General features: G+C 41.9%; 5 protein-coding genes and 1 long non-coding RNA gene across 16 annotated transcripts in view; 4 read left to right on the top strand and 2 right to left on the bottom strand.

Moving 5' to 3' along the window:
* Nucleotides 1-36,781: 36,781 nt before the first annotated feature.
* podxl (podocalyxin-like) lies at nt 36,782-57,175 on the top strand. Its single transcript, XM_084701098.1, has 7 exons — nt 36,782-37,272; nt 42,337-42,947; nt 43,076-43,099; nt 55,058-55,190; nt 55,307-55,362; nt 55,475-55,594; nt 55,698-57,175. The coding sequence occupies exons 1-7, from the start codon at nt 37,230-37,232 to the stop codon at nt 55,890-55,892; spliced, it is 1,182 nt and encodes a 393-aa protein (XP_084557224.1). The 5' UTR covers nt 36,782-37,229; the 3' UTR covers nt 55,893-57,175.
* A 206-nt stretch (nt 57,176-57,381) lies between these two features.
* Nucleotides 57,382-90,647, bottom strand: mkln1 (muskelin 1, intracellular mediator containing kelch motifs). Of its 3 annotated transcripts, none has more exons than XM_084701095.1 (18): nt 90,533-90,647; nt 89,778-89,847; nt 88,642-88,784; nt 88,127-88,215; nt 87,734-87,843; nt 85,880-86,072; nt 76,925-77,044; nt 76,652-76,717; nt 75,027-75,139; nt 74,691-74,903; nt 73,222-73,443; nt 72,483-72,612; nt 70,445-70,592; nt 62,840-62,954; nt 61,699-61,838; nt 60,454-60,556; nt 60,186-60,240; nt 57,382-59,897 (listed from the first exon to the last, which is right to left on the bottom strand). In XM_084701095.1, the coding sequence occupies exons 1-18, from the start codon at nt 90,610-90,612 to the stop codon at nt 59,776-59,778; spliced, it is 2,232 nt and encodes a 743-aa protein (XP_084557221.1). In that variant the 5' UTR covers nt 90,613-90,647; the 3' UTR covers nt 57,382-59,775. The 3 variants fall into 3 exon arrangements, with proteins under 3 accessions (XP_084557221.1, XP_084557222.1, XP_084557223.1); XM_084701096.1 differs by having other exon boundaries at nt 76,967-77,044; XM_084701097.1 differs by lacking the exons at nt 57,382-59,897; nt 60,186-60,240; nt 60,454-60,556; nt 61,699-61,838 and adding an exon at nt 61,952-62,608.
* Nucleotides 90,648-92,468: 1,821 nt separating this feature from the next.
* Nucleotides 92,469-168,040, top strand: LOC146276901 (testis-specific gene 13 protein-like). Of its 7 annotated transcripts, none has more exons than XM_084701262.1 (7): nt 92,469-92,777; nt 146,130-146,187; nt 165,810-165,969; nt 167,021-167,239; nt 167,391-167,491; nt 167,640-167,725; nt 167,813-168,040. In XM_084701262.1, the coding sequence occupies exons 2-7, from the start codon at nt 146,144-146,146 to the stop codon at nt 167,971-167,973; spliced, it is 771 nt and encodes a 256-aa protein (XP_084557388.1). In that variant the 5' UTR covers nt 92,469-92,777; nt 146,130-146,143; the 3' UTR covers nt 167,974-168,040. The 7 variants fall into 7 exon arrangements, with proteins under 7 accessions (XP_084557388.1, XP_084557387.1, XP_084557391.1 ...); XM_084701261.1 differs by lacking the exon at nt 92,469-92,777 and adding an exon at nt 129,088-129,242; XM_084701260.1 differs by lacking the exons at nt 92,469-92,777; nt 146,130-146,187 and adding exons at nt 157,012-157,111; nt 157,254-157,345 and having other exon boundaries at nt 165,872-165,969.
* A 12,205-nt stretch (nt 168,041-180,245) lies between these two features.
* LOC146276900 (uncharacterized) lies at nt 180,246-184,405 on the top strand. 2 transcript variants are annotated; one of them, XM_084701720.1, is made up of 9 exons: nt 180,246-181,418; nt 181,708-181,790; nt 181,893-182,027; nt 182,228-182,386; nt 182,549-183,041; nt 183,224-183,288; nt 183,402-183,469; nt 184,133-184,176; nt 184,274-184,405. In XM_084701720.1, the coding sequence occupies exons 4-9, from the start codon at nt 182,269-182,271 to the stop codon at nt 184,338-184,340; spliced, it is 855 nt and encodes a 284-aa protein (XP_084557846.1). In that variant the 5' UTR covers nt 180,246-181,418; nt 181,708-181,790; nt 181,893-182,027; nt 182,228-182,268; the 3' UTR covers nt 184,341-184,405. The 2 variants fall into 2 exon arrangements, 1 of the variants encoding a protein (XP_084557846.1); XR_014762478.1 differs by lacking the exon at nt 182,549-183,041 and having other exon boundaries at nt 180,309-181,418.
* Nucleotides 184,406-220,746: 36,341 nt separating this feature from the next.
* net1 (neuroepithelial cell transforming 1) lies at nt 220,747-235,014 on the top strand. Of its 2 annotated transcripts, none has more exons than XM_084701834.1 (9): nt 220,747-223,111; nt 230,480-230,587; nt 230,776-230,946; nt 231,484-231,546; nt 231,680-231,853; nt 231,965-232,222; nt 232,364-232,534; nt 232,768-232,954; nt 233,123-235,014. In XM_084701834.1, the coding sequence occupies exons 1-9, from the start codon at nt 223,028-223,030 to the stop codon at nt 233,572-233,574; spliced, it is 1,668 nt and encodes a 555-aa protein (XP_084557960.1). In that variant the 5' UTR covers nt 220,747-223,027; the 3' UTR covers nt 233,575-235,014. The 2 variants fall into 2 exon arrangements, with proteins under 2 accessions (XP_084557960.1, XP_084557959.1); XM_084701833.1 differs by lacking the exon at nt 220,747-223,111 and adding an exon at nt 226,804-227,083.
* Nucleotides 235,015-252,722: 17,708 nt separating this feature from the next.
* The window catches only part of LOC146276898 (uncharacterized), a 2,426-nt gene continuing 130 nt past the window's right edge, over nt 252,723-255,018 (bottom strand). Inside the window, exons 1-5 of the long non-coding RNA XR_014762503.1 lie at nt 254,963-255,018; nt 254,584-254,676; nt 253,894-253,952; nt 253,505-253,607; nt 252,723-253,140 (exon numbers count right to left, since the gene is read on the bottom strand). The exon at nt 254,963-255,018 is cut by the window's right edge and continues 130 nt beyond it. This is a non-coding gene — a long non-coding RNA (uncharacterized LOC146276898). The remainder of the gene's footprint in view (nt 253,141-253,504; nt 253,608-253,893; nt 253,953-254,583; nt 254,677-254,962) is intronic.

Genomic DNA, 255,018 nt, shown 5'->3' with positions numbered 1-255,018 from the left:
GTAATCCTACGAACAAACGCTTCGTAACTGGAAAGTTTTTACTTTTAATTGACGATATTGAACACAGATGTAAAGTAATGTAACGAGCTGAGTTATTGTGTTCCTGTTATTGTCAATCGGTTAGACGAATGTTTACATGGTTTTATGTTATGCACTAATGTTATCAGCAAGGTTGATGTGGATCTGCTGTTGAGACCTATTGGGAGGGATTGTCCCGCGAGAGGGGGGAACAACCGGGAGTTGGTGAGAGCGAGAGAGTTGGGGTTTTGTGAAACAACTAGAAGCATACACGGCGTGGTCACGGCCAAGAGTGATAAGAATTAATCTGTTTTGCCTAAATAAATGCAAGGAAGTCGCAAACCATTCCTCGCCTCCTTAATCTAACACTGCAGCATTGAGGCGAACATTACAGTAACTTGTCTTTACTCTCAATATCTTCTCCGTTTTTAATTTGAAGTAGTAGATATAGCCTACTTATGTAGGAAATCTTCCATTGCATCTTCTCTCTCTCTAGCTTAACGCCTTCGGTTATTATTCAAGCCTACGGTGTTAATACATACCACTTTGACACATTTGCAAGAAATGATCCGCTGGTTAGATGTAGCATGATCTTGTTATTTACTATAAAAAACTCACCAGGGACAACAACATCAGCAACCCTGCACTATGAATTATTATTTTGACATAATTTTAAAGTGTATGAACAGGACTGGGTGTGCAGGAACGCATGATTAGTTTCTCCTCCGTTTTGAGATTCTAGGTTAGAAATGTTGCCAGTCTGTTGCCAATGATCAGCGGTTGCTACGTTTTTCCAGTAAGTTCAAATCATTCCAGTGTTGTCCTTTTACCTTCAAATTCGTTCAACCCAGACTTCAGCAACTGGTTTTCTGCTCAATTTTCAAATTTTCCTGCAGCTCATCTTTCAGAATTTTTCCCCTTTTTGCTTTGCATTTTTCTTCTTCTTTTCTTCTGTTTTCTGCCTTCATCTTGCACCAGGTCCTTTCAAAAATACCTTTCACAGCGGTACCTTCTAACTGCCAGTACTTTTGCATTTTTCTTATCTTTTCTGTACTTTTCTGCCTTCATCTTGTTGCAGGTCCTTTCTAACATACATTTCAGGCCTTTTGAAACTCCAGCAAATATTTTTTTGCTAAATGTTCACATTTTTATGCATTGTTTCTCTTCTTTCTGATTTTTTTCACTTTGTTTAGCGTTTTTCTTCTCTTTTCTGTCGTTTTATGCCTTCGTCCAGCTCCAGCCCCTATTTAAAAATACCTTTCGGTCGCTTTGAAGTAGGGATGGGCGTGGTTAATCGAATATCCGGATATCCTAAAGTTAGTTAGTATTCGAATACTTTTTTCGAATACTTATGAGCATAGTTTGATTTTAAAAAATGTTTTATTGAAAAACCGTCGCGTTGTGAATTCTAATAGTTGTGACGTTAGAAAATGATGAAAACCATCAAAAAAGGTAGGCTACGCCTGTGTTCTGCTGCGAGTCTCCTTTCATTTCATTTGGCGCTACAAGAAGCATAGTGTCCTGGCTAAGCAGTACCTCGCAGCAACCTCAGGTCCTGCAGTCTTTCCTACGCCGGCCTGCTCGTAAATCGACTCCGTACTCGCCTCTCCTCTGAGCATGTTTACATGCTAATTCTCCTGAATAAAAATGCGTATGGCTAATGCAGTTGTGGCTTATTTATTTTCTTACCAGTAGCCATGTAGAGCTAGCGTAATCGGCTGTTTATGTTTGCATTGTGTGGTGGCGCACCGTATCCTATAGGATTCAGGTTCCAAGTTAATATCCAAGTTAATATGCAATATTTCTCCGTGTCTTTCGTTTTTATGGTGGATAGCCTACCCAATGTGTTTAATTTAGTCCAATGTAGCCTACTTTTTATTTCACATAATAATAGGCTAATCGCTTTTCCGCCAAATTAAGAGCCTAAGTCTGAAGACGCAGCGTTTTTTCAAGTTAATTGTCTTTTCGTCATGTTAATAAATTGATCTTTCATTTGTTTTCTTTATTCAACCCTTATTTAATCTAATAGTTTAACAGTCCCAATTATTGCCAGAATGTGTGGTGGTTCATGTGTTTACTGTATGCTTTGCGTCACGTCAGGCTAATTACATAACAGAACCACATTAACAAAATAGATTATCCGGATATTCGAAAATAATTTCGGATACTATTCGAATAGTGAAATCAGTTCAAATCTCCATCCCTACTTTGAAGCTTCAGCTTATAACTTTCTGAAAATGTTCACAATTTTATGCTTTTTTAGCGTGGTCAGCGATCCCCATTCAGGTTTTCAGCATTCTCACTGCTGTTTCGCAGGAACAGCCTTTTCTAGTTATTATTGTTTTTCTGTTTCTCTTTATTATTATTATTATTATTATTGTGAGAATGCTGTTAAGCATTCTCACTATTGCTTTTCAACTTCTCAATTCTTCCGCCGTTTTTTGGCCTTTAACTAGTCCTGCATACTTTCACCGATTCCTAAAAAATTTTCATCAAAACGTTCAGCCCCTTCATGAGATGATGGCTATGACTTCTGGTATTTCTCACTTTTATACTTTTTAAAGAATTAAGGTTTTTGTGCAAATAAAATTTTTTGCTCCTTCTTGATTTTTATGATTGAGCAGCCAACAGAGTGGCACACTCTGCTGGCTGCTCTTTTTCTGGTATTCAACTAAATTGTCAAACAAATTCCTCTGACGTTCATATAGTTTAACTTACAGAAACAAGTTATACCTTAAAATGTAGGAAAACTTGTCCTCTTTCAGCCAATGTAACTACTAAAGAGCTCACATTTACAGATTTTCAGCTTTGATCCTTGAAGCGAGACCAGCCTTTCAAATTCTCTCACTAACTTCAATGGAGAGGTGGGTAAAATTCGTCAGATAATTTCGAAAGTAGACGTATTTTTAAACTGCCGGTAGAGTCGTATTTCTGACCGCACAGACATATAAAGGACATGTCTGGTTTCGGGAGAGTCTTGGGACTCGGAAAATATCCTCATTTTTTGGATTGGACGTATAGTTTTGCGTCTAGGTTAACTTGTTTGAGGTGTGGAATCCAGCTAAATTCGTGTTTCTCTGCCCAGCTCGTTAGCGAGCACAGCTGCTCCATTGCCGTGGCAACCAAACAAACACACACCAGGAAACCAAAAGGAACACGTTTTCAAGACTGCAGGTAGAGTCTATTTCTGACTGTACAGACATATAAAGAATATCTCTGGTTTCGGCAGAGTCTTGGGTCTCGGAAAATATCCTAATTTTTTTGGGATTGGGCGTACAGTTTTGCGTCTAGGTTAACTTGTTTGAGGTGTGGATTCTAGCTAAATGTGTCGTTCTCTCTGCTCAGCTCGTTAGCGAGTACAGCTGCTCCATTGCAGTGGCAACCAAACAGACACGCACCATGAAAGCAGAATTGGGTAACGTTTTGGAAACTGCAAAAAGAGTTGTATTTCTTACCGCACAGACACATAAAGGATATCAATGGTTTCGGCAGAGTCTTGGGTCTCGGAAAATATTCGTTTTTTAGGGGATTGGACGTGTAGTTTTGCGTGTAGTTTAACTTGTTTGAGGTATGGATGCTAGGCAAATTTCTGTTATTCTCGACGAACCAATAAAGTTCATCATTCATCAAACCCGATTATTAGCAATTGTCGGTTCATGCCAATAATACAATTACTCCGTTTACATGTGTAATTAGTTATGCGATTACTCAATAAACACTTCTACATGATTCTTTTTTATTAATCGTTGTATGCTTCACGGACGAAACTTGCACCATCATCCTTCTGCAACAAAGTGTCGCCATGTCTTCTTGTATCGGCCCTACTGCTGTATGTTTGAATCCTACTAAGAAAGCCGAGTAAATGCACTCAATGTTAGGCTACATCTGCTACTTACTATCTCAACTATATTTTCAGCTGTTAAAACGATAATATTCTTGTTGTGACTAGCTAGCCTACTTCTTCTCTGTTTAACAGTTGAGCTTTCAGCTTCTCCCTCATTGTAGGCTATTTTAGCTCTTAGCTTTGTTAGATCATGCAGTTCAGCTTCCACACTGCCTCTTTTGTGTGACTCAAACATTTTTGAAATTCATTTCAGCTTTCAGCTTGCTGGTATTTTCTCATTTCAGTATTTTCAGCAATAAAAAAAATATATATATAATAAAACAAACGTTCAGCTCCTTCAGGAGATGTGTGCTGTGTTTTGGTATTTCTCCCTTTTATACTTAAAAAAATGTTAAGGTTATTGTGCAAATTATTCTCCCTTTAAAAGTAATGGTAAATCCTTTCAAATCATTAAAAAAGCTTCCTCTTTCAAACTTAACTTCTTCAGCATACTTTCAGTCCTCCTCTTTCAAACTTAACTACTTCAGCATACTTTCAGATAGAGACACCATTCAACCTTTAAAATGTTCAGGAGACATTCAGCTTATAACTTTCTACTAAATTTTCACTATTTTCAGCTTTTTTAGCATGGTCAGCTATCCCCATTCAGGTTTTCAGCATTCTCACTGCTGTTTCGCAGGAACAGCCTTTTCTAGTTTATTGTTTATTTTCGCGCCCCTAAGGCTCAGTCAATATTTGGACTACATAGACAATGGTGGTGTCAAAAGTTTCGTCTTGGTAGCGATTGCGTTGCTTCTATTCGAATTTACGTTCCGTTGCACAGTTTAGGAGGTTACAACGTTTTTGTGGCGACAAAGTGCCTTTAGTCGACGAAGGGTAATCTGTGCTAGCTACGTCACCACACGTTAGCAACGACGCATGGATACACGCATGGATACAACGTGACGAGAGACTTTGGCCGAATCCCAATACTCCCCCTTACCCCTTCCCCTTAGCCCTTCCCCTTAACTTACCCCTTCCCCTTGGCCCTCGAAAGTACGGGGTAAGGGCTACATAGCCCTAGGAAATGGGACACCACTTGGTTACAGGTACGTCATCTAGCACGTATCGATATCTCCAAAGCAAGTAGTGTTATGCACTGATTTAAACGAAATTCGCTGCTAATGGAGTTTACTTTAAACTGTAGACATGCTAGTCAAAGAAATGCGGGACTGTTGTGCAATTCAGCACTGTAATATTAGCGTACCAAACTAGCGATTTTTAGAAACGTTTCAATTAGGAAAATGGTTGCAAATATATATCTTCATGACTGCATATAACACAAAACAAGACTGTCATAATTTTTTTATCAATTAATTAAGCCGAAAATATTATATTTAGCGGACTCTCTGGATGATCTGGCCGCCATTGTTGCCGGTCGCGCAGTTTTCACATAGCCCTCGGTTTCAAGTAAGCTCCCGACCTCACTTGGTTTTAAGGGGTGTATACCCCTTAGTCTTAGCCCTTCCCCTAGCTCAAAAAGAGTATTGGGACACCACTAGCTCTCACGGGAACGCGCAAAACGAAGGGGAAGGGGTAAGGGGTAAGGGTAAGGGGTAAGGGGGAGTATTGGGATTCGGCCTTTCTAGCTTGCAAGTTGCCCGTGAGACTGCCTCTAGCAACGACGCATGGATACAACGTGATACTTTCTAGCTCGCAAATTGGAGCTTGGATTACGAGTGAAAAATACCACCCCCCAAAAATTACAACCATTTGGCTTTGTAGACAAAGCGATTTCAAGTGGAACTGCAATCTCGCATTTTTCATTTAGGTCGTGACAGTCTTTGAAATTTGAGCGAGTGCAGGTCGTCCGTGAGACCGCTTCTAGCAACGACTCATGGATACAACGTGATACTTTCTAGCTCGCAAATTGGAGATTGGATTACGAGTGAAAAATACCACCCACAAAAAATCAAAACCATTTGGCTTTGTAGAGAAAGCGATTTTGAGTGGAACTGCAATCTCGGATTTTTGATTTAGGTTGTAATAGTCTTTGAAATTTGAGCGAGTGTAGGTCGCCCGTGAGACCGCCTAGTCTTTTAGGCGGCAGCCATGCTAGAACTCGCGTCCTAGTAGTAGCTAATTTTATAGTTCAATTTACACGAAAAAACTGAAAGGGGGAAATGTTAAGACGATATGACTATTGTGAAAACAGCCAGGTGGTGAGATTTTAATATAGGTTTCTGTAAAAACGTTGATTTGTTTGATACGTGAGAGCCTGTCAGCCTCCATTGACGATTGCGGAATGTTGTCAACAGTGTTGATACTCAGTCAACTGTCGATCTGCATCTGGTGAGTATTTTCTTAATTTCGTACCAGGGTCAATTCTACATCTAAATGGACAGCAGTGTTTTAAAGATATGGCGATTGCGAAGACAGCCAGCGGGTCAGCATAGTTTGTTATTTGTGTAAAACTTGGAATTTGAGTGAGACAGCGTCTTGTTTTGACGTTAGCTACAGAGGCAGTGTAGTAGGCTACAGTACTGTCTTCAATGCCACAGCTATAGCTAAACTTTATTATGTCTTATTACACGGCTGTTCTTAATGCTGCAGAATGCTCTATTCACTTGAATGGGGCTTCCCAACGTTTTGCGGTGAACAATTTTCTTATATTTGACCGTTGCTATGCATATTTGACCGCTGTCAAGGGAAGTGACCTTTTTGCCTCGGATTCACGTCTTTCGTAGCACTCCGCTATGGAAGCAAATCGTGACCAAAATTCAAATGAAAATGCATTTCCAGAAATGCTTTTTCATTTTAAGAATGTGGCTGCATTATTTGACTCATACATAAAATGAGTAATCAATCATTCTATTTGCATTTTAATTTTCTTCTTTAAGACTGCTCATTCTTTCACTTAATTAAAATGAAAACGAAAAAGACATTTGAATTTAATTTTCAAAATATGCCCCAGCAAATAGATACCAAAATGCGATTTGAAATGTAAAATTCGAAAATTTCCAGAAATGCGTTTTCATTTTAAGAACGTGGCTGCAAAATCGTGACCACAATTCAAATTCAAATGCATTTCCAGAAATGCTTTTTCATTTTCGAGAACATGGCTGCAAAATCGTGACCACAATTCAAATTCAAATGCATTTCCAGTAGGGATGGGAATATTCACCGATTCGCATCGGTGCATCGGCATAAAAGTTCACGATGCGATGGCCCGGATCAAAAAAGTGTGCACCGGATACAATGTGGGATGAAATCGCGATTCTAACATCTTTGCATCGGTATAATCCGATGTATTTATATAGAATGATGTGTATGCGAACACCTTTAGTATTTAGAAATTTGACTAATGATTTGTGACCAATAATTTTATAATTAGTTAGTTTCTTAAGCACGCTCTTATCTCCACTGCTGTCAGTGGCCGATTATCGTGAAGTCTCTCGGCAAAGTTTCGCGCGAGTTGGAGGCGTGTTCGGGCGAGTAATATCATGACGGAGGAAGAGTTAGACGTTACTACAAATTGCAATAAATCCAAGGTTTGGCAACACTTCGGATTTTACAAGAAAGCTGGGCAATTTGACAAGACCCATGCAATTGGCAAGATATGTTGTGCTGCTATAAAGTACACAGGCAGCACGGTTAATTTAGGTTGTCACCTGAAGAGGCTACATGGTATTTGTGTGGAGACGTCTGCCTCCCCCTCGGATTCAGCTGGCTACTGTCAGTGGCTAGCTCCATCGGTACCCTAAGCAAGAATAGGAAGCTATTTTCCGACAAAACAAATCCCTGTTGTGTACGACAAAGTAAGACGAGAGATAGCTGAGTCATTGAGAAAATGTTTAGGGAAAAAGTAGGACGTATGAGTTCAATTTAGTGTGTTGTATTATGACAGTGTTTACAGCAGCTTGTGACTGCCTTTAATAGTTTACCCTTTTACATTCAGAGAACACATACAACAGGAAAGAAGGACTGGTTTAAGGCAAGGTCTAGGCCTGATGTTATTTTATCTATTGTCAGAGACTTTTAATATGTGAAATAAAACTTTCACTTGTTTAGTTAATTGATGATTTGCAGTCTGACAAAGAAATAAATCATAGCATAAATGTAAATCAATATGTACCATATTAAATTGCATGGCATCATATTCCCTTTGCATCGCATCTCATTGAATCGCATTGTGTCGAATCGCACTGCATCGCAATAGGGGTGAATCGTATCGTATCTCATTAGTAGTTGCTTTTATGTATCTTTAATGTATCGGATCGTTGGCAGTGCATCGAGATGTGTATCGCATCGTCCTAAGTGATGGAGATGCACATCCCTAATTTCCAGAAATGCATTTTCGTTTTCGTGTTCTGCCCGCAAAGAACTGCCCATAATTTGAAAACGAAAATGCATTCTGAGCGGCGCAGCAGAGTGACGTCAGTAGCCTCTCTTCTTCAGCTCCCTGCTGACCGAGCTACCCATCTTGTTCGGTAGGGGGCGGTGTGCACATACGCATTGCATTACATGACAACATTTGCCGGGAAATTGACTGAATTGCCAAGTCTTTAGAGGACGCATCACAGATTATGGCGCTCCCTCTAATTGTGCAGATACTTGTAAGGTATTTTCTTGTGTGCTTTTATTGTGACAGGGGTGTGTGGTTCTGACGTTGGAAGAAAGTGAGTGGAGTGAAATGCTATGTGTGGGGGAGATACAGTAAAGATGTACAAAGTGTATGGAACTAAAGCTGACAAAGGTATCTGAATTTGAATATGAAAGTTAAGAAATATTTGTGTGTCGAATTTCATAAAACTGAAATATTTTGCTGTTTAAAATATAATATCTGAATTATTTGTATGCCGAATTTAATTAAACGGAATTATTTGATCCAAAAATTCAGATTCTTGAAATTCAGATTCTTGAAATTCAGATTCTTGAAATTCAGATTCTTGAAATTCAGATTGCTGAAATTCAGATTCAGATTGCGGAAATTCAGATTTTGTCTGAAATAGGCCAAAGGTGAAACAGCTTGCTTTCACAGGGAAAAGCAGACGATTTCAGAACGACCGAACTTTACCTCAGAACAAAAGCTCAGTTGCTCATTGGAGGAACAGTATTGAGCAAGTGCTTATGAAACTTGTAAACACTTGTGTCTTCTCCTTTGCCAAAATCGGCTGTTACTGTTACCAAGTGAGTCGAGACAGACTCGGAGGGCGGCGGAGACCGATGGAAGACGTGGAACAACTGGCAAAGCTATAGCCTATATATTTATGTTTCGTTGTTTTCTTTTCTGTGTTGGAGTTCTTTTAAGAGCTTGATGCCATCAACATCCAGCCTGATATAAAATCATGAACTTCAATTGTGTCTCTTAATTATAATACCCACACAGAAAATCCAGGTTGAATCAAGTACTGTATTGCCAATAGCCAATTTTGGATGGTCAAGCATATTTTTCATTGTCTCCTTATTTCTATCAAAGTCAATGTTCAGCCTATAGGCTATGTTCATTTGCTAAGTGACATTTCATATCGGTTATGGTTAGTGAAATATTTGCTTTCTGAGAGATCGGACATAGCCTATTTAACAGCATATAAGGACCTATCTATCAGAATATATCTGTAGTGCGGCCGGGTGTGATTTGATTCATCGTCCACACATCATCTGGAAGTCAGTTTCGATCAAATACCAACTATCTCCATACTACATCTTGCCGACGTATCTTATACACATCGGGCCGACGTCGGCAAGAAGTATGTGTGCTATCCCAGATGATCTGGGTCTTCCTCAAGCAACTATCAACTCAGTTTGTTCTACTCGGTCACGGGCATCAGACTCAGATATATTATTAGTTTCTACCAGCTCAGCTAATTCTATCAGCGTATGCACAATTTGAGGGAGCGCCATGATCTGTGATGCGTCCTCTAAAGAACAGGTGTTGTATCACCCGATGCATGACTCTCTGGATTGGCACCCCCTCGCGGGAGCGCGCGCGATTCAAAGAGTGAAAGATTTCGTCTTGATATTGCATCCAAAAGAAGGGGAGACAGAAGTCTCACATTATACCGTCTTTGTTGTTGAATTGAAAAGAAGGATGTCTGTTATCTGTGTAAATATCAGATGCTATTTTCAACACAAAATCCTTAAAATTCGTCATTCAAACGGTATACGCGAACCAACATTCTTGCTCCACGACATCGCATTCTGAGGAAATATACCCCCCCAGTATGATCATGATTATTGCTACACAAAATGTATTTTGTGTAGCAGGTTCAAAGTATTTCACATGGCATGGCTCTTCATACTAATGTATAGGTTCAAAGGCATGCGATTTTAATGCAGTTAGCCTGTGCGTAGGGTGGGTTACTCAGACAGGTCGAAAACAACAGCCTTCTGATGCAGAATCAGCTGTCCTGAAAAGGGACCAAAGGTTCACATGCCTAGCCTACAAAAGACAAGTACTAAAAACAATGTATCAACCATGTATCAACATCAAAAGAACCATCAAATCCTTTTTTAAGATAGGAAATATTATTCTTATTGTTTAAATAAATGAAATAAATGAAAAAATAAAACATAATAATCCCTCACCTACCATGGACTATTCTGTTTTCAGACCTGTCCACCCTATACATACACATGTATTGGTATTCAATTTATGCTATTAAATGTACATAATGCTGGCGTAGAAGGATAGAAACGTATGCAAGGGGAGAGCATTTCATGGCAGGTTTCCCATTAGATGTAAGTGCAATGAACCCCCTGTTAACCCTGACCAGGACAGTGTGACATGCCTGAAACTTACTGTGGTTACTCATACTAGTGCCCTTAGTGTACAGTAAGAATCATTTGATGCTGGGATATACAGAACAGACAATACAGGGGGGGGTGCATCTCACGACAGGCTTGTTTCATTCCTTGTTGTCACGAAATGCACCCCCCGCTAACCCTGACTAGGAAAGTGTCACATGCCTGAAACTTACTGTGCTTACTGATACTAGTGCCCTCAGTCTACAGTAAGAATCAATTGATGCTGGGATATACAGAACAGACAATAGAGGGGGGGTGCATCTCACGATAGGCTTGTTTAATTCCTTCTTGTCACAAAATGCACCCCCCGCTAACCCTGACTAGGAAAGTGTCATATGCCTGAAACTTACTGTGCTTACTCATACTAGTGCCCTCAGTGTACAGTAAGAATCAATTGATGCTGGGATATACAGAACAGACAATAGAGGGGGGATGCATCTCACGACAGGCTTAATGCACCCCCTGCTAACCCTGACTAGGAAAGTGTTACATGCCTGAAACTTGCTGTGGTTACTCATACTAGCCCCATATTGTGCAATGCACACACTCTGTGAATAACAGACACTATAAAATTAAAGATATTGAATACAATTAAATAATATAAACCTTTTATTATTTGCAATGCAGTTGCAGTCCCATATTACCTGCTGGTAGGTATTTTGATTTTGGGAAACAGTACAAATGAGCTGACAGGACAACCACTGTCCTGTTGTAGTTGTATGCATAACCAATACAATCTAGTGTATGATAAATACGTGACTCCTTTTGTGTTATTTTCTTTGTTACTAATGTTTATTGAGGTACATCTTCACAAAGTATTTCTTTATGTCAAGGCAGTTCTGTATATCCCAGCATCAAATGATTCTTACTGTACACTGAGGGCACTAGTATGAGTAAGCACAGTAAGTTTCAAGCATGTCACACTGTCCTAGTCAGGGTTAACAGGGGGTGCATTGCAGTTACATCCCATGGAAAACCTGCCATGCCACCCTACGCACAGGCTAACTGCATTAAAATCGCATGCCTTTGAACCTATACATTAGTATGAAGAGCCATGCCATGTGAAATACTTTGAACCTGCTAATAATCATGATCATACTGGGGGGGTATATTTCCTCAGAATGCGGAGCAAGAATGTTGGTTCGCGTATACCGTTTGAATGACGAATTTTAAGGATTTTGTGTTAAAAATAGCATCTAATATTTACACAGATAACAGACATCCTTCTCTTGAATTTAACACCACTGACTTTATAATGTGAGACTTCTGTCTCCCCTTCTTTTGGATGCGATATCAAGACGAAATCCTTCACTCTTTGAATCGCGCGCGCTCCCGCGAGGGGGTGCCAATCCAGAGAGTCATGCATCGGGTGATACAACACCGGCAATTCAGTCAATTTCTAGGCAAATTTGGTCATGTAATGCAATGCGTATGTGCACACCGCCCCCTACCGAACAAGATGGGTAGCTCGGTCAGCAGGTAGCTGAAGAAGAGAGGCTACTGACGTCACTCTGCTGCGCCGCTCAGAATGCATTTTCGTTTTCGAATTATGGGCAGTTCTTTGCGGGCAGGACACGAAAACGAAAATGCATTTCTGGAAATGCATTTGAATTTGAATTGTGGTCACGATTTTGCAGCCATGTTCTTGAAAATGAAAAAGCATTTCTGGAAATGCATTTGAATTGTGGTCACGATTTTGCAGCCACGTTCTTAAAATGAAAACGCATTTCTGGAAATGCATTTTCATTTGAATTTTGGTCACGATTTGCTTCCATACTCCGCAAGTAGTCCGGTAACTTTTCAACCCCAGCGTACTCTTAATTAATTAAATTAATTTTCGAATTTTACATTTCAAATCGAATTTTGGTATCTATTTGCTGGGGCATATTTTGAAAATTAAATTTCAAATGTCTATTTCGTTTTCATTTTAATTAAGTGAAAGAATGAGCAGTCTTAAAGAAGAAAATTAAAATGCAAATAGAATGATTGATTACTCATTTTATTTATGAGTCAAATAATGCAGCCACATTCTTAAAATGAAAAAGTATTTCTGGAAATGCATTTTCATTTGAATTTTGGTCACGATTTGCTTCCATACTCCGCAAGTAGTCCGGTAACTTTTCAACCCCAGCGTACTCTGTTGCTTAGCGAGGTCAGCTGATTTGAAGCCTAAAGAATGTCTATGAAGTTTAACGTCTTTGGCGAACTATTTCTCTGCTGATCAACAATACGAATGGTAACAAATACATTGTAAAAAGACACACTGTGTTAAGTTGATTTTGTTGGCAAGTAGCCGTGTAATAAGCGGGATAATGTATAGAACGCCGGTCATTATCGGGGAAATAAGCCCCTTCATGGCGAAACAACTGGCGAAAACTCCGCTTGGCGTCGTGCCTAACAACTCCCCTTACCTGTTCTAAAATCAGCGCAAACCAAGGCCTCTTGGGGCTTATTGCTTTTATAAATCCTAGACTGTTGCCCATGTTGGTTAGTGGTAGCTGATTTAAACTGCTGTATTCTATTTTAGTTAATCCTATTTTTATTGCTTTCCTACAGGTACACTTGCACTTAGAGATTCATGTTGTGTAATTGTAACTTGCTTAACTACATGCTCTTATGGTTTCTTCCCTTTAGCACTTATTTTTTGGTTGTTCACAATGTGTACTTCTTGTTTTTGGCTACCCGCAATGCTTTGGGGCTATCTTGTTGTTATTATCAGTGACCTATGCACTTTGTAAAGCTCTCTCTTGGAAGTCGCTTTGGATAAAAGCGTCTGCTAAATGAATACATGTAAATGTTATCCCCTACAAAAGAAACATTCTAATTTCCTGAGCTTTCAAACAATCAGTGGAGTGTGGATAGCAACGGCAGCTAGCTTGCCTCTAGCAAACTGCTTTTGAATTAGCCATGTCATTGCTTGCTTTAAAATAACATTATTATATTTACGTTGATACATTAAGATGCTTTTATGAATAAATATGTCCTACCACTTGAGAAACACTGTCCTACACATAATTAGACAAATGCAATATTAGACGTCCCATAGCCTACAACCTCATAGCCAGGTGCAACAGGTGTCTCAAGAGGATTAAGGAGTTGAAGAAGCAGATGCTGTGTCTTCCTCTTGTTGGACAACCAACAAGTTGTTTATATCTGAATACAATTTACTAAGTTACCTACTGAGCAATACCATCTGAGTGATACATGTAATTTTTACAAAATCAATATCAAGGGAACACAATGGTCAGAACTGCAGTCATACACTTAAATGCTTTTTAAAATATGTAAACACCAGTTTGAAAACACCATTTGTGAGTTACACTCACAATTTCCCCAGAAATTGTACCCTCTCTAGTATATTCTTATTATTTATTGTTTCTTTTCGCCCCCCTAAGGATGCCTCAATATTTTGACTATATAGACAACGTCGATGTCAAAAGGTTCGTCTTGGTCTCGATTGCTGGTTCTATTCGGATTTATATTCCGTTGCACGGTTTAGGTTTTAATTAAGTTTTTGTGGCAAAAGTGAAGCTAACGGTGGCTACTGACGTCACTAACGTCACGAAATCATCGCGTGACTACCTTTAGCAGAACATTATTTTAGCAGCTCGTTAACTTCTGGGAGATAGGTAGGCTAACTGCTTAACTGCAAGGGTGCTGCAGAAACACCACAAGCAAAGAGGCCAGGGTGATAACTATTTACTCATTTTACTTTGTGATATGAAACACAATTGTGAAGTGGAATGTACAATATAAGCTGATATAAGGACAGGTTACATCTACTTTCGGAAACAGTAGTCTACTATTTCACTGAAGCATTAGCATCATGACATTAGCCTCTGTTGCCCGGGCAACACATACTATAGCAGTCTATGATGCATCTGTTTTCAATCGTTAAAGTAAACATTCCTCACAAATACATTTTCGTTGTAGGATTTATAATTATGACATTAGATTACAAGTAAACGATTTGTTGGTGACATTTTCTGTGGTTTCAAACCAGTGTAGCTCACTGCAACGCTGTACTGTAGCATACTCTAACAAAAAAAAACATCTCCACAACTGTTTACAGTAGCCTACGTAGGAAGTCATAGGCGGCACTACCCTTACTTAAATCAAAAGTCGTTCAATAAGGTGAAATTATCTGACTAGTGACTACTAACCTGAACTCCATTGCCACAGCCTAAACTTCAATCGGTTCATGAAAATTATTCATTTCAGCCTAGACCGTACAACGGAAGAAATGTTAAATCGAATTCAACCAACCAATCGCTACCAAGACAGTCCAGTAGTAGTTGTAGCCTACAATTTACCGGGGCAGATTCTCCACACAGCAGGGCTATATCGCATTTTGCCTTGTTACTGAGAATGATCGCTACCACTGACATTTTCCCCTGGATAAATGTTAGGCCTACGTTTTGGGGGGCATATTTTCAATTAGCAGATGGTACTATTTGAATCGCGATTACATCTGAGATAGCTACTGCCGGTAACGTCGTTGTTAAAATAAGCTTCAAAGGGGGTTCTTTCGCTATTAATGAATGAATGCAATATGAGTATGCTAAATGCCTGAAAATATCACTAGAAGGGAAAACTTACAATGACGTTTAAGTCATAGAGATTAGGTCAATTTTTACACCTGTCTGCCAAATGTATTTGTTTTGATGAGGTTCAACTATGAGGTTGCTGATCACCATTCCCTCTTGCAGGGGAAATTAGAAGACAACTATTTAATTGTACTCTTCACTCTTAGTATTTTGAGTTGTAAATAAGCAGATAAAATATGCTTTTAAATCTATGTAATCTTTATAAATAATAAGTAGGCTATGCATTTTAACGCAAGCAAGCACACTCTACAATTTCCCCAGAAATTGTACCCTCTCTAGTTAATATTATTATTATCGTCCAGGCAGGCTCGCTCTACGTACTACAAGCGGTGGTCCAACGGAAGAAAGGAGCGGTACTGCGCGGAGCCGACGGCGGTCCTAGACCGGAGTGGACATATGCCAAAGCAGCTGTAGGCTACGAGACATTTCCTTGTTTTAAAGGACAGAGAGTGTTTTTAGTATTTGGACATTTTATCCTTTATTATATCAATAAAAACCATTTTCTCCATCCGTCTCTCGGCTGTGTCACAGTGTCACTAGTGTGACAGTCACACGGATCCTTCAGCCCCCCCCCCCCCCCCACGTCACCAGAACCAGTGTAGTTTATGTCATAGTCAAACACAATATGCTGCAAGGAGGGAGAGAGAGACAGATAGGTGGGGGAGAGAGATGGCAACAGTCATGAGATACATAGAAAGACTAGTCGATGAAGAGAGAACCACTTTGTTTCAGTTGGAGCAATAGACTTCCTCCCAAGCCTGCGATCATAATTAGTTGTTGGCGGAAAGGGATGTGAAATGTCAACTGTATTCATAAAGAGAATAGCATTGTGAAATAAACTCTGGATAGTATGACGTGTTATTGAATGTGATGTTGACGATGGCGTCCATTCTTGTGATACAGCTAAACACAAAGCCTATGATAATCTTACTACGAACACAGAAGTCTTTTAGACTTCATGTCGTGGAACTTGTCAACAGTCCAAGAGGAAACTTTCCTTTCTCCGACCGCGAAGAGGAAGCTCTCCTTTCTCCGACCGAGAAGAGGAATCTCCTTTCTCCGACCGAGACGAGGAAGCTCCAAGCCCCCACCCCTCTACTCTCGGCTTGAGGCAACAGCCCCGGTGGATGTAGTTGGTATTGCATTTCCGATTTTCTACCCGACTCGTTTTTATTCTATTAACTCCAGTCAACATATCGAAAACTATCTCCCCCAATAATTTTTGTTAGATTCTCGAACCTGGCTCATACTACTAGCTTTTTCATAGAATAATTTTTCCTGATTTTTGCAAAGATTGAAACCAATCCGAAATGGGTAAACTAGCAGCCCATTTACTTGCTTACGTCAAGAAAAGTTGCCTGGAAACGTGCTCGCGGATACGAACAATGAACGAGCACAAAAGGGAGCATCAGCAAATCGCTGATTTACCTGAGCTGAATGAGAACAAAGAGAAAGGATTTGATAATCTACAGCTGCCTTTATTGTAGTTTTACAAATGGTTGCACATACATGACGGTTGTTTGTTGAGTTAATGTAAGTTATTTTAAAGCAGATTTAACCATTTTGTAATGAACGCTATTATGCACATGGCATGACAAACGTAATTATAGCCTAATCTAATTAGTTATAATATCGTGGCATGGTACAGCTTCATTATATATTGTTGACATGTTATTCTGAGGCAAAGACAAAGATGAATAAATCATGTCTGATAACGTCAATATTGTTATGGTCGTTATATTGTTAGAACTTTAAGTCAGTTAACACCACAACGATGGCATTAACAATAAGCTAGTAATTGTAAACAACACTCATCATCATTATAATAGTAAAGGTATAGGCTTTATTTGCTTTGCAAAGCTAGAACAACAACGGAGCCAGATATTCAGGTTTAAAGTTTATTTATCCGACACAATTCATAAGCAGTTAAACTATAAACACAAAGCAAAAAGAACAACGTATAGGCCCTGCATGTATAATACTACAGTACTAATAGTATTGATTTTCGTAAAGCTCACATGTAGGCTATCTGCTTCTTGATCGGACTTCTACCACATTCTGACAGTTTTCTGCAATGCCTTAGCTCCAGCTCACAAGCTTGCGACTGGTTGTCGCAAAGTATGACGTATACAGCTAGTTGCAAGCATGCATGAGTTTCGGAGCTAGGAACAAGCTTCTGCGCAAGACCGGACGAGTCGGTCTGGAAAGATGGCGCGGTCCATTAGGAGCTCTCGCTTGCCTCACTGCGCCACTGAGCACTTTTCATAGTAATGAATGGGGACGCCATCTTGGAAGACAGAAGTAGCTGTCTCTAGTTATATTAACTCTATGGGAAGCTCTCCTTTCTCCGACCGAGACGAGGAAGCTCTCCTTTCTCCGACCGAGACGAGGAAGCTCTCCTTTCTCCGACCGCGAAGAGGAAGTGGCCTTCAGCTCTTCTGAATTTGGTATTCACAATACTATGGGGTAGGCCTATTGTGAAGAGGAAGATACGATATGCCAGACCCAACAATGCAGAAGAACTGAACGCCACTATCAGAGAAACCTGGGCTCTTATAACACCCGAGCAGTGCCACAGACTGATCAACTCCATGCCACGCGCATTGCTGCAGTAATTCAGGCAAAAGGAGCCCCAACTAAGTATGGAGTGCTGTACATGCTCATACTTTTCATGTTCATACTTTTCAGTTGGCCAAGATTTCTAGAAATGTTTTCTTTGTATTGGAAGAAGTAATATTATAATTTTCTGTTTTTGTTATAATCATCAACATTTCAAAACCTTTTTATGATATTCTAATTATATGACCAGCACCTGTCTATGTATTGAAGTGGCCGATCAGGGAAACAAATGAAACCGCTGAGAAATGGATTAAAGGTGACTGGCATTTGGCCACTTCTCTCTAACAGATAAGATGTGGCCGGTCTGACAGTAACTCCCGGGCCACTTTTTTTCCCGCAGTCCGCCCCTGACCCCAAGATAAATTATTTGGTTTAGTACTTAAATAATTAAGATAATTATCAATCAAAGGCCCCTTCTTGAATACCTACTGTAGTTTCCTAGGTTCCTATTTGAAGCTTCAGCTTGACGCTCGACTTTCCACATGTCACTTGAAAATATTCCACGAGTCCACTTCTTTTAGCCTATTTAACTGTTTATTTGAAACTATTGAAGCAACATTACAAACAACCAAGGTTATCCATAAAGTAAATTATATATCCAATTATATAGTGCGAGAGTGAGGTCTAAAAACGATTTCCCTCCAATCTTCCATCAGTTATCCTATCCGTTTCCCACTGTGAGTGAAATTGTGTGGGTAAGTCCGTTATGTATGTGTCTGTTTGAGTGAGGCGATGTGTTACGTGTTGTGTTGTGTCTGCAAGCGACTGAGAGGCGGTTGGAACCTAAACTGTACTGTCCTGTAGCTAGTGGTACGTGCCAGTGCCTCCGCTGGCACAGGACAGTAGCTAGTGGTACAGGACAGTGCCTCCGCTGGCACAGGACAGTAGATAGTGGTACGTGCCAGTGCCTCCGCTGGCACAGGACAGTAGCTAGTGGTACAGGACAGTGCCTCTGCTGGCACAGGACAGTAGCTAGTGGGACAGCGCCTCCACTGGTACAGGACATTAACTTTACTGTTCTGTTGATAGTGGTACCAGAGAATGTCTTATATAGAGAGAACTGCCACTCTCTGGAAACTTCCGGGTTCTGAACTGGTTGAAGTTCCATGTGAGGGCGCTAACGAGCAAGTGCAGAATGAATGGAGGTCTATGGAGCGGTACCCCTCAAAATCCACTTTTCTCAGGATATAATTTTTTGTCTAGAAATTTGAATTCTGAATTCGAAAGGAGAGGCAAAAAAAAAAAACACCTCTGGCTGTTAGATTGTTTTAAAGTCGCTTTCTGTTCTAAAAAGTTTTTGAAAATGTCATTGACGTCATACACATCGTACGACCAGAGCTACTGCTTGACGGCAAGCTCTGGTCACTTACTTTTTTCTCTCAGGGCATCGACAACACAGCTGACAGGTTAGGCTCTCCCTGTCAATACACATGCTAGAAAGAGTTTTGGCTTGCAAATGTTGTTGCTAATGCTCCGACATTCTGATTCCTCTTCGGATGCCATCAAGCGGGAGCTCTGGTCATATCAGTCCTTCACTAACCAGTCCGCATTCATTAGCAGAATGCTAGCGTGTTATGGGCAACAACGACTCACCATGTAAGAAATCAAAAGGACATAAGTACTCGTTCATTCAACTTTCGACCTATAACCAATGTTGAACATGCACAAACTACAATCAAATCGGAGATTTTTCAACGACGATCAGGCGAAAGAGACACATTTAGCCGTTTAGCTCCATAGACTCCCATTCAACATGCACTCGCTCGCGATCACCCCCAGTGGAACTCTGGTGGAACTGCAGCCAAATTCTGTACAAAGGGGCTTAATAGGGAGTGGCAAGGCTCTCCTTAAACAGGCTCTGGTGGTACGCAAGTTTCTCATGGCAGTTGCATTGGGTGTATTGCAGCTTTTGTTTACTGTCATGGAGACTAACTGCCCCGCGGCCATTTTAGAATAGGAGAACAGGCTATTCACTTTTATTTTTTAAATATGTGTGGCGGCCTGCGGAAACCCGTGGCCGCTCATTGTAGCCATAAAAGATCGAAAATCGTTTTCTGTCAAAATTGAGATTTATGTTTTGTATTGTTAACACCCTAAACTTCATTGTAATGTACAAAAAGTATATGATTACTTGGACATGTCAGCTTGCAAGGTTTTCAAGCAATGTCTGCCTGCTCTTTTGAGTGCTGCAGCAGCCCATAACAACTGATAAATGAAATAACTTGCTGAGAAGTTATTAACCCTATACTTAAACTGACATTCACAACGTCATTACGAACAAAATGATTTTCTCCCATATCACTTTTTGACACAGGTCGACTTTAAAATGTGACTTCAGTTGTGATAAAGATATCTTAAGTGATTTAATGAATGAGTGAGTGATTTAAACAGATTTGTATCCAGGAGAGTTTGTAGTTTCCAATATGTATAAAACCCAGAAAGTACATTTGCAATTATAGGGTGTCATTTATTGACATGGTTCTTCATATGAAAATAATGACCTATTATTAACAACTATATTTACTCAAAAGTATCGAAATGCAAATGTAGTAATGTACATGCATTGACTTCAGTTATTACTATTAATTATATACGGTACTAGGAGGCGCTGATAACAACACAAGGATGTGCATTAGAGACGTAGGAGAGTCTACAACGGTGGCTCATGTGCACGCTTAAATTCAGTTTCTCTGAATAAAATAATTTGTTACTAATTCATTTCGTGTGTACAAATATGCTTTACAATCACACCATTACACTATGTGCAATATAATGTCTAAATTGACTACTTTGTATGGTAAGCTTGTAGTGAGACATCAAACCTATGGTATGGAGTCTGTTAGCACAAACAGTTTAACTTATTTTTTTAAATAAATGTTTATAGCCTATTCTAAAATGGCCGCGGGGCAGTTAATCGACATGACAGTAAACAAAAGCCAAGACACCCAATTCAACTGCCACGAGACACTTGCGTACCACCAGAGAATGTCTAATATAGAGTAGGGATGGGCGTGGTTAATCGAATATCCGGATATCCTAAAGTAAGTTAGTATTCGAATACTTTTTTCGAATACTTATGAACGTAGTTTAATTAAAAAAAACATTTTATTGAAAAACCGTCGTGTTGTGAATTCTAATAGTTGTGACGTTAGAAAATGATGAAAACCATCAACAAATGTAGGCTACGCCTGTGTTCTGCTGCGAGTCTCCTTTCATTTTATTTGGTGCTACAAGAAGCATAGTGTCCTGGCTAAGCAGTACCTCGCAGCAACCTCAGGTCCTGCAGTCTTTTCTACGCCGGCCTGCTCGTAAATCGACTCCGTACTCGCCTCTCCCCTGAGCATGTTTACATGCTAATTCTCCTGAATAAAAATGCGTATGGCCAATGCAGTTGTGGCTTATTTATTTTCTTACCAGTAGCCATGTAGAGCTAGCGTAATCGGCTGTTTATGTTTACATTGTATGGTGGCGCACCGTATCCTATAGGATTCCGGTTCCAAGTTAATATCCAAGTTAATATGCAATAGTTCTCCATGTGTGTCTTTCGTTTTTATCGAGAATAGCCTACCCAATGTGTTTAATTTAGTCCAATGTAGCCTACTTTTTATTTCACATAATAATAGGCTAATCGCTTCTCCGCCAAATTAAGAGCCTACGTCTGAAGACGCAGCGTTTTTTCAAGTTCATTGTCTTTTCGTCATGTTAATAAATTGATCTTTCATTTGTTTTCTTTATTCAACCCTTATTTAATCTAATAGCTTAACAGTCCCAATTATTGCCAGTATGTGTGGTGGTTCATGTGTTTACTGTATGCTTTGCGTCACGTCAGGCTAATTACATAACGGAACCACATTAACAAAATAGATTATCCGGATATTCGAAAATAATTTCGGATACTATTCGAATAGTGAAATCAGTTAAAATCTCCATCCCTAATATACAGTGGCGGTTCTAGCACAATATGCGCCCAGGGCAAGTTTATCCCCCCCCCCCCCCCTCCGCCAGGAAGGAAGAAATCGTGTGCCGCCCCCTAAAACCGCCCCTGCTAATATAGAGAGAACTGCCACTCTCGGGAAACTTCCGGGTTCTGAACTGGTTGAAGTTCCATGTGAGGGCGCTAACGAGCGAGTGCAGAATGAATGGTGGTCTATGGAACTATACCTCTCAAAATCCACTTTTCTCAGGATATAATTTTTTGTCTAGTAATTTGAATTCTGAATTCGAAAGGGAAGGCAAATAAAAATACACACTGCTGGCTGTTATATTTTTTTAAAGTCGCCTTTCTGTTCTAAAAAGCTTTTGAAAATGTCATTGACGTCATACACATCGTACGACCAGAGCTACTGCTTTACGGCAAGCTCTGGTCACTTACTTTTTTCTCTCAGGGCATCGACAACACAGCTGACAGGTTAGGCTCTCCCTGTCAATACACATGCTAGAAAGAGTTTTGCTGATGTTGTTGCTAATGTTGCTAATGCTCTGACATTCTGATTCCGCTTTGGATGCCATCAAGCAAGAGCTCTGGTCGTATCAGTCCTTCACTAACCAATCAGCATTCATTAGCAGAATGCTAGCGTGTTAAAGGCAACAACGACTCACCCTGTAAGAAATCAAAAGGACATAAGTACTCGTTCATTCAACTTTCGACCTATAATCCATGTTGAACATGCAAAAACTACAATCAAATCGAAGATTTCTCAACGACAATCAGGCAAAAGAGACACATTTAGCCGTTTAGCTCCATAGACTCCCATTCAACATGCACTCGCTCGCGATCACCCCCAGTGGAACTCTGGTGGAACTGCAACCAAATTCGGTACAATGGGGCTTAATAGGGAGTCGCAAGGCTCTCCTTAAACAGGCTCTAGTACCACTATCAACAGAACAGTGACTGTCATGTACCAGTGGAGGCGCTGTCACGTACCACTAACTACTGTCCTGTGCCAGCGGAAGCACTGTCCTGTACCACTAGCTACTGTCCTGTCCCAGCGGAGGCACTGTCACGTACCACTAGCTACAGCACAGTACAGTTTCGGTTCTAACCGCTACTGAAGCGACTGTGCTTATTTGTATGTGTGTCATTAGGTGCCATCGCCATGGACTGCGGCTGCATGAAATGACCGGCGAGAGTAGCCGCTTGCAGTTGGGGAGGAGTTGAAAACGGCTCTGTGAAGTTGGACATTGCAGCCGATCAAGCGCTGTTTGCTTACTTTACTTTATATATAATTAAACTTTGTCTTTCCGTCAGTCAGTCCCGCCGCTAGCCATTTTGGTGCCCTACGCATAATTCCTTTATGATGCCCCCCTCCACCACCACCACCACAGCTGCCCTGTCAATGCATTCTTTGTTTGATATGATGCTAGTTACGAAGTTAATGCGAGCGCGCAATGATTTTGCGCGAAATTTTGGGGCCTTTATTTGAGTGCATAATAGTTTTTGGAGCATAAACAAAATATGTAAAATAAACAGCCGTTTTTCAATTGGTAAAACCTTGTCTAGTGAAGGTGATGTATTTTTGTCTCTTAATTTTTCATCCCCACCCTTACATTTCTTAGCATGGTTTTCCAAATTAATTATAAACATTTAAAACTGAAAGCATGCAGCCAAGGAGCTCTCCACCTTTATTACTCATTTCAAAACTATTTGATCAATCGAATATAAAAGCATCATAGAATGTACAGTAAAGTAACATCTAGCTGGCGTCAGTTATTTCAAATGCATAGATAACATATTTGAGTGTGCTAAAATTTGCAATAACGTCAGCTGGTTCTAGGTGTATGCATAGGCTAACTATAAGTTAGCAGCACATTTCCCGTATTTAACAATAATTAAACATGGACTTACCTGAAAGTGATGCACGGGCATCATCTCGCAGTTTATTTCTTTTTCTGCCCCTGACTACTGTTGTCTTTTTGAGGCCATTTTCGAAAAGTTTACCTAGCCTACTGTCACAATTCGTCAGGCCACTGAGGTAGGAAAGGGCACCCACGGCGAGCTTGGAAAGTTGAGTGTGTCTTTGTTTTTTTGTGGGGGGGGGGGGGGGCGGCATCGTCGTAACATTTTTTGAGCGATTAAATATATCTCTTGTTTTGCCTGTTTTGTGATTTACATGCCTAAAAGGTGCGTAATATTTATATAGGCCTACTGAAATAATATTGGCATTATAATTATAATAACTATGATGATTTTTCAGTTGGCAATTTTTTGGTGCCCCCTCAGAACTTGGTGCCCTACGCACAGCGCGTAGTGCGCGTTATGGGAGCGGCGGCACTGCCGTCAGTGAAGAGGCGGACTAAAACCCTTCCTTCAACAATTTTTTTTTTCCATTAAACTGTTTGGTCAGGATTTTAGCATTGGCGAAACTGAAGGTGTCAGAATAATTACAAAACTAGTCAAAGTTGTCGTGTGTGAGTCTGGCCAATCATGAAATAGCTGTGTCGTCATTAGAACCTGTGCAGTTGCTCTTGAAAAAATGCGCTTGGCTACACAGCTGGCAGTTCTCGAATCGATCTCACGGTACTTGGCTACATCACAGTGACCTAGCGTCGGCGCCGTCTCAAGTCGGACAAAAAGTCTAACCAGAATTCACTGTTTCAAGTCAGCCACCTGCAGCCGGCTGCGGCGCTGTATGAAGTCAGTCCATTTCGAACGCACATAATGTCGTGTGTGTTGTGTCTACCTCACCATGGTCAAAAGCCTTGTTGGTGCCCCTCAGGGCTGCCAGGCTGAGGGCAGCAATAATATCAGCTTGTTTGGTCACGCCCAGGGCTCTCTCCACTGCCTCTGTCCCCAGCAATGTCATCAACTGAGTTCCGTTAATCAGCACAACGCCCTGCATAACTAATAAGCATCTGCGGCAATTAACATAAGCAATATTTCTCACTGCTCCTGCCTTAAGCAACCAATGAGCATAGGCACAGTCTGTGGCTTTTTTCCAATCTGTTTATATTGGAGAGCTCCTCAAATGCAGATGTTGCCCAACTTGAAGCATCTTACTTAAGCAAGCTCAGTAATGTAAACACTGGCAAACACACAGCTTGTCAACAGCACAGTAGCTCCTTTGGATTTAGCACGAGAGGTGCTAATCCATGACCTACCAGAACCTAATGAAACAGGTAAACACTGCATTTCAGTCAGTCCTTCATCCAAGAGAAAAACACATTTCACATTAGTTTTCTGTGTGGCGAGTTGCACGGGGCGTTTTGTAGAAACCTCCTGCCTTAGCGGGGGCCCAGCCACTTTGAGGAGACCACATCCTCCCTCCCCCATCAATCCCAGAGTGAAGTGGGCCAGGGGGGCCAAATCTCCATTCGCCCCCACCGTCCCCTTCTCTGGTACCCAGGACAGACAGGACGCTAGGGACATACACACACGTAGATTTATCCAATTTCAGCACCTGTGACTACTATGTTTTTTTGCTATGTCTGCTTGTCTGGGTTCACCATTGAATGACTTGATCATGGAGTGGGCTGTGTCCATGGAAACACCACTGTGCCCTGTTTCTAGGACAATGGGCCTCATTCACCAAATGTTCTTACGAACAAATTTGTTCTCAAACCCCACTTAAGCGGTTTTCACAAAGATTCTGGCATTCACCAATGTTTTATTATTTGGGATTTGTTCTTAGGTAAGAACAGCATTTACGCACACCCATGAGCACTCTTACGCACAATTGAGAGCTGACATGTTTGCGCAAAATAAGTACCGTAATTTTTGGACTATAAGGCGCACCGTAATATAAGCCGCAGCAGCGAAATTGAATGATGTTTACATATATAAGCCTCACTGGACTATAAACCGCAAGTGTTTTAATGTATAATTACCATATGTAATTAGTGGTCGGGAAAGAGATGGCTGCTTGAGGAAGCTCCCATGTATTAGCCGTTAGCTGTAAAAATCCATAGATTAGCCGCACCGTTATATAAACTGCAGGGTAAAAAAATGCAACCAAAGGCGTGGCTTGGAATCCGAAAATTACGGTAGTTATACCTTTTTCGTCTGTTCTATTTTAAAATTGAATATTTCTCTCCTTTATAATTTTCCAACTAAAAATGTTCATAATTTTAATTTTATGTTTTAATAAATACACACTACACTTACACTTCTGCTCATTTGTAAAGCACTTGGAATTTCCAATGTGTATGAATTGTGCTAGGCCTATAAATACAGTATTTTACAATCGCTATGACAATGTTTTCAATACATTTAACACATTTCCTAAACTCTTGACACAGTAAGCACAACATCCGTCTGTGTTGGCTATACAATTCACACATTTATTGTTGATTTGACACAAAATTCATAGAATAAACACGAATCTTAAATGCTTGAACTTCTTTTACACACAAGCTCAACCAAGACCAAAACAATAGATTTTTACTGCCCAATTTACCAATGTATGTCGGAACAGATAACATCATGTTCAAATCTAACTTACTGGCTAAAGTCAAAGTGAACAGCTGTTCATATTGTAAATTGAAACAAAGAATATACCCTGAATATATATATTGCATTTTTCTTGCAGTAATTTCTTGTTGCAACTGAAGCCTTTACTGCAGCAATTATGTTTCTTTCTTCTTTTTTTCAATACAGTAACCGTACATTCTATAAAGCTACTCTGAGAAAGCTACTCTCGGGTCATTCATTTTTTGTTCTGAATTTATGCAATAAAAGATACAAAATGCATGCATTTTACAAACCCAACAAAACAAAAATGTAAAGAGGCTTCAAAAGAAACTGGATTGCAAAGCACAATCTATGATCCATATACTGTGAGACAAATATACTGTATAATAGAATGCAGTTTCTGAAATTTCATCTGATGGTGTAGTTTTTTACAGTCGCTCGGACACATTTCTCAATACTTAGGTCACTTTTTCAAAACTATTCACACAGTTCTCCTAACCAACTTTCAGCTCGGCACAGCAATTAATTTCACATTCAAAATGCACTAAAACTACCAAATCACTTCATACATGTCTCAAATCAACTAATTCTTCCATAACACTAGCAAAGGTTGACAGCCAACAAACATACTTTGTCACCCACAAAACAATTACCTAAAAATCACTAACAACAGGTAGCATTATACAATGTTTTCTTATGTAAAACAAGGACACCTCTCTACTGTTTAGAATTCACTGCAATATATGTTACTGGAATGAATCAGACATGATGCAGTATGCTTCAATATGTTGTATATCTTTCTTTTTTTTCTCACTAGTAATTCCAGAATACAAGAATTTGTATACACACCATTCACTGATACAGATACAATAAGAATGCTACTGTAATCTTCTGCATTTGGCCACATCATCCACATCACATCTTATGTCATCTAAGGCAATACACCTAGGAAAGAATCTTCTGTAATGCCTGATCCATCCCTGGTGGTCATACAGTAAACCTTCCACCTCCATGAGGAAAATAATTATTCTATGGGGTTGAGGAATGGAGAGTAAGGTGGTAAGAAAAGTGACACCATTCTGGGATGGGCTATAAACCACACAGTGATTGCACAGGAGTGGTGAAATGCCACATTGTCCCATACAAATGTTGGCTGATTTATTCTCTCTGCATACCTTTCCTTACCTAGCACAACCCTTCCGTAGAGATCATTTTATAGCATATACTTCTGTTGTGCTAACTGTGTGAAGAGTTTTGAAAACGTGACTAAAGTATTGAGAAATGTGTCCTAGCGACTGTAAAAAACTGTAGTGTTTGTTATGACGTGCTATGATTGATTAAATGTCCTGTTGAAAGCAAACGTGTTAGTGTTTTGGTAGACATGGTGTTTTGTTAGTGTATTTTTGTGTTATGAAAATGAGTGTTTGAGTTTAGTTTACAATGTGTGATTTTCAGCATGAAATTAACAGTTTCCCAATTGTGTGTGGTTGGTGTGTTGGTGCATTAAGATTAAGAGTAACAAGTAACAAGGGAACGTGTTAGATGTATTGAAAAGATTGTTATAGCAATTGTAAAAAACTGTAAACTAGCCTTGCTTTGCCTTCAATTCAAATTATTCAAACTATTATGTTAATAGGGAACTTTGCCATCAAATAATAAGTGACTTATCACTGTATTTATAGGCCCAGGATTCATTCAATTAAATAAGTAATGCGTTAAGTTACTCGTTACCTAACAAAAGTCTGACTACTGTAACGCGTTACATTGTACACCCAACACTGTTTGCAACAGTCAACGGATTTCTAGGCTGTTTTTTTGCTTAAGAATTCAGATTAAAGTTAAACCATTTATTTTTTCACTTCATCAATTTTGCGCACTTCTCCAGATAAACCGTTCACTGCATGAGTAATTGCATTCCATGCATCGGTTTTATTTACTGCTTTGTATCCACAGCTGACTCTATTAAATATGATATCGTTTGTTGAAGGAGCAGAAGAATGCACCCTACCTGGATCTGGTGAAGGCCTCCTCCCAAGCAGACCAAATCAGCTGTCATCTAACCGTTCCCATCCAGAACCATGTACTCAGGCAGGCAGGAAAAAAGACAGTCAGAAAGACAGTCGGGCAGAAATAGTCAGGCAGAAATACAGACAGGCAGAATACAGACAGGCAGAAATACAGACAGACAGACAGCAGTGAAAATTATGTTACAAAAGGTAAGGAGGACGTGAATATAATGTGTTTTGCTTTCTCATCTAATAACATTTGAGCCAAGTTCAAGCTCATCATTTTCACATTTCAGAAAAGATCCGTATTTTAAGCACTTGCAAAAAGAAAAAAATCCACAATGTCATTCAATAGTAAATCCTATTGTGCAATACATGAGTTCTGCTGCTTTTCTTACAGTTGAAGGATACACAGTCATGTTGCAAAGAGGAGTCTTGTCTTCCCCGTCAATGACTAGAGAAAAACAAGATTTTGCTGATCAACTCTCATTGATGGGTTTGACAAAGGACTGGAACCCCTCTCCTGGTTCCATCCTTACCCAGCTCGACAAAGTCCTTATCCTTGAGGACGTTGTTGATGTAGTCATCCGGGTGCAGCCGTTCCCTTCCTTGACAGGTACGCAGAGTGAAGCAAGCCTCCTCGTCTCCCTCCAGCCCCTTGGCCTGACGTAGCGTCGCAGGGCCTCAAACCCCAACCACTGGACAGAGCGGAAGGGGTCACGGCAAGGCACCCTCAACCACTCTCCCCTCACCAACTGACACATGGAACTTAACACAGATAAACGGAAGAGGAGACAGATAGTGAAAGTCAGACAGAGAGAGGGCACACAGAGGTGGAAAGAGGGACTGTGAGATCCTGACACTTACAGGACTTGAAAGCTGAGGGGGCAATCACAATGTTTTACATCAGTAACTCATCTAACCGGTGTCACCATGTTCATGACTTTGTGTGTCATATTAACTGGGCCCAGACAATATCATTGGCTGAAAGAACAGAGCATGGTCAGGGGCGGTGAGAGGCCGGGGATGGAGCCACAAACCGAGATACCGGTGTTTGTGTGTGCGTGTGTGTGTGCCGGTTGGGGGTGGTAAGTCTTTTTACCCCCGAGTAGAAGCACAGGCTCAGAATATAAAATAACAAAAACAAAACAAGGAGTTTCCCATGAAAAACGTTTACCAACAACTTTCTGATACCATACTGAGGCCTCTCCAACACACCAGTTGACATTCAGACAGTGTGTAGTACAATGTGTGTCTGAGTTGCGGTCTACACTTAACAGACGTGGTCCTATGTGCCTGAGTTCACCCTGTGCATGTGTAAACTCCTCATTTCTTCCTCGTGATTTGTGGGCTGGTGAGCTTTCAAAGATGATTGACCGCGTGGCTGCACCAGCAATAGGACCAGTGCTGGTGAAGTGGTGAGGGGTGAAGGAATGTGTGTCTTTTCGTATGTATGTATGAGAGAGAGATGTAGAGAGAGAATAGAACTTGAGAATGAATGTCAGGTGTACGGCTCATCCTCGTGAAAGACAAGGAGAAAAAGAAAGAGGGAGTTTAGGAAATATAGGACAGGAAGAAGTGCAGAGCTGGTCCGTCCTTGCGCGTGAGCTTGTGTACACAGGGCCCATGCAAACACCTGTCAGCTGGGGAGGACGAGCAACAGAGAGAGGAGAGAAGGGCAAGGGAGGATTAACACTGGTACCATTCCACAGCCAAAACACCCAGGTGAAACAGCATGTAAAAAAGCCACAATAATAAAACCTCCCCTCTATAGAAGCAGGGCTATGAACTTAATATCCGTTGATTGACCTGACTCTGACACAAATCTCCACGACCATTCTGTTACCACGCCCTGCCCAGCATCTATGGTCGGAGGGTCATCGTGGTAGGGGGGGCCAACCGGAAGTGGCTTCTGTCAGGCACACGCCCACACTCTATTTCCTCCTATAGAAAGGCAGGGATCGCCCCTTGCCTTTTCCTCTGGCAGCTCCTGTTGGCTGCTTCCTGTGCTGGTTCCACTCTGTGAATAAACAGGCTGTCTGTGCGATCAAGAATCCTCATGCACGCATCTCCCCTGTTTCGCCTGTTCCCTTTCCCTCTCTCCTCCAACCTCATCATACACTCCTGCCTGTTCCTTCTGTCCTCCCATTCTTTACAAGACATGCTATAAATAACAACTCCCCCTGGTCTATGTGCACCATCCCGGCTGGGCAGATTTCCTCAGGATACTTCCTGAGTCTGTGTGGGGGAAAAGGCCCAGCTGCCTGCAGAGCCAGTGATAGAGCCAGTTCAGCCAGTGTGAATCCGGCCATCCTGTTTACCATCAGCACAGTCCCACGGTAGCAGGCGGAGATACAGCCGGGGTCTGTTTCAGCATCACCAGGAGAGATCGGTCTATCAGTTTGACCCCCAGGCTACCGTCCAAGTCATCGGGGAGATAGCTTTCTCTCAGGCTTTGTGTACATCGAGTCTGGAGAATGTTCCATGAAGTTCCTGCCCTCCCCCGACCATGTAATCAGGGGTGAAAGTAAGCCGGTACCAGCCAGTACGCCGTACTGGTAAGAAATGTCTTCCCGGTACGCCGTACCGGTAAGAAATTACGACACACGCACAAGCCTGTTGCGACAAGGCAAGCAAAATTTTTGTCTCTTGTCTCTGCCGATTGGGCACTCATGTGCTGTAGCCTACCTGACTGCCTGACCCTCATCAAAAACAAATACAGGTGGGTTAAACAGTGAAACTAGAGTGATAAGAAGTCTTACTGAATGCTTGATAATTAGACTATAATACAGTAAATAAACAAATAAATGAATAATAAATAATTAGGCTAAGTGAAATTTTCGGCGCACGCTGTGCGCGCATTAAACCTGTATCACAGTACCACCAAGAAATAAAAACTACTTTCACCCCTGCATGTCATCCACAACCCCTCTTTCCTGAATCCAGATACAGAACTCAAATACCACACACCTCCCCCACCCCCTGGTTCACCATATTGACCCCCCTCTATCCTTCCACTCACCTCTAACCCCTGGCCCTCTTCCTGCCCCCCCCTTCAAGGGAGCGCTAGGTGCGAGTTACAGAGTTGAGGGGTTAGGGGAACAAGGGAGTTGCCCAGTCAGATTGCCATGAAAAGTATTTGGTTGCCGAAAACTCCCCCACTAACACACGCACTCACACACACACACACATATTAGAGTGTCTCCGGCTGGTACCAGGATTCTGATAACGAGGTGTGGTGTATTCTGGGTCTTCTCACTGAGCATGGAGCTTGGATTCCTCCTCCACACAGCTACACAATACTCTCTCTGTGTTTCTTTCTTCGTGCTCCCACACACACACACACACAGGGCACACACACACAGGCAAACTTATATCCGCAAAACTGCTTTTATTTATTTTCATCATAAGACACTCACCCCGTGAGGTGTGTAAACCATGTTGACTAAAGATGCCCATTCAAGTACCTGACTTTTTCACACGTGAAATAAAAACAAAATGTATAAATGTTTTTAGTGAACAGGTTGAGGGTTTCATGAAATTTTAAGAAAAAATCTCATTTTTGTGTGTCAGGAAAGCTTCCCCTTCCTTTCCCAACTAGCCCAGTTTTTTCCCTTGGCCTGCCCAGGAAGGGATCAGCTGAGGTGGGATGGTGTTAGGGAGTACGTAACTCTCCGGTGCTCTCTCCATAGTAACCCTCGGCTCTGACCATCTGGTCAACGCTGGGGGAAGCTGCTCTATTTAGAGATGTGAAACAGTGCCCGACAGAGAGGGGTAAAGGCCCATCCTCCCCACACATCCTCCCTCTATAAGCTCTTTGATAACTGCTGCTCTGTTGATGGGCTGGCCTGTAAAGTGTTGCCCACGCACCGGAGAGTACGCAATGGGTGTGTCACACACTTGAAGCTGAGGTTGGTTGAGTGTGGAAAGAAAGGAGGAATGCCAGAGGTTGGGTGGGGGCATGGGAGATGAAATTGTGGGCAAGGGTATTAAGGATACAGTCCTTATGGTTGAGGTACAATAATGAGAAGGGGGTGAGAGATAAGAGTGAGGGAACCATGTGGGGGGTGAGGGTGAATGATAGGAGTGAGGAAACCATGGGGGGGTGAGGATGAGGAGTGAGGGAACTGTGGTACTGGGGGGTGCGAGAGGGGTGTGAGAGAGGGGGTGATAGACGGGGTAGGGGGTGTGCAAAGGAGAATGTGTTCTTGCATTCCATGCATGCCCTTCTCCATTGAGGGAGACTCATGAGGCAAGGGGGAGGAGGAGGGTGGCGTCGAATTTGAGGGTGAGGTAAGACAAGAACCTCAGAATGCTGGCTGCCTTGCAGACACTAGAGCCACTGCACCAACAGGAAAGAAACGGCGGAGTGGAGGGACTGGGACTGGGGCCAGCACATCTCTCCCTCTCTCACACACACACACACACACCTCGCAGACGTTTATTTAGAGTGTATTTGTCCAAGCATCCACCCAGCAGCGAGCCAGATATACCCCTGATAACCAAAGCCTAGCACTGAGGCAGACACTCTCATTTACTTAGAGATGAGATGAAGACTAGGATGTGGCACAGATGAGCCTCAGGAAGACTGGAATCAAATTATCTTTCATATAAATTGAACCATTGGGAACATAATTAAATAGGTTAACACACAACAAATACTTGAATATGTTCCTGCTATGAATAAGATGACAACGTTCCACACACACACTGACATCGCTTTAACGGAGGCTGAAGTCCGTGAGGAGTGCAATGATCAACTTACTCTGTCTCTAATACCAACACAGAATACCTCTGGCCAGCTGCTGGAATTAGGGACACTTGATGCCAGTCACACAGACCCCCTAACTGACATACACACACAACCCCCACACCCACACACATGTAAAGTAAACAGACGCACATAAACACACTTACAATATGACTCAAGGAATCACACATCTTATCATGTTGTCTTTGTTGTGTGGCCTTGGAGTGAGAGGATGTGATGCATAAGGGCTCCACATCCAAACAGCCTTATTCGGAATCGTGACAGTCCCAGTGGAGAGAAACGCCCAGGAAGTCTCCACACCCCTGATCCTATCGCACTTATTTTGTTCTCCTAATTTCCCATAACCAGTAGCCCTGGTAAATTACTTACATCACATTCTATGGATCTCTTTCCGCGTGTGTCAAAATCGCTCAGGTGCAGAATATCAGAAATATTATTAAAAATAGCACTTTGAGTTAGAGGTCATCCATAATTTAATTTTATTAAATTGTTGTTGTTTTCAGGACTTTTGTGAGTTGACGCAAGTTATGCCATATTTGGATAAAGTTGAATGGAAAAATATCAAAAGAACTTTGAAAGCAATTCCAGGGAGTCTAAATTCCTGTTGTCATAGCTATCAGCGGAGTCAACTCTGTTCTCCCCTGATGGAGTCAAACTGTGGCTGATTTAGTCCCAATCCCCAAAACAAACATATCACTAGTTACTATATATGCATAATATGCCACTTCCAAAGCAAATTAGACTTCCATTGTGAACCAGTAGTAAAAGGAAGAGCTATGAATAATCATGATTATACAAACTGCATGTGCAAATTATATTCTAAAGTTCTAAAAGTTTATCTGTATGGGGTTCTTTAAATTTAAAGGAAGTCTGTATCCTTAGAAGGATCAGGAGGCAGGTGGCTGAGCGGTAAGGGAATCAGGCTAGTAATCTGAAGGTCGCCAGATTCCTGGCTGTGCCAAAAAATGACATGTCCTTGGGCAAGGCACTTCACCCTACTTGTCTCGTACTTACTGTAAGTCGATCTGGATAAGAGCGTCTGCTAAATGTAAATGAAAGATTCTTAATTTGCACAAATGTTTGCCTTGGTCCCTTTTGGCATTACCCAAAGAGAAGGAGCAGTGCTTATGAGTGGTTTCCTTTGATATGCTATGTCGCTAACTCAGAATCAGAATTTGGTTTATTCGCCATGTACAGTATGTTATAGTCCATGGGCCGAGGCCAGAAATTCCACTTGTCAGTACCATCTAAGGAAACCAATCCTAGTTATGATTTTTGAATTGGTGTATATATATTGATCATATTTTGATGTGATAACCATTACAGACTAGCAGCTTATTGGTAGTTATCATCTCTGGAATGGAGGGTGGGTACCTTCCGCATAATGAAAGCGAAAAGGCAAACTCGGAAACATTCACTAATGATGCAATTGCTGTTTCCAAATGGGGCTAGAATGAACTACAAACCACAAACACATGTCTGAAATGCTTTATTTATACCATCAAAATAATCCTTTCTGTCAATCCTGAAGGCAGAATTTGTTTTATGGAAGAAAGGGGCAAACAATAGGGCCTATAAAAATGTTGTTGATTATAGTGATTTTCAGTACATTTTCATTTATAATATTGTCATACAAGTTCACTGGGTAGTGCTACTGAACCAAAGAAGCCTACAACATGCACATGTTGTATGAGGAAAACATTTATGAATATATTACAAGCTTTTACCACAGTCAAAGGAATTGCCCTTCCCCTACCCTAGTTCCAACAAGCGTCCAAAATGTGAAATTTACGGATAACCCAAATTTCACCACACTACTGTGACATGTTCATGTACTATGTTTTACTCATGCATATTTGTAGTATACTGTTATCAGTATCAAAGTCCTCAAGGTTTACAACCTCTCCCTCGACATCAGCGTTCTTATTGTTGCAGGTTCGCAACTTGAACTTGCACATGTCAGTGCACTTCCGGCTATTGGCAAAGGCACATGCAGTCCAGGAGTTTGCACGACCATTCACACTTGCAGAAAAGCAGTTGCAACACTGCATCCGATGCTGGAGAACCCTGCATCCACTCGATGGCCACCTTCCCTTCATCATCAGTGGTCCATCCACAACCCTTGGGACTTGGAACATAGGGTTGGCATTGCAGACAGCGCCTCCAAATAGCAGCCTGGTAGTTTGCACGGAGGATGTGCATGAAGAGGCAGTCTTCACATGGTGGAAGCTGACTGGACTCTATTTATCCCCGTCTGGCACAGAAGAGTTAATGTTGGAGTTCATTGACTTTCGTGGTGTTAGTAGACGGCACGTAAATGTGGCAGGTGACCTATTGCAGCTTCTGAAAGAACTTGGTGGATACTTCCCATGAATGACTGAGCTGACTGAAGGCCTCTTGTACGTCTTACCCAACTTCATTTGCTTCAAGGCGTCCATCTTTCCCCGGGCTGCAAAGGCATTGACCGTACCACAACCGGAGAACACGTGCAGTCCAACCAGGGCATCACAGACACTGCCTCCCATCGATCTAGTAAGCTTGTCAATGTCTAGGAAACGTGTGCAGGTTTGCGTACCACACTTCTGATACACGGGGCATGGGGTGTCCTTATTGAAGGCAAGACACAGCACGAGGACATCTCTATCTTTGGCAGTGATCACCACAGCCTTGTACCCAGCCTCATGCAGAAGCATTCGGGCTTCCTCCTGCGTGGACTCCAGCTCTGCCACTTTGAGCTATATTGTCATTTTCATATATTCAGCCGCAATTTGCTTTTCGGGGGTAGGGGAAGGAAAAGTCTACAACTTTGTTGTAACCAGCTGGATGGTCCTCCTTTGTGCTTCCCTGCAAACCAGGTACAGATCCATTAGGACTGTGGCATTCATATGGGACACACAACATTCCGTAAATAATGATAATAAATCAATTCCCCCGAGGCAAGTAGGGTGAAGTGCCTAGGACACCGTCAGTGGCACGGCCGCAAATCGAACCGGTAACCTTCTGATTAATCAATAATCCATTGTGTGATTTCCCCCCAAAACGTCTATCTCAGAATGGTAAAATGGTAAAAATGCAAAATACATACACTAAGCTGCTGTTCTGGAACAGTTATCACATATTGAAATAATCATGTGGTCCCTACCAATAACTTAGTAGCCCTAAAGTTTGGTTTCCTGAGATGGTACCGATATATGCCTGGGCCCATGGACTATTATACAAACATGGAATTGGCTGTGGCAGGGAGGTGTAAACAATAAACATATATGGATCTTAAATTAAGTAAAGGTACAAAAGTTTAACTGTTTCTAAGAACTAAACAATCTAAGAATAAAACAAATTTAAATATAATATATATATAAATATATATTTATACAAAAAATAAATCTGAGTCTGAGTCTGCCCCAGAAGCATTTTACTAATAATTGATTAGTATTCGTAGGCTTTCAGACTTTCCAAATCTATTTCAATATCGAAGGTTTCCAGACTTACTGAAATTAAACTTTTTTAGCAAGCACAAATCAAATCCACTTTTTAAACGAATATAATGATAATTTAATAATTTAATGAAAGTATATAGGTACAATAGACATTAAAACAATGTTTTGTACTATTGGAGGGGCGGATAGGTGGCCTATTGATAGGGCGTGCCAGGTCCCACCCAATCCCGACCGGTGCCGGGCATGCATGGATCTCCACTTCATGGTCTTTTATGATAAGCAGGCCAGTCTTTAGGAATGGGCAGTGCATACACAGCTAACACTTGTTGAGCAGACTGAGATCTGAACTGAGCACGGAGCTAACGCTTCCAGAGCACAATACGTCTTCAAGCCCCTCTGGAGAGAGAGTCAGTCACTACGGTGCACAATTGGCGCAGCCAAGGAGACGTGAGAAAAACTTTCAGCCAAATCTCCGATTCGGAGAGAGGGAGAAAAGGGCAGACGCACAAAAGCATTCTTGGCTTTCAAGAAAAACAATAACTACGGCAAAATCATTTTCATCAAAACGGCCTACAAAATCAAGAAGATAGGCGTAACAGAACAGCGTCAGCATCGAGAACCAACAACAGTTATTCAGCATTTAGAATTTTAAATCTTTTAAGACGTGGATTGAAATCAACAGTGAACAGTGACTTATAATTAACGTCAATAGGCTATAAGCAGAAATAATCAAGATGAAAACGGAGATGCGAATCGTGTGGGCACTTGTTTCATGTGGTAAGTTTTATTGTTTTCTATTCTATTCTGCATGAAAACTGTTAGCTTGTTTTCTAATTCTGAGGTCCTGGATGAGGACAAATGGTCAGGTCTTCATGACATGCAGAGAAGCACGTGTAGTGAAAACTATCTAGGACAGGTGCACTCTATGATCAAGTTTCAATATAACAAGATAATGTCATTATAATGAAGGTGACTCAAGTTCAGAGACGTATTTGAGAATCGAGAGGATGGATTAATGTAAAGAGATTAGCCTAATGCATTTTTCTACACCATTACCCGCCACACGATCTAGTGTGTATAGGCCCTATATGAAAACCAATTGTGTGGACATAAAGTGCCCCGTGAGTTTTAGTAGCTTACATGGGAGAGTTGCAAGTGTCACAAGAACTACGTTGGTAGGTACGACAGAAAGAGAGAGTCAGGTCCACGGAGCTCAAACATCTTCCCTCACTTCACCAGTGGGTCCTCAGTCCCTCCCCCCCACCTCTTCGCCCGCTCTATACTCGAGAGCAGGAGGAGAGAGAACGGCCTCGCATAATGGAGTGTTCCCGTGACCCGCATAAGAAGGGCCTCCCGAATCGAGTAAAGTGTTATTCTTTAATTATGTGCAGGTCGCACCTGCTCTTCGCCTCACGGAGAGCTTCTGTTTTTTAGAGGTTGTGCAAAAACAACGAAAAGCTACTTGTCATCCCTTTTTCCAAACCAAATGGTTAAGTTTTTATTAACAACATAATTGAAACCCCCCACAGCGGTCAAGGTCAGAAATAACGAATTGGCTAATATAATATGTCCATCTTAATTATTGCCTTACATGTCATTAGGCTTAATATACATTTTTGGACAAAAGCTTGTTCTTTACAATTCTTTGATCAAAGTGGTGGTATCAGGGTTATCAAATATTACTTCCAGGGGCGTAGCCCAGTTCTTAACCATTGACTCACCACCCATCTAGTCATGAGAGTTCAGTTTAAGTTAGACAGGGCCTTCAGTCCTGGATGCTGCTTGGCAAAAGGGGGCTTCCTCAGGCTAGTCTAGGAGAGCACGGAGAACAATAGATAGGAAAACCCCCTTTATCAACATCCCTGTTCCCAGGGAGGGTGTGGTGGCGGATTCCCAGCCTCGAGTTCACCTCTCCTGCCTGGCCTTCTGTAGCACTTCAAGATTGATTAAACAGCAGAGATGGTAATAGGCAGACAGTGTTTGAAGTGTCAGGTGATGTTTGGGGGTTTCCCTTGGTGGGCTGTGGGGGTGGGTAACACCAATGGCACAGTTCTGTCTTATCCAGAACCCCACAGTACCTCCTTAGCTCAGTAACTGTCTCTTTAGGGAGTGTAAACGGTTGGACAGTACAACCTTTGGTTCCATCACTGTCTGATGTCCATAAGCAAGCCCACCCAAACACCATCCTCCTACTCTACTCTACCCAACCCCACCCTCCTACAACCCACCTCTCTTACTCCACCTAACCCACCTTTCCTACTCCACCTAACCACTCTCTCCTACTCCACCTAACCCACCTCTCCTACTCTACCCAGCCCCTCTCTCACTCCATTCCCAGGTGTTCATGAATCAAGCCTGTACAGTAGCTGGTACTGCCATGGACCCTTGCTCAACTTCCGGTCTCCTCCCCTCTCTCGTCCTGCTCTGACTCATACAAGCTCACACACATGCATAGGTATACACACACACTCACCCACACAAACATACTCCCTTCCCTTGACTATCTCAAAACCTTTCATATCTGGCTCATCACCTTTAGCATCCTCCCCTAATTCTCCCTCAAAAAAAGAGTTTGTTTCTTCTCGAGGTAAACAAAGGGTTGTGCTTATGCATTGGATGCAGCTTGTATCTATTTGCAGGTGGCAGCTTGGATCTGTTTGCATGTAAGTACTTACAGTACTGTGCAAAAGCCATAGGCACCCAAGATTTTTACACAAATATTATCTTAAATCTAAACAAATGTGTTTTTGCGGCAGTATAAAAATGCAATTTTGAGAAAATGTACTTAATATACTAGAGAGGATACAATTTCAGGGGAAATTGTAGGGTGTGCTTGCTTGCGTCGGTTGCAGATGAGTCCATTGAATAAACAAGCTGAACCCCCTTTGAAACAAGCCATTCTAACAACGTTGTCACCGGCAGTATTTTTCAGATGGATTTGCAATTGAAACAGTACCATCTGCTGACTGATAATATGCCCCCAAACACGTAAATAAGCTTGAGGTTTATTTAGGGGGAAATGGCTAATTCAAAAGTTTGCTGGAAGCGATTGGGCTGTGACTATGGGGCGTGTTTCAACAGAACCCGTAAAACAAAAGCCTCTTCGCTCAATTGGATAGACCTACAACAGTCAGAGCAACGTAATATGTGGTTTGTTGAAAACAAATTCAACCCAAGGGCTCTTTCGTGACGTTGTTGATTACGTTACTGTTAATCATCTGTCCATCATCGTATAAAGCCCGCCCTGGCAATTTCATTGGTCCGCCTAGATCCTGGTTTTATGTAGTTGTTCCCAATACGAGACCCTCCAGACCCAACTTCCCGACCAAATGTTTTTGTGGGCAGGGTTAAGTTTGGCTGAATTTCAGCCTAAACCGTGCAACGGAACGTAAATACAAATACGAGCAACTCAATTGCTACCAATACTAAACTTTTGACACCAACGTTGTCTATGTAGTCCTAATATTGACGGATCCTTAAGGGGGCAAAAATAAATAATTATAAAAATATATATGCGAGACAACAATGGTTGTGCGCACCCCACTGCTCAAACCTACACAAACACACATGCCACCCTGGTATCTAAGGACTGGGAATGCCTGCGTTTGTGCGTGTGCATGCCACATTGCGAGTGAGAGCCCACGTCGGTGTAAATGTGGTGGTTGGATCACGGCAGTTGAGACCCCCCTCCACTCCCCCCTCCCATCCATCTCTGCTCCCTTTCCCTTGTTTCTCCTTTATTTCGCACGGCTTTTCTCACATTCACAGACCCCCCTCCTCCCTTATCCTCCATGGAGAATAAGTGCCGTGTAAAGCTGCCCCCCCTCCCTCTTCCCCAATCCACCCCAACTCCCTGCTCCACCCTGTCGATCTAGCTGAATTACCCTCCTCAATAAGACACCATCTCAGGGCTTTAGTGGGGGGGCCAGTGGAGAGAGTACACCCTCCTGGCAGAGCCGAACCCGGGGCCTTGCAGTGCTGTGCAGTCTTTGTCTGGGCCCCGCCACCTAACAGGGACTCATTGTCTGGAGAAGTCTGGAGCGACAGCTACACTTATTTATTTACTCTCCTCCCTTTGGGCCCTTACGGTAGGCGTTCACAATCAGACACGCATCGATCTTGGTGGCTAGAGATGGTCATCTGGAATGGCAGTGTATATAAACACACACACACTCACACTCACCAGCACTGGGCAAACAGAAAGCATGTGGCTGCATTTAGACTCACTGTACAGCCTATTTAATCTTTCCATATTCCTCTCCTCTCTCTCCCTCCCCTGTTTTCTAACTGTGTGGGGGCCTAAGGCCTCGTGGGTGATTACAACATGGCAGGTAGGAAGGCAGGACAATTCAAAAAGTCTCAACCCTCCGGTGGCTGATAGCCTGTGACTGTGTACGGATAGAAGCTCTCTTTCTAAACAGGATTGGGTTGCAGCCCACTGAGTCTAAACAAGGCGTCAGGACAGGGAGCTCCCTCGGACCTCCACTAGTGTGTCTCCACAAAGACGAGACACACACAGTCACACACACTATTGACCAGCCATCTACCGCCTCTGAAGACAATAGCATATAAGCTAAATGCTTCACAGCACCAAAACACCAAAAGACAACAGACAGATTTGGAATCAGATTTGGAATCTGTCCACATTTCAGGCTTTGTCTTTCAGCCTGCCAATGTATCCCTTAAACACACACACACACATAGATGTATGTACACACTGTGAAGTGAGAAAAAAGTGAGTCAGAGTACCCAGTGACCTCAGGGGACAGGAAGGACGTGGGGTCAGTTCTCGTACTCTCTGAAATGTCTGTCAGGGATATAGCCAGAATGGATCTTAACCCAGTCAGTTAGCAAAGTCTGCTATGTTGAGTAACATTAGATTTTTTTTCACCATTAAACATTTCCTAATCATGGGTTGGAACTTCTTCCCACTACTAGTGTGCTTCCCTATGACATAAGAAACTGTCCCCCTTGTGGTTACCAGCGTTTGAAACCTCCTGATGTGTCTGACGCTTAGCTTGCTGCTAGTCCCATGTGTTGTTTCTTCGTGCCTACGAGCTGTGTACCTTCTTGTTCGTGTCAGTGTTTCCTGCATTTGTGGTTGTCTTGTCGGCCCAGCGCTTTGGTTATCATGGGTCATTTTAAAATGTGCCTTATGAATATTTGTTGTGGTTGTTGTAGTCTTTATAGAGGACATGAAAGTGAGACTGTAGGGGAGGAGGAGGGATGGAGGCCCTTCCCTGGAAGAAGAACTGCAATTCACTGCATGCACAGTGCATGCTTCCATCCCATTAACAGTTTGTAGCACATGTACTGCCTCTTTCACATGATTGAAGACAATTTAGCCCAAGGATCACGTATACTGTTCAATTTGTATGACATTACTGATTTGGATTGTAATACTATAACTAGGAAATAATAACCTATATATCTAGTTTGTAACTTGTTAACTAGCTAATGTCTACTTTAACATTTGTTGTTAAACAATATAGCTTTTGGCATAATTTAGCATTCTTGCCTGCATACAAAATTTAAAATGTTGTATGCTGAATGTCCAAAAAATCATTAATAATTCTGGTTAATTGAATTTAATGAAGAAAATTCTTGTTGGCACATATGGAAGGCAGTGTTCTAAGTTCCCTGGATCCCCTTCTAGCATAGAAGTGTTCCGACTGCCTGGGCCAGCCCAGTGGTGTGGGTGGGGTACTTCCTTGGTTATTGTGTAGTGCATCCTGTCCTGCTTACTTGAAATAGAGAATACCAGGAATGTACCCTTGTAGAAAACTGTATGTTGGGCCTATTGACAAATTATTCAACTATTTTTTTTTTCTTTTTCTCCAGGGCTCTTGATTCATTGCACTTCTGGTGAAAATCAAACTACTGCTAGCCCATCCACTTCTGGTAACACTAATACCACTCGTCAGCTTTCCACTGAGCCTACTGTTGACCCTACAGCTGGAAAGGTTTTTAAATCTACTTCCACGGTTTATTCTACCATTGGCCCTACTGGTAACTCTACTGGTATCGCTACTATGCCTGTTACTTTTGGCACTACAGGCACCCCTATCCCTGTCCCTAATAATACTACTATCCTTTTAAAAACTACCCCTGCTGGTGCCCTTACCACTGGCTATACTGATAGCCCTACCACTGACCCTGGTAAATCTACCACTGGCTCTCCTGGTAAACATACCACTGGTCTTAATGCTATCAATGGCTCTACTGTTCAGCCTACTATTGGCCCAACTAATCATCCTGTTCATAGCACTACAAGTGACTCTACTTCGGGTCCTAATGGTGGTGCTGCAGGCATGAGCAAGGAACAATCCACAACTGAGCCTGGCAATTCAGGAGCTACAACTTGGAACAAGACCACTCCTTCAAACGCTGTTTCGACTCCAGCTGTACTGGTCACCACAACAAACACAATAACCGTCAAACCTGCATTTAACGTGAGAATTAAAAAGTCTAAACAAGATTCCTTGTAATTCTCAAGATTACTTTCAAAAACAACATCACAATGGCAATGTTTGTATTCATTTTCCATCTCATAAACATGTATCTATTTATTTTTCTACAGTTTTTTATGTCCAAAGGAACAGAGGTAAGTTTAACAACGTCGACATTTCATTAAAACCACCATTAAAATCAAATGTAAAATTTAGAATTGCTGACAAGACATACTAGAAACACTTCATAAATATAACTGCAAGCAGTAATGGCGGATTCCTCCAAACACTGCGAACCATTGAAAAATGTTTATTCTTGACAAATTGTAACTGTATAGAAAAATTTATGCTGCAGAATTACCAATGGCATACCAAATCTGAAATGCAATACCATCAAGATCCACAAGGGCCTTTATTTCAAGCCAGTAAGTGTAAGAAGGGGGCTTGGTGAGCTTATCCATTCCAGAAAGCCTTGTATCTTTATGCATTAAGGCGTGGCCTGTAGCGCCACCTATGGGTAATGGTGGGCCATTTGTGGTGTGGTAGTTACTCTTGGCCTATACTATTAATGTTTCAGGATTTTAAAAACTTTTTACCATTGCATATAAAATCGGAAATGCAATACCAACAGGATCCACATGGGCTTTGGGTAAAGTGTGGTAGTTACTCTTGGCCTGTACTGTCAATGTGTCAGGATTTGGAGACCTTTTTACTATTGCATACAAAGTAGGAAATGCAATGACACCAAGGTCCTCAAGGGCCTATGCTGATATTCAAGGAATGAGTGGGGGCTTGGTCAGCCCACACAGTCCTGATATGTTGCGTGTGTGTCTTGCCAAGCCCGCGCGTGTCAAGGGAAGAATGAGTGTGTGAGAATTTGGAGCATGCGCGGGGAGGAGCAGGGGACACATTTCATTGTAAATTTCCCTAGAAATTAGCCAAGCATGCATGTTTCAAAGATTCACCAAAAATCGACCTTTCATCTTAGAGTCAACTTTTTCTCAGATTTGTGTACTAAACATTCTCAAGAGTCTTCATATGAACTTGTTTGACTGGCTTACGTGTAAAGCATTGCGAACCATTGAAAAATGTATATTCTTGACAAATTGTAACTGTATAGAAAAATCAATGCTGCAGAATTTCCAATGGGATACCAAATCTGAAATGCAATAACATCAACATCCACAAGGGCCTTTATTTCAAGCCAAGAAGTGAAGCGCTTTAATCTTCACAAGAAGTGAAGTGCTTTGTGCTTTAGGGCGTGGCCTGTAGCGACACCTATTGGTAATGGTGGGCCATTTGTGGTGTGGTAGTTACTCTTGGCCTATACTATCAATGTTTCAGGATGTTTTTAACTTTTTACCATTGCATACAAAATCGGAAATGCAATACCAACAAGATCCACATGGGCTTTTGTTAAAGTGTTGTTGTTACTCTTGGCCTTTACTATCAATGTTTCAGGATTTGGATAACTTTTTACCATGGCAAACAAAATCTGAAATGCAATACCATCAAGATCCACATGGCCTTTGCAAAAGACCAAGGAACACTCTCCTGAAATGTTGCGTGTGCGTCTTGCCAAGCCCGCGCGTGTGTCAAGGGAAGACCTATGGGTAATAGTGGGCCATTTGTGGTGTGGTAGTTACTCTTGGTCTATACTATCAATGTTTCAGGATTTTTATAACTTTTTACCATTGTATACAAAATCGGAAAAGCAATACCAACAAGATCCACATGGGCTTTTTGTTAAAGTGTTTCTTTGCCTATACTATCTATGTTTCAGGATTTTGAGACCTTTTTACCATTGCATACAAAATCGGAAATGCAATACCATCAAGAGCCACATGGGCCTTTTTTTCAAGCCAATAAGTGAAGGGAGGGGGCTTGGTGAGCCTATCCATTCCAGAAAGCCTTGTATATTTGTGCTTTTTGGCGTGGCCTGTAGCGCCACCTATGGGTAATGGTGGGCCATTTGTGGTGTGGTAGTTACTCTTGGTCTATACTATCAATGTTTCAGGATTTTTATAACTTTTTACCATTGCATACAAAATCGGAAATGCAATACCAACAAGATCCACATGGGCTTTTGTTAAAGTGTTTCTCGGCCTACACTATCAATGTTTCAGGATTTGAGACCTTTTTACCATTGCATACAAAATCGGAAATGCAATACCATCAAGAGCCACATGGGCCTTTGCTAAAGACCAAGGAATGAGTGGGGGCTTGGTCAGCCCACACTCTCCTGAAATGTTGCGTGTGCGTCTTGGCCGCGCGTGTGTCAAGGGAAGGCTGAGTGTGTGTGAGATTTTGGAGCACGCGCGGGGAGGAGCAAGGGAGACATTCATTGGAAATTTGCCTAGAAATTAGCCAAGCAAGCATGTTTCAAATATTCACCAAAAATCGACCTTTCATCTTACAGTCAACTTTTTCACAGATTTGTGTTATGAACATTCTCAAGAGTTTTCATATGAACTTGTGATTGAATCAGAGTATCAGTTTTTGAATGGCTGATGTGTAAAGCATAATTTTAGCGTTAGCGATAAGTTCAATTTGCTTTATATCAATCATTTTTTGAGATATGAATTTGCCTTTGCACATGGTAACATGTTGTAGTGTCTTCCTCCGATCTACCAAGTTTAGTGTTGATATCTCAAAGATTTGCTGAGACATGACTTCACATCCTGTTTTGCGGCTTTTCTGATGAATTTGATTGGCTGTACCGGACAGACGGTTATGAGGATCAAAATTCCTTTGATAAATTTTGTGAGGCTTGGTCTGAAGATCATCTCTGGTGATTTTGAAGAAGATATGACAAAAATTGTAGGAGGAGTAGGCTTTCAAAGGTTTTTGATAAAACCGGAAATGGCGGGAAATCTATATAACCGGAAATTAACGCCATGGTGTGCGTTGAACTCGGCTTGATCCAGGGAATCCAATGGTACCTCATTTTTGAAAATGAGTCATACGGTTCAAAAGTTGCGTGTGTAAACACAAGTCCAACTTTGACCCATTGGTGGCGCTAGAGTGGTCTAATGGGAGACATGAAACTTGGTGTAGGTATAGAAGAAACTGTCCTTAATGAGTGTGCCAAATTTCACAAAAAGTTGTCGATGGGGTCTAGGGGCTGCCATTGACTCCCATGGTACAAGAATTACAAATAATAAAACCACCAATAACAATAGGTTTCCTCCTTACGGAGGAATCCTAAATATAACTGCAAGCAGTAATGGCGGATTCCTCCAAACATTGCGACCATTGAACATTTTTTATTCTTGACAAATTGTAACTGTATAGAAAAATCAATGCTGCAGACTTACCAAGGGGATACCAAATCTGACCAATTCCAAATATAGCTGCAAGCAGCAATGAGGTGTCCAAGCAGTCAAATAACCCAGAAAACATTTTAGACATCCTCAGAAGAGGGTAACGAGTACACGCAGCAAGTTTGGTGTGAATCCATCAAAGATTTGCTGAGATACAACCCAACTTCCTGTTGGCTGGCTTAACGGCACATTTTGATTGCCTTTACCGGAAAAACGGTTTCGAAAATCAGAAAACCATGTAGTAGCCTTCCTCCTACCGGAGGAACCCTAAAAATTGGATATCCAGAATACAGGTTAGGCCGGTATCCCTTTTTCCTGATTCCTGAAGCACCACCTATATTATATATATAAAATATATGTGTATATATTATTTATATTGTCTAAATATGTATTTATACCAGGGATGCACAATATATCAGCGGCCATATCGGTATTGGACGATACATTTAAAGACAATAAAGTTTATTTTTAGTGTTATTGTTACTGGTCTGATAAGAAAATTTGGCAGAAAAATTAAAGCCAATATATTATGGATTATTTCCACCCCGTTTAATTTTCTCTGTCAGGCAATATATTTTTTTTTATATAAAAGAAAGTCGGCCATAGAAATGTGGGCTATAATTAATTGTAAAATTTAAGAAATCTGATAATTTAGGTAAAAGAAGTATCTAGATGTTATGCAGTTAAAGTTTTAATAAAAGCAGTTGGCCACTGTATTTGTTTGCCTTTTGTTTTTGTAAAAAAAAATACATATATTTATCTTGTATTTGCATGTAACGGCTTCCAAATATAAGGAGTTATTGGTATCATCCAAAATTTCCAAGTCGGTGCATCCCTAATTTATACCCATATTTTTATGATTTACTCTCAACCTCCATTTACACCGGACGCATCTTCGGCGAGTTACGGCTGCAGCGTAACTGTTGAAGGTGATTGCGGTTGATCACGGCCACTCTAGTCAATGGTGCAGTTAACACCAGACGCACCGCGGCCTTACAGAATTTCAGAAGAGAAGCTGCGAGGCAGTTGTAGTGGCGCGTTCGTGAGATACTAAAGGCCGATTTATACTTCTGCGTCTCCGTTAACGGACAGACGCACGCACGGAGTCGGACGGAGTCGGACGGACTGGTTGAATTTATACTACTCCGACGGCTCTGCGTGCTGAAAGCAATTCACAGCCAGAACAGTAGATGACGCTGCACTGCGATGCTAGCTAGGTTATCGAAAAGTCGGAGCAAATTTACTAATGAACCATTTCATCAATAAAATAAGCACATTTTCAGCAACTACACTGTCCTTTTCTCGTCACATTTTAATTCAGATGCTGATTTACATGTACTGTTTAGCTGAAATTAGAGTTGTAAAAACGTACAACAATGGCGGTCAAAGGATTCTGTTCTCTTGTTGGTCACGGCAACCCCGCCCCCCACCGCTGACGCAATACGGACCAATCATAGCCAAGGGGTATCCGTAAAAAGATGCATGGACAGACGGATAGTCAGGAAAATCAGGAGGCGCACGCAGAGCTCTGCGAGGGCTCTGCGAAGACATGCAGAGGGCGTTTCTTGAAGGAAAGGGCGTTCCCCGTGTGCGTGTGCGTAAAAACGCAGAAGTATAAATCGTGAAGAATAATTTGTGAAGGCTATTTGTGGTGTTATACAACTAGTGTTGCTCAACTTCTAGGATGAATCTCTCGTCGTCCATGATGTAAAATGAAGTTAAATACGATCGGGAGTTGCACACAGTGTTTTAATGCACACAGTGTTTTAAGGCACACAGGCCTCATGTACATACATTTGCAAACGTAGCGTTATCAGCGCCATGGCCAACCATGGTCAGCTTACGTCGTATTTACCAAACCTGCAGTTCATCGGATAATCAGTGCCTTCTCCACCCACTATACTGTAAATTGTGAGCATTTAAATGCGCAATTGAATGGGCCTCCTTCTCCATTTCTATCATGGATCAGCCATCAACAGTAGTGTTGCTTTCGTCAACGAAAATTATGACTAAATGTCGTCAACGAACCTTTATCAAGTGACAAAAACAAGACGAAATGCAACGTAAATGCTGGTAATGTGACGAGGACTATATTAAATGTATAATGCAATATTGTTGAAGAATAAAATTTAAGTTAAATTAAAATCAGACAATGCAGTTTACAAAATAGTACGGCTGTGAAAAATAACTCGTTAACGCGTTATGATTAAATTACAGGATTAATTCGTTATTTTTGTTTAACGCATTTAACGTAATATAACCACAATTCCACCCAATCTGCAACTTCTGGATGAGAATTTCGTGTTCCAAAAAAACTAAGATGGAACATCCAATAAAATATAATAGTGATATGCACACTCTGGAAAGACGTTATCGCTCTACATAAGAGCGTCTGCTAAATGACTGAATGTTATCGTTTCACCGAAGCAATACCAGCCTAAAGTAACATATATCACCTCAACGCGAAGCATGCGTTGGTCGGCGAGGGGAGTTCAAGTAGAATGCGCCAAACCACCCTCACTGAACAGCGTAGGGCCCTCACCAAGTCTGACTGTGACAAGATGACTAGCACAGTTGCCAAATATATTGCAAAAAGCTGTAGACCGATTGATATTGTTGAGGACGAGGGGTTCACCAAAGTTTTGCGAGTGGCAACAGCTGACTTGAGCATCAAGGTAGGCCTACCGCAAAATCAAAGACGCACACTAATGACAAAAATTCGGAAAATCGGTAATAGCTTATGTAATTAATCATGATTAATCCACAGAAACTTGTGATTCATAAAATAAAAACATTTCACAGCCCTACAAAATAGAAACGAGACAAAATACGTCTTGTTTAGTCGCGTTATTATTATCAGATAACTTGTGAGGCTGTGCTTAATGTGTCTCATTTTAACGTTGGCTTTAAACCAGGGGCGTTGTTAGGCCCTTTTTACTGGGGCATGTGCCCCAGTTGTGGGTTAAGCAAGGGGAGTTTTAATAGCTGAGTACATTGTGCGCAGCAAGCATGGAAGAAAAACAAGGGATTTGAATAGGTGCCTGTGCCCCAGTAGAGCTTTATGTCTAACAACGCCCCCTTTAAACGTTGGCCACTGGAGCTGATACCGACTGAGACGAATGTGTGTGACTACCGTGTGTGTGTTTGTTTGTAAGTATGTAAAGTGGGTTACCATGTGTGACTAGTATGTGTAGGCATACTGTGTGTGTGTGCGTATGTATTTGTTTGTATGAGAGAGTGTAAATTGGGTTCTTAGTTCCTACCTGACTGACTGCATGTGTACTAAGCATCCCTCGTCTCGTCTCGTCTCGTCATCTTCCGCTTGTCCGGGGATCGGGTCGCGGGGGCAACGACCTAAGCAGGGAGGCCCAGGCTTCCCTCTCCCCGGCCACTTCCACCACCTCTTCCTGGGGGACCCCGAGGCGTTCCCAGTCCAGCCGAGTGACATAGTCCCTCCAGCGTGTCCTGGGTCTTCCCCGGGGCCTCTTCCCAGTGGGACGTGCCCGGAACACCTCACCAGGGAGGCGTCCAGGAGGCATCCTAATCAGATGCCCGAGCCACCTCAGCTGGCTCCTCTCGACGCGGAGGAGCAGCGGTTCTACTCTGAGCCCCTCCCGGATGACCGAGCTTCTCACCCTATCTCTAAGGGAGAGCCCGGACACCCTGCGGAGGAAGCTCATTTCGGCCGCTTGTATTCGCGATCTCGTTCTTTCGGTCACTACCCATAGTTCGTGACCATAGGTGAGGGTAGGAACATAGATCGACTGGTAAATAGAGAGCTTCGCCTTTCGACTCAGCTCCTTCTTCACCACGACGGACCGATGCAGAGCCCGCATCACTGCGGACGCCGCACCGATCCGCCTGTCGACCTCGCGCTCCATTCTTCCCTCACTCGTGAACAAGACCCCGAGATACTTGAACTCCTCCACTTGGTTCAGGATCTCCTCCCCGACCCGGAGATGGCACTCCACCCTTTTCCGGTCGATAACCATGGCCTCAGATTTGGAGGTGCTGATTCGCATCCCAGCCGCTTCACATTCGGTTGCGAACCGCTCCAGTGAGAGCTGAAGGTCACGGCCCGATGAAGCCAACAGGACCACATCATCTGCAAAAAGCAGCGACCCGATCCTGAGGTCACCAAACCGGACCCCCTCAACACCCTGGCTGCGCCTAGAAATCCTGTCCATATAGGTAATGAACAGAATCGGTGACATAGGGCAGCCCTGGCGGAGTCCAACCCTCACCGGAAACAAGTTCGACTTACTACCGGCAATGCGGACCAAACTCTGGCACCGGTCGTACAGGGACCGGACAGCCCCGATCAGGGAATCCGGTACTCCGTACTCTCGGAGCACCCCCCACATGAGCCCCCGAGGGACACGGTCGAACGCCTTTTCCAAATCCACAAAACATGTGTAGACTGGTTGGGCGAACTCCCACGTACCCTCCAGGACTCCGCGGAGGGTATAGAGCTGGTCCACTGTTCCACGGCCAGGACGAAAACCACATTGCTCCTCCTGAATCCGAGGTTCGACAATCCGGCGGACCCTCCTCTCCAGGACCCCTGAATAGACCTTCCCAGGGAGGCTGAGGAGTGTGATCCCCCTAAAGTTGGAGCACACCCTCCGGTCCCCCTTTTTAAGAGGGGAACCACCACCCCGGTCTGCCAGTCCAGAGGCACTGTCCCCGATGTCCACGCGATGTTGCAGAGTCGTGTCAACCAAGACAGCCCTACAACATCCAGAGCCTTAAGGAACTCCGGGCGGACCTCGTCCACCCCAGGGGCCCTGCCACCGCGGAGCTTTTCAACCACCTCGGCGACCTCGGCCCCAGAGATAGAAGGGCCCCCCCCGATGTCCCCAGACTCTGCCTCCACGTCGGAAAGCGTGTTGGTGGAATTAAGGAGGTCTTCAAAGTATTCCTTCCACCGATCCAGGACGTCCCCCGTCGAAGTCAGCAGCGCACCGTCCCCACCGTATACAGTGTTGACAGAGCACTGCTTCCCCCTCCTGAGTCGCCGGATGGTGGTCCAGAACCTTTTTGAAGCCGTTCGGAAGTCATTCTCCATGGCCTCGCCGAACTCCTCCCATGCCCGGGTTTTTGCCTCCGCGACCGCCAGAGCCGCGTTACGCTTGGCCTGCCGGTACACATCAGCTGCCTCAGGAGTCCTACCAGCCAATAAAGCCCGATAGGCCTCCTTCTTCAGCTTGACGGCATCCCTCACCTCCGGAGTCCACCACCGGGTCCGAGGGTTACCGCCGCGACATGCACCGACCGCCTTGCGGCCGCAGCTCCGGTCAGCCGCTTCAACAATGGAGGCCCGGAACATGGCCCATTCGGACTCAATGTCCCCGGCCCCCCCCGAGACATGATCGAAGCTCTCCCGGAGGTGGGAGTTGAAGCTCCTTCTGACAGAGGGTTCCGCCAGCCGTTCCCAGCAGACCCTCACATTACGTTTGGGCCTGCCAGGCCTGACCGGCGTCCTCCCCCACCATCGGAGCCAACTCACCACCAGGTGGTGATCAGTTGACAGCTCTGCCCCTCTCCTCACCCGAGTGTCCAAGACATGCGGCCTCAAGTCCGACGACACGACTACGAAGTCGATCATCGAACTGAGACCTCGGGTGTCCTGGTGCCAGGTGCACATATGGACACCCTTATGCTTGAACATGGTGTTCGTTATGGACAAGCCGTGTTTAGCACAGAAGTCCAACAACAGAACACCACCCGGTTCAGATCGGGGGGGCCGTTCCTCCCAATCACGCCCCTCCAGGTCTCACTGTCATTGCCCACATGAGCATTGAAGTCCCCCAGGAGGACGAGGGAATCCCCGGGAGGAGCGCTTTCCAGCACCCCCTCCAGAGACTCCAAAAAGGGTGGGTACTCTGAGCTGCCGTTTGGTGCATAAGCACAAACGACAGTGAGGACCCGTCCCCCCACCCGAAGGCGGAGGGAGGCTACCCTCTCATCCACCGGGGTGAAACCCAATGTACAGGCACCGAACCGAGGGGAAACAAGTATTCCCACCCCAGCTCGACGCCTCTCACCAAGGGCAACTCCAGAGTGGAAGAGAGTCCAGCCCCTCTCAAGGAGACTGGTTCCGGAGCCCGTGCTGTGCGTCGAGGCGAGGCCGACTATATCTAGCCGGAAACTCTCTACCTCGCGCACCAGCTCAGGCTCCTTTCCCGCCAGCGAGGTGATGTTCCACGTCCCTAAAGCTAGCTTCTGCAGCCGAGGATCGGACCGCCAAGGCCCCCGCCTTCGGCCGCCGCCCGTCTCACACTGCACCCGACCCCCATGACCCCTCCTGCGGATGGTGAGCCCACTGGAAGAGGGTCCCACGTTGTCTCTTCGGGCTGTGCCCGACCGGGCCCCATGGGAAAAGGCCCGGCCACCAGGCGCTCGCCATCGAGCCCCACCCCCGGGCCTGGCTCCAGGGGGGGGCCCCGGTGACCCGCTTCCGGGCAGGGGCAACTGGGAACCATTGTTGTGTTTCTTCATGGTTGGTTTTTTGAAAAAAAAAAAAAAAAAACAACTAAGCATCCCTTGTTGGCCAAATGCTGTAGCTAGTTTTGTCATTCACATAGCAATCACACTGATCTGAATTTGGACCAACAACATGACTTTGAATACCTTATTCTAGACCAATACATAAAACAAATGGTTTTGGCATTATGCCTACCGAGACTACTGCTTAGACTACTTCTGTTTTGATTAAAAAGAGACTAAAATACAATTTTCATTGACTTAAACTAGACTAAATGTCATTAGTTTTTGTTGACTAAAACCAGACTAAAATGTCATCAGTTTTCGTCGACTAAAACTAGACGAAAATAGTAATGGATAAGTCTGACTAAAATAAGACTAAAATGCTCAGACTTTCAGTCGACTGAAACTTGACTAGACTAAAAAGAGTATGAACGTGACTAAAACTAATAAAAACTAAAATGACAGCTTGACACAAAGGCTAGACTCAAACTAAAATTCAAACAGGCCGCCAAAAACAACACTACAAAACAGCGATGACTGTTTAAAATGATCCTAATTCCAATATTTGTAATGTAGCAAGGACTTTAACGACTGCTGGAATGGAATGTGAACTGAGTCGGAAATTCGATTGTCATCTTTGATTTCTTCCAGTAACTGTAATATTGCATGGCTGCTTAATCTGTAACGCTAATGAATTTGTGTCCAGTCAACTGAAAAAGTGTGATCCTTGTGGCAAAAATTCTTTCAGCAAGTATCCTTGGTTTATGTCTTCGTCTTGCTTGGATTACTGCTGCCATTTCACCAGGAGGCGAAACTGGTGTACACCTGCTTAAAAAGAGGCGGAGAATTTTCATTGCAAACTAGAGGCGCGCTTTCCGCGGTATGTTTTTGTACATACCGCGGAATACATAATTAGGAACACTTTACGCATCCCCACCCATCTCTTTATGGGAAACTCCCACTTTCCCCTTGACCCTTCCGTGAATGCATATGCATGACACGGAAAAGCGCAATTTACCATTTTCAGTACCCGCCACAGGCAATCTGCGCTTTTACCTCAGTGCGGCATGTTTGTACATACCTCGCCATGCTTTTACGCGTACGTTGTGAAAGAAATACGTCTGAAGTGGGCGCAAAAGTTAGTACATCGAGGCCCACAGTGTTTTTATTTTGAAGTGACCGGGGGCATGTTCCATAAAGCAATTTTAAGCAAGGCACGTTACTTTCCCGTTTATTTGGTAAACTTGCTTTATGGAACAGGCCCCCAATTTTTAGACTTTTATTTTGTATTTTGCTTGGACGCGACCTCCGTTAAAAATAGAAAAGTACGTATCTCTCGCGAAGCTGCGCAGAGTCCCGCGTCTGGGACGCTTCTGAAACGCGCCACGTCGGGTGTGAATTGCACCATAAAAGGCCAGGTCCGAAAGCCGCGTCGCAATGCGCTGCAGATGTGTCTGGTGTGAATAGGGGGTAATATTTGTCAATTTTCCACTTTTATCACGTACCTACTTATAGTACCCATGGAGAGAAATTGTGCATCATGGGAGGGCAGGGGCTGTTTTAGGCCCGGGCTTACCGGGGCGGCATTTTTTAATGTCACGTGGGGGGCGCACAAGCATTTAAAAAAAGACATCTCTGTGCGTTTTTCTCTTATTTATCATTTCAGTTTTGGGGTAATTGGCATATTGGCACCCTCTTTAGGCAGCTGCAGACCCCCCTGCTTGCTGAGACGGTGCCGTGCAGCATTTTTCTTTGTTTGCCGCCGTCAGGTAGTAGCGGTGCTCGTTCCGTGGTGCTCTATCATCGTGATAGACAATGAATCCCACCCCATGCAGGACACTGTCTCTGCACTGAGAAGCTCCTTCAGCGACCAGCTCCTTCACCCTAAGTGCATAAAGGAGCGGTACCGCAGGTCCTTCCTTCCTGCTGCTGTGAGACTATACAACCAGCCCTGCTCTAAATAGAACACACACTTTGCTGCTGCAATGCCTGAATTTCCCCATTATGGGACAAAGAAAGGTATATCTTATACTATTATGGAATACAAATATATATTTTAGTCATGGGTTGGAAAAACTGTCTTATTAGAATCACTTGCACTGATCTCCATCTTTCACCCAACCCGCTCTAATTCCCCCTGACTCTCTTTGTGCAGTCACCTTTAATCTTCTCTTCCACTCCACCAGTGTAAAGAGATATGGTGTTGTGGTGAAAAAGACATCAGCGCAGCATCGGTTGTCACTTTGTTGTCACTTTGTTGTGGCTTTGATGTGGACAGACACAGAGTTTTTCTTTTGACAGGATCATGAGAAACCACACCTGAGCAAGCTGTGTGAGTGGCTGATGGAGAACATGCTGGAAGCCACCTGCAACCTGACCGTCCGGGAGCATGGAGGCAAAACAGAGTTTGACAGCATAATGTTAATTGGCAAAGGTACACAAGCCGTGCAAGTTAAACACAAAAAAATCCAAAAAAGCAGTGACATATAACTTTTAGAAACTTCTACAGTAGTAGATGGACTATGATCCAGTTCCCAATTTGTATTACAGGGAATCCTACATTAGCTCGTCGCTACCATGAGAAATCGGTTGGGACAAACATTGAGGTAACAAGCAAAGTCATTTCCATCTTATCCTCCTGAATTAACCCAGGGAATGATGAGAGTGTATTTGGTGGGATTGTGTAGGTATTAAAAGTGGGAGCTCTGTTTCCTTCAGATATCCGAGGACAAAACGACCCTCATCGCCATTCTAGCATTCTGTGGAGCCCTGCTGGCCATAATAGTGGGCTTAGCTATTTATGCCTCCCGCCAACGCAAACCCTACTGTGAGAACCAGGTAGGGTGGCATTCATGCTGTTATATAATTCACTGTGGATTATTCTTCATTTGGAGTGGCAGGTCTACAAGTTCAGACCTAACGTGCCTCGTCATCTTCCCAGCAACACCTGACAGAGGAGCTGCAGACGGTGGAGAACGGTTACCATGACAACCCCACGCTAGAAGTGATGGAGGTCCAGCCGGAGATGCAGGAGAAGAAGATGGCCCTGAACGGAGAGTTCAACGACAGCTGGATTGTTCCCATCGACAACCTTCTGAAAGATGACATTCCTGATGAGGAGGACACACACCTGTGAGGTGGGAATGGAGGGGGGTTCCAAACCCTTACCCAGTCCCCTTCCTCTCCTCTGACTGACCACCAAATACTTCGTCACACTCTGCTCCATGGAGAAGATATTTGGCTCAAGATAAACTTTTCATAGAACAGAAGGTTGAGTGATAAGTGATAGAGACAGGTCAGTTCTATGAATGTATTTCTTCTTCATACTGTATGGCACCTGGGTGTTTCGGCAACATCACAAATCAGATCAAACGAAACAGAAAAAACACCACTGTTTGTTACCATGGAAATTAAACTACCACTTCGTACAGAACCAATAACTGCTGTGTCCAGTTTTACCCAAAATGTATCTGAAGAACCGTGACAACCATTTCCAGAGTGCCTGTTATTTGAGGGACTTGACCAAGTCACACCAAGACTTTTTATCTACTGTATACCTGAATGAATACCAAGCACCTCAAATGTTCTTTCAGGGGGTTTTAAGGTTTTTAACTCTACACTCATCAATAATCATTTATTGATTTGTACACTTGAGCATACATAAAGTATTTTTGACGTTTGGGAAAAAAAGACATTTGGATAAATCACAGAACTAAACTTAAGTAATTGTACTAGGATTGAGCTGTAAAATTTCTACAGCTCCGTAGTGACTTAGATAGATGACCTCAGGATAATTATCCTTGCAAATGCGACCACTACATTTTAGCTGTGGTGAGCCAGTACAGGCCTCCTCACAGAAGGCCATGCTGGTACAACTGTATCCTGAAGTATGCTAGCAAACCAGCAGGTTCATAGAGACCAAGCTTATGAAAGCTAAAAGCTTCCAGAGAAATGAAGGGAAAAACACTGTAAATGTTATTTTGTTTGTTTTTTTGTGTTACAAGTTCACAAGAGGAGGCTTAGCATTATACTGTAGGCCACCCACGGTATAGGCCTGTGCACATTATAAAATATTATATTGTTTGTTTTTCAGTCAACTGTATCATCTAAAATGTTCTGAAATGTATCTAATCACAATCACATGCTATTCACATTTCGTAAATTATATTTGATCACCTTAATGAAGTGAACCAAACAAATCAACAAATTTGCCACTTCTGTTGTAGTCTCACCTCTTATAGGGTATTTTTGTCCTTTTCACCAAAGTTCTCTGTGGTATTGAACGTATTTATGGTTTGTTTTGCTGACAAAGCCAAACAGGGGTCTGACACACTGGAAACTGAGCTTGGTAACTCAGTCACTATGGCATCCTAACCAGGATAGCCATATCTTCTCATACCAATAAAGATTGGCAAAATATTTTTTTTTATCTGCACTGTACAAATCTTGTCTAGAATCCTAGGCAGTCCAGCAAATGCCCAAAGCAATCACAGTACTCATTACTATATATGGTATAAAAATATTTAGTTATTCTTCAATAAGTAAATAACTACTAGTAAATAAATAAAATATTACTGTCACTACACGAAAGGACCCGAGAAATTAAAGAACAGATTAAGAAAACCTGAACAAAATACAATCTTTATTCATTATATACATTACATACAATGCAATTCTACAATAGGCTTTCTACACATTCACGTAAATCCAGAGTAGTGTTCACCAGCACAAGAGTATCCGCATACTCCTGATTTTCAGCCAGGGGTAGAAGAGGAAGAGGAGGTGCATGAGAAATGGAGGGAGATGAAAAAATAACATTACATATACACAATTTTGACTATTTACCCTGAAGAGAGAGAGCTACAGAAAATGTATTTGGCATTGTTTTACAAACAAGGTGCTTTAATTTTGTTCTTTGTTTAAACACGTTTCTTAAATTTAATAAAACCCTGGCACAAATCAACCCTAGTACAACTACAATGGAAAAAAGCCCTGAATCCAGTGGAAAATCATGCATGAATAATTTCCTTTTGAAGTGATAACGGTTTATTTCCCTGGGTGGTATCGCTCCACTTTCAGTATATCTATATCAACTCTTTAAAAAGCTGTCTGCCTACCTCTATGAAAGCAGCAGAAGTACGCACAGACAGTGCAAAATGCACACAATGCAAAATGCATTCTTCGAACATGTGCACACAAAGTCGGACTTATTCATTCCACTCAAGCCTATATAAGGAACTAATTCAGAGTATGGCAACAAGGGATCAAATTACGTCTTTACCAAATCGGACATTTGTTCAGACATCGGAGAGCAGGTTCTCCGTCGCTCTCTCGCCAACATTGTTTGATTACACGCTTTCACTTCAAATAAAGGTTAAAAGAGCCTGGGCACAAAATGTGTTTACATCACCTGTAAGCCCTCTATCGCTAGGCAAGATAGTAAGAGAACACAACAGACCAGCTCAGCAGTACACGGAGTAAAAAATTAAATAACACCAGCCGGTCTTTGGCAAAAACCCAACAACATGGAATATGAATGTAAACCTCAGGAAATGGAAGACACCTGAAGGGGGGAAAGTTTTGAACTCTGACAACAACAGTAACAAGCTGTCTAATGTTGTCGATATGAACCTCCCATCTCTTTTTCTTACATTGTCTCTGTATCGCGCACACAATGAACCTCAGAGACTACAACACCCCGCGGTCGTACCCTGACCAAGGAACGGAAACGATTAGGTCCTGAAAATAGACCAATCACACTGTCCTCCTACATAAAAACCTAGGGTATTTGACGCCAAAGACCAGATGAATGCAGACTGCAAATGTTGAAGCAGGCAGCTAAGCTATCCAACTCCATCACTATGACTTCACCCAAGCGACTTCTTCAGAGACGGCATCGTGGGTGTAAACACCTCTGCTTGAGGATCAACAAGGGGTCTGGACAGACGGCGTCTAGACGGGGGGAATATATTGTCATTGCTGTTCACATGATTGCGGCATGAATGTAAACTATGCAAGTTGCCAATGCCACACCTTGCCGTGTCTCGCTTTATTGCAGAGTAAAGTCACTCAGATCCTATGTGTGGGTGTTCCTAAATGTGTGTATGTACAAGAATGCCCCTTTATTACAGGACAACTATTAGTTTCCAATAATCCTACAGACACTTTGAAATCGGACCAAAACATTTCTAAAATTGTTAGTGTTTTCCCTATGCAGGTACTTTACACTCAAGGCATGATCACCGTCTATTTAAAAAAATCTATAATGCACCCCCCTCCCACCCCTCCAAACACATACATTTAAATTTAAACTGAATCATTGGGAAAGACCAAGCTCAATTCAGGCGTAATTTAAAACATCATTCCTCTACTGTTTCTAGAATATCATTTCAGAAAATTGAGCACGGACATTGTTACCATAAATCTGGGCATCAAATAGGTGAAGCAAGAGAACAGCTTCTTGTCCGTGTGTGTGAGATGTCAGCTGTATGCAAATAAAATTCAAGACTAAAGGATACTCCCATGTCTAACAAACTGCTGATGAGAACTCACAGTTCATGTAAACCCAAAATCCAAGAAAATAAAAATTAACACAAGAAGCTATGTTTGGCAGAGCTTAATTTACCATTTTTCGGAATTAATCCATTCCTCGCCGCAGACGTAAAACTATTCCGCAAGGAAAGGATACCGGACCTAGAGGGACACACTACTTGATTCTTTCATCCACAGTAATGTTAGGTGTTGATGTTCAGTGTTCTACCCCCCTCCCCAGCTCTTCAGTGAGTGAACATCAACCCTTTAGGTTTGGTTAGTACCGCTGATGAACAAACCGCTGTTCAACAGAGAAAGAGGTGTGGTCACATTGAGCAAAGCCCAATCACCTCCTCCACTGGGAGAGCTTGATGAAAATGTACATATATAATTATAATTTTTTTAATGATAATTAAACATTTTGTATCTCTGCACCAACAAAGTGAGAGTCACTTGTGGAGGTGGGGTGAGGACGGAGGGGGTTGGGGCTACAGGGTGATGAGGTCAACCAGGTTGCCCTTGGGAGGGGTCATGCTGTCTGGGAAGAAGTTGACGAGCGTGTCGAAGAGCTGGGTGCGCTGGGCATAAGTCTGGTCAACGTCTGAGAAACCTATTCATGGGGAGTTAGGAAGCGAGGGAGGGCAGGAGCAGAGGAGGAAGGAAAGGAGGGGGAAGTAAGGGAAGGAAGGGGGGAGGAGTGGGCAGGCAGGAGGGGGAGAGGGGGCAAGAGGGGGGAGTGAGGATAAAAGGGGGTAAGAGAGAGATGGAGGGGGGGAAGGAAGCAGGGAGGAAAATTAGTTACTGAAAAACAAGATGACTGGAGGAATCATGTGCAGTGATGATGCAGTGGGACCACAAACACGACTGCTAAAATAAATACATCACATTACACACTTACCCAGCGGAATGAAGTCTGAGCTGGACTTGAACAGTGCAGAGGGCAAGAGCTGGAACTGAACGGTACAATAGGCCATCTTTAAGTCATGTTAGCGAAAACTAAACGTTTTGTAGACGACTCGTCACTCTCTCAATCTCTGCCCCACCTCGTCTGCTATGCCTCCTTTCCTCCCCCTAGATCACTCTCTCAAACCCCCCACACTTCGCTCAACATTCCTTTCGTCATTTTCAACTGTCTCTCTCTCTGCTCCCATCCTAGCCAAGCGTACCTCTTTGGTCTCATCAGGGTCAGTGTGGTCCACGGTCAGAGAGAGGTCGTTCTGCAGGTACTTCAGAGCGTTCAAGGGCTCCGACTGGGCTTTCTCCTCGAACCTGACCACAGGAAACAGACAAGGTGTCTTACACGACAAGTCTAGCGCTTGCCAAAGCCCCAGCACATCAATACAAGAATGCACACACAGAACACTCCAAAACAAGAAGTCAGCCAATGGACAGAAAATATGTTGAAAATGGCATGATGCTACCACTAGACGGTGTAAGAGTCAAAGGGGAAAAAAAGTATCACGCAGCAAAAGCCTTGGAGAGTGAACTATGGAAACTAGGGATGCACCGAATCCAGGATTCGGTTTCAGATTCGGCTGAATATTGGGTTTTTTGACAGGGTTTGGTTTCGGCCGAACCTTCAATTTTTTTTCCACCGAACCAAACCCTACACTTGCACTACGTACGCTACGCTGGTCGACGAATGACGCCGCTGTTGATTACGGGAAGGTGTTTATGTAGGTGGACCATTCAATGCAGTAGGCTGAGAAAAAGTGAAAATTTATCTTGTGAGCAGAAAGTGTTGTTTGGCAGTACTTTCAGTCAAAACAAGGCGATTCAAATCGAGCTATGAACACCACAGTGTTTAATTTGCAATGCCGATTTGTCTTGTGTTGACAAGGACCCTAAACAATACACAACATTTAAACGCTGTTAGAACATTTGCGTATGAAACATCCCCAAAAAATTCAAGAAATCTAAAAGGCTAATATTTTGGATATTGATTAGATCTTGAGATAGGCATATGGTAATTGTCAAAATAGTTATTCCCACTTGTCTTCCTGGCATAATGTTGCCTATTCGTGTTTTTTTTATTTTTTTTTATTTTAACAGTTAAAATAAAATCAAATGAAAAATACACTGCTGTGGATGTTGTTTACTTCATTAATGTGTTTACTGTGTTAATGGACTGAGGATAGGAGTACGATTCGGTATTCGGTAGAATCTTATCTAATCCAAATACCGAATCTCTGGATCCAAATCTCTGGATTGGGTATTTGGCCGAACCCCAAAAATCGGGATTCGGTGCATCCCTAATGGAAACGGCACATTGAGATTGAATTCAGTCTGATGAAATCATCCCTGGGGGAATGAAGGGGGTATCAGGACATTAATGCATACAAAAGACTATGATGTCACAATGACTAGAAAGTTGTCAATTATTTGCCTAGGTCTTCAGTGTGTGGTGTTACCTGTACTTCCTAATCAGGTATCGACAATGGCGGAGCAGGTACTCCTTGGAAGGACGACACAGCTTGAGGGACCAGAAGTCGTCGAGGCGCATCTTTGGAGAGCAGGACTTGCCTGGGTTCCCGCCAAACAGGTAGTGCACCTGGACAAAAGGGGGCACAATATTGGTTGGTGAGTATCTACATGAAATTCATTGAATGTCTCTGTGGCTCGATTATCTCGCCAGCAAGGCATTGTATGAATTGCGTCAGGTGCATGGCTCAGGCCCCAGGGACGTGCAGTATCGACTGTTCATGACAAATAAATATAAATATCTAAATTAGTATATCAATATACAAATGGGTTTGCCCTATAGTGTTTGGCCCATGACCACTGCAACTAGCATTCGTTGAAAACAAGACTCAAACTAGCTACTGCACACAACGGATTTCTCAGGAAACAAACTGGTCCAGACTCCACTTTGTCAGTGAACATTTTATTTCTCACATTGCAATGGGCAGAGATAATGACAGGTGTCCTGTAATTTGAGGAGGCCATTGAGAGCTAAAAGTGTGGATTATCTATATATCCATCACCACATAGCGTTACTGTTTTGTGAACATGATACTCCTGTAGCGAGATCCATGACGGGCACTGCATCTATAATTCCAGGAATTTGTGTTTGTGTGTCACCGAATCAACATCTTAATCACCGGCTGCATATTCCTGGCATGGGCAGAGTATGACCGTGCCGTAAAAGACAGGACAGCCCTTGTGGCCCTCGAGCATCGGTGAACATCCTGAAGCCGGTTTGTGGTAGTCTGTCCTTGGATCACTGCCAGCAGGTACTCCCCATTAGGGATTTTTTTTGTCATCATAGCTGCCATGGAGCCTGAGTTGACATATGTCCACCACAAGAGGGCACTGCACCTGCTGAGTATGAAACGTACACCCTGATATTGACCAGCTAAGCTAGGGGCCTCATGTATAGTAAAGTGTGTGTTGTGTTGGGTGTGGATATTTCGGCATCTTAAGTGTGCATAGTGTAGGTATTTTTGGGGCGTTATGGTGTGTGTGTGTGCACGCGCGTGTGGATATCTAGGCATCTTAAGTGTTCATGGTGTAGGTCTTTTTTTAGAGCATTCTTGTTTGTGTGTGTATAACCTTGTGCATCTCATCGTAGACCAGCTGGTGTGCAAAGCGTGGACAAGGCTCCTCCTCCTGTAGTGCCTTGATGGGGTTCTCCTTCACAGCCTGGTCGTTCTTATACACACACGACCTGGAGAGGACACACACACACAACGTTACAAATAAGACCTAGTGGGTACATACTCACTAGGGGTCACAAACAAACACTGTGATAGTCAGACACCACCCCCCCCCCCCCCCACTTTCAGCTAAGTCCATGTTTAATCATTGTTAAATACGGGAAATGTGCTGCTTATTTAATGGTTAGTCTATGCATACACCTCAAACTAGCTGACATTATTGCTAATGTTAGCACACTCAAATATGTTAGGTGCAAGCTAAATTTAGATTTGACTTTTAAACATTATCTATGCATTTGACAAGTAACTGACGCCAGCTAGCTATTACTTCACATTCTATTCTTTAAATGCGTGTGTAAACACAAGTTCAACTTTGACCCATTGGTGGCGCTAGAGTGGTCTAATGGGAGACATGAAACTTGGTGTAGGTATAGAAGGAACTGTCCTTAATGAGTGTGCCAAATTTATCAAAGTTATCGAAGGTTTCTAGGGGCTGCCATTGACTTCCATGGTACAAGAATAATAAAACTAACAATAACAATAGGTTTCCTCCTGATGGAGGAATCCTAATAATCCTAATAGCAGCTTCGCTGCTTGGCCCCTAACTAGATAATAACTAGATAATGGTCCCCAAAAGGTGGAACCTAGATTCGCCCCTGCAACTCAAAATACTAACAGTGCGTTCACACTGCAGAAACGCGATGCGAGCAACATGTTTTCCATTAATTTTCTATGGAGGCCGGCGAATCGCTTGCGTGCAAATTCAAATGAGGAGCAATTTTTGCTAGCGATGGCCAATCACAGTGTTTCTCGTAACGTAGCAACTGTCGCCAAAAAAATAGTCTAAGTTTTTAACCGATATCAAAAAGAAAAACAGCACGGAAACGGCAGCAAAGTTTGATGCAAAGTGTTTATTCGAATCTAACACAAAGGATTGATTCCAACAAACGTGAGTAGACCCCGGAGTCTGACTGAAACTTTTCTCCAGACATTTGCTTATATATTTTTCCTCCATTATTTTATGCTATTTTATCATTGGTACATTATATGTGGTCACAGATTCATGTATGCATTTTCATTCTCGGTTGGTCCATTGTCACAGAATTTGCATAGTCTGGACTTTCCGTAACTTTCTCCCATCCAGTTCCCACGTGGGGCTTTGCAGCCCAGCTGCACGGTCATACAGAGTTTAAGGACATAAATCTGTCCCCTGATGTTTGGCGCTTGTAGTTCTCAATATCTGGGCCTTGTAGTCTTTCATGGGAGAGGCCTACACACACAATTCTCTCTGTTGCTCTCAAACTCTATCTATCTGGTCTTCCACATTTGGCCTCTATGTCTTCTATGTTTTAGTGGTAATACTAATCAGTCAACGGATTTTGCATCTGGTTTTCAATAATATAGCATATTAAAGTAAAAAGGTGATTAAGAGGTTCATTCTCAATCTTACAATCTATAATCATTTCAACTTCATAATTACAGCAGTGTGATGTTTTTTCCACTACCACTAACATTTCTAGCTTTCAGTTTTAAAGATGGAGAAGCTAATCGCCTGTGTGGCTGCATATCCAGTCCTGTACGATACGTCCCTGTATTTGTACAAAGACATCAATAAAAAGAATTAGGCCTGGCGCAGGTTTGCCGACGTTGTCGGTGGTCCTGGCGTTTTTTTTGTACTCTCAAATTCAGTCTCTCATCACATTACGTAACTTTGTTCTAGCTAGTTACAGTACAGTAGTAGCCCGGCTGTAACTCCCTGGTCGTATCGACAGATTAGCAGAGACTTTAAGTAATATAATACGTTTTTACACATGTCAACGTGTATGTTTATTAAACAGTTTTGTATTTTGTATACAAGTTGTATTTTGATCGATGTTGCGAGTACGTAAACCCAAGTCTGCACACTTGGCCATTACAACTACAACAGTGACTTTAGAGAACTACATTCTACATGAATCTACATGAAAGGCGAGCGATGGCCAGCGATTTGCATCGCTGCAGTGTGAACGCAGAGTGAAGAGTGGAATGAAATAGCTGTGTTCTCATTTCCCGTGCAAGAGGGAAAGGTGATCAGTAACTTCATAGTTGAATTAAAACGAAAACATTTGGCAGACCGGTGTAAAAATTGAGCTAATCTGTATGATTTAAATGTCATTGTAAGTTTTTCCCTTCTCGTGATATTTTCAGGCATTTAGCCTACTCATATTACATTCATTCATTTATAAAGAACCCCCTTTGAAGCTTATTTTAACAACGACATTACCAGCAGTAGCTATCTCAGATGGAATCGCGATTCAAATAGTAGGCCTACCATCTGCTAACTGAAAATGTCCCCAAAAACGCAAATAAGCTTGACCTTTATTTAGGGGAAAATCTATGGAGCTAGAAAGCTGACAAAAGTATCTGAATTTGAATATGAAACATCAGAAATATGTGCGTGTCGAATTTCATAAAACTTAAATATTTTGCTATTGAATATATAATATCTGAATTATTTGTATGCGGAATTTAATAAAACTGAATTATTTTGATCCAAAAATACAAATTTCTAAAATTCAGATTGCAGGATTTCAGATTCTTGAAATTCAGATTGCAGGAATTCAGATTCTTGAAATTCAGATTGCTGAAATTCAGATTCTTGAAATTCAGATTCTTGAAATTCAGATTGCGGAAATTCAGATTTTGTCTGAACTAGGCCAAAGGTGAAACAGCTTGCCTTCACAGGGAAAAGTAGACGATTTCAGAACGACCGAATATAGACATTCTCTGACCGAATTTTACCCAAGAACAAAAGCTAAGAGTTGCTTGTTGGAGGAAGAGTATGGAGCAAGTGCTTATGAAACTTGTAAAAACTTGTGTCTTCTCCTCTGCCAAAATCGGCGGTTACTGTTACCAAGTGAGTCGAGATAGAGTCAGAGGGCGGCGGAGACCGATGGAAGACGCGGAACAACTGGCAAAGCTATAGCCTATATATTTATGTTCCGTTGTTCTCTTTTCTGTGTTGGAGTTCTTTTAAGAGCTTGATGGCATCAACATCCAGCCTGATATAAAATCATGAACTTCAATTGTGTCTCAATTATAATACCCACACAGAAAATCCAGGTTGAATCAAGTCACGCTAGCTAGCTACTGTATTACTAATAGCCAATTTTGGATGGTCAAGCATATTTTTCATTGTCTCCTTATGCCTATCAAAGTCGATGTTCAGCCTATAGGCTATATTCATTTCCTAAGTGACATTTCAGATCGGTTATGGATAGTGAAATATTTGCTGTCTGAGAGATCGGACATAGTATTTAACAGCATAGATATAAGGAGTTATCTATGGTTAACAGGATATATCTGTAGTGCGGCCGGGTGTGATTGGATTCATTGTCCACATGTCGTCTGGAAGTCAGTTTCGATCAAATGCCAACGATCTCCATACTAGATCTTGCCAACGTATCTTCTACACATCGGGACGTATGTGTGCTATCCCAGATACTTGTGTGTGATCTGGGTATTCCTCCAACTAGCAACTCAGTTTGTTCTGAGGTAAAGTTCAGTCGTTCTGAAATCGTCTACTTTTTCCTGTGAAAGCAAGCTGTTTCACCTTTGGCCTAGTTCAGACAAAATCTGAATCTGAATTTCCGCAATCTGAATTTCCGCAATTTGAATTTCAGCAATCTGAATTTCAAGAATCTGAATTTCAAGAATCTGAATTTCAAGAATTTGAATTACTGCAATCTGAATTTTAGAAATGTGTATTTTTGGATCACAATAATTCAGTTTTATTAAATTCGGCATACAAATAATTCAGATATTATATATTCAACAGCAAAATATTTAAGTTTTATGAAATTCGACACACAAATATTTCAGATCTTTCATATTCAAATTCAGATTCTTTTGTCAGCTTTCTAGCTCCATAAAAATCACTCATTCATAAAAATGTCAGTGGTAGCGATCATTGTCAGTAACAAGGCAAAATGCGATATAGCCCTGCTGTGTGGAAAAGCTGCCCCGGTAAATTGTAGGCTACTACTAGACTGTCTTGGTAGCGATTGCGTTGGTTGAATTCGATTCAACGTCACTTCCGTTGTACGCCAGGGTTTGACATAAGCGATGGCCCGATGGCCTGGGGCCAGTAAAAAGTAACGTCGGGACAGTTAAATAGCAACTCACTGGCCCGATTGGGCCACTGCAAATTATTGACTGGAAAAAAAAAATTGCATCGTAAAAGTTAACATCCTCCATATGTTTTGCTGTCTGCTAAATGCATAAATAACTTGCAGCTCGTGACACATTTGGCAAATCAAGAGTTGAGTGAGTGACGAGTGGTTGTCAAATTGTAATTCTCTAATCTCGATACATTTTTTAAGAACTGGCGCGAGACAAAAGTGATGATAAAAGCAAAGTAGAGCCAGAGCCTGTTTAAGGAGAGACTTGCCACTCCCTATTAAGCCCCATTGTACCGAATTTGGTTGCAGTTCCACCAAAGTTCCACTGGGGGTGATCACGAGCAAGTGCATGTTGAATGGGAGTCTATGGAGCTAAACGGCTAAATTTGTCTCTTTTGCCTGATTGTCGTTGAGAAATCTCCGATTTGATTGTAGTTTTTGCATGTTCAACATGGATTATAGGTTGAAAGTTGAATGAACGAGTACTTATGTCATTTTGATTTCTTACAGGGTGAGTCGTTGTTGCCTATAACACACTAGCATTCTGCTAATGAATGCTGATTGGTTAGTGAAGGACTGAGAGCTCTTGCTTGATGGCATCCGAAGCAGAATCAGAATGTCAGAGCATTAGCAACATTAGCAACAACATTAGCAAGCCAAAACTCTTTCTAGCATGTGTATTGACAGGAAGAGCCTAACCTGTCATCTGTGTTGTCATGCCCTGAGAGAAAAAAGTAAGTGACCAGAGCTTGCCATAAAGCAGTAGCTCTGGTCGTACGATGTGTATGACGTCAATTACATTTTCAAAAGCTATTTAGAACAGAAAGGCGACTTTTAAAAAATCGAACAGCCAGCAGTGTGTATTTATTTTGCCTCCCCTTTCGAATTCAGAATTCAAATTACTAGACAAAACATTATATCCTGAGAAAAGTGGATTTTGAGGGGTATAGCTCCATAGACCTCCATTCATTCTGTACTCGCTCGTTAGCGCCCTCACATGGAACTTCAACCAGTTCAGAACCCGGAAGTTTCCCGAGAGTGGCAGTTCTCTCTATATTAGACATTCTCTGGTAGAGCTATGAGTTCAAACGGAAGCAACTTTTTTTATGGAGCTAAGATGCACTGTGTCGTCTGTCGTATGTTCCCGTCTAAAGCAGACAAAAGTGGATCTTTTTTACACAGGCACCGACAATTTTCGAAAACAATCCCTGACCAGCCATGCTAGCAGGTAGCACCTGGTTTGCGTGACAGTTAAGCGGATGGTTGACAATCTATCTTCCAGGCCGTTGACCATGCTGGTTAGGAATTTTAATGCAGATGCCCATCATGTTATTGCACGATTTATAACAACGGCATATCACGTAATTAAGACTGACAGACGTTCGCCTTGTTCCCCTGGGCTATTGAACTGCAGCAGAAGAATGGTGTCGACTTGGGTACTTAGTATCATACTGATGAAATGCAATGGAAGTTTTTATAAATTAGCATTGAGGGACCAGGGGTTTCAGTTTCAGCCAGACAGTCTGCAGAGATGGCTGTCAGCAGGGAAGAGAGAAGTCATTTTTGAGGTTAGAAGTCAATTGTTTTACTGACTATTACCTGATTATTTTTTATCACTAGAAATTTGATTTCATTTATGTTCTTTTTATATCCAGGATGTGTTTAATAAATGGTTAAACATGTTAACAGAATAACATAACTTATAAGTCTTTGGTTTTGTTGTAACAATAATAAATTACAACTTTTGGAGGGGGGGCCAGTAAAAATGGCCTTGGGGCCAGTAAGTTTCAAACCCACTGGCCCGTGGGGCCAGTCGCAATTTTTTTTAAATATTGAACCCTGTACGCCCTTACAAAAAAGAAGTATACTTCAAGTTTATTTTGTAAATATACTTAGTATAAAAAGTATACTATTATCGTGTTACTTAAAGTATACTGAGCAGTGCACTGATTTATATACTTTTTTTGTACTAAGTAAACTGAATTGGCCCACTTTGTAGGTCATTTAGTGCACTTTAAAGTACACTTGTAGTGTATTTCAAGGTTTACTTTTGAATACTGCAAAGTAGCCTGCGTAGTGCACTTTCAGTTCATCAAGTATACTTCCTCAAGTACTTCAAAGTATACTTTGGAATACTCTAAAGTAGCCTGTGTCGTGCACTTTCAGTTCATCAAGTATACTTCCTTAAGTACTTCAAAGTATACTTTGGAATACTTAAAAGTAACCTGTGTAGTGCACTTTCAGTTCATGAAGTATACTTCCTAAAGAACCTCAAAGTATACTTTGCCATACTTTCAAGTGCACTTTCATTTAATGTAAGTACGTCAACAAATAAAAACTTCTAAATGTAATTCTACTATTATTTACTAATGTATTAAAGGAGACATGACATGAAAACTTCGTTTTATGAGGTTATTTAACATTAATATGAGTTCCCCCTAGCCTGCCTTTGGTCCCCCAGTGGCTAGAATTTTCGATAAGTGTAAACCAAGCCCTGCGTGTTCTTCTCCGCCTTTGACAAAATGAAGGCTCAATGCTCTGTTTGAAAATCTCCCCCTAGTGACGTAGATAGGGGGAAGGTTACCTCCCCTCTTCCTGCTTTGCCCGCCCAGATCATCTGGCCCGCCCATGAGAAATTGAGCTGCCACCGTGCAAGGGCAAGTGCGATATTGGTTTTTCCTGGAGAGACATCATGGCGAGCAAACAAACAATGCATAAAAGTTGCTTAGTGCTTGGATGTACAAATGCAAGCACAAATCTTTTTTTTTTTTTTTTTTTTTTTTCTTCATCCGAGCCTCTGCACAACCACTACCTCAATTTTATTTTCGCTGGAAATGCGCCGACACAACTTCCCAAAGTTTTGCATGTCTGCGCCAAACATTTCAGCGACAACTGTTTCCACAACTTGGGACAATACAAAGCTGGCTTTGCTGGCCGTCTGCAATTGAAGACTGGATCAGTACCAACTCTCTTGGTCCAGCTACAAACCTCGGACAAGTAAGTCAACTAACGCTACATAATTGTGTTGCTTTACTGTATATGTTTACCTAGCTTGTTACCCTTCGAATGTGGCTGTAACATCAGCTCTGCAGCTAACAGCCCAGTTAACAATTAATCAGCGATTTAAAGTCTGGAAAATACGTGTGTGAATACACACTGTAATGCGAGTGTTGTACCCTTCATTGATGATACAACATGTTGGTGTGGAGCTTCAACACACACACTTATAGAGATAAGTTCTCTTTTGGAATGACAGGTGAGAGATGAGCTCAGTTAGGAGGTCAGGTAAATCAGGTGAGTCTATGAACTTGTCTGTGTATCTGCTTGCCAGTGTTCTGTACCAGTTGTTGCGGGCGATGTCGTAGATCCAGAAAGAGTTCCGGACGTTTTCCTCTCGTTTGTCTTTGTCCTTGCTGAGGCCGGAGAGCACGTGGATCTCGTTTAGTTCCGGGTCGATGGTGGCCCGCTGGGTGAAGCCTGTCATCGGCACTGAGGGACAACCAGCATCAGGCACAGAGTGAGAGGAGAGAGACAAAGCCTGCATCTCAAATCCTGTATTATATCTAGTTACTTTTAGCATGTCCACAGCTGTCCTGGACAAACTACTGCGTAATAAAATACCGCCTTGAACTTGACCCTCTTGCTCATAAATCTGTCACCGTTTGTAGTGCAGAGATTTGAAAATTGGGGATTTAAAATTTACCTTGGAAAAGAACATACTGTTAGAGGGCAACCAGGCCAGCTGCAGTTGTCACTTTATAAAATATGTAGTTCAACTGATGTGACGCACTGGATGTAGTGCAGAGGATTTTTGGTCAGAATTAGCACATTGGCACATACTGCAGAATGCTACAGTATATTGTACGGTAGGATGGGTATTGGGACGCACCAACAGTAAGAGCTAGACTGGCCTCCATATGAAGGGAGGGGCAGCACTGAAGCATTGAGCCCAGAGTTGACATGAGTACATAGTGATCCACAAACATGACTGGGGGCTGGGACTAGCCCATCCCCTAAGAATGTCTAAAAAGGCCCAGAACATCAGTCAAGATGAAAAGCAGAGGCAGTAACTGTTATTAGCGATCAAAGGCTGTTGACATAGCAAGTCAGCAGCGACCATCTGGAGGCAAGCAGAACAGAATGCAAATCACAACAATTGGAATCCAGACCGCATGACAACAGTACTGTTTGTCTGCAGTAGGCTTATCATGCAAATGTCAACATGTACGTGTTTTTAAATAAATATGTTGTGTGTGTGCTCACAGTAAATCATGAATATGCAAACAACAGCTCATCAATGTTACCTTCTAACTGAACCTAAAGCTTCACATTGGACAAAATAATTACAGGCACTATGTTTTTGAATGTCAACTGTTTCAGGGGAATTTGGGGGCTGGGTTCATATTTTGAAGGTCATGACAGCTAACACTAGACACAGACAGAGCTCATTAGAGTAGCGATGTGAACATTAAGAAATTAACCTCGGAGATCTGGGCTGCAGACAGCACAGTTAGTGTGGGGGCCAGAGAGTAGTCAAATAAACATTTGAAAGTGATTACGAGAGCACTGTTTGGGCTTGATGCTTCCTCCCTGCCAAAATACATTCTGTTCTCTCTCGTTGGCTTGCATTGTTCTGAAGCTCCCAGATCTCCACCATCCCCCTCCCTTACCCTCCTCTCCATATCTCCACCCCCCTTCTCTTCCTTACTCCACCTTTTTCTCCCTCTCTCTGTTACCTGGATTACACAGACTGTTCTATTTTTAATCAGCTGTCATGTCGCTAAAGCCAGTCCAGAGTTCTGGAGACAAAATCAGCATCAGGAAGTCTTTCATCTGTCTTTTGCACTTTTAACAAAGTGTACCACAACGTCTATATAGATCTCTGTCACTCTCTCTCACTCACACACATAAAAGAGTACAAGCACATGCGCAAAAGCCAGCGTCCAGCCCACTTGTTCATTTTGTTTGAGAGAGGCTTGGGAGAGGAAATTCACACATTTCCCATACAGCTGTAGTGTGGCTGTGCATGCACCAATCAGCCAATGGCCTCTCTGAGGGGTAACATTATCACATCAATAGCCTAAATGACTGATAACAAAACCAATTTGTGACCGCGTGTAGTCACTTAACACCAGGAAATGCATTTTTGGTGTTCTCTTTACTCAATTCTGCTCTCCTCCCCCACCACCCTTTTACTTTCTTTTTTTTTTTACCCTTTTCATTTTCCACCCAAGTGCTACACTGCAAACACGTGCTAAAAGCATGACGGTGTAAGAAAACTTCCCTGGGTAAAACACAAAAAAAGTCACAGCCGGCAATAAAGTATCCTTCTGTGTTTCAATGCAGTTCTATGTTACAGGTATGAATAGGTGTTCTCACCCATGCCCGAGTCCTTTTTGGTTCCATCCGATATTATCTCCACATGGTCTCCATCCACATCGTAGCTGAAGAAGTCGTTCAGATACGTCTTAGACCTTTGACCCCCAAACACATACAGGCAACGGTTTCTCTGAGGAGAGAAGGGAAAAATAGGAATAACATTTTGACAATGACATTTTGTTTGAATGGTTTACATGTTTTGAACTGATCCATGGCACTGTGTTCATATTTTCCTTGGCTGTGGGCAAAGTTTGAGAATTGCTCACAGCAAACTTGCGCTGGCTTTCTCCGGCAGCACATTTTAGTCATTTTTTTTGCAGACGCTCTTATCCAGAGCGACTTACAGTAAGTACAGGGACATTCCCCCCACATAACAGCAGGAGATGAATGTCAGTGGGTTTCTATTTCCATTGGAACCAACTCCCATGTCAACTTTGAAGCGCAAAGTCATTAAATTAGCTAAATCAGCTGCAGGAATCAACTTGAGCAGTGGTGCTGCCAAGGAGGGGGGGGGGGGTTTAGAATTGTATTCTTTTGTAGCATTTATAGTTGTTATGCCCTCAATAGAACTGTTGACAGTCGCTTTTGATTGCCTGAAACACCAATCTTATGAACGACCATAATCATCTATGGTTCTCCTCCCAGGTTCTAACAAAAATGTTTTACAAATCAATTTAGCAAACTCTGAGGTCCACTTCATGAGCTAGCTATCTCCCCTTGTGGGACAGGGCTGACTCACGGTGTGGAAGAGCATGCAGTGGCCAATGCGGGATTGGACGTCCTCGGGGCCGGCGTTGCATGAGTCCTCCCTGAGCAGGCTCCAGGAGGCCACTTGGCAGTGGAAGGCGTACAGTCCGCTGAACTGGGGCTCCGACGTGCGGCTGTCCTCCACGGTGCCATTGCATGTCAGGATGCGACCACCGAACGTGTAGATCATGTGCTTCTCTGAGTCCATGCACATCTGGGTGGGGGTGGGTGGAGGCCAGGTGAAAGGGGAAGAAGGACAGTATTCAAACAGTATGAGGGAATCAGGAATGAGTTGGAAAAAATAGGAACGAAAATGTTAATTTACGTGTCTGGACTTCAGTGTTGTGTCACAAGACAGTGGAAAGTAGGGCTAACTACAAATAATTGAAATTGGATTGTGAAAAACGAATTTCGATTCATTGGGTCTGTTGTTGCATTGCAGATAGTCCCTCCAGGTTTGTAGGCATGTGAGCTGGTGTCTGCAAAATGATTCCAACCATTGCAGCATCATAGTGGAACTTTTGGGTAGATATTTGAAGGAAGCACCAGGGTTCAGTTTATGCCCAATAACTGCACATTCCACTATGTTTTCTGTCAAACCTTATCCAACTATGCCAGGGGTAGGCAACCCTGGTCCGAGAGAGCCGCTGTCCTGCATGTTTTAGATGTTTCCCTGCTCCAGCACACCTGATTCAAATGAATGGGTCGTTATCAAGCTCTGTGGAAGCCGGGTAATGATCATTCATTTGAATCAGGTGTGCTGGTGCAGGGAAACATCTAAAACATGCAGGACAGCGGCTCTCTAGGACCAGGGTTGCCTACCCCTGGACAATGCTAATGCTCTTGGAACTGACAAAGATTGCAGTTCTTTGCCTACATTTTGCATGTTAGAAAACGATTAGCTTTCAAATTTGTGACTACCTCCAAAGACTGCAGTCTGTGACTTGTTAAAGCAATTTAATATATTGTGCAAACACTCATTTGAGTTTGAAATGTTTTTTATTTCTTATGATTTAAAACAAAAACAATTTTTTTGCGCACTTAATAAATAAAAAAACAAGCAAATGTGATTTGTGTCGTCATATATGACGTACGTCATGTAAAGCATACATTTAAGTCTGTTATTTGTGTTAATATTGTCAATTTGGAATAATTGTATACATTTTGTAAAAAAAAAAAAAAGGGGTAGTTGCAGGCCTAGTGGGAAGGCCCTGAACAAATGTTTTCACTTGAACTTAAAAAGGTGGATCGCAGGAAGGTATGTCATGAACCTTCCATGTCTTCAAACAAGCACACTGACCTACCTGTGAGGCTACAGACTAGATCACGTTCCAGATTATCCCGAGTATGTTTGGTGTTCATGTGGGTGTGTGTGGGGAGGGATGGGGGGGGGGGGCTTGTAGTTATGGGAAAGGTAGTGTGTGTCTGTGTGTATGTGTGAGTGAGTGTGGGGGGGGTTACCTGGTGGTCAAAAACAAGCTTGGGCCCTCCGTCGGCTGACGTGTCCTCGCTGAGGAGTGTCCAGGTGTTGGCGTCGATGTCGTAGCGGTAAAAGTCGCTCTTCAAGGACTTGCTGTTCCGCACGCTCGAGTCCAGGTAGCGGCCCAACGTGTAGATCTGCCTGCGCTGGGAGTCGATGCACATCTTGTGGCAGGAGCGAGCGCTCGGGCCGCTCTAGGACCCAGACAAAAAGACGAGGCCAGCGTATCATGAGCAAATTCAGACCAGCCGTGACTGAATTATCTGTCATTACTATGCACTGGGAAAGTCCTGGTTTTCAATCATTTGGTACCTCACCTCTTTCTCTGTGTCTCTGGAGATGCATGCCCACTGGTTCTCCTGGACGCTGTAAGCCCAGAAGTCAGCAAGGTCCTGTGTGCCATCCCAGCCCCCGAACAGGTACACCGTCTCTGCAGGGACAATGGGGGCAAACAACTGTGGTTCTTATATTTGTTAAACCGGTTGACTGCGCAATGTTCTGTTTCTATTCCCCATTCCTAGACGACAATGGTGCTTAAGTGTTTGGGATGGGTGGTGGGGTTCACTCTAGGATGTCAGGTTACCCTGGGTCATTAGAATGCACTGGACACAGACCTCAATGTGTACGGCCTGAGAGATGTTGGGGCTTCTTACAGCTCTCTCTCACACAACATGCACACACTTGATCTCTCACACACAAACACAGAAAATGAAAGCCTTTGTCTTCAGGACTGAATGAGAGGGGGAAACCCCACCAAAACATTAATAAATGCCCATAAAAACAGCCCAATAGAGCATGCCATTTTTTAGTTCCCCTGTCGTTAATTTATTACTTTTAAATCAAGGAAATTATTTTTGAGAATTGCCCTTATTTGGTTGGAGTTGCTAAAATATTCTGTGTCATTAAGTATGTTTACAGGCACACTAATATTCCACTATTATTCTAAACATTCCAATATTCAAACTGTTAAACAGTCATGTAAGCAGCATATTACATTATTCTGATATTATTTGATTATTCTGTAGCATTTTCCAAATAACACGTGGGATATGCCGATATTATTCAGGGTTTTAGGAGCATTATTTGGACATGTACACACTCACAGTGCATTAGTGGAGATCAAATGTGTCTCTCAATTGGGGTTTTCACCACAGTTTACAACACATCAAATAAAACTATCAAACAGCAGGGCTCAACATTAACATTTTTTGCCACTGGCCCCAAGACAATTTTTCAGCCCCCCCTTCAAAAACTGTAATTTATCATTGTTACAACAAAACCAAAGACTTATAAGTTGTTATTCTGTTAACATGTTTAATGTTAAAAAAGAAAAAAAAATGAAATCACATTTCTAATGATAAAAAAAATTAAAATAATAGTCAGCAAAACAATTAACTTTTAACCTCAAACATGACGTGCTCTCTCCCCTGCTGACAGCCATCTCTGCACAACTCTGTTTGGCTGAAACTGTAAATCCTCTGGTCTTTCAATGCTAATTTATAAAAGCTTCCATAGCATTTCATCAGTATGATACTGAGTACCCAAGTCGACACCATTCTTCTGCTGCAGTTCAATAGCCCGGGGGAATGAGGCGAACTGCTGGTCCATCTTAATTACGTGATATGCCGTTGTCATAAGTCGTGCAATAACACGATGGGCATCTGCATTTCAATCAACGCTTTGCAGTGGCCCGATCGGGACAGTGAGTTGCTAGTTTAACTGTCCCGACGTTACTTTTTACTGGCCCCGGGCCATCGTTATTGTCGAGCCCTGACCAGTTATTCCGAGTATCAACGGCTGCATGTAAACGGTAATATTAGTGGAATAATTATTTTCATTAGCCATGTAAACAGATGAGTAGGAATAATGTCTCTTTCGGAATAAGGGCAATATCCGGAATATTCTGTGCATGTGAATGTAGTCATTCTGAAAGCCTCCTCACCTGTCTGAACATCGATGACCATCTGATGCCCCCCCCTCATCCCTGGCCTGTTATCATCCCCGTCACCTAGAGACACAAAGACAGGAACACAATGGTAGAAAGAGAGGAAAAAAAGCGGTAGGATGTCGGGGATTTTTTTGTTGAGGGAATAACACGGGGAGGACAGAAGGCAAAAACATCAACTTTCCTATGGAGTGGGGGCACAGGTGTACTGCAGAAAGCATCATTAAGAAAGAAAGTAGAATTCCTTGCTTTGAAATAAATTTGTCTCACTGTTCATGTCGTCTTGGCTGGTTTCTTGGTTGGTGCTTATACCTTTGTTACATTTGGGGATGATCTGGCTCCACCTAGGCTTGTACTCCTGCTGGCTGATGTACTGGTTAAACAAACCGTCTACACAAGGACAGTAAAAGACATGGTCAAACACTCCAAACACACACACTCACATTTAATCAAATACTCCAATATCTAGGGCAACAAATCCCTTATTTTCAGGTATTTGGTGTTCTGAACTAGCCTGGCTGCCAGCCCAACTTCTCCCCACCCACAAAAAAATTTGGTTGGGAAGTTGGGTAACAACTACAGAAAACCAGAATCTGGGCGTACCAATGAAATTGCCAAGCCGGGCTTTATATGATGATGGACAGATGATCAACAGTAACGTAATCACCCACGTCACAAAAGAGCGCTTAAGTTGAATTCATTTGAACAAACAACATATTACGTTGCTCTGATTGGTTGTAGGTCTATCCAATTGAGCAAAGAGGCATTTGTTTTCCAGGCTCGTTTGAAACACGCCCTGTAGTCAAAGCCCAACGGAGAGTTCTCAGACTCATATTCTGACTAGAATTATGAGTATGACAACGTCAGGCTAGTTCTGAACGTCAGTTTATCCCTCACATTACCTAATCGGTTCAATACGCCTATGGTGTGACAGCACTGAGCCTCAAGGGAATTGAGGTGTATGTGTCACCTCTGTTCAATAGCACTATCATTTACCATGAACAGAACCTATAGAATCAATCAGGTCACATGAACAGTCTTAGCTCACAACAATGTACTGCGGCGTGACAAAGATACAGACCAGAGCCAAAAAAGGCAGGCCACCGGACTGACGTCAGTGCCCATTTTGGTGCCCTACGCTTAATTCCTTTATGATTCCCCCCCCCCCCCCCAAACCACCACAGCTGCCCTGTTAATGCGTGCACATTCTGTGTTTGATATGATGCTAGTTACGGAGTTAATGCGAGTGTCCAATGTGCGCGAGCGAAATTTTGGGGCATTTATTTGAGTGCATAATAGTTTTTGTAGCATAAACAAAATATGTAAAATAAACAGCCGTTTTTCAATTGTTAAAAACTAGTGCTGTCAGTTTAACGCGTTATTAACGGCGTTAACGCAAACCCAAATTAACGGCGTCAATTATTTTATCGCGCGATTAACGCTCTTTTTGGCCTAGCAAACTTTGTAGTTTTTTTCACATGCTGTTGCAACAACTACCGACGTTAGAAAAACTACAACACCACACCGGATCTAGCTAGACCGGAAACAAAACAACAGGCACGCCAAACACTCGTTTGGCTTGCGAGCTGGCTAAAGAGTAGTAGCAGAGCCCGTTTACGGATATTAGACATTCTCTGGTAGTAGGCTAACGTTACGTTTTGAGTGGATGACGAGAGCGAGATGCCGAAATGGATGCCAATAAGATTCTATATGGAAAGTTTGCTTTTAAAAAGTTGCCAAATGGTTCTATTGACAAGACCAGTGATCTGTGTGTTTTGTCGTTGTAAACTGAGCAGCACGTCCAGTCTGAAATACCACTTGATGGCCAAGCACACAGCTGATGCGAATTCTCTGCCCCCTTGTCAAAGCCAGGCGATTGCAATGTTGTTTTCAATAAAAAAAATATTTGCACAAAGCAATCCGAACCACTTTTCTATGTTGATAAGAGCATTAACATTTGAAAAAAGATAGGGACAAAAAGAAATCAGGGACATTTAGAATAGATAAAAATGTGCGATTAATTGTGATTAATCGCGAGTTAACTATGACATTAATGCGATTAATCGCGATTAAATATTTTAATCGTTTGACAGCACTATTAAAAACTTGTCTAGTGAAGACGATGTATTTTTGTCTCTTAAATTTTCAGCCCCACCCTTACGTTTCTTAGCATGGTTTTCCAAATTAATTAAAAAACATTTAAAACTGAAAGCATGCAGCCAAGGAGCTCTCCACCTTTATTACTAATTTAAAAACTATTTGATCAATCGAATATAAAAGCATCATAGAATGTACAGTAAAGTAACATACAGCTGGCGTCAGTTATTTCAAATGTATAGATCATGTTTAACAGTAAAATCTAAATTTTGTTTGCACCTAACATATTTGAGTTTGCTAAAATTAGCAATAACGTCAGCTAGTTCGAGGTGTATGCATAGGCTAACTATAAGTTAGCAGCACATTTCCCGTATTTAACAATAATAAAACACGGACTTACCTGAAAGTGATGCACGGGCATCATCTCGCAGTTTATTTCATTTTCTGCCCCTGACTCCTGTTGTCTTTTTGAGGCCATTTTCGAAAAGTTTACCTAGCCTACTGTCAAAGTTTGTCAGGCCACTGAGATAGGAAAGGGCACCCACGGCGAGCTTGGAAAGTTGAGTGTGTATACACTATACTAAAAAAATTTTTTTTGTGGGGTGGGGGGTGGGCACCATCGTAACGTTTTTTGAGCAATTAAATATATCTCTTGTTTTGCCTGTTTTGTGATATACATGCCTAAAAGGTGCGTAATATTTATATAGGCCTACTGAAATAATATGGGTATTATAATTATGATGATTTTTCAGTTGGCAATTTTTTGGTGCCCCCTCAGTACTTGGTGCCCTACGCACAGCGCGTAGTGCGTGTTATGGGAGCGGCGGCACTGTTCCCGGTAGTGAGGTGGACATAGTTTTACATTTGTTATGCGCCGTTTTCTAGGTTCACTTTTAATGAGAAGTTGGAGTTAATCAGCAAAGGAAGACCTACACCAGAACTTAATTTTTTGCAGAAAACCAAAGCTTTTGAGAACCTATATGTTATAGTGTTATGCAGAATGACCGGTCAATCTGTAGGCTTACAATATGTACCAACCCAACGTCATTATGCACAATTACCTTATGCACAATTAACGTGAATAGTGCCTCAAGGGCTGGCTCAAATAGTGCTATTTTGTGACCAACACAATTTCATGTAGGACTTAATGCTGTGTGCGCTGTATTGTGTTTTTTCCCGACGAGTAATGAAGGTCAGACTTACAGTGAGATACGCAAGTTTGATATCAGCTTTAGCAGGGACATCAATAGTAAATGCGAGCGCATACATTTTTTTCGCATTTTTTCGCAGTATTTGAGCACAAATACTTTTGAGCTTCATGTAATATTGTTTTTCTGGTTTAGTCAAAATAAGATGATCGGTAGGCCTATCATTTAGAAACTTTATTTAGTTTTGTAATGTTTTCTTAGCCTACCTCAATTCTGACTTGTGTGCCAGATCCGACACCTGAACTTCTGTGTGCTTGCTGCAGTGGCTATTTGGTAAGCTCAGAAGAGCGTGCTGACATGGAATTCTGTGGGCATCGGTTTGAGTTTTCGGTTTAACTGCTTTAATTGGGATACTGCTTTGGCATAACACATTTTCACATGTAGGCTCAACCGCTGATAATGTCGCTTTCACAATCCTGTACAGACGTCTCCTGAAGTGACGGTGCAATGTGCCCCAGTAAAAAGGATCAAACGATGCCCCTGGTCCATGCATTAGCCAAGGACAAAACAAGCCTACTTCATAGTGTTGATTAGGTTGAATTAAAAAAGGAGAATGACAAAATGATCTCTGCTCCCACAAACAAGCTCTAGTTATAGTAGTATATTTGTGCTTTCCAGTCAGTGTCTATTCTGATGGCCATACCAAGACTGTTCCTGCTTGAAAAGCATCCAACCCTCCAGTCTCCATTTTTGTTGCCATTGTTCTGAGAAGCCTTTCAAAAAGAAAACTAGTGACTGTCACTGTTGAGTTGTACATCTTCGAGGCAAACCAATCAACTACATCCTCATACATCTGAACAACATTTGTAGTGTTAGTACTGCTCATCTGCAAACCATGAAACTGTCCAGTCTTCTTGCCGTTTCTATGAGCCAGAAGACAAGGATGGTCACAACTTGACTTATTTTGTTAAGCCATCTTATTACGTACTACATACATACTTTCTTGTATCCACATACTAATTACATCATTATGTGGGCCTACTATACATGTTATATGTGACGGGTATGTAACAGCTATAGCCATGCGCCGTCACAACAAAGCTGGTTTGCTACTCACTGGGCTCGAACGCACAACCTCCAACTTGCCAAGCGTGACACTACCAACTACACCAAAGAAAAGCTAGCTCTTTGTTGACGCGGGTGGCCTGTTACATACCTGAGGAGCAAGTTTCACGGTTCTAACTCCGTTACATATAGCACAATACATTTCACCCTGTCTACATGTAAATGGTACTGTAAACATTTCCCACACTGTCAGTAAGATGCTTGCAGAGTTTTTCCTGGGTCAAAATGGGTCTTCGGTGCTCCCCCCCAAAAAAATGTATATACATATTCTTTTTTTTTCTTTTTTTTTCTAATCGATTGAATTTATTCCCAGGTGTTTTAAACCCCCCCCTCAACTGCGGTGTGAAGCGCGTGTCCGTGCAATTCTCCAACATGCACTCTAACAATCACTGCTGATAGACGGCCTAATATTTTGTACAGCTCTAATTCTGATACCGTGGCGGCAGACATTTTGCCTTAGAGGAAACACTGCACTATTATCATTCCAGGTTAAGAACACCAATGGAGGCTGTTGAAATCGTAAATCAAACTTCTGCCAGGATTTTGAGTGGAAATTTCATTTGCATTTGTACAGGTGTATTCGTGCACGTCGGGCTGGCCCTCGCAGCGGAACGACAGTTGAGTGGCCACTCTGTCCATTCTCGCACCTCACAGTTGCTTATTGATCAGACAAGAAGACACGCTTATTAACTCGATTACTAATGATCAAAACAGAACAAGGGTTTGGCTGTAGCTTACTTGAAACATACTATTGAGAACATATTCGCTGACATGCATTGCACGCGTGATGATGAACACAGGTTTTTTTTTTTTTTTCATTGGCGCTCGGGAAAACAGCTTTGGCGCGCGCCAAAAGATTCTCTATGCAGGAAAAACCCTGTGCTTGATGCACTGATCAAAGTTATTTTAAGACTTATGTTAGACAAACATAAGTCTTATTGTCAGTGTGGGAAATCATAGTGGTTTTTACATATACACAGAGGAAACACAATTACATTTACGGATGAGCAGTTATGAGCCCATGGATGCCACTTTGGTTTTTGAGGATGTGGATGGTCAGTTTGCCTCAACTTCTAAGGAGAATGGTCAACAGTGAATGTGACTTACATGTTTTTTAAAGGCTTCTCATAGAACCAAGGTATAAAAACAGCAGACTGGAGTTTGATGCTTTTTAAGAAGGACAAGTCTTGGTAACAGCAATCAATACTAGATTCTGATTGGAAAGCACAAGTAAGCTACTACCCACTTCTAGCTTGTTTGTGAGAGCCTTTTGTCATTGGCTTCTTTAATTTAAATGTTGTACTCGATCTAATACAACGAGTTAGTCATCAAGTTCTGATGTAGTAAACCATTATCAAAGCATTGCACTCCTGCCAGAGCTCTTCAGTAATTTTGGATCTCATTACATGAGATTTACATTTTCCCATAGAGAGATGTTTAGTTGCCTTGCAAATCAAACAAATGAAATAATCATTCAGCTTTGTCAGCTTCTCTTATACTCCTTTTATATCAACCTTTCTCAATCGTATAGTTTTCGGTTCTACTACTAGCTTGCATGTTTTTAGATGTTTATCTGCTACAATGAATGGGTTGTCTAAAAAATGAGTTGGAAGCAAGATACCACTATTAAGTTTGCCCTTTGCGCCCCTCCCCACACCTGTCACAAGGCCAGGTTGCTGCTGTAACTTGCTAGCCAACCTTTACTGAGGGGACTGTTTGAACGCGTTGGAATTTAAAAATGTTTATCTTTATGTATATTTGAGACCACACATTCGTAGATGTATGTTTCCACTATATGTTAACGTATTTTGAGGTCGATCCGATTAAATGAACGAAAACAAGGCACATCTGTCCATATTGTGTTAGTGAAGCAGGGAGAGGAATGCTCGTGGCAAGCTAACTAGCTGGATAGAGCGATGGGGAGTTTGTTTGCACTCAAAATGTAGCTCTAAAACATGGGCACTCCTAGGACATAAGCTCGATCATAAAAAATCCCCCAGCTGGGAAATGTTCGCTGTTTTTACAGTCCTGTAGAGGAGACCTTCAAGAACACAATGACATCAAATTGAGGCTGTGGCATTGAAGTTCAGGTTAGTAGGCAATGGCTCAAAGTACTCTCAGCCAATTACAGACCTCTTAAAATGGGAAAACTTCTGTGCCACATACGGGATGGTATTCACACAGGGATTGGCTCTAATTTGAGTGACAGGTTGATTCACCAATTGAAAAACTAATCTGGGAATTTAGATTTTTGTAAGGGGAGTGCCAAGATTTTTATGTCGCCGTTTGGCTTCCTAAACAGCAGTAGAATTCCAAGTTTTTCTAAACCGCATACAGCATTATAGTGAGCTACACTGATTTAAAACTACAGGTATATAAGGACAATTCTACCCATGAAATGTTTACTGGTAATATAATGTCATAATAAATCATAAAAGGTTCATCGATTTGTGAGGCATGTTTATTATTTTAACAATTGAAAACTGATGTATCACAGGCCGCTATGTATATGTCGTTCAACAGAGGCTAATTACGCTAACGACTCAGTCATCAAACAAAAATGTATTACTGTTTTCGAAAGTAAATGTACTAATAATATCAGCGTACAAGGTATTGTACATTAAATCTCACAATTGTGTTTTTTATCGCAATTTTAAATGAGCAATATGTTCAATTTTGCATTTGTTGACCCTCCGTTGTGATTACATTGAGAGCAGAACATTTGTCCTCCCTACTAGTAAGACTGTTGCACAGCAAGTATCATATCATGCCGTGGTGTACTAGCAGCATCAAACATTTAAGCAATTCAAGACTTGCATGTACAGTAAGTAATGTAACATTAAATAAATGTATTTAAACTCAAGCTTGTGTGGTGCGTCGCTGTCTTCAATGTCACAGCCTAAATTCTATGTCAAAAGAAACATTTTTCATTTCTGGCACTTTCAAACAATCCCCTCAGTGAAGTTTGGCTAGCAAAAGCAGCTAGCTTGCTCGTAGCACAATTTAAGAAGGGATCAGGGCTCTAGAGTGCGACCAATTTGGTTGCATATGCGACCAAAATTTGTACGGATGCGATTAACAGTGCGTGTCCACTGTAGCTACGCGGTGCAAGCGACAACATGTAGCTTAACATCTATCTTAACATCTAGCTTCCTAGGTTTCAAGGTGGAGGAGAAACTAATCGTTTGTGTGGCTGCTTACCCAGTCCAGTCCGTTGACATGTGTAAAAAACGTTTTACTATATTCCTCAGTCTCTGCTACAGGAATCTGTCGATACGATAGTGAGTTCCAGCCGGGCTAGCTAGCTAGCTAGCTACTACAGAACGAAGTTACGTAATGTCACTAGACTGAATTAGAAAGTACAAGCACCAACAACTTCGGCAACCTTGCGCCATGCATCGTTTTTTTATTGTTAACACCTCTGTACAAATACAGCTATGTATCTTACAGGACTGGGTAAGCAGCCACACAAACGATTAGTTTCTCCTTCACCTTGAAACCTAGAAAGCTAGAAATGTTTACCATGGTTGCTACGTTTCGAGAAACAAGAAAACACTCCGATTGGCCATCGCTAGCGAAAATCGCTCCTCATTTGCATAAAGTTGAGAAAATCTCAACTGTTGCGTTGCGTCGCTACCTACAATGCACCACGCAAGCAATTCGCCTGGCTCCATAGAAAATGAAAACATGTTGTTGCTTGCATCGCGTCGCTGTATATTTAAATAATATTAGCCTTGCCTTCAGAAGCTTTTGTTAAACACACCCATTATTCTTTTTTTGATTGTGTCATCAAGCCAGACTGCTTTTGTGGGACAATAAAGGTCCTCAGTGACTGTTTCACCCCCACTTACATCTGATGGAAACGTCTTGTAGCCTTTGGTTCTATGAAAATGCCCCTTTCAAAGGCAAATGTTCAATAAAGTATATTTTAGACACTTCTCAAGCTTTTATTTATTACATTATGAACACGTCTTGTTAGATCACGTTATATCCATTAATAGACATTTGGTTTTCTAGGTTGAGCATGTAGAACACAGGTCGCATTTCGACACTGATGTAAAATTGAAGGCAGTGTGAATTTTGTGGCAGATCATTTACATAATATATATGAATGTATATGGAGCGTGATAAAAAGGTGACCTTAAAATTCTGGCAACAAGGAAAAATTTGGGTGCACCTAAATTTTGTGCTGGTGTACCTAAATAAAAAAGTTAGGCGCACCATTGCAACCAAGGGAAAAAATTAGTCTGGAGCCCTGAGGGATGATGTTATTGTGTGATCAATATTTGTCATCATAATAGGACATTTAGTATATTCATTCAAGCTAACAAACTGAAGCTAAAATATTCCTTCAGATATAACACGTGTAAAAACACAAAGTAAGAGTTTCCTATTTTTTTTTTTTTTTTTATTAATCAGACACACATAGCTCAGGAGTCATTTTAATTCTCAACACTTTTCAGCAGTGGCAAAAACTGAGCAGAGCTGGTTTTGTTCTTTTCTAAACCTGCTGCAGAGGGAGCAGACCCCTACAGTTTCCCCAGAAATGGTACCCTCTCTAGTTTACCTATTTACTCTTAAAATAATATATAAAAAATTGCTACCACTATTTTCTAGTAACCCAACGCTAAAATCGTCCTTACAAAACGAGGATCGTGGTTATTTAGTGTCTCACGAGCACGGCGCAAACATAGGCTGCTGCAACAAAATTCTAAGATAAGCGCTGGAGGTTAGGTCGAGGAGCCGTCGATGGTGTTGTGCGTGCATTGTGGTAATTTAAATCCCTACAACACTGTATGGAATGTACCTCTGATACCAAGGCTTCGGGTGTTTGTGTGTGTTTGTGGGGGGTCACCTGTCACAGCTTTGTCAATGAGCTCCTCGCAGGCATCAAAGTCCCCCTGGAGGACTAGGCGGTCGTGCAGGTGCGTGAGCATGGGGTGCTCCAGAGCAATGCGGGTCTTCTTCTGTAGCGACTCAAAGGCCTCTGTGTAATTGTGCTGCCGGAAGTGCTTCAGGCACAGGCGGATAGCCTCCTGTTCTCTGTACTACTGGAACATGGGTGGGAGGGGCTTTTATTGACAAAAACATTAAATATATGCAAATAATCTCTCCTTTTATAGCAATTAATCTCCTCTTGTACAATTAGAATGTAGGCCTGTCCCCGACTAAGATTTTCTTTGGTCGACCAAGACTCGACTAAGCACTTCTGAAAATCAACTTATCGAAATTTTTTTTTTTTTTTTTTTTTTTATAAATGTCACAATGTTTTTCATCAAACCATTTAGGTGATGTTTTACCTCACTGTTTTAAGAGATAATATGAAAGAAATACATACGTAAGAAGGGAGATTGACAACTAGACAAACATAAATGTACAAACATTTTCTCGATCTGACTCAATGTACCTGCTGGACATTCCAGATTCAGCCGCTATAAAATAAGCTATTACTAATAATAAGCGTCCTGTCACCAGTCCTGTTGTTACCAAATGCCGATACAATACAAAATGCCTGATTGTAATAGATAATAAATAATAACCAATGTACTACAAATCAAAAATATTGTTTGTTTAACATGCAAATCAGTCTGCTATTCACTGCCTGAAAAAGTGCAGCATGCAAACTTACGTAGAAGCCGAGTGAGGAACGGTGCAACAGAGAAGATTGGCCGGAGAAGATAATGTCATTCGATTTGGATGTGATTCTTATAATAGGCATATTCATTTTTTCAACCCAGCGCATGTAAGCATGAGCAAAGTAGGCCAACTTATGGTTTTCAGGGGTAGGCTACATCATATTCAATGTTGAACTATGAAAAATAAACCGTTGTTGGCAGAGTTTGCATTCAATGTTTTTTGAGTCACCCGGTACTTTGTAAATGTAAATGTAAATGTACTGTAAATGAAATGCTGTCATACCACAGATTTATATGCCATTTTGCCTAATAACACCAACAAAATAGGCTATGGCAGAGTTTGTACTTTGGCAATGGTGACACAAGCGGGAATCAGATCTCACACTGCCATACGGCAACTTGACTAAAAAAATCTTAAGTCGACCAAGAGCATATCGACCAGAAAATCGACTAGTCGACTGAGTGGGGACAGCCCTATTAGAATGATCGAGTGATTTCACATGACTAGAATTTGTTCACACTTTCCTATGTGCTGATGATATGACTTAATGTTAGCTGGTCATTTTACCATGGCTAGGGCCCTGAAACTGTGAGATATAGAGTTTCCCAAAAAAAGGCAAAACATTTTTTTAAATACTTCTGATCACTCTGCACAATCAAGAAACAATATGAAGCAACACCACAACAGCTGAAGCAGTAAACTTTGCAAACACAAAATGTACAGAACTAAGTGAAACCTAAAAGATGTTATGAATAATGTTGGTGAGGATAATAACGGTTAGTATATGTTTATAAGGTTAGTATAGATTATTATGTGTATTATAGGTTTAGCATACTATATTGTTTATTATTGTGTATATTTAGGAGGTTTATTATATTTGTGCTTATCATAAGTGTAATCTATGTTCAGAGTACTTATATGTTATGTCAGGTTGCTATGCGGTGTCTTGTCTTAAGAATTTCAGTGCCCAGTCTGACAGTGTTGTTCTGTGTATCTGACAATAAAAGGCTTGAACTTGAACTAATGCTAACCCTACGGCGTGTGTGTTGCTGTGGGTGGGATGCAGGCCTACCTTGCTGTACCAGTTAAGGCAGGGCTGCACCATCTCCGGGTCCTCGATGCCGTGCAGCTCTATGTACCAGATACTGAAGTTGAAGCTGGGGCCCCAGGACATCAGAGGCACTGAGAGGTGGCAGAGAGAGGTAAAGAGAGAAACAATGGGAGAACAAGACAGAGAGAACAAGACAGACAGAACAAGACAAAGAGAGAGCAAACCAGACACATAAGATAGAAAGAAAACAAGAGATTTAGATATGGAAAAAGAAGAAAGAGATATAAATAAGAGATGGAAAAAGAGATGAGAGAGAAAAAGAAAAAATTCTAGCTGAACAGTGATGCTGACCTTCAGCCCTCCACTTATGTCAAGCAGGACTCCCACTTGACCGAGGGGCTCATTCGTCCTCACCTATTTTGACAAATCTGCAGGGAAACATCTGCTCATCAATCTTGTGCTTCAAGGTGAACGTCTCCTTGTTGTAGTCATTCTTAAGGCCGCTGCGGAGGACAGGAAGAAGGATGATGTCAAAAGATGACATCAGTTCATTTCCCACAAGGTTTCCATTACAACGTTCAATTGCGAGAACCAAAACATTACATTACGCTGAGTGAAGGGAAATGGTAAGGAAATTGCAACAATAAAAATTTATTATTATAATAATAAAACATGTTCTAGGTCAGTGATTCCCGAAGTAGGGGTCGGGACCCCCCGGGGGTCGCAAGACAGCGAGGGGGGGTCGCGAGATGATTTCCAGAAATTTAGGAACATTTTAAAACAATTAGAAATAGCCTATTTTAGCCATGTGGGGGTTGCGAGTCACTGGCACCATTATTTTAGGGATTGTGGGCTGAAATGTTTGGGAACCCCTGTTCTAGGTAATCAGTAACATAGCACCTTGTGATATGTTGGCTCTATACCCTCACCTGGATAGGAGCTCTGTCATGTTCTCTTCACTCATGCCACCAAACACCTTGAACTTCTTCAGGTTGCAGACGTGAGTCTTCTCATACTTTCCAAATGTGATGCTCTGGACTATCGCTGGCCTCTCCATTTTTAGAATCAAGTACTAAAGGAAATAATAGAATTAGAGAGATAATTAGTGTTAGAGAGGGGGGGGGGAGAAAGAGAGAGACAGTTCTACATTTCCAGAATCAATCCATTGGCAGATCCATTATGCCTGAGTCAAAGCAGTCTTATAACTGCAATACGCTGACTTATGGATCCTTTAATAGAGTTTCATAGCTGTAAGTATTTCATACTTAGAAACAAGCCATATTTTAAATACATTGTCTTTTTTGGGCCCAGCTGCCAAATACCCATGACATGACAAAGCATGATCCGTCATGATCCGACAAAGCATGATCCATCATGCTTTGTCAGGTGGCAAGTGTCAGGTAATAAGATTGCATAAGACATGAGTTATAAGACTTCCAACTGACAAAGCATGACAGACATCTGTAACAGTTAGACATATTGTTTTATATTCCCACAGAATCTGTTTCAGAAGATTAATGTCCTGTCCTAAATTGGTTCTTTTAGAAACTGATACTGTAGCTTCTTAGCGGTGTGTGGATCCCTCTGTGGTGCACTAAAACAGGGTTGAAGAGCCAACACAGATAAATTACTTATTGAGCTTGGTTCATAAGCAAGTTACTAGGTGAAATGTGAGTAATTGTTTTACATTAGTCAGTACCTATAAATTAGCCTGACGTTGTCATACTCATAATTCTAGTCAGAATACGAGTCTGATAACTACGTTGGGCGTAGTGAGTATGGGGCGTTTCAACCAAAATCGTAAAACAAATGCCTCTTGGCTAAATTGGGCTGGCAGCCAGGCTACCTATAAATGGCATGTGTGGCATAAATGGGCCTAGTTTACTAAATGAATATGTTTTTTTTAGAGGACTATTTATTTATGATACTCTGACTTTATATACAAAAAGTAAAGCACGAACGTTTCTGTATTATCCGAGTTTAGCTGTGATGCTGACAGACGATGGATTGTGCCATGGGATTTGATTTAGCGACAAGTTTCTATGAGGTGGGCGTGGCACATTACTTGTGGCGGGTAGTTGCTTTCCGACGACCATCTGGAAGACTGGTCATTGGGTTTGTCTACCAAGATGTTTCTGCAGAGAGGGAGAAAGGGAATACGTGGCGAATAAGCATTAAACATTTCAGCAAACGTAACCCCCACGTAACACACTAGCCGACGTTGCCACATTGAATACCCTAGTTTGTAGCAAACGTAACTTTGCTGAGTGAGCTGGACCCACCACTGATGCACAAGGCAAGCGAACATTGTCTAGCCACACTAGCTAACTTTACGTTTTTTGGTCTGGTCAAATGCATCACACAATATACATAACCTACATAGCAGTGAATGCCACTGACTGCTAAAGCAACAACAGCATTTGTCAACTCGTATGCAAGCAACTAGTTCGCTAACTTTACTGACTAGTTAGTAACTTAAGAAGGCCAGCTTTACCAAGTTAGCTAGCTAGCTAACATTAACCAAATAATAATTGAATTGTAAGTCATTGTAATGTACTAAAGTATTTGCAAGCCAATTTAGCAAACAATGTTTACAAGCTAGCGACCGACCTAACAATTGGGTGTTATCAACAAATAGCTCTGTAACGTGTTAGTAGTGTGAAATGCTAGTGCTAGCTATCTAACGAACGATGATGGGTCAGTTGGCTCACTGTCAGGTAGGCCAAAGAAAGATTATTCCGGTGTATTATGGCCACAAAAGACAAGGCCACCACGGAAACGAATACATTGAACGTGTTTGTTTTTATGTGCACTACTCACTCTGGCAAATACGTAGAAGAGTAAGAACTCCATTTAAAAACGCTGAAGGAGAGGACTCTGTTCTCAGGAACGACAGCCATTTTGTTGCACAAAATAACAAGCGAACAGTCAGACGACCAAGGCCTGAGACTGACAGTGACAAGTTTTAAAGAGACCGTACTCTAAAAAGCTTTACACACTGAAACGACAATTATTCTTACACATTTTGTATATACATATAATGTGACATATAAAATACATGTATCGTTACATAAGTGTCTTCGCCAGAGTGATTTGGCATAAAACAATTGTTTTGGGCCATTGACATTGTATAGAGCTAATGAGTTGTATGGGAGGTAGCCTACAGGATAAATGACAAATAGGCTACTGAAACTCAAGCAACAAAAATACTATTTCCCTAGTGGTAACTTACACAGCATCCATTCAGCTCCCATTACAAGTATGTTGTCATTGGCCATTTTATTAGTATTTTTTGCCTGGGCTGGGGCATGTTGGATAATGATTTCCTCATAATGAACTCATCCCCCTGCATGGTCCACAATATGGTGTCACATTGTTTCTAATAGGCGTCATGACTCATGTTGGTGACTAAGTGTCTTCGAAAGTAGTCAGGACACTTCCAGTAATGTCTTCCAAGTTCCAGTTATCAACAGAATTTCTCCTCTCTCCCTTTCTCACTCTCTCACTTCGTCCCCTGCATGTTTGTGTATCCTAACATTAAATGTTTAATACATTCAGTGTAATGTGTATTTTAAATTATATTTGTTGAGATTATAGTTTTTTCCTGGTTTGTTACTCCACTGGCCATCCCCAAGCAGACATGGAATAGACTAGAAGAGAAGAGGACTTGAGCCCAGCCAAGGTTGAGGAGAGGTGTCTTTTGTTGTCAAAGTTGTAATCCTCTGTAATGCACACTACGGGGGGTCTGTGAGCAACAGAACACCCGGACCTCTGGTATGTTCACACGGTCCTAGTTGGCTGTGTGGGGCGGTCCAATCAATGACACCATACAACTGAGGGAAAGGGAGGGGTGGCGAGGGCTGGGGGGTAGGATACAATACTAAAATCCTTACACTGTCTATGTTATTAACTGTAAGAACTTTGGTCTTGAACGCAAGCTTTATTCCTCTCAATTTCTTTCTAAAGATGTATGTCAAATGCAATTTTCAAGTGGATTGTCTGGAAGCTTATGATGTCAGAGGTGAACTGGTTTATGATTTCATTCGTTTGGCAGTGGCAGAGTCTATTTGTGGTAAAGACTGCTCAGGTTGAATGGGTAAGCAATTTTGTGTGAGTTGTCATGCAAGAATTGTGAACTTACCACAAGGGTGCAGGTGTCACTTATTAAATTAAAATGTAACATGACTTCCATTACATATGTTGTTGTAGCCTACATTGTGTGCTATATTTAGGCTATTGTTTAATGGTATATTTGCTGCCAGTTAGCTAGGCCTATGTTAACTTTAGTTCTTTGATCACTTGTATCACTTAGATTTTATAGACGACTAGTTAGGCTAAGTGGCTGCTATTTTGTCAACAGTTAATTGTAGTCGTATGTCCTTTACCCTGTCTACTGCTCTGGCACAGCTCATCCGTGCGTCATCATAAATGATATCATAGGCCTATTCATGACCTCATTGAACATGGGGAAATGGCTAAAGCCTTCTTTAATACTGTCCTGACCAGTGACCAGTCTCGTCAATTTTTTTTCGGATGGATTAGGTATAAATACTCTGTAGAGTGATACATAGGCTACCAAACATACGGAAGAAAAAGTCGGAACCGCTTTCTGTCAAGTCATTTTCTACCCATTCATGATTCTTGACGCTTCACCGATCCCGGCGTTGCATCGGATTTCTCCGTGTCCTGGTGAGTGCGCAATGGTTCGGATCACGTGGGAGGTCCCTTTAAGTTTCCATTAACAGAGGCCTCAGTGTGTCACATGATGGACATGATATAATGAAATAGCAGGGACGGAGAGACGGAGTGTTTCCTGGGCTGATGAAAAAGAGAGACAATCTACGCAATAATCTGCAAACACGTAGTGGTCTTACTCCTGCAACACAGAGGACCAGAGCTGTGGGCAGGGGCGGCCCCGGCGCTCTTGGATGCGTGCTCAGCGGACGGGACATGTCATTTCGTGATTGCACCTGCCATAAAATAAAGCACCGAAGGAAGAATATTCACCCGAAAGTTCATGTTTATTTCACCTTCGCTCTGGAGTAGAATTTGGTCGTTTTACAACGTGAGTAAAGTTTTTTTTTTACCCTTTTCTAATCTATTCGATTGTTGATAGCCTACATGTGAATTATGTTTCGTATGCTTAGATGTCAGATGTCTTTTGATTGGATATTTCTGGATTGTATTGATGATGTTTTGTAGCCTGATCGAGGCTATATGAAAAATGCGCTTCACTCTCAAGATTTTTGTGCCATGGGTTTATCTTCGGCAATGTCCGCATTCCAGTTTGTGTGGCGCAGGTTAGGCTATAATGTAAAGTAGAACTAAACAACTACAAATGTGGCCTTTTTATCCACCCAGATCTGATTTAGATGTTCTGTTTTAGCCGATGAGCCACCATCATACAGCTGGACTGCACTTCAAAACATCACGCCCCATTTGTTTTCATGCAGAGCGCCTGGTTGAATGCCTGAACGAGAACATTACCTAGAATTTGACATGACAAGTAGCCTAATAGTTCTTTGATGGGGCTTAATTAGCAATTGGCACTGTCAGAACATGCTACTTTTGCAGACTGTCGGGTGAGCGTATACGCATAGTTGCGCAGATCTTCCATTAGGCGTTATGATATCTATTTAACAGTCACAATTAGTTGGAAAATACTTAAATTGGGGAGTGGCCAGGTTATTGGGGGGGAAACATGCGAATGCCTTTGGATTAAATGTTGGGTTTTGTCGATAAAAAATAACAAAAACAACTTTCTATTTGCATTATTATCGCCACCATCAAAGCTAATCTGAGTTATAACGGTTGATAAAGATGGAGGTGGGGCTTTAACTTTATCAGTGCTTTTCTACATTATCTTCAAAGGATGGGATGTTTAACAAATGTGGCAAAACATGCAACGTCACTGCCTTGTCTTTAAGTGTGGTGCCAGCGACGAAAACAACCTCGCACCTGACCGTCTGTGTGGGACGAGCAATACGCTCGTGAGCGCGCATCAGCGCTTGAGCGAAAAAAAAGTGTTGCGTATAGGGCGAGCTACGCACTTGTTTCTCTTTTCTCTCAAAATACAAAACGACGAAAGTATGCATCCAAATGACACACTATTGTTGCATACAAACGTTAACATTGAATAATGAAATTATCTAGAAATAGGCTAGCCTACACCATCCATCCTCAAGCGTAACACTGATAGCCTATACACAATTTCTCCACTTAAAATGAAGCAATTTGATTAGGGGCTTAGCAGCAAAGCTTGTTTTTGTTAGTTTTATTATTGCATTTATTAAGCGTAGTGTTATCATTATTAGGCTATTATTATTATTATTCTGCCATGGGAGTCTTTGGCAACCCATAGGCTAGAAAACACTCCTTGTCACCAGGTTGTATGTCTACCACGTTAGCACTAGCGCCACCAATGGGTCAAAGTTGGAGGTCCGTTGCACACGTAACCTTTAAACCGTAGGCCTATGACCAATTTTCAAAAATGAGGTATCATTAGGTGCGTTCCACTTCACGCAGCGCCCACATTCGGCAGCAGCTGGCTGACTTGAAGTTGACTTGTGTTGCCGAGTGCATTTTCTGGAAAGCAACTGCACGGGTTCTAATGACACCAGCTATTTAATGATTGGCCAGACTCACACACGACAACGTTGAAGCGCGTTTTGTATTTATTCTGACACGTTCAGTTTCGCCAATGCTCAAATCCGGAGCAAACAATAGCCTACGATTAAATTAAATATTTGCCTTTATTGACAGACTTCTATAGCCCACTATTGTTAAAGAAAGTGTTTTAGTCTGGCTCTTCACCAACGGAATTACTACATTTAGTTGAGTTTTGGTTGTATTATCAATCTGCAGATTGGAGAGAGAGTTTAACATAGAACAATATATAAAATGACAAATTTCAGTGCACTGGTTTGTGCAATTCTAATGCGAAAACTACGGTGGCCCACGGGTGCACAACACAACATTAGCGAAGCAAACAAAAGTTGAAAACACAACAACATAAACACACAACACAACATTAACAAAAACGAAACATTTATAAAGACGCTGCATTTCAAAAAACAAACTACTTACAACAGCACAACATTAAGTGACAACGCAACAGCATTGGTTCACACCACCAACATCAGCCGAGAACACAATGCATTAGCCGATAACACAGCAGCATTAGCAGAGAACACAGCAGAGTTCCATAAAGCGAGTTTACCGAATAAGCCAGACTTTTGTCAGTTAGTCGGACTCATTTGTAGTTCATTCGGTTCCATAAAGCTAGCTCAACGTAATTCGAACTCAGTTACTATGGCAACTTAGGCTGCGAAACTAGTCTGGTCAGGGTCAGACCAACTGTCAGGCTTTGCCTGAATTGGTGCTTAAGCAGAGGTCCTGTAACACTGACCCTTACGGGAAAACGATGATTTACCACTTATATTCTCATTTTCTTCTTCTCATCAGTTCAATATGTTCAACATTGATAGAAAATAAACGTAAATAGCATATAGCTACATTTAGCCTAATGCATTAAACAATGATGAACAATGCTTTGATAGGCTACACACTATAGCCGTTAAATGTATGGATGTTAGTTTGTGATTTCAAATGTTTAGGCAACAGCCATAGGCCTATATCTCAAGCTTTCCCTTCCGCTGTTGGCCTCCTCAACAAGGCCAAAGCTCACACTGACTGAATGTCCTAAAAAACTTTTTGCACTACACTCAACTCCTGTAATATTTGTATTTTATATTGTATTTTATATTGTAAATTGGCAACTTATATTCTACTTTATTGTATATTCTATTTTATTTTAATTGTATTCCACTTAGTACTGTTAGTTTATGTATCCTTAGTACAGTTAGACCACATATTTAAATTTAAGATTCCTATATGTTTACTGTATGCACCTTCCTACCAAAGCAAATTCCTTGTCTGTGCAAACTTTCATGGTGAATAAATCCCATTCTGATTCTGATTCAGATTCTGATCTAAATTATCCAAGTATAATTATCATAGCAATATAATTGTTAACAGTAGCCTGCAATTGCAAAACGAACGATACACCCACCGTTTCCCCGACACAAAAAACATGTACTTGATATTTACATTTTACATTTAGTCATATTGATTAATAGTAGGCTATTTATTTTAAACAATGTCAAAAAATTCGATTAAGATGAGTTTAGAGGGTGTTTTTTAATCAACAAAGTAAAGGTCTAAAAGGTCCTCCTATGTAGGCCATCGTTCATGACGTCAATCATGGCGTGTCATTTTTTTAAATTATTGAAGCGGTGGATGAGGGAGCTGTCATTGTACACGATTTAAAGGGAACGTTCTTTCTGGAAGAAGTCACGTGGCCATGTGCATTGCATTTGCCATGGTGGATTGTATGATCCATGTTTTACCTCTCGGGCTGTTTAAGAATTGGGTGCACGCAATTAAATCTGACTTGAATTAGTAGGATTGCGTGAGCTGAAATTGGCCTTTATGGAACCGCTTTAGCCCCGCTTGACTAATTAAACTTATTCAAGTCTGGTTTAGGACTTTAGGTCTAGCTTTTTTGAGCAGCCTTTATGGAACAGGCCCCAGCATTAGCTTAAAACACAACAACATTTGCAGAAACTCTGCATTTCAAGTTGCTCACAAAAAGTTCTCCAGACCACTAGGGGCAGTGCAAAGGGGAATTAGTTGGGTTCCCACCAAAATAAAAACAAACTTGTTGACAGCCGGTCAATTTGAAATAATTCCACTTAAATACAACAATGTAAGTTGGTTTTATTATATTTTAATTATAATCTTATGTTTTACAAAATACACACCCTTTCTTAGTTTCAGCGAAGTTGTACTGCGTTATGTTTGATAGCAAACCTCCAAGACAGGTATAGTAGAGTACAGATGCCTTCACACTTCCATTGTGAGCAACTTGAAATGCAGCGTTTCTGTAAATGTTGTTGTGTTTTGGGCTAATGCTACGGTGTTCTCAGCTAATGCTGCGGTGTTCTCGACTAATGCTGCGGTGTTCTCGCCTAATGCTGTTGTGTTAATGTCGTTGTGTTTTGTGTTAATGTTGTTGTGTTTTCAACTTTTGTTTGCTTCGCTAATGTTGTTGTGTTGTGCCACCGTAGAAAACAATTACATATGCGACCATGCAGTTTGTCAGTGATAAAGCAAACAGCGCTTGATTGCCCATTACTAACATCATTGCAACAAACCAAGAAAAGCAGGAATGTCTGACTTTATTGCCCCGACTGCAAGCGGCAACTCTCGCCGGTCGTTTCATGCAGCCGCAGTCGATGTCTAACACTTGACGGTGCATGTCCACTCCGCGACGCGATGCAAGCCTTTCCATTCATTTTCATTGGAGCCAGGCAAATCACTTGCGTGGTGCATTGTGGGTAGCGACGCAATGCGATCCAAGCAATTACAATTGAGATTTTCTCAACTTTATGCAAATGAGGAGCGATTTTCGCTAGCGATGGCCGATCGGATTGTTTTCTTGTTTATCGTAACGTAGCAACGATGGTAAACATTTCTAGCTTTCAGTTTCAAGATGGAGGACAAACTGATTTGCCCTGTTTGTTATGTCTCTGTATTTGTACAGATATGTTAACAAAAAAAATTGGCATAGCGCAGGGTCGCCAAAAAGTATGATGCAATTTTCCCCCAAATAATGTATTTTGATTTGTTTTGCCTTGCTTGTTTAGATCCTCTTTCAGCCTTTTTTGAGCTTGGCCCCTTAATTGCTGCTTTATAAGGGTTCCTCCGTCAGGAGGACCCTATTGTAATTGTTGGTATTATTATTATTATTAGGGTTCCTACGTCAGGAGGACCCTATTGTAATTTTTGGTATTCTTCTTATTAGGTTCCTCCGGTAGGAGGGAACCTATTGTTATTATTGGTATTCTTATTATTATTTTTCTTCTCCTTGCGCCCCAATATCTCAAAAAGTCCCTGGTCATAAATGTTCTAATTTGGCACATTGATACTACATCCAAGTGGGTACCCCCACACCAAATATGGGCCACATTGGACCATAGTGGGCGCCACAGGCCACGCCTAAAAGTCCCATTTTCAAAGTGATGGCATTTCCACCCCATTGCTCCAATTCTTCTGAAACTTGGTGTGCATGCCTCATTTTTCATGACCCATAAGGTCCGCCATGATGGATTTTCCTTTACTGTGATAATTTGGGAAAACCTTCAAAATTCCTCAATTCCAAAGGTGAAATTGACTTGAAATTTGGTACAGATATGTATCATTGACGTATTTAAAAACGTTACTTAAGGCAATTGAATCAAGTACAAAATGGCTGAAATGGGTGTATTTATGTAAATGTCCACATTTCCTCAATATGTTTGTGTCACTAAATCAAATGTATTTTTGAAGGATGGTTCAAACCTAATAAGCTTTAAGGTGACATGCCTCTGAAGTACCATGCAAAGTTTCACCTTGATATGTCAAAATATGACTGAATTACAGCTGTTTGAACTTGGACCAAATCTGCCAATGCTCGCCATTGGAGAAACAGCTTTTTTTAATTATCCAGTTATTGAACTTTGTGTATTCCATGCCTGGGAATGGCTCAATTGGCTGAGATGTTGTGGCGGTAAGCAAAGGGTTGTAGGTTCACAACCAGTCAGAGGCATAGTTTTTTATTTTCTATTCTGACAAAACAGTTTCTAGTCTTCAGATAAATCCTCCGGTTGTAAAACATAGCAATGCGTGTTTAGTTGAGCCCATCTAAACACTCTAATCATCTATTTAGCGTGACTATGTAAACCACTGCAAAACAAGTCAGGTTCACCACAGTACCTAGTTACTTGTAGTCTACGCATGGTAGAGATAACGCTAATGGTTATCTCTAATGAAGTAAATTGAGTGTTCAGGTGGATCCCTTGTCTGTTGCACAAATTTATTTCAGTAACCCAAGCCAGGACACATCCCCACTGATGCTAGGCATGATTTTAAATTCCCTTCCATCACAAGTTATGGCACTCCAAACAAACTTTAAAAAAAACTATAAGTTATTCTTTACAGCAGCGACCCAGTCATCCCGTTGTCCTATTTTCATAGGAAATGTACAAGCAGTTTCAACTTTGGCTGAATCTAACAACGCTTACCACAGGAGAAACAGCTTACTTTTTAATACAGTAACTGAACATGACAATATTCAACACTGAGAATAGCTCAATGGGCTGGGATGGTGACCTGTAAAGTATAAGGTAGTAGGTTGGAATCCAGTCATTATCTTTTGGCCTGTCATCATTTTGATTATCTGTTTAGTTCAATAGGATGACATCATTCTGAAATACCATGCACAATTTCATGCAATTTCACCTGAAATGTCAACTGTTTCTTAACCTTTATCCCAAAGCTGACCAAAGCTAATACTCTCCCCTTTCTATTCATATAATCTCAACAGTTGGTGTGTAGCAGAGAGGATAGAGAGACTGACTGGTAACCTTATGCTCATGAGTTCAAATCCCCATTCAGCTGGTTGTTGGCCAAACGTTAAGTAGTTTTGCTCTTTTGTTGTCCAACTCTCGATCTTCTAAAGTGTACATGTTTATAATATTTTGCGGAGGAACCCGCATCGCTGCTTGCAGCTATATTTATTATTATTCTTGTAGTTTATCTCATGAACACATTGGTAAAAAGTTTTGAAATTTGGCATATTGATACAACATGCCACAACTACAGCCCAAACACAGACTGGCCCACATCAGACAATAGGGGGCGCCACAGGCCACGCCCAAATGTCCACTTTTCAGAGTGATTGCATTTCCACCCCGTTGCTCCAATTCTTCTGAAACTTGGTGGGCATGCCTAATTTTTGATGAGGAACAAAAAAGCCTCAAGGACCCATAAGGTCCGCCATGATGGATTTTCCTGTACAGTGATCATTTGGGAAAACATTCAAAATTCCTCTTCTCTTGAACCAATGGTCTAATTGACTTGAAATTTGGTACATATATGTATCATTGACGTATTTAAAAATGTTACTTAAGGCAACTGAATCAAGTACAAAATGGCTGAAAGGGGTGTATTTATGTAAATGTCCACATTAACTCAATATGTTTGTGTCACTAAATCAAATGTCATTTTGAATGACGTTTTTCAAACCTAATAGGCTTTAAGGTGACATCACTCTGACGTACTGTACACAATTTCACCTTGGTATGTCAAAATATGACTGAATTACAGCTGTTTGAACTTGGACCAAATCTGACAATGCTCACCATTGGACAAACAGCTTTTTTTGTACAGTAACTGAACATGCCAATAGTTAACACTGAGAATAGCTCAACAATCTGGAACGGTGACCTGCAGAGTATAAGGGCGTAGGTAGGATGACATCGTTCTGAAGTACCATGCGCGATTTCACCTTGATATGTCAAAAGATCATTGAATTACAGCTGTTTAAACTTTGGCCGAATTGACCAATCCACGCTACAGGAGAAACAGCTTTCTTTTTTTATACAGAAACTGACCAGACTTTCTCAGCTTTGCAGGTAGCTCAATAGGTTGAATCGTTGTGCTGCAAAGCACAAGGTAACAGGTTCAAATCCAGGCACAGTCTTTTGGCCTGTCATTTTGATTACTTGTTTAGTTAAACAGGCAGACATCATTCTGAAATACCATGTGCAATTACATGCAATTTCACTTTGAAATGTCAACCGTTTCTTAACCTTTGTTCCAAAGCTGACAAAAAACTAATACTCATATTACGCTGTCGGAGCACAGATAGATAATCAGCGTCAGCCAGCATGCAGTGCGGCATGTCCAAAAACGCAAAGACTTGTGGAAAATAGTTTGGTTACAAAAGCCGTGGAGGGATTTCAGCTGTTGTGTTCGTTCAGTTAGATGTTTGTAATGTTATTGTTGGTTAGTTAATATAATCTTGTTGGTCACCCTGATTGTGTATGTTGTGTAGTTTAATCGGACCAGAGTCGGCTGCTATACTGTCACAGGCTATTCTTGCAAGGAGCCAAATATGAGGTCTGCCTTAGCCCGGTTGTCCACATGACTTGTTAGTTGTGCATTGACTGAGAGTCTGGAAAGAGATCAACTCAAGAAGAGTTTCAATATCCTATGAAAAGTTTATACTCAGCCCTTACTAATTAGAGAGGCTAGAGAGACTGACTTTTTACCTTATGCTCATGAGTTCAAATCCCCGTTCAGCCTATTGCTGTTGGCCAAACATGAAGTTGGTTTGCTCTCTTGCTGTCCAAGTCTCGAACTTCTACGGTGTACAATGTTTACAATATTTTGCCATTTTGCGGAGGTACCCGCATCGCTGCTTGCAGCTATACTTTAGATTTGTTTTCACTTTAAATATCAGTCATCATGAGCAGACATCATGCTTTTGGAAGGGAATATCTCGTTCTTGTGTGTGTGTCTTGTTCGAACTGAGTAAAAACATCAAACAAGATGCATCGTGCAAATATCAAATGTGAGACCCGATCATAAAATCCATATGATGCTAATATAAGGTAGGAATGTTTACACGCCGATCTAAAAATGTTTTCACATTCTGCAATCTTGCAGTCGAGACCTAAAACACACAAAATTACTTATGTGTTACTGGAACCTCTCTACATTCATTGCATGAAATATCTTCTATAAAGTAAAAAAAATAGGGCATCTTCATTATCAACATCACGGTCAATACTTGATTAAAGCTAATTTAGTAAATACCATCCTTTACATTTAGATTCAACAGCCAAAGCTCTGTCAAGTTGCCAAGGGAGTGTAAAGGGAATGGATAGCATTCTCAAGGTCATTATATAAATCTTTATATTGGAATATGGATGGGCTTCTGAGTGGTCTACCCTGGGACATTCACCATGTTACTCCTAAATATGGTACTGGCTTGTGCTATGGTTAAATCGAAAGAAGGTTCACCTTTTTATATACTTTATGTTTGACATTTTGATTATTCAGGCAAAATCGAAATTTACCAACTTCATCTTTCTGAAGAAGGATTTCATTCCAAAGTCAGATTTAATAGTCAAACTGAAATTAGGTACTATAATTGGCCTTGAGGAGGCAACATATTTCTGTTCGTTTTTATAATAATAATAATAATACATTTTATTTATATAGCGCTTTTCAAGATACTCAAAGTCACTTTACATGGTTAAAATAAACATAAAACAAGTACATCATATAAAATCACAGCATTTTTACACATTTAAAGCAGATCTAAAAAGGTGCGTTTTAACTAATGATGATAAAGTTGACAGGTTGGTGCAGTCTCTGATGGGTTTGGGGAGTGAGTTCCAAAGGGAGGGAGCGGTGATGGAAAAAGCTCTGTCACCCCAGGTTCGGTGCTTGGTCCTGAGTGGGGTGGACAGGAGGTTGGCATCAGAGGAACGGAGGGAGCGGGAAGGAGTGTGGTGGTGAAGCAGGTCGGTGAGGTAGTGGGGGGCCTGGTTGTGGAGGGCTTTGTGAGTGAGAAGAAGGACTTTAAAGTGAATGCGTTGTAGGATGGGGAGCCAGTGGAGCTTCTGGAGGACGGGGGTGATGTGGTCACGGGAGCGGGTGAGAGTGAGCAGACGTGCGGCGGAGTTCTGGATGTACTGGAGTTTATTGAGGATTTTGGATGGTGAGCCGTAAAGGATGCTATTGCAGTAATCGAGTCTGGAAGGGATGAACGAGTGGATCAGAATCTCGGCAGTGGAGGAGGAGAGTGATGGACGGAAGCGTACAATGTTTTTGAGATAAAAGAATGCAGTCCTGGTGATGTTATTGACGTGACGTCAATATGTGAGGGGAGGGGGACAGAGGGGAGTTGTCAATGTTGATGGTGAGGTTGTGGGCGGTTTTGGTGAGGGATTTCGGACCGATGATGATGAAGTCTGTTTTGTCACAGTTGAGTTTGAGAACGTTTATTTGCATCCAGGATTTAATTTCATTGAGACAGTTGGTGAGGGTGGAGATTGTCGCAGGGGTAAAGTTTAAAAGTTTTTATAGGCATTGTACCGTACATGACTACCTGTCATTGTGGTGACACCTGAGCATTGTGGTGACATCACAGAACTTATGCAGAAGTTGGGTTTGTTCATGACCACATGTTGGGTCATGTGTGGAGCTGTTTTACATATTATGCAGTAAAAAAGATGCAATAACATTTAGAGAAACTGCAGATTGTCAACTTCCTGCTTCTGTGATATTATAGTGTTGTGTTTCCAGAGAATACTTAAAGTTTCTCTAACAAGTATGCTGTATCCTGAGGTGATTGATCAAATCCATGAACATAAATAACTCCAGGGGATTGGGGGTTTGGTATGCAAATATTTACATAAACAAACAGCTAAATGTGAAAAGTGAGTTTTCATAGGATTGGCTATCCTGGGTTATTGAAAATGTACAGATGTAATTCTTGTTGTTGATACTTTAGTTGCTGGGTATAATCAAAAAGAAAAAACAGAAGATTTATAGATCAGTAAGAGCTCCATCTCTGCATGTGAGTGCATTACTTAGCACTAAACAGCTATGCCTGGAACTACGCTCCCAAAGAAGCAGGGAGATTGGTGACATATTTCAAATGTCTCTAGTGTCACTTGAGTAGAGAGGTGTTTGTGGATGAAGTTTCTACAAGTCTATGTCACTTAAAGCAAACGTACACACGTAAGACTTTAAGACTGATTTGACTTTTTGGAAGTCAAATCAATTGGGGAGGTGTGCAAAAACACAACGTAGATTAATCTGTGTGAATGAGTTGCCGCTCAGTGCGATAAAAAATTAAATAAAAATCATCCTCTGTCATCCTCATTACTACTACCATTCACACTCTCCTTCTCTCCCTCTCTTGTTCAAGAGTGGTATAAACTTCCTGGGATAATCCCTTGAACAATCACAACATGATAGAACAATATAAATTCAACTGTTGTTGTTTTTACTGTGTCACTGCACACTTTCTGTACAGTGTTCTGTTTTTGGTGCATGTGTTTATGTGTGAGAGAGCTGGCGGTAAACCCAGCTGTAGTTGTTTTTCCGTTGGGTGTATGTGGTCTTGATTAATGCTCCCATGTGACTTTGTGTGCGTGTGTGTATGTGTGTTCATTTGTATGGTTGTGCGAGCGAACCAGTGAGTGTGGTGTGTGTGTTTATGTGCGTGGCAAGCATGGCTATGCTTGTGTTTACATCTCATTGGACCTGAAGGGGAAGTGACGCAGGAAACAGCCAAAAAGCGAGATCTACAGACATTACACTGCTGTCAGAGAGAGACAGAGAGGCAGTGAGAGAGAAAGAGAGAGAAAGATTTGCACAGGAGCAAATGGAGAGAGAAAGAGTAAGGTAGAAATCGCTGCATTAATAAATGTTCCCCAGTTCCCAATACCTTTTTAGTTTGCTACTTCACTTTTTCTAGTCTTAGTCTTATTTTCATCCGTTTACTTTATAGTTTGCTACCACACAGTTGTAAGCCAACTCGTGAATACTAAACCTTTTTCCTTACTGTCATGGTTTTGTAAATGAATAATACAATAAATTGTATTGCGTTTGACATCTTTTTTTTTGAGAGAGAGTTTGGATGTTTTTGCCCAGAGGTGATCCACTAAACATCCGGTGGAGTGAGTAGTCAGGTGGGAAGAGGTTTTGAGTTGGCAATGTGGTTGGCACGGGGGCTGCATGGAGAGATTGTGTCAAATAAAACCTTCAGAGGTACTGACTGTTGAGAGGGAAAGATAAAGAGAGCGATAAAAAGAGAGAGCATATGGAGGAATAAATAAAATTATCAGTTCTTGTCATAGCTAACTCTTAACATGTGCAAAGCAGTTTTCTTTCTATCTTATCTTTCAATTTTGGGGGATTTCTTTGAACCTGTTTCTAAACCGCTATAGCGTTATTCAGAAGAGTACATTGGAAATGCTTGCCGACAAGTTTCTCTCCATATGTCTGGTCATGGAAATTAAGCTTACTAGAATTCAAATAAGAAACTAAGAGAGAGAAAGTGAGAGACGGAGTTGGAGATGAATACTGGGGAGGTGAGAGAATGAAAGAGTGAGGGATGACTTGTCAGTTAGGTAGGAAGGCTGTGTGTGTGTGTGTGGGGGGGGAGGGTGGCACTCTGGAACTCTGTCCTGTGGCTATTCAGTGTGACCTGGCCAAGCCTGGGGCCAGGCCCAGCCTTATCTTGGAAACAATAGCAGTCAGTAACAAGCAAAGAAATAAAGAGGACGTGGAGAAGGCTACTGTTAACTAAGTAGGCAAGAAGCTAAGGCACTTTGCAGTGGCACTGGACTAGTTATCTACTGTCTAGTGCTGCCAAACACAAACACGCGCCATACATATTTACATTAAAATCAACAACAGACATGGCTCATTAAACACAAGTTAAACAACAGTTATGTAATGATTATCGAACACCAGTTTTTATTAAAAAAAAGAAATGTGATAAACTTGTTAACAATTAGATTTGATAGAAAACCTTTATGTTTTCTGTTGTGTTGATTGTGACAAAATAGTGTGAAATTAGGTCACTTTCTTTGTTTGACTTTCTTTTTATATTTCTCATTGGAACACTTAGCTCTTGATGAACAGCCAAATATACTAGTGTTTTGTGATCGAAGTCATGAATAGTTACTGGAATGAGAGAGAGAGTGAGGGAAAGTATGTCACCAGGGTAGGGAGTTTGTGCGAACATCCGTTTCTGTGTGCTGCCTGGGAAAATGTGTCTTTGTTTGGCCAAAATGGTGGCCTCTCTCCATAGTGATGGCTCCCAGTAACTGGAATTAACCAAGTCCTATACTTGTGGAGGCTGGTTCCCAGTCCCAGGGTTGGACGGCAACACTAAACTACTACAGTTTGGATGGACTTCCATGTAATACACACGCACACATACAGTCTCCCAGCCACTGGTCGATCATGCGTCTGGTTTCTTAGTTGACGTGAGCAGCGACCCAGCTCTTTGCTCCTTTGCTTCCCCTGCGTCTGTGACTGGCCTAGATTGGATAAAATGGACCAGGAAGACCTGCCATTTATAGCATTTTCTCTCCCTCTCCCCTCCAGAGTGCTGGAGCAAGGCTTCAGCATCCCAAATTAAATTTACATACAACACAGACACCTTATTTCGTACAGGACACTAGATATTGTGTGTGAATACAGACCTTGTTTTTCTGTGTGCGTGTTGTCCAAATTTGCATTTCTTCTGGAGGAACTGTTCCGATGAAGAACTGTACCACTGCATACGGTGTCTAGGCTGGGATTCATTGATTTAGAGTCTGACTGCCTCCTCTGCCTTCCAGAGTTTTCTTTATTGTCCACACACTGTGTCTGAACCTTTGACTCCACGGCAACTGGGATAGGACACATAGGCAGCTGGTACACACACACACACACACACACACACAAGCACACACTGCTCTTAGCATACAGTAGTTACAGGCAGAACAACAGAGCCACATATACACTCCGAAGTCAGACACAAACAGAAAAAAAGCAACGTCATGGAACACAGATACACACAGACAAATGCACGTTGGCTACAGTATGTTTTTTTTCATCTTTTTTATCTGGGGGGGTATAAAGAGTGCGCATTGGTGGAGGTGTTGTGTAAATGTGTTCCTGATGTTGTCATGCCTCACTGCTTCCTGTCCGCTACAGGACAGAACTGAAAGCCTGGGTCCAGATGGACCCTCCAGCACTTTGTGTTCCACACTTTATCATTTTCATCCTCCTAATGTCGCCCCTCCCTCTCCTTCCCGTGTCCCTCCCCTTTTCTCGTTCCCTGGGGATAAAATGTGACAGCTGAACGGCCAAACTTGGGGTTACGCAATCGAGTATAGTCGTCATCGTGGCTGAGAGACATGCTGGTTGTTGCCTCTACTCCGGGGGAAACTGACCTAAACACAGGAAAGATCTAGTGCTTCTGATCAGTGTAAAACACAGGCGGATATTTGCTGAAATATTCATTGGGATTGAAAGAGATTGTAGCCGTAAACACGGCACTTCATGTCATGTCAGGCGTCATTGAGGATTTAATGCTCGCCAATCAATGTAGCAGCAGTTCATTTTACATCCACTAGATGGTCCTGCCACCCTAGCACTGATAACTACAACATATATTGTTCCATTTTGTTTCAGTGTGGTATACACTGTCAGCGGTTCTGTCTGTGTGTCGTAGCTCTGTCTTACTTGACACGTGTCCTTGCCATTGCGCTTACAAAGTATAAAAGGAGAGAGGTGAGTGGTAGGGGTGTGTGTGTGGGAGTCTGAAGGGCCTTCCTCCTTGCTCTCTCTCTTTCTCACACACAGACACACACACTGCCCTCAGATCCCCTTTAATGACATTAGTCAAGCTTCGCCAAGGGGGCAAGACTGCCGTTCATTTCAATTAGAGGCATGTCAAAACCTGATCTCACGCAGCGTTGAAGTACGCTTGTTCTAATTGAGCTCATTTAATATTTATGAGGCAGGATTGCAAGGAATGCATAAATACCCTTCCCTCTCTGGAGAGAAGACATTTAGTGCGCTCACGTCTTGTTTTTTGGATTTGTGTTTGGTTGTGTTTAGTGAGTGCAGGAAGATGATGCAGTGTTTTGGCCTGTCTTGAAGTGAGAATGAGTTTCAGTCTAGCTGTTTTTCTGTGCTCATCTGTAAGCCTTCAGTGGAGAAGCGTACAGTAACACTGTACAGTAGGGCAGTATCACTTTCTTTATTCTCTTTAGTCCCTTTATTTTTACAGCCCATGCCACTCACTCTCAGTCAATCACACAAGCTCACGCCAACACCGTCTCCTGACCTACAACCCTCTCTCTCTGTTCTCTCTGTTTCCGCAGAACACGCATATTTGCATAAACATTTCAGTTCCTCTTCCCTATGAACTCTAATCAGCTGACGACAGTTTCCTTACAGCACTCGTCAGCTGTTTCCTCAGGATGGATTTTTTTTTTTTTCCTTACTGTGAAATGCAGAGGAATATAAGGACCAATGAAAGCTTATTGCTGACCAGTGTCTGAGAAAAACCTTGGTGTTCACTTCCTAGTTTGACACGGTGAGGTACAATGTTGTTTTTGTGGTTTGGTTTTTTATTGCATCAATTTTGGCTCTGGCAGGGGATAGGGTTGGAGGGAGGAGAGGTGTGGACTGAAGGGACAAGAAGCCATGCTGTCAGTGGGATTTGCTTGACCTTAGTCACGATGACTGCATCTGTTTGTTTTGAGAGGGAGAAAGAGAAAAAGACTTAAAGTCCATATGGCAGGTTAACCACCACTGTTGATTAATGGGTACATAAAGCACTCAAGATATGTATATTATTCAAGAAATCTCACAATGGTGTCTCAAAATGGTGTTTAAGACCAGTTTTTGACGTTTTTTGTATTAGCGTTAGCATATTAGCGCTAATCGGCGATGACGTCACGTTGGGGAGTCGTGGAGGAGAGTAGCCTCAGTCTAGTACTAGAACTATGGCAATCTACTGGGATGAAGAAGAGGTGGCAAGAACGACTAATGTATATGATGGCCCGCAGCCGTATAATTTTGAACCAAGTCGACCTTTTGGCCGTCAAAGCCAATTAAATGGATTGTTCATTGTACCGAGGAGAATGAGTGGAGAGTTGATAAAGTGTCCTGGTGAGTTGCTATCATTTAGCAACGCAGCAACGACACCTGGAGCTGGTCTATGAACAGCAGTGCACATATACTATTTATTTTGACTGTCAGTGAATAGCACCGAGTGGAAGACAACGTTTTCTTTATATCTAGTGATCATTCAGGGCCTGACATTAACTTTTTGAGGCACTACACTAAGTAGCCTACATAAGTTCCACTTTTTCATGCACAGGTCACATCCGGGTAAAGATTGTGCCTTTGACCAACAAAGATGAGCTGTAATAATATACAAATGATAATTGAGGTGTTATAAAAATCGTATTTGTTACATTAAACATTTACACAATTTCTGCAGAATAAAACACTTACTGTTACGTACTGTATTGCATCTTCGTCTCAATATCTCTAGCTACAGACCGTGCAGCTAATTTGATGCCTAACACTTGAACGGGGGTTTAATACTTGAAAGAGGATTTATTTACTGCGTCTTCTCAGTTACATTATATGTGCTTTGAAATACTGTGACTTGCTAAAATAGGCAAATGGCTAGAACATTGCATTTTATAATAATTTCAGTCAATCAAACAGCTGCAAGACCCAGTGAAATGTTAACATCAATGTCTATAGCATCGCTAAAGAGGAGAGAGGGTAGCCTGACGTTGTCATACTCATAATTCTAGTCAGAATATGAGTCTGAGAACTCTCCGTTGGGCTTTGACTACGGGGCGTGTTTCAAGCCTGGAAAACAAATGCCTCTTCGCTCAATTGGATAGACCTACAACCAATCAGAGCAACGTAATATGTTCTCTGTTCAAAACAAATTCAACTTAAGCGCTCTTTTGTGACATGGGTGATTACGTTACTGTTGATCATCTGTCCATCATTGTACAAAGCCCGCCCTGGCAATTTCATTGGTACGCCCAGATTCTGGTTTACTGTAGTTGTTCCTCAATACGAGACCCCCCAGACCCAACTTCCCGACAAATTTTTTTGTGGGCGGGGAGAAGTTGGGCTGGCAGCCAGGCTAGAGAGAGGGTATAATTTCTGGGGAAATTGTAGTGTCTGCTTGCGTCGGTTGCAAATGGGTCAGTTTATTATGAAACAAGCCGAACCCCCTTTGATACATACAAGCTATTCTAACAACGTTGTCACCGGCAGTATTTTTCAGATGGAATCGCGATTCAAACAGTGTACCAACTACTAACTCAAAATATGCCCGCAAACACATAAATAAGCTGGACATTTATTTAGGGGGAAATGGCAAATTCAAAAGAAGTTTGCTGGAAGCAATCATTATCAGTAAATAAGCCAAAAGCGACCATTTCTGTCGGTCTCAGTCGAGCAAGCTAGCCTAGCTGCTGTTGCTAGCCAAACTTCACTGAATGTGCTGGAAATGAAAACAAAACTTTTCTTTTGACAGAAAAGCCTGTGGCATTGAAGACAGTGACACACCACACTAGCTTGAGTTTAAATACATTATTTAATGTGACATTACTTACTGTACATGTAAGTCTTGAATTTCTTAAATCTATGATGCTGCCACTACAAGGCAAGATACGATACTACCATTGTAGAACAAGCAAGTCGTATCTACTGCATCGTCTCAGTTACACTATCAGGGCTTGTAAACACTGTGACCTAAACAAACAGCTGCAAGAACCAGTGAAATGTTATATACTGCCACTGCTAGCAAACTAACGTTAGCTAGCATCGCTAACGACATTGGCTAACTCAACTTCGGTAGGCTATCCTCAGTATTTGCAAGTTGGCCAGTGCAAGTAACATAGCTTTTTTTTTTTTTTTTTTACTTGTCCAGTGGGGCAAGTACATTTCTCTTCGACAAAATCCACTTAGCGTTAGTTACCTCTAGTAGTACTAGTAGTACAGTAGAAGACATCATGCTAGCTATGGGCTAGCTATGGCTAACCTGCCAGTCCCACCTGTAAAATCCCCCCAAGATCATTGCTAATTAAATATTTTCCCCGACGTTGTAAACACATTTCCGAGATGTCCCACGTTTTGATGGTACTAGCAGAGCCCATATTAGACATTCTCTGGTACTAGCCTAGTAGTGTTTATTTCCAATGTATTTCAATGGTCTCAAAGCAGACTTTTGTCTGTTGTCTCCCCAACGTGACGTCCTGCAATGCATTGTGGGGGAAAGAAGAATCATTGCAAAAAGTTGCTACTTTTTTGTATTATATTACCTTTTGTGACACCCAACAACATAAAATACAATGGATAACAGTTTAAATGTTTATTACCAACAACCAAATAGCGCAAATTCGTTGGAAAAATCAACCTGCCATATGGCCTTTATGAGATGTAGGCTAAGACATAGATTGAGGGAAAGAGTGCAGGGGAGTACAATAATAATTACAGAGACAGAAACAAAGAGAACAGTGTGATTTTTTTGTTAATAGCCAACCTTGGACATTCTCACCACCCTCAATCGATTCAATGCATGTTATTGGTCAAAAATCTAAAATATGGTGTTATAAAGGGACATCAATTTGCATTTTGTCAACATAATTTACTGTTCCCTCACCCTGATTGGTTCTTATTCTGTCAGCCTCTGGTCACGGTGTCTGACTGGCTGCTATCCACAGGTCTTTGTGAGTCAGTCTGTCCTGAAAGGGAGGGCCAACATTGCACTTCTCATGCTGTGTCTCCATAGCAACCACATGGAGGTCAGTTGCTGGTAAAGCTTGCATGAGTCACTTTGTAATAAACTCCCTTTATTGTCTTTTTTCCTCAAAGTGACAGCAAACATGCCCAAACTAATACAGCAGAGACAAAGACTGAGAGGGGAGGGAAAGAGAGAGATGGAGGTGAAAATCCACACAAGAAGATAGCGAGAGAGAGAAGCACAAAGGAACTCTTTGCCAGGCTTGACAATGGAAAGTGGAAAAAGCTTCCAAAGAAAGAGATTAGACAATACCGACTTTCTCCCACTTACTAAATTTACTTGAACCATACCTTGGCCAGGCCCAGCTTTGTGAGCTGTTGCTGTCTCCTTTAGCCATTGCACACTGTCATTAACTTGTATTACATCTAGGGCTGAAACTAACAATTATTTTAATAATCGATTAATCTGTCGATTCTTTTTTCGATTAATCGATTAATCGGATAAAAAAACAAAACTGCATTAATTTTCAACCCTTTATTCAAAAACAGAACTCACATTGCAAACTCAAAGTGCAAAAAATATTCAGAATGTGCACAAACAGGCACACAATTTAGAAAAGGTTATTAATATTAGCGTGGATTTAATGCTATTTTCAGAGATGAGCAATTAATTTGAGTTTTGTTTAAAACTTTATTGAAAATTGAAAGGTTGTGGAAGTAGGCCAGACTTTATTAGAATAATCTGGTGTATATTTAAGATTTTTGGACACCATTTTGAAAAAAATTAAGATTGGCGAGGATTAAGTTATTTTCAAAGATTTGTAATTTTATATCATTTTGTTTGAAACTTCATTGAAAAAGTAAAGGCTGTGGAAGTATACCAGACATTGTGAAGATACTCTGATGTCTGTTTGAGGTTTTATACTAATAAAAATATTATAAAAGTCAACATTTTTCAAAATGGTATGGGTATTTTTCACCCAGTCCCTAACGCGACGTTGCAAAGTAGCGTCTTCCGAATGTGAGACGAATGTTGAATATGAAACTCACCTCACCTTGGTCAATTAACATACTTTTTCGATGTATTTAGTGTGAAATGCTCCCATACCTTGGAAGACTTAAGTCGTACTGATTTTTCTGCCTCCGCCACGTCTCTCCGATGGTCCTTCCTCTACCTCCGCTCTGCTCCGCGCTCAATTAAACTTTATTTTTTATATACTCAAACATCTCCGTGAATTATTGAGTGGCGTAGTAGTTGCACGACACAACGCATCATTAATGAAATTCGTTGCCAATGCTTTTAATAATTGATTTTAATCAATTTAATCGATTCGTTGTTGCAGCCCTAAATACATCTCACTGACCGTACCTCCTAAACTTTCTACTAGTGGTGAACCGATGTATCGGCTGGACATTGGTAGTGACCGATAATCGCTTTGTTTAATGTCATCGGCGCATCGGTAATAAACTTTACTTTCACCGATGGCACTGGCCGATGTTCACATGCGTGCATAACAGGTACTACTTGTATGTTTACATACAGGGTGTGTTCGAAAACTCTTAAAATGCTGTCTTACTACTGTTCGAAATCTGTTATTCTGTCTCTTCCGTGTTTATAATACACCTTCAAATCTTTAAAAAAAATCTTTAAACATTTTTCAAGGTGATTTGCAGACTTCATGCTGCCTATTAACCATACATCTATGCGCCATCTCCCTCCGGCTACTGCAAATTGTAAGTAAGGGATAATGCTCGACGAGGTGTCCAATATCACCTGATAATGAACGATGCGGAGGCATGAACCGTCCAACGCGCAGCGTAGTCCATTATCAGGTGATATTGGACACCTCAAAGGGCATTGTCCCGATTATACCATGGTCACTTGCCAAATCTTTTTTTTTTACAAACATTAATTTATGTTTTCAGGCGTTTTGCAAAAGAAATCTAACGTTTTTTAACGCTAACCAACTCTGATATTTTATAATCCGCTCAGCTCATAGCACCAACACCGGCTTTCCCTTTGCTGAGCTATTAGCCCAAAAGCTAACATTATGCTAGCAAGATTCAGAGGCAATAACATTGTGTATGGTTGACAAACAGTAAACATCATTTGACAGTATGTTTGACAATAAGATTTGCTAGCTAACCAGCCATGTCACTGTCCCAAAATCAATATCAAGATTTTCATAAACAATATCGGCCATATAATAGTACTAGGCTACAGTACGGCCTGTGGAGCAAATTGAATAGCAAATGGATGAGAAGGCCGCATCAAAGTTGACATTTTCTCCAAACAGTGATTATAATTTGACATTATGTTTAACAACAAGACTAGCCAGCTATCGAGAGCCATGTCATTGTCCCCAAATAAAATCTTGATTTTTAAGAAGAAAATAATCGGCCATGTGTAGAGTTGCTGCTACTGTCGTGTTGGCCACAGCCTGTCTGCAGTACATTGACTAGCGAAGTGAATAGCAAATGGGATATGAGATGAGCGGTTACGTGACACTGACACACTACATTCAGGAAAAATAAAATGTTTCAAATAGGTTAAAATAAATATTGAAGTCACTCATTGTTGTAAATACAAGTTAGCTTGTTAAAGTCTTTCAAAATTGTAAATGGAGGCTTTGACTCCGTCCCTGTTGTTATGGTTACTTATTTCAGATACTTTTGTACAGGCTCCTGTGTAGCCAGCGGAACAATTTAGAACGGTGAAAAGACTTTTGAAAAGGTTTTGCTGCAATTATGTAGTAGGTGTCCGTTATCACCCGATATCGGACAACCCTGTAGCCAATCAGAATCGAGTATTCACCCAGACCATGGTATAAACAAAGATGGCGGACCAAAACTCCACGGAGGGCTGTGTTTTGTGTTTTCTCGATTAGATTTTTCAAAAGTTACAGAGTGAGACCTGGAGGGGCGTGATTGGGAGGAACGGCCCCCCCGATCTGAACCCGAGTGGTGTTCTGTTGTTGGACTTCTGTGCTAAACACGGCTTGTCCATAACGAACACCATGTTCAAGCATAAGGGTGTCCATATGTGCACCTGGCACCAGGACATCCGAGGTCTCAGTTCGATGATCGACTTCGTAGTCGTGTCGTCGGACTTGAGGCCGCATGTCTTGGACACTCGGGTGAGGAGAGGGGCGGAGCTGTCAACTGATCACCACCTGGTGGTGAGTTGGCTCCGATGGTGGGGGAGGACGCCGGTCAGGCCTGGCAGGCCCAAACGTAATGTGAGGGTCTGCTGGGAACGGCTGGCGGAACCCTCTGTCAGAAGGAGCTTCAACTCCCACCTCCGGGAGAGCTTCGATCATGTCTCGGGGGGGGCCGGGGACATTGAGTCCGAATGGGCCATGTTCCGGGCCTCCATTGTTGAAGCGGCTGACTGGAGCTGCGGCCGCAAGGCGGTCGGTGCATGTCGCGGCGGTAACCCTCGGACCCGGTGGTGGACTCCGGAGGTGAGGGATGCCGTCAAGCTGAAGAAGGAGGCCTATCGGGCTTTATTGGCTGGTAGGACTCCTGAGGCAGCTGATGTGTACCGGCAGGCCAAGCGGAACGCGGCTCTGGCGGTCGCGGAGGCAAAAACCCGGGCATGGGAGGAGTTTGGCGAGGCCATGGAGAATGACTTCCGAACGGCTTCAAAAAGGTTCTGGACCACCATCCGGCGACTTAGGAGGGGGAAGCAGTGCTCTGTCAACACTGTATACGGTGGGGACGGTGCGCTGCTGACTTCGACGGGGGACGTCCTGGATCGGTGGAAGGAATACTTTGAAGACCTCCTTAATTCCACCAACACGCTTTCCGACGTGGAGGCAGAGTCTGGGGACATCGGGGGGGGCCCTCCTATCTCTGGGGCCGAGGTCGCCGAGGTGGTTGAAAAGCTCCGCGGTGGCAGGGCCCCTGGGGTGGACGAGGTCCGCCCGGAGTTCCTTAAGGCTCTGGATGTTGTAGGGCTGTCTTGGTTGACACGACTCTGCAACATCGCGTGGACATCGGGGACAGTGCCTCTGGACTGGCAGACCGGGGTGGTGGTTCCCCTCTTTAAAAAGGGGGACCGGAGGGTGTGCTCCAACTTTAGGGGGATCACACTCCTCAGCCTCCCTGGGAAAGTCTATTCGGGGGTCCTGGAGAGGAGGGTCCGCCGGATTGTCGAACCTCGGATTCAGGAGGAGCAATGTGGTTTTCGTCCTGGCCGTGGAACAGTGGACCAGCTCTATACCCTCCGCGGAGTCCTGGAGGGTACATGGGAGTTCGCCCAACCAGTCTACACATGTTTTGTGGATTTGGAAAAGGCGTTCGACCGTGTCCCTCGGGGGCTCATGTGGGGGGTGCTCCGAGAGTACGGGGTACCGGATTCCCTGATCGGGGCTGTCCGGTCCCTGTACGACCGGTGCCAGAGTTTGGTCCGCATTGCCGGTAGTAAGTCGAACTTGTTTCCGGTGAGGGTTGGACTCCGCCAGGGCTGCCCTATGTCACCGATTCTGTTCATTACCTATATGGACAGGATTTCTAGGCGCAGCCAGGGTGTTGAGGGGGTCCGGTTTGGTGACCTCAGGATCGGGTCGCTGCTTTTTGCAGATGATGTGGTCCTGTTGGCTTCATCGGGCCGTGACCTTCAGCTCTCACTGGAGCGGTTCGCAACCGAATGTGAAGCGGCTGGGATGCGAATCAGCACCTCCAAATCTGAGGCCATGGTTATCGACCGGAAAAGGGTGGAGTGCCATCTCCGGGTCGGGGAGGAGATCCTGAACCAAGTGGAGGAGTTCAAGTATCTCGGGGTCTTGTTCACGAGTGAGGGAAGAATGGAGCGCGAGGTCGACAGGCGGATCGGTGCGGCGTCCGCATTGATGCGGGCTCTGCATCGGTCCGTCGTGGTGAAGAAGGAGCTGAGTCGAAAGGCGAAGCTCTCTATTTACCAGTCGATCTACGTTCCTACCCTCACCTATGGTCACGAACTATGGGTAGTGACCGAAAGAACGAGATCGCGAATACAAGCGGCCGAAATGAGCTTTCTCCGCAGGGTGTCCGGGCTCTCCCTTAGAGATAGGGTGAGAAGCTCGGTCATCCGGGAGGGGCTCAGAGTAGAACCGCTGCTCCTCCGCGTCGAGAGGAGCCAGCTGAGGTGGCTCGGGCATCTGATTAGGATGCCTCCTGGACGCCTCCCTGGTGAGGTGTTCCGGGCACGTCCCACTGGGAAGAGGCCCCGGGGAAGACCCAGGACACGCTGGAGGGACTATGTCACTCGGCTGGCCTGGGAACGCCTCGGGGTCCCCCAGGAAGAGGTGGTGGAAGTGGCCGGGGAGAGGGAAGCCTGGGCCTCCCTGCTTAGGTCGTTGCCCCCGCGACCCGATCCCCGGACAAGCGGAAGATGACGAGACGAGACGAGACAGAGTAACAGACACTGTACTTTCCGATAACACCGTTATTGTAACCAGCAATAATGGTTGATGTGATTTGCGAGGCATCAGTTAGCCAACTTTCTAACAGTAGCACGTTAGTCTACGTTACATTAGCCTAACTTTCTTTCAGCGTTGTCATACCAACGTTACAGGCTTTTAAGGTTATCTTAAAAGACCATTCGAAATCAACGGTTTACGCGTAAAAATATCTCGCAGCATGGACTTTGGTATCTTCCATGGCTCAAACATTTTTTCAAAAGTCTCTGATATAGTATTTGTGGCATGGGAGCCTGTGAACTCCAGGGTGTGTAACACTGCTTTCACCAGGTTAAACTTTGTGTCTATCCACTGCAGTTTTCACAGAAAAATATTAGTATTTGATTTGTTTTAATCTTGAATTTATATAGCATTCCGGGTTTATGCTAGTGTTTTGTAAGGCTGCATTGCAAGCATCTGTTTAAAGCTGAGATGATGTCTTGAGTAGGCCGGAGGCCTGTTCCATAAAGCGAGTTTACCGAATAAGCCAGACTTAGGTCAGTTAGTCGGACTCATTTCTAGTTCATTTGGTTCCATAAAACTAGCTCAATGTAGTTCGAACTCGGTAACTATGGCAACTTAGGCTGCGAAACTAGTCTGGTTAGGGTCAGGCTAACTGTCAGGCTTAGTGTGACTTGGTGCTTAACCAGACCTTCCTGTAACACTGACCCAACGGGAAAACGATGATTTACCACGTATATTCTAATTTTATTATTCTCATCAGTTCAATATGTTCAACATTGATAGAAAATCAACTTAAATAACTATAGCTACAACATTTAGCCTAATGCATTAAACGATGATGAACAATGACTTGATACACGCCACGTTAAACGTATGGCTATATAGCCTAGTTTGTGATTTCAAGGCATCAGGCATAGGCCTATCTCCAGGGGCGGATTAAGGTGGTCAGGGGCCCCTAGGCTGCTCTTTGTGTGAGCCCCCCCCTCTTAAATATTATGCTTTAATAGAAATGGTCCACATGCAAATAAGGTGAACTGACATACACACACATTGAGACAGCCAACTCGACATTGTTTTCTTTACATTCCTACAGTGCTATAATCAGCCCTAACGCGTGAGTTCCAAACATTTCCGACGCTTCCACCAGAGTGAGTTAATTTTGCAAAACAGTAGCTAGCTAGTTTTAGCAAAGAACGCATATATTCAATATACGTATATAAGAGATGTAAGTGGAAAGAATACCAGATACAACCTTTGCCTCCACAGATTCAAAACAATTACTATGAACGGAGTGTAACTATGAACAGCAAAGCAACAGAATACCCTGCATTCACAGTTCAACTGCAAGCTGGAAATCGCTTTTAGCTTTATTAACCAAAAGGTACAGCATCTGAATCAGTGCAGAACACCGTTTTACTGAGGCAAAATCACAACATTAGTGGTGGAAGAAGTATTCAGATCCTTTAAAGTACTAATACCACACACTAGAACCAATAGCACTAGCGTTAACTCTCCCAAATTCGCTGAAATATTACTGATGGCCGATGCTAGCTGGCAGTCCTCCTGCTGTGGATCTTGTCTTCGACTGGATGAAAATTCAGCAGCCTTGAAGTATCCATTCAATTTCGGGATATGTTTTAGGATATCTTGGTCACATTGTTATTTTAACTTTTGTATTTTGCGTTTTCATCTACCCAATCACTTGCTTATTAAAAAAGAAAACGTTTCTTATGGGCCAATTAGGGTCTTTATTTTGTTCCCGCTGAAGCACATTTAAAATATTAAAAAACAATCCGGCCAATCCGGGGCCCCCTGCACACGTGGGGCCCCTAGGCTGCAGCCTAGGCAAGCCTGTGCATTAATCCGCGCCTGCCTATCTCAATCTAAATTATCCAAGTATAATTATCATGGCTATATAGGCCTAGTTGTTAACAGTAGTCTACAATTGCAAAACTAACTTAAATCCATAAACTACATACCCTCCATTTTCCAGACACAACAACCATGTTACAAAGTTAGGCTACTGGGTAATGTATTGATTAATAGTAGGCTATTTATTTAAAACAATATCAAAAAAGTCAATTTAGCTACATGTGTTTTGAGGGTGTCTTTTAGAAGGTCTAAAAAAGGACCTTGACCTACGTAGCCTATTGTTTACGTCAATCATGGCGTGTCGTTTCATTTTGATGAAGCGGTGGATGAGGGAGCTGTCATAGTACAAACAGAGAATGTCTAATATGCTTAAACAGGCTCTGGTACAAAACGTTCTTTCTGGAAGAAGTCACTTTTCCGTGTGCATTGCTTTTTCCGTGGTGGATTGTATGATCCATGTTTGACCTCTCGGGCTGCTTAAGAATAGGGTGCACGCGTAATTAGCTTGACTACTTAAATCTGACTTGAATTAGTAGGAGTGCGTGAGCTGAAATGGGCCTTTATGGAACTGCTTTAGTCCCGCTTGACTTGTTAAGCTAATTCAAGTCTGGTTTGGGTCTAAGTCCAACTTTTTTGAGCGGCCTTTATGAAACAGGCCCCTGGTGATATTATATTAAATAAAGTTTATTTAAAGATAGTTTTCATATATCTGATTGAATTTGTGCTCATTAAATGATAAATAAGTGATAAAAGGCTGAAAAAATTTAATATAGGCCAGTGCTTTTTAAATAATGATTTCATTATTTTCCTGACACAAAAGGGTGAAAGAATAGCCACAAAAACAAAATAAACAAATATCGTAATCGGATATCGGCTAGATTGTTGTTTTAAACATCGGTATCGGCCAAGAATTTCCATATCGGTGCATCCCTACTTTCTACACACCTTGACAAAAGGAATGTCACTTAACATTCTGTGTTGGAGCTCATGTTAGCTTTTATATAAAAAAGAAATGATCAGAGAAGAGAGATATATAGAGAGGGAAAGCCAATAAGTGAAACAAGAAATGTAGGTTAATGTTGGTTATTTTTCATCTGCTGTACATGCAGCCCACTGTATTTATAGGGGAGACTCCTTGTGACAACTCTGAATCACCTAAACATAAGTCTGATATACTTAAGCAATAAGGTACAAGAGGCAGTACTTTAACCCTGGAACACGTACTTCAATAAACAATAAATAAATGAAATTAACACCACAATACAAAACAGTAAACCTCTCTGAGACAAAAAGTTATCAGAAAGTTATCACTTTCTCCGACTTTCTCTCATCACTTTTTTGTAGTCTTTCTTCTCTTTGTCAGCCAATCTCTGTTTCAGACTAACTGAGCTGAGAAACAGTGGCCTGTTCTGTTTTCTGCAACTTTCTGTGGAGAGTGCAGGGGATTTTCTGCTCTGAATCAGTAGATCTAAAAATCACTTTCTGTAATGAATGATTAACAAAGAGGCTGTGTTATTGTCTGTGCTATGAGGAAAGAACCGCTCTGACTGCCATGCATGCACAAGTCAGATAAGAAGTCAGCTTTTCAATTTAAGTCTCATTTATCAAATGTAGAAAGATACAGCTATACCTCGGAAAAATGTAGAAAGAAAGTTAATAGCACCAACAAGACTGAAGGATATTTTCCTTATAGTCTACCAAACGTGGTTAACACAATGGTCCAATTTTAACCTGTGTTACAAGTGTTTAGATCAGAGCCTCTTTCCTATGCAAATCTCACAATAAAAAACATTTGCTGTAAAATGGTAGGTTTTGGCTCTGGTCTGTACCTTTGTCACGCCCCAAAAGTTGCTACGCGTTGCTCTGTGTACCTCCATAGAATTACAATGAACATTTTAGCATATCGAAAATGGACTACGGTGGTAAATGCAGTGTTCCAAACTGTACAGGGAATGCTGACACTTTTCAGAGTCTTCCTACGGAACCAAACCCTCGACAGGCTGTGATGTTTGTGTATGAGAAGATTCCTGGGCGGCGTTTCCCGAAAGCATTGTAAGCCTAAATTGATCGTAGAGTCCATCGTACGATGGATCTTAGATGTATGGGCCGTTTCCCGAAACCATCGTAGCTAAAGAGGCACTTGAAAATCGTCATATATTAGCAAGAGCTCCAAACCATTCGTAGATCGTTAAGTGCCTCTTAAACAATGAGACTCACTGGAGACACACGTAGACCGACCATGAAAACTATGGAACGCCGAGTTAGTCAAAATTAAATAAACAGGTAAATAAATAGATAAATACATACATAAATAAATATGGCTATGAAATAAATTCTGAAATAAAATAAAAATTGCGATAAATATATAAATATAGCATTATATAATTATATAGCTGAATCCATTTACCGACATCAATAAATAAATACATTTATTTATTTCAAAATGCGATTTTTGTAAAGACAACATTTATTTATTTCATGTGACTTTAATTTCCTAATGCTACATTTCTTTATTTTTTTAGACTTTTATATGGAACGCCGAGTTAGTCAAAATTAAATCAATAAATAAATAGGTAAATTAATAAATAAATACATACATAAAAAAATACGGCTATGAAATAAACTCTGAAATAAAAAAAAGATGGTAATAAATATATAAATATAACATTTTGTAATTATATAGCTGAATCCATTTACCGACATCAATAAATAAATACATTTATTTATTTAAAAATGACGTTTTTGTAAAGACAACATGTATTTAATTCATGGGACTTTTATTTCCTAATGCCACATTTATTTATTTTTTGAGACTTTTACGCACCACATTTTTTCCCACATGTATTTCCACACCACATTTATTTCCACTCCACATTTATTTCAGTGCTGTATTTATTTCACATCTCACATGCAAACGAGAGGGGCGTGGTTATCGTCAGACCAACGCAGCAGATAGCTATGCTACCTGTATGGGGGTGACAGTGGCATCGCACTGCCAAAAAGCATACAATGTAGACAAGCTTTGCCCATAATGTCTGTGTCGTCTCTGCCTTTGTATGGGAGTGATGGCGGTGACTTAGTAGCCTACGTGTGGGGACTTCATCTTTGATAGCTATGAGGTTGCGCTGAAGTTACCTTTATAAACATGGCTTTTGCTCGTGTGACGTGGAACTCGTCTGCAAAGCTAACAATCACTGCCAACACTATGTCTTCCTAGGTGGTATGTTGGCTATCACCGGCCTCAAAGTCGGCAACTGTAGGCCAAGTGGCTGGCTATCCGGCTAGCGAGCTGACAAAATAATAAAAGGACGACATCAGTGTGGCCATTTCAGCTAGAGCTAGCTACTGTAGAGCTAGTAGTGTTGTGCTGTATTGGCACATATGAACAGCCAAACCCGTTTGGTCACTGAATGGTCATTAAAACGAGTCCAGTGGTAGTGGTTTGATTTAATATTGAATAATTCCATAAACCTGTACCTAATATCTGGGTTTTGGTTATTGTGTACCGTGTTGAATGGGTCTTGGTCTTGACACGTCTTGGTTAGTTGCAACTTTAAATTGCCAATAATAACAAAGCGTTAAGAAACTTGACTTCAATTTGAAGCAGTAGCCTACTGTAAATCCAAAGGTATGGGTAATGTCTGGAATGGTCTGGCTTCACTTCAGGTCTCGTCTCACTAAATGGTAATGCATGGCATAATGGTGAGGCTAGATCGTTATAATCAGGTGCCTTATCGACCTAGTTATCCACATAATAGCAGAGCGATGTAGCGGTGGTGGCAGTGATTGTCTTCTTTGTTGCTAGCTGTGTTAGCTAACATTACCTGGAACTTATCACCCCCCACTACCTGTACATCTTGCACACGAACAGTGCTCGATAAGTCTCAAACTATTTAAGACTTCAATATCTATGTTCTGTAGAGCACTTATCCGCCCAAGTACCTCTACAAAATCTACTATCTGTGCCAAAATAATATATCCTGACAAGCCATGCCGTTCGGCAATGCGATTCCACTGTCACCCCCATACAGGTAGCATAGCTATCTGCTACGTTGGTCTGACGATAACCACGCCCCTCTCGTTTGCATGTGAGATTTGAAATAAATACAGCACAGAAATAAATGTAGTGTGGAAATAAATGTGGCGTGGAAATACATTTGGAAATAAATGTGGCGTGTAAAAGTCCCATGAAATAAATAAATATTGTCTTTACAAAAACGTCATTTTGAAATAAATAAATGTATTTATTTATTGATGTCGGTAAATGGATTCAGCTTTGTAATTATATAATGCTATATTTATATATTTATTGCCATCTTTTTTTAATTTCAGAATTTATTCCATAGCCATATTTATTTATGTATGTATTTATCTATTTATTTACCTATTTATTTATTGATTTAATTTTGACTAACTCGGCGTTCCATACTTTTAAACCATTTATTTCCACATATATTTCCACACCACATTTATTTCCGCACCACATTTATTTCTGTGCTGTATTTATTTCCGATCTCACATGCAAACGAGAGGGGCGTGGTTATCTTCAGACCAACGCAGCTGCACACAAGATCGAAGGCAGATAGGGACACCTAGATTCGGTAGATGATGGAAGACATTAGTCGTGTCAGAGGTTGCATGCTGGCCTTGTAGATCAAATTCATCAACATGGCTTTTTAGGATGTATTATTTTGGCACACATTGTAGATTTTGTAGAGGTATTTGGGCAGATAAGTGCTAAGTCTTAAATGGTTTGAGACTTATTGAGCACAGTGTTTTTGTGCAAGACGACAAGTGTAGAAAGCCACAACAAGAATCTTCCTTTAGGGTTTAGCGTATTTTGATCGTAACCTATTGTCTGGGTTCACAGTGACGATTTAAGTAGGCTAATTTGTAAGAAGTTTCATAAGGGGCTGTGGTATCGTGGGCAATTTGGCTATTGGATCAAGACAACCCCAAACAAGCCTATGCAATTAGCCTACACATTCGGGTATTTTCTGATGTGCCCACAATAACCAGCTGTTTTCGATGAACCCACGCCATACAAAATGTTGCTTAAATGCCAATACAATTAGCTCCTTTCATCTATGAGCTTGAATAGCTTCAACGGACCAACAATCATGTGCTCAAGTGCGATCGAATCCCATGCCAGCTTGCAATTGTTTTATTTTCTTAGCCTACAGCAGCAAATATGAGATGCGACTTAAAATTCGTCAATTTTAGCACAGCTCGCATGCTTACGGAAACCAGGTAGTCTGAGAACCAGGGCGATAACACCGGAGGTGTCCAGCGCCTGTGCTAAGGGGATAGCTGTAGAGCTACCTGTTTGGGGGGTGACAGTGGCATTGCACTGCCGAAAAGCATACAATGTAGACAAGCTTTGCCCACAATGTCTGTGTCGTCTGTGCCTTTTCATCATTGGTTCCCAATGGGAGTGATGGCGGTAACCTCGTAGCCTACTTCTTTGATAGCTGCAACGTAGCGCTAAAGTTACCTTTGTAAACATTACTTCAGCTCGTGTGACGTGTAACTCGTCTGCAAAGCTAACAATCACTGCCACCAAGTCTTCCTAGGTGGTATGTTGGCAATCACCGGTCTTGAAGTCGGCAACTGTAGGCCAAGTGGATGGCTAGCAGACTGGCGAAATAATAAAAGGACGACTGTAGAGCAAGTTTTGTAAATTAAATTGCCAATAATAACAAAGCGTTAAGAAACTTTACTCCAATTTGAAGCAGTAGCCTACTGTAAATCCAAAGGTATGGGTAATGTCTTGAATGGTCTGGCTTCAGAATCAGAAGGGATTTTATTCGCCATGAATGTTTGCACAAACAAGGAATTTACTTTGGCAGGGAGGTGCATACATTGAGCATAGAGGAATATTGAAACTTAAATATGTGGACTAACTATACAAAAGGAGCAAAGTCTAGCTAATACTAAGGGGAATAAAAAAGTAAAATATAAGTACTCATAATTTACAATCTAACCTAAAAAAACAGATAGTGCAAGAGAACGATACAATAGTGCAAATTACAATGTGCAGGGTGTCATTGTGCAGCTTGTGATTTAAAGTCAGTGTGAGTCCTTGGCCTTATTAAAGTGGCCAACAGCGGATGGAAAGAAACTGTTCTTGTGGCGTGAGGTTTTGGTCTTGATGGACCGCCGCCTTCTGCCGGAGGGGAGTAGGTGAAAACCAGGGCTTCACTTCAGGTCTAGTCTTACTAAATGGTAATAATGGTAAGGCTAGATAGTTATAACTAGGTGCCTTATCGACCTAGCTATCCACATAATAGCAGAGCGATGTAGTGGTGGCAGTGATTGTCTTCTTTGTTAGGCGTAGCGACGGTTGCTAGCTGTGTTAGATAATATTACCTGGCACTAATCACCCCCCACTACCTGTACATCTTGCACACGAACAGTGCTCGATAAGTCTCAAGCTATTTAAGACTTCAATATCTATGTTCTGTAGAGCACTTATCCGCCCAAGTACCTCTACAAAATCTACAATGTGAGCCAAAATAATATATCCTGACAAGCCATGCTGATCAATTTGATTTATAAGGCCAGAAGCAATCTCTGACACAACTAATGTCTTCCATCATCCACCAAATCTAGGTGTCCCTATGCAGATCTGAAGATAACCACGCCCCTCTCGTTTGCATGTGAGATCGGAAATAAATACAGCACAGAAATAAATGTGGTGTGGAAATATATGTGGAAATGAATGTGGTGTGTAAAAGATAAATAAATGTGGCATTAGTAAATAAAAGTCCCATTAAATAAATACATGTTGTCATTACAAAAACGTCATTTTGAAATAAATAAATATTTATTTAATAAATAAATACATTAAATAAATGTATACATTAAATAAGTGTCGGTAAATGGATTCAGCTATATGATTCTATAATGCTATATTTATATATTTATTGACATATTTTTTTAATTTCAGAATGTATTTAATAGCCATATTTATTTATGTATGTTTATTTACCTGTTTATTTATTTACTTAATTAATTTTGACTAACTCGGCGTTCCATAAAAAACTACATTAGACTAATGCTGAAATTTACTTCAGATGGAAAATACGATTATTTCGGTCATATTTTTACACCAGTTACGCTGGAACTGGGATATTTCTTATTGAACCATACAAGTTTAAGTGCCAAAAAAATATCAGAATCCAGTTTATTCTCAAGTAAATTTAGGTTACACAAAATAATTTGATTTGGCGCATGCAATGAAGGTATTTATAAAACAAATGTCAGTCTTATTACTAGTCTATATACTATTATTACTACTATAAAATTGAAATATGGCTGTTGTAATGTGCAATAGTAACTAGAAATGCATTAACGTCACGCTTTAAAGAGTACTGTAACACAACAACAATTGAACATTGAAGTTTATTAGAATTATAGGGCTGGTAGCACGCCAAGCCCGGTGGAAGAAGGCTGGTGGCAGAGCCGAGCCTGATGTTAGGAGATTGTGGCGCCCAGGAAATGGTAAGACTCCACAGGATTGTATGGGAAGTCACACAGGGTGAAGGGGCTGGGAGGGAGTGAAAACTCGCACAAAAATCATAAAAGCCATTGAAGATAGCCGTCCAAGCCATTGAAGATAGCCGTAGAAGTAGGTACAATGCGTGATGTCTGATTTAGCCTAGTTTATTGGCAATGGGGCTAACGTTATTTCATGTTCCTGACTGTGTTTCATGTAAATAAATAACTTGTGTTGTCATGTAAATCTACAACTCAAGATGCATGTTTGTCCAGATCTATTTTTCAGCAAGATAACTAGAGCTAACTGAAGCTGAGTTGAATCACGATAGTTTGTTTGCTATGCTGTAGTGCTAGCTAATGTTACCCACCTAAGGCGATCCTGTTTGCTTCCACAACAGAAGTGGAAACAACTAACATAATCATTTCAAATGATATCTAGTCAATCTGTTGAACACAATGTTGTGTAGACACAATAGATGTATTTATTCGGTTTTATTTCAAGTCTCCACCTTCGTTGTTTCAGTGAGTGCTGTTGGCCGTGTTGCGCCTTTGCTCCTCAACTTCACTCGTTGTAAACCAACCAATCAGCGCGCAGCTCATCTATATATTCATGAGAATACCATAAAAGTCGAAAACCTAGCGTTTTTTCCCAGCAAAATTTCACTGGATGCATCAGGGGGCATAGAACAGCACCCGGTCGTTTTTATCCCAACCAATGTTACATACCCTATTCGGAGACCTTAAGGAACAGTGTGAAATACCCCCCCAAAAACAGTCAATCACCCCCTTAAGCAATCATAACATATTAGGCAACCTGTTGTATTGTCTGTAACTGGATGATGTTGAAATGAAAAAATATTAAAGTTTTGTGGATAGAGCGAAGATAGTGGAAGGCTCCTAGGATTACATGTGGTCTGCTGTGTGTGTGTGTTTGTGTGTGTGTGTGTGTGTGTAAGAGAGGGAGCTTGAAGTGGATCTTTCCAAAGAAGGGTTTGGTTTTAGGAAAGGTGGCTGTTTCCAAGGTAATGTGTTGTATGCTTTCCTGGAAAGCAGTTGAGGGGTCTGACATCACCAAAATGTGAAGAGCCTGGCACCCTTCAACGTTTCCTTAAAGGGCTGGTCTCAAACTTCAGCTGCCCTCTCTCACTCCCAACTCAGAGAATCACCGCCCAGAAGTTTGTAGAAAGAGAGAGAAAAAATCTACTCTGGGTATTGATATTAGTCATTCACTGACTCACTTCCCAGTCAACTATACACTACACCAGTGGTTTCAGAGTGGCAGTTTGCTCACTTCTGTGGGAAAAGTACCTGCTTTCACTTTCAGAATGAAATTAATGCATCGACCATTGCTGACAATGAAGTGTGACTGAGAAACAGCCTTATTGTGAAATGTGTCATGGGCTGTTGGGATTTGAATCACCATGCAAAACTGATGACCTCTTCATCAATCCAGTCAGATTGAATTTGTTAACCGTAATCGCTAGATTTATCCATATTTTTTTTTTTTTACTGTATATGAATAGTCAACAATGGCTTCCTAAACGGGAAATGATGGGTCAGATGCGTAGCTCATTGATTACTATTATCTTCAGTTGCTGATACTGTCCCTCCCAGAGGCCGCCATCAGACCACATCATTTGATGGCTCACTTCCTCTGAACACTCCCACAGCACCTTAGTAAGGTCACAGGATCACCTATGACAACCCCATTGACCTCTTTGCTTGCAGTTCCGGGTTCATCTGTTGTTCTAGGTTGAGAAACGTTATAATCATATCATATGATAATAGAACTACTAGAACGTCTATGTTAAGTTATGGTATGTGCATTTGGCATATGAAGGAAACGGTGTAGGCTATTTGACATGGTGATTAGACTGACGATTTAAGTGTTGAGGAGAGAAGTGAAGAGATTAGTCAGTGAAAGGGGAAAGTGAATTAACAAGAGGGAAAAAAGGGAAGTACTAATGTATCAGTTAATGTAAGTACTTCAAGAAGGTAACGTAATAAATGTGTATTTACTATGATTTACTAATATATTTAAATGTTTAGGGGCCTCTCACATGCCGCCGATCTTGCGTCACTTGAAAAGAACGGGCGCCCTCGCTAAGTGACACTGCAAATGATCAGCTGAAAGAAGCTAATTACTGTGCATGAACCCATGTTGTTATAATCCAGCTCTTTTGATCAAACGTAAAAGTAATTTAACTCATGGTTACAATGGTAAACCAGCACAACAATAACAATTACCACGCAACAAAACACATTAAAAAAACAAAATTCAGAAAGTATGATGTATTTCGAACAAACTGCAAATTTACCAGCAAATGTTAACACTATTTACCACCTTGCATCATGGGAATTGACCAGCCAATGAGCCGGCTATCTTAATTTTTTCACGTAATACTTTCGTTCTTCAGTCAGTTTGACAGTAGAACCTTCAAATTCATAATGCAACCCTTCTGTCTGCTTCTTTCTCAAGTAGCTTTTTCGTTTTTTCCATTAATACTCCAATTGATAAAGTATGAAAGAGTAAAGTAAAGTATGTAAGAGTATAGGGCTTCAAAATGTTTTAGCAGTAATTAAGGTTACAGCTTCAGTAACAAAAATGTGCAATGCATAATGGATTTTCCTAGACTCTAATCATTAATAGTTTAATGATTAAAATATACAAGATGGATAAAGAATACAGGATGGAGAATTTTTACTTGTAACATACTTTAAAAGTATTTTGACTGTTTTTGCTGTATGATAAAATAAAACGTATATCCTACTCCAGAAGAAATTTATAAAATTTTCTGTTTCTAAGCATACTTCTTAAAAGTATATCAAAAGTGAACTAAAAGTGTACTATGCATATTTTAGTATACTTATAGTATACGTTAATACACTTCTTTTTTGTAAGGGTGTGTATATTTGTTTTCTGGGGTGTAGCTGTCAACCCCCTCTCAGCGGTAATGAGAGGTTATGGCAGGGCAAATGACACCCAACCACTCACTCCTTCGCATCTCTTACACAGTGACTACTTAGCCAACCTAAGAGCTTCTGTCTTGACCGCATATGGAAGTTTCTGATTGATTGTTTACCACCTTAGACCCAGTTTTTTTTTATTGAGCCTTACCATAACCATAATGCTAAACCTGTCTATCGGCCAGGTTACGGAGTGTGAGTGGAGACCCAGAAGTTTCTGGAAAGAGTCTCCGGTGTCACACACAGATGGCCTGACCTTCTCGGTCACACACTTGTTTTTATGCTTTGTTTTTGTTTTTAGCTAGGATGCTAGATTGCATCACCCTCCATGGAGAACAACATGTTGGGTAATATGATTGACAAGTCACGGAGATCCGGCCCAGTTTGCCTATTGGTTGTGAGGCATCCAAAGGCATCAAGGAGCCAATAGTAACTGGATTGCCGATTATTTTGTTGTGTGTGTGTGCCTGGCAGAAGAAGTAGCTTTAGTCACTGAATCAACATGGAAAACATGATGGCTGGATTTATTTTGTGAGATTATCAGATGGAGTTGTATCGGCATCGTTGAAATTGAAATAGTGTTGGACATCACTGAGGAGGTAATTAAGGCTATCTTTTTTCTTTCTTTCGTTCGTCTGTCCTGGGGCTCTGTTTTGAGTGAATCTTCCAAGTTTCTCACTCAGGTGACAAAACAGAAGACTTCAAAAGAAAATGAAAGAAGTGCTACCAGATATCTGGAACTCTACTGCTGTGTATGTCATGTTTGTGTATGTGTGTGTGTTTGCGGAATGCTTCAAGCTACTTTTTATGGTATGTGAGTGTTTGCAATGCAATACCATGCATGTTCTAGAGAGAGAAAGAGAGAAACAGAGAGAGTGATGTCAGAGGTATGAAAGTAGGATGTTTGAACAGAGGATGTCTCAGGTTGACTGAGCAGCATTCTTAGCATTCGTCCTCTCCTGTCTCCTTCATTCCTGCTCCCTAGAGTTGAGTACACTCTTTCCCTGCCGTCTTCTATTTTAGACTACTGTCTGACTCTTTCTCTTCTTCTCTGACCCTTCCTCCTCTATTCTGCTGCTACCTTTCTGCTATGACTCTTCCTCGGCTGTCTGACTCTCCCTCTGCTCTGACTCTACTTCTCCTCCAGGGGGGATCTAGAATAAAATTCATGGGGTGGCAAGAGGGTGGAAGGAGATTTTGAGGCGTTGTACTGCGTGGCAAAAGTGTGTGAGATAAAAATGAAAAAACTAAAGGCTGTGCAACATGTATGCATAGTCAGTGAACATTGAAATGAATTTGAGGATTACAGGTCACATGACCAAAAATATGTTGAAGTTTGAAGATTCATTTTGAATAATAAAATATTTTTTAATAACCGGAGATGAAAATGAACAAAATAGAGGCTGTGCAGTATGAATGCATACACACACCTTCAACAGTTGAACATTATTTTGACGCTCCTAGTTCATGTTAGTGAAAAGCTATTGACTTTTGACATTTGTAATTTGCTGACGGTCCCTCAACATACGCGTTATTTAGGCAGCCAAAAGCATTGGCTAAGCGGCCGGTCGTAGCGGTGCTGAACACCAGTTAAAATAACACAATACTGGGAATCCCAATATCTGTTGAATATCGAACTTTAAACTAACTTTACCACTGTCATCTTTTGTCTAGTGCTGCATTCACTTGCAGTTGCACTTAAGCCACAACTTTTCATTGTTTTCAAAGCTGCCAACTGGAGTGGCAGCTGGGGCAGTTGCCACCCCATGCCACCCCGGTAGATCCGCCCCTGCTCTGCATCTCCCTCTGCTCTGACTCTCCCTCTGCTGTTTGACTCCCCCCCTGCTCTGACTCTTTTTCTGTGACTTCTTCTTCTGTTGTCCGACTCATTCTTATTGATGTTAAAGTGACATCTAGAATGTTTGTCAGCCTTTAGACTGTAGACTAAAAGGACTGGAGATGCTCATATGGGTTTTCTGGGGAGTCATAAAGAGAAAGATAAAGGTTATGTCCAACATCATGTTACCTTACTGTAAGTTGCTCTGGATAAGAGCGTCTGTTAAATGACTAAATGTAATGTCTGGAACAGGGTTCTCTTGCTTCATGCATGCCAAATCAAGGGGTTTTACCTGAGAGTGATGTGCTGGTCGGAGTTTATACGCAAATAAGGAACACACACACACTAGCAGGCTTGCGATTAAATTAACTCAACACCGCCAGTTACACTTTCAGTTACGTTTTTTCTCCAAAGCTAGAGGCAAAATAACAGATAACTGTACATCAACAAATAAGCATTTGTAAGACACAGTGACAACAAAATCTAAACTCAATCAAAACAAAAATAACTAAGTGAATAGTACAGTGGACAATACATATAATAAATAGAAGGCAAAATGTTAATGTGATTATGGTACACGTTTTCTTTCATTTCATGGCATTCTTTAAGAAATCGTCCAGATTGGGAGGCTGTGTGTCCCTCCCCTAAGAGTATTTTCATCTTTTCATCATCGGATAGTGTGGTTAACGATGGTATAAGGGTTACAAATGTATTAAAGAAATGGGAGGGAAGCTCCGCTGGCTCTGCTGTTGGGGGGTTCTGGTAGAGGGAGGTGCTCTCTAGCCGCTCTTATGGCAGCTGGGTGCAGGCTTGAGGAGGAGGTGGTGGGGCATGGGTTAGTAGGTGCCCCGTTGCTATTGCATGCTCCCGGAGGCTGGGGATGTATCTGTGGTGTTGGGGAGGGGGCGGTCCATATTGGCCTCTTCTTCTAGGGCCGAGTGGGGGGGTTGCTAGACTGTGACCCAAGGAAACGTCTTTTAGGGTCTTAGCGAATATCTTTACCCCCTCTCTGTGGAGATGCAGTCCATCATAGAGGTCCCAGGTGCCGATGATCTGGTGGTAGGCGAGGTAGATGTTTAGAAGGGCTGCACATCCTCTGCTTATCTCTGTGTTGATGTCGTGGATCACGTGTGGGGGGGGTGTCAGTGCATGCTAGTAGTGTTGATATGACACCCCATGAGTCAGGAAATTCCCTGCAGGCCTTTTCGGACACTTTCCTTATTACTGTAGTCATGCCGTGGCAAAGGGAGTTAAGGTCATTTGTACCAGTATGATTCAGGATGTGTTGTTGGTTCCCAAGGATGTGATGGTTAAGCAGCTGCAAGGCCTGGCCTGTGTTTCTACAGCATTTATATAGTACACTTTGTCCAGGAAAGAGTTTGTTGGTGTCAATGTATTTTCCGTTGGAGTCAGGAGAACCACCTATAGACCTTGCTCCTCTGGAGTGGCGGGCGTAGAGTGGGTAGGATGGTTGAAGGTCTGTTGTGTGACCTCTTGTGCATGGTTCTCATCAGGGTTAGGGTCAGGGAACCGTTCGGAGATAACCGCCGTGGGTCCTGTTTGTAGGCAGGAGGGAGGGTGGGGGGAAGCATGAGGATGGCAGGCCGTGGTGTCTGAGATGGTGGTTTGGATCTGATGGAGTTGATCTTCAAGGAACTGCAAATGACTGATGATTTTGACCTATTCTCTGCATTTTCCTTGTTTTGACATATGCCCACGGAGGACTCTGTTCTCTTCCTCCAGCTATCTCAGTGTCCTTCTGAGGTCTGAGATTGTCGTCCGGCTCTCTCTCTTGATTTGTTGGATTTCTTCTTTGAGCTACTGGATGGAGCTGCTTGATGGTTTAATGAGCCTGGTCTGGGTGAACTCTTTGAATTCAGCAAAGTTCATCTTGAGTAGAGCTAAGCTTTCCATCACTTTTTTGGTGTCACTGGGCTGAGCAGGGTCGATCGTGTTAGTGGTGATCTCTGTCACTGGGTTCTCGTCACTGTCAGAGTCAGAGATGAGAGTTCCAGTTTGTTGATTTTTTACCTCTGCCTTTAGAGAAGAAAAAACGGTTTCAAAATCATTCAGGTTGTCCTCGGTTCCCTGTAGGAGGACTGTGCCCTTAGTGTAGTTAGGGGTGCACCAATCCCGATATTAAGATTGGATATTGTATTGCACATTATATGTCATTTTTCAGCAGCATGAGTTACCCAAACCTTTAGATGCGTGAGTTCTAAATATTTCCGATGGTCCCCACAGCAAGCATAATTCTCAAAGAAATGCTACTAGCATGCTAGCGTTACCTGTTAGCCTTCTCATTAGTACATATTGAAGCCATTAGGGCTGTCGACTGGTTGATTTTCTGGTCGTTATGCTCTTGGTCGACTAATATTTTTTTAGTCGAGCTGCTGTATGGCAGTGTGCGATCTGATTTCCGCTTGTGTCATAATTGCTGACTTAATGAAATGTTGTACAGAAATTGTAGATTATATTATTTAAGACAAATAAAGCAACTCTAAAAATATATAATTTAAAAGAAAAGGTGTTACTATGTTCCCTTTCGTTAATCTGCATTTTTTTTGGTTTGGTATTTGGCACACGGCACGAGCACAATTGGCTGACAAACTACAAACTCTGCCATAGCCTACTTTGTCGATGTTATTAGTCAAAATGGCAAATAAATCTGTGTTATGGCAGCATTTCATTAAAGTACATTTACAAATGTCCGGATGACTCGAAAAACGTTGAATGAAAACTCTGCCAACAACGGTTTATTTTTCATAGTTCTAAGTCGAATATGTAGCCAACCACCTGAAAACCGTAACTTGCCTTATTTCGCTCATGCTAACGCGCTGGGTTGAAATGAATATGCCTATTATAATAATCAGATCCAAATTGAATGACATCATCTTCTCTGGCCAAGACAACAAAATATATCTCTGTTGCACCGTTCCCCACTCTGCTTCTATGTAAATTCGCATTCTGCACTTTTTAAGGCAGTGATCAGCGCGCTCGGATGATTTGCATGTTAAACAAACAATATTTTAAATTAGTAAAACATTGGTTATTATTTATTATCTCTTACAATCAGGCATTTTGTATTATATCGGCATTTGGTAACAACAGGACTGGTCGATTTTCAGAAGGTTTTAGTCGAGTCTTGGTCGACCAAAGAAAATCTTAGTCGGGGGCAGCCCTAAACAACCGTCATGTATTTGTGCAACCATTTGCTGTAACCAGGGGCGGACTGGGGGAAAAGTGGCCCGGGAGTTAGTGTCAGACCGGTCCACTCAATACACGGCGCGCTGCCCATTCAGTACACGGCGAGTAGCCCACTCAATGCATTGCACGTATTAACCATCAGTGGCCTACTTGGAAAAATACTAGTGCTGATAAACAATTAAAATATTTAATCGTATTAACGTCATCGTTAACTTGCGATTAATCGCCATTAATCGCACATTTCTATCTATTCTAAATGTCCCTTGATTTTTTTTTGTCCCATTATTTGTTCTCATTTTAATGCTCTTATCAACATGGAAAAGTGGATCGGATTGCTTGGTGCAAATGTTTTTTTTTTAATTGAAAACAACATTGCAACCGCCTGGCTTTGACAAGGGGGCGGAGATTCGCATCAGCTGTGTGCTTGGCCATCAAGTGGTATTTCAGACTGGACTTGCTGCGATGATAGCTCAGTTCACAACGACAAAACACACAGATCTCTTTGGTCTTGTCAATGGAACCATTTAGCAACTTTTTAAAAGTAAACTTTCCATTCTGAATCGTATTGGCTTCCCTTTCAGCGTCTCGCGCTCGCCATCCACTCAAAACGTAACGTTAGCCAACTACTCTTTAGGCAGCTCGCAAGCCCAAACAAGTGTGTGCGGCGTGCCTTTTGTTTTGTTTCCGGTTTAGCTAGATCCGGTGTGGTGTTGTAGTTTTTCAAACGTCAGAAGTTGTTGGAACAGTTGCAAGAGCATGTGGAAAAAACTACAAAGTTTGCTAGGCCAAAAAGAACGTTAATCTCGCAATTGACGCCGTTAAAATGGGTTTGGGTTAACGCCATTAATAACGCGTTAAACTGAAAGCGCAAAAAAAAACAATACACTTAAAATTATTTTGGATGATCACAAAGAAATTACATCATGTATATCTTTTCTTACGTTAAACGTCCGAAGTCCGTAAGAACACATTTCAGAAGACACGTCAGAACATTTTTGAAAAATAGTCACCGTGAGTGTGAATCATGAGTCAGTGTTTTAGACGGGTTTAGAGCAAATTATGTGTTCAAGCTGTGTAAAATGGAAAATAGTTGGAAGTGCCAGCAATTTCAGAGGGAGGGCCGGTTGGTGATGGCAGTGGGCCAGTATTTTGGACCATCCCAACCCCGTCGGCCCACCGGGAATTCCCTGGTATCTCCGATGGCCAGTCCGCCCCTGGCTGTAGCCAACTGGCTACAGCAAAGGCAGGCAATTGTAGATTATCAAGCCCTTTCTCCTTGTTCTCATTCAGCTCAGGTAAATCAGCGATTGGCTTATAATGTTCCCTTTTGTGCTCGTGCCCTGTTCGTATCTGCGAGCACATTTGAAGGCAACTCTTTTTGACGTAAGCAAATAAATGGGGTGCTAGTTTACCCATTTCGGATTGGTTTAAAACGTAGAATCATTTTTCCTGATTTTTGCTATGAGAAGTTAGCAGTCGAGAGGATCGAGATGAAGTTGTTAAATTGAATAGGCTGAACATCAATGTGTAACATCAAGTATAGCCTAGAAATTCCAAACAAATTAGCTTTCAATGTTATGTATGCCTAAGGTACTTGGACCGTGTCCTGGCAATAAATAAAGAACATTATGCTACATGTTTTGCCAGGTTAACTGGCAAGAACAATGGATGTTCATGAAGTGTGTGTTTATTCCTATGACTGATGGGTACAACAACGCGATCAGTCAACCGACTATACATTTTTTTAATGTCGGGCTACGAATTTATAGAACAACGTCTGATACGTGTGGCATCCTTTAATCAAATAATTAGCCTACATTTTGCGGAGAGATTGAAGAGCTAGACGACAAATGTTCTAATGAATCACCAACTAAATCATCTTCTGACATTGCCTTCGCTCCACGTTAAAAGCTCCAAAATGATGGACTGGCAAAAGCTTTATAACTATAAATCTACTCTAAAATGTACTTAAAAGTATGGCGACGACGTTATCCACAAGTACATGCGACAACGTTGACAACTTATCCAGTAGTAAATGTCAAATGACAAGTATGTCAAAGTAGTAGAACCGTGATCCCAAGATAGCATAGACAAATCGCTGTGTTTACACCAGCAGACGCTGTGCTAACCACTTCCGGCGGAAATGAATTGCATATGTGTAGAGTTGTGGCGGCCCCCTGGTTTTGGTGCGTAAACTTGTGAATCACGCTCGAGAAACGTCCGGGTTCTGAACTGGTTGCAGTTCCACTCAAGTTCCATATGAGGGCGCTAACAGTCGAGTGCAGAATGAATGGAGGTCTATGAAGCTATACCCCTCAAAATCCACTTTTCTCAGGATAACATTTTTGGTCTAGTAATTTGAATTCTGAATTCAAAAGGGTAGGCAAAAAAATACACACTGCTGGGTGTTAGATTTTTTAAAAGTCACCTTTTTGTTCTAAAAGGGCTTAGAAAATGTAATTGACGTCATACACATCGTACGACCAGAGCTATTGCTTGACGGCAAGCTCTGGTTACTTCCACTTTTCTCTCGAGGCATCGACAACACAGCTGACAGGTTAGGCTTTCCCTGTCAGTACACATGCTGGAAAGAGTTTTGGGTTGCTAATGTTGTTGCTAATGTTGCTAATGCTCTGACATTCTGGTTCTGCTTCGGATGCCATCAAGCGGGATCTCTGGTCGTAGTCAGTCCTTCATTCATCAATCAGCATTCGTTAGTAGAATGCTAGCGTGTTAAGGGCAACAACTTACCCTGTAAGAAATTGAAAGGACATAAGTATTCATACATTCAACTTTTGACCTGTAATCTAGGGTTGTCCACATTTAGTCGACTAGTCGATTTTCTGGTCGATATGCTCTTGGTCAACTAAGATTTTTTTAGTCAAGCTGCCATATGGCAGTGTGAGATCTGATTCCCGCTTGTGTCATCATTGCTGAATTAACGAAATGTTCAACAGAAATTGTAGATTATATTATTTAAGACAAATAATCAAACTCTAAAAATATATATAAAGGAAAGGTGTTACTGTTTTCCCTTTCGTTAATCTGCGCTTTGTTTTGGTGCGGCACACGGCACAAGCACAACTGGCTGCAGAACTACATAGCCTACTTTGTCGGTGTTATTAGTCAAAATGGCAAAGAAATCTGGTATTGCAGCATTTCATAAAAGTACATTTACAAAGTGCCGAGTGACTCAAAAAACATTGAATGCAAACTCTGCCAACAACGGTTTATTTTTCATAGTTCGACGTTGAATATGATGTTGCCTACCACCTGAAAAGCGTTAGTTGTTGTTAGTTGGTCTAGCCCTACTTTGCTCATGCTAACGCCCTGGGTTGAAACATGAATAGGCCTATTATAAGAATCACATCCAAATCGAAGGACATTATCTTCTCCGGCCAAGACAACAAAATCTTTCTCTGTTGCAACGTTCCCCACTCAGCTTCTACTAAGTTCGCATGCTGCAAGTTCAGGCAGTGATAAGCGCGCTCTGATGATTTGCATGTGAAACAAACAATATTTTTTATTTGTAGTACATTGTAAGAGATACTAAATACCATCGGCATTTGGTTACAACAGGACTGGTGATATGAGTCTTATTATTAGTAGGCTATTAGCGGCTGAATTTGCAATGTCCAGCAGCCATTGAGTCAGATTGCGGAAATGTTGGTACGTTTTTTTTTATCTTTCTTTAAGCGTTCCAAAGTTAGATTAGTCGATTTTCAGTCGTTTTTGTCGAGTCTTGGTCGACCAAAGAAAATCTTAGTCGGGGACAGCCCTACTGTAATCCATGTTGAACATGCAAAAACTACAATCAAATCTGAGATTTGATAAAGAGACAAATTTAGCCGTTTAGCTCCATAAACAGATCACTCCCAGTGGAACTCCGGTGGAACTGCAACAAAATTCGGTACAATGGGGCTTAATAGGGAGTGGCAAGGCTCTCCTTAAACAGGCTCTGGCGCTATCTTCACATATTGTGAGTCTGCCACCTCTTCCAATGCCCTCTTTTAGTACATGTTGATAGTGTTTACAGAAGATTACCTTCCAGGCTTTAAAACATCCAGTGTAAAATATTATACTGTTCTTGGTCCTTCGATTATTTTGCTGAACGTAGTCAGCCAGGAGAGTGGAGATGGGCATGTCAAGTATTTTCTTTGTGCTTTTCCCTAGCATTTAAACTTGTACATTTTGTAGGGTACTTTATCTTTGTTAATTAGTAGCGTCACACATATGTGATCGTTCGAAAGCGGGCCCCACAGAGTACCGTCACACATGTGATTCTGAACATTCCAACCGACTATTTTCCGATAGACAGATATATGATGATGACATATGATATATGATATATGACAAACGCTATAGTATGGCTTCCAAATTTACAATTAGGAGGCTAACAAGTAACACTAGCCGGTAGTAACATTGCTACGAGTATTATGCTAGGTTGCTAGGTAACGGAAGCTGACGAAAGCTAGCTTCCGTTTTGAAAAAATAACTCACTCTGGTGGAAGCGTCGGTAATATTTAGAACTCACTCCCCAATAGGTTAAGCTAGCTCTTGTGCTGTGTACTACTACCTGCATTGTTGGTCATCAGGGTAATCAGGTATTTTTTGTGGTTCTCTAGCTAGCCAACTGTCAAAGCTAGCAAATATGTTAGCTGTTCAATTGCTTGTTATTTGTAGACTAAGAAAGATCTTTTGACTTTACCAGGTTTCAGTTTGTCTTCTTGACTTCAGTGACAGTATCCTTTGGTTTAGGTTTGGTAACTGGCTGGTGATGGGTTGGTTGTTGACACTTGAATGCAGTATCGGACTGGCCATCCGGAGCACCAGGAGAATTCCCGATAGGCCGAAGCACTTCTGGGCCAGAGGGCCGCTTGCCTTATTATTTTTACTACTAATAAAAATGTTGGCAGAAGATTGAGCGACATAGTTGGCCAGCAACACAGTTGGCCGGCCCCCCTTTCCCCCAGGACGGTTGGTCTAATCCAAATGAACGTCTATGCAGCCCTTAGTGCCGCTTATACACAACAGTGACACTGACAGATCGAAAGCTAGCTAGTAGAGACAATATAAAGATGTAAAACCAGCCTAAGAAACGCAAACGTAATTACCTTCACTAGACAATGTTTTATCAATTGAAAAAACGTCTATGTTTGTTTGTTTTACATAAAGCTCCAAAAACAATATTTCGCTCAAATCAGCCAAAAAAATTTGCATTAAACGTGGAAGTCCCCAACAGGGACAGGGGTGGATCTGGAGATTTCCATTCGGGGTGGCAGAAGGAAGTTGTTGAGTGGCCTCCTGGAGGCGAATCAAAACCCAAAGTAGGGGGGTGGGTGGTTGACGTGAACTCAAATCCAAAGTGGAAAAATATATATTTCTTAAATGTATGTCAAATGACATATCATTATTTTGCTTGATATGTGAATAAGTCAAAACTGAATGTGTCATTTTTCTAATTCCTTATTTATCTAACATTTTATGAACTTTTTTGTGTGGTAGTCCCAAATATTGTCCACCGGTGGAACAACATTTTTATGTTAATATTTAATTCAGAGATGTTGTAACAGATAAGACAAATATGCACAATCCTTTCAATTTGTCATAATTATATTCCCACATCAAAAGTAACCAATAAAAATTCACAATCATGTTATTATCCTACTATAAGATGTATACATGGACACGCCTGGATCATATTCATTATAATTTGTATAAAACCTAATGAAGCTTCATTCCATCCTTATATGTATCCGCATAGTGATGATATCATTGTTATACTATTCAACACTTTCTACAAGAATTTGTGCATTAAAATGCCTTTTCCACTTATAATTCAGTTTGTCACACTACAGGACATTCCGTCAGACCTTTGGACAACAAAAAGTACCGGTATGCCCCTGTCTTGTACAAAGTCACATTTACTTTAAAATAAAGTTACAACTTCAAGTTCAAATGTTTTTTGTATAATAAAGTCAGATGAAAGAAGAAGAAACCAACATTCCCATAAAGAAAAGAAAACTCATTTAGCAGACGTTTTTATCCAGAGCGATTTACAGTAAGCACAGGGACATTCCCCCCGAGGCAAGTAGGGTGAAGTGCCTTGCCCAAGGACACAATGTAATGGCATGGCAAGGAATCGATCCGGCAACCTTCTGATTACTAGCCCGACTCTCTCCCCGCTCCCTCACTGCTCCCTCACCGTAAAACCACCCTAAAAAAGACTTGGGAGCTACGTAACATTTACCAACATGACTTCACAAAAATTCTCTAAAATAAAAAGGTAAAACTTTAAAGTTAAAAGTTATACGGGATAAAAAGTTAAAACTACTGTTCTCTGTATTTAATTCAGTCACATTTTTGTTGTACAAATCAAGTAAAATAATTTTTTGAGTAGCCATAGGGCCTAGTTGTCACATTTCATAACCATAAATGGAATTGACCTTAAAAAAAAATCCTACTGTTTGGGTAAAATTCATTAAACAACCCATTAATAAAACAGCAAAATATTCAGTGGTTCTTAAAAATAATTCAGAGTAAATTGATTATTTTCTTCATGAACTGTGCTGTACAATAGAATACACCATGAAATACACACAAAATAAAAAAACAGTTGTGTTTTAGAGTGTTTATGGACTCATCCTCCTCCTTTCACACCTCATTGAACAGCAGCCAGTCATATTTGGTGAGCTGGGCTGCACGCTGGTGGGGCTCTGGTTCAGAGATGACAAGTTGGTCCTTGCTGTACATAATGCAGTTTCGCCTGGGAGGCCGCTTGAATATGTTTTTCCCAACAATTTGCACTATGCAAAATGACCTCGATGTGCTCAGCATTTAGTTGTGTGATCTGGCCAACAAATGGCTTCTTGTCATAGCGGACAATTTCAAATTTCCCGATGGTATACTCTTTGTCAAGCTCTTCCTCCTCTTCCACTGGGACTCTCGGGCTGGGTCTCTCGTACTTTACAGGCAAGCAGTTCCTCTGAATCTTTTGACCAATTGTCTGGCCTCATCTTGCTTGGAGAGAGACTACACATTGTCACTTTCAGCTACTGGTTGCACTATCAGCAATATTGCACTAATTGTACTTAATTTGTCTTAGGTTAGCATAGGTTTGTAAGGTTAGTATAGGTTATTATGTGTATTATGTGTATTTAGAGGTTTAGTATACTGTATTGAATATTGTATATTACTGTATATTAGTAGGTTTACTATATTTTTGCTTATCATAGATGTAATCTATGTTTTGTGTACTTATGCTGTGTACCCCGTGTTGTTCTGTGCATCTGACAATAAAAGACTTGAACTTGAAGAGAAGCAATCGCACATCTCTGTGTAGTGGCAGAAACAACTGAGAGCCCTACAGAAGATCTCTCCTGCAGAGAAGGGAAGTATTTGGTGGGTGTTTAAGATGCCAGGTACTTTTGGGACAGAAGCTGGCAACATCTCGTCGAACACCTGGATATCTGCCTCCTCGATCCAATTGAATTTTATGTTTGGGGCTAGGAACTCGCAGAGGTCTTTAAGGCTTTGTAAGTCTTTCCCCCCATGGACATAGTTGTCTGCCATGCGTTTCACTGATCCCCCAACTCCATCGGGTGCACTTTTCCCATGGGCTCGTGAGTAATTCCAGGTGATTCGCTTCAGCCTCCATGTGTAGGGTACAGTTTGCCTTGTTTCTGTATTGGGTGACTGGGCCATCACTCAGCACCTGAAGTTTGTCAATCTTGTGGCCAGAGTTTGCTATAATTTCCTGTACCACTGGTTTAAAGTGGGCCCATACAGCACGTTCGTGGCTGACAGTCAGAGATTGTGGCATAGGATTGTGAGCCTGTGGATGTGCAAGCCACTGCTGTGTGGATGGATGCCTGCTGCCGGTTTCTGTCAAAATGAAAGGACTGAATTTCTGTGGTCAGTTTTCAGTCTTAAAAGTCCACATGCTGAACCATTTTGTTGTCTTCTTTCTTTCAAAGATGCCTGAATTTCTGGGCCTAGTGAATATTTTTTATACCAGTACTGTATTGGAGAAGGTTATGTCCTTTCTATTCTTGATATTTTTAGAGTTATTTACACTGTCTCACTTTTTGGTCCAATTTCTGGATTTTTAGAAGCAAATTTTTGTTGTGGCTGCTTCTCTCAGATGGAACTCTGTCTCTCTCTCTCTTTTTCTGTGAAAATATGTAAATCAACTTGTCACTATGACAGACATCCTCAGAGACATCGACAGCTATGACTGTATGACAGCTATGACGCAGTGAGTAATGAGGTGCTTTTGTTAAAATAGACTTTTTGCACTACTGCTCTCAGTCCCCAGGTCACTCTTATAACTTTCTTTTCTTTGAACTCTTGTCGCTAATGATATTTGAGGACAATACAATAGGCTTAATAGGAGAACATAACATGGAGTGTAGTGGTGTTCATATTGTTTTGTGAAAAGGTCAGATGCTCTTTCAACTAATGTGGAAAATAGTTGGTTTGTAAAGAAGAAAGTGTTTATACGTGAGAGACAAGTTGGGGCCAGAGAGAGGAAGACAGGTATGAAAGTAGAAAGAGAACAAGAGAAAGGGAGATTTGAGAGATTGAGAGAAAAAGACAGAGTGAGAGATTGAGAGAGAAATATCTCGACAGTGTCAGGCTGTGTTTCAGGTCCATGCCAAAAATCACATTCTTTGGCAGGTCTCAGGCCTGCAGTAAAACGCCACTCAGGAACACAATGTACTGGACACTGGATGCAACCTAACACCAGAACGTCAGTGGTGCCCTGAAATTAAGTCCAGTGATATACCACTGATATACAAGTGATAAACAGTTATACCACTGTTTGTCCAATACCCATAAAATGATCCCAGTGTCGTCAAACCACCTTGAGGGAAACTATCACTTGGTGAAACTCTTGACTGACATATCTTCTGGCCAATGGACTGCAGAATCTCCTGACTGTGTTCATGGCCAAACAGTGGACAAGCGTTCCAATGCCTGGACGCCAAGGGCAACGGGAACAACAGCGCCACTGTCTCTGGCTTTTTCTGTGGCTTCCAGGTTCCTCAGTCCAGGGACCTCTCTCTCCCTTCGTGGCCCAGCTCCCCTCACCCTCCCTCAGCCACAGAGGCAAGGTCTGTCCCCTGTGTGTGTAGGTGCCAGGTGACAGAGCGGGGGACAGCCAGGACTGCTACTCCTTTTTCTGTGTGTTTGTGTGTGTGTGTCTGAGTGTTTCTTCTAAATGACTAAATGTTAATGAAACACACACCATAGATGACAGTTCCCTGTCAGTTTCTCTTTAAACGTTCTGCTTGTCACTATGCCTTTGTGTGAACAGAATTGCTTCATTTTGTATCCACTAGATGGCCCCACACCTGCTACAACTGCTCCCATACTGGGCTTGCTAACTTTGCCTCAAAATGGTTTTAAGGATGGCTTTCTGTAAACATTTCAAGACAGATCACACCAAACTGTGTTCATATGGGCACGTGACCGACAGGTGAGTCTTTGTATACACATTTCACAAGCTTACCCCCACATATTCTCACACACACACACACATGCAGACACCAACGGTGTGCACACAACATTACACTGCGATTCTTACAGTGAGTTTGAAGGCCATTTGCTATGAATAGCGCTTATAATCGGACGTGTAGCGGAGCAGTAGGATCAGATACAGATGCACCGTCATCACAGATACAGCAGTAGGAGCATTCCCATGGTCAGGAAAAGCTTTGAGGTAAGTGTCATTTTTTTGGGACAGAAAGTGTATTTTCACCAGTTGGTAAAGAACGTATAATAATCTCAAGAACCAAAAGGAGAAGAAAACAAGGAGAGTGGAAGAGAGAATGGAGGAGAGAGGTAAACTGTTCTGAGCAGTCATAATAACAAGTCTGATAGATTAGACTAGACTTGAACAGAACACTTCAGATTTTCTCTGTGTCGGGAATATTGTGGTGACGCATCGTGTCAGGCCAGAACGACTGGGAGGTTGAAGAGGAAGTTGAGGACGATGGGGTTGCCAGGTTAGCCGTGTGTTTGAATGTGTGTGTGCATGTGTAAGGGTTTATGTGTATGTGTACTATCTGCATGTGTGCGTGCCATTCCACCCCCTGTCCCTCTCTCCCCCCAGCTTGGGGGAGTTAGTGATGTAGCATCTCCCCCTTCTGGGAGGTTGACCTCCACGACGATCAATAGCTGTCCACTCGTTTATGATCTGGAATCTGTTAGTAAGGCTTCACACCAGACATGTCTGTGTGTGTGCCAGTGTGTGCATCCCATTAAAGTGATGGAAGAAGCTGTTCGTAGCAGGTCAGGGGGGGGGGGGTTAAAAGGTGGGTGTTCAATGGGTGGTCGCTCTTGCATTGTGACTGATGAGATGCTTTAATGGGTCTGTGACTCATCACTGTGTGTGGGTGTGTGTGTTTGTGCGGTGTCAACAATCCGCAAGAGGGTGCAATCCCTGTTGATGGGGACAGAAGGTGTTTTAGAGTCTGAAAGACTGGGAAGTGTGTGAGATAGCTAGACCAGGGATAGAGAGTGTGTCAATGAGATGGTGGAGCATCCTGTGGTGATGTTCTGCTTGTACGTTTGTGTTTGTTTTTTAGATGTGTGTTTGCGTGTGTAAATTCTGTTTCTGGTTGCGAGTGTGTGGCTACCACTGTGTGCGCGTGTGTGCCTATATGTGTTTATGTAAGATCTCGTCAGTGTCGCCACTCAGCTGAACCCGAGAGGCTTGTTGACTGTTTCATCAAGGGCAAGCAGAAAGAGGAGGTGCAGTCCTAGAAGCCTGGGGGGAGGGGGGGGGTGTGTGGGCGTGCGTGTGCATGTGTGGGTCCTTTCCTCTCTACTCTCTGTACTTCATTGTTTACCTGGCCAGGGAACGTGAGGAATGTTTGAGTGGGTGACCTGCATGATCATACCTGTTGTGAAACACTGTGCGTGTGTTTGCGTGTGTGTGCGTGTGTGTGTGCACCTGCAAACATGCATACCGCGTCTCTCTGGTTCCACATCCCACCACTCCTACTTTGAACCTCGCCTCCGTTCACAGCTGCTCCTCTTTTGCAACCTGACTTGTTTGTTTTTGTCCCATCATGGCGACGCAGTCTTACGCTGGAAATGGACTGGAGGGAGGGGAGGAGGGGAGGAGGAGGAGGTTAGACAACAACTTGAGGGTGTGTGGGTCAAGGAAGGGATGTGTAGGGTCAGAATATTGGATGTAACAGGAGAGGTGATGCAACTGGGTGAATGGTTATGCTGGGGTGGGGATCTGTGTGGAGGATGGGGTGACACACACATAGACACAGACCGTGTTCTTGTGACGATGAGGGGGTCTGAACATCAGTGATTCATCCTGCAGTCATCGCACAAACAGTGCTGTGTGTGTGCGTGTGTGTGTCTTGATGGGTACCTCTATGTCTCACCACAGAAATCAAACCCTTGTCCTGGACACTGTATCTCTGACTCACTTCCAACAACACCTGTCTTAGTCTACGTGGTCATACCGCAGGCCTTCTGACCACTCACCACATCATTCCACATCATCGGGGGTGAATTCCTCTGTTTGTGTGTGTGTTTGTGTGTTTGTCCCAGCGCAAAGCCCCAGTTATTTAAAGTCAGATGCAGGTTTTTAGCAGCTCAATTTAACGTAGATGTGTCTCCTTCTCCCTCTCTCTCTCTTGCCCTCTTATTCTCTATCTCCCTATTTCTCCTCCTCTCCATGATGATAACCTTTAAAAGACCATAGGAGCATCTTCATCAACCATCTGTTTCCCCTGACATTGGAAATTTGTTTGTAATAAATTAAAATTTGTGTACATTTGATTGACTGACCCCCCCCCCCCCAGCATACACACATGTACACCCAACATCAACATTCACATACGCAGAAATGCCTATGCCCGAGACACAACATCCCAGCTGTTCAGCTCCACGACAGCCCATCATTAGCACCAATTACAAGTGCAGCAATACTATGATTGGCTAGCTAGTGGACATGCAAATCATGGAGGTGGAAAACTAGAGAGCAAGAGTGAGAGCACACGAGAAAAAGAGTTTGACAAAGAAGAAGGGAGAGAGAGAGAAAGAGAGCTTGTTGCCTGTTGAGTCACTGAGCTGGAATGACTTTACTAGTGGTGTTATGTGTGACAGGGCCACGCACACTCTCCTTCTCTCTACCACACACACACACACACTTGCGCCTGCTGGGGTGGTGAGGCAGGGATGAGAGAGGAGGGCAGTAGAAGAGTTTGCTCTCTCAGTGCAGTCTCCAAGACTCAGAGACACTGTGCTTCAGAAGAAAGAAACACTGGGTCACCCTTCTCTGGAGCTCCTGGACCAAACTCTGTCTCTCTCTCACTTTTTCTCTCTCACTTTTTTTCCACTCTCTTTTTTTTCTCTCACTCCCTCTCTGTCTCTCTCTTTCTAACTCTCTCTCTTTTCTTTCTCTATCTCCTAGAATGGACATGGGCTATGAAGAAATCAGGTTGCAGAGAGCATAGAACCACAGCCTCACAGTAAGAGCTGGCAAATTTTACTTCCTACGTGTGTGTACGTGTGTGTGTGTAGTTCATGTCATAAATAATATGTCTGCTTCACAAATCTTTCACTATTAGGGCCAGATTATGCTTAACATTTTTGCTATTTTCCCTGTTTGAAACTGCTGAAAAGGAATGAACTTTGCATTACATACACACACACATACAAACACACATTTACAGTTGGCACATTTACAATGGTATGGATACTAGTGTTTAGGTGGCTGTTGTATTTGTGTGACTCTGCTGGTCTTCTTGTGCTCCCGTACCGTAGTTTTTTTGAAAATACAAAACAACACACATCTGGGAGGGGTTTGTTGGCCTTGCTGTACCTTGCCCTAACCTTGTCAGCGCCCACACACTCATAAACCTTTATCTCCCCAAATACACTTGCACACACACACACATTCTGCAGACGTGATAGTAATGCTTTGAGAGGATTTTTAATTGAGAGCGGATACTTTCCTTGAAATTAGATGACTGCATGTGTGTTTAAGGAGAGAGGCCTCATTCTGTCAGTGCTGGCTGATAGTGTGTAGGGGCATAGTAAGGAGATGTGGGCCACTGTAGTGTTTGCCCTTGTTAGCATAAAGCATATTCATCCCTCTGGTGTGACATTCACACATACACACACAAACACACACATACATACATACCCACAGCTGTGACCCAGCAATGTTTGTGAGCCATAAGTATGGTCATAGATCAGTCGTCTCTAATTGGAGACACAGCTCCAATGGTCCCTAAGTTGATACTGAGCCAGGAGTGTGTTTGTTTTCTCTGCCCTGGGGGGAAGGGGACCTTAACTAGTGGGGTAGCAGGTGGTTGTCTCACTACTTATGTGGAACATGGAACATCCCTGTTTAATGTAACTGGAGTACGCGTGTGTGTGTGTGTGAGCACGCTGAGAGCGATACCACAGTGAACCGTGCAGAGAGACCACGTGAAGAGCGTCCGGTTTCCCACAATGCTGTGTGTCTGCAGAAGGGATGTGGTCACGGGGCACAACCCAGGTCACCCTGCTCCTTAGAAACCTGCGCAACGGAGCAGTCCTTTAAACAACTCTACCTAGCAGGTCAAGTCGTCAATATCGTCTCGTTGTTTGGGATTGATCTTAAAATTCCCACCACACAAATTCCCCCCTCTCCTGGCGGTTTGTTAGCTAGGAACATTGTGGCATGACTTTGTCGGTATTCCTGGATCTCTCTGTTTTTTTCTCATCATCCTCCTGGCTTCAGCATGCTTCACTCCTGTGACAACTTGGTGGTTGGCATCACACTGTGACACTGTGGCCACAAAATGTGTGTTTTGGTGTGTGTCTGAATGGGCATGCATATCTGGGTGTGTTTGAGAAAGAGAGAGGGAGAGATAGAGAGTTGCCAAGAGGTGGGGCTGCATACACACACACACACTACAACACACACACACTTCCTACCTACTTCACCTTACGCTACTTAGTGCCAGTTTTCTCTCTCACATGGGTGTGTAGGCTCCCCTTCCTATACTGTGTTTTATACTGTGAAAAGACGATGATAGGGAAGTAGAGAAGGAGAAGAGAGACTCACCGTAGAAGGGGAAGGAGACGAGAAGGATGAAGCATCAATAAAGGTGGATCCCCTTCACCAGAGAGACGGAGAGGGAGAGAGAGAAAAAAGAGAGAAAAGGGGGAGAGAGAGAGAGAAGGGGGGGGGGAGCGGGTGACGTTAGGGTGATGTTTTCATTTGCTTGTCAGGAAATGGGATGTTGTGGCCATAGATTTTGTTGTATGAGTAAGAGGAGGGATGAGGAAATCTAAAGTAGTCCCACATCAGCCAGCCAGCCAGCTGCATGTCACAGGAGACAGTGAGTGATATTCCTGATATTATAGCGATATTATATTATAGATATTCCTGATATATAGTGATATTATTTGTGAATACAGATGTTTTATGACTATATGTTCTGTCTATGTAATGTCGTATTTCTCTATCACTCAAGTAAGGTGTGTTTCTAATTCTAGTGTTTAAGTTCATGTGTGTGGCCAGTGTTTTGTTGTTGATCCGTGCGTATGCATGTGCGTCAGTGCGGGGTAACAGAATCTGGCCCTTGCTGGCCCGGCCCTCTGGTGATGCAGACACACACTGTGCCACGTCTTAGGGCTCTGTCATGGAATAAATACCTGGCTACCTCAGAGAAAGAGAGAGAGAGAGAGAGAGAGAGAGAGAGAGAGAGAGAGAGAGAGAGAGAGAGAGAGAGAGAGAGAGAGAGAGAGAGAGAGAGAGAGAGAGAGAGAGAGAGAGAGAGAGAGAGAGAGAGAGAGAGAGAGAGAGAGAGAGAGAGAGAGAGAGAGAGAGAGAGAGAGAGAGAGAGAAAGAGAGAGAGAGGTAAACGTTAATTATTCTGTTCTCCGGTCTGAAGCTGTAAAGGGAGTTTCCCTGTCATGCTACCTGTTAATCCATTCTGACAAATTATGCCTCTGGGTGATTTGTTCAACCAAGTGTTTATTATATTTATTTATTTTCACCTTCAACATTCAATACTAGTTCTTTAGAGTGCTGTGTAAGTCCTCTACAGGAAGTGGTAGGCATGTAGGCATTAGTGCCTTTCAGCATGGAGTTTGTTTCTTCAAAAACAGAGAATTGTCCATGGCGGGGAGTGTGTTGTTTACACTGAGTGGTCTAGGTTTACATCTGATAATGGCCTGGGTTTTCGGTATGTTGAGAGGCTTTCCTCAGAGGCACTAACACGGTTGTGTGTGCCAGCTCTCTTTCTCTCACGCCACTTGGCTTATGATGTCATCGAGCCATGCCTATGTCACTTTTGGCGGGGCACTGGCAGAGGGCCTGAGTGGCACCAGAAACCTGGTTGGCCAGTTCCATAATATCCCCCCCTGTCCATTACCCTCCACGTCCCTCCCTCTCTTTTTCTCTGTCATTTGGTCACCACAGCGGCCCTTCGTCTACATTGTTTCCCCCCCCCAGCGGTGAGGTCACGGGGTCCCCCCTAGAGAGACACTAACTGTAAGCGCAGGGCCTCAAACTGAATTCTGTATGTCCGGCCTTTTTGTTTCAGAGGACCGCCCTTGACTCCTCAACTATATTTTTTCCTTTTCATGGTCCCTGTGTTATGGGATTCAGCCCTTCACACTCACAGACCGTAGGCATACTCTATTTTTAAGTGTGCATGTAAGTGTGTTAACTTTTCATGGCAGTTGGTGTGTGATGTATCCTTATGTCGGTGTTGTGAAAGGGACGCGTATCTATGTTTTAGGATTAGAGGGGGCATATATAGTGATGTGCTTGACAGAGACCATGATGGGTGTCCTGTAGTTGGCTGTGTGCCCAGAAAGGCCTCATCTCTCTCTCTTTCTCTTTCTGGCCTTCACTTTCTCTCTCTGTCTCTCTCTCTTTCTTACCTTCTTGAAGTTCTAGAGAGTCAGACTTCCTGGATGTTATGTTCTCTATATGTCTGTCTCCCTCGATTTGTCTGTCTGTTCTCTTTCTCTGACTAGAGGGTGTAGTATAACAGAGTAGGTTGTGTGATCTTCACCCTGACAGCAGTATATGATTCTTGTGAACTGTGACGCAGAGGTATGAGATGTGAGTTCAACTCCATCACACCAAGGAGTGCTTCTGTCTCGCTGCATGTCAGTTACAGCTTTTCAACTCTGATACATTCCACAAGGGTTAGGCCCGATCAGCTAGATACCACAAAGTGATCAAGAAAACTGTAAAAATCAGACCTGTCACAACAGGGACACTGTAACCAGACTGTCGAGTGACAAATGATAAGCACACTGTTTACACAAACATGTAAAGTGAGTGAGAGAGTGGCTATTGATTTTTCGCCCACAGTGGGTGGTGGTGGAATGTTCTAGTACTGTGTTGTCAACCGTCTGATAGGCGGAGAGATTTGAGTGTTGACCCCTGACAAGTAAACACCAACCTGTAAGAGACACTGTGCCAGCATTCACCTCAGTGAGGGAAAACAGAAAGATAGAGTGTGGGAGAAAGAAGGAGAGAGAGAAAGAAAGCAAAGGAGAGATTAATATATTGTATTCAACTACTAGAGTACTAGACTATTAAAGTGAGAGTAATAGAACAAAAAACTGAGGGAGATTGAGAGAATAAAATAAAGAGAGTGAGAAAGAGAATAAGAAATTGTTTGTTTGATATGCATTTGATAAGTCTGACAACTAGTTCACCTATTTGATTTGACATCTGACCTTAACTGTCATTAGCAGACCACAACATTTAACATCTACTCATTTACTTCCAAGGATAAAAAACTCACGCACAAAACACACACACACACACACACACACACACCGCTTTTCTGAAGTGGAGCACGCGGCTGTTGATGGAGTACGTGTGTACAGTCATAGAGGCAGAGCTGAGGCCACATGGGGATTCCTGGAACGTGCTGCAACATTTACAGTAAAACAACACCGGTATTGGGAAGTCATCTTGGCAATGGGCCATGAAGTGAAGGGAGAATCCTCTACTTTGGGAGTCAGCCTGCGGTTGTGTGTGTATGTGTGGTAACTGCCATGTGTATTCATCACACCAAGGCATGCATCAGCCTGGGTCTTTGTGGGTTTGAGGGTGCTTTTGAAGAGGATGTTTTGGCTCCATGTTGACAGGAACACAGCAGGATACAGTAAATGGGATTAGAAGTGCCAGAGTGACTCAGCATTCTGTAGGCTTGTGTCAGAATTGAAAACAAGAATTTCTCAAACCAGAATGGTTGAAAGCCTTTTTTTAGCGCTTAACATATTTTTTTATGTATGACATGCTAAGAATGCTGTTATTGGCTCACAGTAACTGATTTGGAATGAGCTGTTGAGGTCTAACTTTGACGTACATGCACGCTCACAAACAGAGGTGCAAATATGAAACTCAGTACACTGATGGCAGCAACATCTATCTCGTCTTTGAGCCTTTCAGCCACCCCTTGCTCTTGGAGAGGTGAGTAAGCCATCGTGTGATATGGCCCACATGGTCGGTCATACTTACACTCAATGACTGCATTAGAAGACTCTCCTCTGCCTGCCTCTCCCTTTCCTTTCCTTCTCCTCTCCATCTCACACACACACGCACACATACACTCAAACATGGTTTCCTTTCCATCCCCTGCTTCGTGATGAGGCAAATTGGGTGGGAAAGCAATTGCCCGATCCCTCTACTTCTAGGATTGGGGGTGGAGTGTTTTTGATGCATCGGAAATGGAGCTACTCATCCTTCTGTTGGAGGCTCCTGTTCCAGTGATCAACACTCTCTGCTCTCTCCCTCTGCATTATTATCTTCCTCTCTATCTACTTCCGTCTCTTCCAGTCTCATTCTCTTGCTTCTTCTGTCTTTCTTTCTCTCTCTCCCTATTTCCCGTTCTTCCTCTACCTCACTTTACCTTTCTCTCTCTCTCTTTTCCCATTCTGTGTCTCCCACACTCTACCTTTCTCTCTCTCTCTACCTTTATCTCTCTATTTCCTGTTCTCTCTTTCTTTCTATCCCACCACCACCAGTGTCCCTGCTGCCCCCCTCTGCCTTCGAGATTTACAGGCAGCAGCCATTGCTATATTTATCCGTCTTACAATTAGGCTGTTAAGCGAATTCTCGCTCCTATAGAGGGAGGAAAAAACAAGCGCTTCTCTCTCCTCGAGAATTTCAAACATCTGGCTTAGTTTTGTAGCCTGTTCCAGGAACGCATCGATCATTGGTCCAATTTCTGTGGTAAGGCCCTCATGGACAAATGTTTTGCTGTGGAAACAGAAACAAGAGAAATCTTAAGAGAAACACGTCAGCCTTGAGTTGTTGACAACTGAGTCTTATCAGATGATGGTGGACTTGGTTTCTGGAGTGTGTGTGGTGCTGAAGTGCAAGCCAATCGACCTTTTCAGCTAACTTAGTCTGACAGGAAGTAACGGCTAACCGGTTCACCAATCCAAGACCAGGAAATGCTCTGAAGTCACATGGTGTCCGGTGTCCAATGGCTGTTCAGCGACAGGGTGGTCAGAAGTCTGAAGCCTCTGTGAAATTATGATGAGATGACTCAGCGCTTTGTGAGTGACTCAGCCATCCATCACACACACGCAACGTGTCTGCAAAATAGGCACTTATGTTTTCTCCTTGTTATGACACATACAACCTCTACTCACATAACTTCCTGGTAAAAGTGGTAAGGGGTGGGGGGGGGGGTTAAGATTAATACTCCAATAGGATGTCACCAATTACTCTACTGTGATTCACTACCATCTTTACTCGCTGGCCAGAAATTCCTCAGAGATTCCTCACATGAACATAACAGTCTGTGACAAATCAAAGAGAGCTTTTACGGGAACTAAAGAGATTGACTTCAGGTCATGCATTTGATCTCATCAGTAGAACTCCTTGTGTTACTTCTGAGCATTTTCATGTGAAATGTACGGCTCTGGATGGACAGAGACTAAGATAGTCTTGAGACTGTCATGATACTGTGTTTTAGGATCTCATGGGTACACCTTGTGTTTTGAGTCCTGTCTCAGAATGTGTTTTAAACATCTATCAAACAAATGGGCTGCTTTGTATTCTATGTGCATCCAGGCAGGTGCGTTAAGATGAGTCATGTGGCACAACAGAGGTGTGATGGGTTGAGTAACAGTTATTGCGTAGTGATGAGCACTTCCTGTTTATCAAAGTGACCCCCTCCATTTCCTCCCTGCCTCCTCATCCTCATGGTCTGCCATCATCTCTTTTCTTCATTCATTCTATTCTGCTTGTTGCCCCCCCCCCCCCCTCTGCCTTTGGCCTCTAGTGTTTGGCCCTGACGGGGCTGTGGAGAGGACAGAAGTACCAAACTATTGCTCCTAGACTGAGAGATAGATGACCTACCTTGGCCCTTGATTAAATTGGTCGGAGATTAAATTCACTCTTCACTAAGCAAGGCACATCCTTGGAAGTCCCGGAAGCCATTTGGTCAAACTCTGAGATAGGTGACTCGGCAGAACAACAAAACGTAAAGAGGAAAAATATCCGTAAATGTCCGTCTAGACTTAAACAAATGCACTATTGTATCTCCTCCCCTCCATCCCACACCCTGACATTGGGGTTGGAGAAGCACCCGGAAGGATGACATTAGTGCTGTCTGAGGCAGCCATGGCCTGCCATTCATACTGCCGGTGTGTGGGAGAGTGTGTCACTTCCTGGGAGAGAATAGAACAGGAAGAAGAGCGATGGAGGACTGACATCAGCGCTACCTCACCTCCACAAGGGATCCTTTCACATGGAGGGAGAGAAAGAGAGAGAGACAGAGACAGAGAAAGAGAGAGGGGGGGAGACAATCACCACCCCTGTACTGGAAAGTGTGTGTCACTTATCAATTACACATTGTTTGTTGTGGTTTTTACTTAAATTTCTCTTCCTTTCTTTTGTACCCTTTGCCACTGTGCCAATGGCTGGCTTCTGATGTGCAAGTGTTTTGGGGATTTTGGGGGGAGTTGCAGCGCCCTCTTCTGTCCATACACCAAGCTTTGTTAGACAAGGTTTCAAAAGCATTCACTGAACACAATTAATTTACAAATAACTACATTTCTGAGCTAAATGTGTTGTCCAACTACATTTCCCATAAAGCCTCCAGTACATTCTGCCCTAAAATTTACTGTGTTTTCCGTGTGACCTAATGGGTCGTCTAATCTAACCCCCAGCATTCACGCAACTGTGAGAACGTCTGTGACTATTCTGTAATGTTGTCATGACGATGCTGTAGTTACGTCATTGTTCAGGCCAGTTTCCATTGAACACAGCAGAGAGGCCTATGTATTCTCTTTGTATTCTGACAGAGGACACCTCCCTTTTCACTGCACATTCCTACACCTGAACCTGATACATCAGCCATGTCCGGTGGGATATGCAGGTGTATGTGTGGTTTCTGCCCAATATTACCTGAGACGCACACACACACTCATCCACACACACACAGGGTTGTACCGTGTGTCTTATTTGGAGAGTGTGATCTCGAGTGTCTCGGGGTGGGTGTCATCGTTGGGTAGGTGTATATGTTTAGTAGGCTGAATGCAAGGACACCAGGCACACCTGTCACATAAACACATACATGTGACATGTGTCCATAGAAACTTGCTGGGCAGGTACACTAAGCTGCACACAATAAGCAGTCTGTTGTTAGGCTATGATAAGGCAGGCGCAGGGAAGCAGGTCTTGTTAAGCAAGTCTAGTGGACGTGGTGTTTGCCCACACACTTGCACAAACACAAACTCACACTCTATGGGGTCTGATCTGTTGTCATCTGGTGTTTCTGTGTGTTTTTCCCAGGACCTGTGGTAGGGAGGTTGGCTTGCCCTGATACCAGTACTTATGTTGGTGAGTACCGTAGCTTTGCTGAGGATGTATACAGCTTTCATGACCAAACAGTTGAAATGACTAAAAACAAAAAAAAATGTTTTTCTTTCCAACACAGTTGAACCTTACAAAAACGGTATTTTATAGAAGATCACATTTGTAATTGTTATGTGTGTGGTTAACCTTGAAGAATTGATGTGATTCCAGAAATTGGGCATTGTTTTCTACAGACTTTGACACAGTTGAGTCAACAGAACTGTATTTTAATTCCTCTTCACACCTCAACGTTAAAAGAGAGCAGAATGGAGGGGAAAATCATGATCTCACACGTCGACTGGTCTCATGGCAAGGTTGTCATGACAACCACATTCATCAGAAGAACACAGGCTTCTTCCAATAGGCTTCTGACTCTGTAATTTAGTTATTGGCCATGTGTCTTTGTTGTGTCTCAGTAAATGGACTCCTATGTGGTGGGCCCGGGTTAATCTGCTGTCTGCATGTCTGTCATCCTCTGTTCGTCGTTTCTGCCCCTGGTTATTGCACCACCTGGTGCTTCTGGTCTTCCCCCAGAATCTGGTTTCACATGGTGGTTTAGATTTGTGTTCCCAGTGTCTAGCACCATATGAAATCAGTGTTCTTGAGGACAGGGGAACAGCACAGTGAAGGACACTCGTCGAAGGAGTCTCTCTGTCACCTGCTCTTCCTTATCTCTTTCTCCAGTCAAGGATGACTGATTTCTTCTGGTGCTTAGAGTCCCTCTTCCTCCATCTAGCACCATTTGAAATCGGTTATAAAAATGGAGATCAATTCATCAGTCTTCCAGGTGAACACTCCAGTCGACTCCAAGTGAACTGTCATGAATGTGTCATTGTTTAACCATTTGGACATCTCTACTTGATTCTATTCGACTCTACTTTGAATATTGAAAGAAAAATACTACTTTGAATATTGAAAGAAAAATACGACTGTATCTTGACCAATTTAAATTGTTAGGAATAAAATGGAATGGAACTATTACCTGTCAATTTTCTACAATTCTTACATCTCTCATATCTTCACATAATATTGGGTGGGAGTATTTGTAAACCTGTTTAGTACACCTACGTGAATCCAATCCAATATTTTGGCATCATCTTCTTTATTTATTTTGATAGTGACAGAGAGAGACAGAAAAGGCAGGGAGAGAGGAAGACATGTAGAAAATACCCTGGGTTGGAATCGAACCTGGGCCACTGCAGTAAGACTGTGGCATGTGTTACCTGGTGACAATGGATCTATTAAATTTAAGGGTTAGTTTAGGTCTTGGGGCAGTTATTGGGACCCAACCCAGTTCAGCCAGCATGACAATAAAATGACAGCAAAAACACAGATGGAAGTAGATATCATCAGGAACATACACAAGCATTATTGAAACTTCAGCCACAGAGGTTTCTGTTTCCTCAGGACTTTAATAGGTTTAGACAGAGGAGGCAGAAAGCCCTCAAAGAGAATTTAATGACGGAATTTTGACTTATCTTATCTTGGCTCTGTCCTTGTCGCTCTGAGTTACCATGTCACACTTCAAATTAAATGTACACTTAGTCATGCTGTAGATAGAGGTCTTTGGTTGTAATGTGAACTTGACCATGACTTTGGAGACCATCCTGGAGAATGGGGTCGGACTGAGAGGAAGAGGAGGAGGAGGAGAGAAGAACTTTCTTTTCCACATCCAAGCCTTGCAAAGGTATCCTGTCAGCCATCTGAAAATCTATACATTTGTCATCTATCAACATGATTGAGTTTTCAATGCTTTCCGTGTGTTCCTTCTGTTTTGTTATATAAAAATAAAGTATTGTAAATCTTTATTTTACAATATAAAAAATATAGAAAATCCTTATTAATTAAATTTTTATTGAATCAATGGATCGTCAGAAAAAGTGTTCTTAGTTTGCCTGTATAAAAAAGGTTTAAAGTAAAACCCCTTAGATGAGCCCATAGAAACAGTATATCCTAATGAGTGTGCATCACATAGGTGGATACTTAACCTTCTAAAACTGGTTGTTCCCATCCTTGATTGTGATTGGCTATATCGCGTTCCATGCCGTTGCAAAATCCAGCATAACCTCACAGGTTGTCCTCATAACATTCTTTAACATTCCATATTACTGCGCATCGAATATTTCAAATTGAAAAAGACGGCAAAGGTGTCCATCTGGCTGTTGCGTGGCAACGATTTATGCAGGAACTATACTTTGTAGTAGCGGAAGAATGAAGGTTTATTATTAAACTATTTTGTTTCTTATTGTTTTTATTGATGAAACCATATCAAATATTTGTAGTAATAGTTTTAGAAAAGCAATAAGCCGCGGCGTGCCGAAAACCCCCTTACCCGTTCTAAAATCAGCGTAAACCACGGCCTCTTGGGGCTTATATTTTAATTTGCTTACATGCCCTTACTTTATGACATCACTTCAGACTGTTGAACAGATTAAGAATGCATACTGACATTCCAGAAGTGGAGACAGACATGCCCTCACTTTATTTTCTGAATGACAATTCAGCATTCTCAGTTTATTTCTACTCTAATTTCAACGGTTGTGGATGATGGCAAGAAAGTAAGGGTTTGTCAAAACAATAGGCTATAGTTTTGTAGGTTTGTGTAACTAAGTACTGTAGGGATAACAATAGAGTAAACTTCGTTATAACATGTCTGTGATAATTTAGATATCATGTATTGTTTGTTTTCAAACGATACAGGACTTCAGGAAAGAAAGCCTCAGAGTCTGTACTCAAATTAGGGGATGTAGCTATAGCAGTAAAGGCCCGTGAGATCTATCAGAAAGCCAAAGGTGAGAGTTCGTCTTTTAAAATAAACTAGAAAATGTATTTCCTGCTGAAAATGCGTTGGACTGCTGAAATCAGATTATTATTTTTTTAATGGCTGAAAATACAGAAATGAGAAAATACCCACAAGCTGAAAATAATTTTTTTAATGTGTGAGTCACACAAAAGAGGCAGTGTGGTAGTTGAACTGCATTATCTAACAGAGCTAAGTGCTTAAATACAATGCGGGAGAATACGTTTGAACGTTGTGAAGCAATCGAAGAAATAGTTGAATTTCAAGAGGCAGTGTGGGAGCTGAACTGCATCATCTAACAAAGTTAAGAGCTTAAATAGCCTACAATGCGGGAGTAGGCTAGCTAGTCGTAACAAGAATATTATCGTTTTAACAGCTGAAATTATAGTTGGGATAGTAATAGCAGTAGCAGATGTAGTATCATTGAGTGCGTTTACTCGGCTTTCTTAGTAGGATTCAATGTGTTGATTGAATGACACAGCAGTAGGGCCGATATGAAGACACGGCGACACTTTGTTCCAGAAGGATGATGGTGCAAGTTTTGTCCGTGGAGCATACAACGATTAATAAAAAGAATCATGTAGACGCGTTTATTGAGTTATCGCATAACTAATTACACATGTAAACGGTGTAATCGTATTTTAAGGCACAAACCGACAATTGCTAGTAGCCTAATCGGGTAGGCTTACTCATGGTCAAGTAAACGCACTCAGTGGCGTAGTAGAATAAAACAGTTCCATTAGCAATAGGCCTAGTAGTAAAATAGATAATATATATATTAGCAGCACCTGCAGTCACCTCTTGTAAATTGTATTAGGTTGAAATACTATCAAACTCTGTCTTTTGACTCCACTACTCAATACCAATCACCTGTGAGAGACTTAGTGGTAGGTGTCTGTCGTTTTTTCAAAAAAAAGAAAAGGAAAAATCCTAGATTTAACCGTTTCGCTTCTACACAAACATATTTCCAACTAGTGTGGCGACAGTTAACACAAGAAATGTCGCAAAATCTCTCTAGACTTAAGACTAAGCATCGCGGACGATGCAGGAAGAAATTGCGGTGATAGCAGAGGAGAGAACTGCCACTCCATAGAGTTAATATAACTAGAGTAAGCTACTTTTGTCTTCCAAGATGGCGTCCCCATTCATTTCTATGAAAAGTGCTCGGTGGCGCAGTAAGGCAAGCGAGAGCGCGAGACCGGACGCAGCCATCTTTCCACTTCCGTGTCTTCCGGTCTAGCTTTAAACAGTGGCTCTTTTTTTCCCTTGCTCCGAGACCTCGTGCCAAGCCCCCAGCCCTCGCCCCTCGGCTTGAAGCAACGGACCCGGTGGATGTAGGTGGTATTGCATTTACGGTTAGGTTCCCGTGTCTTCCGGTCGTTTTTTATTCTATTAACTCCAGTCAACATTTATAAACCATCTCCCCCAATCATTTTTGTTCGATTCTCGAACCTGGCTCATACTAATAGCTTTTTCATAGAATAATTTTTCCTGATTTTTGCTAAGTTTGAAACCAATCCAAAATGGGTAAACTAGCACCCCATTTATTTGGCTACGTCAATAAAAGTTGCCTGCAAATGCGCTCGCGGACACTAAAAGGGCACAAGCACAAAAGTTCACATTGGCCGATAGCCGATTTACATTGAGCTGAATGAGCCATTGACTTATATTGAATGAGCACAGGGAGAAATGGCTTGAGTTGCCTGCTTTGTTGTAGAAAGTTTAGCAAATCGTTGTCACACATACATGAAATGTTGTTAATATAGTTTATTCCCGTTATTTTAAAATAGATTTGATATTTCGTAAAAACGTTCATGACATGATGGCAAATATATTATGTTAAGCGCGAGCATAGATTGTTGACATGTCTATCTGGATCAAGGACGAAGATTAATACTTTAACTGTTAACCACAATAGGAAATGATATATATTTAAATAATATTAGTCTTGCCTTCAGAAGCTTTTGTTAAACACACCCATTATTCTTTTTTTGATCGTGTCATCAAGCCAGACTGCTTTTGTAAATATGACAGTGGTAATTGTGTACCACCAATGTGTATGAGAGACAAGGAGAGCAATTACACAAGAAGGTCTCTCTCCAGTTTGTGTACTACAACACCTGGTAGAAGCAAGCCGTTCTGTCGTTAAAAGTGTTGTGTGGAGCCACGCTGTTTGTTGACGTGTTAAATAAACACATCAGTAGGAAAAGGGACTTTTGTAGCTTACTGGCATCCCATATTTTGAAATGTTTTTTGACCCACCAATTTTTTACATATAAAAACGCCACTGGTCATATCATAACCAACCAGGGACGTTCCTGGGATGTTCCTGGAACGTCCCGAATGTCCCCGATTTTTTAAACATAACGTTGTATCATAACCAACCAGGGACGTCCCATGAACGTCCCTGAAAGTTTAAAAATAAATGTCTAAATTGTGACCTTTTAGGAACTTTAATAAGTCCTAGGGACGTCCTAAGGATAACGTCACTGTATAACCTATAGGGGACCAAATAGGAACGTCACCGAACGTCCCCAGGACGTCCCTTGTTAGCTGGGAAGTCATTTACAAAAACCTAAGACAAAATAATTATGAAAACATATTTGCCGACCCAATTTTCATCCACGGGTGGGTCGCGACCCAGACTTTGAAAAACTGATATAGACCACTGTATTGTTGACTTCACTGTTTGTGTTGTTCACATCACTGTAATTTTAGGTGTTGGTTTGGGCGGTAATGGTAGTGGTTTTAACTGATTGCATTCACCTGTTCACTTTATTTGGGAGTTAATCAACAGAGAGAGGGGGTGAGCCTGGGAGAGAACGGTTTCTGTTGATCGCACTCACACACGCCAATGTATGATTCGGTAACTGGTATCAGCTCAATTGTTTGGTGGAAGAATAAATAGTAAAACGCATATCAAGAAGTGGAACTGGATTAATCTATGTGCGCGTCACAATGCATTTTCCCTGGGGCCTCATGTATAAACGTTGCGTACACACAAAATGCTTACGTACACTGGTTTTCACGCACACGGTGTGATATATAAAAATGTACTTGACGTGAGAATGTGCGGGCCATCACGGAAACTTCTGAACGTACGTGAGAATGTGCGGACCGTCCGCAAAGTCTTGTCTGGCTCTGTAACATGGCAAATTCTAACTGAAAAGTACCGAAACTCCCCAAGAACATTACAAAATAAAGTTTCTACTACAGTTACTGTCATACGTCTATGACGTTGACTATTCATAAAACATAAAAATAAAAGTTTGATCATTAATGTGGATGATCACATCAAACAGCCAAAACCCAAACCCAAAAGGCTATACTGTTTAAAGTCCATATGGCAGGTAATTTTTCCAACGCATTTGCGCTATTTGCTTGTTGGTAATAAACATTTAAACTGTTATCCATTGTATTTCATGTTGTTGGGTGTCACAAAACGCAATATAATACGGAAAATTAGCTACTTTTTGCAATGATTTTTCTTTCCCCCACAATGCATTGCATGACGTCACATTGGGGAGACAACAGACAAAAGTCTGCTTTGAAACCATTGAAATCGATTAAAAAAAACACTAGGCTAGTACAAAAGAATGTCTTATATGGGCTCTGCCAGTACCATCAAAACGTGGGACATCTAATTGGAAAGGTGTTTACAACGTCTGGGAAAATATTTATTTTGGGATGATCTTGGGGGGATTTTACAGGTGGGACTGGCAAGTTAGCCCATAGCTAGCCCATAGCTAGCATGATGTCTTCTACATCTAGATAGAGCTATATTTACCGGTAGTACTAGTCTACTTATCCGAACTAAAACTACATGATTGTCCGGGACAAGCGGATTTGTAGGGCAAGTGGAAGAGAATGTTCTTGCCCCACTGGACAAGTTTAAACTCAAACAAAATAAAATGGAATGTTACTTGCACTGGCCAGCTTGCAAATACTGAGGATAGCCTACTGAAGTTGAGTTAGCCAATGTCATTAGCAATGCTAGCCAATGTTGGTTTGCTAGCTGTATACAGCGTTGGGTTACTTCAAAGTTACTTCAAAAAAGTAATTAATTACTAATTACTAATAACTTCATCAATATTTTATTTAAAATACTTTAAATACAAAATACTTTAGTAATTACTGAAAAGTAATTTAATTACTCAATAAGTAATGTAATGCATTACTTCTTACAATCCCTATAAACCTTGACTGGATAGACAACAGAAAGGAAAGTCTTTCAAGAATTAAATACAAACCAAACTTGGAATAGTTTAGCCTTTTAGCTTTTTAAAACATAGCCTACCAATACTTAACATTTTAGTAACACATGTAACCTTCTTTCATTTTTAGTTACCAAACAATATGTGCAAAACTCAAGAGTTTAAATTTAAGTTAAACATAACATCACAGCAAGGCTGTAGCCATGGAGTCAACATTGGGGGGGACGAATATATATATATATATTTTTTTTTAATCACAATTTTACAATACAAATCAATAACGTATACACAATTTGTGTATGTATGCATGTAAACAGAAAACGTAAAAAAAAATAAAAAAAACATATATAAAATAAATAATAATCCTGCACACACTTGAAGTGTTAAGTACATATATATATCCAAACAGGCATTAGGAGGACCGACCAAATTTACTTGTTATAATAATTAATAGAAGGTTGCCAAATCGTGTAAAATGTTCGTTCTTCATTCCTCAAAGAATATTTAATTTTCTCCAATTGTAAATTTTTCATAACATCTCTAAGAAGGTTTTGATGTGTAGGAGGAATTTAGTTTTTTCAGTGTAGTAAAATTAGACGTCTGGGTAGCAACTTTACAAAACACAATACATCAATTTGTGAGCTGTTCAAATGTATATCTGCAGGTATAACACCAAATAATGACAATACTGGATCTTCTGGGAGTCTAACTTAAAAAGTTGCTGACAAAGTCTCAATTATTTTAGGCCAATAGAGGGCGATGCAGGGACAGTTCCAAAATGTACGTATGTGACAATAAAGCAGGAGCATATCCACAACGATCGCAAGAGGTGTCCACTCCCAGAAACATCCTGAACAGTCTTTGTTTGGAAAGGTGCAATCGGTGCAGCATTTTAAACTGCAGCAGACTGTGTCTGATACAAACTGAAGAGGAGTGGACGCATTCTTGAGCTTCGATCCATTGGTCGTCTGTGATGTTTATTCCTAGGTCTTCACTCCAAGCATCCTTTATATGGTGTAGTTATATAAGTGTAGTTGTACAATCTATCTGCGAAAGGTAATTATAATTGTATACTCTAGAGATAGATCCCTTTTTGAGCGGGTTGTTCAACAATACAGTGTTCATAGGGCATACTTCAGGTTGATGGGAAATGGGAAATCAGAGGGAAATGTTGTTTTGGTAAAGTTGCGTATTTGCAAGTACTTAAAGTTTTTGTTTTCAATGTTACATTTTTGTATTAACTGTTCAAATGTTGGAAATATTTTGTCAATGAAGAGGTCCATAATTGTATGCACTCCTTTAAGGTCCCAATGTTGAAATGTTTGACCTGTAAATAGCTTATGCGCTTGATTACCAGTTATTGGTGTCAGGACTGAATATTGATTCCACTGAAAATGTCTTCTGATTTGAGACCAAATTTTAAGTGAGTGAGATACAAGAGGATTCCAAGTCTTAAATTTGGAAAGATCAGAGGAATAATGTGTCAACGATCTCAGTGTATTAGGAGAAAAGGCTTGATTTTCCATCTGTTCCCAATCGGGTTCAAGACATCCATTCCAGAATGACATACATCGAATGTTATAGGCCCAATAATAGAGCCGGAAGCTGGGAAATCCCATTCCTCCTATATGTTTGGGTCTGTGTAAAAAATCTTTTAAATTCTTGGCGTCTTTTTATTCCAAACAAAGGACGCAACTAAATCTATTTGGGTAATTTTTTTTGTTATTAATCAAAATTGGAACACACTGAAATAAAAATAAATAATAAGTAAGACATTCACTCTGATAATATTAATTCTACCAGCGAGAGAGATCGGGAGACTAGACCACCTCTCGACCTGTTGCTCTGTTTGTTTATATAGGTTCACAAAGTTTTTGCTGAAGAGGCCAGATATTTCCTGCATGATATTTATTCCAATATATTTAAAACAGACTTAAACAGCGAAGGGAAAAGGGGTGAGTGCGTGTACTTAATCTTTTGCTTTAGATTTGATGGGAAATAATATGCTTTTTGACAGATTAATTTTATATCCCGATACTCTACCAAAGTCCGATAGCATGGTTATAATTTTTGGTAGAGAAAGAGATGGATCTGAAATATATCGAAGTAGATCGTCCGCATATAAGGACACTTTATGCTCCTTATCTCTTCTTACAATCCCCTTATAATCCACTGTAGAGCGTAGCAAAATAGCACGAGGTTCTATGGCCAGTGCGAACAACAATGGAGATAAAGGGCAGCCTTGTCGTGTTGAACGGTGAAGAGGAAAAGAGCAAGAGTCCATATTATTCGTGTAAACACATGCTTTAGGCTGAGCGTAAAGCAACTTAAAGAAATGTAGTAGGGACCAAATCCAAACCTTGATAGGGCCGAGAAGAGAAAATCCTATTCGACCCTGTCGAAGGCCTTCTCGGCGTCTAGCGAGACCAATATTTCGGATACCTTTGGATTCTGAGTGTAGATAATGTTGAATGTCTGGTGACACAACAGTTGGAAGAACCCCTTTCCAAACGTATGGCTAAGATCTTTCTCAACATTTTGTTATCTACATTCAAAAGACAAATGGGTCTGTATGAACCTGGTTCTAGAGGGTCTTTGCCAGATTTATTGATTAGAGAAATGCATGCATCGTATAATGTTGGAGGTAAAGAACCTATAGTCAGTAATTCATTATAAACACTTAAAAGTAGTGTTGAGATTTGATCTATAAAGGCCTTATAAAATTCAACACTGTATCCATCAGGGCCAGGGCACTTAGAGTTTTGCATACACAGTATGATTACAGCCTTGCACGGTCTGTAGAGATATTGGGACAAAGCTGCAATACAGTACATAACAGAAAGTGTTACATTCGGCAGAAATTGTGTAAATGTTTAATGTAACAAATACAGTTTTTTATAACTCCTCAATTGTTATCATTTGTATAATATTACAGCTCATCTTCATTGGTCAAAGGCACAATCTTTACCAGGACGTGACTTTTGTGCATGGAAAAGTGAAACGTAAATGTAGGCTGGTGTAGTACCTCAAAAAGTAATGTCAGGCCCTGAATGATCACTAGATGAAAACATTGACTTCCACTTGATGCTATCCACTGACAGTAAAAAAATAAATTGTACGTGCACTAATGTACGTAGACGAGCTCCAGAGGTCGTTGCTGCGTGTCTAAATTATACCAACTCACCAGGAGGACACTTCATCAACTCTCCACACATTCTCCTCAGTACAATGAACAATCCATTTATTTGGCTTTGACGGCCGGCTGCTGGCCATCATATACATTAGTGGTTCTTGCCACCTCTTCTTCATCCCGGTCAGTCGCCATTAGTTCTAGTACTAGACTACTCTCCTCCACGACTCCCCAACGTGACATCATCGTTGAATTGCGTTAATATGCTAATGCTAACACAAAAAATGACAAAAACTGGTCTTAAACACAATTTTGAGACACCATTTGGAAATTTCTTGAATAATATATATATCTTGAGTGCTTTATGTACCCATTAATCGACAGTGGTGGTTAACCTCCCATATGGCCTTTAATACAATAGTATGAATCTGTAGAGCCGTAGAGCTGCAGTTTTAGGACCGCAGTTCTAGGACCCTAGTTTTATCTGACATTGTCCGGTTCTCCGAACCCACAGCATTTACGACCCTAAAATAATAATAATTTAATTTGTAATGCACTTCATATATAGTTAAATCTCAAAGTGCTACAGGGCTTTTGTTGATGACAGACCACCAAACAGGACACATGGTCTCGGCTTCACCTCTGTTGTTAGAACCTCGATCTCACAGTTTGTAAAAATTGTCTTTTTTTGCGTGTTTAGCCATTTTAATTCAGACAAAGAAATGACCTCAGGAGTGTGTTTATAGTCCATCTGCATATTCATTTATGGGAGGAGGCAAGGCGGGGTAAGTGGATCATTCACGTGCTGTCAATCTCACGTTGATTGTGATTTATAAAGGAAAGGTGCGCAGGACCTGGCGTATGACCGGTTTTATACATGTGAATATTTCTGTGCGTAGGTACTTTTCAAGTTTTGGCCATAGACTATCTTCTGGTATGAAAGCTACGCAATCTTTTATGAGGCCCCTGGTGTTTAGTCCCACGTGGCCTTTCCATGGACTAAAGCTTTTTTGTTCAGTGTATACATATGTTCCAGTTCATATGACAATTCAACTTGACCTTGAACCTGAGAATGTTCATCTCGTCTGTTATCCTTTGTTTACATACTGTAGTGTTGGAGCTACAATTAAATACAAGGATGTAAGTACTCTCATGTGTGATGTGCACAAAACAGTGATGGATTCTCAAGAGATATGGAACATTCTACGAGAAGAATCTGAGGCAAGACTGGCGAGGATAGAAATGTCGCACAGCTGGCACACTGTGATTGAGGTTGGTCTTCTTCACTAGTGTTGTTTTTGGCGGCCTATTTTAATTTGAGTTTTAGTCTAGTCTTTGTGTCAAGCTGTCATTTTAGTTTTATTAGTTTTAGTTACATTCATACTCTTTTTAGTCTAGTAAGGTTTCAGTCGGCTAAAAGTGAGCATTTTAGTCTCATTTTAGTCAGACTTATCCATGACTATTTTCGTCTAGCTTTAGTCGATGAAAACTGATGACATTTTAGTCTAGTTTTAGTCGACGAAAACTGCTGAGATTTAGTCTAGTAATTTAAGTCAATTAAAATTTTAGTCTCTTTTTAATCAAAACAGAAGTAGTCTAAGCAGTAGTCTCGAGATGTTAATGCCAAAACCATTTGTCTAATGTACGCCTCTTGGTCTAGAATAAGGTTGGCCTATTCAAAGTCAAGTTGTTGATGCCAAATTCAGTTCAGTGTGATTGCTATGTGAATGACAAAACTAGCTACAGTATTTGGCCAACAAGGGATGCTTAGTTCACATGCAGTCAGTCAGGTAGGAACGAAGAACCCTCTCTCATACAAACAAATACACGCGAACACACACATTAGCTACACACACTAGTCACACGTGGTAACCCACTTTACACTCTCACAAACAAACACACACACGCTAGTCACACGCGTTTGTCTCAGACTCTCAGTGGGTTTCAGCTCCACTGGCTACGTTTAAAGCTAACGTCTAAAGCTAACGTCAAAATGAGACACATTAAGCACAGCCTCATGAGTTAGCTAATAATAATAACGCGACTAAACGAGACGAAATAACGTTATACCATTTTGTCTCGTTTTTGCTTTGTAAATTACATTTCGTCTCGTTTTTATCCGTCAACGATATTGCATTATACATTTAATTATAGTCATCGTCACATCACCAGCATTTACGTTGCGTCTCGTTTTCGTCACTTGATAAAGGTTCGTTGACGACAATATTTAGTCATAATTGTTGTTGACGAAAGCATCACTAGTCTTCAAAAATAATGTCAATGTCTGTCTCTCTTTCTGATTCTTTCTCTGTCTGGCCAACAGTCGTTCAACGAGAGGATGGAGTGTAGGAAACTACTGGAGCTGCAGGGAAGATCTCAAAGCCACCGGAGTCGAGTGGCCCTCATGTTCAAAGCCTCGGAAAGCAACCTCGACAGAACAGCCCTGCTTATGGCCAACAACCCCCTGCCAGACCTCCACAGCCATCAAGAGGGGGACAGTCCCACCAAATACTTGGCTAGTGACATCCTAGCACAGCCAAAGGTTAATCAAGTATAGCAGTTACCTCCCTCCCCTCCACAAATACAATTTACCCTTGCCAATAAGACAGAGATCCCTTAAATGCTGCTTGTTTATTGGGAGTCATCAATATTTTATGATTATAGTTTGGTTCCCTCCCAACTGTTCTTTTTAGAGGCAGGCTTCCATTGGAGGACCCTTGAAGGGTTTGCCTCCACTGATGAAACCTTCCAAAGTTCCATCCCAGAAACAGAAAAGGTTGAGCATACCGCACAGGTCTGTACTGGGAAATACTACATTTTAAGATGATATAGGGTGACAAATAAAGCATATTAATTGATGAGTAAAATAGGCAGACCATGTACAACGTGGTAAAACGTTTTTCCACTCTACCCTTCTCTTCCCAAATTACAATTAAACACAGGGCTCTGTCAGAAGTGCCGACCAGTGTCTGTGTTCAGATCTCTGAGAACTGGTCAATGATTTCAGACAAGGACATAAAAGGAGAAGGTATTACCAGTAATACTGATATTAATGAATTCTGGAATCCAATTTAAGTGTGTTTGTTAGCTTTCCTGCACGTATGTATGTGCCCAGAACTGACTCAAGACTGGGGGTTCAAAGATGAGAGCTGTGCACCCTGGGAGCCCCTAACCATTTCTACCCTGCTGGAGACTTCAACCACCCTGACAGCACCTGGTCATGGAGCATTTCGGTATGGACAGAGTGCCTACTGGAAAGAGAAAAGCAGCTCTTAACTCTTAACACAGTTTTTACATAATTGTACATGAAAATACACCAATAAACATTTCCCGAAGCAGGAAATTGTCTTTTGTTAATGTTATGTTGTGATGATATGTACGTAAGACACTCATATGGATGGTCTCATCTGCTGCATTTATGCTTCTTAATGCATACAGTCCCCACAACATCATGTAAAAGTATGTTTATTTCTTTTCACAGTAACTGAAAAGTTCCTCTTTTAATAGGGGGTATAACTGCAACACAAGTTATTTTATGTGGAATATACTGCGGGGTGCAGTGTTTTGAGCTCCTTTTGAATTGATGGTGTCTGTGATGTCCTCCCATATTTGTTGTTTGACTATTTGTTTCAAAGGTGTTAAATTGGATTCTAATGGTCCTTTGTTTTGTTTATATTTTGAAAGCAGGATGATGATTTCTTCATGTATGAGATTCTACTTTCTTGGCCTACGGTCAGACATGGCCAAATCCCTGAAACAGTACAAACTAATGTGTCAACAGAATTAAACTATGTTATTAAGGTGGATTAACTACCAAAGCTGGTAACTTGACTACAATAAAATTGACGGTAACGTTACATTGTTGAAGAGCAAATATAACCCCATTTTGGGCTAGATAGACTTTAAACAATTTTAATTGATAGTCTAACAGTTGCCATTGTAGGTCATCATTATGTTTTTGTTATAGGTTTATAATTTCACCTGCCCAGTAATAGAATACATCCCAGCTAGCAGGTGACCGACGGGCCAGCAGCAGTCCACTGGTGGCATAATCCAGTGGGCGCCACCAGCGGCTGGCTGGTGTTTTGCTCATCGTTTTACCAGCGGCCCACCAGTGGCAGCCTACTCTTTACCGACAGTGTCCGCTACTGGCCCGCTGGCTGCGGCTTGCTGAAGGCCCACCAATCGGGCTATCGCTCATATTCAGATCGCTACATTCTCGACAAATAACATAGGCTACTAGACCATAATCTGAATAAATGTATTTTGAAACATGACTTTTTACATGTAGGAACTTAGACATGTATGGATATACAAAACAAAAAATAATATTCTAAATATATTCTAATACGGCACAGAATAAAAAACTACTTTTCAACATATAGGAACCCTTAAATAAATAAATAAATATTTACCAATAAATGATTTGAAATACATTTTAATATATTATAATATATTATTTTCAATTACATTGACCAATATGTTATATATGGAAATACATGGGATAATATATTGATGATAAATATATTACTAATAAATTATAAACTATAATATATATTCATGTAATATATTGCAATATATTGCAGAATACAGCAATGATTGCTGTTTTCCAGATACTGAAATATATGGAACATGAATATACATTTACATTTATTAATTTAGCAGAAGCGACTTCCAAGAGAGAGCTTCACAAAGTGCATAGGTCACTGATAATAACAACAAGATAGCAAAGCATTGCGAGTAGCCAAAAACATGAAGCACATATTGTGAACAACCAAAATAAGTGCCAAAGGGAAGAACCACAAGAGCAAGTAGTTAAACAAGTGCTAGTGTACCTGTGGAAAAACAAACAACATTAAAACTATATCACAACGGGTACAAAAATTTTACTTAGTGACCACTAACCCAAAGAGCAATCTCTGAGCAGAGTCATTGTAATCCTTGAGGAAACCCCGACCGATACGGGCCGTGATGGGTAGCCAGTGGAGAGAGATGAGGAGCGGGATATGTAATATATGTGGTTCTATATCCCAAAATATATGCAATTATGTATTCATAAATAACCACCATAATGTATGCCGCTTTATATGGGAAAATGTATGGGTAATATATGGAAAGATAGTGTCACATGTATGCTTCATATATGGTAGAATGTATTTTAAATATATGTAAAATTATATGGAAAGATATATTGTACAATGCATGTGTACATATATGAGAACATGCCCAGACAATGTACAGACATATATGGTGATATTTCTATTTAGTCATTTAGCAGACAATCTTATCCAGAGTGACTTACAGTAAGTTACAGTAAGTACAGGGACATACCCCGAGGCAACTAGGGTGAATTGCCTTGCCCAAGGACACAGCTTCATTTTTGAGCTTCCGGGAATCGAACCGGCGACCTTCTGATTACAGTTTTTCTCCATTGCTTTGGCTCAATTCTGGAAACAGAAATTACATTTTCAATACAACATGTCCATTAAGCAAAATAGCCTATATGGTTCAGCAAAACTACATAGATCACCTTCAAAAGGTCATATCTCACCCAAAACAGTTAACTCATGCTTCAAAACCAAATCATTTTCTCATATAAATAGTCAGTGCCCCAAAATGAAAAGTTCCTTCTCGATTGCTTTGGCTAATTTCTCAAGAAAAAAGAGGACATTCTCAAACCTTTAAATACATTTGCCAAAATAACCTAGATGGTTCAGCAAAACACCATGGCACATCTGCAAAGGGTCATCTCTCTCCAAAAAAAGGCAACTCATCAGTCAAAACTAAATCCTTTTCACAAATAGTCAGTGCCCCCTTTGGCGTTGTGTAAACACTGCAGGTCAAAATGTTTAGATGTTTTGTCAGTATGGCAGTGGACCTTAGAAATATCCCTCATGTGCACTGTGCTACAGGTACTGTAGATGTTTACTTTCCAGAATACAATGTGTCTCAATCTACATTTACATGTATTCATTTAGCAGATGCTTTTATCCAAAGCGACTTCCAAGAGAGCTTTACAATAGTGCATAGGTCACTGATTATAACAACCCAAACATTGCGGGTAGCCAAAACATGAAGCATACATTGTGAAAAACCCAAATAAGTGCCAAAGGGAGAACCATAAGAGCATGTAGCTAAACAAGTTACAATTAAACAACATGAACCTCAAAAGTGCAAGAGTGTACCTGTAGAAAAGCAAGCAACAATACTGTGATGTATGCTTCATGTTTTGGCTAACCACAATGTTTTGGGGGCTATCTCATTGTTTAGGATCATTGACCTATGCACTTAATGTAAAGCTCTCTCTTGGAAGTCGCTTTGGATAAAAGCAAAAATGTAAATGTGTATCAAACTGAAAAAAGTTACAGTTATTCAAGAGTAGCCTACAAGGTTTCACATCACATATTGCACTTACACTGCCATGGACATTGTTACTGTAATTGCCATACATCATGGTTACTGTAACAAGAAATGTGTACAGCACAATATACTGTCATACAAAAAGCACAATCAAAACTAACATTATGAAAAACCTACACTAGTAGTATGAGTAACCACAGTAAGTTTCATGCAAGTGACCCTTTCCTCGTCAGAGTTGCAGAGGGTGCATTTCATGGCAAGAAGGAAACACATACAGTAAGAAAGTAAAGCAAAGCTGGAGTTTCACTAGTTGTCGTCCTCACTCTCCTGCTCATCCTTGTGCTACTGTCTGTCTGGCCACAGATTTCATCAACATAAAAATCTGATGTTCTCCCTTGCGATGCAACAGGGAAAGAATCTATGTGCATGCCGCAACAATCCCCTACACTGATCCGCTGTGACATCATCACAAGCAGCATCCATTGTCTGGAGCAGGGAGCTCTGGTTTTGAGCCCAATGCTCATAAACCCTCCACCTCCATGCAGAAAAAAACTCCTTGATACGATTGAGGAATGGGGAATCAAGTGATAAGAGTACCATCAGCATTCTTGGATGGGCAGAGAACCCTGATGAGTGGTCCACAATGGAAGCTTACATTGTCCCACACAATGACAAATGTAAGAAAGTGAAGCCCTACCAAACCCTTCTCATGTAGAGGGATAAGATCGGAGTGCAGGCAATCCAAGAACTCCAGGAGCGTCTGGGTATTGTATGGACCAAGACTGGGAATGTGGGTGACTAGCCTACACCATTCTCTGAAATGGTAGCACACACGGTGATGTTGTCCCCGAGCTGGCCTGGGACAAGCTCTATATATTTGATGGAAGCATTTATACTCCTGGATAGCTCCTGTCAGCCAACTAAACTTACTTTGTGATGGGTGATTGGATGTTTCCCCTTTAGTAAAGTTGTAGTTGCACCTGACAATAACTGTAAGCAGATGATCCAAGAGATCCATATTACAGTATATACCATAATGTTTTTCATCATGTGCCTTTTTATTATGTGCCTGAAAGATTTTGACAGTGGAGTGAACTATTGTGCAGGTGATGATGTACACAAGGAAATTATGCCAATATGTTTTGCAGAGAACAACCACTTGACTGAGAAGCAACAGTCAGTTTAGACCAGCAAGATATTTTCAATTGGTAATTGGCCTAATTGAAGGCAATTATACCTAACCATTTCAAAGATGTGCTAAATCATTTGAAATGTATGCAAACAATTGCACTTGTCATTTACAAAGATGTGCTAATACTATTGCAATTTGATTAAAGGAATGAAAAATTCCAATCTGTTGTGAACAACTGCCCAGCGGTTCGGAGGTTTGCACGTGTTGTTTTGAGAATGTCATTTCTGTTTTGGGATATGAGCCAAAGCAATGGAGAAAAACTGTATTAGCCTGATTCCCTAACCGCTCAGCCATCTAGAAGGTATTGTAATAAGGTTGTCAACGGCAGTATTTCAAATGGAATCGAGATTCAAACAGTACCACCTGCTAACTGAAAATGTGCCCCCCAAAAAGTAAATACCGTAAGATTGACATTTATTTAGGGGGAAATCGCTAATTCAAAAGAAGTTTGCTAAAGGCGATTATTGTCAGTATATATTTCAAATATTTTTCCATGTAATTTTACCTATATTTAAAATGTATTCCACAATATATTTAACACATCTGTACATTTATTTAATGTATATCTTTCCATATAATTAGGATTCCCCCGTCAGGAATAGGCTTTAAGGTGACTTCCCCCTAAAGCAGAGCTCCAGACTGCGACCAAATTTTTGAGACAGTGCGAGCATTTTTTACAAACACTCGTGCGACCTACACATTTTTAATTAATTGGGTGTGCACAATGTCAGCACACGTTAGCAACAACGCGTAGATATGACGTTCTAGTCAGACAGCAATATCAGTGTTCCTTCTGTATTAGTACCGTAGCTAAAAGTCTTTTTTTCACTAGGTACCTATAAACCTAGCTAAAAGTCTCAGAAGGTTTAGGCTATCTTTCGCTAAGTTCCTACGAACGTCATAATCTGCCAGACGAGTGGGTTCCCCTTCGTTCTTTTGGTGAGCAGTTTCACAAGAAAAAAACTGACCCATCTGCAACCGACGCAGGCACACCCCACAATTTCCCCAGAAATTGTCCCAGGGGCGATTCTAGGATCAGACTTCAGATTTCACTGGATAACAATTGATACATTTATGTATTATTATGCAAAATATTGAATGAAAACACTAAGGATGTCCCTTTCTTCATTAACTACCAGCATCAAATGATAATAAACAATATATTTTAAAAATATTATTTTTAGGGGTGCTGAGATTAAATTTAGGGGTGCTTGAGCACTCCTAAAAGGGGTCTAAACCATTGCCACTAAATTGTACCCTCTGTAGTTACATTAATAAATGCATTGCAGGTCAATATAAGGTGTGCCCCTAAATGTTGTGCTTGCACTCCTAAAATTTTCAGTCAGGGGCTACTGTGCTCCTATAAAAAAAAAAGTTAGTCCGGAGCCCTAAAGTACCCTGCAAAGTTTCACCTTAATATGTGAAAATATGACTGAATTAGAGCTGTTTGATCTTGGACCAAATGTGACTATGATTGCCATAGGAGAAACGTCTTATTTTATTATTCAGTAACTGAACACTGCATAGTCTAGATCTTGTAATGGCTCAATTGGATGAGAGATTGAGCTGGTAAACGAATGGATACAGGTTCAACTCCACACATAGGCATTTTTTGGGGGACAAAACAGTTTTAGTTTTCTGGGTAATCCCGGTGTAACTATCTATTATGTCAATTTTACAATATTTTGCCATTTTGAAGGAGGAATTCACCATTGCTGCTTGCAGCTATATTTTTTACATATAATTAAAATATATTCTACCATATATTAAACATACATGTGACACTATATCTTTAGATATATTACCATTACGTTTTCCGATATAAATGGGAATACATTATGGTGGTATTTATAGACGTAAAATTGCACATATTTGGGGATATATAAATTTTTTATATATTCATGTTGAATATGCTGCAATATATGGAAATCGTCAATCATTGCAATATATTGCAATATATTATATGGATATATATTATAGTTTATAATATATGAGTAATATATGTATCATCAATATATTATCCCATGTATTTCTGTACAATATAAATATTAAATCCCATATATGGACATATATTGCCTAATGTATCACATGATATTTTCCAATATACTGCAATATATTTTCCTTCCGTAAGGGTTATCACTCTCTGGGGGCTCTTTTGCTTGACGCTGCAAGGCATAAATGGCGCAACAAGGACTACAATTTGTACTAAAAGGTAACACCTGCCACTCATAGGTATTTGAGTGTGTAACTTGAGCCATTGTTGCCAGAGAAATCTGAGCAGTGGCCTGTCAGCAGGGAGTAGATGGACTTGGTGGAACATAGATTTTATGTCGCCACTGATGGCCACGCTATGCTCACGGAAATGGAGGGGCACGCCAAGAAGAGAGGGACCCAGACTCAAAACAGGAAGAAGGCTGCAATTCAGGTTCAGGCCATGAAACTGGAAAGAGCAGTTGAACACCAGTTGATGTTTCCCACTTGCTTGTTTGATGATGTAATGTGGAACATACCAAGATTCTAAACCTGGCTGATCATCTTTGGGATCCACCTCCTTCAAATACTCCATCTCAACCAGTTTCTGGATCTCCTGTTTGCAGAACTCAACAAGCTCAGGGTCCTTTTTCAACCTGGGTTCAGCCATGGCAACAAGTTATAGGTTGAAGAGATCAACTGTGGACTGTTGGGTGCTCTGAGCAATTGGGTAGCATACCGAGACACTCCCCTGCTTCTGTCGCTGCAGTTTTCGTCTCGAGCAGCTCCAGGCAATAATGATCTTGCTTAGACCGGGTTACTTCTTTCTCCTTACGGTGTGGAAAGGAATCTAGTCTCCACAGTTTCTCCACATTCTCCATCAACTTGGCAGTAGTTGGGCAGGATACAGTGTTGCAGAGTGTAAACAAGGCTTGTACCCCAGAAGTCGGAGGTCGAGGTAAGGCATTGGCTGGGCCCTGAACAGCCCAACCCAGGGCAGTATGAACGGCAATGGGTCCCCCATAAGGTCCAATGTGCACAGGCTCTTTGGGCACCAACAAGTGGCTATGATCAGGATCAGTGGCCGGGCGTGGACAAAGTTCGGTTAAGAGTAGGCATCGCCAGTGGGAATACTCCCTCTGCAGGTCAGAGGCTGGACAGAAGTGCTCAGCCAGGGGCACTAAAGGCATTGGCTGTAAGGAATTTTATTCTCTTCTCCTGGTTCACTGAGGAGATCGAACAGGAGATTGTCTCACCACTTATGGGAATCACTTCATGACGCACAGTTCTGAGATTCAGAATCTCTTCTGGTCCTTCCAGTTGCAGCTGTGACACTACCGAGGTTAGAATGATCGTTCTCTCTGAACCATCGTCAAGTATGGCATATGTCCTCAACCTCTGCCGGCCATTGATTCAGAAAACTGGGACTGCCTTCAACATCACACAGGGAGATCTGTTTGGCTGATCTATGTACAGAGTGTTGGCAGGGCAAGGTACACGAACGAGCAGATTGAGGGTGGCTCCCGTAGCTGATTTCTCTGAGCCATGGCGGCCTGTGGATGGTTGATGTACAATGTTATTCGAGATGGTGAGATGCAACTCTTTGCAGATGTTGCAAGGCTTTTTGAGGGTGCATCTATCTTGCTTATGACAGCGGGCACATCTGTATCAACGATCATTCTATCCATGTTCTTAGTTGTGACGGGCTGAACTCCTTAACTTTCGGGCAAGTTCCCAGGAAAAGTTCCTTGGTGTTACAGTATGGGCAAAAAGGTTGGAACTTTGGTTTCCCATGGATGATTGTTCCCCTTCCACGGCTCTGTTGGACATCAGGTTGGCTCTCCACAGTGGCTGTGTTGCTCAGGTACATCGTTGTCGGAGTAGCCCTTCTCCCCCAGGTTCTTCTGGACCGGCTTTCGTCTCTCCATTGATGTCAGTCCTGAGCCTTGTTGGGCAATACTGCTGTGCAAAGGCAAAAGACCGTAACTTCAATTTTGTCGAAAATGATTTTTTTTCATTTTCGGAACATTTAAGGTCTGCTTTATCATGTGGCCAAATATCTTAAATTAACTTGTCTGTTTTTCAGAGAAAATAGGTTTTTGTTTTAATCGTAACTTCCAAAAGCCTGCTTTGGCATTAGAAAGCCAATGCAGAATGCCGTAACTTCAGATAAGGTTCTTTGCTTTTGTTTTGCGGAACTCAAAAACGTTCAAATGGAGTTGCGCGTTTCACTTTAACTAATACGTAACCTAGCAACAACAAACACATCTAGCATTAGCCTAGCCTACTCGCTGGCATTCAACACAAAACATCACAAACATGACTCATTTGTAAGTATCCTACCCTTGCAGTTCAATCAAAAACACTCTTGTCTTGTGAGTCTTGTGACAGGTATCCACGTGTATGTTACATTGGCTTATAATATACAGAGTTTATATCGTGATAAGCAACTAAGTGAGCAAAGAAACGGAAGTTACTGTATTTTGCCTTGGCATGACCACTTACTATAGACTATAGTATATGACTGTAACTTCAAAATGGGGTCAAAAGTGCAGTTTAAGATCAACATTTTTTTTAAATTTCTAATTTAGATAATGTGTAATCACTAAAACATCAAACTGCTAGATTTCCAAATTCCAATACATTTGGCACAACAACTACTTTGAAGTGCAAAAACTTTGAAGTCGTTTTTCTCAGTTCGACACTTCGGCGAGTTACGGTCTTTTGACTCTGTAGGGCAGAATACTCTTGGCCCGGGTTTTAACGTGGAGCCATGCCGAAAAGTCCTCCGAGGTGTATGTTTGTTTTGAACCCTCTCTTAGGATGCCACAAAGCAGACAGTGCTCAATGAAACAGTATCGGGCTTGAATGGGAAGCTTGGTAAGTAGCCTGTCTACGTGGGAGCCACACTGAAACTCACTTCCGTCTGCACCTTCCACTGACCGCAGCATGCCAATCAATGAATACACAGAAAAAGCAAAGTCCTGGAATGATCCAGTTTGCACACATTTCAAATGATTTAGCACATCTTTGAAATGGTTAGGTATAATTGCCTTCAATTAGGCCAAATACCAATTGAAAAAATCTTGCTGGTCTAAACTGACTGTTGCTTCTAAGTCAAGTGGTTGTTCTCTGCGAAACATATTGGCATTATCTTCTTGTGTACATCACCTGCACAATAGTTCACTCCACTGGCAAAATCTTTCAGGCACATAATACCATGAAAAACATTATGGTATACACTGTAATATGGATCTCTTGGATCATCTGCTTACTGCTTAGTCATTGTCAGGTGCAACTACAACTTTACTAAACAAGGGGACACATCCAATCACCGATCACAAAGTAAGTTTAGTTAGCTGACAGAAGCTATCCAGGAGTATACAGTAATACATTCCCAGTCTTGGCCCATACAATACCCAGACGCTCCTGGAGTTCTTGGACCGCCTGCACTCCGATCTTATCCCTCTACATGAGAAGGGTTTGGTAGGGCCTCACTTTCTTACATTTGTCATTGTGTGGGACAATGTAAGCTTCCATTGTGGCCCCCTCACTCGAAACCTAGCTTGGGCTAAGGCAAGAACAACAGGTTCTGCCACTGACTGGCTTGTGTTTAGGAAACTAAGAAACACATGTTCCTCTTTTATCAAGAAAGCAAAATCTGAATATTATTTGTCTATTACTACTGAAAATTTTAATGATCCGAGGAGATTCTGGAAAACTATAAAATACCTCTCTGTGAGTAAGAACTCACACATTTTACCGGTTTTTGTTATGAAGGACTCTGTTTGACTCTTGTCTCAAAGTCTGTGAAACCTTGTACTGAGGTTCCAGTTTATACTGGTCAGCCTTTTAATTTTACACCACTTCCTGTGCAGGAACTTCATAAAGCCTTAAAAAGTCTAGATCATAGGAAACCTGCAGGGCCTGATTGTATAGACCCTTACTTTTTGAAATTGGCTGCTGATTTTGTTGCAGAGCCAATTACATATATTTTTTATCTGACAATGAAAAACAACGAAATACCAATGAAATGGAAATCGGCCTTTGTTCTTCCACTTTTTAAAGGTGGTGACCCAGCTATTTTAAATAACTATAGGCCGTTATCTAACTTAGCTGTACTTGCTAAAATTCTTGAAACTCTTGTGAGAAAGCAGCTTAAGGAGTTCTTGTACAGCAATGCCATTTTATCACCCTACCAGTCAGGCTTTAGAAAAAAACATAGCACTATTACAGCTGCATTGAAAGTGGTCAATGACATTTGTGTTGCTCTTGATAAGAAGCAACATTGTGCGTCACTGTTTATTGATCTCTCCAAAGCTTTTGACACAGTTGACCAGGATGTTTTAAGGCTGAGGCGCCTAAACTCAAGACTCTCGGAACAAGTGGTCGCTTGGTTCACGAGCTACCTTGAGAATAGGTCTCAGTGCATCCGATATGAGGGTCTATCCTCTGATATTGCTACCGTCTGTAAAGGTGTGCCACAAGGATCGGTATTAGGTCCACTTTTATTTACTATTTATATAAATTATCTGGGCCAAAATGTGGTGGACGCAAACTGTCACTCCTATGCTGATGACACTGTGATATATTGCTGTGCGTCATCTCTCGTGCAGGCAATCGATCTCCTGCAAAATGCTTTTAATGTTGTTCAAGATACCCTTTTTTGACTGAAACTTGTTTTAAATACAGATAAGACTAAACTTATGTTGTTTTCAAACAGTCGGAGTAGGCCACAGAATATCTCTTCGGTGGTCACTCTTGAAGGGAGTGAAATAGAGGTCGTTGACTCTTATAAATATCTGGGTATTCTGATTGATGACTCCCTCACCTTTCAGCCACATGTACAGTACCTGGTGAAAAAGTTGAGGTTAAAACTGGGTTTTTATTTTCGAACTAAGCTGTGCTTTTCCAGTAATGTAAAAAGCGATTATTTTTTGCTACTTTTTTAACTGTGTTGGACTATGGTGATTTTCTTTATATGCATGCCTCTGCTAACTGTCTTCGTAGGGTGGATGCAGATACCATGCTTCGCTGCGGTTCATTACAAACTGTAAGGCTCTGACTCACCATTGTGAGTTATACTCTCGGGTAGGATGGCCTGCTTTGGCCACCCGTAGGCTCTCTCATTGGTACACCCTTGTTTATAAGGAAATCCTTGGTCTGCTTCCTAACTACCTGTGTTTGCATTAACCAGAGAAGTGTCGGACAATATTCTTTGCGATCTCTGGACTTTTTTATGCTCACTGTTCCAAATGCCAGAACGGAAATGGGAAAAGGGGCTTTTGGGTACTCTGCCCCCTCATCATGGAATATGTTGCAGAATGTTTTAAAGCTCAGGGAACTAATATCACCAACCCAGTCTCATACTTCTGCGTATCTATGACACGGGTTGACGCATCTATTTCGCGTGCCATAGATACGCCAAATTGCTGTTTTGCGTGCAGTTTATACGCCAAATCCTCCCATTCATTTCTATCGGCAGAAAATGCGTCTATATCACACGCAGAACTTCAACAACTCTTTATCCATTTATGTCATCATCCAGACTCGGATTTTACGGACATTCACAATATCAAAGCTTCCAAATGTATTTTTGAAACCTTTTTGTGGTGGAATTTTCACTTCAAACACCTTTAAATAACAAACAGTAATTTTTATTTGCCACCAACGCCAAGCAGCATTCTTGTAAATATAATTAAGAAAAAATACCTATGGGCACACACAGGCAATATAAACTGTAGCCTATACAGGCCAGCTTCTTGCCAGCTATGGAAGAGTGGGCTGTCGAGATTTTTTTTTAATGTCTTCTGATTGAACTCTGTTTAACTCAAGACAACTATCATCTCAATATTCACCGCACGTCAATATCGATTTGTGATCTTAGTCAAATCCGACTCTGGGTGATGACGTAAAATGATAAGAGTTCATGAAGTTCTGCGTGTAATATAGACGCATTTTTCTGTTGATAGACATGAATGGGAAGATGTGCGTGCAGTTTATACGCGAATGTATTCATTTATTTCTATCGGCTGAAAATGCGTAAGAATTTTCTTATATCCTTGAATATTGTTCAACCCCATTGATTCCTATCATTGATAATTCACCAATAAGATGGGTTAATGTTATGGCCATCCAGTTTTTAGAAATTCTGCATACTTTCAAAAAAAAAAAAAAAAAAGTTTTGCATTTGTAGCGGAAAATCTTCAGTCACCGTGGCTAGACGATCTATGATTTATGTATTTATTAAATAGGATTTTCTAGTATTTATTTATACTTAAACACTTAATATGAATAATTTGTATCTCAAAATGAACGTGAACCTGACCGGGAGGTGAAGAAAATGGTCTTACTAGCTGATTATAATTATACAATTGCCTGTTTTAATCTTGCCTTTATGCATGCACTGTACAGCACCGGAGAGAGATTAGTTGTAGTAAGTATATAATTATGGGAAATTATAGTTATGGGGAAATGCACTTAATTAGCGAAGTATTTAAAAAGGTAGGACAAGGACATGAGAAAGGATCAACGCATTCGTATTGGAACGACCCCCAGAGGCTGCCCTGTGAATTTTACCGCGGTAATTTTTCAGTGCGTTTTCATCCCTCTCCCGGTAAGTTAACACAAATATCTTGCTCTGATTCTGGCATGCAAAATTGGTTTTTGAGGATCGTGCATGTTTTATCTTTAATATTAAAAGGGACAGTGAGTGTTTGTCAATGTTAAGATAATTTGCATTTCTGTATTTTTATTTACAATCCAAATGGGATATTAGCTAGTGCTAGCTAGTCTAGCTAGCTTGCTAGTTTCCCCTTTCTAGTTTATTTGAGCGGGCTAATCTCCTTTTGAGCGGGCTGATTTCCTCCTGGAATATACAATAGTAGGCCATCTCGATTGGCAGATCCAGGCTAGGGTTTACCTTCCTTTTCAATAATACTGTATCTTACTTGCAAATCAGTAATGGAACTTGTAGATTTTAAATCAATTTAATTAGTGAAGAACATCTTAAGGTCTGATCTTTCGATTAGTTTGCTATAACCATGCAACACACTTTGTAAAAACTTGTTTTTACCTTTCTTTGCAGCTCCAGTACACTTACCTTGTCCCTACACCATAACCAACCTTTGACCTCCCATACATAAACCAACAGCTCTTTTAAGAGCCAAACATCTCCCCATCTTCCTCATCGTTTTGAGTGAGTCTGGGCCAGGTTTTTATTTATTATTGCAGTAGTCTAAACAATTCATTTTCTAAAGTTCCCTTTACCTGGCTAAAGGACTAATAATAATAAAATAAAAAAACATCTACATGCATGCATGCTGTCCCATGTTACTGTTGCTGTAATAATCACCCAAATTGACTGTTAGCCTTTTGAGTTATTGACAATAGGCATTTATTATAAGACATATATCCCATGTGTATGGGTTAGCAGAGACTTATCTCAAAGGTTATGTTTGATATGTTTTTTAAATTGTCCTTTGCAGTTCTTAGAATGCCTGGTTCAACTTTGCGTCAGTGCCCTCATTGTCACAGCAGTGTGAATTGTGGTAACCGGCGTTGTGTCAAGGTGATTGTGTACACAATCTACACTGTTCTCATCATGTTTGATTGTTAAGATGCCTTTTTGTTTTAACCCTCCTCCCTCACTGTCTTCCTGTTTCTCTTACAGTGTGGGAAGCTGCTTGATTTCAAGCTGCGGCATACCGTCCCGCTATTAAAGTTCCGTGCTCAAGCCAAAGAATGGGCACAAACAACAAAAAAATCTAGGAACCAAACAAAGGTGTTGGACAATTCATGTATCATGGTAAGAAAGTTATCTGTAATATGCCAAATAGGGTTATGGGTTGTTACTGAATATGCTAATGTACAAAATGTCTGTTATGGTTTTCCAGTTTGTACTTGCATGACAGGCATTCCCAATTTGTGTGCATGGCAAAGGCATGCCAAACATGCCTCTACCTCGAAAGACAGTTTATGTTTTTGACATTTTTTCATATGTTTCAGATGGAAAAACTTAAGGCCCATGGCTACTTCCCTCTCCTGCTATGGGGGAAATACAGCCGTTCAAAATGGAGAGCACAATTCCACATTCCGTTGAGATGCCAGCTGCAACTCATGGGGTGTTGGAAAAAGTTGTAATCCTATTCGAGCATATTTTACAAGGTATTGTATTGGCACTTTGTTACATTTAGTAATCCATCATTTATAAGTCTATGGTCATGTGAAAGCATAAAAGATACACAAGCTTTAGCATAGCATTTTTTCTGAGAAAGTATCGTTCTAGTTATTTGTATATTATTTACACTGTAAAATAATTCTTCAAAGGTGTTACTCTAGAAACAGACAAAGAAACAGGACAGGACGACAGAAGGAGAGATGTAGTTGAGAGTCGGGATGTGGTGGAGATGGAGTTAGATTTACAGGAGGGGAGAGAACAGCAAGAGAAAGAGATACAGACTGGAACAGAAATGGATGTACAGGAAGGTGGAAGACAGCAGGAAAGAGAGGTTGAAAAGATTGTCACAGATAAGGATGTAGAGGAGGGAAGACAGGCAGAAAAGGGGGAGATGGGAGAACAGAGGACAATCGAGGAAGATAAACAAAGAAACAATGTACAGACAGAGTTGGGTTTAGAATGGAATGTAAAGGCAAAGGGAGAAATAAGACAAAGAGAAAGAAAAGAGATTAAGGTGGTGAGGAATGTAGAGGAGGCTGGAGGGACACATACACATGTAGAGGAAAAGAGACAGACGGATATAAAAGAGTCAGGAGCGGCAGAGAAAGATATAGAGGAAGAGAGAGGACAAAAGGATGAGTGGTGAGTGCCAAAATAGGAAATATCGTCAGTCTACAGAAGAACAAAGAATAATTATATTTAGACATCTCAAGTCATAGGCCCAATGTTAAAGTGTAATATTCCCTAGTGTGCATAAGTACAATTTTGAAAAACTTTAGTTCGATTTGCTATAATTTAGGTGTCAATTATACTTTTCTTTACAGGAAGTCACCTGTAAATGTTTCTGCCAAAAAACGGGGCAAAACTACGAGGGACAAAAAAGTCAAAGGTATAGGAAAAAGACAGTATATGCAATAAAGCCATCTAAAACATTTTTATTAGTGCATTATTAATTATTGTGTGTGGAGTATATGTATGTTTATTGTATTATTTTTTTGACAGAGTGGCAATTTCATGGATCACTCGACGTTTTCCCTGTGGAATCTGTGTCGATGAGTCGCATAAGGAAGGTTAGTGAAAAAACACAAATCAAAAGACACCAATCCCGCATTAAAACTGAAATACTGTTCATTACCTTTTTGATGTTTGGTTAATTCACAAAGATACAGTTGATCCTCAAAATATTTTGATATGGTAGTGAAAAGGACAAGAACTTGACTGCCTGACATCAGATGCTGTAGATGGAGCTCTGCTTAACCTGTATTGTATTCAGTTCTTTAATGTCTCAATTAACATATTAAGATGTTGGTACTTTTGTGAAAGAACCAAATTACTGCCCTGCCAGTGCATCAGCTGATCTGTCCTTTAAACATCTTAGGGTTTTGCATTTCCCTGGTCTTTGTCCTTACAAATTATATTTTGATAGATTAAAGTAGTTTGGTGTGATGGATGAGGTAGATGACTGACAAACAAATACAAAAGAACATAGGTTCAGGTGTGTGTGCTTATAAAAAGTCACGCTGACTCTGCTTCAGGTGTGGGTGGGGAGGGGGGGGGGGGCTTGGCATGGATTCCTAGTTGCATTTCATACAACCAAACATATCTTTTAATGTTTTATACCCTAATGTATATACAATGATGTTATGTTTACTGTTGCTTACAATTACAAAATGTAATTTAGCCATTCATTATGCATATGATAATGCTTATTCTGTGTTTTACTCATTTCTAAGGGGGTCAAAGAGGTTAAGGTGCATTGGTTGCCTTGTCCATCATGGTAAGATAAGTGGACCTCAATTTTTGGACTTTCAAGTATTATTTCATCCTACCAATTGATTTATTCTTCAATTTCTAATTGTGCATTTTATTTTCAGTAAGAAGACTTGGCCACCCACTTGGGAGCCTGAGGGTAATGTCCAGATGACCCTAACTGTCTGTTAATGTGGCATGGATGACTGTAGTTCCAGATGTTACCTTTCTCGTAATAAACTTGGTTTCATGGTTAAGATATGTTGTGACTAACATTACACTGACAAGATAGGGCAACTTAAGAAATATGAACATTTACCAAAGGAGCAGTCTAGCTAACGTCTGTTCTTTGATAAAGAATGTAACACCACAATGAACTATCTAGTTTTGTAATAGAGCCAAACATAGTTTTGGCAAAAAAACTCAATTGTGCGTCTGTTTACCTGACTTTTACCAGATCATGTGTGACCAACAACATAGGCTTAACTTAAAGAGCGACCACTTAAGATGCCAGATCTAATAGCGTATCTTGTTGTGTAGTAAAATACAAGTTAAAAAAAAAGCCAATAATCCACACTACTATTGTTTGTTTTAAGTGCCTAAACCAGGCAAAGGGCCATACAATGTGCTCAAACAATGTAAGACAGTTAACGCTAATATTATTGCGGTTAGATGGAACAGCAGAACCCAGGATAGAGCTTAATCTAGTGCCTCCTGTGTTGAAGAAGTGGAGCCGGTCAATGGCTTCCAATACCACATTACTTTTACCATTACATACATGACCAAATACTTATATGCTTTTACACTTGCTTGTAAAGTAGACAGACTGTATAGCCTATAACTGCATTGGTAAGGTCTATATTCATAGATTGTAGGAAAAGTGCTCTGCTGACAGACATCCAGATGGGCAAGACAGAGACTGTAAACCCTTTGACATCTAGCAGAGAAGTCTACAACAGTCTTGTGGCATGTTCCAAAAGATTTTATGTGGACGAGTTTCTTGCTGGATAGAGCCTTGACACAGGTCATGAGAAGACCATGGCCGGGTTAAGGCTTTTTCTAATGCTTCAGAAATGTGAAACAATACTGTATCTGAAACACTGAACTAAACTATTACATTGTAAGTATAATGGTGGGGGAGTAGGGAAAATATGCATTAAAAAGGAATGTTTCTATTGCCATTGACATATAAGTTGCACATCTTGACAATAATACTACAATGCAGTCAAGTGTGCTGACAGCTGAGTTCTGGATTTTAATAAGTATTTATCAATCTGCAGATTGGGAGAGAAAACCAGACATCTGACAATAAATGACAACACAACACCAGGCTTAGGTCTCAATCATGTCTCTCTCCGCTCTGAAGGCCGGAGGACCATCATTTATAGGGCACAAGAATGTAAACATAGATAGTGACAGTCAGGCAGACGTTACAACAGTCTCGGAGAAAGAGATTTACAGCTCCCAACACATGACCACTCAGAGTTCATAGTTGGAGCTCTCCTTGTAGTCATGACAAGGACCATTTAGCCAGTACTTTCTCCTGATCTCAAACATCTATTAACCCTGACACCTAGACACAATCTACTCTTATTAATAGCAAGCTTACATGAGAACATACTAACTAGTATCCAATGACTAGTTCTCTTGATTAGTGAATAATGTAAGCACACAGTAAATCTAAATTTCTTCCACAGGGGGTATGGTCTCAATAGTAAACACAGATTTGCACAGTTTTGCACCTGGTTTTTCCACAAAGGCTGAGCAACATTGTGCTCAGTGTCATATTTACCAGTAGCATAATTCCGGAAAGGGACTAAAGAGAAGAGATGCATCCCACCCACCACCAAGTGGTCCTTTTATTAATTTACAAATTGATTTTATGCAGATGAACAAGTGTTGTAATTGAGTGTGTACTTGTAATTGTTGTCATGTTCTCAAAATGGGTAGAAGCCTACCCATGTCGGAAAGTTAACGCTACCACGGTAGCCAAGATTTTTATTATCAGAGATGTGATCTGTAGAAACAAAATTTCTTCCACACGACTGAGGCTTAAGGCCTACCAACTTTTTTGCCGTACACAGAAAAAACAAATACACAAAGGCTCATGCGTAATCGATCGATGCGTACAATGAGGAATAACGTGGTTCTTGGGACGCTGTCAGAAAGGTCTATTGGCCTTCTATGGGACATATATATATATATACACACACATATATATATATGTGTATATATATATGTGTATATATATATGTGTATATATATATGTGTATATATATATATATATATATATATATATATATATATATATATATATATATATATATATATATATATATATGTGTATATATATATATATATATGTGTATATGTGTATATATATATATATATGTCCCATAGAAGGCCAATAGACCTTTTTCACAATAACCGGAAAAGCATAAGCAATGTGGAAGTGGACTTCCTGTCAAGCGTCAACACATTAAGAGAATGGATCAGAGACTCTCTGACAGTCTTCCCAACTTCGCTCACAGATTTACCAACAATTACATTTGCTGACGTTGCAAGACTGGTGGGGTAAAACTGTCACAAAAAATAACAAAATAAATAAAGGGTACACATTTTTCCATGAGGAATTTGTTCATCAGTATCAATGTAAGTGAAAGCGATCAGGCTAACTGTTAGCCATTGAACTGGGCAGCGCAACGATCAAGCAAAAAACGAAACCAGCGACATTCCTTACGTGCGTTTCCCCAACATGCTCGTAAGGAGTAGACTAATCTACGCGCTTTCAAGAGCTACTAATTTTCAAGAGACACTTTAGCTACAATGTTTTTGGGAATGGCCCATTAAACTAAGATCAGTCCTACAATAGATTCTACGATCAACGTATGCTTACGACGCTTTCGGGAAACGCAGCCGTTATAGAATGACATATCAGCGTGTCCACTCTGACCTAATGTATGTAGAGTATAGACTAGAGGATATAAACTCTCTTACTTAAGCATTATAGTCTGCTTTTAATGAAGCATTATAGTATCAATTAGTTCTGTAAGGTTGTCCAAGTGAACGTCTTGTGTGTAGCGACAATAATGTTAGCCGAATGCCAACATCATCAGTAAAAAAAACAATCTGACAATGTCTGTTGAAAGATGTGCGTGTGTTTGCGTGTCAGTGTCAAATGTAGTAGACGTGCAGGTTTTTGTGAGGGTTAGATGCTATCCATCTCAGAGGAAAAATGAGGATCCTCACAAACTAGAGGTTTGACCATGGAGTGCACATGTTCCCTGTTCTTATATTGGCAACCTAGGCTTCTTACTGCCGTTGCAGTATTGTTCACTAGTAGCTGCAGTTGCAGCTCCTCTGGTTTCAAGAGGCGAACAGTGATCCCTAAAACGTAATCATAGGCAGTGTCTGCTGCAGACATAGTGTAAGGTGCCCCGTTATCGTCCACAAGCGTTTCTTCCGTTACTTTTTTAAATGCAGCAGCAACAAAAGAAAGTAAATCATCGATATGTACACATCTTTTATTGCTGCACACCAAATTACAGCTTCTTGCTTTGAGATGTAAATATGTATGCAAATACGCTCTCAAACCGTATGTGTTGCAGCTGCCTTCCGCAGCGTCAAACTGACATTTCTCCTTTGAAAGTGATTGGGTGGACGATAATGGGACCCCTGGCTAACTCCTAAAATCAATGCATACAATTTTATTTTGGGTACATAGTGGCTAAATTACTTAATGATACTTTTTTTTTAAACTTACTTTTACTGTTAAGGATTTAAGATGGGGCCAAATACAACTTTTACACAAATATACAATACAAATACAGGGTTGCAGTCATACATAAATTTTTGGTCCTAGCTAGTCTGTAGTCTGGTCTGTAGCTAGCTACAGTACTAGTACAGAGTTGGTAAATTGGCTATACACATTCAATAAATACAATATTGATGGAAACTTGACTATGACTGAATTTAATATAGACAATGTAAATAAACGATAAACGTCTACAAATATTACATTTGGTAAAATTTCACATTAAATCAATATTTTGCTTACCCGATGTGGAACCAGAAATGAGAAGAACAAGTTCATCTGACGTTGATTTACCAAACGATGGTCTCCCGGTCAATAGCTCAATGACTTTTCGATCATATTTCCCGGTCAACTATAACTCAATGACCTTTCGATCATATCGACTTTCGACGATATCGACTTTCGATATCGATCAAAATGACTTTTTAACAATGTTGCTGTTTACCCGGTCAACTACAAATTGATGTTTGATCAATTAATCAGGACAACTATAAATCAATGTTGTTCCAATGTACCCTGTGTTTCATCGATATTGCAATAGTGATTCAATGTTTATTTAGCATTGAGATTTCAATCTCAACCATTCTGATGATTTAGATGGAAAATCATTATTAATTCAATGTCGTCTTGCTATGACGTGACAACTTATTGTAAATGGTCAGTAGCCTAGCCTATCGATCAAGGTACTCGAAAGCATGTACACTGTCGGGTTCATTTGATCTTGATAGGCTAAGCATTCTTTAGCAAATAATAACAATATACCCACTATTAATTAAAACTACTTCAGCATAATAATGCACCTAAAATACAAACGTGAGCAAGGGCAGCAATCGCTATTGAACCAACAGGCATGCAATTATGCTAGCAGGGGAAGAATACAAACAACGAAAATCACCAGTTAACTTAAATTTTCAATAATTGTAGACTAATACAATAACAGGCTTTAATGAACTGAAAACATAAGTTATATGACTTACAGTTCTCAAAGACGCACACACGCAATCTCAACTGCGCTGTGTCCTTGCTATTCTCCGACATGCATCTAACAATCACTGCTGATAGACGGCCTAAAATCTTGTACAGCTCTATTTCTGATACCGTGGCGGCAGAAATTTAGCCGTGGCGGGCCGCCACGACAAAATCAACATAGGGGAAACACTGCCTAATATTAGCAATATACGAAGCCACCCAGCCACAAGATGCCTACGGGCCGAGTGGTGGCTCGCTTACGCGCTTGCTCGGCCTGAGCGCCTGCTTGCTTCCCGACCACAGAAGATATGAGGACCTTGACGGTCGATAAGCCTAGGACCTGCTCAGTTTAAGCCCTATGCCTAGGGTAGGGATGTTGCTGGGCATAGTCCATTGTGTACCAGCTGCGCAACATTGCTCAACACAGTTGCATGCAGGTGCCGGTCTCAAGTGCTCATCTACTTCTGCGCATCCACAATGTCCGACGCGTTTGGGTGCTCATAGGCCGATGGCGACCAACGGCCCATCATTTTCAGCGTTGTTGCGGACACCTTTGCGGAAACAAAGAAATGCGCTGTATGCTGCTCCAGGGACAGGCCACAGCGCTCGCACAGCTGCCGGAGATGCTGTGTGAGCCACAAACTGGTTATGGCCTTGCCGGCTGCGTGGCTGGAAAACAGGGGCTCATCAGGTGTCGCCCAGGGGCGGTACGACAGGTACCGGTACATGTAGGAGAGTGGACAAAAAGCACAGTTAGGTTGACCAATCACAATGGTGGTGCTGTCACATCAGTTTTACTGTGTTTCATTAGTGAACATTCCGCTTCCCATACTTAAATTGGACATAGTGAGATCTCGAGAAGGATCAAAGGTGACACATTTAGTGGTGTATTTGCGGCACCGTAGAAACCCGTAGAACGAGTGAGAAATGCAATCTTGAGCAGAGTGTCAACATAAATCCCAAAGCATCCCTGTCTCAGACCAGACACCAGATTGTGCAGTAGAGAGAGTGTGATTGGGAGACGTTTATTTTTCCTTTCGGGCCGCTGCTTCCGTAGACCTTTCATGAGGAGGTAGATAGACGGGTTTCACAGAAGGCTGCATGCCGAAGGATCCGCGCTCTGGACGTGGAACTGAATACCCGCCACCAATGCCTTGATGGATGATGGTTGCAGCTTGCAGGATTCAAAACAGTGCACCATGAAAGCGCACAGCACAGACATGTTCACGGGTAGAGGGCTCACAGAAAACGCATCGCAGTAGGTGGAATATTGAAACCATGCTGAGTCATAGGATTTTAATGTGGTGGTGCACACACCCAACCTCATGTAATGACAAGCAGACCAAACAGGCTGCCGCAGCACCTCAACGGAACCAACCGACTCTAATCTAGTATGGCGTGCTGGAATGTCAGACATGACAGGCCGTACGGCAATGCGTGAGGGAGCAGCGAGCAGAATTCCTGCAATTTGAAACGAGACAGGGAATCAGCGCATTGGTTGGCCAGCCCCGAAACATATGCTGCACGCAAAATGAAATGGCCCAGGACGCACGTCCAGGTGAGGCGTCTGACCAGGCGGTTAATTACAGGCACCAACGACCTTCCCTTATTGATTCCCGCTTTGTTATCGCATAACACTGATCCTTTTCCTGCACCATAAATGCCCCCACAACAGACACGAGATAACGATTGGGTACAACACATGGAGCGCGCTGGAATAATGCTCCGGTGGCAGGGGCAGTATCTCAGTGGGCCACACGGCACAGAACCATTCGTCGCCGTGATAACCCCCAAACCCGATTGAGAGAGCCGCATCTGTGTAGAACTCTAGGGCGGCGGACGTTTCTACCTCGTTATAAAAGAAATATTCCGTTCCACTGGGCGCACAACATACACCCAACATCGAGCACCAGGGTGTCCTATAAGTTAGCCAAGGTTTTGCACAGGTCTAGGAGACGCGACACGAAGGAACGCCCTTGAGGGATAATGCGCATTGCGAACGGCAATTTACGCACGTTCAACAGAATCCAACACAGCGCTTCTGACAGAGTGTCGAAGATGCGTGGGCTGCTGCGGCAGCCGAAAGTTAACCGGACAAAAGTGTTTACCGCGCCAAAGTACGTCGAACAGATGCCATTGGTAGGAGTGGAGCGGCATGACTTTGAATGCATCGGTCACGTCCGCTTTGCCCAGCCATGCGCCCGCGATTTTTATCTTGTGAATGGCGTTGTCCATGCTTGCATAACACAGGGAAAAGGCCTCACACGGTATTACGCTGTTTATGCTGGGCACTACACAGCCGTGCGGAGCCGATAGATCGACTATTAGGCGCTTCTTGCCCTAGTATTTTTGCGTGGCTACGCCTATTGGGCTAACCCTGTACGGGGAAAAAGGGGGTTCCTCATAGGGCCCAATCATGAACCAATTGGCTACCTCTTTTTGAATGAGCGTATCCACGACGTCTGGCTCACGAAGTGCACTCTTGTTGCAAACATAGCTAACAGTCGGTAGCACAGACAGACCGGCATTCAACCCATAAGTTAGACCATTTAACAAGTACAACACAAAACAGCGGTCGGGATGTCCCTCTAAAGCAATGCCGAGTCTCTCAATGTTCACTGGGGTTGACGCTCGTTTATTCACTTGGCCTTCTGGGCCAGGCGTACCTGGTGAGGGCACACAGCTTGGCGATGAGCGTCCCCACAGTAACTGCAAGCATGCAGATATTTGCAGTTAGCATAACGACACACATTTTCATTCAAATGAACACAGAGCGTTGGGCTGACTGCGGGTGCTTCCTTGGGCCCTACCTTCTTCCGACCACCCTTTGATATTGCCTCCTGGGTCGTCTCGGTTTAAGCCGCCACATATGCGGTTTTTGGACAGAGATTGACCCAGGGATCCGCACACCGAGCATGTGCCCGGTGAACACTTCGAGATCCTTCACCGACCAGTCCAGCCGCAGATTCCACTTCTGGAGCTGCAGGGCAGCCTTGGCGGACATGCACTTATGGTACTCATAGAATAAGCTGCCGCCGTAGCGCAGGGCCAGATCCGCAATCAAAGCAAAGTAAGTGTCTAGCTCCACGCGACGTGTGGGGTACACCTCGCACAAAGTATCATGGTATACACCGTACGCCACGCAGAATTCGTCCAGAGTCGATTTCTTTGACATCCTCGCAATCCATCAGACGCCTATCTAATAGGTCGGTAGAACCCAGCAGAATTTGAACAAGGTTGATGTCCATACTTGCGAGTATTTGGCTACTGAGATGCGCCAATAGGCCAGCCGTGGGGGACAGGAATGGTGCACCGGAGGCAGCGGCCGGTACTCCCGAGGCCAGGCTACTCTGCGGAACCATGGCTCGGTCATGGCCATGGGAACACCAAAGACCTCGGAGACAGCTGGAACGGGAGCCGGTGCCGCCCCGGCCTCCAGGACGGCGATGCGGTGGGACATCTCGATGTCCGAGAGGGCTGCCAGCAAGGGATCACCGGTGGGAGTCGGCTCCTTTAGGCGAGCCTTCTTCGCGGGCAACGCAGCAGCCGGACGGGCAGCGGAGCCTCTCTTTTCGCCGACGCCTTCCCTGGGGGAACACGCAGGGGTGCGGATGGATCAGCCTCGCTGCTGTTCAGGAAGCAGAGGAACAATTCCTCATGGTTGCACCCCATCGGTGGCGTTATGCCCTTGTTGTAGAGGGCGTCCAAGATCTTGTATACCGGCCAGCCCTTGATGTTGGCCGACCTCCCGGCCAAGCGAAAACTGCGCCTGACCTGGCTCCCAGAGTCCTCGCCGACTCCGTCGGCGTAGAGGTCCTGGGACAGAGAGTGTATGTGAGCGTCTTATAGCGCCGCCTATCGAGCTAAGCCTATGGCTGTCGGCTACGTCGATGGGTGATTAGTTGCGCTGCCCGAGTGCCAGGGCCGGCCCAAGCTTTTAAGGGGCCTTAAGCAGAATTGATTTGGGGGCCCATCGGCATCGCCAATTATTAAAATGTGTTCTTAATTACCGTATTTATTTGATTAAACTTCGATTTATTACACATTGTTAATTTTTGCTGCGCCGTTTATTCGAGGCGGCGTGTATTTGAGGGCGACGTTTAATCTAAGAAATATGGTATTCCAGGCTGTCTGCGATAGCATGCTAACTTGTTAGTTTGTTACATTAACTGTTTGTACAGATAGTTTGAACACTACGGTCTTCTAAATCACCGATTAAACAACAATCAATGTTAGTTAGACTATTTAGCTCTCTCATCTGCTTTTTCTTAATGCTGATTTTCAAGGAATGCAAGAACAGCTAGATAGCGAAAACACCTACTGTAGCCATGTAAACTAGTTTAGCTTGCTAACGCAAGAGCACCTGCTTCTCTCTCCAGTTCTTTCAATAGATAATCTAGACAGGCGTTAGCAATAGGCGAGACTGATTTTCGTTTTCTGGCATTTTTTTTTTCGTAAGTTCCTTTCTAATGTCTATCCCCTTCTAGCTAGAGTAATTTGCCAAGTCAGGTAGCTAGATATTTGAAACGCATAGCTAGCAGTGGACCCGAGTGCAACACAACAGAATGTTTATTAAATGCCATGCTGCTACTAGGTATTTCAGGACATACTGCTGCTACCGTATTTCTGGGTCGGTGTTTATTACACGATGTTCATTTTTGGTGCAGCGTTTTATTGAGGGCAGCGTTTAATCGAAGAAACACAGCACATTAAACTGTAATTTCATGTGCTCTTCGGGGCCCTCTGGTGGCCACGGGGGCCCTAAGCAGCCGCTAGTTTGCTTATGCCTTGGGCCAGCCCTGCAGAGTGCCATGCCTGAACTAGCTCCACTCATTTAGTGCAATGACCGTTGGTGGTGCATGCTTTTGCAGTGTCCAATCTCGTAATATCTCTATCGCTTACTGAAGCTCAACATGGCAGTCAACATGTTTATAATAATTTTCCAAGAACTGCTCATCCAAACAACTTCACATACGGCACTACAAGTCCATGTGTCCTGGGAAATACAGCCAGTTGCATAAACTTACCGTATTTCTTCGAATAAACGCTGCGGCGTACTAAAGTTACGTTCGTTAATGGCATTGTGACAAATTAATCATGCAGCTAAAAACAGGTTTCATTTACTACCACTGACCTCCTTCCCAGCTAAGACATGACGTTGCGGCAACGTTGCCAGTAGGAAACCGCGACGTTACCTTCTGGCAACGTCGTAGCAACGTTATAAAGGGAATGTTGCCAGTTGGTCCCGTGGATGTTGCATGTATAAATGTAGACAATGCATGTAATTCATGTGCAGTTCAGCCCCAGCATGTTATTGGTCATCATTTTTCTCATATGCAGAAACATAGCTTTAATAAATAAAAGACTGAATTTTGAATATAATTTAGTATTTAATTCTTTACTATAAACATGTACAAAAGCAATCAATGTGTAACATGATTAAGCAAACATTCTTTGTATAGCACACCAAAGCTGTATGACACACAATGCAAATTTGTGCTCCAATAATTTTGTAATACAAAATTGTTAAATGTGACCAAAAGGTAAGCGACTCCTAAGAGTTTCATTTCCAAAGACAAGTCATCACAGAATATTACAATTCTTTCTTAGCAAACCTGCCCCTCAGTCTTCCCCTGAGCAACAACTTTGCGCATGCCCATTTCAACGCATGGCTGAAACTGGGGTTCCTCAACAGATTTTGCAGGGGTCCCACCGTCTTTCACGTTTTGGATTTTACCTGGAAATAAGTTACTTGAAAGGTGAGTTTCTTTACGTAAATAGTTCTAAATATATAAACATATTTTCAGAAATTGAATGGGGCAAATAGGTTTGAAATTGAGGCTATTTAGCCTGTTTATGTGCTATCAGATTCACATTGTTTATGTTAGGATTTCGCTAGCTATGTTAGAAAGCTATGTTGAAATACTGAAAATGCATAACGTAACTGTGTCCAATCCCGACCGGTTTTAGCTAACATTCTGATAAAATGCCACTTCAAATATTGATAAATATGATTCTATCTATCACGTTTTCAGCTGATTTACTGATTTCATGTTAAGCTTTAACTTCTTACCTTTCGAGCTAAATATTGTTAAAAAAAAATTGAGTTAGCTTATCCTTAACAAGAGCCGGTAAAAAGCCGCTGGCGCCGGTAAATTAGCCGTGCGCTACCCTTGTCCAAACCCGACCGCACTTATACTCGTAGTAAACACTCGCTGCTGCTGTTTTTCCGGGGATATTAACTTGATCCAGGGTCACCAAACTGACCATAATGCTGTCAATAGTAGTTTACAGCGGTCGGGATTGGACACAGTAATGCTACATGTTATCAAAGTTTAGCGTCTCACAAATCACCCACAAAAGAATCAGTGGAAAACGTTCAGAACTGTTAGAAATCCTTGTCCCGAAATAGTTAATTTAGCCCTGAATTTTCAAAGACTCTGGACCTAGCGCGTGGCTGATCACATTCACAGTCGGTCATGGCATGCACAGCAATGGCGTCAGTAAAATTATCATGTCACTAATTCTTCCAATTTGTACATGACATCTGTGTTTGGATAAGTTTATTCGTTTTAACCTTTAGATGCGTGAGTTCTAAATGTTTCCGACGCTTTCACCAGAGTGAGTTATTTTTCCAAAACGGAAGCTATGTAGCTTTAATTAGCTTCCGTTACCTAGCAACCTAACATAATACTCGTACCAATGCTATTACTTGCTAGTGTTACTTGTTAGCCTACTAATTGTATATTTTGAAGCCATACTATAGCGTTTGTCATATAGTTTTTGCCCATTGGAAAATAGTCGGTTGGAATGTTCAGAATCACACGTGCGACGCTATACTGTGGGGCCCTGCTTTCGTACGATCACATATGTGCGATGCTACTCCTTTAATATCAATACACTAATACCATGTAAGTTACCTACATTCTACTTTCATTTCTGTACAGATTATCCTACCACCGTCTCACGGCCTAGCACTGTGTCCCAAGGAAATGATAGTAAAGTAATGAATGACCGTTTAACAGTGACAATAATCGTATGAGCCATGGCAAAGGTTAAAGCATGACTTTAAACTTTTGCATCACCAGATGCCATACCCCTAGGTGTCAACTCTGGTCTGGTGGAGGAGAACCCATTGGGGGCCCAGGAAAACAGCTGGCAGCCAGGCAAGTGCAAATATAAGACACTCAAAAATACTCAAAGCTTCTCAATAGCATTGCCAACTCATTGTCAAGCATACATAAGTTGTTCTGATCGTGGCGGGGATACATATTTGTCAAAACAACAAATGTTGTCATACTAATGCTTTGTATACAACCATTCAAGGTAACATTTGTTATTTACATCAATGTTACAGCTAATCTAGACGAACCTCAGTGTATGCCAATCATGTTAACTCTTGTAAACTTGTCTTTAATGACAGACACATTACAGGTTATTCAAAACAAGCCAGGTGAATGAATCATGAATGCAGCTTCCATATCCAATCTTTCACATGGCTATGACAAAAATCTAGAATCACATATTTTTTGATGATGTATATTATTAGGGTTCCTCCGGTAGGAGGATCAGCGGCTTCCTCTCTGGCCGCAGACAGTCAGAGTGGGCCATCACACATCCACAGCCCTTAGCCTCAGCACTGGCTCCCCCCAGGGCTGTGTGCTCAGTCCCCTGCTCTACTTCCTCTACACACACGACTGCACCCCTGTCCATCACAGTAACACCATTGTAAAGTTTGCAGATGACACCACAGTGGCAAGGTTTATCTCTGGGGGGGATGAGCCCGCCTACAGAGAAGAAGTGGAGCGGCTGTCGAATTGGAGCACGGCCAACAACCTTCTCCATAACACTGCAAAGACAAAATAACTCTTAATAGACTACAGAGTCGCTCTGGATAAGAGCGTCTGCTAAATGACTAAATGTAAAATGTAAAAAAATACAGGAGAAAGAAGACCGAGATCACACCATTGACCATCAGCCGGATCAGTGTGGAGAGGGTGGCAGACTTTTGCTTCCTGGGGGTCCACATACAGGACAGCCTAACCTGGAGTGTGGACACCTCTGAGCTGCTGAAAAAGGCCCAACAGAGACTGTCCTTCCTGAGAATACTCAGGAATTGAGGAGTAACATCACACAAATACTGCTGGTGTTCTTTTACCGAGCCTCTATTGAAAGTATACTCACATACTGCATTGGCATTTGGTATACCAGCTATACAGTGGCTCAGAGGAAAATGCCCCAGAGGGTCATCAACACCGCTCAAAAGATTGTTGGCTGCCCTCTCCCCGCACTGGGAGACCTACACAGATCCCTTGTCTCAAAAGAGCCCAGAACATCATAGAAGACACTTCACATCCTGGGCACTCCCTGTTTGAAATGTTGCCGTCAGGCAGACGGTACAGATCAATCAAGGTAAGGACAAACAGACTCAAACAAAAGTTTTTATCCAACTGCAATAACCACTGTCAATGCTGCCAAAAAAGAATGTGCACAATTTCATGTTATGTTTTATGTGATGACTGTGGATGTATGACATGGGTGTGTTGTTTATGGTACTGTCTCAGGTTTAGTTATTCTGATTTATTAGTTATTGTTGTTTATTTTAGTACTTTAGTAATTTGATCCTTTTATTGATTTTTAGGCCAATGAATGTTGCACTGACTGGAAGCACTTTAATTTCGTTGTACCTGTGACAATGACAAATAAAGATCTATCTATCAGGATGCAACAGAGGATGCTGTGAGCAAGAAAGACCACTTGCTGGACTACCCCTCTCTAGCTGGACAGCTTCTCTTCAGCCCTGACCCCAGGATGGCTTCATCCAGCTGGCCTGCTCTGCCTGCCTGCAGGCTCTGCTTGCCACTGCCTGCCAGCCCCCCAGAGACAGACAGTACAATACAAAATGGCTGAAAGGGGTGTATTTATGTAAATGTCCACATTGCCTCAAATCTTTGTGATACTGATTATTTACTTAGTTAAACAGGTGTCCAGGTACACCACAGTATGACTAGCTGTATAGTCAAAATAGTAACGGTAATGTTTCATTCTGAGGGGATTCCTACACAACAGCTAAATCTGGCTCTTTTTTCAAAGTTTTCCTTTTACATGGTAGTTGCTATGGCTCAGGGGTATTGACAATTGTGGTGGACATTTGAGAATGAATAGACCCAAAGCTGCTAGAATGTAGTAAGTATTTATTGAATATAGCTTTTTGCAGAAAGGACTTGACACACACAGCGTAAATTGGGTAGTCTGTCGGCATCTGATGAAACATTCTCCAGAGACAGGCTTATACATGGAGATAGAGCTGTAGCCACCTGCACACATCAGTGTCTTGTTCATATTATTAGCACAAAGTATCAAAACACAAGGCTACAGTTTTCTCAGAAACTTTCTAGAAAGTCACTAAATTATATATATTCACTACAACAGCTTGATTGATGGAAAGATTAACATTTCTTGTTTGGAACAGACAATAAGTCAGTCTTTTCAAAGGTATGCAATTTACTTAATTGTTTAGTTTAATTGTTTATTTTATAGTTAATATAAAGGTGAATTGTCTTTCGTAATTACAACTATAAAAGTCATGATTTGCTTGCTCTATAGAAAGTCAACATAATTGATTGCTGGTTTTACTTGTTGCTTGTCTATCCTTTTGGTTTGCCATTTACTATGTGGTCTACTGTTGGTAATATAGGCTTGTGTGCTGTTAGTTATGTGTTTACTGCCTTTTTTCTTACTGTGCTGCCACATGCCAAAGAAAAATGTAATGTATGCATTTGATGAATAATAAAGTTTTGTTTTACTATGTCTGGCCATTAAATTCATAGACATAATAAAGAATGTCTATGATTAAATCATTAAGTGACCTAAAAACAGGTGTGAAGCCTGGTAATTTCCGGTTATTTTCTACCACGAGGTACGAAGGCAAACAAGCATCTAAGAGAAGCAACTACTAAATCAAAGTAAGTCATCACAATTATGCATACAACTTAAATATATTACATATATAGTCAACAGTGAATGAGTTTGTTAGGCTATTAGAGTAAAGTTAAGTTTGGTAATAATTTCAGTAGACCCTAACCGTTGTTTGGCCAAACGAGAACTGAACGTTATGAGCTAGCCTAGCCTAGCTGTTGTTTGGTTCAGTTTTTCATGTTTTTTCCGCAAGATGATGAATCTCAACGTTTCATATGTCAAAGATATAATTGAAAGAGGCACATAGTAGTACTATACAAATGTATTCAAAGGGTAGTGAGTTTGGTAGTCTGCGTTAGTCATTAAACTGAGTAGGATACCTGTTTAGTAGGCTTTGCATATACATGTGCCATCGAAACCCTGAAACCACAGAGCCCCCCGATATATCAAACCCCAATTTACCCCAATTGTAACTTAATGCTATGTCATAGTTATATCCGTGATTCAGACTGTAGCCTGTTGCAACATTTCTTAAACGGTCTTAACAGCAGAGGTATTGTAGTCGAAAGGGAATGGATCTCAATTGTTTCGTTACCTGGGCTTGCATGATTAAGTTAATGACTCGTGTATAGCTTTAGCTAGCTTGTAGCCGTGGAGTGCATTTCATTAACACGGTGAATGAACTAGTTAGCACTGTTTAACCAACACAGTTGAATATAGTAGGTTTAGTTTGATTTGTTGCCAACGTGGGACAACTGCACAAGACTTCTCAGACATCACTCATGGTTCCCTCTGACCACGCTGGATAAAAGATGCCGACATCCACACTCGCCATTGCATTGGACACCTGACATTCTTAGTTGTCCTGCTATCCACAGAGATATTACTGACAGACACACATAATCGCACAAGGTAGCGTGGTTTGTTTGGCTCATAAGAGTGAAGTGACCATCGTTTTAGAGTCTCAACGCCCACCACCATCGAATCACCCCTGAAACAGGTTTTATTTGAGGATTATTCTTTCTTTGCCAACTTGTGTGTGAATGTGTGCTGTGTATTTAGCCTACAAAGTCAATGCTTTTTGGTGTCTGTTAAAACTACACTAAAGGTGTATGTAAACTTACCAGAGTGTATTTGCTTTTACTCTTAATGTGTATGTGCTCGTCGAGGTAATAGTTTAAGATAAAAATATAGGAATAAAGCAAATAGCTAAGTCAGACTAATTCAGGGACCTTTGTTAGACGATTAGGGAACAGAAAGGCTTAATTATTATTCGAGGTTCAGTAATTACACGCTGGCGCCGACTGGTAGCTATTGTTGCACTTAAGATGTATTGCTTCAAGCTGCACTGTACTAGGCTACTGTTATTGTATGGCTGTAGCTAGTTTGTGGCTACTACTGTCTTAACTGACATTTTTCAACTCTGAGAAATTACTTGGAATTCTGAATATCTGTGTTTAAAGTGCATGCTGTATTAATATTGTGTGTTCACCATACATTAATCAGCTGGCTACTATAATACAAAGAGAGGTTAAAATGTTCTAATGTATCTTTATTCAGTTACACTCTGGCAAGATGTTTGTAATATTGTTGTTTGTTAGTTAAAATAATCTTGTTGGTCACCCTGAAAGTGCATGTTGTGTGGTTTAATAGGAAGTGAGAGTCACCTTTATACATTAATGTTGGCAAGGAGATGATCATGGGCTGTGCCATAGACCTTTTGCCAATTAAGCTATTTTTGATTGTAAGATAACTGTGGTTCTCGAAAGCGGTTTAAGCCATCTTTGAATAATTCTGGGAATAGTGTTGCGAGCCATCAGGATGACATCATTATGAAATACCATGCGCAATTTCATGCAATTCCACTTTGAAATGTCAACCGCTTCTTAACCTTTGTCCCAAAGCTGACCAAAGCTAATACTCTGCCCTTTCTACTCATACATCCTCAACAGTTGGTGTGTAGCAGAGAGGACAGAGAGGCTCCCTTGTAACCTTATGCTCATGAGTTCAAATCCCCATTCAGCCTATTGTAGTTGGCCCAACATGAAGTAGTTTTGCTCTCTTGTTGTCCAACTCTTGACCTTCTGCAATGTACATTTGTATAATATTTTGCCATTTTGCGGAGGAACCCGCATCCCTGCTTGCAGCTATATTTTTAGATGTGATTTTTTTAATGACTTGTATAGCCCCTTTTCACATGTGTGATTATGTTAATAGAACATTAACTTGTTTTGTGCTTCATTGTCAGGGCCAACAGACAGGATCTGTAGCGGAAACTGGCAGAAGATTTTAAATCACTGTTTGGCACTTTGTTTGAAATAAAATGACTGAATGTTACATGGAAATGCTGCCTTGTTTATGCTTGAGTTAGGCTACACATCACACAAAAAGTCCTACTAAAGTTGGCTACCATGTAGCCTATTATACAAGAACAGGTAGCATTTTGGGCAAATGAGGTCTGCATATGAACCGCCCTAATATAAGCAGTAGAATTGAGAAATATAGGTTACTTAATTGACGTTTCAGTTACGGACTGGCAATGTCACAAAATTACGTTGCTAGGAGGTCGCGGTTACGGACTGGCAACGTCACAAAACAACGTTGCTAGGAGGTTGCGGTTACAGACTGGCAACGTCGGAAAATAACATTGCCACAACGTCGCGATTACGGACTGGCAACGTGATTTGGTGACGTTGCCGTTACATCATGGCGTCTTTCACTTCCCACGTTGCCGCAACGTCGCCAAAGACGTATGTTTGGTCATCGAGTGACGTTGCGGCAACATAAATGTGTTAACTGGGAGGATAATGCTAGGTCTGCCGGGCACTCTGCTTTACTCTCTCTCTCTCTCTCCCCTCCACCCCCCGTCAACAACTTTTTGGGGCTGTCCTACTTTTTGACCCTTTGACCTCCTTTTTGGACCCAAGTGTCCTCCTTTTCAAGGTCATGCTTCTGGTCACCCTACTCGCGCTCCCTTCTGACACGCGCACCTGTTCGCAGTTCACTGAATATGAATACCGGCCAGCAACTCTGTTGCTTAGCGACGTCAGCTGATTTGAAGCCTAAATAATGCTCAAAGTCTATGAATTTCAACGTCTTTGGCGAACTATTTCTCTGCTGATCAACAATACGAATGGTAACAAATACAAATACAAAAGACACACTGTGTTAAGTTATTTTTGTTGGCAAGTAGCCGTGTAATAAAGGATAATGTATAGAACGCCGGTCATTATCGGGGAAATAAGCCCCTTCAGGACGAAACAAAACCCCTCCGCTTCACATCAGGGTGCTGTTCGCCCTGTCGGGTCAACTAAAGCTAAAAATATAGTAGCCTACGAGTGCGAGTGGGGTTGTTCGGCCATAGACATAGGAAACAACACCCGTGGTATATCCCTCAACAACCCCACAAGCATGAGTACTATATTGCTTTCATTAAACAATTTTATAGTCAACCAATTAACATTTAAACACAGCTATTGATTAATTTTTTTTTTTTTTTGCCATTGTTCCTCCGCAACGAAAAAATTGTTCCGGTGTCAACGTCAGCTGAGCTATTAGCCCGAAAGCTAACGTTATGCTAGCAAGATTCAAAGGCAATAACATTGTGTACGGTTGAGAAACAGTAAATATAATTTTACAGTATGTTTGACAAGAAGATTTGCTAGCTAACCAGCCATGTCACTGTCTTAAAGTCAATATCAAGATTTTCACGAACAAAATATCGTCCATACGAGTACTAGGCTTCAGTACGGCCGCAGTCTGTGGCGAGTTGAATAGCAAATAGATGTGAGATGACCGCATCAAAGTTGACATTTGCTCCTATCCCAAGAAGGGAAAACGGACCCACCTGCAACTGAAGCAAGCAAGCACACCCTACCATTTCCCCAGAAATGTGTACCCTCTCTAGTTAGGAAACATCAAAGTTTCATGTCCCATACTTGGGCACTCTAGCACCACCAATGGCTCAAAGTTGGACTTGTGTTTACACACGCAACTTTTGAACCGTTTGACAGATTTTCAAAAGTAACGTACCAATGGATTCCCTGGATCAAACCGAGTAAAACGCACACCATGGCGTCAATTTCCGGTCATACAGATTTTCCGCTATTTCCGGTTTTATCAAAACCTTTGAAAGCCTACTCCTCCTACAAATTTTGTCAAATCTTCTTCAAAATTACCATATATGCTCTTCAGTGAAACTAAATTTGGTACGCCGCCTCGGAACCTTATATTGAGGATGTACTCCAAAGATTGTGTCATGTGACTAAAAGGGGGCGTGGCCGGAAGCATAAAGTGTTTTGGTTAATAACTGTTCAAGTGTTTACCTTAATAAAGTAATGAATTTGTCTGTTGATGTCATGTGAGAAATCAAGCCTGACTATTGATAACTTTTAATAAAATTCGAATGGACGCGACCGCCATTTTGGTAAAAAAAGTGTAAAAACCTTTTGCACGCCCCAATTTTTGTCCAATGTTTACCAAATTTGGCACAGATGATCTTCAGACAAAGCTTCACAAAGGTGTCGGATGGATTTTCCATTTTCAAAACCGTTTGTTTGGTAGAGCTGATCAAAGGCGGCGGCGAAGCCGCAAAAGACACGTGAGAGCATAACTCAGCAAAAATGTGTCCGATCATCACCAAACTTCGGTTTCTTCGTTCCCACGAGGAGCAGAGGAGGCCTGTAGTTTTATACCAGAAAAAAACAATTTGAACACTCAGTACTCTTGAACGCAAACAGATATTTCAACCAAACTTGGTGTGTTGCATGAGTGCGACAGGTTGCTGTGACTTAATTATTGTGCAAGTGCTATGGAGGCCTGGTCCTGCTCTGGACTGCTTGGCCCCTCCATTGCTGCTTGCAGCTATATTTAGGGGCCAAGCAGCAAAGCACCTATTGTCCATCCATCCATCATCTGCCGCTTGTCCGGGGATCGGGTCGCGGGGGCAGCGACCTAAGCAGGGAGGCCCAGACTTCCCTCTCCCCGGCCACTTCCACCAGCTCTTCCTGGGGGACCCCGAGGCGTTCCCAGGCCAGCCGAGAGAAATAGTCCCTCCAGCGTGTCCTGGGTCTTCCCCGGGGCCTCTTCCCAGTGGGACGTGCCCGGAACACCTTACCATGGAGGCGTCCAGGAGGCAACCTAATCAGATGCCCGAGCCACTTCAGCTGGCTCCTCTTGACGCGGAGGAGCAGCAGTTCTACTCTGAGCCCCTCCCGGATGAAAAAGCTTCTCACCCTATCTCTAAGGGAGAGCCCGGACAACCTGCGAAGAAAGCTCATTTCGGGTGCTTGTGTTCACGATCTCGTTCTTTCGGTCACTACCCATAGTTCGTGACCATAGGTGAGGGTAGGAACGTAGATCGACTGGTAAATAGAGAGCTTTGCCTTTCGACTCAGCTCCTTCTTAACCACAACGGACTGATGCAGAGCCCACTGCGGACGCCGCACCGCTCCATTCTTCCCTCACTCGTGAAAAAGACCCAGAGATACTTGAACTCCTCCGCTTGGTTCATGATCTCCTCCCCGACCCGGAGATGGCACTCCACCCTTTTCCGGTCGATAACCATGGCCTCAGATTTGGAGGTGCTGATTCGCATCCCAGCCGCTTCACATTCGGTTGCGAACCGCTCCAGTGAGAGCTGAAGGTCACGGCCCGATGAAGCCAACAGGACCACATCATCTGCAAAAAGCATCGACCCGATCCTGAGGTCACCAAACTGGACCCCCTCAACACCCTGGCTGCGCCTAGAAATTCTGTCCATATAGCTAATGAACAGAATCGTTGACATAGGGCAGCCCTGGCGGAGTCCAACCCTCACCGGAAACAAGTTTGACTTACTACCAGCAATGCGGACCAAACTCTGGTACCGGTCGTACAGGGACCGGACAGCCCCTATCAGGGAATCCGGTACCCCGTACTCTCGAACGCCTTTTCCAAATCCACAAAACATGTGTAGACTGGTTGGGCGAACTCCCATGTACCCTCCAGGATTCCGCGGAGGGTATAGAGCTGGTACACTGTTCCACGGCCAGGACGAAAACCACATTGCTGCTCCAGGCGGACCTCATCCACCCCAGGGGCCCTGCCACCGCGGAGCTTTTTAAGCACCTCGGCGACCTCAGCCCCAGAGATAGAAGGGCCCCCCCCGATGTCCCCAGACTCTGCCTCCACGTCGGAAAGCGTGTTGGTGGAATTAAGGAGGTCTTCGAAGTATTCCTTCCACCGATCCAGGACGTCCCCTGTCGAGGTCAGCAGCGCACCATCCGCACCGTATACAGTGTTGACAGAGCACTGCTTCCCCCTCCTGAGCCGCCGGATGGCGGTCCAGAACCTTTTTGAAGCCGTTCGGAAGTCATTCTCCATGGCCTCGCTGAACTCCTCCCATGCCCAGGTTTTTGCCTCCGCGACCGCCAAAGCCGCGTACCGCTTGGCCTGCCGGTACACATCCGCTGCCTCAGGAGTCCTACCAGCCAATTAAGTCCGATAGGCCTCCTTCTTCAGCTTGACGGCATCCTTCACCTCCGGAGTCCACCACCGGGTCCGTGGGTTACCGCCGCCACATGCACCGACCGCCTTGCGGCCGCAGCTCCGGTCAGCCGCTTCAACAATGGAGGCCCGGAACATGGCCCATTCGGACTCAACGTCCCCGGCTCCCCCCCGAGACATGATCGAAGCTCTCCCGGAGGTGGGAGTTGAAGCTCCTTCTGACAGAGGGTTCCGCCAGCCGTTCCTAGCAGACCCTCACATTACGTTTGGGCCTGCCATGCCTGACCGGCGTCCTCCCCCACCATCGAAGCCAACTCACCACCAGGTGGTGATCACCTTTTATAATTGGTAGTATTATTAGGGGCCAAGCAGCGAAGCTCTCAGTACTCTTGAACGCAAACAGATATTTCAACCAAACCTATTGTTATTGTTAGTTTTATTCTTAAAAAAAAAAAAATATTCTTGTACCATGGAAGTCAATGGCAGCCCCTAGAACCATATGGTAACTTTTTGTGAAATTTGGCACACTCATTAAGGACAGTCACTTCTACACTTACACCAAGTTTCATGTCTCCCATTAGACAACTCTAGCGCCACCAATGGGTCAAAGTTGGACTTGTGTTTACACATGTAACCTTTGAACCGTATGACCAATTTTCAAAAAATTCCCTGGAACAAGCCAAGTTCAACGCACACAATGGCGTCGATTTACGGTTATAGGGATTTTCCGCTATTTCCGGTTTTATCAAAAATCTTTGAAAGCCTACTCCTCCTACAATTATATTTCAATCTTCCCCAGAATTGGCATACATCATCTTCAGAGCAACCCTCACTCAGGCATTACTTTTACATTGGATTTTCAAAACGGTTTGTCCGCTACAGCTAATCAAAATCGGCAACAAAGCAACCAAACAGGAAATTGGATCAAATCTCTGCAAATCTTTGAGATGTCAACACCAAACTTGGTATGATGACTCGGAACTCTATTCTGAGGATGTCCACACAATTTGGTGTCATGTGATCACTGGGCGTGGCCGCAGGAAGCAAAAATGTGTTTTGGCCAATAACTATTGATTTGTTTGCCTTTATTAAGTGATTCCTTTGTCTCATGATATCTTGTGACATCCCGTGTATGACTCATAATAATTTGTGATAATAGCCGAATTGATGTGGCTGCCATTTTGAATTCATTGAAAAACGTTTTTTCTCTACTCTTCCTACAAATGTTGTCCAATCTTCACCAAATTTGCCAGATATTATCTTCAGACCAAACCTCACAAATGCTTTCACATGGTGTTTTTATTTTCGAAACCGTTTACCCGCTACAGGCAATCAAAATGTGCCATTAAGCCAGCAAACATGAACACCAACTGTATGACCGATTTTCAAAAATGAGGTATCATTGGATTCCCTGGATAAAGCCGAGTTCAACGCACACCATGGTGTCCGTTTATATAGATTTTCTGCTTTGCTATTGCATGGTTTTTTGATTTTCGAAACTGTTTGCCCGCTACAGGCAATCAAAATGTGCTGTTAAGCTAGCAAACAGGAAGTTGGGTCGTATCTCAGCAAATCTTTGATGGATTCACACCAAACTTGCTGCGTGTACTCGATACCCTCTGGTTCGCAATGTTTGGAGGAATCCGCCATTACTTATTACAAGTAGTAGATAAGTTATTAAAAGAGGACCAGAGTCTAGGTTCGGTAGGAGCAGTTGGTATAGTTAAACAATGGAAATATTAATATAGTACACACCACAGACCATAAGATGAATTGAAATGCCGGCTTCTTTATATAAGAATAGTAAAGAAATTAGTTGTTTAGATAGAATAAAGAATTGGTACCGTATGACACATTTACAATACAATTAACATAACACACGTGTTACATACACATCTTCAAGTGACTTTAATTCAAAATTCAATCTTTTTTCGTTTAGACAACAAAGTGGTTTACTATTCACTAGTTTTGTTTAATCAAATTCCTAATTTTACTTCTGTTTAATTTAGGTTTTAAACAGTAACTTGGAATTATTATTTGCTTTCTATTTGAGTGAACTCTTTATGAATAAGTTCTAAATGTATATTGAATTCGGCCTATTTAAACCTCTAGTTTACTTTCATATGTTACACCTCAGCTAAACCACTGAGTTATTGTAATAGCATTAGCATAACCCAGCATATGCTTCACCAACATACATAGGGAAAATAATATGCATACAATCAAAATTGAGTTTCAAGAATAACATTCAGATATCAAAAGAAAACATTATAAACATACTTTGAATGTAATGCTGTATATTCAGTTCAGTGTGTGGTAACAAGTTCAGACGGATTCTTTCTTACGAACACTTCTGTAGTTCTAAATTTCACTTGAGTTAGGAACAGTCTGTCGATCTGAAAACCACGTAATCCAACGTTCATACGAACTTCTGATTGAAGTAATGAAGGTTTCTGTCAGTCCTACCGTTCGTTGAAAAAAAAAAAAGGATTCAGTTCAGTGCGGTTACTCTCTGGGAAGGCTCGCCATCTATTCTCCTGCAAGCATGGAGCTAGGAGGCTAGCATGGATGCAGCCGCATGGATGTTTAGCTCCACACGGTTTTCTCGGTGTCTCTCAATAACCTAATAACTAATGTTAAAATAACCAGTCTACCGACGTAGACAGAACACAACTCAAAGCACTTTTAGAAAATAAAATAAAAGCTTACAACAATACCAATGCAGTCTTTTCAAGTTATTTAGCTAGCTCACTGGTTGCAACAAGCGTCTCTCTTCTATATCGCTGTCTTCAATCCACTCCAACTACTTTCTTCCAGCCACAAGAAGAGCTACAATTATTCTGATTGGCTGCATCTTAAAATACCAGGATACTTGAAAAAAACATTTTAATCATATTAAATCATGGATTTAATAACTAATATGCATTTTACTCAGCTAAGTTTTAATTCTATTTATTCACTTATTTATTAACTAAATCATATTTATTTTTAACCTGGGTTAAGTCATGAAGTGTTTACACACTGTTGTGCTACGTTTGTCATTACTGGCCGCCTAATCTGCGTCACTGTATGCATTTATTCCCAGTGTCTCATTACATTTTCTGTAATACAGCTCTTTGTCAATTGTACCTCTAAGATACCTCAGTACATGTTTAACTGTGGTCCATTGCTCAACAGTTGGCTCTGTGAAATACTGTGCCAGTTTGCTTACCCCAAAACTTATATCAGGCCTAGTACAGACATTCAGATAGATGAGGCTTCCCACTGCCTCTCTATATTTTTTCACATCAGTCATCTTTTCGGCACCATCAGTATAGTTAAATTTTTGTTCACAGGGCGTTGATCTAGGTCTGCAATCCTGCATTTTAAACCTGTCCAAAATTTTCCCCACATATTGTTTGTGACATTCTCACGCAGTTGTTGTTGAGTGACAGTCAGGCAGTAATGACGTTACAACAGTCTCAGAGAAAGAGATTCACAGCTCCCAACACATGACCACTCAAACTACAGAGTTCATAGTTTGAGCTCTCCTTGTAGTCATCTAACATCTAACAGCTTGGAGCTCGACGCTACTGTTCCCGTTGAACTAACCAACTCAACGCTCTTGACGGATTATCTTGGTTGGCATAAACTATTCACGTAAGTTAACTATAATGTCTCACGACCACTCACTTTGTCCTACATGTGCCATTTTGTTCGATAAGTTGACTCTGTTAGAGAGTCGCGTTCAGTCGCTTGAGGAAGAACGTATGCTAGTAACTTTAGATGCGACTGGCGCAACATCACAGACAGGGAGTCCTAGCGTGAGGGAGAACTCAAGTTTAGCCCCACCGGTTTCACCTTTGCAGCATGGTGGGAGTGGGACTCCTCAGACGTTAGTGATCGGTGACTCCATCACTCGTAACATTAGATTAGAGCAACCAGCGACAGTTTACTGTGTACCGGGGGCCAGAGCTACCGACATAGAAGCTAATCTTAGGGTGCTGGCTAGCACTAGGGCTAAGGCAAAGGCCCAAGCTAAGGCACATGGCGCACGCACTGATGATAGGTATGAGAATATTGTCATTCATGTCGGCACCAATGATGTAAGGCTGAGGCAGTCAGAGGTCACGAAGGTTAATATAGCTCGGGCATGTGACCTTGCTCAAAAGATGAGTCGGCATCGAGTAATAGTCTCTGGCCCACTACCTGTTAGGGGGACTGACGAGATCTACAGCAGGCTTGTCTCTCTCAACCGCTGGTTGGCTCGCTTTTGCTCAGAACAGGGTTTAGGATTTGTAGATAATTGGTCTCGTTTCTGGGCCAAACCTGGCTTGTTGAAAAGTGACGGGCTCCATCCTAGCTGGAGAGGTGCTTTTCTTTTGTCTAGGAATATTGAAGCTATTTTAGAGCAGGCCTGACACTCACTAGAACAAGCCGGGCCACAGTCTCTTAGAGAGTCTGATAGATATGTTGATAGGCATGTTGTGAGCTGTTGGGGGCCCGATAGCTCAGCTTGTAGTGTAGCCAGCGTGGATGCTGATGTTGTTTCTCCCATTGAGACGGTGTCTGTCCCCCGCCATTTTTCCAAATTCCGGCCCTCAATTATTAGGAATTATACCAATTTGATATGTATTCAGCCTTGCTCCCCCGTTGCTCTTCCTACTAAGTTCTCTGATAGCAGTGCCACCTTTTCAGAAGGATTACCTACGTCTAAAGCTGCCAAAAACCCATACTGGAATGTTGGGCTCCTAAACATCAGATCTCTATCCCCAAAGGCAGTTTTGATTAATGATCTGATGTCTGAATGCAACCTGGACCTGATTGGACTCACTGAAACCTGGTTAAAACCTGAAGAATATTCCTCCCTGAATGAAGCATCGCCTCCGGATTTTGCGTACTCACACATCCCTCGTGTCTCAAAGAAAGGTGGCGGTGTTGCTATGATATATAAAGCTAGCTTCAACCTTAGCCTAAAATCCGTAAATACCTTTAAATCATTTGAGATAATTTGCATGAAACCACCAACTACTCTAAAAAGGACTAATTCTTCTACTATTGCCCCCCCTCCCTCATTTAGTTTAGTTACTCTATACCGGCCCCCCGGCCCGTATTCCCTCTTCCTAGAGGAATTTGCAGATTTTAGTGCTGATCTTGTGACATATACTGATAATGTCTTAATTATGGGTGATTTTAACATCCATGTGGATGACCCAAAAGATCCTCTAAGTAAGGCCTTTACTGCTCTATTGGATTCCACAGGTCTCACTCAGGTGGTTTCTAAACCTACCCATCTTCACTCGCATACATTGGATTTAGTTCTCACACGGGGAATCAAGATTAGTGACATCATTGTCCACCCCCACAATCTTATATTATCAGACCACTGCCTGGTTACCTTTAAAATGGATCTCTGCCAGAGCCTTGGAGGCACCCAGAATATTTCTACTAGCCGCTGCATAACCCCAAACACAGCTATGGAACTGGCTAATATTCTACCTGCTGCACTAGAAGCACTGGACGTCCCAAATAAATCATTAAATGCTAAAACAAGGGATCTGAATTTGGTTCTTCAGTTATCCCTAGATTCTGTTGCCCCACTCAAACCAAGGAAAAGAAAAGACAAGAAAATGGCTCCATGGTATTCAGAGGAAAGCCGCACTCTCAAGAGGTCCACTAGAAAATTAGAGCATAAGTGGCGTACCACTAAATTGGAGGTTTTCCGCCTGGCCTGGAAGGACAGCCAAATTGAGTACAAGCAAGTCCTCATCAGGTCCAGATCAGAATATTTCTCGAAATTGATTAGTAAGAACAAACACAACACAAAGTTCCTATTTGATACTGTTGCAAAACTCACTAAGAAAAGTACACTCTGCGTTAGTTCAGATCTCTCTCCCAATGATTTCTTAGATTTCTTTGACCAAAAAATCTATGCAATAAGGGACAAACTACAGACTAGGCCTGGAGGAGTGGCCATCAACACAGAATCCAACACAGACTCTATACCCAGCATGCTGCATGTTGAGGCTCTTACCCACTTTAACCCTATTTCTATGGAAGCGTTCATCGAGCTGGTAGATTCCTCGAAACCCATCAGCTGCCTTCTTGATCCCCTCCCTGCCAAACTTTGTAGGGAACTTCTCCCTATTATTGGACCTTCCATGCTTAGTATTATTAATGAATCTATTGTAACTGGACAAATCCCTGACAATTTCAAACAAGCTATTATTAAGCCCCTTCTTAAAAAACCAAACCTGGATCCAGGTTGTATTAGCAACTATAGGCCAATTTCAAATTTGCCATTTCTCTCCAAAATTTTAGAAAAAGCTGTGGCACAACAGCTAACTGAGCACCTCTCCTCAAATCAGCTTTATGAACCTCTCCAGTCTGGATTTCGTCTTCACCACAGCACTGAAACTGCATTAGCTAAGGTAGTCAATGATCTATTATTAGCCTCTGACGCGGGCTCTATCTCTGTTCTGGTTCTTCTAGACCTTAGTGCAGCATTTGACACTGTGGATCATGAGATTCTCCTGGAGCGTATGGAGAACTATGTTGGGATCTCTGGTACTTCACTTCAGTGGTTTAGATCGTATCTATCTGATAGATCACAATATGTCCACTATGATGGTTGCTCATCCAGGAGCACTACTGTAAAATACGGAGTACCACAGGGTTCAGTTCTAGGCCCTCTGTTATTTTCACTCTATATGTTGCCTTTAGGAAACATAATTAGAAGCTCTGGGGTAAATTTTCACTGTTATGCAGATGATACTCAGCTATACATGTCCATAAAGCCTGGAGAATTTCCACATGCTATGGAAAAATGTGTTTCCGGGTTGAGAACTTGGATGACAGCAAATTTCCTTCTTCTTAATTCGGATAAAACCGAGGTTCAAATTTTCGGCCCTAAAAAATACAGAAATAATTTATCCAATCTGACCTTAAACTTAGATGGTGTCAAAGTATCTCAAAGCCAGTTGGTAAAAAATTTAGGAGTCACATTGGACCCAGACCTTTCGTTTGAGTACCATATTAAACAAATCACCAGAACTGCATTTTTCCATCTACGTAATATTGCCAAAATACGAAAATTCCTCTCAAAGGATGATGCTGAAAAACTAATACATGCTTTTGTTACGTCCCGATTGGACTACTGCAATGTGTTGTTCTCTGGCCTCCCAATTACCTACTTGAAAAATTTACAGCGGGTACAAAATGCTGCTGCTAGACTATTGACAAAAACAAGAAAGTTTGATCATATAACATCTACTCTTATCTCTTTACACTGGCTCCCTATCCAAGCCAGAGTTGATTTCAAAGTTTTACTACTAACTTACAAATCTCTACATGGATTGGCACCACTGTACCTCTCCGGTCTCCTTGCACCCTATTGCCCCGCAAGGACTCTAAGATCTCAAGATGCCGGCTATCTGGTAATACCCAAAATTAAGAAAAGAACTGCTGGAGGTAGGGCGTTCTCATATAGAGCACCTCTTCTCTGGAACAAATTACCTGTCTCAATTAGGGAGGCTGATACTGTTTCGACATTTAAAACTAGATTAAAAACGTTCCTGTTTAGTCAATCCTATGATTATTAAATGTGTGTACTTTCTATGTAAACCTGGGGTGTGCGTTTGCCTATGTGTGTATCACATGTAACTTTTAAATTGTAATTTTAGCTTATGTTCACACTGCCCATTTAAATGTTACAAATAAAGTAAACCTGTTATTGTATATTGTTACTGTAATAGTTCCGTTGCTGTATATTTTAATTGTTATAGTTTACTAGTTGGAGACAACGGGGGGCTGGTTGTTTTCATCCTTATTCGTATAAATATAACCTATTTTAGAGTTGTTTCCCCTGGAACAGATTTCATGTTCCAACCAAGGGGGGCTGTCGCTGTCTTGGTGTGTGGGGCTGCATCACATACCCTCTTAGCTTTGTTAAATTGCTGCACTAGTCCACACTTGACCGGTGGGGATCTCATTCTATTACGACTGAAACTGTTAGCTGCTCCTGGCATTCTCTAATCCCTGTTCTCCTCTCTGTCCCCCCCACACATCCCTTGTGGTGTGGGGGGTCTGAGCTGTCAGGACCTGCCTGGTCGTCGGTCTACCAACGCTGGACCAGGTCGTCAACCGGAAACCAGCCTCCATGACGGTCAACAGCGAGTTTCCAGGTCCCATCCAACGTCTATAAAGCCGAACAATGGATTTTTGGTGTTTTAAAACCCATTGACACTGTATGACTATGTTTAGCTTGTGTTCTGCTCCTCTCTCTTGCCAACCGTCTCTGGAGGAGGGGATCCCTCTCTGAATTGCTCCTCCCAAGGTTTCTTCCATTTTTTCTCCCGTTGGGAGTTTTTCTGGGAGTTTTTCCTTGTCTTCCTTGAGGGTTTAGGTTGGTTGAGGGGCAGTTCTATGGGCGTATGTGAAGCCCTCTGTGACATGCTTGCGTGTAAAAAGGGCTATACAAATAAATTTGATTTGATTTGATTTGATTTGTCACTCTGGTTAAAATCAATACCTAGAAAATGCCTTAGTTTGCCCAAGTCCTTCATCTTGAATCTCTCTGCATTTTCTTCACATCTCTGAGAAAATTTTTATCACTCGCAGCAATCAACAAATCATTAACCCATATTACAATTATCACTTTTGCATGTTCTGTTTCCCATGTGTAAACACAGTTGTCTGCTTGATTCTGCTCAAAATGGTTTTTGGTTAGGTACTCATGTAGCACCTTCTTCCAGTTTCGGCCCGATTGTTTTAGCCCATACAATGATCTCTCCAACTTTTGGGAGTTTTTGACTTGTGCCAGATAGCCCTCTGGCTGTTCCATGTAGATTTTGTGATCTATTGGTGCGTTCAGGTAGGCAGTTTTAACATCCATTTGGTGCAGAATCAGGTTTTCTTGCGCTGCTTTTTGTATAACCACTCGGATACTCGTCAAGTTAGCTGTAGGGGAAAATGTCTCCTCATAATCCACACCTCTCATCTGAATGTATCCTTTGCCACATAACGTGCTTTGCACTTTTCAGATCCATCCATGTTATTCTTGATTGCATAAACCCATCTACCCCCCACTGCTTTCTTACCCTCGGGCAAGCTACTTAGGGTAAATGTGTTATTTTCTCTAAGTTACTGCATAGCTCCTGTAAAAGTTACAGGTATGCTACATGTTACTCTATAACAGTAATCTATTTTCATCTGCGCCAGATCAGTTTCCTCATTAGATGCCCGTTGAGAAGCATATTCATGGAAATAGGCTGGCCTCCTCCTCACTCTAGAAGGGTACCTTGTAGGCTCAGGCATAGCCAATTTCTAAGACAATTTCGCTCGGCTGTACCATTTTGATGGGGGGAATATGGTGCAGACGTCTCGTGCCTAATACCATTCCTGACCAACAGAGTTTTGTAATGCTTTCCTGTAAACTCAGTGCCATTATCAGATCTAATACGTTGAATTCTACCATAAAGGGCCGTATCTGCAAGAAACCTCTCTGTTGCTTGCAATGTGTCACTTTTACTCTTAAGGGCATATACAGACACTGCACTGGAATAATCATCAGTAAATGACACAACATAAATGTACCCCTCTCTGGACTCTGTGCGAATTGGACCTGCCAAATCTGTGTGCACTAGCTCTAAAGGTCTTTTAGCCCTTGCATCAGACTTTCTGTTTCTAGTTTGCGTAAACTTGCCTTGTGTGCACACTTCACAAGATGGATATTTGTTTCTTGGACCCTCAATTTTCATGCCATCAACAACACCTTCCAACCTCTGCACATCGTCAAAATTACAGTGACCCAGTATCTCATGCCATGTCTTTAAATCATAACATCCCTTAACTCGGTCATCACATCCATCAGGTATTGTATGCAAGTAATATATCTATCATGTACATGAAAGGGGAATTGGGTACCGTCTTTGAGCATCAGAATGTCCTTGCCTTTCTGGAAAGTCACGGTCGCCCCGCTGTCAGCTGCTGCTTGCACCGAGAATATGTCCTGCCTGTAAGAGGGAATGTAAAGCGCCCGTCTCAGCACTGTTTTGAGGTGGTGTCCTCGGCTGTCCATCAAGAAGACCTCTGCATCACCTCGGAGCTCTGCCACTCCCTTGTACCTGTGCCGTCAGCCAGCTCTATGCAATGTGTACCGGCCTGGAACTCATCGTCAAACCTCCTGAACTTGGCGATGTCTGTGACGATATGGGAGGTTGCCCCACAGTCGACCATCAGGCCTCTCATGCAGACACCCTGGCTGCTTGGCTGGAATCCTGCCGCCCCATCGGTCACCAGGAACACGTACTCATCTGTCACTTCCTCGGCGGCCCTCCATGTTGCGTCCTGGCGCCGTCTCCTTCTGCAGGTCATGTCTCGGTGTGTGTTGCTTTTGCAGTGGCTGCACCAGAGTTCGCGCTGGCAAGCGCGGGCAATGTGTCTTTTCAGGCCACACCTATACCCCAGCACGTCCGCTGCAGCCCGTTCAGCCCCACGTTCAGTCGGGCCTGCACTGGCGGGACTCGCAGCCCTTTGTCGCGCCCGCACCGTCATTACATTGTCCTCAGCTGCTGGGGCACGCATCTTTTCAATGTCATCGTAACTTCTAAGCTTTGTTTTGAATTTGGCAAACCTCATTGTCTCATCCGATTGCGTTACATGGATGGGGAAAGGTTTAAAAGACTCAGGAAGCCCCTTCTGTACCATAGCTAGTAGACCAAAGTCACCCAAAGTCTCTCCAGCATTTCGTAATGCCGTGATAGTGGTTTCCGCACGCATAACATATTCTGTCACACTCTCGCTGCTTGACTTCTGAAGCGAGGTCAGCTCGGTATACAGGCTTATTACTATTGGCGTTCCTTTACCTGCATAATAGTTACTCAGAATGTTTAGCGCTGCGCGCCCATCATTGGCTGCCTCTCGCATTACCAGCGATAAACTCTTGTCATCCAAGAATTGAATCAATTCAGCATATGCCTCAGCATTTGAGGCCGCTTCCTCCTCTGTCTCCACACCCACGGGCTCCGTAGTAATAATCCCTTTCAGCCCTTGCAACCGGAGGTGTCCCAAAAACTTAGTCTCCCAGAGTTCCCAAATCTTTTCATCCCCGTCAAATACAAGCCGCGACCAGCGACCGCTAGATTCTCCTGATCTTTTAGTGTTACTCATGGTGCTATACTTCAGCACGCTAACGCGGTGTATCTCCACTTACTCTGGGCCCATAACCTGTTCAGAGTAAACACAACGACGTGACTGACTTCGAACACACAGCCACAGTTGCGCTCAATCAATGAGATTTATTCATTAACACTCCAATGACACTACAGGCACACACCCACATTAACAACCACAGGTGTCAGTATTCAATCAAAGAACGAAACAAAACAGAAACACAGTACAAGTTGAGAGCACACCTGTTAACAAATACCATGCCCATTTTCATGAAATTTCACCTTGAGCTATATAAATTTTTCTTCTCCTTGCGCCCCAATATCTCAAAAAGTCCCTGGTCATAAATGTTCTAATTTGGCACATTGATACTACATCCAAGTGGGTACCCCCACACCAAATATGGGCCACATCGGACCATAGGGGGCTCCACAGGCCACGCCCAAAAGTCACATTTTCAAAGTGATAACATTTCTACCCCATTGCTCCAATTCTTCTGAAACTGGAACATGGTGTGCATGCCTCATTTTTCACGAGGAACAAAAAAGCCTCAAGGACCCATAAGGTCCGCCATGATGGATTTTCAGGTACAGTGATAATTTTGGAAAACATTCAAAATTCCTCTTCTCTTGAAACATAGGTCTAATTGACATGAAATTTCATACAAATATGTATCATTGACGTATTTTAAGTGTTACTTAAGGCAATTGAATCAAGTACAAAATGGCTGAAAGTGGTGTATTTATGTAAATGTCCACATCGCCTCTATATGTTTGTGTCACTAAATCAAATGTATTTGAAGCCCGGGTATAACCTGAAGCTATGGTAGTGCTATAATATTATTATTATAGTATTATTAAGTATATAGATGGTACTTAAATAACTGGTGATAAAGTAACAGGATACGTTTTGGCAATTATATGCCTACCAATCTAACATACTAATGGGGTGAAACGGTCAACAATTGGTGGTAATGTCCATCACTTGGGTCACTTACGACTCTATTGGTGGAGACAGGGGATCGAAAAGAGAGACGAGGGAGAGAGCCACGAAAAAAGGAGAGAGTGAAGACGAGACCGACGGTGTGGAGAAAACGAGTAAGAAAGGTGTGAAATTGAAAACAGAAGACTATGACCGCAGTAGTTAGAAGGTTGAGCCATTGTTAGTAGTTAGTGTACCTAAGGTTTTTGTTGTTTTCATTCAGCCAACGAAAGGTCACAGTAATGTTCTGTTTTGGAGCTAGCTAGCTGGCTCAGCTTTGTGAACTTATAGCTAGTGATAGCTAATCTATATGCCTACTCATGTTAGTACGGTATACCGCGGTCGGTGTACAAGAGAACCTGCTGCTCAAATAGCACCCGAGTAACCTGGGCACTCGTGGTTCCTTTGCGGTGGCCTATGTGGGAGCCACGCCACTGAATAGCGCTACTAGCTACCGGAAACGTTAGCAGTTCCATTTCAGCTACGTGGGACGACCAGTTTGCCAGCAGCGATTGCCAGCTAGCTACGTGGGGTTGCTAACGGACAGACTAAAGACCGTATCAACTGTGCACGCGGCACAAACGGTGGTGGTCGTGAGTAGCCCGTGTTGGGCGCGAGGAACACAGTTAACAGGCCTGCAACAGGGGTTTAAATAATACTTTTATTTGTTGTTGCCGGCTTTTGTATTTTCTTTTATACCTGTATGCATACATGTCTTTGGTTTGTAAGAGGTGAACACATGGCCTAAAGTGTGTTAAACTAGGCCTCAATATCGTTTAAATCGCAAAAAAATAGTGGTATTGAATTATTATTCGTTCAAATACATGACTAATTTGGTTAAATAAATTCTCAGTAAATAACTGAAAATGTGTTATGGACTCCACTCACTTATTAGACATTAGTCAGGTGGTACAAAGGAACTCGGGTAAAAGCCAAGTCTTAACAGGAAACAATGACATTCCGCCATTGTTGCCAGTCGTGCAGTATTCACATAGCCCTAGGTTTCAAGTAAGCTCCCGATCTTACTTGGTTTTAGTCTTAGCCATACCCCAAGCTCCAAAAGAGTGTTGGGACACCACTAGCTCTCACGGGAACGCACAAAACTAAAGGGAAGGGGAATGGGTAAGGGGGAGTATTGGGATTCGGCCTAAAACGAAGTTATTCTTTACAGCAGCAACCCAGTCATCCCCTTGTCCCATTTTCATAGGAAATGTACAAGCAGTTTCAACTTTGGCTGAATCTAACAACGCTTACCGCAGGAGATACAGCTTACTTTTTAATACAGTTACTGAACATGACACTATTGAACACTGAGAATAGCTCAATGGGCTGGGATGGTGACCTGTTAAGTATAAGGTAGTAGGTTGGAATCCAGCCATTATCCTTTGGCCTGTCATCATTTTGATTATCTGTTTAGTTAAACAGGATGACATCATTCTGAAATACCGTGCACAATTTATGCAATTTCACCTTGAAATGTCAACCGTTTCTTAACCTTTGTCCCAAAGCTGACCAAAGCTAATAGTTTGCCCTTTCTATTCATACAGTCTCAACAGTTGGTGTGTAGCAGAGAGGATAGAGAGACTGACTTGTAACCTTATGCTCATGAGTTCAAATCCCCATTCAGCCTGTTGGTTGGCCAAACATTAAGTAGTTTTGCTCTTTTGATGTCCAACTCTCGATCTTCTACAGTGGACATGTTTATAATATTTTGCGGAGCAACCCGCATCGCTGCTTGCAGCTATATTTATTATTATTCTTGTAATTTATCTCATGAACACAACAAAAAGTTTAGAAATTTGGGATATTGATACAACATGCCACAACTACAGCCCAAACACAGACTGCCCACATCAGACCATAGGGGACGCCACAGGCCACGCACAAATGTCCACTTTTCAGAGTGATTGCATTTCCACCCCATTGCTTCAATTCTTCTGAAAGTTGGTGGGCATGCCTCATTTTTCATGAGGAACAAAAAAGCCTCAAGGACCCATAAGGTCCACCATGATGGATTTTCCTGTACAGTGATAATTTGGGAAAACCTTCAAATAGATCTCCCTCCTACAAAAAAAGTCAAATTGACTTGAAATTGATTCAAAAATATGACTGAATTACAGCTGTTTGAGCTTGGACCAAGTCTGACAATGCTTGCCATTGGAGAACATTTTATTATCCAGTTGATGACTGAACGTGGCAGTGTACAGATCTGGCAATGGCTCAATTGGACAAGATGTTGTTCTGGTAACCGAGGGGTTGTAGGTTCTAAGCTGTAAAATCTTTTTTTTACAGAACGGTTTCTAGTCTTCCGGTCATCCTTCCGGTTGTAAAACAGTGACGAGTGTTTATTTGAGCACATAACAACACTCCGATCATCTGTTTAACGAGACTGTGTAAACCACTGCAAAACAAGCCAGGTTTACAACAGTAGCTCGCTACTTGGAGTCTACGCATTGGTAGTGTCAGATTCACAACCGAATTAGCTCGAATGAAGTATATTGATTGTTCAGCCTGTTGCCTGTTGCGCAAATTCACGACATCCACGACAAATCGGCACTGATGCTCGGCATTAGTTGAAATACCCTTACATGACAAGTTATGGCACCCCAAGCAACCTTTTTAAAGCACTATGAGTAAGCTATTCTTTACAGCAGCAACCCAGTCATCCCGTTGTCCTGTTTTTATGTCCCATATATAAATAGGACTAATTTACAGCTGTTTGAACTTTAAGCAAATCTGACAATGGGTGCCATTGGAGAAATGTCTTATTTTCTGATTCAAAAACTGAATAATCTAATTCTTAGTCTGTGAATGGCTCGTAGGATGAGATGCAGTGCTGTTGTATGAAGGGTGGTGGGTTCGAATCCATTCAGAGGTGCAACACTTTTTTTCTTTTTTAAAGAAATTACAGTTTCAAGTCTTCTGGTTAATCCCAGTGTAACTATCTATTATGTCAATTCTACAACATTTTGCCATTTTGAAGGAGGAGTCCGCCATTGCTTCTTGCAGCTATATTTGTGAAATGTGTTTCTTTAGAAAATTGAATTATCCTGTGTCTCAGGATATCGTGCAGTTAGCTTATGTTATATATATAACCTATAACCTAGGCTATGTCTTAGGTAAGGTCTGAAACTGTTTGGCTCATCCACAGAAGCGAAAGTGCAGAGACAAGGATGAAGATGACGTCAGTGTGTGTAGCTTTGACATCAAGGTAAAGAAGAGCTTCCATCTTCTCAACCAGTTCACTTGTACTTCGGGAGCTTTCAGCTGAAAGCATTCTCAGTCATCCACTCAAAACACACATCAGAAACTGTGTCTCCCAAGAACTCTACGCACTCTTTATCTTACAGCCCAGAATATAATGTTACCATGACAGCCATTATGCCATTGCAGCCAGAATACAATGTTGTTGTCATAAAGTCAATTTAGTATGCATTTGGAAGAGTTTCCCAACAGCTCAACACTTTCTTTCCCCAGATGTGGTGCCTAATTGCAGTTCAGAATAGAACAGTGTTGTCATAAAGTCAGTTAAGTCTCAATTTGGAGGGTTGTTTTCTGATGTATCTTTTCCTGTTTTTCTCAATCCACAAAGCCTTGTTCTGTTTGTTTTTTTTTGTTTTAATGTGTATCTTCAAAATTTATTTTTGTTGAAATGTCTATCATGGCATAAAAAGAAAATGCCTGGCAGACCCATATCATCAAAAACTATCAGATAGAGAGATAAGGAAATGTTTGATGGGAGTAAAAAAAACTCTTCCACTCATCTCTACGGAGTTCTATCATTGGCTTTTATGTTGGTTTATTCAAGTTTGTGTTGGAAGGTAGTTGAGCAAGGCTTGTGAGATATACCATGTTCCTCCCTTAGCACTGTGGATGTATTGTTCTGGTGTGGGGTGGTCAACATTTGTAACCCATAGCAACATGGTTTTGTTATGGTCTTGTGTTTCACAACTGATGTCTAAACTGAGCACACTTCCATCTGGTGTGGTAGGACATCTAACTTTGATTCACCTTAGCGCCTCTGATGTCAGATACGGATGGATTTCTCATGCTTTAATTTCACTGGGTAGTGCTTTTTGAGGAATCCTTCATCAGACAAGAATCTGAGTCAAGTTTATTCTACCTTGAAACAATAACATCTATTCCTCTTAGACAATTAATAACCCTAGATTACATTACATTTATTTTGCATACACTTTTATCCAAAGCTACATACAAATAGAGCGAATAGAAAGTACATTATTATTATTAGAAGATCAGAGATAAGAAGTATATAGTTCTAACAGTATTTCAGTTGTCAGATTCAAGTAACAGTCTGTATAAAATGGCCACAGTGCAAAGTAACCACATCTCAACTACCAGGCAAGGTGAACAATAATCACATTTTAGCTACAGTGCAACAACAACGTCTAAGCTAGAATAGTGCAGCAAAATCAAAAGTTATATAATCGGGGCAACATCAAATAATCTTGTTTTCAAGTCATTTTATTGTCATGGTTCTATGCTGAAATGTTTGCTTCTAAGGCTCCAAGGGAGCTAAGGCTGGACCCACAGTTGCATCACCTCAAGATTGGACAATTCCAGCTGATTAACAGCCCCACTTCCTTGTTCTCACAGCCAGTCTGATTCTACCCTGTCTCTCTAGACATTGTGTTTTTGTCCAGTGTTAGGGAGCTGGATTAGGGTAGGCATGGCTGACTTTAGTTAGAACCAGTAACACACTGTTTGAAATCAAACATGAGCGTGATACAGGTGTGTTTATTTTACTGGACTCCCTAGAAACCCCAACATTCAAAACAATGATAACAACAAAATGATCACCCTCACAGCCCATGGGTCTGTGTGCTGACTAGCTAGGTTCCAAAACTTTCCTTTTTCCTGCGTGTGTCTGCAAATCCAAGGAGTCAGATGGCTGAGTGGTTAGGGAATCGGGCTAGTAATCAGAACCAGTACCAGTTTGATTCCCGGCCGTGCCAAATGATGTGTCCTTGGGCAAGGCACTTCACCCTACTTACCTCGGGGGGAATGTCCCTGTACTTACTGTAAGTCGCTCTGGTTAAGAGCGTCTGCTAAATGACTAAATGTAAATGTGCTTCCTGTTGAACATATGTGGCTGTCAGCCACAGGTGTGTCTGTGACTGTTTCTATCCGATCTGTGTGATCAGTGTCACTGCCAGTCTGTGGTTCGTGTTTACCTCTCTTTGTTTTGTAGCAACCAAGGAAGCTGTAGGTGTGAACGTTGGGTAAAACCCGCTTAAGGAAACTGTTGAGTAACCAGAGGATGTCTGAATTCTTGAAAGACTTTGCTGATGTTTGTTGTTGTTGGGCACTGGAGGGTAGGCCTGTCATCATCTGCCCCTTTTGTCCCAGATTCTATTTGACAAAATACGTACATTGGTAGATACGATGTGTTTTCTGAGAATGTGTTCAGGACCTTCCCTCTGGAACCTCCACCAGAGGGCAGTGCAGACACTAAAGCTGCTGTCTGTGTGTGTTTCTGTGTGTTTCAGCTCTGCATCTAATATCATTTCCAGACCTCCAATTAAAGGCTGCGGTGTCCCCAATGCCGAAGCGAAGTGGATGTTCTGTTCACGTCTGTGGACCTGTCTGTCCCTGGCAGGAAGGTGGAGTGAAGAGGGCCCATCAGGTGACTCACTCGCTCCTGTCTCACAGAAAGAGAGTGTGTGTGTGTGTCACACCTTTACAGCTGCTCTGAGTAACTGAGGGCCTACAGGAAAAGCAGGTTCAGCCATGTTTTGTTGTGTGTTTTTTTTGTGCAGCCACACACACACACAGACCAGAGAGCTTGTTCCCCCACTTGTCTCCCTTGCTCTGGGTGACTAACAAGGAGGACGACATGGCTGCAATGACTGGAACTTCAAGCAGCCTAGTTTATTGAAAGGCAGCTGTATAGTGATCGATACCAGACACAGATTCAGAGGGTCGCTAACGCGTGATCATTTTAACTGTTTAGAAAACAATCCAAAATATAGCAGCAAGCAGCAATGGCGAATTCCTCCTTCAAAATGGCAAAATGTTGTAAAATTAACATAATAGATAGTTACACTAGGATTAACCAGAAGACTTGAAACTGTAATTTCTGTCAGAATAAAAAATAAATCTTTGTACCTCTGACTGGATTCGAATGCACCACACTTTACTCATTAGCATTGCGTCTCATCCTACTAAGCCATTCATAGACTTGGACATTAGATCATTCTGTTTTTGAATCAGAAAATAAGCCATTTCTCCAATGTTACCCATTGTCAGATTTGGTTAAAGTTCAAACAGCTGTAATTTTGTCCTATTTATATATAAGACATAAAAACTGGACAACGGGATGACTGGGTTGCTGCTGTAAAGAATAGCTTACTGGTAGTACTTTAAAAAGGTTGCCTGGGGTGCCATAACTTGTCATGTAAGGGAATTTCAAATCAAGTTCTTGAAATGAATTTGCACAACAGGGAACAGGCTGAACAATCAATATACTTCATTCGAGCTAATTCGGTTGTGAATCTGACACTACCATGCGTAGACTCCAAGTAGCTAGCTACTGTTGTAAACCTGGCTTGTTTTGCAGTGGTTTACAGTCTCGCTAAACATATGATCGGAGTGTTGATATGGGCTCATTTAAACACTCATCGCTATGTTTTACAACCGGAGGATTGACCGGAAGAATAGAAACCGTTCTTTAAAAAAAAAGGATTTTGTGCCTTTGAACCTACAACCCTTCATTTACCAGCACACTGTCTCATCCAATTGAGCCAATGCCAGATCTGGACGCCACATTCAGTCATCAACTGGGTAATAAAATAAGATGTTTCTCCAATGGCAAGTGTTATCAGGTTTGGTCCAAGCTCAAACAGCTGTAATTCAGTCGAATTTTCACATATCAAGCTGAAACTTTGCAAGGTACTTCAGGGTGGTGTCATCTTAAAGCCTATTAGGTTTGAAAAACCATCATTCAAAATGACATGATTTAGTGACACAAACTTTTTGAGGCAATGTGGACATTTACATAAATACACCCCTTTCAGCCATTTTGTATTTGATTCAACTCTCTTCAGTAACATTTTTTAATATGTCAATGATACATATCTGTACAACATTTCTAGTCAATGTGACCTTTTTTGTAGGAGATCTATTTTGAAGGTTTTTGCAAATTATCACTGTACAGGAAAATCCATCATGGCGGACCTTATGCGTCCTTGAGGCTTTTTTGTTCCTCACGAAAAATGAGGCATGCACACCAAGTTTCAGAAGAATTGGAGTAATGGGGTGGAAATGCCATCACTTTGAAAATCTAACTTTTGGGCGTGGCCTATGGTGCCCCCTATGGTCCAATTTCGCCCATATTTGGTGTGGGGGTACCCACTTGGAAAATAATAATAAGAATACTAACAAAAACAATAGGTTCCCTCCTACCGGAGGAACCCTAATAATACCAACAATTACAATAGGGTTCCTCCTGACGAAGGAATCCTAATAATAATACTAGTGCTGTCAAACGATAATAATTTTAAATCGCGATTAATCGCATTAATAGCATATTTAACTCGCAAATAATTGCACATTTGTATCTATTCTAAATGTCCCTTGATTTCTTTTTGTCCAATTATTTTTTCTAATTGTAATGCTCTTATCAACATGGAAAAGTGGATTGGATTGCTTGGTGCAAATGTTTTTTTTTAAATTGAAAACAACATTGCAATCGCCTGGCTTTGACGAGGGGGCGGAGAATTCGCATCAGGTTTGTGCTTGGCCATCAAGTGGTATTTCAGACTGGACGTGCTGCGATGATAGCTCAGTTCACAACGACAAAACACACAGATCACTTTGGTCTTGTCAATGGAACCATTTGGCAACTTTTAAAAGTAAACTTTCCATTCAGAATCTTATTGGCGTCCATTTCGGCGTCTCGCGCTAGACATCCACTCAAAACGTAACGTTAGCCTACTACTATTTAGCCGGCTTGCAAGCCCAAACAAGTGTGTGTGGCGTGGCTGTTGTTTTGTTTCCGGTCTAGCTAGATCCGGTGTGGTGTTGTAGTTTTTCTAACGTCAGTAGTTCTTGCAACAGCATGTGCAAAAACTACAATGTTAGCTAGGCCAAAAAGAACGTTAATCCCGCGATAAGAAAATGTACGCTGTTAAAATGGGTTTGCGTTAACGCCGTTAATAACGCGTTAAACTGACAGAACTAAATAATACCAACAATTACAATAGGTTTCCTCCTGACGGAGGAATCCTAATCAACAAGGTGCTAGTTCCGGGCTGTGTGTCTGCCAGTTGTTTTCTGACCATCTGGATGTTTTCCTCCCTGTTGCGGCACACATTTACACATGCGTTTGGCCTCCTTCACACCTCAACGTTGTGAGGGAGAATTGGATCATCCCCATTGGTTCTTACTGTTTCCTCCAACACACACACAGCAGGTCACTGAAACAGTTTTACAACATTTCCAAATTCCCACTGTGGTACGTTACCCAGTTCTTCACGGTCAAACACCTCCTGTTCAGCAGTCCATTCGCATGGCACGTATTTCAGCCTGGCTCTTAGTTGATATCCACAGATGTGGACATTTAGAAATCTCTGCTCTGCTTCAATTATTTAGGTCCTGCACAAAACGTCTGACTTAGTTGGTCTGAAAGAAGACTTCACCATGAGACACAAGGGATTATCTTTTGAGTACTCTTACCGAAATTTGAGTTTATTTTCTATCCGGTTGTAGAGTTGCCTTGCCAGCGACACTTTGTTGTACTCTAAAACCATCTTCACAGCACAAGCCTCCTTTAACCCAAGCTTACCTTCCTGTACACTCTCCCTCTGTAATATACAGGTTTCAGTGCTGGCAGTGTCTGATGTGGGGGATAGTTTATTTTCTATCCGGTTGTAGAGTTGCCTTGCCAGCGACACTTTGTTGTACTCTAAAACCATCTTCACAGCACAAGCCTCCTTTAACCCTAGCTTACCTTCCTGTACACTCTCCCTCTGTAATATACAGGTTTCAGTACTGGCAGTCTCGGATGTGGGGGATAGAGAGTTGGTAGTTGTGTGCTCCTCTCATTGATGTTATAATTGTGTGCCCCCCCCCCCCTGTGGTTTAACTCTGGTCCGTCAAAATACTTATGAAGTGAGACCAAAACAGAATGTTTACAGTTGCGGCAATCACCAACTACTTCAATACACTCCTCAGTAAAGTGATCCTTTTCTCAACCCCCCCCCACCCCCTTTCCCATTCATAGTGGGAGGACCGTAGTCAGGAAGCCCATCCCAGTCCTGACTCTCAGTACTTAAGCCCTCCCTCCCTGCCCCAGCCTCAGACCAACGCTTACAGAGTATGAGTGTGTGTGTGTGTGTGTGTGTACAAAGACCCTCTCCCAAAACAGAGGAAGAAGAGGGGTGTTCTTATTTACAAAAAATTTCATTCACACAAATCTTTTTTTTTTTTACAAGCATTTCCATGTGGAATATTCTTAACTGACCCTCAGGATTAGGTGGATCGTTTTTTGTTTTCCTACAAAGCTATGGTGGCTTACGATGAACTGGGTAGCTTGGTGCCCACTAAACGGACTTTACAAGTGATAGACTACCAGAACCAAGCCAACAAAGAGTCAGAGGTGAGATATTCCAGGGGAGATGAAGAACAAATGAATTGTTTGTTGTATGTGCTTGCTTTAGTGTTACTTATTGTCATTCCGACAGAAACGTATTGCTTTTTTGTCCTGTATCACATCTATGAGTGAATCAGCTCCTAGCCCTTTTCTTATCTCTCCCCAACCCTGCTCAGTATAGCTCTGTGTGGGTGTGTGTGTGTGCACGCGTTCTCAAACTGTGATTGTGAGATTAAGCGCTGTACCTTGTTCAGCCCGTTTTCAGAATGCTATGTTTCTGATACTGACTCCAGATAACTCCAGTTATATGGCTTCCTTTCACCTGGGCAGCGAGGAGATTGGTTCCCCTTGGGTTTTGCATATTTCTTGTCTGATTGGAGTTACCTAAGCAGGTACTTCTGCTTAGAGGGATGGGGTGTAAGCCCGAACCCCAATACTCCCCCTTACCCCTTCGTTTTGCGCATTCCCGTGAGAACTAGTGGTGTCCCAATACTCTTTTTTTTTTGCTAGGGGTAGGGGTAAAACCAAGTAAGATCGGGAGCTTACTTGAAACCTAGGGCTATGTGAATACTGCGCAACCGGCAACAATGGCAGCCAGACCATCCAAAGAGTCCAATAAACGTGATATTTTTGGCTTAATTAATTGATATGACAGTCTTGTTTTGTGTTATACACAGTCCTGAACATATATATTTGCATTTTCCTAATTGAAAAGTTTCAAAAAATCGCTAGTTTGGTACGCTAATGTTACAGTGCTGAATTGCACAACAGTCCCGCATTTCATTGACTGGCATGTCTACAGTTTTAAGTAAACTCCATTAGCAGCAAATTTCGCTTAATATCAGTGCATAACACTACTTGCTTTGGAGATATCGATACGTGCTAGATGACGTACCTGTAACCAAGTGGTGTCCCATTTCTTAGGGATATGTAGCCCTTACCCCTCAGTTTCAAGGGCCAAGGGCTAGGGGTAAACTAAGGAGTAAGGGGTGAGGGGGAGTATTGGGATTCGGCCTAAGTATCCCCTATCTATTTGGATCAAAGTATTTGTGTCAGACATGGAAAGGGTATTACCTTAGAATTGTAGGTGCCATTGGGTGTATCATTATGTATGTGTGTGTGTGGTTGGTGTAGGTCGTACAGCCCCACAGCAGGGTGCTCAGGTGAAGAAGTTCCAGGTGTGAGTGCTTCCATGGCCGGCTGAAAGCATTCCTCCAGTCCAGGCTTAATTAGAGGGACAGGGAGGGGGAGGGGAGTGAAACCAAACCCAGGTGTGTTGCCTGACCTCCTCCTGTGTGAGCTGGAGGTAGTTCTTAATGACTGGCTGGTTGGCTGACTCTGCAGAACTCAGTTCTCTACAGACTGCATTCTTCCTTCCATTCTGTGGCTGTTGTGGTTTTAGTTTTGGAAAAGGGTTCTTCAGTTGACCTGTAAAAAGAAGGTTGAATGTTTCATGAAAAAAGGCTAACCACAGATTTTATTTCATTAAGTTAGAAAAACAACAAGAAAAGTATTTATATGACTGATACAAATAATTGGAACTATGTAACAATATCTAAATTATATACTCAACTGACTTTTTAAAGTCTGTCAATGTTGTGTGTGTTTGTTCTTTCTTAAAAAAAATTCCAGTCACAGTTGAGTGGTGACCTCAGTTCTTTTGTCTGAGCTCAGACTAAATAGTCGTATTCCCCTCCCAGCCATATCTGCAGGACTGTAATCATGGCGTGCAGATCTGGGACTGAAAGCACACACACGCACCCCCCTGCACAGTGGTACGTTAAAGGGAGAGCAAGGGCATAGGAAAGGTATCTTTCGGGGGCCTTGTTTTGGGAAAGGTGAGAGGCTGGAGTACCATATCATAAGCACCAACGCTGGGTCCTGGCAGGTTTCTTGGAGAGAGCTGGACTTCAGTGTCTCCTGGGAGCTCAGTACAGTCAGTTTGCCAAGAATAGAGTCCTCTGTCTGTCATGTTGCCCTCGCTAAGTGGGTGTACAAAGAGCAGGACTAGAGACCCTTTGTTAGTCCAGTCTTCCCCCACCCCACTGGTAGGAAAAAGACAGTGGACAACACACATTTCCAATGTTGACTTTGGAAGACCACTGACTTTGAAAGCAAACCCAGCCCTTTATGTCACTTGAACTCTTTTGTCCGTCAAGTTTGATTAGTTTCTGCGTAGAGTTTGGGCTGTATAAAACATTTGTTTCCCTCTCTCTCAACCGAGAGCCCCAGAGCAGAGGTCTACTCAGTTTTAAACCGGGTCAGTTAAAGGGTGTCTCTCACGGCAATGTAAACTGGGCCATCAGTCCAAATCGGCTGGTTGCGCTTCGTTTGTTGGCTCGGCTAAGAGCCGGGGCCCTGCAAGTTTTTCTGGGCTCATCCGGTGATTGCTGGCAGATGTCGGGAGAAAGACAGACGTCACGTCGGGCCGTAACCTAACCATGGCTGCAGTACTTGCCACGCCAGCCCTCTGGCCTGTAGAACGCTAGGCGTATCTGTCTCATAGCTGTGTCTGTCTGTCGCCCAGAACGGGACCCTGAATCTCGCTGAGATTTGGTGAGCCAAGGTAAAAAAGAAAAAGGTAAAAAAAAAGAAAAAGGGCAAGTCAGGAGAAAACGAGTCCATGGGCCTTTTAGAAACATTAATGTCAAGTTTTATGAGATATATTTTTCCCTACCCACCTGAAACATCACCTCAGAAGAAGATAATTACAGCTGTGGCCTTCTCACCCTACCATGTGTTTTGTTTGAGAGGGGGAACAAGAGATCTAATTTTTCTGAAATCGTTACCTCACCTCTGTGACTCTTTGATGCCTTCGCCGGTTTGGGCTTTTGGCAGTGAGCCAGGCCTGGGGGATTGAGGGGAAGGGGGTGGAGGGTGTGTACCTGGCCCAGGTGTGGTGCTGCTCTCACGCAAAGTCTGCAGGGGCCTGTTCCAAATCAGAGATAAAAAAGGGAGGGGGGGGGCAAGGCGGGGTTTGTCATCACAGCCAGGCCTTGGATGTTTACCGTCGTCAGGCCATAATGCTGACAAGGTTTGTGTGTGATAGACTGTTGGACAGCTGAGTGCGTGGTAATTCCTGGCATGCTTTCTGACTCCCCTTCTCCAGCCCAGCAGCAGTCAGGAGGAGACAGAGAGGGAGGGAGGGTCTTTGTGCTCTCCTAGCCAACTCACACACTTACACACTCACGCACACCCTGATCCTTGTCAAGAAAGACCTCCCTGATAGCAGCTCAAGACTTGGCGTTAAGGTCATGTAACTTCAGTTCATGGCAGAGAACCTTTTGGGAATGCATTCCGGTTTAGCCTAGTGTAGCTTTAACCAGTGCTACAAAGTAGTTTCTGATAAACTTTTAAAATCTTTCTATTGCTCTCTCTCTCTTGTCCTTGCTCGTCCTCCAGGAACCCAGCAACAAGCGCGTCCGTCCTCTCGGCAGGGTGACGTCGCTAGCTAACCTCATCGCTCCAGTCAGGAATGGGGCCGTCTGGCGCTTCGGCCAAACTATCCAGGTTAGGCCCCCTCTGCCCCTTAACCCCCCCCATCAAATCCTCTCCCTTCCTTAGCCGGCCCCCCTCCACCCACACACACACCCATCTGAAAAGCTACTCAACCATCCCCTAAGCGTAAACGTTAACGAATCATCCCTTCCCCTTTTTGTGTATTTTTTCCCCCCATTTTATTTGGGGACCATGCGCAGTCCATCTCCTTCCGGGGCGATGGCAAGTCGCCGGGCGGACCCCAGAAGGCGTGCTGCAAGGCTGCGGTGGCGCCCAGCCCTCCCAAGAGGAGGAACAGCACCCTCTGGTCTGAGACCCTGGACGTCCACCAGAAGGGAACCTTCTCCACCAAGGAGATCAAGAGACAGGAGGTGAGGTCCACCACGACTTTCACCCTAACGCACCATTCACTTTGTCTCACTAAGATAAGCAAAAAATGGCCTTTAATGGGTTTCAAACTCAGACACATTGATCATATCCTAGCTAGCGAGAGGTTTTCAAACACCAGAAGGATTTCTTGCCTCCAGCTCTTTTTAGTTCTCCCCCCCTTCCCCCTCTCTCGTTTCTCTTCATCTGTTTGTTTTACACTCAGCCTCAGTATTTGTACCCAGTTAGGGGGGGTTAAAAAGCCTTCATGACCCATTCTGCCCCAACGTGTCCTGACAGTGTGAGCTAACATGGACCGGTAAGGTGTGACAATCTAACAACCACCCCCCAGTACTCCCCCCACACTCCAGCAGACATGTCAACCAACTGACAGAAACCCAACACTGGACCCAGTATGAGAGAGCACAGAAAGATAGAGGGAGAAAAAGATTTGAAGGTTGAGTTGTGTCTGTTAGGCTGGATAATAGAAATATACATCCTGTTTTAAAATATGCCTTTCAACCCCTGTCCCCCCTCCCCAGGCCATATTTGAGCTGTCTCGAGGAGAACAGGACCTTATCGAAGACCTCCAGCTAGCACGCAAGGTTCGTACTCTTTTTCTGTCCTCCACCCCCTTCCCCGCTGAGCTGCACTCGGCCTTCTCCCCCTCATCCTCCTCGTAAACAAATGAGAAAAGCCCTCAACTGACCCAAGCGTTTGTCATCCCCCCCCCCCCAGGCGTACCATGATCCTATGCTGAAGCTGTCCATCATGTCCGAGGTAGAACTCGGCCACCTGTTTGGCGACCTGGACGCCTACATCCCCCTCCACGAGGAGCTGCTGGCCCAGCTTGCTAAGGCCACAGGCCTAGACGGCACCGTGGGCCAGATAGGGCACATTGTCCTCAACTGGGTAGGTGCCAATGAAGCAGATCTCATAAAGGCTCTCCCTGTGTCCAGTAGAATAGTTGTTTTTTGTTTGTTTTTATTTTTTTAACCATTTTTGTTGTTTTTGTTTTTCAAGTTGCCGAGGCTGAATGCCTACAGGGACTACTGCAGCAACCAGCTAGCAGCCAAGGCCCTACTGGACCAGAAGAAGCAGGATGCACGTGTACAGGACTTCCTGCAGCGCTGCCTGGAGTCTCCTTTCAGCAGGAAGCTGGACCTGTGGAGCTTCCTGGACATCCCCCGCTCTCGCCTTGTCAAGTACCCCCTTCTCCTGCGAGAGATCTTGCGACACACGCCGCCCGAACACCCCGACACAGCCAGCCTGGAAGAAGCGGTACGACCACGAGAGAGACACACACACGCTCGCTCATCCACACACACTCCCTCATCCACACACGTCCGCTCATCCACACGCACACACCTCAGGTATTTTAACAGGCATTTCTATAACCTTGTTTCTGTTGTATGTGTCCAGATCTCCGTCATCCAGGGCGTGCTGTCTGACATCAACACCAAGAAGGGTGAGTCAGAGTGCCAGTATTACATCGACAAGATGGAGTACCTGGACGAGAGGCAGAGGGACCCACGCATCGACCAGTGCAAGAGCCTGCTGTGTCACGGCGAGCTGCGCAACAAGAGCGGAACGGTGAGCGATCTAACACACACACGTGCGCATCCTTAGACTCCATAGTAGTCCCAAGTTGTTCACTGTCCGTCAGCCAATGCCTTTTTTTCAACAAACTCACGTTATCATTTACTCAAAAACTCTACCACTCATCTCTTAAAAGTCTGTTAGGAATGCAAGTGACTATTCCTGAGATTAAGCTACTTTCAGCGCTGCGGTTGTTTTTAACCATTTATATATTTCTCTCCTTCCAGAAGCTGCACGTGTTCCTGTTCACCCAGCTCCTGGTCCTCACACGGCCCGTCACACGCAATGAGCACCACTGCTTTCAGGTGTACCGGCAGCCCATCCCGGTGCAGAACCTGGTTCTGGAGGACCTTCAGGACGGGGATGTGAGGATGGGTGGCTCGTTCCGAGGGGCGTTCAGCAACGCTGACAAAGGTAAAGCCCAAACACCCCCTTTTCAAGTCCTGTTCCATAAAAATACATTATTGATCAGGTGAATAACTGAATCATTCATTTAACTGAATTCATGCTCCTGTTGGGTGATTGGGAGTTGATGTTCCTAGACTTTTTTTGACTGTGTTCATTCTCTTTCTCCTTTCCCAGCCAAGAACATTTTCCGCGTGCGTTTCCAGGACCCAGCCCAGGGCCAGTCCCACACACTGCAGGTCAATGACATCTTCCACAAGCAGCAGTGGCTCAACTGCCTCCGCAGCGCCATCTCTGTCCACGGGCCCCACCTTCCCGCCGCCCAGCCCGCCTCACCCCTCCCCGCTGCCGCGGGGGGCGATGCGCGCCTCCTGCAACGCCGCTCCTCTTCCCTCTCCGCCGTCATCTACATGGAGGGGGCTGACAAGAACTGCCCTCTGACATCTGCATCCGCCCCCAGCTCACCCTGCAGGAACGACAGCCCCAGCCCCGCCTCTACCCCCTCACCACACTCATCCCGCTCCCCCTCATCACCAACATTGCCACTTACTTCACCCCTGCCACACAAAACCAAAAAGGACAAGAGGTCTCTCTGTTCCCTAGGGAAAAGGAAAGAGACTATGGTGTAGGAGGAGGAGGAAGGGAGAAAATTTACTCCTGGGGACATTTTGTTTGTAGATACTGGTGGGGGGGGGGGGGGATCCTCACAGGACATCACTGGGGTATTTATACGTTTTGTGTGTATTATTATTATTACCGTGTTCTGTTTTACTGTCCTCATTGGCAGCTAAGTTTCCTTCACCCCCCTCCATCCCCCCCCCGTCTTTGTTTCAGTCCACAGTGGCTGCATGCATACCTGGGTACTGCAGTATTCCGGAGACCATGGCTTCTGGTTGTAGTTTTACCATTACAATGAGCAAGCATACATGGTCACCCATGAATCTGTGTAGAAGTTATGCATCAATTTCTGTTTACTGCTCCTTTGGGAATGGGTAAGCATTAATATGTAACAAAAAGTTGTACTTTTTTATCATTTGAATCTTTCTGCAGCTATATTTTATTTTAATACAACACTGTTGTTAGCCCAATTCAAAGTTATTTGAACCTTGTTTGGGAATATGGAGGTGGAAAAAAGGATGAGCACCCACAAAAGACAACACGGATATGAACACTGAACACCATTGCTTCAAAAAAAGTTTTGTTAGTTACTCTACTGGAGGACAAGTATTAGTTTTTGTACATTCCTTTAATGAAATGATGTTACCATGATCCAGTCACCTTGTTGCAATGACAGGCAGTTGAAGGAAGTCATGTAAATCCAATCAAATTGCATATGATTTTCATTTACTTTTGAAATGTTTGTCAAATATTTATCGCTGCACAAAAGGTAGTGTTGTCATGTTATATGACGTCCAAAGTAACTATAGAGAAAGGTATTTTGTTTAACTCAGTCTTCAGCGAAAAACAACAGTAGCCAAAAAATTACTGAGCTATGGTGATTTAAAAGCGAACTCTTCCTAATTAAATGGATCACTTTTCAATGTAGCATCTTGGAACTAATGGGACAGACTGCACTGTTGGCTGCAACAAACAATGACATATGCTTGTCTAAAAGGATTTTGTTTGTAGGTGAGACAATGTTAGCCAAAAAAGTTATAAATATGTTGAAGGACTAGAGAATGTCTGCAGAAAGCAGGAGGGGAGGAGGGGGAAAGATGGAAACGTAGGATTTTGAAGAAACTTAGAAGTTGGATGTTTGGTGCGTAACCAAACAATGATAGCTCTCTGACAGAGCTGAGTGGTTCCTTGTTCAAAATGGTTGTTTTAAGGCACTGGTGAAAAGCCATTGAATATAAAGAAGGATATTGTAAGTAAGGGAGGGAAAGAGAAGGTATGAGAAAGTAATGAAAAAAAGGATGTGTGTAAGATGTGTACGAAAGAAATAACAAGAGGGCGAAGGATGGAAAGAAATTACTGCAAATGTCTATACAACTGCCATAGCAGGTATGTAAGTATTTATGTGGTGTAAATCAATGATTATGGAACAATAAAGATCTATGTAAGATTTGCATCGTAACTTGAGTTTCTTGAAATGTTGTACTCCTTGATCTAGAGTAAGCAAGTCACTCAAGGACATCCTCTTCTAATTTGTCATGTGTAGGAAAATCTATTATGCATTGTACATTGAACCTTTTTTTGGTTCTGACGCTCTAACCTTAATGACTGTCAAAACATTTTGAAGCCCTATACTCTTATACTAATAATTATCAATTGGAGTATTAATGGAAAAAACGATAAAGCTACTTGAGAAAGAAGCAGACAGAAGAGTTGTATTATGCACTTGAAGGTTATACTGTCAAACTGACTGAAGAACATGAAAAAATGAAGATAGCGTGGCTCATTGGCTGGTCAATTCCCATGATGCAAGGCGGTAAATAGTGTTAACATTTGCCCATCAAATGTAACCATGAATTTTGTCTTTTAAATGTGTCTGCTTAAAATGTAGTGTTTTGTTACGTGGTAATTGTCATTGTTGTGCTGGTTTACCATTGTAACCATGAGTTAAATGACTGTTACTTTTGATAAGAAGAGTTGGATTATTTCAACATGAGTGCATATGCAGTAAATAGCTTCTCTCAGCTAAGAATCACTTGGCGAGGGCCCCCGTTCCTGTCAAGTGACGCAAGATCGGCGGCATTTGAGGGGCCCTTAACATTTAAATATATTAGTAAATCATAGTAAATGAACATTTATTCCGTTTACTTCTTGAAGTACTTACATTAATTGAAAGTACACTTGAAAGTATTGAAAAGTACACTTTGAGGTACTTTAGGAAGTATACTTCATGAATTGAAAGTGCACTACACAGGCTGCTTTACAGTATTCAAAAGTACACTTTGAGGTACTTTAGGAAGTATACTTCATGAATTGAAAGTGCACTACACAGGCTGCTTTACAGTATTCAAAAGTAAACCTCAAATACACAATAAGTGTACTTTAAAGTGTACTAAATGACCTAAAAAGTGGGCCAATTCAGTTTACTTAGTACAAAAATTGTATATAAATAAATACACTGCTAGTATACTTATGGTACCATGATAATAGTATACTTTTTATACTTAAGTATACTTACAAATTAAACTTTTTCGTAAGGGTCGCCCGACACCTCTTTCCTCAGAACCCCTGTTTCCACAGAAGAAAACGTTGTCTTGTCAAATGGGTCCTAACAAATGGTCCCCAAAGGCCTTTAGCACACTGATACAGATGTAGGACTCTCCTAGTCTGAGGAGTTTAGAAAGATCAAATTCTGAAGGTGACATGAATTTGATTTGGTTTTATGGTGTCAACTAAGATATGGAGTTAGGCCTTAAAGGGTTAACTAAAGTTCGGGAGGAAGGTGGCAAACCAAGACTCCTCCTTCTCCAATCAACTAATACACATCAGCCCGGAACATGGAATAATGCAACCAAACTCCCCTTGGTCAATTAAGAGTTCTGTATAAAGTATCTTCCATTCCTCTGGTCCCTGTGCTAGCATGTTGTTGTCAACCTCCCACCCTTCCCTTTCTGCTTCTCCCGTTCATCTATCCAGGCTTCCCAGGGGATCTGCTTGAGCTGTTGCTCGGCCGTGACCCACCCCAGTAACTCTCCGCCACAACCCGAGTCCATGCCCGGACCCCAAGCCCGGCTCTGCTACCGGCCTCCACCAACCACTCCAGGCTCGGCTCTCCTACCAGCCTCCTCCACCATTGGGCTTGGCTCTGCTACCATCTCTGCTTCAATAAAAGCTATCTATTCAATCTCTGGTGTGATTACTGAATTTGTGAAAATGTAGTAAAAAAGAGACAGAGACTTTTTCATCGCCCTAAAAAAACATAAGCCATTCATGGCATGCAAAGTAATTTTTTTGAATGGTTTACCTTCCAGCCGTTTGAATTTGTCTTGGCCCTTAGCAAGGCCAGCAGTCCGATTCAACTTTTTTAGAGAAATGGCCCCATGTCTGCTGGGGAGGAACAAGATAATTTTCTGAGCATTAGTTCATTCTATACATTTACATTTAGTCATTTAGCAGACACTCTTAGCCAGAGCGACTTACAATAAGTACAGGGACATTCTTCTGATTACTAGCCAGATTCCCTTACTGCTCAGCCATCTGACTCTGGATATACAACAAACATGTCTGCCTGCCTCTTGCCTAATTACTTTAATGAAGGTCTAACATACACAAGCACCTAAGTGTTGCAGTTCAACCAATGGATACATTTATAGTTTGTTGATGTCATGTATATTATCCAGGCTTTCAGAGTTTGCAGTCAGTAAACTGTTATAATATATTGTAAACGCCACTCTATTGTTTGAAACCCAGTTGAGAAGATAATAGATATTTTGTTTTGCTTGTTCTTTGAGAAGAGGACTAAAAGAGAGCTTACCGTCTGTGATTGTCGTTGTTAGACCAAATGTAACGGAGTTAAAACTGTGAAAATCGCTCCTCAGGTATGTAACAGGCCACCCGCATCAACAAAGAGCTAGCTTTTCTTTAGCCTCGTGACCCGGATTCACGAGGTTAGCACAGCTAACTGCCGGAGTGAGTTTCTGAGGGGTGAGTGTAACGGCCATTAACAGGGCAGCCTGTCGACCCATCTACTGGAGAATACATCTAGTTCATCTTAAACATATTTTTTCCTTACAATCTTACATGTCTTCTCAGTTTTATGTGTCTTCAAACAGTTACCATAAAGTTTGATTAAGTGTGTAGTAAAACCGTCCTGCACTGTTAACTTAAGCTGTGATTGCGTAAAACAGGATCTAAGTTGTTTACGTTTGAGATTACTTCTTTGGTTTATGTAAGTTAACCAAACAAAAAACACAAATACTCAACTCGTTCCTTATGAGGCCACTTCATAAGTTAATTGATTTCTTGATTTTATTCAAATAAAAAAAAATCAGGCTTCTTTTTTACAAAGGTTGCCTGAATAAAAGAGCAGCATACAGCAAACTGTATAAAGGATCTACTTTAGATGGGTTGAGAGTTTCAATAGATAGATCAATAGATTTCAAAAGATAGCAAGTTGACAGGGACCTGAGAGATTGACCTTACTATCTGTGTTACACACTTAAACACCTCCCCGAAAAACACCCCATAATACTCATCCTGAAAAGACAACAGCTTGGCTATACCATACAATGACACTCAACACCTCTAAACCAGAGTTATGAATAGGGTAGAATAGGGAAAAAACGTATTCTCTTGAATGCCCCTGACTCATTCACAAACATGTTCACATATTTTATTACCATAACAGCACAGTGGAAGTGACTCAGTACTGGATTCTGACAAACTTTGGAATTGTGAAATGAGGAAGGGCAATAACTCTGTGCTTTTCAAGACGCTGACTCCAGATGATGTTGCTGATTTCCCAAAGACTTTAAATTGGGAAGTTCAACCTTTTGGAGAATTTTCTAGAGCATTCTGCCACTTGTGTTCAGAGCAGTGCCTGCTTAGATTATTGTGCCAGTGAGTCATATGCCCAAGGGAGAGGTAACTCCCTAGGTCCACTCCCTGGGGTTATTTTACCTCACACACACACACCCTGAAACCTCCTGGGTGCCTGTAGACTGTATAGTCATATAGACACAGGTCAAATGGGTCCAAAGCCTCCCTCCGCTGAAACCTAAACTGTTTCGGTTGAAAATACCTCATCCGTCTTCATCCTCACACATGGGGGGATATTTAAGTCACCACTCAAACTCTTAAAGTCTGTCAGCTAAATATGTTTTGCTTTCATTCGATGTCTGAACTTTCAGCATAGCAATCGCCTCAGGAGATGGTGTGTCAGCTAACCCTGAGAGATTGCATGGTGAGTTAGCAGCTGCCACAGGATGAAATTACTAGGAATACCTTCAGATATTTAAATACCCATTTAAAGTAAATGGTAAAATGTTGGATGACACGATGCAGCCAGCAGCATTTTTTGTTGGATATGTGGATAGATGAGGGTTCTACTGTAGGGCTGGTTCAAAGAAATTCTCCATTCATGGACACCCATTGAGATAGTTACCTACTCTAATTACAGTTCCAAATGTTTAGGGGACAGACGTTTAATCTTAGCTGAGCACACAGAAGACCCACCAATGAAACAGATCTTCTAAAACATTTATGAATAATCACTTTAGAAATGCAAATGATATTAAAATTCGAACAAGAGCAACATAAAAGCCTTTCTTCTCATTGACTAGTATTATTTTTTTAAATTCTTCTACCACAGTATTTGTTCGGGAGTTGAGAGTGTGAGAACAGGGAGGGGATAGATAGTTAAGTGTGTCTACAGGTTGTGTCTGTGTGACTTGGCACCTGGTAGGCTACCTGTGCTGTTGGTTTTTTAACACATCATTATAGGGTTCCATAAAAAATGCATGTGTAAGCATACAGTAGTAAGAGTCTGGGCCTGTAGGGCCTGCTAAAATAGTACATTTATCTTTGATTTATGTTCTGGATAGACTTGGCCTGGAGTTGTTGACAGTGTGCCAAGCCAATTAATCACAGTCTCATTTACTATATGTATTATGTACAACTAGCAACTCACTTGCTGTGGTCTTCCAGTGTTTCCTGTGTATGTGTATTTGTGAATGTGTATGCTTTAGGAGTCTCTATATAGAAAACAGGATTTTAAAAACAGTATCTCTCAAGCAGAGAAATTGTTATGTGATTTATAGCCCTGTGTAGTTAACATTGTCTCAGAGAATGCAACATGAGTTTAATAAATTATGTCTTGGCAGACGCTACCCAAGCCATTCCTTTAAGGCTGGTATCTCCTAATTCTAAAGCTGTACTGAGAACTAATTAACAGTTCTTCATGATGTAATTGGGAGACAAGACATATATTTATACAGACAATGCAAGAGTGACAATTGGATAGTGTATGGTTTAGTCAGGTAGACTCAATTAATTTTCATGTGGCATTTGGGCAAGTAGAAGTAGTTTGGTGCCCACTCCCTGCCCCTCTCTAGTTGCACAGTTAGTTCTCTCTCTGTCTCTCTCTTCCTGTCATACAGCAGTGCGTCATTAATTGGGAGGGGATGCGATTAATTAAGCTACCTGACGTGTTAACCACAGGCTTATAAATAGACACCCGGGGTCCTAAAGCCGGTAGGGGGGGGTGGGGGGGGGGGGGTGGTGTGGTATCTGTAACTTTTTCCTACTACAGATACCACCACACCCCCCCCCCCCCCCCCACCCCCATCCAACGCCTTTGACTGCTTGTTTCCCTGGGTGAATGGCGGGTCTGTGTCCAGCGCCTATCATGGCTGCAGGTCCAGATGCTGCTGGTCTACCCCCCCCCCCCTTTCCCATTGCAACTTTTGTAATGTTGTGTTGTAAATGTTTGTGGGCTTATGTGCTGAGGTTTTTTCCCTGTTCCCACACTGTACTCCTGTAGGAGCATTGCCTGGGGGTTGCCTTTTTCTCTCCTCCTCTCTCCTCATGTTATGCTTTGTAACCTTTCTAATTGGCGAAGCTAAAGGCTGCCTAGGTAGGCTCTCCTGCCAAAGTAAATTCCTTGTTTCTGTAAACTTTCATGGCGAATAAACACCAATTCTGATTCTGATTATTGAAATGATAAGATCATAAAGTTATCTTCACACTCAATTTAATGTGTAAGAATGTGTCCACATTGAGGATTTGTGTCAGAGTGAGTTGAGTTAGGCTGCTGCTGTTATTTTGGCAAACGTGTAAGATTATCTCTGGCTAGCGAGCTAGCGCTAGCTAGTTATCTTAAATCCATTCCCAGCTGTCACTAGTGAAGGATGTAGATTGTTTGTGTCTATTCCAATATGTAATGATGGTATTCAATGACACAAATATGTGTTCTAGAAAGAGAGGTCCGATAATATCAGCTTTAATGCAGCAGTTGGAAATCAACAAGTACAGAGCTCTGGGGCTGTCTACGTTTCCCTACCCGCAACAGAGGTTGGGCTGGTTCACAAAGTCCAACTCTCTATCTGTCCCTGCCCCAGCATATATTATACAGTGCAATCGAAACAGAAATATCAAAAAAGGGTTGAGCTTGTTCTCTCGTTTATCAGGGAGTTGTTCTTCCTTACGCATCCCACCTGCTCGGGCTCTCTCTTAGCCCTCATTCAAGGTTGCTTCTGAAATGGAGACATAACAACACAAAATACAGCCTGTTTCCCACACCCTGTGTGAGACACAATGTTTTAAGCCTGAGCACACTTCTAAGTTCATAAGACATACATTTAATAAGCACAATACATAATTTTAATACATGCATCCTTTATAAAGTCTTATGAGCATTGTTCCCGTTGCTATATAGTGCACAGTGCCCGTGATGCATTTGGTGATTAAGTTGCCACAAATATTAATAACTGGGATTATAGATAGTGCCATGCCCGTGATACAGCTAATGATTATAGTTCTAGAATTGTATTGTAATGTATTATAAATTCTTTACTAGTCATAGATAACACACTGTTGCTAGTTTACACTCGAAATTGAAATAAAAGCATGAGCATAGAAGGCAGCATATTTAAACTTAAATGAGTTTGTTGATCGATTTGCTAGAAATCATCACAACCGGAGAATACAGTTGCTGTAAAGTAATCAACATCCGTTATACAGTTCTGTACCATGAACAGCCTCAACAATAAAAAGGACAAGCTAGTGATATTTTCATCTTACATCTTTAGTTTTTCCTAGAGTGTATTATGGGACATAATACACAGACAGACAGTCTAAAATATGTTCTTAAGAATAACAAATAGGCCTAAGCTAACAAACAAAAAAGACACTCACACACACGTCATATTTTTGCTTTTCTCTCTCTTTATGTATACATATGTATATATTATCGAAATGAATGGAATATTGCACTTAATGCTACAGTTTACCTAAATAAATTATCGCCTAAAATGACAATTCATATTGTGTCTGTACCTTGCACTAAAAATATCCCCGTCTCATGTTAAGGTCCCGAACCCCCTCACATAATCATGACACATCGCACTGGCACATTATGTAAGCACCCGTTCCAATAACATGGGATTATCAATAAGACATCATTAGTGTCCATAAAACTAGATGAGCCGTTAGAAAACTGCTGCTCTGAGTGATGCAGTGTGTGAGTCTTAAAATAGTAGTTTTTGACAATCATATGCCACCCCAAATAAAAGACTGGCCAGAGCTGGCCCCCCCAGAAATAATATCCTGGCTACGCCCCTGACCATGGGTAGTAAGGACTTGATGTTGTGTGCAAAAAAATCCATTCTCCCGCAAAGTGTCTAAAGCTTGCATTGGAAAACTGTGGTCCATTGTCCGTAAACACTTCCCTCGGCACGCCATGTCTGGAAAACATTGCCTTCATGGCTGTTATCACGGCCTTTGCTGTCGTGGCGCTCAGTCTACATACCTCTGGATACAGCGAATAGTATCAGTCACTACAACAGTCTTTCCCAGCACAAACAAAAAGATCTGCGCCCACCTTCATGTATGGCTTGTCGGGCACCGGGTGCGGCAGGATTGCTTGCTTGATACTTCAGGCATGTTGAGCAGGTCGACACCTCAATTGCCACATCTTGATTGATACGCGGCCAGTACATTACTTCGTGTGCCCTTTTCCAACACTTTTCAATCCCAAGATGCCCTGCGTGTATCTTCTTGAGCATTTCTTTTTCGCAAACTTTTGGGGATTAGAATCTTGCTATCCTTGTAGATGATGTCTTCCAATACCGTCAACTCTGCTCTGCAGTTCCAGTACTCTGTCATATCAGGTGAATAACCTTGCTTAGTGGTAGGCCATCCATCTATGATGACTTGACGCAATCCTTTCAGAGTTTCATCCTTGCTTGTGTCTGATCTTGTTTCATTCTCACGTCTGCCACAGGCATTGCACTTGTTATCATGTCCACATATGTGTCCACATCATCTGACATAGCGCCGTTCGCTGGTTCTTTCGGATCTACAGCTCTTGACAATGTATCTGCAGTGTACATAAGCTTCCCTGGCGTATACATCACAGTCAACGAGTAGAGTTGCAGCCGGATCATCATTTGTTGGATTCTTAGCGGGCAGTCATTCAGCAGCTTTTGAAACAATGCAATCAGTGGCTTATGGTCTGTTTCAACAGATATGTCCTGTCCTGACACAAATTGTTGAAAACGTTCACAGGCGTATGTTATGCTGAGCAGCTCTTTTTCTATTTGTGCATAGCGCGTCTCTGCATCCGTCATTGAACGTGATGCATATGCAACTGCTTGCAAATCTTCATATTTTTGCAATAAGACAGCTCCAACATCCTTCTTACATTGCGGCCTTTGCATGTTCTCAATGGCTGACACTTTTCTGAGATCTGGTCTAAATCCTTTGCTACTCAGAATGTCCCCAACAAACGTCAGTTCCCTCACCCCAGGCTGGCATTTCTCTTTGTTTAACCTAAGATTTGCTTTCCTTGTTGCCTCCAGCACATTTCTCAGTCTCATCATGTTCAGCCTTGGTACTTCCCCATACAATAATATCGTCCATCAATGTGTCCACTCCGTCCAGATGCTCATAGATCATGTGAATTGTCTTATGAAACACCTCTGGTGCTGACGCTATACAAAAGGTAATCTAAGGAATCGATATCTGCCAAACGGACTGTTCAACGTACACAGCTTTGAACGTGCAGTGTCCAGCTTCATCTGCCAAAATCCGGAAGATGCATCTGACTTGCTGAAGTATTTGGCGTTTTCAAACTGTGACATCATTTCCTCTCTGGTGGGAAGTTTAAAATGTTCTCTCTTGCTCTGTTCAAATTCCTTGGGTCCATGCACTCTTGGTTTTCCGTTCTTTTTATTCACTATGACAATCAAACTCACCCAGTCAGTCGGCTTGTCAATTTTTTCAATCACATTAACTCCTTCCATTCTGTCTGTCGTCTCTTTCAGTGGCTTTTGAAGAGCAAATGGCACTTTCCAACATGGATTTATTACTGGCGGCCTGTTTTTGTCCACTCTGTGTGCTCACCAGGTAGGCATCCTAGGCCCTTGAACAGGTCACTGTACTCTCTCTCATGAGTTCATCATAATCCATTTCTTGGTCACTGTCTACTACCAGCACTCTCAAGGTTCAGTCTCTCACAAGCAGATAATCCCAATATGGTCTGTACGTCTTTTGGTACCACAATGAATGCCAATGTATGTTCTCTGTACTTGTGTGTCACTATAACTATGCATTTTCCTTTTACAGGTATTGCTGCTCCTGAGTATCCACTTACTTTCACTTTTGTTGCATGTAATTTAGGTCTTGGTCTAATTCTGTTGAACACAGTCTTTGATATTACATTTGCTTGAGCTCCAGTGTCCAATTTCATTTACATTTATTTATTTAGCAAACGCTTTTATCCAAAGCGACATCCAAGAGAGAGCTTTACAAAGTGTATAGGTCACTGATAACAACAAGATAGCCCCAAAGCATTGTGGGTAGCCAAAACAAGAAACACACATTGTGAACAACCAAAAAATAAGTGCCAAAGGGAAGAACCATAAGCGCATGTAGTTAAGTGAGTTACAATTTACAGTTTTTTTTCAATCGCTAAGAAGCGCTTACCCATACATCGGATACTTTTTCTAAACTCTTAACACAGACTGACACCTACAAAACACAATTGGCCAAATGGATAATTTTCTTCTCAAAAATTAATTTAGTTAAATATATACTAACTCTCCATTTCAAGACAGAACACATGTTTCTCTGCACACACTGACTTCCACACTGGAAATCTGACTCAAAATGAAATTATTCTGTCAAAGAATAACACTTGTTTTCACTTCACAAGGTACATGCAGTCAAAGTACACCAGGTTTCAAAATACTGGCTATTGTTGACATTATAAAACTGCATAGACTTACGTTTCAGGTATTTGCATGCAATCCACCTTTTACACTAAATTTTTTGGTTGGGAACTGTATGTCCACATATACAATAATGTTCACATTCAAACACATTTCAGTAAAAAGCATTTTTTTTTCTTCTGTTTACTAAAGGAAGTACAGTAGAAACACAGTATACAGTAATAGAACAGAAAACGTTTTACAGTAATGCTTACAGTGAACGAAATATTGGTTTGTTGAAAGATGCGTATAATGGAGGCAACCGTTGATCGCCTCAACTTGTAATGCACTCTTTCACCAGCCTCTTTTAGTGAAAGGCCGTGGTTGATTACATGGTCAATGATAGTGGTACAAAGTTCATCACTGACTACTGTTGCAGCGCTTGGAATGCCACCACCACGCATTCTTACACCTCTACCTTGCCCTCTCCTTGGGCCTGCTCTTCTCCCCAGCCCTGCTCCTTTCACTGCTCCTCGCACTGCACCTGCACCTCCTTCTGCATCTCTCACTGCTTCTGCACCTCTCCCTCCATCTCTCACTGGGCCTGCACAAATCTCCCTGGGCCCCTTGCTCTTCCTCGTCCAAACATTAGTGTTTGTATTTTTCTGTTTCCAAAAACATCACTCCTTAAAGTCCTTTTATAGTAATTGAAGGAAATAACCCCTGCCACTGAGTCTAAGCTTGGCTGGAATCAGCTGTGGTTGGCCCACTTTACCCAACATCAATCAGCTGTGTGTCCATTTTTCAATTGTCTTTTTATTTTTTATGTTCAGCTGAGATATGTTGTTTTTGAACTAATATCATTGCAGAAGCAGATGTTATATACTGTATCTAAGGTTTGGATAATTGTTTTTGCTATTGTGGGATGTTGTATGTTAAAATACTACACAAACAATCCATAATTTTGTTGGGAGGTATAGCTTGTCTGTTAAAATGTAAGCATTGTGGAAATGTGTTCACTGACTGCATATTGTGTGAAAAAGACATGAAATATGTGAATTGTTTTGCCAAAAAAGACTGATGCTGTGCTAATTGTGTTTAGAGTTTTGAAAATGTGACTACTGTTTGGACAAATGCTTGTTAGCGACTGAAAAAAACTGTAAACAACATGAATCTCTAAGTACAAGTGTACCGGTAGAAAAAGCAGCACTAGTAAAAATAGGATTAACTAAAATAGAATATTTTGCAGCGAATACAACAGTTTAAATCAGTTGCCACTAACCAACAAGAGCAACAAGTCTCTTAGCAAGAGTCATTGTGATCCTTGAGGAAAGTAGCATTGGGTTCAGCAAACCATTCCTAAGTACCGTTGTACTCCCGGAACAAGTGCGCCTTGAGCCTTCTCTTGAAGGTGGAGAGACAGTCAGTGTCTCTGATGGAGGTGGGGAGTTGATTCCACCTCTGGGGGGCCAGGCAGGAGAAGAGCTTGTGTTGGGACCGGGCGGTCTTGAGTGGTGGGACCACCAGGCAGTTGTCTGAAGAAGACCGCGGGTGGGGGTGTAAGGCTGCAGGAGAGACTTGATGTAGTCGGGTGCAGTCCCGTTCACTGCTCGGAAGGTCAGTACCAGGGTCTTGAATCTGATGCGGGCCGTGATGGGTAGCCAGTGGAGGGAGATGAGGAGCGGGGTAACGTGGGAGCGTCTGGGTAGATTGTAGACCAGGCAGGCCGCTGCGTTCTGAATCCTCTGAAGATCATTGAGATGTGTATATTATTCTTGTAATGTCTTGAAGACTTGAAGAGAAGGTTCTTTATATATCAGAATATATCATGTCTGGTATGCAACGGGCTTACAACATGAAACCTGCAATAGTGATGTGTCGTTCGTGAACGATTCATTCATTTTGAACGAATCCTTACAAGGACTTGGGAGTAACGAGTCCTCTCAAAGAGTGATTCGTTCATTTTCTCGTGGCCGCGCATCGGGACTGTTGCATAGGCTCGTCCAAGTAAACAGAAATGATTCGTTCATTTCCCGACTCGGTCTTTCTACGAGTCTTTGGATCATTTTTCACGTGACCTGCATAGGCTCTGTAGCAAGAGGAAACAAACAATTCGTTAATTTCCCGACTCGGTCTTTCTACAAGTCTTTTGATCCTTTTTTCACGTGATCCGCATTGTATTTAAGTAGAGGAAACAGTTTCCTCATTCCCTTTCGCGTGGCCGCTGTTTTAGTAGGATGTGAATGATATTCGCTCAAGTCATCATACTGACTGGTTTTCTTATTTTCACTTTACATTTACACTTACAGTTTAGTGCAGTGTAATTGTTTGTCGTGATAATTAAATGCTAGTGTGATAATAAATGACCAAATCCTACAAACTGTCATGATACATTATTTTTATGCAGGAATTTCTTTTGAAATAGTATCTACTGGTGCACATGTCATGCATTAAGCTACATGAGAATATATGATACGTGTTTGCAGTGGACGTATAGCCCCCCCCCCCCCCCCCCGTTGAAATGAACGAATGACTCGAAAAAAGATTAGTTCATTTTACTGAACGAGATTCAAAGAACCGAATCAGTAAAATGATCTGAACTTCCCATAACTACTCTGCAATGCGCCATCTAGCTGATGGTCATAGGCATAACTCAGAGGTCAGCAACCTGCGGCTCTAAAGCCCCATGCGGCTCTTTAGCGCCGCCCTCGTGGCTCCCTGGAGCTTTAAAAAAAATATGAATTTTGAAAAAGATGGTGTTAACATTTTTGTTTTAACCTCTTAAGGAGTAGCGTCATAGATATGTGATCGTTCGAAAGCGGGCCCCACAGAGTACCGTCACACGTGTTATTCTGAACATTCCAACCTACTATCTTCTGATAGACAAAAACTATAAGACATATTAGCCTGACGTCACAACAACAAATATCTTACTTCCGGGTGGATAACGTCGATCTTGGCTAGCGATAGTTAACCTTAACAAGCCATTGAAGCCAACAGGATTTTCCATGTCATTTAACCACGAACACGTTTTATGATTATGATTATAAAATGTTTCATAATTGCTTGTGAACTGAAAAAACGAGACGTTCCAGATGTCGTTGCTGTTGATATAGTTAGCGAATAACGGTAATATTGTAGCTAACGTGTATCAAACTCGTGACTGAGATCGCTAGCTACTGCTGTCGCTACAATATCCAACTTATCCATTAAAGATTTTCTGGACCGCGTGAGCTTTGTAGCGGTTTGGACAAAAAAAAATCCCTTCGGGGGTTAATAAAGTACTTATCTTTCTTATTGACTATGGAAACTTTATCATACTGCTTCAAATTTTACAATGAGGAGGCTAACAAGTAACACTAGCAGGAAGTAGCATTGCTACGAGTGTTATGCTAGGTAACGGAAGCTAGCTAGCTTTTTTTATGAATGCTCATTATGTATTTGTAGCCTACTTACAGGGCTGCCAACTGTCACGCATTGGCAGTGAGACACGCATTTCAACCATTTTACACGCCCTCACGCCACACCATGTACATCTCACGCTGAAAAGGCAATGCCAAACAAGTAGCCTTGTTAACGTTGTAATCAGGGCCGGGGTGGGTAATCGGGAGTCCCCGGTGGGCCTCTTCACTTCGAGGATTTTTTGTTGTTGACATTTGTTGCATTGGTATTATCTTCTCTTAAAGTAGGCTACACACGATAGGCTACGGATAGCTGGGCGGGGGGCCCTACCGTAACGATACGTGTCAGCGAGGATGGATGAGAGCAGGGCCGTAGTGATGGCATCACTAGACAAGGTTTTTTGATAAACGTCTTTATTTTACATAAAGCTCAATTAAACTATTTTGCGCTCAAATAATGGCCAAAAAAATGTACTCGCGAGCTATGTGTGAGTTTTTTTTATTTTTTTTAAGCATTAAGTGTGGAAGTACCTATCTTGCATCACATCAAACCCATACATCCTAGGTTTGGGCTAAGCCCATAATTCTGTCTGTGCCTGATTAACACTCGGATCGTTAGCAGACTCAAAAAGTATCAACATCAAAAAAAAAATACTATCCCTTTCTGTAATCATGATACCCACCAGAAAAGTTCACTGGATAGGGGTGGGATGGGGACCAAATACCAAATCTCACTCCAAGGTTTTTGTAGAAGTTGGCAGCCCTGTACTTATCATTTTGATAGTAGGCTAATATAGCTAATATAGACACTTAGAGCATGTGTTGCCTTCATTATAAGGCTTAATTTTTTTGCAGTTTCAGACAGAATCGTTTTTTTGGTCCAATATGGCTCTTTCAACATTTTGGGTTGCCGACCCCTGGCCTAACTGAACATAGCCAAATCATGAAATGTTCATATCATTACAATAAGTAGCCTATGCTTACAATAATGTGTAAAGTTACTGTAATGAGCTAGGTTTGAGTGAACTTGAGGCTACAGAGCTAGCGCAAAGGGACCCCAACCGGCTAGGCAAGTTCGACAGACTGGTCAGACATTTTACAAAAATGTAGCTAATAGAGCAAAATAAACAGACTATACATGTTATGTGAAAGTGTTGTATTGTAATTAGTAACCTAGGCCTACATACACAGGCTAATACATTCTGGTTTAACAGTGATTTGGCTTTTTTTTTTTTTTTTTTTTGGCAGTTACCTACTGTAATCATGGCAGTCTAGACATTCAGACTGGGCGGCGGAGACCAATGGAAGACTCAGAACTGTAGGCAAAGCTGTATATGTATGTTTCTCTGTTCCGTTGATCTCTCTTTTCTGTGTTGGAGTTCTTTTAAGCGCTTGATGGCATCAACAATCAGTATGATAATAAAAGATCATTAACTTGAATTGTGTCTCTTCATTACAATACCCACACAGAAAATCCAGGTTGAATCAAGTAGCTAGCTACTGCTAATAGCCCATTTCATTTGTTAAGTGACATTTCAGATAGAGAGTGAAATATTTGCTGTCCAAGAGATCCGAACTAAATAAATAAATGTAGAGTAGAGGAAATATCTGTAGAACGGACGGTTGGTACAGTTTTGTATGGAACGCCGACAGGGTCATATGTAGGCTACTCGGAATTTAAACACGTATTTATGGTCAGACACCTGTTTAGGAAGTGCCTGCAGCTGTTTCATTAGCAGCTGCAGCCGTAAATGTATGGAAAGCCAACAGGGTCATATGTACGCGTCATTTTTTTGATTGAACATCCGTTTAGGAAGCGCCTGCAGCTGTTTCATTATGGGGGGTGACAAGTGCCCTCGCACACCAGAACAACATACAACCGTCGCTACGCCTGACAATCACGGACGCCGCTACGCCAAGCGTCTGACATTTAGTGGATAGCTAGGAAGATAAACAGCTAGCGCACCAGAGACCGGAAGTGATCTGGAAGTGACCATGTGAGGTGATCCTTAGATTAAAGTCAAGTTTCTTAACATCTGTTGTAATTTTGTCAATTAAAAGTTGTAACTAACCAAGAAGTTTCACCCATTCGTTTTTACCTTGTATCTATAGTTTTAAAAACCTTCTGCACACTGTGCAACTGGCTGGCTAGGCAGGCTACTGTAGCTGTCATTGTTTTTTGCCTTTCCTCACACTCACAGCCCAGTCCCAGTTGTCAGTTGGCCTGTGTTATCGATATGTTGAGTAAGAATATGATAGTTTGGAGAAAAGTACAAATGTGTATCGATATCCTTGTCAATTACACCAAATTGTTAGTATACTTGCTTTGCCAACTAGCACTGAATCCCATATTTGTATGTCACTTTGTATAAAGCGTCTGCTAATCTCAATGAATACAATGTCTAAGAGTCTTATGACTCATGAATTTTCCATTCAAATATGACCATTCCTTGAATGTACATCTATAACTCCTGGGGACCCAGACCAGATCAAGACCCATCTAACACGGCACACAATACCCAAACCCAAATATTCTAATTCATGTAATTCTTCAATATTGAATCAAACCACTATAACCACTCTTGACTTGTTTTTTATTCAAATAATGATGCCTACACAAATAATTGTACGCCTATAAATGCTATTATTGTATGTTCTAAAAGTAACAACAAATAAATCTACAATAACAATTGTCGTTAACAATAATAGTATAATTTCAACCTTTTTATATTAAGCTGAGACATCTTCAACCTCTTCCTCAGCCTGTCTGTACTCCCCACTTGCTTCAAGAGGACCACCATCGTCCCTGTGCCCAAAAACACCAAGGTCACCTGCATGAATGACTTATCGCCCGATAGCACTGACCTCTGTCATCATGAAGTGCTTCGAGCAGCTAGTCAAAACATTAATTTGCTCATTGCTGCTTCCCACGCTGGACCCTATGCAGTTTACATACTGGTCCAACAGGTCTACAGACGATGCCATCACCCTGACTATGCTCACTGCTCTCTCCCAACTGTACAAAGGAATACGTATGTGAGGATACTGTTCATTGACTACACCTCAGCATTCAATACCATCATCCCCTCCAGACTCATCACCAAGCTTTTGGACCTGGGACTAAGCACCTCCCTATGCAAGTGGATCTTCCACTTCCTGATGGGGAGGCCACAGGTGGTGAAAATAGGTGACCGCACCTCATCCACACTGATCACCAACACAGGCACCCCCCAAGGCTGTGTGCTCAGCCCTCTCCTGCCCTCCTTGCAACTCACAGCTCCAACCTCCTCGTTGAGTTTGTTGCCGACACAACCATTGTGGGCCTCATCTCTGACAGTGACGAGTCAGCCTACAGAGAGGAGGTTGATTCCCTAACATCAAGGTGCCAGGACAATAACCTCTCAATGTCAGCAAGACTAAGGAGATTATTGTGGACTATAGGAGGCGACAGGAGGAGGAGCCTGCTGCCTCAGGTCAGCTGCAAGCAGGGCAGCTGTGTCAGGTTCCTCGGGGTGAACATCAGCAAAGATCTCACCTGGTCTGCTCACACGGTTGTTAAAGCTGCCCAGAAACGCCTGTTCTTCCTCAGGAGACTGAAGAAGTTTGGCATGGACTCAGTCATCCTCACAAACTTTTACATTACATTTAGTCATAATTTTTTGTCATTTACAGATGCACAATAGAGAGCATACTGACTGACTGCATTACAGTGTGGTATGGGAGATGCACAGACAAGGGGCACAAGGCCCTACGTAGTGTGAGGTCTTCTGAGTTCATCATCGGCAGGAAGCTTCCAGCCCAACAGAACACCTACACTCAAATAAATATTTAAGCCTAATTTTTTAGATTTATGTATTTTAAATGCATATAGAATTCCCATTCATTTGCGTTACATAATTAGAATTAAACAAAACACAAACTTAGTATGATTTGTATATGTCAATATAATAAAACGTATTAGTTTGAAATTGTATTTTATTTTATTGTACAGTTGATTTAATTCTAATTCCACTTAGTACTGCTAGTTTATGTACCCTTAGTATAGATAATCCACATATTTTTGTTAGTTTCCTATATGTTTATTGTATGCACCTTCCTGCCAAAGAGAATTCCTTGTCTGTGCAAACTTTCATGGTGAATAAATCCCTTTCTGATTCAGATTCTGAATGCATAAAAGTAGGTTCATGTTAATAAAGAGTATTTGTTTAAAATGCATTATAGGCAGATTGACCTAATAAATGATTTATTCAAAATGGATAATATGTAGGTACTTTTTATTAATACCCCAAATGCATTATGGGCAGGTTAACCTAATAAATTATATTTATTCAAAATAGATAATATGTATGTACTTTTTATTAATACCCAAAGGACTTTAAAAATGTTAACATATTTACATCCACCCACAATAACTATAGAAAAATTAATCAAACACTTGTTGAATTGATCAATTTATTGCCATCAATTAGTAACAGATTACCAGATATTTGCATATTTAGTTAGAATTACACAATTTTCCAAAATTATATTGATATTCTGTTGATAAACCCTGTTGATAAACACATTGTGTCCACAAATGAAAACATATCAAAAACAGATATCGTAAAGTATTTCACTTCCCGAGCCCCTTAGGAACATGGGTGAAAAAAATTAGGTAGGAAGATTTATCATTTATTTAGCAACTGGTGTGCTGTTTAAACCAACAAAAATAAATCTGCCACAAGAGAAAAAAAGTAGTATATTTGTTATGAGCTGTTTTTATCACTTAAGCAACTTAACTTTGAGTCCTTGGACTTTTGGTGACAACTTCGTTGTTAGTTCCATAATGATCTTCTGATAAAATTCAAATGTGGACTTCAGGTCCTTAGGGTAGCTCAAGGCTGTAAGTCCAAAAAGCATGACACATCCCATGGTGACACTTGGGAGGTTGGGAATAACTGTCACTCCTTCAAGAACCACTGGAATCGATGTCCTGCACGACAAACAGAAAAGAGCTGTCAGTCACCTTGACCTTTGACCTCAAATCTAATCAGCCAATTTTTCAGGCGCGCGGTCATTTGAATACATTTCCATAAGGTGTTCCAGAGATATTACATTCACAAGAATGGATTGGACATGGTCATGGTGACTTCATACTTTATCCTTTAACAAACTCCAAAAAGCCAGAAAAAAAAAAGTTACCATCTCTGCACAACTACAAGTTGAAAATTGACAACTGAGGGTAGAAGGCTAACTCCTACCTTAGACCAGAGCTCAGGCAGCCAATAACTAAGTTAGAATGAGATTTAAAAACGTGTGCATCAAACTTAAGCCGTGCAGTGCAGTCAGTCTATTACATGTTCATAGTTCCACACTTCTTGGAGTTCAGGGACAAGCCTGAGGGTCTCTCCATGGAGAAGCAAGGACTTGCGAGGAGGCAGCACATCTCACAGCAGTCTGCTAAAATGACAGTGTCTTTTTCAGTATATATATATTTATCCATAAAACTTTTTGCACACCAATGTTGGACCCAACATTGTTGTTCCACATGACTATTAATACATTAACTTATTAAAACTGTACATATTTTATTCAATAGATCCATTTATCATGTACATGTTATCATAATCAATATAATCATGTACAATTGTGTACTTTTACCATATCAATGTACTTTTTTCATACTAACGAGCCAAATATTTATCTCCCATATGAACTGCATTTAAGCTTCTACAAACATACCTACCTCATGAGGCCCCGCTGAGATAGCTTGGGCTGTACTGACTGTTTCAGATCCTCAGCTGCCTAACGACAGAAAAGCAATAATTACCCCCCATTGTATCTATTTATGAACAGCAAAGCTTAAAGACACAGGCACCATGAAGGACTAAGAGGTGGATGGCATCATCTTTGTTAACCCTTGTGTTCTCCTCGAGTCATTCTGACTCATAAGTGATTGTGACCCAACGTCATTTGCAACAACTTTACCGCATACAAAAACAAAGTGAAGCATTCTTTTAACCGTTGGGCTGTCTCAGACCCCCCACATTGCGAAGGTTAAAATAAAAACTTTTTTATTTGCTTTTGTATTGGGTAAAATTGGGTAAACACAACGATGGTTCGTTATGAACCTTTTGGTCATGTGACCCGAAGGCAGCACAAGGGTTAATACTTTGAGGATTAAGCCTAAACTAGTTATCCTGAATTGCACAAACCAGATTTCCCTGGATTTGTAGAAAAATGAATCCCATACTTTATGTCTACCTACTTGCATTAACTTTAGGGAAGCAGGAAGTCGTCTTTCTGTCTAATGTTCTTCATGCACTTCAGTTCATATGCAGACAGTGCTCCAAATCCATCCAATGCAATCTTAGGAACACCTGATGGGAATTTCATTACACCTGGCACAAAGAAGAGTAGGCTGATGTACACTTACCACGTATTCTTTGACAAGCTTCTACATGTCTTCATTGAGGTAGACGCTAAGGCTCCTCAAAACACAGTCACGCTTGATGTTTATGTCTTGATTCTGAAGTAAGCATATCAAGATCCAAAATATAATACATTAGTCAATGCATTGTTTAACAGAGTGAGTAATGCAGAATTTTAGGAACAGCCAGTGCTGCTGGTTCCTTCCCTAAAGGAATCAAAAGGTGGTGAATGTTAGATAACTATAATTCACAAATTATTTTTTGCAACATGAAATGACTGACAGCCTGCATATCTGTTGAACTTTTAGAGCAAGGGGCAGAGAACAAATGAGGTGGAAAAGAAACAACCTGTAGAACTCCAGCAGCTTGTTGCTTGACACTTACATTAGCTGTTGGTGCCATAATGGTGCTAATTTTCTGTCCTGCAGATCCTCCTGTGG

This window comes from Hypomesus nipponensis, chromosome 7, assembly GCF_054491055.1.
Source record: "Hypomesus nipponensis isolate SF chromosome 7, ASM5449105v1, whole genome shotgun sequence".
Taxonomy (NCBI): Eukaryota; Metazoa; Chordata; class Actinopteri; order Osmeriformes; family Osmeridae; genus Hypomesus; species Hypomesus nipponensis.
Note: the sequence above shows the minus strand (reverse complement) of the source record. Positions and strands in the feature narration are given on the sequence as shown.

Excerpts from the sequence above, each read along its gene's own strand:
- LOC146276900 (XM_084701720.1), top strand. The coding sequence starts at position 182,269 with ATGGGGGAAATACAGCCGTTCAAAATGGAGAGCACAATTCCACATTCC. Across the intron at positions 182,387-182,548 it reads ATTCGAGCATATTTTACAAG|GTGTTACTCTAGAAACAGAC; the intron begins GTATTGTATTGG and ends AATTCTTCAAAG. Across the intron at positions 183,042-183,223 it reads AGAGGACAAAAGGATGAGTG|GAAGTCACCTGTAAATGTTT; the intron begins GTGAGTGCCAAA and ends TTTTCTTTACAG.
- LOC146276901 (XM_084701262.1), top strand. The coding sequence starts at position 146,144 with ATGAAGAAATCAGGTTGCAGAGAGCATAGAACCACAGCCTCACA. Across the intron at positions 167,240-167,390 it reads ACATCCTAGCACAGCCAAAG|AGGCAGGCTTCCATTGGAGG; the intron begins GTTAATCAAGTA and ends TGTTCTTTTTAG. Across the intron at positions 167,726-167,812 it reads CAAGGACATAAAAGGAGAAG|AACTGACTCAAGACTGGGGG; the intron begins GTATTACCAGTA and ends GTATGTGCCCAG.
- mkln1 (XM_084701095.1), bottom strand. The coding sequence starts at position 90,612 with ATGGCTGTCGTTCCTGAGAACAGAGTCCTCTCCTTCAGCGTTTTTAAA. Across the intron at positions 76,718-76,924 it reads CAGCCAAGACGACATGAACA|GTGACGGGGATGATAACAGG; the intron begins GTGAGACAAATT and ends TTGTGTCTCTAG. Across the intron at positions 61,839-62,839 it reads TCTACGATGAGATGCACAAG|GTGCACTACCTGTTTGGCGG; the intron begins GTTATACACACA and ends CCTTTTGTCCAG.
- podxl (XM_084701098.1), top strand. The coding sequence starts at position 37,230 with ATGAAAACGGAGATGCGAATCGTGTGGGCACTTGTTTCATGTG. Across the intron at positions 55,191-55,306 it reads CATAATGTTAATTGGCAAAG|GGAATCCTACATTAGCTCGT; the intron begins GTACACAAGCCG and ends TTTGTATTACAG. Across the intron at positions 55,363-55,474 it reads CGGTTGGGACAAACATTGAG|ATATCCGAGGACAAAACGAC; the intron begins GTAACAAGCAAA and ends TGTTTCCTTCAG.
- net1 (XM_084701833.1), top strand. The coding sequence starts at position 226,991 with ATGGTGGCTTACGATGAACTGGGTAGCTTGGTGCCCACTAAACGGACT. Across the intron at positions 232,223-232,363 it reads CAGCCAGCCTGGAAGAAGCG|ATCTCCGTCATCCAGGGCGT; the intron begins GTACGACCACGA and ends GTATGTGTCCAG. Across the intron at positions 232,955-233,122 it reads GTTCAGCAACGCTGACAAAG|CCAAGAACATTTTCCGCGTG; the intron begins GTAAAGCCCAAA and ends CTCCTTTCCCAG.